The following is a 288,358-nucleotide window of genomic DNA, read 5'->3' on the forward strand; positions in this document are numbered from 1 at the left end:
TGTCTTTTAAATTATAAAGCAGTTTTAAGTCCTATATAAATACTGTGAAAGTATTGAAACGCTCAATCGTCAAAAAGCACAGTTATGAATATTGTATTCCATTTCTGCTAATAGATCCCCCCGAAATGTTACACACTGGCCCTTCAAGTCTTAAGTATAGGTGATTCACCAATACAGCTTGCTCAATGACTGATTGCAAATTACCCGTCACAAAAGTGGTCGAGGTTCAGCTGGAACAACAGAAGAAACAAATCATCGGCACTCACAGATAAAGAGTCTTTTTTAGTTTATTTTGGGCAAACAAACGAACGCGTTTCAGCTACAAGCCGTCATAGGCACGATCACTCAAGATCTGTTAAATATTTCAGGTGAGGCACAGACACCAATCAGGAGATGAATCATCTGTGGATGCACAGCCAGGACACATCCTCCCACAAAAACAGAGGTGTGACAGTCAGAGACAACCAGCAATACAATGAAAGAAATATATATATATATATATATATCTTGAAAGCCCATTTGGCAAAAGCCACTCCTTAAAAATAGAATGGTGACACACACATCAATAGCACATAATTGATATACATTTTCTATAGCCTCTATTGAGGGAAGACATAAATAAATCTATGCTTACAGTACAAATTGTACAATATAACCTCATGAAATATAACCTCAGTGGCTCGTGGCCTGAAAATATACCTAGCACTAACAAAGAGCACAGAAAAATAAAGGGAATCAATTGCATGTAAAGTATAATTTAGAGCTATGACCCCAGTAAGGCAGTAAAAACTTTTTCCAGAGTGTACAGTGAAAATGCCATAGAAAAGAAATAATCATAGAAAAATGTATAAAGATATCATAGGAAATATAGTAGAAACATGTGTTAAGATATCAAGAAAGATAGAAAGATGTAGAAAAATGTATGCTAAAATATCGTAGAAAAATGTCATCACAAATATACCAATATATCATCAGCGAAAAATAGCATCGGAAAATAAGCTGGGACAACGCTTCATTGAGTCCTCTGTAAATAGCCACCGATTTAAAACTTAGGTCAAGGCGAGAAGAATTCATACAGATTGCTGTGCCTTCTAGAATACCTCAACGGTAGGGTTTTAAGATTTTGTCAGTGTATACAATAAAAAATAAAAAATACTTCTATATACAAAATCACTACTCAAGGTCCGCTTACTAGCTTTTTCTGGAGCTTTCAATTGTATCGCATGGCATCAGTAGTCGAAGTTTGCTTTGTTGTTGACTTTTAGGACTCATTCCTGTTATGCAGCAACATTTCTGTCCCCATGAATTACTTCCTCATATTCTCTTTAAAATGAGTCAAATATTTATAACAAATTGCTTCTATTATAGATTAAGGTCTTCTTTACAATATAAACAAAGGATAATGCTCATTAAAAATACTTTTTTTTTTAACTTTACTGAGCATTTTTTTGGTACATGTGCTTGATTTGATCATGTCACCAGTGCAACGTCATCAACTTCTACAAGAACTATAGGCCATAAAATAATTAAAAAAGGGGCAAAATATTCTTTAATTAATGTATAGGCCATGTTAAACTGTCTCTGATTATATATACAGTATAAGTAAGAACTATAGTTATAGTTTCTTGCCCTCCAAAAAAAAGGACAATTACATTGAGACCATTTTCAGGAAGTGACATATTTATTTTTGGAGAGAACTCGAAGGAGTAAAGTAGGCTGAGCATCAACTTTCACTTATGTCTTTTTTTTTCCATGTTTCATGATGTTAATCTGTTTGTCACACTCTTAAAGTTACACCTCGTTCGGCTAAATTATGAAGAAAGTTGTTTAAAACATATTTGATATAAAATAGTTATAAAAACTTCTGTTTATGTGTAGAAGGTTAGCTAGCTAAATCTGGTTCTCTCATAGAGCTATGGCTAACGTAGCTCCAATTGAGTGCCTGAGATTGGCACAATATGTTTTTCATGATTTCACTAGTCTTATATAATGCAAAAAAAAAGATGAAAAATCCATCTTTTTTTTTTTACAAAAAGTCATGAGGCTGAAATGTTGCTACATAACAAGAATGATATGGTCGAAAGCTCCAGAACAAGTGAGTAAGGGGAACTTTTCCATGGTCATATAATGATCTGTCAAGCTAAACTATTGAGCCAACATGATACAAAAATTCCCAAAAGTGACATGAGAACTGAGCAAAATCCATCTGCTGATGAAGACCGTGTGATACGGTTGAAAGCTCCAGCACAAGCCAGTGAGTGGACCTAGAGCAAAGATTGTTTTGTCAACTATTGATTCTGAGGTTTGCTTCCAACAATTGCAGCATTGCTTCCACTTCACATTATGTCCCATGGTCTTTCTTCTTTGCTGGTATAATATTGGACATCCTAAATGGAGTGTTAATGGTGTTTTGCATGCGCTTGACCTTTGACACTGAGACCTGAAGAAACTGAAATGTGAGTTGGCCTGTAACAGATGTAGCCAGCCGTGTCCTTTGAGGTCCAGGGGAAACACAATGCTAAGTCATCCGGGGGCCCCAGCCCTCTGTTACATCATGTGATATGGCCTCTGTCCCAGCCACAGCTGCTGGGGGGCTTCACGGTGACAGGTAGGGGGATTAGCAGATCAGTGGAAATACCTGCTACCCTACTCTGAAACATAAATTGTAGATGTGCTCCTACTAAAAATGACTGCACTATATATTCATCTAGCACCTCATCCAGATGTCTCTTCAGAGCTCCTCGTCGATAGCCATCCGTCTACAATAGACTGACACCGTGACATCTCCTTATAAAAGAGCCAAGGGATATGAATAAAATGAGTAATAATCTCATGAAAAGAATAATCCAGACGTGTATCTAATACTTGTCATTGTTCAACTGAGCATTCATAACCCTGCCACAGATCATCATCCTTCAATGTTCACAGCCGATGTTATTAGTTATGCTGTATAAAAAAAGGGACCTATCATAATAGAATTTCATTTGGAGACTCAATGTCAACGTACATATTGAGTTTGTAATGTGCAGGTCTATTCATATGAAAATCTCCCCTGTGCTCGCTGTCGGTCCTCTCAACACTGATGCAATCTGGAGGACGGCTCCAAGCAAGACTGGTTCAAGAGAGACATCTAGTGGAGAGACGTCGGTGTTGGTCGCCTGTGTGTGTTAGTCAACACATGAAGGGATTCATTAAAGAAATGAGTGCTTTGAATTAAAAAAAAAATTAATTACCTGAAAAAAAATCTTAACTCATCGTACTAGCTTTTTCTGGAGCATTCACCAGCATGTGAAGGTCTTCTTCAGTGGTTGTCCTCACATATACAATAAGACCATCTTTGAACAGAGAAATGGATTTCAATCTCCCTATATGACCGAATTCCATATTTTTGTCACATGATGACAACTGAATTATGTCTGACATAAGATAGCTCTGAAAAAAAAGGCTAGTTAAAGCTGAAGTAGGAGAGATTGGAGCAAATATGATTAAAAAAAGTGTTTTTTTATAAAACGATCGCTATATCGTGACAGTAGTGCATGAGACAGGTAACCTGAAAAAAATAATGTTCCTCTGTGTCCTCCGGTGCTCCTAACAACAGACCTCAGATCAGCAGAGCTGATCTGAGGTCTGCTGTCCAACTGCCGTCTATGAGAGCCGGATGTCAATCACTCGCGAACTCTGACCAAATAATAATAATAATAATAAAAAATTCAACTTATATAGCACTTTTAAAGAACTCAAAGATGCTTTACACTAAACATGGTCAAACTAGGCAGCGCTGATCAAATATTAATCAATATTATGTTAATGTAATGTCTATTTCTCGCCTCAAATGTTAGGGTTAGGATTTTCTAAAGCCTGAAAACAGAGCCATGCGGAGGCGCAGAAGTCTAGTTTTCTCTCAGAACACTTGAATTACAATATGCTGAAAGGTTATTATGGAATTTTTGCCCAATGATGCCAAAAATATACTGACTACTGCCACTTTAATGGGCCTTGGAAATTCCATAAATTCACGAGGTAAATGTAACTGTACATCATATTTTACTATCACACATTGCATTGTACACAGCACAGCACACAGTGAAATTTACTCTCTGCATTTACCAATATTAGGAGCAGTTAGCAGTTATATAGTGCCCTGGGAGCAGTTTGGTGGGGGGGGGTCGGTGCCTTGCTCAAGGGGCACCTTGGCCAAGGAGGCGACCCGGCACCTCTTCAGCTACCAGTGCGGGGACTTGAACCGGCAACCCTCTGGTTCCCAAGCCAAGTCCCCACGGACTTAGCTTGGAATGAGCCCTTCATATCTACATAGGGAGCGGGTCCTCTTCTCAGAGTCCACCATGTTTCTACAGTAGCCCAGTATGGACAAATCAAACACTGGCCAGAGCCTTTCGCGTTTTTACACTGAAGTGGCAGTTTGAATTTGATGAAGGTTGACGTAGGTTCTTCTACAGGCCTACGCTTGGAAACTGAGGGGTGAGGCGGGGGTGGGGTATGGAGTGCTACAGGAATGAGTCCTAAAACCCGGAAATGAGTTGGCATTTTAGCACTCCTGGTTCCCTCGTCTGGATGGTGATGGGTTTTTTGGATGGGTTTTTAGTTAGATATCTGAAGTAAGGTCTGTGATTTACATGAAGAGATTTTAACGTTTTGTTCTACAACATAAAATACATCAATAAATACCTCACTCGTGATTTTTAAAGCCTTTAAAAAAAGGTGGTTGCCAACAAGTGGCTAAATGAAACTAATAAACGTCATCACGCCGACTCCTCCGCCTTTACAGTCTCATTGTGTATACTTGCTCTCATGTGACCGCTGTGTAGTTCCTTTATAGCCTAACGTTAGCTTTCTACTTCTACTGATTGCATTCACGCTTCAAAAATCATATAAGCGATGTTCATTTGTGAAGATTATCTTGCTGAATAAAACGTGTAAGTATCATAAACGTTTGTTTGCCACAGAGCTTATTTTCTGCATTAATCCAGAATCCAATGGAAAAATCCCATTGGCTTTTTTGTCGAGGTAACCAGGGCGATGCTGATTTCCTGGCTGGCCTACAAAAATACGTCATCCCTGGAGCTCTCTATTCAGTTGGTTGCAATCTGCCACCTCACCGCTAGATGCCACTAAATCCTGCTGGTCCTATATGTCATCCACATGGAAATAGAATGAGAGTATAACTGATATTGAATTGTTTGCTGTGGTCATTTGACTAATTCAAAAGAAAATGGCGATTGTTGTTAGTAGTTACAACACACGTAAGTGAGGCTGTAAAGCGTGTACTGGGCTTTCCAATGTAAACCCATCTGCGGCAACAGTAGGGACCTGTAGTGTGGTGACGTAAAGAGCGAAAAAACACACACAGGCCAGGTGGGAGGGGCGGTGGATGGGCCCAATGACACAAGGCTTTCATCCAGGAAGACGCTGTTTGTGTCACGTGCATTACGGTTCATTTTCACGTTACAATCAGGTGTTTGTTCGTGTCGTTCGTACTCACTTTAATTTTCACTATATAAACGTAGCAGTTTTAAGTCCCACCATGTTGTTTTTTTCCTAAACCTAACAGGTGGTTTTGTTGCCTAAACCTAAAGTGATGAGTTAGAATGAGAACGTGTTGCACGCACACACAGCAGACGCCGATGCTGTTGTGTTACATGTGTCACGCCGGCATGAGTGCTGCAAGTCGATTTATACGAAAGTTAGCCTGCTACGTTCTATACAACGGTACATATAAAAATGGCCGCTGCTCTGACCATCCTGCTGTGTTGATTTGAATATGAATGTTCTACTCTAATTCTATGGTCATCCAGTATCAGTCTCTCAGTCAGAAAAGCACGAATGAACCTCCTAAAAAGCTGCAGGCCGAAGTGATGGTTGGTGGTGCTTCTTTGGGACGGAGGTGTAAGCAGATATTTCATGTAACTTTAGACACAAGTGATAAATCGCTCCACACACGTTTGGATACAGGAGAGCAAAAATTATTTTCTCCCCTCTTTAAGTGTGAACCTGGGGCTCCGAGAGCTCATTCGTCTTCATTCATTACATTCAACCTCCTCGCACTTTTCTCTCATAACTCGCTATATAGAACCAGCTGCATTGTTCTGCTCATCCACATCTAAACTCACTTAATCTAGACGGGCACAATAAGGCGAATAAAGATAAATGTCTCAATCTGTAATATTACTGTCACATACTATCTAGCTATGAGCAGGAAGAGGGTGCGCTGCTCTTCTCTATCTGCAGTAGCACATGTGACTGGAAGTCGTGAGACAAATGAAAAAGGAGCCGGTTCTAAAACAACAAAGATAATACATTTAATATTGTTTCTCTTTTTGGGCAATGCGAGATACAATGTAAACATGTACAAGATACAAAAAAAGGGAACAAGACTTGTCAAAATGAAACGGTAGATAAGAAAATGCCCTGTTTTCAAAAGGAATGCACATGTGCAGAATGTCTCCAATCAAATTCATTTGGACATTATTTGCTCTTCATTGTACGTCGTCCTATTCTGTGGCGTACAGTGTGATGATGCTTTGGACAGATGTGCCTTATCATCATGTGACCAGGGTAGATGGCTCCTCATTGGATGATTTTTAGTGGATTAAAGCCTCTTTAGTCTCCTCATGGCATATCTTTTGAAAACAAGAAGCTTGCAAGAGTTAAACACAATTTGCATAACAACAATGGTAATAAAAAAGAAAAGAAAAGATAAAATAAAAGAATAGCACCTCCTTTGGTCCAACTCAAGGCCTGTGGTTGTTATTGTGTTTGTTGGTGTGGTTGACATGCTGGTTGTTTTTGTCAGAATTTCCAGATCAAGAGCGTGATGTCATCGGGCTTCCGAGTGTTTTTTATTTGGCACGCTGCTCTCCACAGCAGGGTGGTGACAAATTATATTCTATAAATGCAACATCCAGGGCTAAAAACAGGCTTCTCATAAATCTACCTCAGCTGTAACTCAGCATCAATCACTTTTGACAGCTCGTCTCCACTGCTAAAATATGGCTGAGCCCACGACCGGCACCGGAGGTTCCCACGCAGAATGGCAGCTGCCGCCGCCGCCGCCGCCGCGGTGTACTTGATTAGGACGCCGTTAGCGCCGGAGTATTGTCTGACTGGCAAAGGTTAATTAAGACACACTGTTGTGCTAATTAGAAACAGGGATTCAAACAGAGACAAAGAAAAAGTGCCACAGAGAGACACAGCTGCACGCCTCATTCCTCGACACAGCCTGTTTTGTGCAGCTCGGAGACAGCTCCCGCTGATGCCCGCTGGCGCGTCAAACAACTGCGACTCTGTGAGGAAGTTTTCAGAATGACATAAATAATCAGCGTTCCCTTATTCACAGGCTTGGGATTTTTTTTTTTTTTTACCCCAAGCCCTGCAGCTTTGCTTACTCTTTCCTTTCTTCTCTCACACTCAAACAAAAACTACATATTAATTAAAAAAACCTACAAAATCATCTCCCTAAATACCTCAAAACCTGCTCCCACGCACTTACTGAAACTTTCATATCAAACCTACCCCTCCTTCTATCAAGCCTTTAGAAACTCAGCAATCACTCCACTCCAGAGCTGGCTGCTGTTGACTTTTGAAGCCCCTATCCATTATGAATTAAAGCTTGCTTCATTAGATGTGAACAAACGCTTCAAATCCTGCGTTACACTTTTACAACATTCAATTATTTTCTCAACAAAAAAACAGAGGAATAAGGCAAAAAAAGAGTCGGGAATCCACCATGTAAAGCCCTTTTTTTTTTTTTGTCTTATTCCAAAAAAAAAAGAAACTTTTTCAACAGCGAGCTCAAACTCTCACACCCTCAGGGCTACATAAGATCTGAAGACGCTGACAGTAAAAAGAAGCTACAATCAGACTTAGGATCCGTTTTTAAAGTTATTCTATGGACGAAGTGAAAGTGAGAGTGAGAGAAGCTTCTGTAGTGTGAACTCATTTGTCTCTCACTGACTTTGCAGTTTCTTGCAAAGCAGCTTGAAAAACATCCAGTGCCGCAATTAAAACATTGTTTTGGGAGTAATGAGATCACAGCTCGGGTTGGGGAGCGGAGAGCTCATTAGGTTTTTGGGGTTTGATGGAGGTGTTGGAAGGAGTTGGAAGGACTTGTAGTTTTTTAGAGTGGAAACAGTGCCCACTAGCCTTTCATCTCCCTCCTATCAAAGCAGAGCTCCTCTCACCTCACTCTCACCTTGTCTCCTAGAATCCACTATCTGATCCATCTCGTGCCTCCCTGCATCCTGCTCTCGCAAATCTCCTCCTTGACCTCCAAATTCTCTTCTCCTGAGTGCACCTGCAAACAATCCATCTCATCATGCAAAAACACACACACATCCCCACCCCCGCCCAAACCCCTCCTACATATCTCAATCATTTCACCGGGAATAGACTGCTCAGCTGTGTCGAGGAAGGAGAGAGAAGAAGGAAAGAGAAGAAAGGAAGTGTAGCCAGGGAGTAATACGCCATGGCAGCAGCAGCAGCTAGTGTTTGGGATTACAGAGCCCAAGGTGCTTCACGCCTGAGAGGTGCCGTCCATTTGTCTAAATAAAAAGAGAGCGAGGGATAAAACAGGGCGCCGGCGTAGCGGAGCTGTCTCACACAAGGCTGGCCTTCGGGTCGAGAAACTCATATTTCCTGTGGCGTGAATGACTCCTCATCATCATCGTCGAGTGTGTGTTGGCATGTGCGCACACAGCGGAATGCAAAAAAAAAATATTACCACCGCCAAATTCCATTTCCATTCTGCCGCGTGGATGCACGCAGGTTTAAGAGCGGTGCGGCTGAAATAGGCTGAGCTGGTATGATTGAAAAAAAGAAGAAGCCTGTAACTTAAAGATACAGTTATAGACATTTTTGGGAAATACACTTATTTAGTTTCTTGCAGAGAGTTAGATGAGAAGATTGATACAGTTAGATATATATATATTACCGCGCTAAACACAAAGCTAAAGCCAGGAGATAGTTAGCTTAGCGTAGCAAAAAGACTGGAAACAGGTAAACTTCTGTCCAAAGAAATCTACCAGCACCTCTAAAGCTCATTACTTATCAGGGTACGTCTCATTTAGTTTGAACCATTCAAAAACTAAAGAGTAAGTGTTTATGGGGGGTAATGTGCTATTTCTTGGCCGGGTGCAGTGACTTCCTGGCATCTTTTCGTCAACCAAGTGTAAAACCACAATGTTGTCGTTTTTAACAAGTGTTAATTAGTAAGAACTGAACTTCTGTTTAATCTTTCCACAGGCTAGATGTCCACCCTACTCACAGGCTGTGGTCCAATAGTCACAAAAAATGACAAATGTCTTTCCTAACCACTTTTGCTTGACCTCGATGGAAAACATCATGAGGTCAAGGCTAAGCTAAGCTAAGCTAAGCTAAGCTAACCGTCTCATGTCTTTAGCTTCATATTTAAAGATTCCCTACAGACATGGTTAAAAACATTCAAAAATACAAATACATAATTTGTCCCTTATGGTTTATCAACAACACTGTTAAATTACCTCGTTAAAAATTTGTACAATTGCATCTACTCTCTCCGCCTCATTTTTTATTTATTTATTTTTTAAGTATTACTTGCGTCAAAAGTTGAACTTCTCAAATTTCTCCTACTTTACTGAATTCTCTGTTCAATGTAGGCTCCAAGTTTGCACATCACACTTGCAAAAGTTGGACCACGATGTTGTGATGTCACAAAATCACGCTGTACGTACACGCCTTAAACTGAAATTTAACGAGAGCTCAGAGAAACTTTTTGTCCCTTCGGCAGATGAATCTAATGAGTCGAACTCTGGACATACATCATTCGGCACAGTGAAGGTCAAACATCCGAGTGAGGTAACAATGAGCAAAGCTTATTTTTGAGTAGAGGGGTTCTTTAAATGACACGTCTTAACATCATGAGAGTGGCATCAATCTTCTCATCTAACTCTCATCAAGAAAGCAAATCAGGGTATTGCTCTCTGTTCTCTTCCATTACTGTACCTTTAAGGTGGAGTTTAACTAAATACTATCTCAACAAAAGGATTTATGGACATAAGCTCCCCTAACAATAGAGGGAACTCTGTGTATTGGCCTGTACACTCAGGAAGTCTTTAGCACGTATTCACCTGTAGCACATGGATAAGGCCTGCCTGGGGCTAAGCAAAGAGAAAAATAAAGGTTTTTCTATTTTTGGCGTACATCCTGGAAGTTGATGGATTGAACTAAAATGGCCTGAAGGGGCGTTCATCTCCCCGCTCTCTTGTTTACTCTCCCGGTTCCAAATGTCACCTTCGCCATGGTGATCGGTGAGGAAAAAGTCTGACTCGGTTTGACGATGATGGGGGTAAATGTCAAGAGAGGCATCGGCGTGGGTACAGAGAGGACACACTCCAGAAAGCAAAACAGCAAAAAGAGAAGAAAACAACAACAACAACAACGCAAAAACAAGAAACTATCAAAATTCCATTCAGGCACGAACGTGACAGCTCAGAGCAGGGCCACTGAGGCCCCTGATGATGGGCCCATGACTCTCCGGATGGCTGTAATGTCAATACAGAATGGGTCAGCGGGTTTCTGCCATGCCATTCAAAAAATCACTGTCCACTGCTGATCCGCGGCAGGAGGAGCAGAGATTCTCATGCTAGTTATTAGAAAAGTCCATCACGTCAGGAGATAATGAGATGTCACATACGACTGCTTTGGTCCAACAAGTTTTTTTCCAACGCGTTTATAAGGGCCGTTCACACCTGCTCTTTAAGATCGACTTAAAATGATACACTTGAAATGATGGTAAAAAGCTCATGACTGGCAGTGTGACCGGGAATATCTACTCCCAACAGATGAAATGGCATTGTTCACAAGACCTGTGATATTTTTCCTCTTGTTGAAGCATAATGTGTTTCTTATCTATTGCACATTTCCTCGTGGGTACATTTCAGAATTTGACAAAAAAAAAAAAAAAAGGTTAAAGCATGAATAAAAATAGATGCTACACAGCTAAATGTAGGCCTCACACAGAACGATTCCCTTGCTATTTCAGCCGAGTCAGCCAATTAGACTGTTGTCAGGCTATTAAATAGGCGTTATCAGTCGCTATAAGCCCCATGGATGTGGATAAATAGGGGACACAAAAAACAGGGTTTTCACGCAGGAGACCGGAGTTTGCATCCCGCGTGAAACCAACAACGTGTAGGTGTCTTTGTGTTCGTAGTTATTTATTGCCTAAACCTAAATAAATTGTAGTTTTTTTTCGCCTAAACCTAAAGAAGTTGTAGTTTTGTTGCTTTAATCTAAAGAAACCTTTTTTTATGTTCAAAACATGAAGTTTAATTCAGTTTTACAACATGTTAGAACGTGTTGCTTTTAAGTTTAACTCTCACTTTTACAACGTAGTAGGCGTTATAGGCCCCCAATGACCCACATCTATGGTGCTTATAGCGACTGTGAAACGCCTATTTAATGGCCTGATAACAGTTGAATCGGGTGGCCAAGTAAATTCAGATCAATCAAAAGAAGCAATATGCAATAATAATAATAATATGTGCTGGAGCGAAATGTACAAAGTGATTTAACACATTTACATAATGCCTTCGTCTGGATGGGAAGGGGCCTTATCTTTGACCCGCAAATATCAACATCTTAATCTCATTATTTATCCTTATATGGTTGGATTTTTAATTTGCATATGCTAAAATGAATGCAAATACCTCACATATTCGCCTTTATGATGATATTTTAGATTTTTGGTTGACCGCTGGGTCGGCATTTTGCATACTAAGGTGCCAATTTGTGAATAATCTGTATAATGTTATACAGTAATATGAGTGGGGGAGTACGGTGATTGTCAAACTGTGATAAGATAATAAAATTATTCATAATAAATACACAAAAATCCGGCATTATGTAAAGCACAATAAAGATGAAGGAAGTGCCCATGATTTGCTAAAGTTGCAGCGCACAGCATAGAGAAAAAAATTATAATTTTGTTTTAAATTTAAAAAAATAAAAATAAATTATTGCCCAATACAAAAACACGTGCTACAAAAATATTTTAGCTGCACTGAGATTTAAAAAAAAAAAAAAGAAAGAAAGAAAACAAAAAAAAATTCTGTACAATTTTTGGTGAGACTCACTGACCAGCAGCGCATTTCTTATTGCACTGAGGTAGGACGGCTGGTAAGCCTTGTAGTTGGGATAAAAATCATGTTGTAGTACCTTTGAGCTCCCACAAGAGGGCTCTGTTTCTCCAATTCTAGTCAAACTTTGGCATGCTCACTGTCATGGAGAGAACTCATTATAGAGTTCCACCTCTCACTTGAGAAATTAAATAATTTCAAAAACATATTCAATAAATAATATGCTGATTATTTACTGCATCTTTACATTAATGCACCGTAAAAAAACTGATTTAAAGTGCACTAATTCACAAAACAGAACCACTTCGTTCCTCATTATTGCCACTGTGTGATCACAGAGTAACAAACAGACAAACAAAAAACAAACATGGTTTTGCTAAAATAGATAACTGCGATCTAGCAGGTACTGTACTTTGTTTAATACTGTCCAGCAGAAACATAATGAAAAGTCAGTGTTGAGTCTCGTACAGAGAGCTCACACCGCTCATTAGAAAATGTATTTCAGCAGTCTTGAACATCAGCCATTTGAATTTCAAAAGTTATATTTTAGCTCAGAACGTCAAATTGTCTTATTTCACTTCTACATTTGGGGATAATTATTTCTAGCTTGATATTTTGAGGTGATGGATGAGTCTTATTTATATGATCATATAATATATGATATGAAACTTAACTATAATTTGGGAGATGTGGAAATGAAACTAAACTTTGCAACAAATGAATACACTATGTTGTCTTCTATTTAATGTCAAAAGCCATACTGCACAGCAATATCTAATATCACAATTGAATGTTTACTTCTAGTTTCTATAAGATCTAGATCTACCTCTCGATCTATAATTTTGAGAAAATATATCAAGTGCTTCCAGGTATTGATTTTTTTTTTTTTTTCAGTTCAGAAAACTCGTTTTAGGCATTGTGTTGAATACACTGTATTACTTGTACCATAAATAAATAGTAAAAATCACACAAAAAATAGCCAATGAAATGACATTTCTCTTTGGTTTGATCACATTTCGGGATGCAATTATGTCCCTGGGATTCAATTATTTCACCACATTTCCAGTACTTATTCAATACATCTCCGCAACAGCTGTATAATTATATGTATACAAAACAAAATATATACAAAATCAAATATTCCTGGGACTAAAAGCACTATGGTAAACCTAAACCATGGTAATTGTTTTCATCTTTTGAGATTATTAGCTACCTAGATATGAGGTGGTTTTGTTCTGGAAATGAAGTTACAAGTTGTTCCTTTGATTTCCATAAAACTAAAACATCTGACTGTTGTTTTCAAGTTTCACAGTTTTTTTTTTTTTTTTAAATACATTTGTTATGCCAGATAGTTACATCTGGGATTAAAAGCATGACTATTAACATATTTTTTCTGGGGCTTGAGGATCAAAGAAAGACAAAATTATGCCAATTTATGAAACCTGAGCACCTCCTGTATATTTTGTGTCAGATGGAACACGACGTGAGGCAGGAGCTTTAACTTTTTCCAATTCTCGGCTGTCGGTGGAAAACAGATGTCACAAGAAAGCAGAAATAATTCTCTAAGGAAGACTTGCATCAGCACAAGACATTATAACATGAACAATGAAACTAAATAAAAAAAATACCGATAACAAGATTAAAATGTTTTTTTAGTTTGCTTGATGACTTAAAACAAATAAGTTCTCTGGTGACGGAGTCACTTAAATCTCTGTTTTTCTTTCTTCCATCTGTGTTGGACCAATTAGAGCACTCTATACCGAAACTTTGCACATTGTTTGCACTCTATAGCGGAGCTCTTAATTGGTTCTGGAATTACTCTCGGTGGTGTTCGTAGGCCTATGGCACTCTTAAAAGATTTGGTTGATTTAATGTTTTGCCATCCACCATTTAGGACCTCCATTCAGGTGATCGAATACAAAAGGCACTTATCGGCCATCAGAGTCAGTGATGGGCAGGAATAAGCATAACCATTACCCTGCTCAACTTCTGTATTACATGATGCCAACCTCTTTAAGAGGTTATCGCTCCCATTCATACCATTTTAGAACTCAAAGACGCCGTCCTCTTTAAATTTCCTCACTCACGGATGACTAGTCCCACATTTCTGTCTCTCATTCCCGGCTAAAATATTTAAAATCTTTACACTCCTCTTCGTATACGTTTTAGTAAACCAGCACTAAAAGTGTCCTTCCTTGTCAGATTAAAACATCTTTCTTTTTTACACGCAACCATAAATGTACATTTTCAAGGACATATTGCTTACGGGAGATTGCGGGTAACATTCTTAAGGAGTGATGCCACCGACGTCCTTGGAGACATCAAAAGGGGGAGGTTGGGGGGAAGGGTTTTTGGGGGAAGGATGTTGTTTTATTTTTTCCGCTCTAGGTAGTTAGAGGGGACCCAGCCCTTGCGGGGAAGCAGGCTGTCCTGCACCTGGCAGTACCACCATCCATTGGGGTTTCTCTCCAACACCTCCAGACAGGTGCCCTCAGTGAAACCCATTGTTTCCTCGTCGCCGCGGTAGTCAGCGATGGACACGTACACATCCCTGCCGAGGTTATTGTGGATCAGTTGGCTCTTCTCTATGGGCTTGGGTCGAACTGTAGACACTGGGATGCCGTTGCGTTGGTTGACTCTGCTCAGGGCGTCCTGGACATTGCTTGTGCTGAATGCGCTCCCCGAGGACCCCAGGCTGGACCGCTCAGAAGGCCTCTGACTTTCGACGACTACATGGGGCCGCACGGTGCTGAAGGAGGCGTTTCGGCGGACACCGAGAGTGGCAGAACCAGAGCCATAGTGATCGCTTCTTCCAAGAGAGTCATTTCGCCTCAGAGACCCCGTCATGTAGTGTCCATCCTTGGATGGCTGTGTTGTGGTCACAAATACAGACTGAGGCCTCACTGCCACCTGGCGTACCCCGTTCCTCATCCGAACACCTCCATTAACCATCCCGGACGGCTTCGAGAAGCCACCGGGAGGCTTAGAAGGAATTGGCGGCGTGTTCCTTCTCAAGCTTTGATGCTGCTGGCCCTGAATGTTGATGTTATTGAGGGCCAAAACGTGCTGCTCGTTTTTCTCCAGGCTGTTGGACTTACTGCCGCCACTCCCATGTCCATCTAGGTCTAACCCAACTGCGTCAACCACATGTCTGACAGGTTCCAGGTAGTACGAGGGAGCCCAGCCCTCCTCAGATCCCCAACGGATGTACCACCAGCCACTCTCCTGTTTCTCCAGAACCTCGACCTCCACCCCAGCTGGAAAGCTGATCTCGGAGTCCTGGACCTTCTTGTAAGCATCCAGGGAGCGGTAGAGATTGGGGCATTCCACGTCCGAGTCACCACGGCTCCCTTTGGAGTAAACAGAAGAGAGATCTGAGGTACTGCGCGAACACATTGAGTCCTCTGATGAGATGACAGAGGCTGTTTCAGAGTCGTCCCCGCGAGTAGGTTTGAGGCTGTGAGGCCGAAACTGACTCGTAGGCCTCAGCTGCCGTCTCAAAGAGCCGATGTCCATCCTCTCAGGACTCTGAGGCTCTGATTTGGTCAAGAGTGGTTTAGGTCTGACAGAAGGCTTGGGCCTGGTGGAGGGGCTCTGACCGATTCTCTGCTCCACATCCCGGCTGAAGGCATGGCCTTTCTTGGGGCCTCTGGTCAATTCATCTGATGAAGAGTGGGGGCTGTTGTCCTGTGACCTGAAGCTGATATCTATGTGTCTGCCCAGGGTCTGGCTTCTCCGGTTCATCTCTGGCGTCATGGTCTTCATGGGTCTACCAGCTAAAGGTGAAGATCCGGATGGTTTGCGCGGGACTGTGGAGGAATGGTAGCTCCTTGGGGAATTCGGCTCGCTGGTACCTTTGACCGAAGTTCTTTGAGCACCACTGCTTTGCCTGAAGCCGTCGTTCTCATAGATACACTCCTCTTTTCCAACCTCCTCTACAGACCTATAAGAAGTTCTTCGATGGCTGAACACGGGGGACGCCTTGCAGACGGGAGGAGACACCTTGCAGACAGGAGGAGAGGCCTTGCAGACGGGAGGAGAGGCCTTGCAGGAAGGAGGAGAGGCCTTGCAGACGGGAGGAGAGGCCTTGCTGGAAGGAGGGGAGCTGCGGTACTTGTCGCCGACCACGCCGCTGATCTTCACATCCAGGGAATCTGTGTCCGACTCACCTTCGCATCCGATTGCAGGAATATCATATTCAGGTTCCTCGTACACAGGCCTGCTTGGCGGCTCTGAGGCTTTGGAGGCAGAGTTAGTAGGAGGGGGAGCCTCCTCAGACTCTTGTTTTTTGACAGGCGGAGCTGGGGGTGGGACTTTAGGCCGGGTCAGGGTGCTGGTCCGACGGCTGAGATTTGGCTTCTTACGCTTGTCAATGTAGGAACAGGGGGCCCAGCCCTCCATCTCTCCAATCTGCACGTACCACCAGCCTCCAGGGTTCTTCTCTATCACCTACACAACAAGACATGGAAGATATTTAAAAAGTAAAAAGTATTTTTCTTTCTTTAGGCAAACTTGCTAAACACTGATGAGGGGTTAGGGGTCAGTAGATCCAAGACATGCTGTTATTACATCTGCTATTATAGTCTTTTTGTTAGGGCTGCATAATTAATCAAATATTAATTGTGATCACGATTTTGACTTCCCACAATTAAATGAACATGACCGACTGTGATATTGACGTTTAAAATGCTCCGCTCATTGAAAACTCTGCTGCATAAATCAAGCGCTTCCTAAACTAACAGCTGCAGAAGAACCGTCAATCAGCAGCCGATCAAAACCGGACAGTTTTCAGCAGTCTCACATATCCAATATTTTGCCGGTCACACACACATGTGCAACACATCGTCGGTGTGAAAGTTCTTCAGTGGGAGTGGGAGCTGAAATTTGTCACAACTTCAAATCCAGAATAAGCCGTGGAGGAACAACCTTAAAACATTTGCAACAACTAACTTAATCAGACTCTTATTATATTGTAATTTATTCCCATGATGCTGCTCAGAGTGATCACATTAACCGGATCGTCTGCCGACAGCACGGAGCTGTTGAGCTCCGTTAACGGAGGTTCCATTGAGTTATTAACATTATAATGCGCTCAAGCTATGTTCAGTAAAAATCAATATTGGGCAAATGTAAATTACAACGCTATCATGATGTGTTCAAATGTAATCTTGTAAAATGTAGCTTTTGGTGAGAAACTTGAATAACTCCAGTTGTTTGAAGGAGATGTTTTCACAGCAATATAAAATAGATAATAGAGAGGGAAATATGACCTGTTTAACTTTCTAACACTAAAGTCAACTATAAGCAGCTTATAATACAAAATTATTACCTCGGCCAAGGCCAAAGACCTTAACCAAAAATGCCGGTTTGTTGGTTTGTTGGTTTGTGTGTTGGTTTGTGTGTTTGTTTGTTTGTCTGTTAGCAGGATTACTCCAACAGTCCGCGATGGATTTGAATGAATTTTGTTGGAGGGGTGGGGTGTAGCACAATGAACAATCCATTCGATCCTTCTGAGAGCAGAGAGATATGTGTGTGGATGTGTGTGCGGGAGCTGCTGGTCGTCCGTGGTGAGAAAGAAAAAAGCGGTAGATGACTGTCATGACTGATGACGGTAGGATGAGAGACAACGTAGTGTAACGTTATACAGACATATCAAGGCTGCTGAACGAGAGAGGCATCCGCCGATACGTTACACGGAAACACACCGCGTTAATAATAAGCCGACCACCTCAAGGTACCGCCAGCTGTGATCTGTTTTTAAAGTCACGCACCTTGGCGGAGGTCTGCGCTCTCCGAGTGCCATTCTAGTTAGAACTATTAATGCCAAGATCTTTTTTTAATCATAGCAAATATTTAAATTAAAACATGATAATGTATTTGCTAATCATTTGAATTGTGTGTGTTTATGCAAATAACCACTATAGATGACAATAACAAAGTAAAAGGATAACATTTAGAATGTAGCACAACACGGAAGTGAAAGCAGCGCTCTGTTTATATAAATGTGAAACTGCAATAAAAATATTTTGTCCTTAATATCTATGAAATAATCGTGATGAATAATCGCGATCTCAATATTGATCAAAATAATTATGATTGTCATTTTAGCCATAATCGTGCAGCCCTACTTCTTGACATTAATGACAAACGTTGACACACTGTCTAGAATTGCCAGCTCAACATAACAAAAAACACCTGGAAGGAATCCTTGTTGTTATTTTCATCTCTCTACCTGAGTCGCCGCGCAGCCAATTCCGTCTACATCATCACGTTGAAACACAAATCTCAAGGTCGCATCTCTATTGCCTCAGCTTTCCCTGTCTGTCTGTGGAGCACTCAGTTGACATACATATTCAATGAGCCCTGACTGTCTAATCTCGGCAACAACAACATAGATCTGGCCTCTTACATCAGCCTTTTGTCCTCCACGGAAACTGATGCCATCAGAGATGGAGGACTGGAAATCTGCTATGGTGTAATACTCTGCTTCCACAGCAGGGGGCTCTGGTGGCTTGGGTAACTGGAATCCCTGTACAGCAAAAGGAGGAGAGAGATGTGAGCAGCTGACATCATATCTAGACATCATTATATTGAGTCTGACTACGTCTTAAGAATGACTAAGACATAATAATTCTATCATTTTGAGATAAAGTTTATGGTTTCATATGATAATAATATACACATATATATATAGTATTTAAAGGTCCCATATTGTAAAAAGTGAGACTTTCATGTCTTTTATATTATAAAGCAGGTTTAAGTGCTTTATAAATACTATTAAACTATCAAAACGCTCAATATATGGAGAAATACACTAGGCCCGTATTCAGAAATTGTGCATTTGAAACAAGCTGCTAGAATTTTTGTCCATTTGTGATGTCACAAATATACAATATTTAGACCATTACACGGTTTTAAACGTAAATATTCTAAATGTGTCCCAGTTTATTTCCTGTTGCAATGTATGTAAATAACATCAGCTGACAGGAAGTAAAACATGGACCCAAGCTGTTGCCTAGCAATGCAATTCCATTGAAATGCACTAAAACGGAGCGTTTCAGACAGAGGGTGAATACAGGTTTATTCAGGCAGACAGTATGAGGATAATAAAAGTTTTTTTTAAACATTACAGCATGTAAACATGTTCTAGACGAAACACAAAATACAACCTGAAAATGAGCATAATATGGGACCTTTAAATGTGTGCAGTGGTAGATTCAGATGATCAAAGACATGCTGGAATTATACTACTGAGCTTTAACGGTTGCTATGCCAACTCTGGCAGTAACCTGGGAGCTAATTAATAAATCTTTCTTTTTATTTCGTTATTCTTATTAACTGTATTTATACTGCTTTGAAATCTTTTTTCAGCAAGAGCCTGTGTTTGTAAATGTGCTAGAACATTCTCTGCTCTGATCAAGGACAGATCTGTGATGCTTTCTGTTGAACATACAGTCATATTAAAGAAAGCTCTCCTGGGTATTGTTAGGAAGCTTTTGAAATTTCTTACCAAGTTGGGTTCTCTTCGCGGGGGAGGTTTTTGTCTCAGATTTGGAGACCCTGATAAACAAAGAAACATCTCATTAAAACGGATTTGCAATGCACTTAAGCTACATCTGACAGTCGGTAACTATGCAGTTATATTTGTGCCTTGTTCCTGTGAGCGCAAAGACAGAAATACTTATACCACTGCACCAGCCCCTTAGTGGCTGACCCTCCGCCTTTTCATAAGACAGACGCAGCGTCATTCACTCCAGCAGCATCAAGATGGGCAGTCTGGTGAGATATCTCATATCTCATGCTACTCAGAAACCTTTCATAGCACTCGTTTTGATGTCTCACTATGGGATACGGAGACTCCCGTATTGCCGGACAAGATTATCTCGATGACAAACCTCCAACCCCGCTCACACAGAAGTATGTGGATGAAGCAGGTCCAGGCGAGGAGCCCACGCTCAGGACAGCGTGAGCGAGGCTTCAGAGGTATGGCTAGTATAGTATTATCGGTGGCTAGTATAGTATTATCGGTAGCTAGTATAGTATTATCGGTGGCTAGTATAGTATTATCGGTAGCTAGTATAGTATTATCGGTGGCTAGTATAGTATTATCGGTAGCTAGTATAGTATTATCGGTGGCTAGTATAGTATTATCGGTAGCTAGTATAGTATTATCGGTGGCTAGTATAGTATTATCGGTAGCTAGTATAGTATTATCGGTAGCTAGTATAGTATTATCGGTGGCTAGTATAGTATTATCGGTAGCTAGTATAGTATTATCGGTAGCTAGTATAGTATTATCGGTAGCTAGTATAGTATTATTGGTGGCTAGTATAGTATTATCGGTAGCTAGTATAGTATTATCGGTAGCTAGTATAGTATTATCGGTTGCTAGGGAAGCACTCAAAGAATGGTAGGCAGCTTCACAGCCCCAGGAAACTCTTTTTATACAACTTAGTGTTGTCACGATACTGGGATTTCTAACTTCTATACAATACCTTGAAAAACAAGACAATATTGAAGGCATCAAATTTGGAGATTTGTATTAAAAAATAAATAATGTGTGTGTCAACTCACTGTCGGAGAGAAGAGAGAGCAGAAAACACAGCTGTGTGTCGAAACTGTGGAAAACTAATATTAAAACCGTTTCAAATTTTCAGTATCGATATGTATCGATACTTCGATATTTTTTACATCACTAATACAACTCTTTTAATACATTCTGGTTGTAAGGTAGTCTGTTCTTTGTAGCTATCTTGGTAGGTTGCTAGGTAACCATATACAGTATGCAGTAGCTAATTAAGCTAGTTGGTTACCTTGATGATGGCCACCTTCACAGACAATCATTAATGTACTGTAGTTCCTTTAAAAATGTAACTTTAAAAGGACTGTATGTAACTTTTTACACATATAAACATGTTTTAATCTTTTTTTTTATTGCCAATTTGTGAACAAGTCAAAAATTAGCCTGACCTAAAAGTTAGACCTTCTGCGATTTTCTGGGTTTCCTCTATCAGCCTGTAGACTGCTTTTAATGTGAAGAACCCCGGCCCGTTTTTCTGGGAAAATGCGCCACGCGTGTTCACGAGTGCCTTTATTTTAAGCTTCAGTGTGCAACCATAGCTATCACCCCCCACCGCAACTCAGACTCCAACACAAACTCCACGGAAGCACAAAAAAAAACCAGGGTTATATCTAGTGAAGCCCGTCTTGCATAACAGGAATGTGACTTGTTTCCTTGCTGCTGAGTGAAGTGTGCAGAGCAACAGGACGCTGACTGTCGTTGACTTAACGGCCACAGGTGTCACTGTTAACTTGCTATTTCTGATTACATTGAGTCAATTTTTTGACTAAATTTTTTAAAACATTTCTTAAGAGCTCTGAGTTGAGTCCAGTATTTAGTGGGTGAAAAAGGTTAACATCGTGCACTTACAGTATGTGGATATTAGCAACCACGCAAAGATGCATGTTTGTCAATGCAATTTTTGTTTGCGGAAATTAATATATTCTTTTTGTGATAATTTCTCTACAAAATATAATTTATGTACTCGCTAAACCCATGCTCAGGAATGAGGCACACATATAATAATGCCATAAGGAACATAAGCAAGTAAACAAAAAATGGCCACACATTCTTAGTTTGTGAGTAAAATGGAAATCCACACACCGACCCCAAAATCCCATGTTAAATAGACGATTAGTGTGACAAAGTATTAGATGACACCACCATCACCATTAGATACACCGCCAGGCGTGTAGCTTACCTATAGCATCAAAGCCTACACAAAAAGAAAAATGACATGTCTTAATGTCTCGTACACACACTACAAATCCTCCTCTCCTCAGTTTCAGTGCATTTACTGCTCAACTGTCTCCACAAATACTCACCGATTTCCACTCTGTGCGGTGCCACTCTCGCAACGGCTGGGGACCCGGGCTCGCCCCTCGCTTTATTTTCATTCAGGGCAGCACTCGCCGCTATTCCCAGACACGGACTGTTGGTGTCACGGCCCGCGCTCAGCCTCCTGCCCGTCTCGGCGTTGATTTCAGAGTTATAGGGCATGGGCAGGCTGATCTCGCTCTTGGAGATGTGACGCTCCGGCGTGGTGCTCCCCTCTCCGTCCGTCTGGATGTCCTTCTCGCTGACCGACTTCTTTTGCAACAGGTTGCTGATCTCCATGATGTTGCCGATGATCTCCACGGGGCCTGTCAGGGTCTTCTTGCGGGGGGAGAAGTCCTCTTTCACCTTTTTCAAGTAGGAGGCAGGGGCCCAGCCCTCTTTCCCTAAGTATCTGTGGGCAGAATGCATAAAGACGGAATGTTTAATAGCGTATCTTGTTGAATTTATACCTGTTTTCTGTCATTTAAAGGTGCTGCACTGATTTTACATATAACGTCACTTCATGGGGGCATGTAGTTTAAAGGGGACATATCGTGCTCATCTTCAGGTTCATACTTGTATTTTGGGTTTCTACTAGAACATGTTTATATGCTTTAATGTTCAAACAACACGTTATTTTTCTCATAATGTCTGTCTGAATATACCTGTAAACACCCTCTATCAGAAATGCTCCGTTTTAGTGCATTTCAACGGAATGGCAACGGAATTGCGTTGCTAGGCAACAGTTTGGGTCCATGTTTACTTCCTGTCAGCTGATGTCATTCACATACACTGCAACAGGAAATAAACTGGGACACATTTAGAATGTTTACATTTAAAACTGTGAAATTGTCTACATATTGTATATTTGTGACATCACAAATGGACAAAAATCCTTACGGCTTGTTTCAAACGTGTGATTTCTGAATACGGGCTGTGCTTATTTCTCCGTATATTGAGCGTTTTGATAGTTATTGTAGTTAAAATAACAGTATTTATAAAGCACTTAAACCTGCTTTATAATATGAAAGACATGCAAATCTCACTTTTTACAATATGAGACCTTTAACGGGTGTGGAAATTTATCAGGCATTATGGGAAATGTAGGATCCCGAGTTTTTGGAGCTTTACCCATACAAGTGTACTGTGAATCCTCCAGTTGGAAGTGCAGTACTAAAAATCACCCGAGTACCCCCTTTATCTCCCTGAGACCTACAGGATCATGGGCGATCCTGACCTTTACTGTCTTTACTGTCTTTTAGAGGCTATAGCAGGTTCAGTTTTAGAGCTAGAGTGAAGGTGCAGATATCTGAAGATAAATATATGAAACTACAAAACCTAAGGAATCAAATCAGTATCAACCATGTAATACTAGCGTGTTGAAAAGACGACTAAATAACACTCCAAAGTTACCCACGAGTCTCCCCTTTACAGACATGCCCACGCTATGATAATCACATGCAGTTATTTGAATGCAGCATAAATGTGTTATTGTCTCCTAGTCTAAAAATGGTGTGTTTGAATATTTCACCACATTACACCACAGAAGTGCTCGCCATCCAATTGCCCAAAAATGCAATTCCTGGAGAAATCTCCAAATGTCAAAAGTTTTTGATCCCAAATCACAGCATGGCTTTTTCTATGGTGTTCCTCAAGGTCTGGGTGTCTTAATGTGGTATTTATGAGGGATTATTGATCATTTTAATCAATTCTCGAGTGGTAAAAAAATTTAGCACCAAATCTGTCGAACAATTGGTATCAACCCAAAAATTGCTGCTACAACTTATGAGACATAATAAAGCATTGGGATGGACATCATGTATTGCTATCCTAATGTTCTAAGCCCTTATACACTTTTACAATTCATTTGAATTAATTCATTAATCAATTAATTCATGTTTATTTCTGATTCATGACCAGAACAACTTGACACACAGTGCTGAGCTGCCATCTCTCCCTAAAGACCCCCTGTATCCCCCTAAAAAAGACAAAAACAGGTCTCTTGTGGGTCTCAGAGGGTTAACTGATATAAGTCGGACCATGAATCATACCTAGAGGGAATAAACAACTACATTTCCACATTGTCTGGCATTTCAGTGTGGAATAAAATACACCAAATAAGATCCTGTGTATATGAAAAACAGACACTGCAATATTTTAATTCTAGTGACGTAGAGGCCGCAAAAGGCAAGTAAACAGACTCAATAATATATGCAAAGAGACAGTGCCCCCCCAACCTCCATATTTCAACATTCATTGTTAAGCTCAATGAGTCATTTTGGAGTGCTTTGTGAAACAATAAATAAGGTTTCCAAATGAGTCATTTGCCTCTAGGTGGGCCATTTTCTGCTCAGAAGAGATGGGATCATTTCTGCTTCCCTGATGCACGGACTCTAACTGCAGCCACAAGGAGTTCCCACAACAGACAAAAAAAGGCCCCATGCTTGGACTTGGAGCATGCTTTGAAAAAAAAATGTCCCACTGGGAGCGGCATGGCTCTGACGTGCATCTGGAGTATATAACTTCCAGTCGTACAACGTGCTCTGAAACGGCTCGTTGTGCGTTGCGATGATGGCCGAGGAGTATCCAGTCAAGTCAGTTATACTTGTGCGTGTTCGTGTGTGTGTATATAAACATGCACACTCTTATGTGTGCGTGTGTATGTCACATGCCACGAGGCAGCATGTGATAGTAATCAGCTGTGCAGTGGAGCTCCGCAAGGAAACAAACAACTGGCAGGAAATACACATTTGCTGAGTAAACAGCACACATACAGTACAGTATGTGCAAACAGACACACACACATACACATTAGAAATCCAATGCAGGACGCCTAATTGACCTGCGGAGAGCGCCATATGTGAATCTCAATATCATTACGCAAATGAGAGCTGCAGGAAATTGCTGCCTCCTCTTGATCACAGCACCAAGCAATGACGACGACCAACGATGTCACTGCAGATTCCATTTCGCTCATCTAGCTGCTATTAGGCTTGTCGCGGTAGTCGGTGTTACCGGTGTTGCACGGTGGTCGGGCACACACCCATTATGTTACCTGCCCACCATCGTTTTGCTTTTTTTTTGCTTTTTTTTTAATTGGAAGAACATTGCAAGGCATATAAATTACAGAGCAAATAAGTAGTCTTCCATTTTTCATCCATTTTTCCCTGCCATCCCTGACAATAAAGGAAATAACCAATATAACACCAATACTTATACGACTTATGGCAGCAATGACACCAAAATTAGAAACACACTAGACACATGAAATAATAAAACACATACAACTTTCACGTATACAAAAAAAACATAAATAAAATTAAATTAAAATAAATAAATAAAGTAGTAAAAAAACAAATAAATAAATAATATTAATTTAAAAAAAAGGAATTATTTTTTTTGTGTTTTTTTTTTACAGAAATATAACCCATTTAGTTCATTTTCGGCATATCAGCGGCATGTTATCAATAGATAGTCGGACGACGGACGCTACAAAGTGAAAGTACAGTGTATGCATCTGATGGTGGAGGATTTGGTGTTGAAGCCAAAAGCAAACGTGCCTATTTAGCAATATTTCAGATTTAAACCCAACATTATAAGGAATCCATAATGTTAATAAGGTAATCGCCGCGAGGAGGAAGACGGAGCGGTCACAGCCGGTGTGCGCGGCACCAGGTAGACCCATTCGGCTTTCCGGCAAAAGCTGGACCGGAGAGGCCAGACACACCGCCACCCGGCGTTAAAGATCGGAGTCAGCGCGCTACACATGCTGACCGTCATCTTTTCTTGTAAAATGTCCGGTGTGATCGGTAACAACGATGTCGTCACAAGTTTATTCACCGGCGCCTCACCGTCACATCCCTACTAGCTTGCTATGTGTCGATTGGCGGAGCACGTATCGGCCTTTACTCACCTGATGTACCACCAGCCCTCCAAGTTCTTCTGGATGACCTCCACGGTGACCCCTTTCTCAAAGCTGACTTCATCCTTCCCTTGACTGGTGTGCGGCTGTATCGTCAAGTATTTCTCCTCTGGAGGTCAAAGAGGGGGTAAAGGACAGAGGAAGAGCAGCAGAGTGAGTGAACTGTTATCATTAAACATTGAGCGGTTAGACCACTGTGTAGTTTACGTCTCTCCAGAGGGCCTCATGAGGGGAAAAAATGGCGAGTGTGACCTACTTAAAATGCTTTGACTATTTCCATACCAACACAAACACAAGCCTCTCCCCCTTGTCCTACACAATAATAACAAGCAGCTCCCTCTACTGGCTGAACCTCTCCCCCCCTTGCAGCTCGTTTTTTTATCCACATGAGGCCTCATTCAAGCTATTTGGACCCTGATCCAGTGTTCATCTCTCTCGAGAGTCAGATTTCTCCTCTAGCAGCAGGCCCTCCCTCGAGGAGATAAGATATTTGGACCAAGTTCTCTCTTCTCAGATCCCTATCTGACCGCCACTCCTCTCTCACGCTCTGCTAGTTCTTCCGAGACCCTGTAGGGAAGGAAATTCTACAATGGGCTTAGTGGGGGAGCAGTAGAAGGTTTTAAATATGGGAGCAGAGGAGCAGACGAAAGATTGGCAGATAGGTCAGACCAAGATTCCCAAGCTGTGGCAGAGATGATCAGTGAGCAGCACAGTAGCTTATTTCAGTGGCTGATGGATCGGTATGGCGTGCAGAGGAAAAAAAAAATCCCCTGCATACACAATTTGATGACTTAAAGGAACAGTGTGTAACATTTCGGGGCGATCTTTTAGCAGAAATGTAATATGATATTCGTAACTATGTTTTCATTAGTGTATAATCACCTTTAACTAAGAATCGTTGTGTTTTCGTTAGCTTAGAATGAGCCCTTCATATCTTGTTGCTCCGCCATGTTTCTTAGCATAGAATGGGGAGATAGGTGTATCGTCCCAGTGCTATCACGATACTTGGGTGCCGATGTGGTATGTATTGCGATTTATTTTTGTTAACTTTTTGAACTAGACCATGGGGAAAAGTTGAATCACACACTTCTAGGGACTTTTACTTTGGAAAATCTCTAAATTAATACAGTAAGAATGTTTGATTTTCAGCATGTATGTAGTCAGAGATGTCCTGAAGTCAAATATATCAGTCATTGTCAGACATTATTTATTACATTTTTTAAAGCAACCCAAAAATCTAAGAATAAAGACATTTCCCTCACAAATTATTTTCTTGTACTGTTTTAAACTCTAGGTTAATATAATCCAATCAATCTTATTTCCATATATGTATTTTTGTATTGACAGTTATGAACGTGTATACTTCCGCTAACTTCGCCAAGTCCATCGCTAGCTCTCCCGTCAGCTCCGTCTTCTTTACCGCGTTACGGTCTCCTGTCCGTGACAGAGTTAGCATGCAGCTTTCGCCGTGATGTCTAGCTCTGCTTTTCCTGTAATGTGTGAAACCCAAAGTGTTTCCATCCTTTACTGGATGTGTAGTGTTTAACACTTTGGATTTAACATGTGAGGGTGCAGGTCGTATCCACGCCGACCCTCCCATTTTCTACTTTCTCGTTTTGGCTCGCTGCGGTTTGTTTTGGTTGACGGATACGGAACGGATATGACGTCATGTTACTCAGACTACAACAACAAAAGTGGCAACTTCCTTCTATCTCGGTATTGACTCAAATGAAGCAATCATATCGATTCTGGCATTAAGGAATCAAAATCGTAAAAAAATAAATAATCGTGACGCATAGGTGAATCAATTTTTTTCCCACCCCTAAAGTTTCTATAGTAGCCCAGAACGGAAAAACTAAACTCTGGCCCTAGAGAGAGCCTTTTGCGTTTTTACGTTGCCACCGTAGTTCTCCGACATGATTGTGAAACCGGGGTAACGTGAGACGCAGAGTGTAAAACCGTGGTACCGCCAGCCGCCGTCTGACTTCCGTTTCTCCTAAAGTAGTGTTATTATGGTAAGGATGACCTCTGAGAGAGGCCAACAACGTTACTGTGGTTTTGCACTTGGCGGCTCACATTACCGCTCTCGTGGAGAGGGAGGAGTGAGCGGAGGGGTACTCAGTTTGCTATCTGCAACCACACCACTAAATGCTGCCAAATCCGATACACTGTCCCTTTAATGCCTGGTTCAGACTACACGATATCAGCTCGATTATAGCCCGACACGGCCGTCGTAGGGGATCGGGAACAATAAATGAGTGTCATGTGCGAAAATCGATCCTCTCATCTCGTGTAGTGTGTCATAGTACACGACAACCGACGCCACGTCTGGGACGCCCCACGACACCCTGAGGAAAAGTCTAGCCTGTCAGGATTTTTTGTCTTGACACTCCTAGTGTGACATCTCCAACGACGTGTTCCTTTGCGTTGACCAATCAGGTGCTCTCTCCAGCGCGCAGTCGCAGTCAGGTCACTTGGTAATAAACAAACATGGAGAAAAGGAGGAGGGATGCCGAGTTTGCTGCTGTCAGGTGGGACAACCAAACTGACAAAAAATTCATTGAGTTGTGGCAACTGAACCCCCCCACTGCCTATTTGACGTTTCGTCGAGGGAGTACCATGACAGAGTCAAAAAGACAAATGTTGGCGAGAAATAGCAGAAGTATGGACAGCCCGTACCGTCCTCTCTGTGCCACTCAGGAGCGCATCCACAACCCTTTTTTCTTTCTTTTCTTTTTCTTTTCGCAACACCAGACCACCGGCATCACACACAACGCTTCTGTCGCCATGATTGACGGTTGCTTCAACCGCCTCCCCGATGACGTCTGAACTCGCGCATGATTGTGGAATACGACGTGCCGTGATTGGTCGTGATCACACGTGTAGTCTTGCCAGTCACCCGACCAAGACACTGCAAGAGTTTATGGTGCTGTGATCAGTACATCTGGCATGGTGAACATCGTCAAAAACAAAAATATCGTATAGTCTGATCCCGGCATTATTGCTGGAAAATATGACAGGATAAAGGGAGGAAGAAATGGCTGTAGGAAGGGATCTCAACATGTACACTGGAGGGAATGTGACCTCAGATGGCTGGAGCTAATAAGATTTGTTCGAGGAAATGTGAGGGGCAGGGATGATATCTCAGAGGTATGTGTGCTTATTCATGTGAATGCGTGCTTTCAGTAGGTGGGGTGGGTCCAGACGGCAGGGATTCAGGTTCCCCTCCTGCCTGTCATCGCAAAGCAGCTGAGGTCAATAATGTGGAGCAGAGTGGAATGTCTGGCCCTGAACCTCAGCTCGCAAACCATGCTGTGTGGAGGTGTGTGTGTGTGTGTGTGTAGGGGTTGGGGCGAGTGCTTACAGATGGACAGGGAATAACAAATGGGATGGCTTACGGAGGAATCTGGAACATCTACCTAAATGTGTGTGTTTGTTGTTATGTGTGTATTCATGTACTACTAACAAACTCTTTGGCACTGTGTGTGTTTATCATGTAGTCGCTTTTTAATTCCCAGAGGACCGGAATCAAACATGAAAGATTCAATGAATCACATCTATTAATCACATCTGTGTGTGTGTATGAGCTATACACGTGCCTCAGTGTCCATTCCTGTGTGTGTGTGTGCGTGTGTGTGTGTGTGTGTGTTGGCTCCAGCGTCACACTGCAGGGACAGAACAGTGAGTTGAGAGGGCGGTCAGTGGGATTCTATAAATCAGATTAAAGGACCTGCTGTAAATGATAGCACTCTGTGAAAGCACAGGCCGCTGCCAGCAGGGCGGAGGGGAGGCAGGCCCGTATCGAACTCTCGGAGCGCGAGACGCCACCCCTACTGCCGAGCACACAATGAGGTCACTTCGCCGTCAGCAGCCAATCAACAACCCCCGAGAGAGGTCAAGACACCCTGCCCTGGCTTTGTGTCAGAGTCAAAAAGAGACGTGCTGTAATTTAATTTGAGTCCAGAATGCGCCCTTTTTTTTACTGTCAAGATCTCGGGATCACGTCCCCCGTCTTCTTTATGAAGCGCAACGTCAAAAGGCAAAGAAGTCTTGTGTCAGCAAATGGAGCGGCGGAGTGTACAACCGCTCTCCTCCATTAGCAAATTACATCCTGCGAGGACATAAATCCTACGTGGTCGCTTTGTTTTTTGTCCTCTGCCAGCGCTACTAAATCAAACTGTATCTCAAAGTGTCTACACTGAGCTGTAAAACCTCACTCACACGTTTCTTATCGCTAGCTCAGCAATGCATTATCAGGCAGGGACAGTAGTGTCTCCATTCACAAAGCAAAAAAAAAGGAGGGGGGGTGATGGGGATGAGAAGAGAGTCGGGAGGAGAAGAATAGAGGAAGGTGGAAAAACTGGAATTTGGCACGGGTCGAATATGACCTGCTAGAACGTTCAGGATAAAATACATGGAATGTTTCTTGTGGTTGTCTGAACTTTCTAATAATAATAATAATAGCTTGGATTTATATAGCGCCTTTCATGAAACCCAAGGACGCTTAACAAAGACATAAATAAACACAATAAATGTAACAGAAGCTAGGGGCCATAGGCCTTGGTGAAGAGGTGGGTTTTGAGGAGTCTTTTGAAGGTGTCCAGAGATGGTGCGTTGCGGAGCTCTATGGGGAGAGAGTTCCAAAGTGTGGGGGCTGTCACACTGAAGGCTCTGTCCCCAAAAGTTCGCATTCTTGTGTGAGGGATGGAGAGCTGACCCGTGCCTGAGGATCTAAGGTTCCGTTGCTGTGTGTAAGGGTGGAGGAGGTTAGATAAATACTGAGGAGCCAGGGCATTGAGGGATTTGTAGGTGAGGAGGAGGATCTTGTAGGTGATGCGGAACTTGACCGGGAGCCAGTGGAGGTGGATGAGGGTGGGGTGATGTGCTGCCAGGGCTTGGTGCAGGTGAGATCCCTGGCAGCCGAGTTTTGCACATACTGGAGCCTGTCCAGGGCTTTGCTGGGAACCCCGGACAGAACTCCATTGCAGTAGTCCAAACGGGAGGTGACGAAAGCGTGGATGAGGGTTTCTGCCACAGAGTCAGAGAGTGATTGCCGGAGACGTGAGATGTTTTTGAGGTGGAAGAAGGCGGATTTGGAGATGAACCTGATATGAGACTGGGTCCAGGATGACACCCAGGTTGCGGACTTCCAAGGATGGGGAGAAGGAACAGCCGTCAACATCCAGGTGGAGATCTCCAACCTTCCGGAGCAGGGCCTTGGGAGCCACAACCATGAGCTCGGTTTTGTTGCTGTTGAGTTTTAGGAAGTTAGATGACATCCAGATTTTTATTGCATGTAGGCAGTTTACAAGTGACTGTGGGGGTAGCTGGGTGGATGGTTTGGTGCTGAGATATACTTGTGTGTCGTCAGCATATGAATGAAAGCTGAGACCGTGGTGGCGGATGATCTGACCAAGGGGGAGCATGTAGATGGTGAAGAGGAGGGGTCCCAGCACAGAGCCTTGAGGTACGCCATGGTTGACTGGGGCCGGGGTGGAACTGGAGTCTCTGATGGTGACAAACTGTTTTCTGTTTGTGAGGTAGGACTGAAACCAGGAGAGAGCTGAACCGGTGAGGCCAAGGTAGTCAGATAGGCGGGTGAGGAGGATGGTGTGGGAGACTGTGTCGAAGGCAGCTGAGAGGTCCAGGAGGATGAGGATGCTGATGTGACCAGAATCTGCAGCGATGAGGAGGTCATTTGTGATTTTGATGAGGGTGGTCTCTGTGCTGTGGTGTGGTCTGAAGCCAGATTGAAATGTTTCGTAGAGCTCATGGTTGGCCATATGTTGATGGAGTTGGGCGGCCACTGCTCTTTCCAGAATTTTGCTCAGGAAAGGAAGGTTGGAGATCGGTCGGTAGTTGTTGCTGTCATCCCGGTCCAGACCTGGCTTTTTGAGGATGGGAGTGACTGATGCCATCTTGAGGCTGTCGGGTACAAGACCAGATGCCAAGGAGGAGTTGATGATGTTCACCGTAATGGGGCACAGGGCAGGTAGGCACGCCTTGACCAAGGCTGTGGGCATGGGGTCCAGAGAACAGGTGGAGGCTTTGGCCTTAGTGACCAACTTTGCGACCTGAGGAGCACATACAGGGGAGAAGAAGGAGAGGGAGCACTGAGGCAGGCGAACATCCAAGGGAGCCACGCCCAGTGGCTGAGGTGTGTGTGGAGGGAGGTGGGCAGGCACCAGGAGCTGCTGATGGATGGACTCGACTTTGTCCTGGAAAAAGTCCAGGAACTTAGTGCAGAGGTCGGGGGCACCTGAGGGGAGGGGGGGGTCGAGGGGGCGAAGGAGCCGGTTGATGGTGGAGAACAGCAGTCTGGGGTGGTTTTGTTGGTTGGTAATGAGGGTGGAGGAGTACTGTGTTTTGGCCTGGGAGAGAGCTACTTTGTAGGCCCTCACATGCTCTTTATAAGCCTCAAGGTGGACAGTGAGGCCAGATCTTTTGTAGCGCCTCTCCAGTTGACGGCCGGTGGACTTCTGGGTGCGGAGTTCAGTGGTGAACCAGGGGGCGGGACGGGTATAGGAGACAGTCCGGGTTTTGAGGGGGGCAAGGGAGTCAAGGCTGCCGGATAAAGTGGCGTTGTAGTGGGCAACCAGCCCATCAGCAGAGCTGTCGTGTGGATCTGAGGCCAGTTGGGTCGCTATCAGGTCGTTCAGAGCTGGTGTACTCACTGTCTTGATGTTCCTGTATTGGATGGTACGTTTTGTGCGCTGCCTGGGCAGGGTGACAGGAACAGTGCAGAGAACAGCGAGATGGTCTGAAACCGCGAGGTCCAGGCACTGCAGATGGGAGGGAATTGTGCCAGTGGAGCACACCAGATCCAGCGTGTGGCCTTTAGTGTGGGTGGGACTTTTAACGTGCTGTGTGAAGTTGAAACATTCCAACAGCGACAGGAATTCAGTGGCAAACGAGCAGCTGGTGGAGTCCACATGAATATTAAAGTCACCAAGCAGGAGTGTAGATGGAGACATGGAGCAGACAGAGGTGAGAAGCTCAGACAGCTCAGACATGAAGGTGGTGGAGGCTTTAGGGGGGCGGTAGATGAGGACAACCTGGAGCTGTGTAGACCCAACCAGGGAGAAAATGACACACTCAAACGAGGTGACATTGAGTACTGGGAGGTCTTTGACCAGGATGTCAGCTCGATGTATAACAGCCAGCCCGCCACCACGACCCATGGAGCGAGGCTTTTGTATGTAGACATATCCAGGGGGAGTGGCTTGATTAAGTGCCATGAAATCCTGCTGATTTTGCCAAGTCTCAGTTAGACAGAGAAAGTCAATTTTCCTGTCAGTGATAATATCATGGATGAGTAGAGCTTTATTGTTGATTGAGCGAGCATTCTGCAGCATAAATGTTGCACTGTTGTTAGTGAATGCTGGGGCAGGCGGTGTGGAGGGAACGACACTGTCAACACAGACCAGGGACCTAAGATTGTTCAGGGTGCACACGTGTGGTTTGTTGTGATGACGTCGTAGCTGCGTGTTGGAGCGCCTGTCAGACAGTACTGAGGGAATATCATGATCAGCGTAAACAAACTTGCACCTGGAGGCTCTATGGACATAACGGGGGCGACGTAGGAGTCCGAGGGATTTAATGTCAGCGATGCAGTTTGGAATGAAGTGACAGAAGAGGTCCAGGAGTTGCGTTGTTGAGTATTTGATGAACACCATGTTTGCAGCAGCGGAGCGCCGGCTAAATCCTGGAGCCGCAATCTGTGGAGGAGGCTCCCAGCCTCGGACCGCAGCAGCAGCAGGGAATGTAGCCAGAACAGCAGCAGCAAACAGTGTAGCCAGAAAACAAGGTGGATAGTCCTGGAGTCGTGGCATGGAGATGTCCAAACGTGAACAGCGGAGTGACGTTGGATAATCCACAGTAAATTGATAGCGCCGCTTGGTCGGCGGAGCTAACAGCTGACCGGCGGCTAACAGCTAACAGCTGATCACTGGAGAAGGCGAGCACACAGAGCCAAATGTGCACAATCCTCTGACAGTTAGCAGCACCAGACAGTGAAGTGTAAATACAACTTATAGTGATAACTTATTCCTACATGCAGTGAATGTAGGCACAGATTTAAACAAAAAGCGAAGTTTTGCTACGGAACTGAGAAGCGGCGACAAACACGCCAGCGTCCTCTCAATCCAAAATCTCTCTCTACTCTCTCTACTCTCTCTCTCTCTCTTGCACTTCTCTGGCACTCATGTTATCCCCGACAGCAAACACCAAGCCAAGCAATTAAACACTAACACTAACCACTACTGTACCTGCACATAGTTAGCGGCATTTGATCTACGGAGCTAACTGAAGCACAGTTGAACCGAGAACAGAGGCAGACAGCGTACAGTAATTGGACGGCATGTCGACAGACGGTGACACAGTCACAACGTCGGAAAGTCTGACACGACTCCGGTTCAGCAGCAGCTGCACTTTTCACGGTGACACTATTTTTTTGACGGTGGAAAAAAGGGCTACTACTGGCCCCGGGAGCTGTTAGCTTGTTTGCGATGTAGCCAGTAACACACAACTCTGTCCTCAGGTTCTCTAAAGTCCTCCGCTTTATCAACAGTAGCAGTATCCCTCGTTCTTTGGTTACTTGATGTCATTTCACTTTTCCCAGATTCATTCATGAATTCTCCTGAGTTGATTGGAGGGTTAATCAGATCACCTGTAGTGCAGAGTGTCGGGACTGACTCTGTATTAAGAATTGAGAGCAGCTTTCCTAAAGAGTGATATTGTGGTTTTAGCTGACATGTGTCGCCTCACTGTTTTGAGTGATGCTCGTTCATGTCTAAGTAGAGCGAGCACAAGCGCGAGCAACAGGACGCTGACTTTCGTTGACTTAACAGTCACAGGTGTCGCTGTTAACAAGACATTTCTGATTCTTGCAAACAGTCCCTTTAAGAGAGTTGGGAAACTGCACACCCAGGCAGTCTGATCCTTCATCGACTTAACTTAGACCTCATTTCAGCAGATATTGTCGGATAGAAACTCTGCTCTTTAGGTCCTTTTGAACTGATAAAAATGTGCGGTTAAATATTTTAATCGATTGACAGCTCTAGTAGTGACACAAAAAATGTGAGCTGAAATAGTAGCTCTACTCTACCAAAGTAAAAAGGTATGGTGTCTTAAAAAAAGTAAGTGCTGGAATTCAAGAACATGGCCCCCCGAAAGTGTTTCATGCCCTCATTCTCTGGTGGCGACAACTAGCCGGGTGACTCATCCACCACTCTCTCTATAGAGGTTGAGGTCTGTGTGATTAAAACCAGCCCACAGATCGGGCTGCTGTCCCACTTTCACACTTTCCAACGGCTCATCGGGGGCCAAGCCTCACTGTTCTGGGAGACGTTTTTCTATAGTTAGGGTAACATTCCTGTAGACCTGGCTAACACTCGGCTCCCTAACCTGCTTTGATTCCAGTCTATGAATGATGATATAGTGTAATCAGTGACCCTTTAGTATTTCCACTTAGACTTTAGACAAAAAAGGTTGCCAGTTTCACTTCCTAAATCAGCTGTGTGAGTAATGTTTCCCTGTCTACTGCTATTCTACCCCACAAAACCAAATGGGATTAACAACATGGGTACGTGGCCATGTGTGTGTGTTACCCTGCATCAACTGCCTGAGGCTGTTGATTCTATATGAATATTTCCTGTATGTCAGTGTGTGTGTGTGTGTGTGTGTGTGTGTGTGTGTGTGTGTGTGTTTTTCAAAGGAGCGAGTTGTTTTTACAACAATGTATTTCTCTCCTGTACAGTAGAAGTTACAACACTTTTTGTCTGTATTCAATCTCCTCTGATTAAAGGTCCCATATCGTGCTAGTTTTCAGGTTCATTCATGTATTTTATGCTTCTACTAGAACATGTTTACATACTTAAATGTTAAAAAAAAACTTTATTTTCCTCATACTGTCTGCCTGAATATACCTGTATTTACCCTCTGTTTGAAAGGCTCCGTTTCAGTACATTTTAACGGAAGTGCAACAGAATTGTGTTGCTAGGCAACAGTTTAGGTCCATGTTTACTTCCTGTTAGCTGATGTCATTCACATACACTCCAACCGGAAATAAACTGGGACACATTTAGAATGTTTACGTTTAAAACTGAGTAATGGTCTAAACATTGTAGATTTGTGACATCACAAATGGACAGAAATCCTAACAGCTTGTTTCAAAGGCACCATTTCTGAATACGGGCTGTGTGTATTTCTCTGTGGATTGAGCATTTTGATACTTCAACAGTATTTATGCAGCACTTGTACAGCAAACCTGCTTTATAATATAAAATACATGAAAATCTCCCTTCTTACAATATGGGATCTTTAATCACTAATGCCCTACTGCCCACTGGTGTGGTGGTGGTGGTGGGGGTGGGGGTCGCTGGTAACACAAGCCAGTCCAGCCAGGCTTTACTATGATAATGAGAAACACAGTGTTTTACAGAGGTTGCACAGGTCCAGCAACAGCTTCCATAAACACATTAGGCATCTGTTTGAAGCCCAGACTAAGCCTGGAACCAGACAGGTGTCTAACTGACAGTCTGAGAAAAGTTTGAATTAGACACACACACACCCAAAGAGACCAGGATTTTTCAGACATGGACTCATGTCTCTCTTTCAGCATTAAAGCAATAATAATGACTGGACAAAACCACAGAAAACTTGCCAAATGCTAAATTTAAAAGCATGCAAGAACATTTTCATGTTTGTCTTCTTTTTTTTTTAAGAATTACAAGCAAAATGTAAAAGTCATTAACAGTGTTTAAAACCTAAGGGAGCTTGCTTTAATTAAGCAGCAACACTGTTATACAATCATTTATGTTCACACGGCTCAGTGGCCGTCAAGGTTGTTGCGTTTGTGCTGCGGGAGCCGAAATAGCCTTAATTATCCAAATCTGTTTAATGCAGTCCAATTATTTTTGCTGCTCCGCGTGAGCTGAAGAGCGTTCCAGTTTTGATGGAGTGTGATTTGAGATTTTACTGTCAAAGAGCTGACTCATGGCCACCCAATACGCTGCTCCCTGTAGATGCTCGAGGCCAGTTGTTGTTGTAGTTGGCTGGCTATAGTGAGGATGTAAATGAGGTTGTTTACCGCGTGGCCGCAAAATATGTGATCGTACAGGGTGGAGTGGGGGCCATGGGAGGGGCTCAGCAGTGGTCTTGTATGTTTGTCTGTGAGGAGATCATGCGTTTGGTCGTGTGTGTATCTATCTGTCTGTCCGTGGCTAATCTCTCATACTGCTGGACCCATTGGCCTAATATTTTCTGTGCACAATTATGACTCTTTTATTGACTATTTTATACCGTCATTGACTGCTGATTCCTCACTCCTCTTAACCATCCGGTAGGGGCCGCAAGTGATCAACAACTGCTTCAGTAGCAAAAGGTGTTTCTGACAATTGGCTAGGCTAAAAACAAGTCCTCCCTATTTTGGCCTTTGTCGTGGCTCAAAAACTGACATCCATAGAAATTAATTCCATACCCGATATGTCATGATCCACTTAAAGTCAGGCAGAATACGAAATGAATAAATCCCTGTTTTTGATTTCTTGGCAGCCATCCTGACTGTAATGCCTAGTTCACACTACACGACTTTAGCCCTGATTTTCTGCTCCCCGACAAAAGCCCCAGATCAGAGGCAAATCGGCATGCTCATCGGCATGTCACAGTTTAGGAGGGTTCCATCAAGATCCATCAGGTATGCCCGTGGTCTTCAACACAGCCTGACGTTACACCTGTTTAGTACTGATGTGAATAGAGAGGGCAAGCGTAGGCTCTTTTGTAGTAATGTTGTCTGGTGTCTGGTGTTGACATGCACAGCGCAGCTCGCTACCGGAGCTGGTTTAATCCAAAAAGGCGCAATGCTTTCTCCAGTTAGGCCGGATCGAGGTCGGATCATGTCCTCACCACAAACGAAGTGTACCGAACCGTACCGCAGTTCGTTTGGAATCAAACTGAGACCACCCCTTCAAGGAGGTCTTGGTTCGCTTGTTTTGGTGCTGCACCCGAGTGCGATTGCTGTGTTCACACCTGCCCAAACGAACCGCACCGAGAGGGTAAACACTCCAGGGTAAACGCTCCAGGGTTCCATTCAACCGAACTAAACAAGGCAGGTGTGAATACGCCCTCAGATTTAGCTAGTAAGTGGACATTGAGTTGAGAGTGATTGTTGCCAAACATAATCTTTCCAAGAATGAACCAACACACTAAATCATGCAAGTGTTTTTTCATCTATGAATGCATCTACCGTATATATGTACACATGCTAACAATTATGCATTTATATGTGTATGTGTCCATATGCATGAGCTGGTTTGCTGTGGAGAGAGATAAATGACTAAGCTTCTGATTCCTTGTGGGTACATTTGTGGGTTTGCATTGATGATGTTGATGTTGTGCAGGCCCATCCAGGGACATGTACTGTATGCATTTGCCTTAACCATGTAATGTGTGAGTGTGAATGTTTGTGCCTGCTGTCTACATGTTCACCTCTGCTCTGCTGGCGGTTGACTATACCCCCGAGGGTCCAGCGGCGGTCCAGCCTCTTCAGATGCGCCTTGCGTCTCTTAGTAACTGATGATGATGAGGAGCAACCAAGAAGGAAAAGAAAACAAACAAATGTGGTGTTAGTGTAAGAAGCATAGATTAGCAACGTGAACAAAGGCAAAAAAAAGAAAAAGAAAAAGCTGTTGTTAGCAGCATCAATAGTTTCCCAGGGACAATAAACACCTGCTGTATGTAAGTATGAAGCCAGTACATCGTCTCTTGCAATGATTAGCTGGGTTTGTACATATTTTAGCAAAGAATATGTTAAATGCAAAGTTAGCTGCTGTTCAATAAAAACAAACCAACCATTTTATTTATTTTTTATTGTTTACATGCAATTTCCACTACAAATACAACATGTGCTCTAAGTCACAACTTTTACTTCCTGAGCCATGGAGGGTATGGGGTCAAAATCCAAATGATATATGTGAGTTCATTTGAGGGCCTAATCTTACTTATGTATTTAGGATGGATAGCTAACTACCACGTGTTATACTGCACCATTATTCATAGGTGGATGTGTAGTGTACTATTCAATACATATTTATCAGGTTGTGTATATCAATTTAACAAGATAAGATGTTTTATTCTATTTTTAGTAGGGCTATCAATCAATTAAAATATTCAATCACAATTAATCACGATAGTCCATATTTAATCACGATTAATCGCACATTAATCTAAATTTTTTTATCTGTTCAAAATGTACCTTTGTCGAGTATTTAATCCTCTTATCAACATGGAAGTGGGCAAATATGCTGCTTTATGCAAATGTATGTATATATTTATTATTGGAAATCAATTAACACCACAAAACAATGACAGATATTGTCCAGAAACCCTCACAGGTACTGCATTTAGCATAAAGAAATATATACTCAAATCATAACATGGCAAACTGCAGACCAACAGGCAACAACAGCTGTCAGTGTGTCAGTGTGCTGACTTGACTATGACTTGCCCCAAACTGCATGTGATTATCATAAAGTGGGCATGTCTGTAAAGGGGAGACTCGTGGGTACCAATAGAACCCATTTACATTCACAGATCTGGAGGTCAGAGGTCAAGGGATCTCTTTTGAAAATTGCCATGCCAGTTTTCTAACTTTGGAGTGTTATTTAACCTCCTTCACGACGAGCTAGTATGACACGGTTGGTACTTTAGGTTATAGAGTTCGATACCAGTATGTTTTCTCCAGCTTTAAAACTGAGCCCACTACAACCTCCGATTGAGTTAAAGAAATTAGTGGCACTAAAACAAATTTTCGTTAACGCGTTGTCGTGTTAACTTCGACAGCCTTAATTTTTAGGGATCTTTTCTTAACATCTGACTGGTACAGCAGACAACATAACGCCATGAAACTTGATCTACTAATATTATAATACTATATTATATTATATATAATATAATAATATTATAATATAATATAATACTAATTCAGGAAGCTTTTTATAGCTTCTGTTTAGTTTTTGTCAGAGGGCTCTTAATGCAAACAACATTCACCTGTATTTACATCCCGCCCACCTCTCCACGAGAGAAGCTCATAAACGTGAAACTAAAACAAAACATCACTGCTGTCTTCAACTTGACACTGTTAGTCAGCAACCATTTTTCTCTCCGCAGTCCGCACACACATCATCAGAGTCAGCAACTGTAGCAGGCCTGTTGGCCCAGTGTTAGGTTTCACACTGACAGGAAGGTGAGCTACAGCAGGACGATCATGAACAAACAGCTTCCTCCTTACAAATCAGACAATTCTCAGTTTCTCGGTTGATCATGTTAAATTTTTTCAACCAGCCACCGCCAGCCCAACAACTGGCGATTGCTGATATATTTGTGCAGGTGTGTGGCCGCCGCACACATGCGCATGGGGCGGGGGGGGGGGGGGGGGAGTCCCGTTGTCATGATGTGAAAATCTAATTAAAACAAAATAAATCACCTTGAGATCTCTGCTAAGCAATGAGCTGTGTAGACAGGCTGAACAGCTGTTAAGTGAAAAATAGTCTGATGATGACTATGCTATAAATGATCAGGGTGCACAACTGCACATACAGTATTTTGGCATAGTTCTCAAATATGATTTATGAATTGACGCTGCTTTTCATCACCAATCAATCGGACAGAAACCACTAAAGACGGCATAGGTGTCCATATATCGCTTTTTCTGCACTTCACCCGTCGTTTAGCGCCTTTCTCAAAAGTTCAAGTTGTAGTTGAAAATCTCTGAACTTCTTGCCAGTTCCTGTTTGCATGTTTTGAATTGAGCTTTACCAGGTTGAATTCTCAAGGAGGCACACCGTTTACATTAGAAAAATAAAATGACAAAAAATCAAGAAGTAGTAGGAAGTTAGACAGCCAATGGACTCAGCCAAACACCCACGGCCAATATATATTTGTTCAGTCGTCCAACCACAGCATATACCAAAACATTTTCACTCCCAACTTGTCAAATAGCAACGCTTGGTCGTGTCACTTTTTCCGCACATCAGCCTGGTAACACAGCGGCAATCCTCTCAAATGAAACCAGCAACATCTGTACAGGCATACAATCTCTTTTCAAAATCATCATCCAACGTAGGTTTACTTAGTTTTTAGATTAACTTACGCAACAAAACTACTTGGTTAGGTTTAGGAAAAGATTGTGGTTTGGGTTAAAATAAGTATGTTTGTTACGTAACTGGCGTTAATTAAAGATAGGGTCGACGATGTTGGAAAGCTAGCATCATTTGAAAGTAGCATCGCCTCAGGAGCTCCGTCTAAACCCACCACCTCCCCTCGGGGCTCCTTCCAAGGCAACACCCCCCCCACACACACACACACACACACACATGCACGAGCACTGCCGCACCGTAAAACCGCAATCTTTTCCTAAAGTTAACGAAGTAGTTTTTTGCCTAAGCCTAACCAAGTCGAAATATTCCTAAACCTAACTAAGTAGTTTATTGCCTAAGCCTTACCAAGTTGAAATATTCCTAAACCTAGCTAAGTAATTTTATTTTGAAAACCCTGGAGCGGAAATTCAATTGAATTCAACTTATTTTTATACTGTGTCAAATCAACAGAATTTATCTTAAGATGCTTTTCATATAGAGCAGACCGTACTCGATACTTAAATTGACACGTGCATCACGTGTTGTTGGACATTCGTAGGAAAAAGCACGAAAAATAAGCTGTTGAAAGGTCGCGTTGAGTGTCACGACAAAAAGGGAAAATCGTCTCTATGTACACGAATCAAATAGATTAATTTACGTGACTACTTCACAAACTGCTGCGAGACTGTGCTGTTATCTCGGTATCAGACGTCGAGGGGCGCTTATCAAGTCTTTTATTTCTATAATTGAGTCAAAAAACCTTCTATCCTTAAAATAATCAACTAGGAAGGAAGACAAAGCAGATCGTATTGATATAAATTAATTAAGTCAGTTTCTAGCTGCTGAACTCTTGACCTCTTCCGCTGCTTATTAGTTCAAAGTCTCAGTCGTCATGTTATTACATTGTCTGAGGCCCCACGAAGAGCAAACACATTAATGAGGGGAAGGGCAGATGGAAACAGCCCTTGTCTTCTACAGTATCTATCTTTCTACTGTGGTAATCTAATTCCTTCCCCCATCTTCTGTCCTCTCTTCACCCTCTCTCTCGACATCTGCTCTCCTTCCCTTTGTGTGCCTCTGCTACTTGTCATTTCCTCTCCCTCTTGATTCCTGTCTGCCTTACCATCCATCCCACTGCTGAGCACCACCCTACTCCTGTTGACCTCCTAATTGAAATATCAGCTAAGAGAAGGCACAAAGGGAAATGTTATTTCGAGGTAATTTCGGCGGGGGCCTGTCGGCCTGTCGGTTCCTCTCCAGCGAGCTGAGCTGTCAGTGGAATTAGGTTACAGACCACGCAGAGATAATGAGATGTAAGGGACGACAGGGAGCGGGAAGGAGGGAGATCAGAAATAAGACGTGACGATGTGTGCAAACACAAAGACACCGGGCCTAATGGGAAAATGGGGGCCACTAACAGGGGGGGGGGTACTTGTGTGTCATTGTGAGCCCAGGCACTTCCCGCATGAATTCACTTGAGTGCATTGGTTAACAGAGAAAGTGAGAAAACCAAATGCAATGAGAGTGTAACATAACTGCCAGATCCAACCCACAGGCTTAAAGGATAATTCTGGTTTATTCTGGTGGCTTTGACCATGCTTTCTATCACTAATTAGTCTGATTATACTCACCAAGTACATTGCTGTGATGCGGTACAGTGCACACACACACAGTGTTCCTGTGCATCGAGGGATTATCATCAACATTTGGAGTTGTGCTTTCTTTCCACCTCCTAAACCAAGTGGTTTAGATAATCTGTTTTAACACTCTGTTGACTGCTGTTCTCAGATCTCAGCAATAAAAAGAGCACTCCACCGATTTAGCAAGTCACCCCGTTGTCAGACTCACAACGGACGGTTAAAAAAAGGATCAAAATCGATGCAGCAGAACCAGAGATATCATCTTTTTTATTTCATATATACTTTACTTTTTAAACCTTGTGCCTGCATTACCCAGAATGCAACTTGACCACTGAGCGTTTGGCCAGAGATTTGTGTGTGTTAGTAGCAGCTCAAGTAGCCTCGAGCAGAGATGAGGAGTGGGCTACAGAGGTCTGGAAAGATCACTTCCTTCTAACTCCACACCTCCAGGTATTTTAATTTCTAAAATGGTAGACTTCAGACGAGGGCTGTCAAAGTTAACGCGAAAATAATGCATTAATAACACGTTAACGCAAATTAGTTTTAACGCCACTAATTTCTTTAACGCATTAATGCAACTTGCGCTTTTTAAGGTTGTAGCGGGCTCAGTTTTAAAGCTGGAGTGAAGATACTACTACTAGCTTGTCGCAAAGGAGGTTAAGTAATGCTTCAAATTCACGCTTGACCTTTGACCACCAAATTGTAATCAGTTCACCCTTGAGGAGTCCTAGTGGACGTTTGTGCCAAATTTAAAGAAATTCCCTCACGGCGTTCACGAGAATGGGATGGACGGACGGACGGACAACGCGAACACAGCCACGGCTGTCACCGGCGTGGAGGCACAAAAACTAAAACAAATGAAAACCCATTGAAACACTAAAAACATCTAGTCCTCAGGCTACAACACCCCCTGTTTTTCACCTCCAGGATACAAGATTGTAAGAAATTCCACTGTTGCAGGCACTGACAACATCTATTAAGTGTGTGTGTGTGTGTGTGTGCGTGTGTGTGTGTCTGTGTATTTGCGTGCGTGTATTTGTGTGCGTGTGTGTGTGTGTGTGTGTGTGAGAATGGAAAAAAATCCAAGAAAGGAATGAGAACAGCAAATAACAGTGACTGTGGCAGCTGTGCAGGAGCTGTCATCATTCTAGCAGAGTGTGTTTTTGTGTGTGTGTCTTGCAGAATTGTGCACAGCTAACTGAAGCACGGAGGCTTGCATGTCTGAACGAGAGGTGAAAATGTATGTTAGATAATCCAGTGGCGCTCTACGGCATCATAAACTATTGCACCGTTCTTATTTCATTACTGCAGATAAACTGCGTGTGTTGCATGTGTTGTCTAAGCATGCATGTGAGCAACACTTGTGTGTTTGCACTTTATTTGTCTCCATTGGATTCTCTTGGGTCTAAAAGCAGAAACGGGGGCTCATGACACAGTGATGAAACGCTCCCTCCCAGCAGTCAGACTAAACATTCGGGAGGAAAAGGGTCACAACAAAAACGAGGCTCCTGCAAAGAGTTGCAGCCTCCCGGGGGAGTTGAAAGGAATTTTCTTGTGGTGCCAAAATATTGCAAACTCCTTTTGGCTGCGGTCTGGTACCATTTCACCACGGAGCTGCGACTGTGGTCTTCAAGGTTCCTAATGTGTGACTGGAAGTGTTTGTGAGTATGTGTACTGTGTGTGTGTGTATTTAGCGTTGACTTCTGTATGCTGCTTTTAGTCTCAGATTGAGCACAGAAAACAAAAACTCCCATCAAAAAACTCATTATGAGAAATCACTGCCTGTTCCATGCAGACGATTCTGGAATAACGAGCCGGTCCAGAATGACGTTTATGTCTTTCTGTGTGTTTTATGAATCTAATAATGTTGTGTGTTTTGTGTGTCTGCGCTGACCTTCTCCAGTCCTGGAAGTGCCCAGATCCAAATCGTCTCTGGTTACATTCTGGGAGTCTAGGTATGTGGCTGGCACCCAGCCCTGCTCCTCTGCTGTGCTGACAAACCACCAACCTAGAAAAGAAAGATAGTGGAAAGAGAGAGAGAGAGATGAACATATTAGTATTGCTGACAATAATCAAGGCCCGAAGGATGGCAGCGAGCGTCATTCCCACGTGGTGGAAATCACAACCACCAAACAATGGAAATCACAAGTCATTGCTGCTCATCTCTCAAATGTAGCACCATGTGCCGTGTCTGTGGATGAGCCAGCATTTCAGCTTCCTGTGTACGACTAATATGTCGGTCTTGTCTGTTTCAGCGGGACAGAGAGAGATCGGAGGCGGACTCAGGATGGCTCACCTACTTGGAAAGCTCTCATCATTACAGAACCAGACACTGAAAGAGAAGACAGATACTGGAGAGAGGAAAGTGTTGGAGCTTGAAGCGGAACGTAGATCAACGCAGGTTTAAAAAACACTTGTTGCATGAAGAAGTTGCTTCACTTTTCACTATTACTCATATGTCATGTTATGTGTTACACTGCTGCTGTTTTGGCCAGACCTCTATAACATCCATGAGCTAAGGGGCTCCAAGTTGAACAAATCGAGGTTATACGGTGTAAAAACTTACAAGTATAAAAGCCTACAGTCACGCTGACAGCACGGTGAGACTGTACTGTACAGTGCTTTGAGTGAAAGGCTGATATCAGCAAGGGGACAGTCTCACAATAATAATGTAGAGTTGCTCCGATATGATATCAGTATCAGAAATGCTTCCGATACAGCCTAAAATGCTGGATCAGGTCTAATACATCGGCACATACGGGGGGAAAGAAACCTGAAGATCTCATAGACTTCAATGCAATTTGACATATGTTTGGATTGTAATTTTGACAAATCCATATGCATTCATCTTGTTATACAAATGTTTGTTTTATACACATGTCTAATAATTATTTTGCGATCTTGAATGAACCTGAGCGTTTGCGATATCCTAATAAATGAAGGTTGATTGCTGCCATGTCCCTTCAGTCTTCCCCCGTCCAACAAAGTGGCCGGATATTGCTGATCCAGACATTTCTACATATCTGATTGAATCCCGTTAGGAGTGTTGTCGGTAAATAACCAACCTGTTAATAGCCAACTGTTTGATCTATAGGCTGAGATTTAGTTGGAGACGTCAGTCTGATGCTGCTTTAACCTTAATGTATGACTGTATTACTGTCACCAGCATCATTTAGCCATTTAGCACACTGACAGTGAATATCAACGTATCGTATGTGCCTCAAATGTCAGTGTGAAAGCCTCGGTTAACCCGCTACACAACAGCTATTTGTCATTTTCTCTCCTGTGACAGCGAGTTTTTATAAAGGGGGACATGAATATGGGTATGTGTAGTGGTTAGCACTGCTGCCTCACAGCTAGAGGGTCGCAGGTTCAAACCCGGCTTGGGGCCCTTCTGTGTGGAGTTTACATGTTCTCCCCGTGTTAGCGTGGGTAATCTCCGGGTTCTCCGGGTTCCTCTCACAGTCCAAAGAAATGCAGGTTAGGTTCATTGTTGACTCTAAATGTCCCGTAGGTGTGAATGTGAGTGTGAATGGTTGTCTGTCTCTATGTGTCAGCCCTGTGATCGTCGGGCGACCTGCCCTATGTCAGTTGGGATCAACCCGCGGAACCGAATGAGATAAGCGGTAACGGATGATGGATGGATGGAACATGAATATCTGCACCGAATTCCGAAATATCACCGAAATCACGTTGTGGAGACATTTAAATCAAAATCAAAAATGTCAACCTCATGGTGGTGGATCAACCAACAGGCCGGCAGACTGACCGATCGGAATTCTTTGCAACACCGTTAATGACACCATTAATGACAAATTCCTGCTTTGTAAAGCAGCTAAAGAACTCTTGTTCTATTGTCTACATTTTCCTACACTATCCCTCATATCCTTCTGACACTAACACGGATGTATAAAGAGAACTGGATACGGCGTGGAGGCGGGGGGGGGGACCCGTTCATTCCTATGGAAGTTTCTCAGACACACATGAAAGAAGATAAAATCACCCGGATCTGCCAGCGATCGTCCACGTCCATGAGGCCCATAGAGAAAGCACACATCTCTTTCCCAATGTAAGTCTATGGGGAAAAGTATTTTTTTGGGCCCAATGGCATCACATGACCAACTACTCTTCTGTCTTAAGTGAATCTCATGTGAAGCTGGAAGGGTTTCCACTCACAAATGAAAAATATCATGGTGTCACATCACACTGTTGCACTTCATTTGAATTACTCACTTCATCCATACCCTGACCACAGTTGTAAAGGAGCGGTCATAGTACAGACTAATGAGACATTTGTGGTCACATGTATTTTATTCTGTGACACTTTTCCAAAAACACTTTTGGGTGGCAACCAAAACTAAAAGAACCAGGAGGCCTGTCATTAACATTTGGGATCATATCAGTGGTGCTGAATAAGTTGAACATGTCACTTGTCTTAAAATGGGGAGATGTGACTATTTTTATTGTAGTCGCTCCGGCTTCTGGCTAGAAACCATTGCATGACATATTCTTCCAGTACAGTACAGTACAAGCTGGCATGACAGCTGACTCTGTCTGAGGCAAGAGTGTATCCCAGCATTTTACTTTTTACCATGGAAAGTTGATAAAAAAAAAAGACACATTTCTATTTCCAACAACTGTGTGGAAGAATATCTTTACGAGTGCACTGCAGCTCCATCACAGTAAGTAGTTCAATGACTTGCTTGTGAGCATTTTTAATAGTAGCTAAAGTATCACAATTTTTTCTTTTCACGATTTTGAAATCAATCTTTCAATGCCAGAATCAATATATTTGCTTCATTTGAGTCTATGTGGAGGTAGAAGGAAGTTGCCGCTTTTATTGTTGTAGTCTGAGTAACGTGACGTCATTTCCGTTCCGTATCCGTCAACCAAAACAAAACGCAGCGAGCTGAAACGACAAAGCAGAAAACGGCGGAGGGTCCGTGTTGATACGACCTGCACTCTCACATGTTAAATCCAGCGTGGTAAACACTACACATCCAGTAAAGGATGGAAACACTTTGGGTTTCACACATTACATGAAAAGCACAGCTAGACATCACGGTTAAAGCTGCATGCTAACTCTGTAACGGATAGGAAACGTTATCGTATCGCGGTAACGTGTGGTCGAGCCGGCCGTCGCTCTCATCTCCGTGGTCAAATGGGCCGCCGCTACAACTGTAGAGCACCCATATACTGACATTCATGTTAAATGCATTCAAACGGCCCCGATGGAGCTGACTATGGATGTATAAAGAGAACAGAGCGGACGGTAGAGCTAGAGACCCTACTTAGCAAAGTTAGCGGAAGTACAGAGCGTAGCGGTTTTCAAAATAAAGTTTACATACAAAAACTGTACATACATAATACATTATATGAAAATAATATTGATTGAATTATATTCACCAGAAGTATAGAACATTACATGTCCCTTATAAATTAAAAAGAAAATACCACTAATTTGTGAGGAAAGTGTCTTTATTCTTTGATTTTTGGGTTGCTGGAAAAAATTGAATAAATAATTCCTGACAATGACTGATATATTTGACTTCAGGACATCTCTGACTACATACATGCTGAAAATCGAACATTTTTACTGGATTAATTTAGATATTTCCAAAGTAAAAGTCTCTAAAAGTGTATGATTCAACTTTTTCTATTAAAAAAGTTAATAAAAAACGCAATACATCGTAATATCAAATCGCAGTATTTGTAGAATCTCAATACATAACAATCGAAATACATATCGAATCGGCACCCAAGTATCGTGATAGTATTGAATTGTGAGATATTGGTATATTGTCCAAGCCCTAATAGCTGTTGTGTATTATATGTCTGCTACACTTGAACTAAATTTCACCTCTAAAGCATTCAGACTGGTCTCAAGTGTCGTCTTGTATGTATGTGTGATTGAGCGTACAAGTGCAGTAGAAGAGACAGAATTAGAGAGACGGGTGGAGAGATAGACAGAAAAGTAGAACGAAAATGGCAACAAACTTTTTTTCCTTTCTACAAATGAGTCCAACAATTAGGTCATCACTGCTCCAATGTATTTACAAGCATATGGCTCACCCTATAATGTGGTTGGAGAAGCCTGAGTGATTCAACCCATCACGCCCTGTTTTATTACCCGGCAAGACACCAATCACATTAACACGTATTATGAATGATGTGGAAAATATGACTGTCAAAGAGCTGTACAATATCAGAGGTAAAGTAACAGTAATGTTAAACAAAGGGGAAGGTGTGTTTCTACTGTATAAAGCAACCACAGTATGAGCGACAATATACAATGGCACCAGGGAAACTCAACTTTGGTGTGCACAGAGAATGATCGTTATTTTCAGATAACTGCATGGCTGTTATCAATGAATACTCATAACTACAAGGGTAATAATTTTAACTGTTGCTAAGTAAATTGCGAAATAATTTCCATTCATGAATAAATAATACCCTAATAATAATTTGCTTGCTGTTAAAGAGGCCAGAGTATTAGCAGTATAATCCAGTTTGAGTAGTGCAGTTATCAGAAAATAATGCAAGAAAATATCGATACACTTGAGTATTGTGATATTATGTTTTGTGATACTGTATCGATTCTCAAAAACACTAGAATTCCAAAATTAATAGTTAACATGCAAAGATTAGTGGCAGACAGTTGCTCAGATTGCACAAAATGTAGTGCTATGATGTGGGATGTTGATACCACTGTTTTGACTGCATACATTTTTTTTACTTTTTATATTACGCTTTTATGCATATGTTGGTTTGTTCTTTATACTATGACAGTTTTTCTAAAATTAGATTAAAAAAAATCAATATATCAACTTGCTTACAGTTTCACAATATATCGCAATATACTGAATCGTATATAACCTCTGTATAGTACCATCATATCGCCAGATTCTTGCCTATACACAGCCCTAGAGAATAATGCACTTTGCTCTACTTCATCTTAAAGTTGTCATTCAATGATAAAAGTGCAGCTTGTTTTGTATCACTACTATTATTTCACACATGTAGAGCTGCTAATAATGATCACTTTGATTATATCCATCATCTATTTGCTTATTATTTTATAATAACTGTCAGAAAATAGCAAAACATTCCACAAGCCAAAGATATTCAATATCAAAGTCAAAGTGATAATAATGTGTTAACGCAAATTCGTTTTAAAAACCACTAATTAACACAACCGATCTTTCGGAGGTTGTAGCATGCTCACTTTTAAAGCTAGCTTGTCGTGAAGGAGGTTAAATAACGCTCCAAACACGCTACATTTTTGGAGAGGAAAAACTGGCATATCCATTTTCAAAGGGGTCCCTTGACCTCTGACCTCCAGATATGTGAACGGAAATGGGTTCTGTGGGTACCCACGAGTCTCCCCTTTACAGACATGCTCATTTTATGATAATCACATGCAGTTTGGGGCAAGTCATAGTCAAGTCAGCACACTGACACACTGACAGCTGTTGTTGCCTGTTGGGCTGCAGTTTGCCATGTTATGATTTGAGCATATTATATATTGTTTTATGCTAAATGCAGTACCTGTGAGGGTTTCTGGACAATATCTGTCATTGTTTTGTGTTGTTAATTGTTTTACCAATAATAAATATATACATACATTTGCATAAAGCAGTATATTTGCCCACTCTCATGTTGATAAGAGTCTCCCTTTAAGGTACATTTTGAACAGATAAAAATGTTCAATTATTTTGCGATTAATCGTGATAAACTATGGACCATCATGTGATTTATCACGATTACATATTTTAATCAATTGACAGCCCTAATTTGAACACATCATGATGTAATGACACCTCCCGTGTTGAAATGGGCAGGACGAGGGCTAGCTAACGTTAGCTGTTAGCAGCCAATGAGCAGCACAATCCTGCATGGAGCTAACAGCTAACGTTAGCTAGCTCTTCTCTAGCTAGCTCTGGCTTGTCTTGCCCCTTTCAACACGGATTTGTTGTTTCTTGACAAACTTCCCTTTACGGTTCATTTTGAACAGATAAAAAAAATGTGTGAATAATTATATTAATAATTTGCGATTAATCAGGATTAACTATTTTAATCGACTGACAGCCTTTATATAAATAGAAAAAAGTAAATCTTTACTTTTCATTTTTTTTTATTTTGTATATTTTGCTTGATAAATTACTTAACAGTACAACAGATCATCAAACTTATTGCTGATCATTTTGAATGTTTATCCACTTACTACCTCTTCCCTGAGCTTTCATCTCTGTTTTTACAGATTTCTACAGTTAGTTTGTAATGTATGTAGTAATGTGAATGCATTTTGGGACATTTAAGAGCTAAAACAGTAGCACTATAGAAAGCTGAATGTTCCTCCTAGAAAGTGCTGCTGCGCTTCGCTTGTGCCAGACTGTAACAACAACAACAACTACACCAACAGGCATTAAAATATTACTGGGTTGACACTTAACAGGCCGCAGTAGAGGAGCCTGGCCAGCCCCCTGCATGTGGCCTCATCTCTCCTTATACCCATATAAGCACAGTGAGGCCTGAGCCACCCTCACTCTGACAGCTTATGTGCAGCATAAAATAAAAACACCTTCTTCCAACACACACACGCACACACACACACACACACACACAATCATACTGAAATACTGTCTCCCCCTGAGCTTCCCCACAGCGGGTTACGTCTCGCAGTCAACACAGGAGTTAATTCAAACCGAGGGCCTGCAGACACATGAAGGTTATGCACAGTAGCTGCAGTGTAGCTCCTCACAGTCACACTAAGCTTTCTGTTGCTCTCTCTGCTGCAGAGACGTTCCAGGAGAGGTCAGCGTGGTTCATTTTGGACCCGTCAGAATCAATTTAGGACCCCGTTTGGCCTTGACTTTTGGAGGCAGCGGTTTCATATGAAATTGCATTTGACAGCACGACAGTTATAATATGCTAATTAAATCTTACACCATAGCTCCTGGTTTAAGAAGCCCAGTGTTATAATGAATAGCGCTTGCCACCGTGTTAGGACTTGTAAACTCAGGAGGGGGCCTGTCAGGACTTTCCTATTGGAGGGAGGGGGTCCTCTGCTGGGTAAAGGTTAGAGAAGTGGGCTGTGACCAGATTATGAATTTATTTTCTGTTGTACGCTGTTCGTGCAGCCTTGGGTGCTTCAGTGGAGAGTTTGTCTTTTGATTGCTGAAGGTTTTAATTTACTCTCTGTTTTGCTGCAGTGTGAAAGGTCTGCCCAGCAGTAAGAATAGCTTTCTCCATGTGAAACGCATTATGGGCTTTCATAGGCTGATTCATTGCAACTACTTAAAAAAGCTAAAGAAGAATTGGAGCCACCTGCGCGGAGGAGAGCGGTAGGTCTGTATAAGTTCTTCCTCTCTTTAGCCCACCTGACACATGGTGGAAAAACCAGCATAGTAAATCTCCTGCGCTGATGGAGGATTGAGGTGACTGCCATCAATGAAGACAATGTATGCATACGCTGACAGGAGTTTTGAGAAGAGTCCTCCAGTGGCGGAAGTTAAAAGGTCTGATCATTTGGAGACGGCATTATCATACTCAAATGCAAAAATCACAAAAACACAAAATCAGGAATGATGTGATTTCATCCGTTCGTGCTGGTTAAAAGTCACAGCTGCAACACAATGAAGACATTGTAGACTTTGACTAATGCCAGAATGATGATGTCCAAATGTGGTAAATAAACTCATAAATGGATTTCTCCAGACCACTAAATAATACAAATTGATTCAGTGTTTAAAGTTTAAAGTTGTAGAGAAGAGTTAGATGAGAATATTAATACCACTCTCATGTATGCAGCTGGAGCCAGCAGCCAAGGAGACAAGCTGGAAACAGCTAGCCTGCCTCTGTCCACACAAAATAAAATCTATCCCGGCACCTCTAAAGCTCACAAATTATTATTATATAATCATATATATGTCATGTTATACTATGTTATGATTAAACAAACAAGATATTAGGTGTTAATTAGTGGTTAAGTGTAATTATCAATCTTCTCATCTACCTTTCAGCAAGAAAGCGATTATCCCAAAACGTCAAACTATTCCCTTAAAGGTCCCATATTATCAAAGTGAGATTTTCAAGTTTTTTATCATAAAGCAGGCTTAAGTCCTATACAAATACTGTGAAAGTATCGAAACGCTCAATCCACTGGGAAATACACATAGCCCGTATTCAGAAACTATGCATTTGAAACAAGCTGTCAGGATTTCTATTCATTTGTGATGTCACAAATATACAATATTTAGACCCTTTACACAGATTTAAACGTAAACATTCTAAATGTGTCCCAGTTTATTCCTGTTTGCAGTGGATGTGAATGTCATCAGCTGACAGGAAGTACACATGGACCCAAGCTGTTGCCTAGCAACGCAATTCTGTTGCAATTGCGTCGCAATTCCGTCAAAATGCGCTAAAACGGAGCGTTTCAGACAGAGGGTAAATACAGGCATATTCAGGCTGACAGTATTAAGGTTTTTTGGAACATGACAGCATGTAAACATGTTCTAGTGGAAACACAAAATACAAGTATGAACCTAAAAATTAGCATGATATGGGACCTTTAAGCCCCCGACACATCAAGCCGACAATCGGCCGTCGGACAGTTTGGGACTGTCTGTGAGCGTCTGTTGGTCTAGTTTTTGCGGTGTGTTCCACACCGTCGGCTCTAATCTGCCAGTGTTGGAAGTTTTCTGGCCGATTCAGCATGTTGAGCCCGTGGGTGAGAATCACTCTGATTGGCTGTTCAGCTTAAATGAATGAGTGCAAGAGAAGTGAAACAGAAGTGAGGAAAACAAGCCAACGAGTAAAGTCAAGAGGAAAAACACAAGGCTCTTCATCTTCATCTCATCTGATCATTTCATCTGATGTTTTCACAGCGACATGAACATCTGGAATGAAGCTAAGTGGGGAGTGAGAGTGGTGTGAAAATGGTCAGCAGACGACACTTTGTTTCATGAACGTATCATAACATCGGCTTGTATATCCTCGGCAGTTCTTTGATATCTGCTTGGTGTGTCTGGACCTTTAAGTCTGCTCTGCTATACAATCACAGGTTTTCAGGGGGAAAATGTGTTGTTCAGAGATCGTATGAGAATTTTTTTTGGTTTTCTGTCTTCTTCACATACGCACACCAAAACAAAACATCCTAAAAGCCAGAAACAGTCGAGCAGCCTCTCTAGCTTACTCACACACACGCAAAGCTTCAGACTCCCATCGTGTGCACACATGGTGGTGCAAGGCAAGGTTTTGACAGGGCCCAGTTCCCCTATAAATCCAGCTCTGGAGAAAGTGGGCACAGTAAAAGCAGATAAATGAGGACCAGAAACAGTGCTGGACCCCCTCCGATATACTCACAGAGGGTAGAACAGACTGGAGACAAAAGGGTAAGAAATGGAGAAGCAGATGTGGGTATAAGACACTGAAAGAGAAAGATAGAAAAGCAGTCACTCTCTCAGTGTAAAAGCTTGTTGGCAGCATGGCAAACCTGGGCCCTGAGAGAAGTGGGCTGACCCACTGATGTGTGGGAAGCCTGTAGTCAGATTACAGTTTTCACAGAAAATCTGTCCCGTAGGAGGAGATCTGGGCCAAAGATTGGCAACCAGATGGAGAAAAATTACTCTGAGTCAATTAAAGCAAAGCATAACTTGGCTCAGCATATCAGTGGAATCATGCATAAACTGACTGGGCGTGGCGGGAGAATTACTGTAAGGGCTGAATATGTTCACTTGCAAAGAGATTGACAATGGACAGTAACCCATTTGTTAGTTTTTGCTTAATGGCTGATTTACACTTCACGATCCAACGAGCTCTTCCTTTGAAGCGTACTGACCCCTTAAGGCAAAGATCAGACTGATAAAAGAGAAAACCCAATGGCCCCATTCATTTCAATAAGACCACTGTATTGAATTGAAGTGCCAGCACAGAGGACTTTGGCAAAAAAACAAAACACAAAACTGGACAACTAAAACGTTGACCCCGGCTCAACTTTTGCTGCAACGCAGTGCAACATCATCCGGCAACCCACAGCACTAGCTACTCAAGTACATGCAAGTGCACATTCCTTGCAGATTACTTTGTAAAATGAATGGGGTCAAACTAGTGGTTTAAGCCTGTCAAATTCTTCCTTATATTATTATTATAAACTGCTGTGCAGTGTTTTGGCACCTGATAACTCTTCAAACTCACGGATGTACTACTCAAATCTGCGTTCCTGGATTTCATCATCTTAATGTTAGAAAAAACAACACGCACAAACCAATGCAACCCTTGGTGGGTTTTTTAACGCAATGCTGTTGCATTCATATGCAGAATCTGTAGGAAATGTAACAAGATTTTGGTATCGGAAGCGTTCTCGTTTCGGTTTGTAGTCTGAGTAGTATTGCCCAACCACGTTTGATTGGAATTTGGTTGTATGCAGGTAAACAGTCCGTGTGGAGGGCAAAAAAGGCAGAAAGCATTGGCCAAAATGCATCTGGGAACCCACCGGCTATCGCCTGAGGATGATTTTGCTTTTTATTGGCTTAAAATTAGCTCGTAAACTGGCTACTTGTGAAACAATCCGGTGGTACATGTCGTCTCTCAACTCCAACTCGAGTCTCAAGTTGCTAATCGGACTGTAAACAATGACCAGCGCACAGGAGAGAAAGTATTGGCCCAGATATCTGCCGGCTGCACTGGAACCACAGAAATATTGGCCGTCGCCGCCAGAGGCTAAATTGTTGTCAGACCGAAGGGTTCCGAGATTGCCCGGAGGATGAATCCTAATGTTTTTGGTGACATTGGGCCTTTTCTTGCAGCACCAAAATAAGGCCAAAATGTCAGCTTGTGACGCGTTCCTTCTTCCCAGAGGATCGACGCTTTCCATTTTGAACCCTCCGTGAGTTTTCCTCAAGCGCCACCCTCAGGAAAAAAAAAGATCAGCACTTTGCCCACAGTTTATTTCTTCATCTTACAGTCACATTGCCCTGAACCTTGCTGAGCACATTCACAATATCCTTAAACACTGCCTTTCAGCCTGAGGACAAACATTTCCATTGTTGATTCCAGTCATTGCTCTAAACACAAGACTCAGTCTAAAAACCGAGCATATGGCTGAACCGTGTACGGTCAGTTGGTGAATTTGCGGCGAAATTGTTGTACAAATAGTCAATGGTCATGTCTATAATTTTAAATCAAGCGGTACATGTTTACCAGATCTGGCGATGACACTAGGGGACGCACTGTTCCACTTAACTGGCCGTTCAAGTGCTGCTATAGCCGATTTTGGAATGCACCTGAGTAGTCCCTGGTTTTCTGCTCGCCGTTTCGAACAGGAAACAACATGGCGGCCTGCTCGTAAACTTTCTGTTATTCTGTCTAAACAATCCACCAAAATCTACTTCTGAAAACATTTTAAGCGAGAAACAGGCCATGCCACTGCTGAATCTCATTTCATTTTTTAACTAGATCACCTAGTTTGACAGCTTCGTCCAAGTTTTGTTAGCTGGACGCGTTATGCTGGACGGATTCATCTGTATAACGGACTGTTCCCCCGCCTTTTCATTTTGAAAGAGTAACAGCCAATGAGGAAACTCCAACACGCGGTCGACAAATCGTGTAACCTTGTCGGTCACTCAGTGACAGACTTTTGCATTTGTGGAGCTGGCCCCTCTGCAATCAAGCCAAAAACAAAGTCTCTAGTATGTTGTTCATTCTGCACACGGTGAAGCTACAGTATGTATATAAGTCTTGGAGATAAAGACATGTTCAAATGTTAACATCCAACATATGGATGAAAAATCTGTATGAAGTATGTTATGATATTCTTGCCTATACTGTGGAGTTCAGTGTGGCTTCAAATGAAGCCCCCTGGAAGGGGTTTAAGTTGTGATCAAAGACCTACTTTAATAGGAAAAAACATATCACTTCTCCTCTGAGACATGACAAATAACCGCTACATGTACATGTTCATGGAAAAACAAGAGTCACGCTGGCTGAAGCCAGTTGGTGGGGTGGGTGGGTTCAGCAGCAGCGGCAGCTGTGAAAATGAAGAACGGGACAAATAAAAGGTGTTCAGGTAATGAAGTGCATACTGTAGAGCCATCTGTACATACAGCAGCACGCAGGGGCGGACTGTTATTCTAACAGGTTGAGAATCATCATTGTTATTGATGGCTGGGTCCACTCTGTGTTTGTGTGAGTCACACCGATGAGCAAAGCAATCCCTATGAGTCCTCTCTCAACTCGAACCTCAGCTATAACGCGTGGTATTCGATAGGATGAGAACACGAGTGCTCATTTCCTGTGAGGTGTCAGGTCTTTTTATCGTCCAGGTGCTCGTTGAAGTGGAACCCGGCCTACTTCTTTACCTAAAGCACGCACTAAAATAGAAACGGATCCAACAACCGTGTTGTGTTGTTTTTTCTAAATTGATTTACATGCTCTCGCTAGTTTGTCTGACACAACAGACCCAACTGTTCTGGAGGATTTATGAGGCGCTCAACAACTAATGACTAATATTCAGAAAGGTTATGCAGCAACACCTGCTGTCTCCCACATGTACACACACATACACACACACACACACACACACACACACACACACACACAGCACAAAACATGAATATGTAAGACAGTAGAGGGGCTGTAATTGGCATTTCTTACAGCGTTGAGCTGTAATTGGAGTTTCTAGCTACACCATGTCTTGGCAGGCAATAATTGGCTGCTTTCTCCCTCGGAGGGAAAGTGGAGGTCACAGCGAATACAGGCGGTAACAGCAACTGAGCAGAGCGAGATTATCATTGACCGTCACAGGCCTGGCCCGGTGGGAGAGGTTTGGAGGAATGAATGGGAGATGCATTAAGTGACGCAGGATCCGAAAATTAAAAGTGAAAAAAAGAACAGAGGTGAGAGAGAGAGAGAGCAAAATAGTGAGGGGGAGACGGAGATTAAAAGAGTGGTACGGGGGAAGAAAGGAGACAAAAGAGGGAGAGCCAACAGATGTTTGGCTGGAGCTTCAAAGCCGTAGTATTCCACACTAATTCCCCGTCCAAAAACAACACAGCACACTTTTTCTTTCGGTTTCTAATCTTAGGGATCGTCAGGAGGGTCATCACATAGCTTTTGACAATGATGTCTGTTAGAAATTTGACATTCGGGAGAGGGGGGAGGGAGCCCACAAGGTCACTGTCATTCTTGTGTCCTCCTCTCAGCTTCTAATTAGGAACAGATCCCCTGGAGAGCAGCAAATGATGGAACGCAGAGCTGCTTTTCACGTATCCAATTGCCGTCTTATCTTTCTGCAGCGTAAGCAGAAGGGGAGATTCAAAGAATACGGCTAAAATAGCAGCACAACAATTGTTGCCTGTCAAAAACCAGCTGTGAAATCAGCCACAGTAATATCTTCAACATGGCCTGCTCCAGCTTCATCAACGGGATGGAACAACGATTTTCTGACTTAGATATACGATAGTGTACTCCCTTTTGTTTTTTCTTCTGTCCTGTGGCTCCTCAGTCTCCGTCTTTCACGGTCTCTACCGTTGTTTCTGTTTAATTCAGCCGAGCCAACCAACCTGGTGACGTTCACTACCCTACGAGAAGTTTGCATTCACTGAAACCTTGTTCTGCTGTGAAATGGTCACCATTGGAATCCACTTTAACATCCCTTCACCATGAATAAGAAAACTACAAACTTCTTTCTTACAACCACCTCTAAAACATGTAGGGGTGTTTCATATTCAAAAGATTGGATTTCTGGGTGGAATATCACTTTTAAGACACTTCAAAGCTTGTCTTAAGTTAAAAATAGGATATACGAGGGGAGCACCCCAACCCCTTGCACGCTGTTTCTTCCTAGAAAGTCAGTGCCGATTTCAAGGTTCTGGTCTTTATTGACACTGTAAGAGCGAGCACTACATCCCAGTCTGAAGCTCATGTTACCTGGTTGAAGTTTTCATAAAACGCGGGGGTCTTGTTACTAAGCCAGACTTGTAACAAGTGAAAGGGGATAGCCGGTGGTGGGGCTTTCAATAACCACTGTTGACTACACATCGTGTTCAGTGGGGTCAAGCTAAACCTCTGCATTCATCCTCCATATGGTACGTATGTGTATGCTAGCATGTGCTACCACCCTCTAGCTAAAATATCCTCTGCTGACAAAACGCACACACCTCTATGTGCCAACACTAGCATCATGCATGCAGCAGCCTGTATCTGTACACATCTCTTTGCTGTGATTATTTAAACATGCTGTTATTATTGGTGGATTCTAGGGATGCACTGATACCGATACCAGTATCGGGTATTGGGTCCGATACTGTGCTCATGTACTCGTACTCGCAAAACAGCACCGATACCAATTTACAGCGGCGCGACGCTAACCTCTCGTCACCATCTTTTGGGTCCTCACGCTCCACCTCCCCAACGGTGCGGGCAAGACGGGCCGTTGGTGCGCCTCCGACTCCGCTGGGCCGGGATCCCACCTCAGCCGGCGCTCGCCGGCCCTCACTTTCATTGCGCCACAGGGTTTTGCTTGCACCCTTTGACTCGCGCGTGCATTAGACTCCTTTATCCGTGTTTCAAGACGGGTCGGGTGGGTTGCCGACAACGCCACGGCCCCTGGCGCCTTTTACGTGGGCCGCGGCACAACGCGGTTGGGGCGCACTGAGAACAGTCCGCCCCGGTTGACAGTCGCACCGGGAGCAGGGAGCCCCGTCACGGTGCGGCAAGGTCCAGGCGGGGAGCGCTGTAAAGCTGCGGCCACGAGCCACCTTCCCCCCGAGCCTTTCCAAGCCAACATAGAGCCGGTCGCGGCGCACCGCCTCGTATGCGGGACTCCCCAGCCTGCCGTGTGTCGCTCACACCCTCCAGCTGGCTGTTAATAAGGGTTAATTGACACAGAGAAGAACTCGTATCGGTACTCTGTATCGGCGAGTACCCAAATGTAAGTACTTGTACTTGTACTTGTACTCGGTCTGAAAAAAAGTGGTATTGGTGCATTCTTAGTGGATTCCTCTGCACTGCCCCAAGTGAGTTCAAGTATCTCTGGGTCTTGTTCACGAATGAGGGTAAAATGGAGTGGAAGATGGACAGACGGTTTCGGTGCGTCGTCAACAATGATGTGGGCGCAGTACCGGACCATTGTGGTGAAGAGGGAGCTGAGCCAGAAGGAAAAGCTTTCGATTTACCGGTCCATCTAGAGTACGTTCCAACCCTCACCTATGGTCATGAGCTTTGAGTAGTGACAGAAAGAATGAGATCGCGGATACAAGCGGCCGAAATGAGCTTCCTCTGGCTGGGCTCAGCTGTAGGGTGGCTGGGCTCAGCCTTAGAGATAGGGTGAGGAGCTCGGGGTAGAGCTGCTGCTCCTTCGCGTCAAAAGGGGCCATCTGAGGTGGTTTGGGCATCTGATCAGGATGCCTCCTGGACGCCTCCCTTTAGAGGTTTTCCGGGATTATATATCTTGTCTGGCCTGGGAACGCCCCGAGGAAGAGCTGGAAGTTTTGCTGGGGAGAGGAACGTCTGGAATACCCTGCTTATCCTGCTGCCCCCACAACCCGGCCCCATATAAACGGAAGAGGATGAGGAGAATGGTTCTAGGCCATCTCTTGACGTACCACCCTGATTGATGCTGGCTGTCTGTTTTACAGCCTGGAGGCAATGCTAACGCTTGTCACCAGTGAACTCAAAAAACAGCCTTCTGCGATCCAGAACCTTCCTTCAAGCTAGCCTTCAGTCCACCTTGATTAAACAAGTAGGCTACATTGCAAGCTAGCTTCTATGTAAAACCTTTTTAAGCTCCCTCCAGAAAAGGCTTTAAAATGGAAATGATGCATTATTTCACATTTCAGCACTTTGATCATTTGTATGGTCTTTGACAGTCCACTTAGAGTGTTTAAGCTTTATTTTACAATGATATATCATTCATATCTTTAGGCAATATTATTGGATGTATTTAATGTAACTGTTGTATTCTCATTAGGGAAATAATAAGATGATGTATAGATTAGTGGTGTCTGTTTTCCATTTTATGTAATAGTAAATTGAAGATGTTGGTTTCTTGTTTCGTTTTTAAGTAATGAGGGGCATTGTTAGTTAATGATCATGTAGAGCCTTAAGGGGCAGGTAGTCCAATATATTGATAATTATAGAAAAACGGAATTCATCGATTTTTAATTCAGAGGAATATCTTGACATTTTCCAACCACTACAAAAGCTGTAATTATTTCATAGCCTTAAGGTAATGCTTACCCTAAGCTAACTGGAGCTTGTAGTGCAAATGATTTAAAGCAATGTGAGGTTCTGATACTAAATTTTATCTCAAGGCTTTCTCCTTATGGAACTGATCCGCGGAGGAACCGGTCTTGTGCCAGACCAAGCAAAGCTTTTGAGGACAAACCGTTGGAAAGGCGTCATGGGTTAGACTGAGGCCTGCCAGCCTCACCAGATCTCCTGGGCACTGAGAAAGGAGTGGTGGGAAAATGTTGCCAAAAACTCCTGGCATTGATTCTCCCTCAAACAGCATCGTACCTGCTGACAAGCAACAACTGAGAGATGTCTTTTATGTTTCCATGTAGACCATAGCTGTTCCTGGACTGAAGTCCACAAAAACATAACTGTTTTGTTTTCCAAAATCAAGGATTAGTATTATCTGGCAACACAACAGGAGGTCATACTCTGTGAGGTGTAGAGTCAAGTCCAGAGAGAGGTAAGCCAATCCGTCTAATCTCTTTAAATCAACTGTGACAAAATGCCCCTAAAACTTGGCGACAAGGAGGGCCAAGATATTTGGGCAAATGGCTTCTCCGGCTGGTGTTGTGGCTTGGGCGGTACGCTAACCCAAAGGATCCTGTTTGCAGTTTAGCGTCAAGGTCCTCCTGGCAGATCCATTAGTCTCGGCTGATGAAACAAGGAAAAAAAAGGCTATTTTTCCCCCACATACATTCCCCCCTCTGTCACTGTGGCCACAGAGTAGGAAGGCTAGTCGCTTACGATTCATTCTCTGAGATGATCAGAAAGTGACGAAGAAATCATCCATTGCTCATGAGGCCCTGTGTTGTACACAACAGCAAGTATTTGTTTGGGCATTCTGTGTCTTTATTGGGTAGTAGAGAATAGAGCTAAAACACAAGAAGGAAGAAAGGGAGAGCAAAGACCCTAAGGCTATCACAACAGCTACAAAGTTGAATGTCCATACATTTGGCACCTAAAAAAAGCAACAAATAAGGTTGTCTATGCACATCCATTAATGTCCGTGCTCACTTTCCTTGCAAGATGAATAAAGCCTGACAGTAGACATCTTGATCCAGAACAAACTTGTGAACAAACCCAAACCCGACGTTCATTTTGATCTCAACTACACACCTGTAAAGTTTCGTGAAGAGCGTCTTGCACGGTTGTGACGCTATAGCGGACACAATATTTGTCCACAGACAGACGGACAGATATATGTGATAGGTCCCACTACAGTAGGTGTCTCCAGGACCACATTTTGCCATGATGACAAACATATAGACTCCTATGGTGAATACAATACCAGCATCGCTGTCGCGGCTGGTAAAAATTCAACATGCCTTTAAACACTTAACTTAATGGGATTTCTTAGGGTTGTAGCAGGCTCAGTTTTAAAGGTAGAATGAAGCCACTGGTATCATCAAACTAGAAAAACCTCAGGAATCCATCGGTACCAACTAAGTCATACTAGCTGGTCGTGAAGGAGGTTAAATAACGCACCAAACTTGCGCTAAATTTTAGCGAGGAAAAAACTGTCATGGCCATTTTCAAAGGGGTCCCCTTGACCTCTGACCTCCAGATATGTGAATGAAAATGGGTTCTATGGGTACCCACGAGTCTCCCCTTTACAGACATGCCCACTTTATGATAATCACATGCAGTTTGGGGCAAGTCATAGTCAAGTCAGCACACTGACACACTGACAGCTGTTGTTGCCTGTTGGGCTGCAGTTTGCCATGTTATGATTTGAGCATATTTTTTTTATGCTAAATGCAGTACCTATGAGGGTTTCTGGATTTGTTATTGTTTTGTGTTATAAATATATACATACATTTGCATAAGGCAGCACATTTGTCCACTCCCATGTTGATAAGAGTATTAAATACTTGACAAATCTCCCTTTAAGGTACATTTTGAACAGATAAAAAATGTGATTCATTTGCAATTAATCGTGATTAACTATGGACAATCAGGCGATTAACCGCAATTAAGTATTTTAATCGATTGACAGCCCTAATCTTAACCTTCCAGTCGTAATTGTAGTAGTAGTAGTAGTAGTAGTAGTGCTCTACGTGCCCCATCTGGTATTCCAAGAGCGATCTCAGAATGAGTCTGACAGAGGTCTGTGGCTTTTTGCCTCTCCTTAGTCCAACACACCATATAATTTAACTAGTCACATATGCAGATTTATTTTCTCCAGCTGGGACATTCCTCTCTCCAGACGCTCTATGGTTCCCATGTCCGAGGAGGAAGAACACCCGGACGAAGCCTCTACTCCTCTCTCAGGGACGAATCTGGCCTGTCCAACCCCCCCAACCCCTTGGTGCTTCATAAATCTCACTTTACTCGATAGCAGTTCCTAAATTGTAAGATACTTGTGCAAGGATACAAATTCACACACACACACACACACACACACACACACACAGGGGCATAACCACCCATGCAAACTCATCCACATACACGCCTCACACACACAGCTCATCATTTAACCATTTTTTCACTCTGACAATGGGTCTTCTTCTTGACACTGACTGTACAGTGAAACAGCTGGGTCTGCACTCCCAAGGTCAATAACTTCTCACAGGGGCAAAACAACAACATCCGACTCTGGAGTTGAACCCGTAATTATACGGGGTCAACCCTGCAGACACTTGGTTTGAAATATTCTGTGTTGGAATGAGGAACAGCACATTAATGCCATCTGTGCTCAATGTGTGGAGGAGGAAAATCTGCATTTGAAGGAAAAAAGCAAGTCAAATATGGATTTCAGCCTCGCTCGGAGGGGACTAAAAGACATCACGGTACCACGTTGACACCTACCGACTAGGATGTTAAGGAAAATGAGCTCTAATTAACAGCCGGACTGTCAGTGTGTCTCTACAGTGAAGAAAAGGAAAAGGGAATAAGCACGCGCAGAACAGGAGGCTGCAGTAAAGCCTTGGAAGCGGGAAGGGGGTTGTGGGATATTATAGGAGCTCTCAGATGTGTTTGTCTTGGCATAGCCTCCGAGTGATGTCATCGTCATCACCATCATCATCATGGCTGTTGCTCCACTTCTTTGGCCCAGTAAATGACGACAGCATGCGGATCAACCTCTTGGGCAAAAAGTTCCTCTGAGTTCAGAAGTTGCTCATATGGCCGTAAGTGCTTCGGTTGACGTCGAATTAAACATTCAAAATGAAGCTTTCAGATGAGGTTGGTCGAGCGGATGCTGTCAGGCTAGATATTCAGAAATGGGATCACGGAAGAAAGGCACAATTCTGAATATTCATTAAACGCGACATTCAATGATGCATGCGCCTCACTCCAAAGAGTTTCTGTTAATCAAAGTTTGCACGAAAGAAATGAATTTCCCCCCCTCAAGTCAAGAGTTAACAGGAACACTTGACATTTCAAAACCTCACAAACAAAGCTGAGAGGGGAGCCGGAAATTAAGACATCCACGTCCTTGAAGTCAATCTTGAGGAGACATCAACTTCCTTGAGTGCGGAGTTTGACCAAAAGCCACATCACAAAGGACATCATTTCCCCATGAGACTTCTTTACTCTGTCAAAACTTAATTAAACAATTATCTCATTTTCTGCTGACAAACTGGAAATGCGCCACGTGAATCATACACGGAGACGGCAAAATGACAAGCTGGTTCGAAAACCGACTAATTAAGGCGCGTAATCACTCAAAGATGTGTGAGCCGAGATATCGCAAAGAAAATGAATTCACGCGTGTAATGAGTTTGTAGATAAGAGCAGGGAGAACGGACGGGGACGCGGTGTGTTCGTGCCAAGCCTTTATGCTGAGCTCTCTTGAGTTGTGCAAGCTGCTGGCTGTCAGTGGCTGGAAAATCAAATCCAGGCTCTGGGATTGCTAAACAGAATTTGCACAGAGGGGGGGGGAGGCAAGGTGAAAAGTGAAGTGCAGCATCTCTTGGTGATGTAAATACTGTCAGTGTTTAGAAGCTGGTCGGCACTGTTCATACCGGGTGTTACTTTATCCACACGAATGTTACATTTACACCTTTGGCTCCCAGTTCAACCAATCAAACGTCTCAACCCCTCACTTTTAGAACGCTGAAAAACGACGGCATTCTTGTTGCGAAAGGCAAGAGACTGGCCTCCAGCCTTAACGCTGGCTGCTGCCAGCCAAACAGCACCTCCAGGTGGTGCCAAGCCCCAGCAAGGAGATCATGAGATTGGGAGAAAAAAGAGGGGAGAGACTGGGGGGAGAGCAGAGGAGCAGGAGAGGAGGCTGGAGAGGGGGACTCTTGCGGACAAAGAGGGATAGAAAAGGAGGGAGTCAAATGAAGAGGAGGGAGAGGGAGAGGTGCTGAGTGAGCATGTGAAGAATATGTTTATGCTACTGATGTGTACAGGAGATACAAACAGGAAGAAACAAACTAAATGTCAGGCAGTTCTTCCACGTTTTCATGTTGCTTTCCACTCAACATGTTAATAATGATAATGTTCTGTTATGGATCTAAGTGTGTTGTCAGTGTTCAAGAGAGACATGCTCGGCACATGAACAAAACAAGAATCCACTCACCGCTTTCGCTCTTCTCAATCACGTCTACCGTCTCGCCGGCCTTGAGGCTGATCTCCGAGTTCTCCTGCCTCTCGTAGTTGGCCACGGCCACGTACTGCTCCAGCACCATGGGCTCCGAGCTGTCAATCCCTGAGGGGAAGAAACAGGCTGTCAGCCACCTGCCCGCTGTGGCACCCCGCAATCGCCCCCTGCAACCGACTACACCGCTGCCGCTGTGCACCCGGTGCGCCGCCATCGGCCAACCCCCGCTCCCCGCCGCCGCCGTTCCTCCCTGACCAATCAGAACGCGAGCTCACGACTTGGCTGCATAGTCCCAAACGTCTAGCCATATAGCTGAGTCGACCCCCGGCCCCAACGGCTGAGGACCGAGGAGCATCGGAAGGTATCAAAACAAAAGGAGGGGACGGGATGAGAGTGTTTGCAGGGGCTGCATCTGGCAGAGCGGAGCCATGACCTGAACCAAACTTTAAGATCCAAAAAGAAGGGGAAGAGTGAGACATAAAAAAAAAAAAAGGAGAATTGGAGGAGCTGCTAATGGTTGGAGGGGAAGACTGGGGAGCGAATGAGTGGAAGAATGGTGAAGTTTCCCTGTGGAAAATCAACAGTGCGGTTGAGAGGAAAGGCCTCCCCTCCGCTGCCTTTGGGAGCCAGCCGTTGGACGGCGAGTCAGGAGGGGGGGTGAGCACACCAATCATGGTAGTCGGCACCGCTGGCCTTAAATAGAAACATATGAGTGGACTAGAGGGAAAGAGAGAGAGAGAGAGAGAGAGAGAGAGAGAGAGAGAGAAACAGGGAAGGAGGCTGGGTCCATGTTTATGTGAAACAAAAGAAGAAAGCGTTTCAGTTGGGGTTAGGCCACTATGTTTTCTCTCTCTCTCTCTCTGATGTTTAACCTTTTCAATGCCAGCAGTGATTTCATTTACTGACTTCACGTGGTGCCGCATATCTGATCTGAACCTCAGTGCCAGACACTCGTTATTGGCTTGTTTTGGCAGAGAGATGAGCCAAACAGATTACGCCTCACATCCTGTTGTGTTTTGTGTTTCAAACATCGAAACATTGATACAATAAGAAACAGAAGAACAAAAAAAAACACAGTCACATCTACGTATTTATATCCGTCCTGCAGTTTGTTAAACGGGTGAATCCAATTCATGATTCCTAACATGAGGTGGTGCAAAACATGTGGACAAATCATCAAATGAATTCAACCTACTCACCGAGCAGAACATTGATTATTTTAATGATTCACTGATGGAGTTCATGAACTCTGAATGACTTTTGTTTTTTAATAGATTATTCTGACAACATTAGTGCATGACAGCTGCAGTATAAGGTATAGGTAATGTATGGTTAATGTTAGGGATAACATTGTCAAAGAGCAACTCCACACCCCCCTTTTAGGTTCAACACGGCCTCTTCACACGAATGCAACATTTTTCCGAAGTTTCAGTGCCTTGTTATAAAATTTTACGTTCACCTAGAATTCATAGAACCGTAGTTACATGTGTAACTCTAGCTTCCACATCTGTACCAGCCGGTAACACTTCACTTTCAGTAGCTCAAAAACTCAAAAAAAATGAATTTTTAAAGGAATAGTTCAACAGATTGGGAAATACACTTATTTGTGTTCTTTTAGCAAATTAAGTGAAGAAGATCAATACAAGGCGATTAGCCTAGCATTAAGACTGGAATCAAAATTTACAAATATGCCTGAAAGCATCTCCAAAGCTCAGTAATTAATAGGGGTGTAAATCACAAGTTTCATCACAATACCGTATTATACTGATTCTTTAGGCATTCTTGTTGACATGACAAAGTCTACCAGGTGGCCATTTCGGTTCGATTCAATTCAGGGGCCTGCGATCAATATGAAACAATATCATATGCCCATTTAACACAATCAGTATTATATTAGGGCTGTCAATCGATTAAAATAGTTAATCACGATTAATCGTAAATTAATCGCACATTTTTTATTTGTTGAAAATGTACCTTAAAGGGAGATTTGTTAAGTATTTAATACTCTCATCAACATGGGAGTGCACAAATATGCTACTATATGCAAATATATGTATATATTTATGATTGGAAATCAATTAACAACAAAAAACATTGACAGATATGCAGCCCAACAGGCAACAACAGCTGTCAGTGTGTCAGTGAGCTGACTTGACTATGACTTGCCCCAAAACTGCATGTGATTATCATAAAGTGGGCACGTCTGTAAAGGGGAGACTCGTGGGTACCCATAGAACCCATTTACATTCATATATCTGGAGGTCAGAGGTCAAGGGACCCCTTTGAAAATGGCCATGCCAGTTTTTCCTCGCCAAAATTTAGTGTAAGTTTAGAGCATTATTTAACCTCCTTCATGACAAGCTAGTATGACATGGTTGGTACCGATGGATTCCTGAGGTTTTCTAGTTTCATATGTTGTCAGTATCTTCACTCTAGCTTTAAAACCGCTACAACCGAAAAACCGCAAGTTCTGTTAACACGTTAAAGGGACTGTTTGTAACTTTTTAAGCGTATAAATGTACCGGGTCGGGACACATGCGCGCTCACATATGCGCTCGCGTGTGGTCGCTGTACTCTGCTCCTCTGCCTGCTTGCCTTCACTCACACAGCACACGCGTTCTCGCTCCACCTCTAGACATGAACACGCGCTCACTCCACACTGCAGAAGAGTTAGTTTAGCTCTGAGAATATCTAGTGAATGTACAGCAGACGTTTGTGCAGAAATAAATGCTGCAGCTCCTCCAGACCAACAGAGGTTTCCCGTGTCTTGTGAATTGACGGGGCTCCGCAGAGAGAAACGTTATCGTCTCCGACCGGGTGCCGGTGTCTCCCCTGCGGGCGCAGTCGGGAGGCGATAATGTTTTTCTTCCTGCTCCAGCCCCGGCACCGACCCGCTTTTGCTAAAGCAGGAAAAGCCAACACTAGGATCAGCAGTGATTCATGGAGAGACCTTCGTCTGGTCAGCTAACATTACTGCCAAGCAGCTGAAATATAGAGTGATATTGTGCTTTTAGCTGACGTGTGTCGCCTCACTGTTTTGAGCGATGCTCGTTCATGTCTATGTAGAGCGAGCAAGCGCGAGCCCGACGCTGACTTTCGTTGACTTAACGGCCACAGGTGTCGCTGTTAACAAGCAATTCTGAAAGTTACAAATAGTCCCTTTAAAGAAATTAGTGGCGTTAAAACGAATTTGCGTTAACATTATTATTACGTTAACTTTGACAGCCCTGATTCATATCAACTCACAAAAGCAACTACGATATGATTTGACAATTTTATTAGTGGAGTCTGTAGTAAGGAGTCCTGCTTCGACGGAAATGGTGACACAGCAGTGAAAAGGGAATTTCAAAATAAAGGCAACTGATATTTTCACTTTGCATTGATGCTATTGGATCGTTGACCATTGAATCGATATATCGATTCGGATGAATGTGTCGTTACACCCTTAGTAATTAACATGTTGAATCTCTTTCGTTTAATCACAAACTGAATGTGCTGTAACTATTTCTTTGCGAACAATGAACAGGCACATTGAGGTTGCCAGGTGTCGTACCATCATGTCTGCACTATAGGTAGTGTGGGTAGACAGATAAACTACTGTTCATTAAGAGACTTTTTTCACTTTGTTGGTGTAGGCATATTTTTTAACCTTTGGATAGACCCAGGCCAGCTGTTGAGCTCAGAAATGGAGGACCGACTTGTTGATTTGCGGCAACAACACAAGTGTTTATTTAACATGTCTCCATGACTTCATCCATCCATCCATCCACCCATCATGAATTCTCAGTACAAAGTAGTGCAGAAACTAACTAATTCTTGCTGCCCGTCGTCCGCCATATTTGTTTACACTAAAGTCACGTTCGATGTCGAGAGATTTTGCGAGATTTCTGTTTTTGTTTTGTTTTGTTTTACTCATGTTGTTCATGAATGGAATCTGTTAGTGTGTGGTGTGCTATTTGGCCAAATCGTTGCTCTCAACACACCATAGGAACAAAACTGTTAAATGTAACAGAACATGTTGTCATGTGTGGGCTCTCACATTTTCAAAACCTGTTAAGATTTGAAAAATATTTTATTGTGGGCCAGCCTTGACTCTCAGAAAGAACGCAAATAACTTTGAACTGCACTAGCACTGATCGTCGGTCTGAGTCCGGATGTGAACCTTGGTTTTAGGTGACAAACAAGAATGCGTTTGCACGCCCATCGACCAACTTTAACTTTGGCTGCATCGACACCAATTGTGAATCCTGCAGTGCAGTTTTTGAATTGAGAAGTTAGTATCATACTTTGTCAGCAAATCTCTCCATCTTTCCACTTACGGCTGCATCTGAGACGGTGAATTCTCTGCCGTCAGCCTCTTTGTCATTCTGTAAATGAGATTGGACCTTGAACATGAGTTGTAGTGTAAAAGTTAAGCGGCGCAAATCCTGCACGTTAGATGCCACTGTCCTTTCAGATCTAAGAGAAGAATTCCCTGTTCACAGGAATGAGTACATCTAAGTACTATATCTTCACAGTGGCCTTGTAACATGTTTATGAGTGCAGTGCAACTCATGTACTGTATTTAAGCAGCCTGGAAGAATAACAAGTGGGCTAAAGCTTTTTGCGCAGTGCTTAAAACACGATTAAGCATCTCAACATGTTGTTACTCAAATAAACAGGCAGGGAACACCAGGGAACGCTCATAACTTTAGTTCCCCCACTGGTTGAGGCTGGGCATTCATCTCTGTCTCTCTTTAGCATTCTCCCAGGAGGCAAAATAAAGAAAAGGAACATATTGCGGAGAACGTAAGCAGACTATGTGGAGGGAGCAATCAAAGTCAGCCTGAGGTAATAAAGCAGCACAGATCCAGCTATTTAAACGCTTTATACTGTTGTAATGACGACCACGCCTTGTTGAGAAGAGCCATGAATCCCAAAGACCTGTTACATTCTGCCTTCAATAGTCCAATGATGTTATTATACATGAGATTTCTTGTTGAAATTAGGGGAGCGGTTTTCTTCAAAGTTCTATACACTCGAAATATGGTCATATTTTGTTGTTGTCCCTAACTCGTACTGACACACTGATAGCTCTACTGGATGGAAGCAACATATCTGTGTCTTTCTCCAACAATGCCTCAATTACAGTTCTCAAAGAACATTGGTTAAATGCTCACCAGATGGATGAATCTGTGACTGTACGTGTCAAAACGTGTGTTTAAATGTGCAGGAGAAAGAATGTCTTGGATGTTTATTTGCAACAGCGACAATTACGATTCTTCTTCTTCTCTCGACTCATCATTCCTATACACCCAAAGTTGAACGAGGTCACGGCGCAGGCAGCGATCTACGGCCGTGTTGCGGACAAATGTATAAAAAAACAGACTTGACACCTCATTTCAGTCCGAGGCGCTTGCTTTGCCACATGCAGACTTAAGGTCCGTGTTCTGGCCCCCCTGGCACTGTGCCCAGCTGTTTGTTGGCCAACCAGGCCTGCAGAGATGGATGGATGGATGGATGGACTGCAGAGAAAGAGAGAGGCTGACTTTGAGCAGACGGGTGGAAGGAGAGTGCTGATGACAGCGCATGCAAAGCAGATGTCGAGAGAAAGCTGAAGTGTGAAAAGAAATTGAAAAAAAAAAAAAAAAAGGCAAAAGAGGATGCAGCTGGCATGTCGCTCTCACAGTAGTGCATGCATATTCAACAATGTTGACATAGACACACAAGGCTACCTGAGGCCTCTTTCCTCGGGCTGTCTGTAAAGCCGTACATCCATACTGCAGACGAAAGAGAAGGAAGGAGAGAAGCAGAGAGAGATTATTCAGTTGGACAGCATGCAGAAGCAACAGTATGGTAAAGCACACCTTTATTACAACACAAAATATGAAGAGGCCGAGATAAATTGGATCCACAGTCTGGGCATCTGGGGGGGTGATGCACAAAGTCGTGGCCTGTGTTTTTAAGCTCAGTGTTTTCCTTCATGCTGAAGAGAGCATCTGAGGACTGGCAAATGTTTTGGTACTGTATATTACAAACACCCTCAACTAAAACCCTCCCTCCTTTGGACTGGCTCGCTCCATTTCTTCCATCCCTCTATCTGGACCTCCTGGAATGCCTGAGGTGGGCGTCAGCCACTTCTAAAGTCATTCCTGACTCCCCAACCTCCCTTCCTCAAAGAAACATCTCAGCCCGCCCCAACCAGGAAATTTAGGCATCAGAGAAGACAGGGACAGAGGAGGTGGTGACCAAAATTTGGGGTGAAAGCTACCCTCATCAAGGAAACCATGATTTTAAAGCTTGATTTGGGACCAAAATGATATTCTAGCGGCTTGTCAATTTGTCCTGGAAGTGAGCCAGCATTAGGGCTGCAGCACTGCAACAGACAGCAAGAAACAGGCCATAATAATATGGAGGAACTGGATCAAGACCTGCCCTGCAAGCTACTGAGAACAAGAAGGAATGTCCTTTACAACACTACAAGAAATGTCCATCACCATTTACTGTCAGGCAGCAACTTCCGGGTCTGAAAAGTGAAGCCAATGCTGAAGAGCCTTAAACCTGCATTCTTTCTAACAGCCAGCAGGGGGCGACTCCTCTGGTTGCTAAAAGAAGTCTGGTTGTATAGAAGTCTATGAGAAAATGAGCCTACTTCTCACTTGATTTATTACCTCAGTAAACATTGTAAAAATTAGTTTATGGTCTCAATCACTAGTTTCAAGTCTTCTTCAATACAGCATGATGTTTATTTAGTAAATTATGGTCCCATTTAGAGTCAAATACACGATAAAGCTAAAGGGGATGCTTTAGGGCGTGGCTACCTTCGGATGGATAGGTCGCTACCACGGCGTTGTCCGGTCTGGGTGTTGTCCATGTTTTTGTCTTACAACTTCACAGTGTGTTTTCAGTTCATGAAAGTTAATTGTAACATTTTTGTCACCTAAAACTGTCGTATTCAGTGTTCGGTTGTACTTAGCGCTACCCTTTTGTGTCACTTCTGTTTGCAAAAAAACCCAAGATGGCGACGGCCAAAATGCCAAAATGGTGACGGATAAAAACAAAAAAAGGCGACGGCAAAAATGCCAAACTAGGGGCTTCAAAACCATAGTCCAAATACCAATGGGTGACGTTACGGTGACTATGTACAGTACGTCCACTTCTCTTATACAGTCTATACCAGTGGTTTCCAACTTATTTTCACTGAAGCCCCCTCTATTTGTATTTAAGAAAAGTTGAGCCCCTCCACCCCACCACCAAAGTGAAAATGTTGTTTTTGAAAGGCTCAACGCCAACAAATATGGATTGGAGCAGAATATTTTGTTTAAAACACGTTGCGAATTTTGTTAATGATTACATCTATCTCTTCAAATAAATGTTGACTTTTGGACCTTACTACGCTCTGGAGTTATTGTAAATGTTTGAATCACACAAGTCTGAAATAATTCTACACAGCCACCTCTGGCATCTAATTCTACAGGTAGTAAAATATTAATACTATTAGTGTAGCCTGATCTTTATCTGACACTCTGCAGAAATACTGGGTTTAAACAGAACGTGGCCTATTAAGAAGCAAAAACACTTTTAAAATTGTTTTACATACAGACTTTTTAAAAAAGAAAAATACCCAGAAAGTGTGTTATTATGATTTTAGTTATACTAATGTTGACAACCTCAGAGCAGATACATTCTGGCACACCCCCTGTGACCTTTGGTGCAACTACTGTAAGGGGAGCCTGGACCCCAGGTTGGGAACCATTGGTCTATATTGTATGCTTGCATTTGGTCTTAAAATCATATTTTGCTTAACTTTTTGCATAAATAAGTAAAATAAGAGAATATTTGCATCAACTCTGTTTTATGTGTGGAAATCAGTGAAAATCTTTCACCCTACAGGCATTTAACAAAAGTGAAATCGGAGCTTAAATGTCTGCAGACGTATATGGACATGGGAGGCTCTCCTTCAACCAAACTTCAAACTGGATGCTCCAAACACACCATAACGAAATCAGTCAATTGTAGACACCTATTAAAGCTGCATTAAACTGAAACTAGTCGAAAAAAGGGTCAAAACAATATTACTCTGCTTCTTCTTTTCTAAGTTGTGCTGCATCACTCACTCCCATCCAGCCAGTCCCACCATTCTTCATCCCATACAACCCGTCACTCACCATCTACCCCAGATATACAGTATGCACATTCACACCCCCCTACCCATTTAGGATTTTTCCAGGAAGAATAAAGTTCCAAACAATAATATTGAAAGTTGGCATTGAAAGCTTGGTCAGATTCTTAGGCTTGTGTATTAGGGCTGTGTATTGGCAAGAATCTGGCAATATGATACGTATCACGATACAGGGGTCACGATTCAATATATTGGGATACTGTAAGTAAGGTGATATATTAAAAAATGTTTAACCTAATTTTAGGAAAACTGTCAAAGTATAAAGAACACCACCATATGCATCAAATTTTAGTTAAATTTTTTTTACAATTTTTCATGCAATCTGAACAGCAGGATCTGCATTTGCCTTCATCACAGTCTCTGTAACATTAAACATCACAGCACTACTTTGAGACGGCGCATATCTTTACAAATGAAATAAAGCATTGACTTAGTCAATCTTTGCATGTAAACTATTATTAATTAAAAATTGATACTGCGTTTTTGAGAATCAATACAGTATCACAAAACATAATATCACGATATTCAATATTTTCGATATTTTCTTACACGCCTACTGTGTGTGTGTGTGTGTGTGTGTGTGTGTGTGTGTGTATTCTTTAATCAAATAGAAATGCAGCCCTCTATGGGTGCAGCAGCTGAGCTATGAATTGCTGGAAAACAATGTGAGACGTGGGCAGTGATTCAGAGGTCTGAACACTTAACCCACTTCAAAACATATCTTCCTATTTCTCTTCAACTCGTTACTTTTGTTCAACTATGACCCATTTCAGTGACATCTTTGCCGAGTCAAACTCAACATTGTCGCTACAACAAATTTTCTATATATGTACTATAAGCTTTATATTAATGCAACCATACAGTATTCATAAAAAAACGTGTTGTGTTTCTGAACAAGACCTTGTAACACCAAGTTTTCAATCAAATTGGAGGTTTATGGCCTTTAATAAGTGAATCTTGTTTTATCACCCTATATTCAAAACCCGTGGAAAATGTTCAAAATGTAACAATCTAAAAAATACGCTGGTTTCCTAAATCATCAACTCATCTTTTTGAAGAGACCAAGTATTTATACTTAACAATCCCCGGTGAGCGCTGCCCCTGTTGTGAAGCTGACGGCTCCTCTCCGTTGACTCACGTGAGATAATAAAAGCCAAATCCCCTCTCGCTATCCACCAGAGCCTCGAGGAGCTTTGCTGGATTGATGTTGGCCCCAGAGGGAGGGGTACGGGCTGGTCCCAGGTCAGGCGGGGTCAAACCCTGCTCACTAACGCCCTACCGTGATTATTACCCACCCGGCTGCTCTCAGTGTAGCGCTCAACATCTGATTGATATTAACTCCACTCCGGGCCCTCCATGCTAACCCACTCCCCCTCCATACAAATACACACACACACACACACACACACACACACACACATACGGATACTTAATTCCTTTCAGGTTTGGGTGATGACGCCACAGACCAGCAGAGCCAGCAGTGTTTTCTCTGTCCCTTTGCTGCTCTGGGTAATTTTCCTAGAATTCTGACCCCAAATGTCTCCATTACTCTGCAATTGAGGGTCTATGGACGGTGATAAATGGCATCTCTGAAATCCTGCTTTCTAGATTTGGTTTGGAGGGCTTATTAGCCATCTATCTTGTTTTTCTGTCGACTTAGTAGATTGTGTGTTTTGAAAGAAAGGTTCCTGTTGCCGACATCACCGTACACCCCCCCCCCCTTCCCCCCTCCCCCCCTTCCCTTCCGACAAACCACAGTCCATCAACAAGCTAGGACCAGTGGCCTGAGGGCTATAAGAAGTGAAGTGTCTGTTGCATAAAAGCTTTGGAGATCACACAAACTAGTTGATGCTGAAACCTTAAAGATACACTCCCTGCTTTTGATATACTGCCCCAAAACTCAAACTCGCTGTTGATGGCTGTGAACTGAGTTGAATCTCTACGTAGCCTGGTTTGTTCCCCTCAAATCAATATTTTAGCCCTAAAACGACTAAATCATACTCTCAGATGACTTCATTTGTCCCCAACCTTCTCTCTTGTGTATGGCAGCTATACGCCTTCACCATGTCTAATCAATTTAAGGGATATCACAAATAACATCACATTGTGTTTAATAGACACATCTTAAAGCAGCAGTGGGTAGAAATGAAGCAAATATGATTAAAAAAAGTAATTTTTATGACAGTAGTGCATGAGACCGGTAATCAGAAAAAAATCATGTTCTTCTGTGTCCTCCGGTGTCCTCGGGTTCTCCTAACGGCATCTGCAAGATTTCACAGACCGGAGGAAAACAACCAATCAGAGCTGATCTGGAGTCTGCCGTCTGTCAATCACTCACGAACTCCGACCAAAAGGTCAAACTAGGCAGCGCTGATCAAATATGAATCAATATTCCGTTACTGTAATGCCTATTTCTCTCCTCAAATGTTTTCAGAATCATCTTGTAGTGCACGGTTTAGCTGTAAAATGAGAACATTTGTGCTCCGGCAGATATCAAGATTGTCTGTTATGTTTTGTTTATCAAATTTTTTAAATGTGACTCATCGGTATTGTCAGTCCGGTGAGTCATGTGAGCTAGTCACCTGAGTCATTTAGTATCATCAGCCATGTGAGTCACGTGAGTCACTAGCCGGTGAAGTTAACGTCAACTACCACTGTCTCCTAATCCTAAGTGGTTGTGTTCATGTGAAAACGGAAGTTTATTTTGAAAGGACACTACGCATGTAAAGAGCGTATATTGACACACCGTCCTTGGTCCGTCCGAAACTAACGCAAGAGGGGTACCCCGTGTGTCGGTCTCTGATGCCCAGGGGCACCGACCAAGTTGCGGTATTCGACGAGTTGGGAGTGGGAATGTGTTGGCTAAAAATGTCCCTCACTGACATTTACTGGACTCCACAACTTTCAAAACATCAGTAACACTGATGCAGTGCCCGTTCACGGCGTGGCCGTTCGGAGAGTGTGCCCGTTCAGAACGGGCCGACAGGGAAGTGAAGAAGAGTTCGGTTGTAGAAGAGTTCAGTTGTAACGTTAGTATATCCAGCATCCAGCAGCAAAAGTGACCTGCAGTCAGTGAGCTGTGGCCTGTAAAGCCCCGCTACAGACAACAAGCTTGACTCGGTCCGCAGAGCCCCGAAGCCCCGCCCCCCGCTGCTGCACAGAGCGCTGTTTGCTTGTTTATTCAAAGTTTATTAATACTGAACATGTCCCATGTCCAAATTTCCCCAACTTTGACACTGCAAGTCCTTGGGTCATTAGCGATACAGCCGCCAGGTGTGAAGTAGATCAAATGAACGTCTCTCTCGAGATATGCGAAGGACACACGTACATGCAGACAGACAGAGACTCCTTGCTTTACAGTTAGAAGAAGGGAGACAGCCTGTGGCTTCGAGGGTGTTATGGGACACTGTAACAACATCAGGGGGTGTGTCTTTAAAGAGTGTGAGAGATACAGAGAATGAAAAGCAAGGCTGAAAGAGTGGGGAGAGGTGAAGATAGAGAAGTAGAGACATCTTTCACTGCACGCTCCAAATTACAATGTTTCATGTGAGTGGAGGACACACATGAGATCAACATTATGTATTCAGTGTCAACCCCTGATCTCTAGAAAAAAAAAAAAAAACAGGGAGAAAGTAGGCTACATTTTGAACCTTATGAACCTTATGAATAGGTAAACAACTTACTTCAGTCCAACGGGGCTTATTGGCTTGGGTAACATACGTTTACATTACGAACTAACTGAGAATTAAAAACATAAATATGGTCCTCTCTCTAAGTTCCATGGTGGAGAGGAGGTTGTGTTGCTCTGGCTCTATCTATCTGGCGTGGAGAAGAGGTCGTGTTGCTTTGGCTCTATCTATTCGGCGTGGAGAGGAGGTTGTGTTGCTCTGGCTCTATCTATCTGGCGTGGAGAGGAGGTCGTGTTGCTCTGGCTCTATCTATTCAGCGTGGAGAGGTGGTCGTGTTGCTCTGGCATGGAGAGATGGTTGTGTTGCTCTGGCTCTATCTACCTGCCCTGGAGAGGAGGTTGTGTTGCTCTGGCTCTATCTATCTGCCGTGGAGAGGAGGTTGTGTTGCTCTGGCTCTATCTACCTGCCCTGGAGAGGAGGTTGTGTTGCTCTGGCTCTATCTATCTGCCGTGGAGAGGAGGTTGTGTTGCTCTGGCTCTATCTATTCAGCGTGGAGAGGTGGTCGTGTTGCTCTGGCTCTATCTATCTGGCGTGGAGAGGAGGTTGTGTTGCTCTGGCTCTACCTATCTGGCGTGGAGAGGAGGTTTTTTTTTTGGTTACGTTTTTCCTTATCCGATAAGAGGGTCGTACTGTAAAGGTCAGAGGGTGTTGTATCCTGTACAGATTGTAAAGCCCCTGGAGGCAAATTTGTGATTTGTGATTTTGGGCTATACAAATAAAATTGACTTGACTTAAACAAATTATGGTAAAACATCCAGACTGAACCTCCAACCTCATGATGGCACTCCCTGCATGTCCTCCACACAGCTAGATGTAGCCGCTGCCACCACACAGTCAGGAGCTTAAATGATAAGCCCCTTGTCACCTGACACCCAAGACAAAGGCGACCAATAACAAATTACAGCTAACCAGTATTGATTCGACACTCCGTAAAAAGCGCAGCGGGGCCGAGAGTGACACCGACGCTAACAATGTCAAACCACAGGCAGAAGCTAACTAGTATCGATACAGTGTTTAGCGAGAGGAGGAGAGAGAACAACAGAGACAAGGCGATTCATCCCTGACTGTGACACAAACATTTGCGGTGACAAATGACATTTGTGTGCAAACAGAGCGGTATGGCGGGAAGAGGGGGGGGGTTGGCGACGGTTGACAGGCCCTTTGCTTTAGCCTTGACACAATGGTGGCAAAATATGGCCGTGAGCAAAGACAAACAGTTCCCCAACCGGTCTGAGAGAGTGACATGGCGTGGGACCGCTGGCTTAAGGGTGAGGTCAAATCACATCACAGGCCACATCTGTTTCACGGTGAGGACTGTCACATCTTGGCCGTCAAAAACGCTCTCTGCTTCCTGCTCTCTCACTTTAAACATCACCCTCCCTCAGATTTAACGGAGACCAGCCACAGAGACACAACACCGTCACTCCCCGGGGGAAGAACTCTAACTGCTCCGTCATGTTGAGATTGCGATGCCTCATACCGCTATAAAGCTGGAAAAGATCATTTTTTTCAGCCTAAATCAATCCTACCTTTACTGTATCTTCAACATTGATCTGATGAGAGTGTGACATTATTATTGCAGCAACTGAGTGCTCAGTGTGATGTTAAATGTGTAAAAGTCAACATAGAGAAGGGTTTTATAAGCCGTGGGCGGTATATTCCAATGAGTTTCCATGTGACATAAGGGGAGCCACATCTGAATGGCTTGTTGAATCACATTTTTTCTGATCTAAGCAGCCCACAACAAACTGACCGGGTCGTCTTATCTCACAGTTTGTGGGTTGGTTGCCGCTCCAGATACCCAAATGTATGTGCACAAGCACTGAGAGAGTGAGTTTTTCATGATATGTCACCCTAATGGGTAATACGCTAACAGCTTTGATTATATGGTAGCAAATGAACAGGAGCAACCTCACTGAGTGGATGCTCTGTTTCCTGTGAATAGTGGATGGTGAAAGGGTTGTAATGGTTACCAAACACTCTCAACGAGAAGCGTTCGAAAAACATCTCAGAAAAGAAAAAGAAAACAGCATAAATACAGCGATGGAACACTATAACCTTCCCTTTATAGGGTGTAATCTACTTTAGTCACCACCTCTGCATATAACAAATACAATATATGTATGAAAAAATACAGACTATTTGGTTTAATGGAAATCTAGATTTGTTTGATAATGTTGATAACACCGTTTTAAGCTCTTTGCAAGAATAAACCACAGGAGAAATGCAACCCTGTCTCCTACAAAATGACATTCCCATACAACTAAACTGCAATTACGTTTTGAGGGAAACATATTTTCGATCTATACGGTCTCAGTTTTAAAACGCAACAAAACTACTTGGTTAGGTTTAGTAAAAACAAAAACATCATGACTACACTTGTTACGTTATTAAGTAACAGATGTAAATTAACCCTCTGAGACCCACAAGAGACCATTTTTTGTTGTTTTTAGGGGGGGTAAAGGGGGTCTTTAGAGTAGATAGCAGGTCAACAGTAGATGTCACATAGAAGTGGTGTACATCATCTGAAAGCTGGGAACCTGAGGATTCATTTGATTAATTTGCTCAGCACTGTGTGTCAAATTGCTCTAGTCATGAATCAGTAATAAACATGAATTAATTAATGATTTATTTAAAATGAATTGTAAAAGTGTATAAAGGTTTAGAACATCATAATGGAAGTATATGATAGTCATTCCCATATTCTTTTATGTCTCATTAGTTGTTGCAGCAATTTTTGGGTTGATACCATTTGTTACACAGAATTGGTGGTAAATATTTAGCAATTTTTTCCATTTGAGAATTGATAAAAATTATCAATAATCCCCCTCAAAATACCACATTAAGACACCCAAAACTGCCTGTGATTATCATAAAGTGGGCATGTCCGTAAAGAGGAGACTCGTGGGTACCCATAGAACCCATTTTCATTCACATATCTGGAGGTCAGAGGTCAAGGGACCCTTCTGAAAATGGCCATGCCAGTTTTTCCTCGCTAAATTGATGTGATGAGAGTATACTATTATTACTGCTGCAATTGAGTGCTGAGTGTGATGTTAAATGTGTAAAAGTTATTCCTATATGCAGGCAGGTAATGGAAGGTGTAAGTGTCATATAAATGTGTCTATTGGAGCTCCTGATGGTACAAGCAAGATCCTAATTAGCACGGACAGTTTAAGAGATTAACACAAACTGTCCCTGTCCACTAAACCTACACATGTAAAAACACACACACACATTAAGACACAGCCCTCCTCCGTGTAAACACGAGTGGCCATTCCGACGTCAGTCTGAAATCTTATCCATTGCGCCACGTAAACAAACAGGCTCCTGTCAGACAGTCTCAACCCCCGTGGCCTCTGCAGCCCAAACAGCACCCCCCTCCGTTCCCTCTAAATCTGGCCCTCACAAGGAGGAGTACGAGCTCCATCTGCACTCTGCAGAGCAAAGGGGGGAGTACAGAGCTGAGACCCCGGAAAAAAACACAATCCACGTCTGACATCTACGTCCCCCCGCTAACTTGAGGTGAGATGAATCAGTGTTTGGTTTCTTTTGGGAGGCACCAAAAAAACAGTCATCTTTTATAGTTCAAATTATTAAATGGAATGACTTGTGTTTTTTTTTTAACTGCACTGTAAAACATGTCATACTGTGTCTTTTATTAGAGGGGATGACATGCAACATGCAACAAAGGTCCTTAAAGGGACTGTTTGTAACTTTTTACCTTATAAATCATTGCGGGTCGGTGTCCCATGCGCACTTGCGTGTGGCTACGCTGTTCAGACTCAGACTCCAACACAAACTACACGGAAGCACCAAAACCGCAAAGTGATATCTAGTGAAGCCCGTCTTGCAAAACAATGTTGGCCGCGGTCGGAGGACGCGGGGGAGACCGTAGCTTTGGTCTCCAAGGCCGGAGTCTCTGCTGTACTCTGCTCCTCTGCCTGCCTGCCTTCCCTCACACACCGTGCTCGTTATCACTCTCTCGCCCCACCTCTCACGTGCATGCACGCACACTACACACTGCAGAAGAGTTAGTTTAGCTCTGAGAATATCTAGAGAATGTACAGTGGACGTTTGTGCAGAAATAACTGCTGCAGCTCCTCCAGACCAACAGAGGTTTCCCGTGTCTTGTGAAGTGACGGGGCTCCGCAGCGAGAAACGTTATCGTCTCCGACCAAAACTCCGGTGTCTCCCCTGTTCCCTCCGGCAGCGGGCGGGAGGCTGAGGCAGGAAAAGCCAACACTAGGATCAGCATTGATTCATGGAGAGACCTTCGTCTGGTCAGCTAACATTACTGCCAAGCAGCTGAAATATAGAGTGATATTGTGGTTTTAGCTGACGTGTGTCGCCTCACTGTTTTGAGCGATGCTCGTTCAAGTCTATGTAGAGCGAGCACAAGCGGGAGCGTAAGCAACAGGATGCTGACTTTCGTTGACTTAACGGCCACAGGTGTCGCTGTTAACAAGCAATTTCTGATTCTTACAAACAGTCCCTTTAAAATGAAAATCCTGTATATGCGATGGCATTAGGCCTTTATTAGAGGGGATGACATGCAACATGCATTAAAGGTCCCTAAATGGACTCAAAGTGGATAATTGCAGTTGCATGGTGTGAATCTCATCCACTAGAGCGACCCAAACGTTTCTTTGGCTGGACCGCAGAGGGCCAGCTCTACAAACGCAAAAGTCTGTCACTAAGTGACTGACTGATGAAGTTACACGATTGGTCGGCCAAGTGTTGGAGTTTCCTCGTTGGCCGTTGCTCTTTCAAAATGAAAAGGCGGGGACAGTCCTTTGTTTACGTTTTCAGGGGGTCAGCAGTTCCACTCACCTGTGCGAGTGACCGCCTCGCTGCAGCATTGGACGCTTGATGGTCGGCCACTAGACACAAGGAACTAGGATTGGACGAACGCTTTCCCTCGTGGCAAAGAGTATCAATATACGTTCTTTGCTCGTGGGCTGCTGCTCCCAGCTTTCAAACCGGAACCAACATGGCGGTTCGTTTGGAAACTGTCTTCTCTTATATCACGAAAACAGTTCATCGAAATGTGTTTCTGAAATCGGCAACGGTTAGTTTAAACGTTTCTAGGGAGTTTCGAGAGGTGGCGAGTGGCGTCGGACGCCCCTGATTTGCATAAAGTAGCCTAGACCTCAACTTCATGAAAATGAGGAGCGGCCAATGTGACACCCCGTCTCTCGAATCGTGCTGCAACGCTACCAGAATGCATTGCATGCTGTTTACATAGACAATGAATGGGAAGTACCATTACTGGATTTAACATTATCGACATGACCACTGACTATTCGTGTAACAATTTAGCCACAAATTCACAGACTGACCATACAAGGTCCAGCCATATCTACTCGGTTCTGACTGAGTCTTGTTCCAATTTGCTGCTCTCATTTACAGACTTATTACACAATATTGAGTCACAAATACCTAGTTCACATGTGTTGTTCAAAACATCCTCAGTTTCTTCCATGAAGTGCTCTGGTGCAGTGGAAGTGATGCATTTATTCTTGCAGCATCGACAACATTAACAGAAGAACAGAAGGCCAGATGTCGAAAGCAGCAATAGTTATCATGGCAGAACAGACCAAATAAAACGCCACTTAGAGAAACAGTTCAACATTCGGGAAGTACACTTAATCGCATTCTTTACTAAAGAAAAGCTCTTTACTAAAGCTCTTTACTTTACTAAACAACTGTCTGTGGTGTTAGGGGGCGTTAGTGTGTCCGTCCATCCAGCACGTCTCTGTAGTGTCTCCGGCTACAATGTGAGTTGCCAGATACAGTCGGTGAACAGGTTTTGGTATGGATTTCTTTACAGGCACGATGGTACCAAACTTGGCAACCTCACAGTGACAACAAGACGAAACTCAAGAGGCACACAGTTCCTGTTCAAAGCTGTTAGTTACCAAGAAATAGTTACGTCACATAACTCCCCCTAAAATCACAAACTGTCATTTCTACACTTCTGTCTATGTACAAATGAAACAAACAAGAAACAATGCGTGAATGTGTGAGCTTTAGAGGTGCTGGTAGACGTTGTTTTTTTTCTTTAAAAAGTGCGATGTTAGCTGCTCTCCACTGGAAATAAGTGAATATGTTTTCTTTAAATTAACATTTTGAAAAAAAGATGTCCCAGCACTGGAGTGGACACACAGTTTGAACAACACTGAACAGTGAAAGGAAAAAGAAGATTTAAAGGGGACATATCATGCTCGTTTACAGGGTCGTAATTGTATTTTGGGGTACTACTAGAACATGTTTACATGGTTTAATGTTCAAAAAACATGTTATTTTTCTCATGCTGTCTGTCTGAATATACCTGTATTTACCTTCTGTCTGAAACGCTCCGTTTTAATGCCCGTCTCTTTAAGACCCCCTCCCGAAAAAAAAAACAGTCTGCTCTGATTGGTGAACATTTGCAAAGGTAGTTCTCCAGCTGTGGGCAATATATTCTAATGAGCCTGTATGTGACATAGGAAGGGGAGCCACATCTGAATGGCTTGTTGAATCACATGTTTTCTGATCTAAGCAGCCCACAACAAACTGACTGGGTCGTCTTATTTCACAGTTTGTGGGTAGGTAGCCGCTCCAGATACCCAAATGTATGTGCACAAGCACTGAGAGAGTGAGTTTTTCATGATATGTCACCCTAATGGGTAATACGCTAACAGCTTTGATTATATGGTAGAAAATGAACAGGAGCAACCTCACTGAGTGGATGCTTTGTTTTCTGTGAATAGTGGATGGTGAAAGGGTTGTAATGGTTACCAAACACTCTCAACGAGAAGCGTTCGAAAACATCTCAGAAAAGAAAAAGAAAAGACCATAAATACAGCAATGGAACACTATAACCTTCCCTTAATAGGGTGTAATCTACTTTATGAAACAGTCACCACCTCTACATATTCATCACATATCACATAAATAAAATAAAATATATGTATGAAAAAACACAGATTATGTTTATGGAAATCTAGATTTGTTTGATAATGTTGATAACACTGTTTTAATCTCTTTGCAAGAATAAAACCACAGGAGAAATGTAACCCTGTCTCCTACAAAGTGACATTCCCATACAACTAAACTGCATTCCCAATTACGTTTTGAGGGAAGCACATTTTCTCCTGAATTACAGTCGTAGTTTTAAACACAACGTGGTTAACGTTGTAAATTTAAACAAAACGGAAAAATGCATCAAAAGTACTTGGTTAGGTCCAGTGAAATAATCATCATGGTTTGGCTTAAAATGACTATTTGCTGTACTTAATTGTTGCGATATTAAAGGTCCCATATCATGCTCATTTTCAGGTTCATACTTGTATTTCGTGTTTCTACTAGAACATGTTTACATGCTGTAATGTTACAAAAAACACATTATTTTTCTCATACTGTCTGCCTGAATATGCCTGTATTTACCTTCTTTCAGAAATGCTCCGTTTTAATGCATTTCAATGGAATTGCAACGGAATTGCGTTGCTAGGCAACAGTTTGGGTCCATGTTTACTTCCTGTCAGCTGATGTTATTTACATACACTGCAACAGGAAATAAACTGGGACACATTTAGAATGTTTACGTCTAAAACCATGTAATGGTCTAAATATTGTATATTTGTGACATCACAAATGGACAGAAATCCTAACGGCTTATTTCAAATGCACAATTTCTGAATACGGGCTGTGTGTATTTCTCCGTATATTGAGCGTTTTGATAGTTTAACAGTATTTATATAGCACTTAAACCTGCTTTATAATATAAAAGACCTGAAAATCTCACTTTTTACAAATATGGGACCTTTTAAAGGGACAGTGTAGGATTTGGCAACATCTAGTGCAGTGGTTGCAGATTACAACCATCAAAGCCGTGGTGACGCCGTTCGCCTCGCTCAGAGGCCGTCCTTACCATAATAACACTACTTTAGGAGCAACGGAAGTCAGACGGTGGCTGGCGGTACCACGGTTTTGCACTCTGCGGCTCACGTTACCGCAGTTTCACAAAAAGAGTTTTGTTTGTCCATTCTGGGCTACTGTAGAAACATGGCAGAGCAACATGGAGGACTCCGTGAAGAGGACCCGCTCCCTATATATATGAAGGGCTCATTCTAAGCTAACGAAAACACAACAATTCTTAGTATCAGGTGATAGTACACTAATGAAAACATAGTTGTGAATATTATATTCCATTTCTGTTTATAGTTCCCCCAAAATGTTACACACTGTTCCTTTAAGCTACGGACGTAAATAAAAATAAGTGAACCTTGACTTTTAGTTTCACTCGGGACACGAACAGCAGCCTCCTGGGTGAAAGTCCTGTGTTTGTTTGACCTACCCATCCACTCACCGCCTCCCTAAGCGGACTTCCACGGACCATAATTACAAACGCGTTTTGTGATACATCAAAAACAAACATAATCCACGAAACGTGACTCACAATGCAGTTTGTTGTATGAGAACGTAGTTTTTAGGATACAGGGCTGGAGAAATGGAGTGCAGAGGGCACCACATTGAGAGAATTGGACATATTTGTGTCCTGGTGTTCATTCAGTTTCCACTCAGAAATATTAAAGATGTTATGTAACCGCCCCAAAGTTTTAAAAATAGATAACCCCTTGCCATGCTGACTGACTTCATGTTACTTCAGGTCATAGTAGAGATCACTGGGTCAGTGGAGTGGCGTCCAACTGGGCAACATCCCAAAGGTTTAGGTTGGCTGACGCAAAGGATATGTAAACCACCTGTTTCAAAGCATAATGCGCTACACGAAGGGGATGTAGGAAAAAAAAAAAAAAAAAACATGAGCTGGCTTATCTGCAGCAACAATCAGCTTCTAACAAATCAAATCACTTTGAGGAATGCGGATGTAATTGAATTGGTAGTGAGCTTCCTTCTGGAGGGTCACACAGCTCCTGTACTTTAAAGTCCAAAAATAAACTCACCATCAATTTCAAGAGTTGTTTACTTGAAGGAAGTTATTCAAAACTAATAGAATATCAAGATATTTCCATTCCCAAACACAACCTATAAGCTACTTAAATATCCAGACAAGGTAGTGTAGTCTGTAGCAAGAGAATCATATTCTCCATCAACCACAAGCTATTTCCTGCATTTTCTCTTCAATAATTCATAAGAGGTATGACTGACATTTCCCCTAAGTTTCCTCTCTCAGTCTACCTAGCCATAAAAACACAGGGTTCCAAGACGCATATATTAGTGACTCACATGTGCCAATGCTTTTGCTAAGCAGCTATACTGACGCTAATACCCTCTAAGAGCCATACATTTGCTAAGATGGCTGATGATTGGATGAATAGTCTTATGTTGGCTTGTTGGCTTGTGCCTCTGAATTCACATGTTGGATACAGTGGAAAGGTTCAGGAACATGATCGTAGTTGTATATTCTACTGAATTACATGTCATCCAATGGAATTAGTGCAGCTATTGTTGACCTCTTACCAGTGTCCGAAATTCACTTTTTGACTCACCGGTCAAGGGGACTGGTAGATGGCAAAAAAAAATCCACCGGCCAAGCATATTTTTTTTACCAGCTAAAATAATAAATTGCATTTTTTGTGTCACATATACATTTGTTTCAGTACATTTCATAATGTTAGTTCTTCATGGTTTTCTCCTGCAACTTGATTGGAAGCTGTTGGATTGGTTCAAACAAAATGGATCTGTGCAATGAAGTGTAAGATAATGAAATGCAAGTCCCAATAACATAAAAAAACAACACTATTTTTCGGTGGTTCAGCAATAAAGATAGACAGAAATTCAGTTTGTCCAGTTCAGTTTTCCCCCCACGAGTAAATCCTCTTCCAAAACAAATCAATAAAGGATCTCTCAAAAAGTAAATAAAGCCAACATCTCCGACGCTGTCGGAGTTAGCCTGGGCCGTTGTTGTCGCTAGCTTCGGGGCTAACCCCCTTCACTTTAATCAGCAGGTAGCAAGACACGGGAACTTGGCTTGGGTCTTGAGGAGTTGTAGCATTTATTCACCGACAAACATCCTAAACTGTACGCACACGACACTGCTACGTTCAAAGCTATAACATCACTGCTAACTTCATTCTCTCTCTCTCTTGACCGCACACTTGCTAACATTAAGCACACGGTGCGTGTGTGTGTGTGTCAAACTCCAACACACAGAGAGCAGAGGACGGAAGCGGTACACCCGTAAATGACACCAAAACATGGCAGAGACTCTCAGTGTAACCGAGCGTGTGACAGTGTGGTGGATAGCCTCCTGAGATTTACTCGCTAAACGGAAAATCTATCTGCAAAGCCCCTTACAAGCACATACCTTCAAAGGTATCCCTGTTAAAATCCATCTTTCTTATTGAATTATTGAGAATACTAAACATGTGTCACACAAAAAGCTTCGCCGAGGACTTCAGCTGAAGACTCAGAGGCAAACAATCTTTCAAACGTCCCAGCTGCCACATCAGAGAACAATGCTTTCTCTTGACAAAACATACGTTAATGACATCGCAAAGAACTATCAGGCGATTGTTAAAGCCCCACCCTGGACTGCGAGGCAAATCTACAGCCAGACGGAGAGGAGGCTTGACAGCTTTTTGAACCCACCCCAAAGCACACAGTCGACAGCAAGTCGGCTTTCTGCAGCGGGACAAGTAAACAAACAGCACACTGACATCACATGGTTAACAGACAAGTCGCAGGGAGAGCTGAAGAGTCGTACGTCATGCGGCATCACTCGGATCTCAAGGAGCAGTTTTATTAAGAGCAACAAGTTGAAAGAGGAAGTTAGCTAGTGAAGGAAAACAGGTGACTTACCCGACTTGCGCTTGGAGCCATAGTCCCTGAGGGAGAAGCAACACAAGAGAGACATGGTTAGTGACAGCAGATGCCGCTCGGGTCAACAACAAAGCATGTGGTCACCGCATGTGGACTGTGACGCTCCTAAACGACTTGACTCACGCAGAAACACATGCATGCAATCGGCTTTAGCACACTACCCAATGCATGTGTTTGAGGGAGAGAGAGAGAGAGGCGGAGAGTGAAGGATGGAGAGAGAGAGAGGGAGGAATGACTTTGGCCAGCTGCCCGTCCTCCCCGCAACAGACACAAATTAGTCATGTGACTCCAAAGCGGCACCACCATCCTCTTCCTATACTCCTTCTCTTCCTCCCCTCCCTCCCCTCTTTCCTCCTGTCAGAGAAGAAGCCTACCTCTCCCCGCATTGGGAAGAATCAGGGGAGGGGGGATCAGTTTAAGATGTCTTAATGGATTCTAATGGGATTACGCCACAAGGCTAAGCTATAGATGTGGGGGGGTGGTGACGCAGAGCTGTGTGTGAGGTTTGCCGTGCTGAGCGCGTCTGCCTCCGCCCTTGTCAATAGGGACTTTCGGACTCTGGCAGCATGACAATTGAGTTAAAAAAGACGAGCGAAGGAGAGATCAGGTGAAGACAGACTGTGCTATTTATAGAAACGCAGACCTGACTATCTGTCCGTCGTCACTGCCCATTCTCCCTCCATTTCCCTCCTCCTGTCCTCTTTCTCTTGTGCTCCTCAGAACCAATGTCCCAATCAAAACCCTCATCTAACCTCAAATGTAGCCCTGTCATCCTGCTGCAGTTCAGTTCAGACACAGGCACAACAATAAAACTAAAGCATGATGCTGTAGTGCTTATTCTTATTACAACACTGTATTAACTGTGTAGTAATTTGTGCAATAATTCAATAATCTGGCATCAATACTGCTTTTATACTGTATATTGAATAGGGCTGTGTATTGGCAAGAATCTGGCGATACGATACGTATCACGATACAGAGGTTACGATTCAATATATTGCAATATATTGCGATACTGTAAGTAAGACAAAATAATGCGATATTTTATCAAATTTTAGGAAAACTGCCATAGTATAAAGATCATACCACCATATGCATAAAATCTTAGTAAAAAATGTTTACTTTTTTTTTATGCAGTCAGGACAGTGGGATCTGCATTTATCACTGTCCTGTAACATCCGACATCACAGCACTACTTTAAGAGGGCAAACACACTGAGAGCACATCTCTTTGCAAATTAAATAAAGTAAGCTAAGCTGTAAACTATAAATTAAAAATTGATACAGTGTTTTTGAGAATCGATACAGTATCACAAAACATAATATCGCGATATTCGATCTTTTCGATATTTTCTTACACCCCTAATACTGAAATATCCTTATTTAATTCTTATTTATACGATTCTTGCATTTATATTTAACACACTTAATATATCCCAACTTCTAAGCATTTATATTTAAAATTAAAAAAACAATTAAAAAATATTTAATCGTGATTAATCGCAAATTAATCCCCCATTTTTTATCTGCTCTAAATGTACCTTAAAGGGAGATTTGTCAAGTATTTAATACTCTTATCAACATAGGAGTGGGCAAATATGCTTCTTTATGCAAATGTATGTATATACTGTATTTATTAATGGCATGTCTGTAAAGGGGAGACTCGTGGGTACCAATAGAACCCATTTACATTCACATATCTGGAGGTCAGAGGTCAAGGGACCCCTTTGAAAATGGCCATGCCAGTTTTATCCTCACCAAAATTTTGCGCAAGTTTGGAGCGTTATCCAACCTCCTTCACAACAAGCTAGTATGACAGGTACCAATGGATTCTTTCGGTTTTCTAGTTTCATATGATACCAGTATCTTCCCTCTAGCTTTAAAACTGAGCCCGATACAACATAAAGATTGCAAGTTGCATTAATGCGTTAAATAAATTAGTGGCGTTAAAACTAATTTGCATTATTATCACATTAACTTTTACAGCCCTACATTTTTTTTTTGGTTCTTAAGTTTTTTTCTTTACTTATTTACACTGTAATTATAGATTGTATGTGTTTGAGGCACATATTTGTACACATTTCTTATTTCTATTATTCATTTATATTACTCTACATATATTGTGTTATATATTGTAGCGTTGTGTAGATAATTTACATTTCATATACTCCTTTATTTCTATTTTTCTGTAACTGTAAAGTCCCAACTTCCCCCCCCTGGGGATCAATAAAGTATGTCTGCTTCTGCAGAGCTAAATCCCACTAGAACCTTTTCTCCTATACCCTCTGTCGTTTAAAAATAACCACCATATAGGCGGTAATATCAGCTCCCAGACAGCGACGAGGGATATAGAAGGTGAAGTGGTTCGTGGATGACTAATAGCAACACGACTCTTGTTTGAAGAGGAGCACCAGATTGCAGCTGATGGCTGTCGGTACATCTCTCAGGATAACAGAGGGATGGATGTGTGTGAGGTAAGTATGTGTATGTGCGCATATACTGGTGTGGATGCTGAGTCAGTGAAAATATGCCCACCACCAGGCGGTGTGTGTTATTGATCGTGCTACGATTCAGTATCAGCTACGCAGCTGTGAGAGCATCGTTGATTGGGACGGTTGACCTCCTGCCCCTTGTGAAACAGCCCGCTTCGTTAATGAGGGAGCTTTTATCTTGTCAGGTACGATGCAGAGCAAATAGGCCCGGAAGATTATACTGCAGTGGCAGGAGAGCGGCCGCTGCCCCGCAGTCAAGGATGTGCCCTCTCACTGCATGAGGTTAATGAAAACCTCCTCTTGGCTCTCACTGCGACCGCATTCAAGCTAATAAAGAGACGCCGACAAGTACTCTTGTCCGTGCACATGAATACGCACAGCGCTCTACAAGAAGACACACAAGACAGCAGCACACACGCATGAGCAAAAGCCATCTCTCATTTCAGATACAGCAGCTCCGGATTCTTGAGTGTCGCTATGCTCGTTCTGGCTCGCTTTTTCCTATTTCTCTCTCTCCCTTCATCCATTCCCCTGTGATCTGATGTGTCTGTCTCTTTGTGACCGGCCAGAGCAGATGAATGAAGCCTTTATACCGACATCTCCGCCACGATCGCTGTGTGCTAGCAACCAGAATATGCTTCATTGTCACCAAAGTGGGACTCAGAGAGAGCGGGACTTGACCCCTCGTCTCATCCCCGTCCATCTCAAGCCACGCTGGACACACGACCTCTCCTAACACATGGGGGGATGGACAGTATTCAAGTCAATGGCCAACGACTTTCAGTGAGTTGTGCTGCGGAGTGTCTTGGATGTGTCTCAGTGGAAAGTATGCTGTGGACAGACCGAGCCTCAGAGTTGGCAGGGTTACTTGCCAGGATGTTTGACCTTTGCGATCTAGGCTTGCCGCAGTGGCATTAAAGATGCTGATATCCTCTGTTTGGGTACAAGGGAATGGGAATGTTAAAGGAACTCAATGTAAGAATCAGAAATTGCTTGTTAACAGCGACACCTGTGGCCTTTAAGTCAACGAAAGTCAGCATCCTGTTGCTCGCGCTTGCGCTCGCTCTACATAGACATGAACGAGCATCGGTCAAAACAGTGAGGCGACACACGTCAGCTAAAACCACAATATCACTCTATATTTCAGCTGCTACTTAAGTAGTTTTGTTGCGTTCTTTGTTAACCACACATTTAAAAGTGCGACGGAATCCGGGAGGAAATACGTTTACATTTGAGAATGCAGTTTAGTTAAATGGGAAGGTCATTTTGTAGGAGACAGGGTTGGGTCAAGAGTAGGTTGACCATATTTTCAAACCCCCAAACCGGGACCCTTGAGTGTGCCACACATACGTGAACGCGCACACCCATGCACGCACGCGTTAATTTGCACACGCTAATATGCATGCACTATAGGCATTTTGATCAAGATGGCTAACTTGGCGTACCTGTGACGCATTTGAGCAAGGAGTGGGATCAGAAGGAAGGCGTTATTATAGGGGAGTGCATTAGAGGCTGTAACAATCATGATTTATCACATTCACTACTTTCACCCCCTTTAATCACAGGACTATCCCCGTCATGACGCACTGACAGTCCGGGAGTCCTGTAGAGAGTTTTTCCTCAGAGGACACTATGTACATTATTTTTCAACTTTAGTTTTGAACCCGAACAATCACATCACGTTGCTCGCCACAGCCTCAGGCTATTATAATGAACATTGTGGAGCTCAGAGGACATTTTGGCCAGGATGGAGACACCGTGAAAGACCGAGAGGAACGGACGGTCCTGAGGGAGTTATAAGCGGAACGAAAAGCCTGTCCCGGAAAAACTGGGACGTCTGGTCACCGTGGTCAAGAGGCCAACAGTAACAGACTTTACAGCACCGAGCAGACTCAGCAGCTAGCACTATTTGCACTAATAAATTAGATGGTGATTGAATAATTTATTCATTTTTCACTCTATTTACTATTGATTTTATTTTTTCAGGGGTGCAGAAATGGTACACATCTGGTGTGAATAAAGCGACAAGCTTTCTCAAAGTATAGCCGACAGTATATACATGACCGGTACAAGCCCAAGTACAAGTGACCCAATGTGTAAAAGGATTGCCCCCTCCTTCAGCCAAAGTGCAGAGGTAGTTTTTATATGCACGCTGGATGCCTGCTGGGTTAATTGAACAAGCTAACGCTAAATGATCCACGCAGAGTGGCGATACAATAGGTGTAAGTGTGGGACCTGGAAATGGCTGGTTGTAACTTATCAAGGAGGTGAGGACAGGGGCCAATGAATGAGTTTTGTTTGGTGGAGAACAGCAGCAGCATGAAAAGTACTTTGCCATAGCAAACTCCCAGGGAGCCTGTTAAGCTATTCACGCTGCGCATGGTGTGAAAGGCAAATACAACCTCGGAGCTCTATAAACAAGTCCCAATCAAGAGAAAGGCAGGCGGCGTGAGCGGTTTCTGGTCCGACTGTAGATGTCTACACAAATCACTCAGTTCAAGTGAAGGCCTAAAACTGAAGTTGGGCTTTATTTGAATCTCTGGTGTTAACTGTTCTTGATAAAAAAGATCAAACGTAGTCAAAGAAGACACAGCTGTTGAAGCCCTTTGTTAATCCTGACACACAGAGACTGACTGCTGATTGGATCAATAAGCGTGGGCGTTTGCTGTTGTTGTAGAACGCAGGTCAAAGTAAAGGTTCGCTTGTTTCACGTGTGGCTGGTTGTTAGCATTAAGCATTCACAAAGGGCTTTAGAACAACATGCCTGCATGACATCCAAGCATTTAGCCCACTGAAACAGCTCAGGAGGAAAACATTAGTCAACACGCAGCCACATTAGCCATGCTAGCAACTAGAGCCGCAGCTAATTAGCACCAAGATTAACCTGATCAAGAAGACACATTAAAGGTCCCATATTGTAAAAAGTGAGATTTTCATGTCTTTTATATTATAAAGCAGGTTTAAGTGCTTTGTAAATACCGTGATAGTATCGAAGCGCTTAATATACAGAGAAATACACACAGCTGGTATTCAGAAATTGTGCTTTTGAAACAAGCCGTTAGGATTTCTGTCCATTTGTGATGTCACAAATATACAATATTTAGACCATTACACGGTTTTAAACGTAAACTTTCTAAATGTGTCACAGTTTATTCCTGGTTGCAGTGTATGTAAATAACATCAGCTGACAGGAAGTAAACATGGACCCAAACTGTTGCCAGGCAACACAATTCTTTTGCAATTCCGTTTGAATGCACTAAAACGGAGCATTTCAGTCAGAGGGTAAATACAGGTATATTCAAGCAGACAGTATGAGAAAAATAAAGGTTTTTTTTTAACATTACAGCATGTAAACATGTTCTAGTAGAAACACAAAATACAAGTATGAACCTGAAAATGAGCACGCTATGGGACCTTTAATTCTATAACAAAGTCAAAAGAAAGAAGTTTAGCTTGTCAGCTAAGTGACTAGCATTTAACGTTACATTAGGACATGCCAGTGGGAGTGAAGCTGGCTATTTTGGGCTTTATTTTTAGAGGTATGGTTTTGGAGGCATCTGCAAAGCATTAGGGCACAAAGGAGGGGCAGGGGAGGGCAAAACGTATAGAGGGTGGGAGGATGAGGAGGGAGTCCAGACTCTATCCAGTGACCCGCATCCCCGAGGCTGAAATCAAACTCTTCCCTCGAGGGCTGAGCAACCGGCTCCGGCTGCCAGCTCTTTCCTACATCTACCTCGAGGTATGGAGAGGAGAGGAAGCGAGGGGTGAAAGGCGACGTGAAGAATACATACTGCAGTGGTGGAGAAAAGGGTGTTTTATGTGGCTAGGTGGAATCTCAAGGCCATCTTTACAGCCAGTAGAAAAGTAGGAGACTTTAAAGATTTTAAGGTATACTTCCAGTATGAAGAACGTAGAGGATTTCACAGGCTTGCTGCTGGTGAAGTGAGAAATGTTCATGCTCACAAATCAATATCTGTTTAACTACTATGAGCCTCAGAATCCGCAGTGATGCGACTAACATTCACACACCTGTTTTCCTGTGTTTCAGAAATTAGGTAAAGGAAAAAGTTAACGCAAATTTGTTTTAACTTGCAACTTGCGATTTTTAGGTTGTAGTGGGCTCAGTTTTACAGCTAGAGTGAAAATGCTGGTATTATACGAAACCAAGAAACATAAGGAATCCATTGGTACCAACCATGTCATACTAGCTTGTTGGGAAATAACGCTCCAAACATTTGGAGCAAAATTTTGGTGAGGAAAAACTGTCATGGCCATTTTCAAAGAGGTCCCTTGACCTCTGACCTCCAGATATGTGAATGGGTTCTATGGGTACCCACAAGTCTCCCCTTTACAGACATGCCCACTTTATGATAATCACATGCAGTTTGGGGCAAGTCATAGTCAAGTCAGCACACTGACACACTGACAGCTGTTGTTGCCTGTTTTTATGCTAAATGCAGTACCTGTGAGGGTTTCTGGACAATATCTGTCATTGTTTTGTGTTGTTAATTGATTTCCAGTAATAAATATATACATACATTTGCATAAAGCAGCATATTTGTCCACCCCATGTTGATAAGAGTATCAAATACTTGACGAATCTCCCTTTAAGGTACATTTTGAACAGATGAAAAATGTGATTGATTTGCAATTAATCACGATTAACTACGGACGATCCTGCGATTAATCGCAATTAAATATTTTAATTGATTGACAGCCCTAAAAAAACGTCTTTGTGGTGGCAGAGTATAACATGCACAGAGGTTGACAATCCACGCACAGACGTGCAATTAAAAACGTCTGTTATTTTGACAGCAGCAGTGTTTTGGTGACACTCGGTCTAAAGTATGCACTAAGTGACTAAATGGCGTCTATGCTAGTGTGTGTGTATAAATGTGTCAGACATAGTAGAGGAAGCTATGTGTATATATCCTGAACAAAAAACATCAACAGATGGGCCCGTTACAAACATTCGAACACACGCTCACGCACATTTCGTCACACTTTTCATCACATACTGACATTTCGTCACAGTGTATTCACCGACTATAGCTCCGTGGAGCGGGAACGCTTTCATGCACATCTTATCAGTTTCAGAGCTTCGAGCTCTCCACATTGATTGTGGAGCCAAAACAGATGTGAGTGAGTATGGTGGGGCCGGCCATGTGGTGTAAGGGTCAGGCAGGTCAGCTCAGTGGTCAGCTGACTGCAGACTTGTTAGTCAAGGGATTTCCAACTGTTTGCTCATGAATGAGCGTGTATACAGCAAACTTAGGAATCTGAGTTTTTCAGGCGGTTCTTCTGCCTTTTGTTTTTCACACTGTGTAACCTCACCTCTTCCTCGACTGTTATCTACAGCACAAAGGGGTGCCTCTGAACTACGATTATGTTGGCTTTTATGGGTGAACGAAATGAGGTTGTTAGCCGTGTCAAGCCTCTTAAAGAAAATCACTAACTGCCATAGTTCAGTTTCTATCCTCAGAGAAATAAGTGCTTGAACATGCCGATTTGTTTTTACACATACTGTACAGGGCCGTACCGAATAGTTCAAAGCTTCGGAGCCTCATTCATAACGTTTCAAATATTTGAATTCTAAATCGACATCCGAATGCTACGCAGCTTTTTTTTTGCATGACTATTCAAACTGGTCATGTTCAAGTTCAGGCTACATTAATATTATTAGTATTATACTATTTGTAGAATTAGATTTAGTGGTTGCTGCATAGGATTGTTTCCATCTTGTGTGATCCAAAAATTTCCAATAACTCCAGAGCGTTGTAAAGTCCAAAAGTCAAAATGTATTGAAAAGAAATAGATGCAATAATTTCCAAAATTCACAACATGTTTTTATCGAATGATAGATTCCGCTTTAATCCATATTTGTTGGCGTTTAGCCTTTCAAAAACAATATTTTCACTGCAGTCAAAAAACTGTTTGCTCTCTGACTTGCCGCACACAAAGGACCTGTATCAACGGGGCGGTCTAACAGCAATCTAACATCATCATAAATAACATTTATATAACTACAATAACACAAAATCTATTTTTTCCTCTTTTTTAAGGTTATGGCATCATAAAATATGACAACAGACATTCAAAGTTTAATTAAAAACCTTAACAGAAGCTTCAAATGTAAAAAAAAGAATAAAAGAAATGACATTGGGTACAGTGGTAATACTGCCTCCATGAGTCTTGCATGCTAAAATTGCTTAAATCTGCTTGGAGAGGTGAAAATAATCCCCTGCTTTATACTTGCAAGTCTAGTAGTATTATTATGATTAGACTTGTTGAAATGACCTGTGATTGGTCAAAGTCTCCCGTCACGGGCTAGATGTTCTAAAGCCTGAAAACAGAGCCATGAGGAGGAGCAGAAGTCTAGTTTTCTCTCAGAACACTTGAATTACAATATGCTGAAAGCTTATTATGGGATGTTTTGACCATTGATGCCAAAAACATTCTGCCTACTGCCACTTTAAAACTGTAAAAGAAGAAGAATTGTAAAACTGGTCCATGAAGGCAATGGATTTCCTCATTAAGCGTATATGAGTGGCTTGGCAGATAAAGGGCTAATTAATGTGTTTACAAGTATTAACATAATGGCTGCAAGTTAATGACTCTCAATGGCCCCCTGCTAGGCTAGCCTGCAAGACCAGTAAATAAACACTTCTCGAGATTATCGCTTTAGCCTCTCTCTCTCTCTCCCTCACTCCCTCGTCCCTGAACTCCACACCCCAGTTCATCCCTCAGCGTCGCCAAATCCGGACCTCAGCCCCAACCCTCCCACCTACTCTAAGCCCCTCAAGAGCCACAAATTACCCTCAGACATCCCCTGCCTTTTAGCCCTCCTGGCCATGACAAGGCTAAAGCTCACTGTGGGCATTAGCATCCCAGATGGGCTTCAAGGAATCAATTAACCGCAACGCTCTCCCGTACACACAGTGCAGACACACTTACTGTACACACACAGACACATACAGGTTGAAAACATACAAAAAAAAAATCGGCAACCGAGGAATTATTAAGCAAATAAATACACACAAGTTACCATGTGAGGAGCGTCAAGGCCCTGATGTACTCCACATGAAAGTGCACAGTGGACAGTTTTATACTACATTGGGTGTCCGCATAGGCAGACCTGTTCACACACGTGCAGTCGCTGCGTACTATTCATGCCTACAGTCGGACATTATGTATCTGCACAGTCCTCCCACAAGACGAAATGTATGTCTCGTGGACCCTTGGGGTGAGGAGGATGCGTTAGTATGTTTCTTGAGGCCGTAGGGTTGTGCAATAGCATCATGGTATTTTTATCTTTATCTCTTATTTATGCTGTTTTATGCAGATCTTGTGCAATATATGCTGTATGTGTTTCTCTGTTTACATGTGGATTGTTATTTGTCTTTAAAATGTATCGTATCGTATCGTATCGTATCGTATCGTATAATGTGAGCTTCACTTACAGCCTGTCCCCTAAAAACTACGTTCCCATTGCTGTCTCATCAACTGTCTCTTTACATGCATAAATGAGGAAAGGGAGGTCATTCAGGTTTATGTCCAAAGCCCTTCTTATTGCTCCAACCGTCACCTTCAATCTCCCAAAAGCACATTAATCACCATTCGGCCTCCACATGTTTAATATGTTCCTACTTTGGCCTCCTGTGAGTAGAACATTTTTCAAATGTAAAGTAGTAATTAGTCTGAGCAGTGCTAACAAAACATTAAAAAAGGCGGTAGTCCGCCATCTTTGTTATTGTTTCTGGTGCACGTCTTGTTTATTGTAATGCTCTTTACGTTGGTGTTAGTCTAGCCTCTTTGTCTCGCCTGCAGCTTGTTCAGAACGCGGCAGCTCGTCTTTTAACCGGTAATCGTAAACGTGATCTCCTCTATTCTGGCTTCTCTCCACTGGCTCCCTGTGCGTTTTAGGATTGATTTCAAGATTTTATTATTAACATATAAATAGTTGAATGGGCAAGCTCCAACGTATCTCTCAGACCTTTTAAAACCACATCTCTTATCAAGGACTCTCAGATCCACTGAGCAGTGGCTTCCGACTGTCCCGAGGCCAACGTTAAAGTTCAGGGGTGACCGAGTCTTTTCAGTTGCAGCTCCAAAGCTCTGGAACGCTCTGGAACGCTCTGCCTCCACATGTTGGGCTGTCCCCCGCACTGCCTGTTTTTGAATCAAACCTCACAACACACTTTTATTCCTTGGCCTCTGCCTCGGCATGAGAGTTGCCTTTTTTAATCCTTTCCTATTGGTGTTAGCGCTTTTATTATTTTAATGTCCTGTTGGTTTCGAGTGTTTTTAATGTTAATAAAACAAATAACAAACAAATCAAGTTGGATTGGATTGGATGCTCATTACACTAAGCAACAAGAGGCATGCACGAAATAAGGAGACTTAGAGAAAAATATCTGTTTAAAAAAATATCTGTATACGTGTAGACAGGGCCTTAAATAAATTAGTACTTTGGCAAGTACTTTTAACTAGTTCCACGGAGCTTACTGTAAGAGGCTGAGGGGCAGGGTAATCGGAAGCATCTACATTCCTGCCAGGTGGCTCCACCCACTCCCATACCACAGTATTGGGAGCAGGTGTGGAAAGCCACACAGCTGGAGCTGATCTCTTCATCAGGGGAAAATAAAGGACTCTTGGAGAGTTCATTTTGCCCCCCCACCTCCCTCCCAGATATCCAGTGTGGAACCTTTGTTGCATTTTGAACCGGTAAGTCGTCAGTGGCTCGGCTAAGGTAGTTTTTGGCTTTCTAGTTATAGCGATAGGGGCTACTAAAGGAGGAGAGTTTTCTGTTTTGTTTGTGAGACTTTGGGTTCGGGTAAATAAAAACCCTTTTGACAGTTAAGCTGACTGTCTTTGATTCATGTACTGCCACTTTCTTCCCCGTCCTCCGCCCATTCCCCAGACGACTGACCTGCTGAATGTAAAGTTGCAAATAAGGTTGTACGTAATTTCTGTTTTCATTGAATTTTCCACTTAAGCCTAAGCAAAATTACATAGTGGCCAAACGGTGGTACTACAACTTCCATCACGTGATGCCATTGGGCCCAAAAATACTTTTCCCCGTAAACTTACATTGGGAAAGAGACGTCCATATATTTTTGAGGTGAATCAACTCCTCAGTATGAACACTCTAATAGCCCTTATTTAAATAATTAGGTCCTAAAAGTTGTAAAACGCACTAATAGCTGAATCCAGAGGTATTTCCCTTCCTTCGTTCATGTGAATGAAACCCAGACCGAGGCTGGAGCGAGGGCTGGGAGGCGCAGTTACTGCACTTGCTCTATGAGCCCAATGGATGTGGAAGATCGCCGAAGATCTGGGTCATTTTATATCCCGGATGTCAAACTTTTTTTGCTTCATGCGTGCGTCACTGAGCAACTCTCATAGAAATGAACAGGACCCCGCCTCCAACACTGTATCCAGTTCTCTTAATACAGCCATGGTCATACCAGAGGCTGTAGCAGCCAAACTCCTGAGCGTATCTAACCGAGCAAGAGTGCAATTAGTGCTTATGAATTCAACCCTTCATTTGTAAGGGAAAAAAAAGTTTATTTCTTCAATCAAAAGAAGTTACATAGCCCTTTTAAATATAAGCTTCCTGTCAACATCAGTGACGGAGCTGGACACACTTACGCCCCATTACTCCACCCTCACTCAGCAACACAAACACATTATCACCCACTTATTCCTAATTAGCCCCAAAAACACCAAATCTGTCTTCACCCCGTCACCAGGGACTACCACGCCGCTTAGGCCCCAAAATCTGACCAATCACACGAGTCCATGACTTATCCCAGTAATAATCTGATAATCTTGCAGCATCTCCCTCCTCGAGCCACAAACCAAGGTCGATCCCTATTGTTATTCACGGGGAGGGTTGCGAGCGGGGGCACGATGAATGATGATAACATCACCCCGTATCTCACACTATACGGTCGCCTATGGGGGGGGGCAGTGGCCAATATTTTCATCATGGCTGAAATGCGGTATGCGCATATTAATAGAGAAATTTGTCACCGTTATGGTCTGCAGAGGACAGATAATGCCATTTAGGCTGATAGTTATATGATTGCTATACCACGGCCCCAGACAGATAAAACAAATCACAGCCCACGTCCCCATGCAATTGACTCGATAAAAATGCAAGATGCTGGGGAAAAAATGCGAAGTAAGGGGGGGGGGGAATCATGTCTCACAAAAAGGAGAAAGGAGAGTCTAGCTTTGGAGAGAAATTCCATCCAGTGGAAATAGATCTCACACAGGAAGAGGAGGGGGCCAAAATGGACTTAAATACAGAAAGAAAGACTTCTCAAAGCTTGAGAAGCTGGTCAGACACTGCATACATTTATAGAGGAAGGGAAGCCCTGGGGAGGTTTGTTAGCGGACAACACATTAGACCAGGAGCTGAACTGGATACAGCAGATGAAGGCGAAGAGAACTGTTCAAACAGCTGTTTGTGAAGCACGCCACCATGTGGAGAGTTACCGGAGAGTAGAATGAGAGATTATGGAGCTTGATGGAAAGCAGTGATTTCTTACTTTTCTGTCATTAGTGAGCAGTGATCCTTTAAAGGGGATATATCATGAAAAACTCACTTTTTCAGTGCTTGTGCACATACATTTGGGTATCCGGAGTACCTCCCAACCAACAAACTGTGAAATGGGCTGCCTAGATCAGAAAACATGTGATTCAACAAGTCATTCAGATTTGGCTCTCCTTCCTATGTCACATGCAAGATCATTAGAATATACCGTCCACGGCTTGAGAACTACCTTTGCAAAGGTGCACCATATTTCCTCGCAAGCCAATCAGAGCAGACTGGGCTTTCTTTGGGAGGGTGTCTTAAAGAGACAGGCACTAAACCGAGGTAAATGTAACGATTAACGGTGATATTGCCCTGCCCTAGACTCTTTAGCGAGCTGTAGTGGTGGGACAGAAATACAAAAAGAGTGATTTCCCCTTGATAGACCATTTTATTTGAATAATTTCAAGAGACATGAAGAGATAAAACTACACAGTATTTCCAAAGAAAGACGAAAAGATTAGAAAAAAAACTCTGGAAAATAAACTGAACATTTTTCTTAAGGCCATGACACACTAAGCCAACGGTCGGCAGTCAGACAGTTTGGGGCCGTCGGTTGGGGGAAAACGACGGCGGAGGGTCTATGTCGATACGACCTGCACCCTCACATGTTAAATCCAGCGTGGTAAACACTACACATCCAGTAAAGTATGGAAACACTTTGGGTTTCACACATTGACAGGAAAAGCAGAGCTAGACATCACAGCTAAAGCTGCATGCTAACTCTGTCACGGACAGGAAACGTTATCGTATTGCAGTAAGGTGCGGTCGAGCCGGCCGTTGCTCTCATCTCCGTGGTCAAATGGGCCGACGCTACAACTGTAGAGCACCCATATACTGACATTTATGTTAAATGCATTCAAACGGCCACGATGGAGCTGACCATAGATGTATAAAGAGAACGGAGCTGACGGGAGAGCTAGAGACCACCTTGGAGAAGTTAGAGGAAGTAGACACCTCTGACTACGTCCGGTTTTCAAAATAAGGTGTTAACAAAGGGAACTGTATATACAAAATACATATATGGAAATAAGATTGATTGGATTATATTCAGCAGAAGTATAAAACATAACATGTCCCTTATAAATTGAAAAGAAAATACCTCTAATTTGTGAGGGAATGTCTTTATTCTTTGATTTTCAGGTTGCTACAAAATATTGAATAAATAATGTCTGACAATGACTCATATATTTGACTTCAGGACATCTCTGACTAAATACATGCTGAAAATCAAACATTTTTACTAGATTAATTTAGAGATTTTCCAACGTAAAAGTCCCTAGTAGTGTAGGATCTAACTTTGTCCCATGGTCTAGTGTTAAAAAGTTAATAAAAATCGCAATAAATTATAGTATCAAATCCCAATACTTAAAAATCACAATACGTGTCGAATCGGCACCCAAGTATCGTGATAGCATCGAATCGGGAGATAGGTGAATCATCCCAGCCCTAACAATTAATAAAGATTGCTCCTGTCTGTATCTTTAGCTCACACACTCACTTGTGTCAGTATTTTCCAATACCTTAGATCAGCAAATGTACCCGATGATAACCTTTAAGTTTCACCTTGATACCAGTATACCGTTACAACGCTAGTCCTTTGACATCAGGCTTTTTTTCCTTCGCGGGAAGGAAAGATCCATATGTTCTTCTGCAGGACATTTCAATTCGTCAAAAAGCAAACAAAGAGACCAGAGATCCAGCTGAAGGTCCATTCAAAATACATTAAACATCAAGGGCGCTCGGCTTCAAACGGGAGCAGCTGATTGCACGAGAGTGACATCAGACTGGAGTCTCACTTCCCACTGAGCTGTAATGCTTTGCTCCGCAGGCAGGGGTCGGTCTCCCTCAAACGCAGGCCAGGCGGAGAGGGGAGAGAGGAAACTGTGGCTGATGGCGGGATGTGCTCACGGTCCGTGTGCTTTTCTGAGCTTTGATTGATGGGATTGATTCCCTGGCTGCACCGCGAGGCACGTGGCTCCTTTTTTCTAATCAGATCATAGTCAGAAAAATTCAATCAGACGTAGTAGGAGTAGGAGAGGGTGGCTGGCTGTCGTCAAAGCACGACTCATTTAATGAGATTTTTATGGAGACGGTATAAGAAATACGACCTCACGGTTTGATCCGGTGGTAAAAACTTTAACCTAAATGTCAACATATTGCATCCGCTGCCTCGTGTGAAATGTCTTCTGCAGCTTATCAGAGACAACGTGGGATACGCTCCCCTGTTTCTGACCTCCTCATCTCCCCAGGGACTCATCCGCTTCATCCCCCTTCCTCCTTTTCCAGGAAGTGATGAAGTGGACATATTTCATCACCCTGGTAGCTACAGCTGTCCTGGCCCCGCTCTATTCATCACACCCATGTACAGTCTGGCCCTCCCAAAGCTATTACTGTAGCAGCCCAACCCCACCTTGACAACACCCTGTGAGTAAGTGTGTGAGGAAGAGAACACAAGTGAGTCAGACAGCGCGTCGGGCCGGCGGGCGGGTGGGTGGATGGGCGGGTGAATGAGTGCATCCCTGTAAGATGATGGTGAGAGCAGAGACTGTGGAACACCGACGGGAGGTGCACTGAAATAACCTGACGACAGCAAAGCCGCCGCATGCAACAAGCGATTTAGTCCTGAATAAATGGCGCTCTCCTGCCGCTGAATCTCTAAAATTTTGAAATATAATTGCATGAGGCGTAAAACTGCTCCGTTTCAGACGGATCGATAAATGCTCACGCACGAGAGCACATACATGCACACACATAACGTCCCACAGGCCACACGCTCGGCTGACCACTCCTCACCACTCTGACACAACTTAAAGTGTTTAACCCCTTCGACACCGGCGCTGCGCGCACTGCTCGCGCCACGCCACGCCGTGCCGCGCGGTCTCCAGTGAGTGCTATTGATCCTAATAGTTAGGGGAATGGAGCAGCTTATCCATTAAGGCTGAGTGAGTCTGTCGCCTGTCTCCACCTCGCAGCAGACAGAGTGGAACGGACAGATGACTGGGAGGAGAGAGAGAGACAGAGGTGGGAAGACTGGGAGGGGGAGGGGAAGAAGGGGAGAGGGAGCGATGCTGGACGGCAGAGAGGACGAGGACGAGGATGAGGACGAGATGGGAAGAGAAGGGAAATAAGTGAGGTAATGAGGAAGGAGAAAAAAGGCGGGAGGAAATGGAGGAGGACAGGAAGTGAGGCAGTGTATTTATATACATGTAGCAGCTTTCAAGTGTAGAACGTCACAAAGTGCTTCACGATAAATAAAAAAAATGTGCATCACCAGGCATCGAGATATCATTTGAGACTCTGAGGAAGCAACCACTTTTTCTAGTTTTCTAGGTTTACACAAGGAAGAATAAAGGTTTCAGGTTTGATAACATATAGGGCTGCCAACTGATTAAAATATTTATTTGCAATTAATCGCATGATTGTCCATAGTTAATCATGATTAATCACAAATTAATTAGAACCTATTTTCATTCACATATCTGGAGGTCAGAGGTCAAGGGACCCCTTTGAAAATGGCCATGACAGTTTTTCCTCACCAAAATTTAGCATAAGTTTGAAGCGTTATTTAACCTCCTTCACATCAAGCTAGTATGACATGGTTGGTACCGATGGATTCTTTAGTTTTTTTTGTTTCATATGATACCAGGATCTTCTCTCTAGCTTTAAACTGAGCCCGCTACAACCTAAAAATCACAAGTAGCATTAATGCATTAAAGGGACTGTTTGTAACTTTTTACACGTATAAATCACCCGGGTCGGTTTCCCATGCGCGCTCGCATATGCGCGCTCTCATGTGGCTGCGCTGTTCAGACTCAGACTCCAACACAAACTACACGGAAGCACCAAAACCGCAAAGTTATATCAAGTGAAGCCCGTCTTGCAAAACAATGTTGGCTGCGGTCACAGGACGCGGGGGAGACCATAGCTTTGGTCTCCAGGGACGGAGTCTCTGCTGTACTCTGCTCCTCTGCCTGCTTGCCTTCACTCAGCTCGCTCCACCTCACATGCATGCGCACACAGTACACACTGCAGAAGACTTCGTAGCTCTGAGAATATCTAGTGAATGTTCAGTGGACGTTTGTGCAGAAATAACTGCTGCAGCTCCTCCAGACCAACAGAGGTTTCCCGTGTCTTGTGAAGTGACGGGACTCCGCAGCGAGAAACGTTATCGTCTCCAACCGGGTACCGGTGTCTTCCCTGTTCCTGGTCGGGCTGACTTTCGTTGACTTAACAGCCACAGGTGTCGCTGTTAACAAGACATTTCTGATTCTTACAAACAGTCCCTTTAAAGAAATTAGTGGCGTTAAAAAAATTTGCGTTAACACGTTATTATCACGTTAACTTTAACAGCTCTAATAAAAGGTCATCCAACCCAAACCCCAATCAGGACTCAGTATTGACATATGATCAATATTAAATAACTCTTGATCAGGACGTTCCTAAAACGCACAAAGCTCTGCAAAAAGTCTAAATGTATATAAAAACACAGAGAGTAAACAGAGGAGATGTATGGTAAGAAGTCAATTCCAGATCATTTGGATCTAACAGATGAGCTGACAGGACACACACTCAAACACACACACACACACACTCAAACACACACACACACACACACACACACACACACAAACCATGATGGATTAATATTACTCTTCAGCATCCTTCCTCCTCAACAGCACTCAGGAGGACACACATGTTTACTTGGACACACACTACCAACACACACCGCTGTAAATCAATGGCCAATCCCATTCCTGAGCACACTCTCCCTCGTGATTCATTTTCATTTAGCAGATGCATTATGGGTAGAGAATGGAAACAACCCATCAGATTTAGCAAGTCAAGTCCTCTGGATCATGACGTCTTACTAACCATTAAGTGAGCAGTCTTTTTCTTTTTCCTTTTTTTAAATGGAGAGCGGGCAGCTCACCCCCCCCCCCACCCACCCACCCTCGAGTATCTCGCTCTTTTAGTGAGACAGAGTGAAGGCCTGCAGGGATACAGAGAGGCCAGCAGAAGGTCCCGGCTTCATTTGATCCGAAGCTGACTGGAGGACAGCACTTCCTCAGGCAGAGGCTACCAGCAGCAACTGAGAAACTCCCACCAGAGAGGTAGAAGCAGAAGCAGAGACACCCACCCACTGCCTCGGCCTGTTGATTAGAATACTAATGGTAAATGGTAAATGGACTTGCATTTATATAGCGCCTTTCTAGTCTTCTGATCACTTAAAGCTCTTTACACTAGATCTCAGCATTCACCCATCCACACACTGATGGCAGAGGCTGCCATGCAAGGTGCCAACCTGCCCATCACGATCTAATCTAAATAATCATTCACACACCGATGGTTCAGCCTTCAGGAACAACTCGGGGTTCAGTATCTTGATCAAGGACACTTCGACGTGTGGACCGGAGGAGCCGGGGATCGAACCACCAACCTTCCGATTGGTGGGCGACCAGCTCTAACCTCTAAGCCACTGTGGTAAATAGTGTCAAAAGATCCAAAGCCAAGTAGGCAGAGTATTCTCCTGCATCAAGATATCATTTGAGACTTTGAGAGGAGCTGTTTGTGTCGAGCACTGAAGCAACCACTTTTTACTTTTTCCAGAGGTTTTTTATATTCCGTTCAAGGAGCAACACAATCAAGTCACCAAAAGTCCGTTCATTTGTCATGGAGTTGAATGAGATGTGGTTTAGGGCTGTCAAAGTTAACGCGATAATAACACATTCACACAAATTTGTTTTAATGCCACTAATTTATTTAACGCATTAACGCTACTTGGGATTTTTAGGTTGTAGCTCAGTTTTAAAGCTAGAGGGAAGATACTGGCATCATATCATCAAACTACAAAAACCTAATGAATCCATCAGTACCAACCATGTCATACTAGCTTGTTGTGAAGGAGGTTAAATAACGCTACAAACTTATGCTAAATTTTGAAGAGGAAAAACTGTCACGGCCATTTTCAAAGGGGTCCCTTGACCTCTGACCTCCAGATATGTGAATATAAATGGGTTCTATGGGTACCCACGAGTCTCCCCTTTACAGACATGCCCACTTTATGATAATCACATGCAGTTTGGGGCAAGTCATAGTCAAGTCAGCACACTGACACACTGACAGCTGTTGTTGTCCTATGGGCTGCAGTTTGCCAGATTTTGTATGCTAAATGCAGTACCTGTGAGGGTTTCTGGACAATATCTGTCATTGTTTTGAGTTGTTAATTGATTTCCAATAATAAATATATACACACATTTGCATAAAGCAGCATATTTGTCCACATAAGAATATTAAATACTTGACAAATCTCCCTTTAAGGTACATTTTGAACAGATAAAAAATGTGCGGTTAATTTGCGATTAATCACGATTAACTATGGACAATCATGTGATTAATTGCGATTAAATATAGTAATCGATTGACAGCTCTAAACTTAAGGTATCAAATACCTGCAGTGGAGTAAAAAGTACATTATCTGCCTCTGAAGTGTAATGTAGTAGAAGTATAAAGTTGTACTTAATTACTTTGCACCACTGGTCACCATCAGTAAAATGAGGTCTCGTCTCACCTTCATTTAAATTCGAGCAGCATATACAACATGAGGACCAGTAATGCTAACGGACTGATAGCATATTTGCTTGAAATGATCAGGTTTCAGTGGATCATCTATGGCGGACTTGTACTCGTCAGAAAGCCCAGATGGTGATAAAAAAAAAATGGTGGCTGCAGTTTACCATGTTATGATTTGAGCATATTTTGTATGCTAAATGCAGTACCTGTGAGGGTTTCTGGACAATATCTGTCATTGTTTTGTGTTGTTAATTGATTTCCGATAATAAATATAAGCAAGAAAGCATAGTCGCCCTCTCCCATGTTGATAAGAGAATTAAATACTGGACAAATAACAGATAAAAAAAACTATGGACAATTAAATCAAGATTCCATATTTGAATCGACTGACAGCCCTAATGAGAATACGTAACCACAGCTGGACTTCTTACACCTATTAGTAGTTTTCCAAAGCTTACAGGATCTGTGGTTCAAAGTGGATGAGAGTTCGATGTCATTCAACCGCTTCCTAATTAGCGCTTACTCGCTAATAATGTCGACTCACCACAATGATGCCCCATTATGCAGGCTAAGAGGGAAAGCAGGAACGGAGATAAATACATACTTTGAGTGTTCAGCGTGTTCAGAGGTTATTAGCACCTTTTGGCAGCGTGTCACACATTAAAAAAGTTAACAAGCGGCTAGAACGTCTGCAGAGTGGAGAGGAGAGCAGAGCATTAAACACTCGGAATGTCTGAAAAGTCAATATGAGTATAATATGTTAAGACATTACTTTACAAAAACAAATACATACATAGCCATAGACATATCTGTCATAGCCATGTCTAGCTTCAGCTTTGGCTCATCTTGTCATGATTTCTTTCCCTCATGATCTTCTATGATATGGAACTCCTGTGTAAACACCTGTTTAATTCCAGAGGATGAAAATGAAATATCTACAGTTTGCCCGTGCACCGCTGTGTGTGTCACAGATGGGGGGCCAACAGACTGTGTGGTGAGGGCAGCATGTACACACGTGTACAGCTTTATCTCCCACAACTCCTGACAACAAGATTAATGCTGTTTCTTTATGCACTAAAATACATACAGGAGAGAGAAACAGAGTGGGAGAAAGACAGGAGAGAATGATGCTCATGGAGAGAAAGAAAAAAAAGGATCGGAAGAGATGGAGGGCATAAGTCAAATGAGAAGGCAGGAGGAGGAGAGACAGAAGAGAGATGAGAACGCAGGCAAGATGGAAAGCTGTACGGACAACGATGACGAAACCAAAGCTGTTGCTCAAAATATTACGCCGCTGGCGTTTGTAACCTTGAGCTGTCGCGTCAATTAAACATACTTGAATATATGTGGCAGGGTTAGATACAAAGAACTAGAGGGAGGAAGGAGGAGGACAGGAAGAGATACCCTTGCTACGCTGTGCTGAAGAACACTGGCAGGCAGAGGTCACTAAATCCTGCCTGCTTCGCTTCTTTCCTCCCGTCCGAGAGAGAAAGGTGAGGACAAAACTCTAAACTACCGATTGACAGCAGAGGAGGAAACACTGAGAAAAGTAATTAAATTACAAAAAAAAAGACATAGCCTGGCTGTAAGAAGAGTACTCGGTTGCAGCGCCTCGGGTGCAGCTGTCTCGGTGCATACAGGAGCACATTACCAATGAATAGTGCGATACTGGCATTTGAGGTTTGGAGAGGAGAGTGTGTTCTCTAATTAAAAACTACCCAAAGGGGCTATCTCCCGCTATGAAACAAGTCATTCTCCTCCTCCCACTCTCACATCCATCAAATCCTCTCCCTCTCTCTCTCTCTCTCTCTCTCTCTCTCTTCTCTCTCTCTCTCTCTCTCTCTCTCTCCTTCCCCCCCCCCCCCTGCCTGGCCTTGTAGGAGGTTTTAACGAACTCAGAGAGAAAGAGCTGATTTGGGAACAGACAGAGGTAATGAGCTTAGCGGCTGTACGATCATGCTGGATTTTGGGGGCGATGTGTGAAACAATGACATGCAAAAGATGCTGAAATTCATAACAGTGCTAATGTAGGTGTATTAGCATCGGAGATATCGTGAGTAACGTTATCACTCGACAGAGTGATTCACCGTTGACATCATGTTTACATGTTTCACCTGTAATTAGTGTGAGCAAGTTTACATACCGTATGCACGCATCCGTGTGTGTGCATTCATATGTGTCTGTATAGACTAAACCAGGTTAGAGGTAAACAAACCATCATTACTGTGGTGGCAGGAAACCTGTGCAATTATTATTAGAGCTGGGACCATACACCTATCTCCAGATTCGATACTGACACCATACTTGGGTGCCGATTCGATACGATTTAAGTATTGTGATTTGATATTGTGATTTTTGTTAACTTTTTTTATCACTAGACCATGGGAAAAAGTTGAATCATACACTTTTTGGGACTTTTACTTTGTCCTGAAGTCAGTTGAAGTCATTGTCAGGCATTATTTATTAGCTTTTTTCCAGCAAACCAAAACTGAAAGAATAAAGACATTTCTATCACATATTAGTGGTATTTTCTTTTTAATTTATAAGGGACATGTAATGTTTTATACTTCTTGTGAATAAAATCAATCTTATTTTCATATATGTATTTTGTATATACAGTTCCCTTTTTTAACACCTTATTAAATATATATATATATTTATATATATATATATATTATCACTATTAATATCTCTCCATGTATAGAGGTGTTTACCTATGGGCAGTGACACTTAAAAACTGAACTGATGATCCATGCATGCCCTGAAAACTCCAATAAACAAAACATAAATAAAGTGAGACTGTGTAACTTTTGTTTAACAGCACCCACGAGTCACAACTACAGGATAGTGGCACATTGATTGATTATCAACACATCCACAGTCAGTGAAACTGCGTTCAGCTGACCGTAGCGCAGCAGCAATGATGGTGTCACTAGAGCGCAGACGGCGGATCATCCATACATGCAGTGTGTGAACATGCGTTTGGCGTTTTATTGTGTATGCACTGTACAGTATGTGACACTCACTCCACTGGGGGGTTGACGTCCTCGGCTTTCGTCTCAAAGAAGCGCAGCACCTCCTCGCTCTGAGAGATCTGAGGGGGGAGTCGCACCAGCGCCTAAAGACAGAGACAACGGAGAGAAGGTAAAGAGACGGCAGCCTACAGTTGATTACTCACATTCTTTACTTATTTCATTTTCAAGAATCTTAAAACTGCTCTAATCTATGTATTTTTTTTTTTTTTTTTAAATGGATCAAAAAGTATATATGTTGTAACCAGGGTCTGAAATTAACTTTTTTCACTTCCTGTCACTGTGGCAGACAAGTATTTTTTTTTTGTCTGCCACTCAGAAATTGTATCTGCCACTTTTGAAATCCATATGCTAAGTGAAGGAATACAATTTTAGATCTGATGTCGTTCAATGTTCAATATATTTTACACAAAAAACATTATAAACATGGTAAATTACAGTGTTTGAATTACACCCTGGAGGGAGGGTAGTGTACACAGTACTGTACTTTGTTATTGTCATCAATAGTGGTTGTTTGCATAAAAACACACAAATGATTATGATTATTTAAATATTTGCTTTGATTAAAAACAATCTTGGAAAGTTATTAGGAAGTTAAACAGGTCAATAATTCTCTCTCTATTATCTATTTTAGAAACATCTCCTTCAAACAACTGGATTTATTCAAGGTTCTCGCCAAAACTTAATTTTATGAGATTACATTTGAACACATCATGATAACGTTGTAATTTACCTTCGCCCAATAGTCCTTTTTCCTGAGCAGACTTTGAACGCCTCATAATAATAACTCAATGGCACATCCGTTAATGTTAGTAGCTCTGCTATTTATCCTATCAGGACTGTGCTGCCCACCGGCTGCTAACAGCTAACGTTACCAACTCTCCTCCATTGATTTCAGCACAGATTTGTTGTTCAATGTCGCATTATCAGAGAAAAATAGGGTGCATCCCCTCAGGTTTAGTAGCGCTACGCTGTTGAGCGCTGCTTCACCATTGTGTTACCTCCTTCAGCAATAGATAGTGACTTAACAGGCATTTATTTAAATGAAAATCTTCGAGAATATGGAGGAATCATATTACAATGCGTGTATGACACGCCTCAATATAATGAGGGTGAATCACACAGGCTTTTATGGAAAATAACTGTGTCTCGGTGTGCAGGAGCACTTGGTTATATGTCCACCAAAAGGTAATCAACCATCCTTCCTTCCTCCACTGTATGTTCATTGACAAAGCCACACGGCAGTCAAAGAGAGGATCATGTGTCTGACTAACCATCTATATTTAATGATCAGGCTCCAGCTCCAACCAAGGGAACAGCTCACGTACAGTACCGGGGTGCTGGACCGTGAAGATGCGCGACGACATATGTACAACATAGGCTTTTCATTGAAATCGGCACAGACTGAGCTTCCCTCATATATATATATATATATATATATATATATTTTGAAAGAGCCTTGTGGTTGTGATTGAAGAGGCTGTATCTCACTGAGCACCCACAGCTGGCTGGTCTCAGCACCCTGCAATCTCCAGAGAGCAGATCCTTTGAGAACACCGGGTAATTACTCTTCCTCTCCGTTGTTTGCCTCATAAACAGGATGCAGGAAGTAAACAGAGCAGCACACTCCGGCACCGGGCGAAAAGAACAGGCTCGCTATAGCATCTGTAAACATTAGAGCGCTTCAGGTTATTTGGGTAATGAGGAAGCCTTTTGCCTGGTGCTGGGTTATGGATCAGGTTCATTTCAGATGTGTGTAATTGCTTTTGGGTTTTTACATTTCTTTTGGTCCCAATTACTGAGCGGATGGCTGTGGCTAACCCTTCCTAATGCAGGCCAACGATACTGCTCCCTAATTGTGTGTATAGAGACAATCACAAATTTGACTTTCTGCACCCTCTCCCTACTGCTAGTGTGGCTTTGTGCCAAGGGGAAGGAAGGAAGGAAGTAGGGGAGGGGACGACGGAGGAAAGGATCTAAAATCCAGCATAAATTTTAAAAAACAAAATAGGAGAGAGAACAGGAAGTGATAAGGCGAGTCTCCCTCAAAACTGGAGAGGCCGTCGCTTTCAAGGTTTCCTTTTCCTTTGGGAAGGGGACGTTAATTTGGAAGAGAACTTTCTTTCCTGAGTGTATCAAATGAGGGGATGAGGTCGTTAGCGAGTGTGACTTTGAAATAATGGAAGAGCTCAAAGTCTGTCTCATGTGGCGCAGTGACTGAGAGAAGTTTGACGCACAACTAGGTCGCCCCGGCTTCTCTGAGTGTGGCACACATGGAAATAAACAAACCCCTTCAACAGTAGTAGGAGAAGATCACAACATTTCCCCTCCAAGCTGAGGCCTCCATATAGCCTCAGAAGACTCGCGTGTCGGGGCACATTACGCAGACTCTTCAGATTCTCAGGATAGCTCAGCTCTTCACTGCGAGGAAACTTTTCCATGTCCACAATTTGTGTCTAATGTCACATGCGTGCCATGTTTAAAGGAAAAGGACCTTTGACCCCTCACAGGGTCAGCTGGGGAACCGAAGGATGTTTACAGTAAGGCCTCTTTACCCTGCAGTAGTCGTCGATGAAACGCAGCCGCTTCATGGCCACGTCTCGCACATGACTCCTCCGGAACAGGATTTTGCCTGGGAGGGGGAGAAAAAGAAGAAAGAAAGAAATCAAAATCAAAATGCGAGAAGAGGTGAAGGAGAACACGTGAAAATGTGTGATGATGGATGGAAGGGAAGAAAGAGGAGATAGTCCTCCCAGTTGTAGGGTGATTTACAGTGCTTCGTGTAATACCCTGGCCGAGCAGGAGATGTCAGTAATGTACGCTAGTGATCCTTCACGGCCTAAGCAATCTCAGTCCCACACTCAGGGCCCCAGCTGTCCCCCCTATGGATCCCATGACCTCCGCCTGTGACACGGCTTTCAAAATAACAAATAGGATTTATACACACATGGGTCATGCATGTTAGGCCCTCCTCTCATCCCACTCAGGGGGGGACATTAAAGTCACACCACCAAGGACCCCCAACCCCCCCTACAATCAAAATGTTTGCACTGCATTCTGTTTCAGAAGTGTAAACTGATGACTGACTCATTTAGATGCACAGTTTAAGGAGCTGTACGTATGCAATATGATCAATATTATTTATTTTTTTTACCACCATCTGGGCTTTCAGACGAGTACAAGTCCACCATAAATGATCCACTGAAACCTGATCATTTCAAGCAAATAAGCCCGTTGGCATTACTGGTCCTCACATTGTATATGCTGCTCGAATTGAAACGAAGGTGAGACGAGACCTCATTTTACTGATGTTGACCAGCGGTGGAAAGTAATTAAGTACAACTTTATACTTCCACTACATTACACTTCAGAGGCAGATACTGTATTTTTTACTCCACTGCATGTATTTGATACCTTATGTTTAGAGCTGTCAATCAATAACTATATATTTAATCGCAATTAATCACATGATTGTCCATAGTTAATCGTGATTAATCGCAAATTAACCGCACATTTTTTTATCTGTTCAAAATGTACTTTAAAGGGAGATTTGTCAAGTATTTAATCCTCTTATCAACATGGGAGTGGACAAATATGCTGATTTATGCAAATGTATGTATATATTTATTATTTCAAATCAATTAACAACACAAAACAATGACAGATATTGATCCAGAAACCCTCACAGGTACTGCATTTAGCATAAAACAATATGCTCAAATCATAACATGGCAAACTGCAGCCCAACAGGCAACAACAGCTGCCAGTGTGTCAGTGTGCTGACTTGACTATGTCTTGCCCCCAAACTGCATGTGATTATCATAAAGTGGGCATGTCTGTAAAGGGGAGACTCGTGGGTACCCATAGAACCCATTTACATTCACATATCTGGAGGTCAGAGGTCAAGGGACCCCTTTGAAAATGGCCATGCCAGTTTTTCCTTGACAAAATTGAACGTAAGCGTAAGTAGCTAACCTGCAACCTAAAAGTCACAAATTGCATTATAAAAATAAGTGGCGTTAAAATGAATTTGTGTTAATGCGTTATTATCATGTTAACTTTGACAGCCCTATTTTTTTTTTTACTTTGCAGATTCATTATACTAAATATAATCAACTAATACATTATTGTTGTACTTTAAGTGTTTTTTCATTCAATCTTTTTGTTTAAAAATATGTTTATTTGATTAACAATGTTGCTGATTATCGATTTTCTGTCTTATTATTTCAGCTCTAATTAAAATTATTCATTGCTTGAATTTTATTGGTACCTGAGTTTTGTTACAGATACCAAAATAATACTTTTTTAACACCTTGATACCTTAATACCTTGCTTTAACGTTACATTTTTTTTCTTTAGAACACCCTTTTTTTCATTAAACAAAGGATGCCAAACTTCTTAGATGACAAATGTGTAAAAACAAGAAGCCGTACAAAAGTTTTTACTGGATAAAATATCTAAATAAATAAAAACAAATTCATTTAAATCAGGAACCATCTGATCAAAAAATAAGTGTACAAGGACAGGTATTCCATCCTTTGGTACTTGATAGCTTTCAACACTGTGGTGGTGCTGTGGACACATTTTGGTCCGTACCAAAGCAAGTACTGAGGTTCAATACCCAGCCCTTGTTTGGTGATTTGTAATGTGTGTACAGCAACATTTTCAGACCACCTTTAATCTGAAATATTGCCCTGCAGTTTATTGAATTCCACAGGGGTCATACAGCCGGGGCAGAGGAGTTTATCCTCAACCAAACGCAGACAGTCAGTAATGTTTGCATCTGGCGCCACTGGCTTCATAGACAAGAGGTAGCTGGATGACTGGATGGTTCCCAAATTGGTTTGTGAGTGTGTGCGTGTGTGTGTGTGAGTGTGAGTGTGAGTGTGTGTGTGTGTGTGTGTGTGTGTGTGTGTGTGTGTGTGTGTGTGTGTGTGTGTGTGTGTGTGTGTGTGCGTGCGTGTGCGTGCGTGTGTGTGTGTGTGTGTGTGTCAGCAAGAGAAAGATTCAGAAGAGGAGGAGGCGGAGGGCTTGAGGGGGAGATGGAGAGCATTTCCAGTAGATGCTGGGACCATATGTTGGCCGCAGAGCGTTTACTAAAATAAACTACACTAGACAGACAGGAGCATGTTCCTCCCAGATTAACCTACAGAACTCTGCATGACAAACATACAGGTGTACACAGACACAGACACAGACACAGACACAGACACACACTCACACACACACACACACACACACACACACACACACACACAAGAGTGTGATTAGCAGAATCACTGTCAGCCCTTCTGCCACGGACACTGAACCGCCACAAACACCATCATCGATCACTGCCACACTGCAGGTCGCCATGAGCCTGAATGTCAGCCGACGACTTACAGCAGGAGAGACAAGCATGTGTGGCATGACTCAAATCAATACTAGGACACGCACACACATACAGTATATCCAGTCAATTAGAAATTATGTGTCAATTAGAAACACACAAAATTCAAATTCATCCAACAATGTCCTAAAAAAAAAAAGAATTCACACGGACACGCCAGTATGCAAACACGGCTGAGATCCGGAAGTTACAGAGAGTGCCTCATCAGCAGTAACACGCATACATACACATATACTGTACAGGCACACACATGCAGCACAGCAGGCATCAGTAACCAGCTCATATTGACGCCCCACTAGTGCCAGCCATACATTATTAATATGGGAGCCTGTTCGGATAACTGGAGCTCTGGAGCAGGCTATTACCTGGGAGAAATGGGATGATCCTCTTCTTTGGGTCTTTCTGCCCTCCCTCAATTGGGAACTTGTCAAGTATCTGCATCTACGGAAACAAGACGAGAGAGAAAACAATTTTAATCATATGGCTTCGACATTTCGGTAAATGTGCTTTTTTTTCTTGAGAGTGAGATAATAAGATCGATATCAATCTCATGTCTCATGTATTAAGTAGCTGGAGCCAGCAGGCAATTAGCTCACACAGCTAGCCTGGCTCTTTCCAAAGTTCAAAAGTATGCCTACCAGCACTTAATATGCTATTTCATTTGTTTAAAGGTCCCATATCATGCTCATTTTCAGGTTCATACTTTATTTTGTGTTTCTACTAGAACATGTTTACATGCTGTAATGTTAAAAAAACAACTTTATTTCCCTAATATTGTCTGTCTGAATACACCTGTATTTACCCTCTGTCTGAAACGCTCCGTTTTAGCGCATTTCAACGGAATGGCAACGGAATTACAACAAAATTACGTTGCCTGGCAACAGTTTGGGTCCATGTTTACTTCCTGTCAGCTGATGTCATTAACATACACTGCAACCAGGACTAAACTGGGACACATTTAGAATGTTTACGTTTAAAACTGTGTAATGGTCTAAATATTGTATATTTTTGACATCACAAATGGACAGAAATCCTAACTGCTTGTTTCAAACGCACAGTTTCTGAATACGGGCTGTGCATATTTGTCCGTATATTGATCGCTTTGATATTTCACAGTATTTATAAAGCACTTAAACCTGCTTTATAATATAAAAGACATGAAAATCTCACTTTTTACAATATGGGACCTTTAAACATCAAATTAAAGGAATACTTAGGATATTGTTTTTTTCTGAGGGTAAAAAAGGAAGCTGTATGTCACTTTCATGTCTGTGCAGGTATATTCAAGCAGACAGTATGAGGAAAATATATATTTTTTTAACATTACAGCATGTAAACGTGTTCTAGTAGAAACACAAAATACAAGTATGAACCTGAAAATGAGCATGATATGGGACCTTTAACATATTTCAGGTGGTTTATTATCATAATGGCACGAAAGACTCCAATGGACAAATAAGACATGCTTTACTCTACTTTTTTTACTAGTAAACATCAAGTGACACTATTTTGGAGGTGGCACCCTTCATATGCACTTAACCCCCACATGAGCGTATCACACATGTTCTAAAAATCAAAGCCTGTCAAGGCGTCTTTGGTCACAAGGGGCGCGGAGCAGTGGTGGCCCGGTGAGCTGTGGGGGGGGCTCACGGGAGTCAAACGAGCTCTGATTTATTCATAAAGCACAGCGACACGAACACGGTGTGAGGAGAAGTGCTGACACTGGAGCTGGAGGTGTGGGGCAGAAATAAAAGAGAACGAGGGAGGATGGAGAGAGAAAGAGAGAAACGGAGAGAAGGTGGAGACAAAGCAGGGAAAACAGAGAGGCAGAGAGAGAAAGAGAGATGCAGCGGAGGTCAGGGGGTGTAGAGGAGTGTGTCAGCCCTATTGTGTTTACCCAGTTTCACCCTTCAAATAAATCATTCAAGAGAGGGATTAGAGGGAAAGTAAAAGCAAAGCAGAGGAGAGATGCAGAGGGCTAGCAGACGTACTGTACAGCAATGCAGCAAACTGTTTGCTACAGTAATGCGTAGGGGGGGTGGAAGTCCAGAAAGGATTATTATAATTAAAGGAAATAGTAGAGAAGAAAGGAGACATCATTGGGTCTGTATCTGATTACGGAGGGCTGTAAAAGACCCTGGAACTAAGGGAGCAAACAGCCTTGTGGGTCTTCAAGACATCTAGTATGGAGACATCTAGACACAGATCATTCAAATCCCCCAATGCCGCCTTCTGACACATCTGTCCCAAGATCCAGTTCCTTCTGTCCATCTGTCAATCCGAATGCACAATTCTATTGACATCCTGTCTTCTGTTTTACCCGGTTCCACTTGGCTGAAGGGTAAGAGGACATCAGGAGCGAGAGAGAGTCAATGCTACATAGATCATGATCCCGATTCATGGTCTGCCCCCCCCTACTCCTATAGGAAGACTATTCTTGAGCTGCCAGGTTCCTGCAGTATCGGGTATCGGGTCCGATACTGTGTTCATGTACTCATACTCACAAAGCGGCTTCGATACAACGGTACCAATACCACTTTACGGCGGCGCGACGTTAACCTCTCGTCACCATCTTTCGGGTCCTCACGCTCCACCTCCCCGACGGTGCGTGCGAGACTGGTCGGTGGTGCGCCCGACCCCACTGGGCCAGGATCCCACCTCAGCCGGGGCACGCCGGCCCTTACTTTTATGGCACCACGGGGTTTTGCTTGACTCGCGCGTGCATTAGACTGCGTTGGTCTGTGTTTCAAGACAGGAACCCTAGCGCTTTTTACGTGGGCCGAGCCACACCCTGGGGCGCACTGAGGACAGTCCGCCCCGGTCGACAGTCGCACCGGAAGCAGGGGGGAGAGAGCGCGCAGCGAGCTTTGTCCACGGTACGGCGAGGTCCGGGCAGGGAGCGCTGTAAAGCTGCGGCCGCGAGCTACCTTCGCCCTGAGCCTTTCCAAGCCGACCTAGAGCCGGTCGCGGCGCACCGCCTCGTATGCGGGACTCCGCAGCCTGCCGTGTGTCGCTTACACCCTCCAGCTGGCTGTCAACGAGGGTCTTTTGGCACAGAGAAGTACTCGTATCGGTAATCGGTATCGGCGAATACCCAAATGTAAGTAGTTGTACTCGGTCTGAAAAAAAGTGGTATCGGTGCATCCCTAATCCATACCATAACTTCTACCGCTGCGACAGCACAAAACTTGCAGCAGACCCAGCTGTTTGGACCCCCCCCAACCCCGTCCAATTGCTGCCTGGAACAAAAAAAAAATCCTGCTGAATTTACAAAAGACACAGAGGGACAGATGGATGATGGACAGCAACCAAACATTTAGCAGAGAAGCAGGTGCTGAATTTGCAGCACAGATTTAAAACGTGACGGCACCCTTTTTTTCTGCTATCTTAACAAAAGTGAATGATGAGGTGGAATGTTAGGTGGGGGGGGAGTCGAAGCCAAAGACTGTGAGGTTGTGAAAGTATATATACAGTATGTGTGTGTGTGTGTGTGTGTGTTCATGTGTGTAGTTCAAGTAAAGGAAAGGACAGAAACACCTCTAAGGTTTGACATGTCATCTGTCGGCCCATGTCATCTTCAATCAGCTGACTCTTTCATCAACGCTCTTTTCCAGAGTTGAACATGCTAAGCGAGTCGTCCCCCCCCCTCTCATATTCCTTCTTAGACTACTTCTTCTTCTTCTTCTTCTTCTTCTTCTTCTTCTTCTTCTTCTTCTTCAAACCATTTGGATCAAGGTCAGCTCATTATTCAAAACCGTCTTCAGTTGGTTCAAGCTCGCCCTAAAATTCACGCTTTCCTGACGCCGCTGACAGATTCCTGGCAAGAGAGAGAAGCGTGCTCCCATCCAGCCAGGAATTGTGGGACCACAGAGAGAGAAAAATGGTGAGAACAGGTGGGACGGTGGGAGTCAGGTGACGGAGCCGACGGCACGATTCTGCTCTTTTACATGCATGTATATACATTCTGCAGACTGTACAGGAAACACTCATGTCTTGCTTCCTTAACCTTGTAACATGACAAACACACAATCATTAGTTCAGGTAGTAATATTCCATCCCCAGGATGTGGAAAGAAAAGAAATAAAAGAAATAAATAAATGTTCAAAACACTGATGCCAAACCATTGCTCCACTTCCCAGACTTCACTTCACTGTCTCCTTGGTAACCAGCACAGAGAGAGTGTGAAGAAGAGTTGTGAAGGGACGTGATTGGATGATGCGGCGCAGCTCTGGACCACTGGTGTAAATGTTGGGAGTCAGGTAACAAAAAAAAAAAGAGGTTCTTTTATCTCTTGTCAGAGTGAATACAGATTACTATGACGTAATGTTTACTCTACTGTCCAATTCATACTTTATCTGTTACATGTCACACCTCAGGGAGATCAGGATTGTGTTGTTGTTTTTGCTTTTAATTCATTTAAATGCTGGACTACATTGCTCTGCATGAGAGCAATACAGCAATTGCAATACTGTAAGGGTTTAACAGTAGTTAGTTAATAATAAAAAGAAGACAAATCACTCGTTTTGTGTGTAGAACTGATACCAAAACAGATCTCATCACTGGTCACACTCGATGTTTGGGGTCTTTACAGATTCAGAAATGTTGGACCTGATCAGAAACAGGCTCATGAAAAACCTACCCAAACTCTACATGCATGAATTCATCTTTTTAAAGAAGAGAGTCGGTTCAAAAGGGACCTGAGGAGAGTCAGGTAGTCAGGGTTGACAGTGAGGCCTCTAATGCCTCATTTCCACTGCATGGTTTGGTTCGACTCGATTCGACTCACTTTTGGTGCCAGGTCCTTTTCTCTATTTCGTTTTCCACTGCGCAGTGCCCCCCCCCTCAATGTGGGCAGGATCATCGGCTGATCACGCATGAAACTGCCGTGACGTCATTTTCAACGTGGCACTCACTGAAACCAAAGAGAGGAACGTATATACCTCGTCTATACATCAGACCGGCAATACGTCATCCAGAGTAGGCTCTCATGACCACGCCCCCTTTTGGGGGGGGAACAATCCTGTGTCCCTCATAGACGGTAACAGAGTAAACAGAAGAAGTTGAAACATGTCTCCAAACTTTTACTTTAAACAATCCGGTAATAGTAATAACGCTACGCCGAAGAGTTGCTGTGTAGGTGGTTGCACCAACAATAAATCCAAAAACGCTGATCTCCGATCTGTTCCCCTGCCGTGTGCTAAAAAAGATATAATAGAGGAGCTTTATGGCTCCAAGCTATAGACCAGACCAGCATGGCGTCATCGCCGAAGCTGCATCGCCAAAAGAACGTCACTGTCACAGGAGAGAAAATGGAAAATGACCAAAAGCTGTTGTGTAGCGGGTTAACCAAGGCTTTCAAACTGAGATTTGAGGCTCATACGATACGTTGATATTCACTGTCAGTGGGCTAAATGGCTAAATGAGGTGGCAGTGACTAGCATAGCTAGCTAACGTTAGCTTGAGTGGGAGGCTGCTGCAGTAATACAGTCATACATTAAGGTTATAGCAGCATCAGACTGTCGTCTCCAACTAAATCTCAGCCTATAGATCAAACAGTTGGCTATTAACACGTTGGTTATTTACAGACAACACTCAGCCTAACGGGATTCTATCAGATATGTAGAGATTAGGGATGCAACGAAACCGATACTAGTATCGGGTCCGATACTGTGCTCATGTACTCGTACTCGCAAAACAGATCCGATACAACGGTACTGATACCACTTTATTGTGGTGCGCCCGATCCGCTGGGCCGGGATCCCACCTCAGCCGGCGCACACCGGCCCTCACTTTCATTGCACCACGGGGTTCTGCTTGCACCCTCTGACTCACACATGCGTTAGACTCCATGCTTGTACTTGTACTCGGTCTGAAAAAGGGGTATTGGTGCATCCCTAGTAAAGATGTCTGGATAAGCAATATCCGGCCACAATATCCGGTATCGTGAACGCTCATGTTCAGGCAAGATTGCAAAATAATTACTAGACGTGTATAAAACAAACGTTTGTATAACAAGAGATGAATGCATACGAACTTAAAATCCAAACACACGTCAAATTGCATTGAAGTCTATGAGATCTTTTGTCTTTTTGCAAAGTACTCGTATGTGCCGGTCTGATGTATTGTACGGCGTAGTGTACGCTATAGCTTTGCGGGCTGCAATTTTTAAAAATGTGGGGCGAGTGAATAAAAAAAATTGTCGGCGCTATTGACGGTAGCTTGGCTATTTAAAAATGGCGAGGTTGTGCAGGATGTCCCGTGTCACGCTAGTGACAGTTCTCTCTGACCGATCAGTGTCTGCAGTGTTTTAACTACACCTTCTAGTATCAGTCAAGGTGGTACCAAAACAAGTACCAGGTACCATCCACAACTTTTGTTAATGGCAAACCAAAAGAGAGCGAGTCAAGTAGAGCCCATGCAGTGGAAATGTAATGGAAGGTAATGATCATATTGACAAAAACCTAAGACAGAGAAATAGCTTTCTTGTCCAACCAACAGTCCAAAATCCAAATGTATTCAATTTATATTAATATAAGACACAAAGTAGTAGTACATTGTGAAGTACATTTTCAGCGCAAACTGACTTAAAAAACCCAACTGATTAAACACCAAACCATGGCTGTCAAAGTTAACATGATAATAACGCATTCACGCAGATTTGTTTTAATGCCACTAATTTCTTTAATGGATTATCGCCTTAAGGCAACGCGCGGTTTTTAGGTTGCAGTGGGCTCAGATTTAGAGTGAAGATACTGGTATCATATGAAAATAGGAAACCTAATGAATCCGTCGGTACCAACCATGTCATACTAGCTTGTTGTGAAGGAGGCTAAATAACGCTCCAAACTTGCGCTAAATTTATGCAAGGAAAAACTGGCATGGCCATTTTCAAAGGGGTCCCTTGACCTCTGACCTCCAGATATGTGATCGAAAATGGGTTCTATGGGTACCCACGAGTCTCCCCTTTACAGACATGCCCACTTTATGATAATCACATGCATGATTTGAGCATATTTTTTTATGCTAAATGCAGTACCTGTCAGGGTTTCTGGAGAATATTTGCCATTGTTTTGTGTTGTTAATTGATTTTCAGTAATAAATATATACATACATTTGCATAAATCAGCATATTTGTCCACTCCCATGTTGATAAGAGTATTAAATACTTGACAAATCTCCCTTGAAGGTACATTTTGAACAGATAAAAAATGTGTGATTAATTTTGGGATTAATTGAGATTAAATATTTCACTGGATTGACAGCCCTACACCCAACCTTTCAGCACTCGTTTCGGGTCAATTTGAACTATTTCCTAACAGACCAAACCACCAAGACAGTTTGAAAATCCTACATTTAGTACAAGAGCTTCTCAACTAGCCTAATTAACATGACATCCACTTCCAGAGCAATACTCCCTTCAAACTGCAATACACAGTATCATCCATTAGAGACCTTTTTTTTCTTAGTTCCAGTTCCAGAAACTTGAAACCCGGAGAGCCAGAGGAACAACTGACAACAGGGCCAGGCTTGGACTGTGCTCAGAACGGGAACCAACAGCAGCTCCTTCTTCATATCATGCACATGTGCTAAGAATAGAGCGTCCATATAAGGATCTGCAATAGTCAGTTGGCATAAACTTGGGGGGATGCCACGCTGTTATTGTGCGGTGGATTGATGCCTCACTTCCTGTTGGCGGCCATGTGACTGTGAGGGTTTACCCTGGGCTTTGCAGTAGTGGAACAGAATGGAATGGAAATAAACACACACGCATTTAACCTCTGGAACAACTCATGACCGGCACAACGGGGGCAGCCATGTGATCTTCGCGCCATTTCCATGGCAACGTGGTGATAGCCAAGGCCAAAGACCCAGCATGCTTGTTGTCACCGGTTTCAGGGCATGACAATGATAAGGTCATTGCAACTCGCTGCTCAACACTGTGTGGAAGCAAACATACAGTTAATGATAAAGCCAACACATATCCTGTCTCCAGGACATAAACGTGTTTCCTCTAACTTTTACTTTCCTCCTTGTCTCTGACCCCCTTTTTCATCTTGAGGAACACAAGCTCATGAAAGGAAAATTTGGCACAAATCTCTGACACGTGAGGAGTGCATCTATAGAGCAACGTTTACTTTCTTTATCTTTCTTAGTACGGCTCACATCCTAAGGACAGCGGGATAGAAACTAATGGAGCACATGAATCAAGTCTCAACATGCATTAGCGCCCAGCAGTATTCAGTTTCAGAGAGACAGATGCCTGAGATGGGCTTCGAGGGGGGGGGCGGGCGTTCCGTTCCAGCCACAATCACTCGCAGTTGTGCGTCTAAATATAAAGTGGCACCTTGGCACCAGATCTGGACAAATCACTGTCCACGGTTGGCACATTATATTTGGATGGAACACGATATCCTGCATGTTTCTATGCAGTGAATGCATGTGTGGGAGTGGCGTGGGGGGGGCTGGATTTGTCTAAATATTTGAACTCAGTTCCTGGACATGTCAACAGTGCGGGGTGTTGTGCCCCATGAGGCAATTCCGGCTCCCCTCAGTTTCAATGAGACAACAGGTGCAGGGATGTGGTAACGTTTGTCTGTCCACAGTCGCTCATTCGTCATCTCAGGCGGCAGAGCCTGCCGTGGCCTTTGGAACAAGGCTCCAGGGATGGGCTGTGGCTGGGATACACCCTTAATGGAATGGGATCCCATTTTCTCCTGGGGCTGAACCCGAATCCCAGCTTATCTTAAAACGTTGTGACATTTATATGAGTGACATAACCTCTAGAGTTGGGTCCATTTCCTGTTTTGCCAGTCCGGTCCGCTCTGGTGTACCAGCTTAAACCAGTTTGATTTTATGCAAACGTTATGGCATATAAAAGGTAGCCTACATAAGCAACCTGTGCCGACCATGGATGTACAAAGAGAACTAGATACAGCTCCCGTTCATTCCTATGAGAGTTGCTCAGTGGCGCAGGAAGCAAAAAAAAGAGACCGGGGGAGACCATAGCTTTGGTCTCCAGGGCCGGAGTCTCTGCTGTACTCTGCTCCTCTGCCTGCTTGCCTTCACTCACACACCGCACTCGCTCTCGCTCTTTTGCTCCACTCTCACGTGCATGCGCGCACAGTACACACTGCAGAAGAGTTAGTTTAGCTCTGAGAATATCTAGTGAATGTACAGTGGACATTTGTGCAGATATACAGACGTAGGCAAAATTGTTGGTACCCTTCCGTTAAAGAAAGAAAAACCAACAATGGTCACTGAAATAACTTGAAACTGACAAAAGTAATAATAAATAAAAATTTACTGAAAATTAACTAATGAAAATCAGACATTGTTTTTGAATTATGGTTCAGCAGAATCATTTAAAAAAACAAACTAATGAAACTGGCCTAGACAAAAATGATGGTACCCTTAACTTAATATTTTGTTGCACAACCTTTTGAGGCAATCACTGCAATCAAGTGATTTCTGTAACTCTCAATGAGACTTCTGCACCTGTCGACAGGTATGTTGGCCCACTCCTCGTGAGCAAACTGCTCTAGCTGTCTCAGGTTTGAAGGGTGCCTTCTCCAGACTGCATGTTTCAGCTCCTTCCACAGATGTTCAATAGGATTTAGATCAGGGCTCATAGAAGGCCACTTCAGAATAGTCCAATGTTTTGTTCTTAGCCATTCTTGGGTGTTTTTAGCTGTGTTTTGGGTCATTATCCTGTTTGAGGACCCAAACCTGCAACTGAGACCAAGCTTTCTGACACTGGGCAGCACATTTCGCTCCAGAATGCCTTGATAGTCTTGAGATTTCATTGCACCCTGCACAGATTCAAGACACCCTGTGCCAGATGCAACAAAGCAGCCCCATAACATAACCGAGCCTCCTCCATGTTTCACATTAGGTACAGTGTTCTTTTCTTTGGATGCTTCATTTTTGCGTCTGTGAACATAGAGCTGATGTGACTTGCCAAAAAGCTCCAGTTTTGTCTCATCTGTCCAAAGGACATTCTCCCAGAAGCTTTGTGGCTTGTCAATATGCATTTTGGAAAATTCCAGTCTCGCTTTTTTATGATTTGGTGTCCTCCTCGGTTGTCTTCCATTAAGTCCACTTTGGCTCAAACAGTGACGGATGGTGCGATCTGACACTGATGTACCTTGACCTTGGAGTTCACCTCTAATCTCTTTGGAAGTATGTATTCTGGGCTCTTTGGTTACCATTCGTATTATCCGTCTCTTCAATATGTCATCAATTTTCCTCTTGCGGCCATGTCCAGGGAGGTTGGCTACAGTCCCATGGACCTTAAACTTCTGAATAATATGTGCAGCTGTAGTCACAGGAACATCAAGCTGCTTGGAGATGGTCTTATAGCCTTTACCTTTAACATGAAGGTCTATAATGTTCTTTCTGATCTCCTGAGACAACTCTCTCCTTAGCTTTCTGTGGTCCATATTCAGTGTGGTATACACCATGATACCAAACAGCACAGTGACTACTTTTCACCCTTTAAATAGGCAGACTGACTGATTACAAGTTTGAAGATACCTGTGATGCTATTTACAGGACACACCTTAGTTTAATATGTCCCTATGGTCAAACTACTTTACATCTTTTCTAGGGATACCATCATTTTTGTCCAGGCCAGTTTCATTAGTTTGTTTTTTAAAATGATTCTGTTGAACCACAATTCAAAAACAATAGCTGATTTTCATTAGTTAATTTTCAGTAAATTTTTATTTATTATTACTTTTGTCAGTTTCAAGTTATTTCAGTGACTATTGTGGGTTTTTCTTTCTTTAACGGAAGGGTACCAACAATTTTGCCTACGTCTGTAAATGCTGCAGCTCCTCCAGACCAACAGAGGTTTCCCGTGTCTTCTGAAGTGACGGGTCTCCGCAGCGGGAAACGTTATCGTCTCCGACCAAAACTCCGGTGTCTCCCCTGTTCCCTCCGGCCGCGGTCGGGAGGCTGAGGCCGAGATATTGTGGCTTTAGCTGACGTGTGTCGCCTCACTGTTTTGAACGATGTCTTGTTCATGTCTATGTAGAGCGAGCACAAGCGCGAGCAACAGGACGCTGACTTTCGTTGACTAAACGGCCACAGGTGTCGCTGTTAACAAGCAATTTCTGATTCTTACATAGAGTCCCTTTAATTGACTTATTGTTTAGTATATAAATTGTCAGAAAATACTGACAATGCCTATCCACAAAGCTCAAAAGAAAGAAGTAATGTCTTTAAATTGCTTGTTTTGTCAAAGCCATCGCTGTTCAATTTGCAATGAAATGAATCGGAGAAACACAGTTGAGAAGTAGAAACCAACGAATACTTAAAACACTTTTGCTTGATAAATGACTATAATGCAATAATTCAAAATTGTGGTCAATTTATTTTCTGTTGACAGACTAATTGATCAATGAAATAATCCTTTCCACACTATCGGTAATCACCAATTTTGTATTCTACTTCCAACTTTAGGTTAAGGATAAAAAAAAAAAAAAAATTATGAATGATTTCAGTTGAACTGCATAATTTAAATTAAATCCATGCGCTCACCCTGAAACAAATGAAAGGCTCGTGAGCCAGTTTACTAATGGTGTCAGTCGTGTTAACGCTACGCCTGCTGGAGGAGAACTTCGCAGGGAAATGCAGAGTTTTCAAACCACTGGCACAATCCATACGTCTCTCTCTCATCTCCCGAGTTCAGCAGAGGCGGCGGTGTTGAAGTTCAGACAACTGGATGCTTCACTCACACACACACACACACAGTCATTAAAAATACATTAATCAAAGAGATAAAACAGCATAAGCTGTGAGAAAAAACCTTGAAGACAGAATCGGTCCAGTGGGCAAACATGGGTTGAAGAGAATGAAAAACAAGCATTGCTTTTTGCCTCATATACTGTAATTTACAGGCATTAGGACACAGATGACTATTTATATTTAGCTCATAATAAATTACGGTTTTGAAGGGATGAGAAACAGGAACCACGATTCAATTTAAACAAAGAAGAACCAATCATTTCATCCTATTCATTCGTTTTTAATCTCTCTTCATATTTATTGGAAGCACTGGCTAAATGTTCCAGTGGCATTTTCAGGCTGTTTACTACCCCGTCTGCTCGGCTGAGTTCCGCCGAACCAAACGACAGCTTCCAGAGCAACCGCAACCTCAATCTGAGGAGTAGAGTATAGCGTCGGCTTACACACGGACCGCTTCACTTTGGGTTAAGTTAAGTAGGCCAGCCAACTTCCAGTTCAGTACAGGCGAAGTCAGAGAGGAAGGGCTCTCACCTGTGCCAGGGTTCAGCGCTAGCAGACTAGCATATCGACTAATTTAGCCATGCTGACGGTCTCAAGAGTTTCCACGCTGACAGCCAGGACAAACCCTGGGCAGTGTGGCCAAACCACAGTCTCTCCCAGAAGGGGGTGAATCGGATGGCAGTGCTGTACTGTAGGGAGGCTACAGTATGTGTGCGTCTGAGTTAGGAGCTCAGTGCACTCCACGGCCCACACTTCTAAGGGCGTGGAAGGGAAGAGAGAAGTGAGGTTTGGAATATAACCACGAGTGGGCTAAGGGAAATAAAGAAAGCATGAAAGAGAAAGACACAAAACACTGGGAACGAAACAGGAGAAACCACAAAGAAGAAACATGAGAACTTAGCTGAAGATATTAAATGACAAGGAGATTATAGGAGGGGGCAAGTTGAAAGGGTGTTTTATTGATTCCAAAAAACACCACAGTCTGCTATCGTTAGCCCTGTTTCCATTCAAATGTCAAGCGGATTTTAAGTGAACTTTTGAAATGCGAATTAGGCGCGTTTCCGTCAACGGGTTTGGAGCGAATAAACTCAGTTTAAGCGTGGTTTGGTCAGAAGTTGGCGCAATAGGCTACACGTGGCTGTAATCCACCAGTAAACAGAGTAGAAGAAGAAGCAGAGGTAGCGAACCGGAAACAAAACAATCACCATCTATGAGAGAAAAATGAAGGGGAGATCTTCAGGAGTTTGTTTCAACTGGGCAGGTTTGAATTGTTCTTTCATGTCAGCTATGGCCATGTTTCATGCTGTCCGGAGATAAAGACAAGCCTTTGTACGTTATGGGAAATTCGCCAACAGCGGAAACAGACGATCAGTCATGCGAGTTAAATGTTCGCTACCTCGGAATTTATTCGCCAAAGGCGTTTCGATATCCTATTTAGTGCATCAACTCTTTTGTGATAAAGGCAAAAACGACTTCAAGCGAGTGTAAAAACTTTTTTTTCCACAATCAAAGTTTTATTGAATTTTGACCAAGTCTGTCAAAGTTAACGCGTTAACGCAAATTAGTTTTATCTACGCTAATTTCTTTAAAACAGTGACCTCTGACCTCCAGATGTGTGAATGTAAATGGGTTCTATGGGTACCCACGAGTCTCCCCTTTACAGACATGCCCACTTTATGATAATCACATGCAGTTTGGGGCAAGTCATAGTCAAGTCAGCACACTGACACACTGACAGCTGTTGTTGTCTGTTGGGCTGCAGTTTGCCATGTTATGATTTGAGCATATTGTTTTATGCTAAATGCAGTACCTGTCAGGGTTTCTGGACAATATCTGTCATTGATTTGTGTTGTTAATTGATTTCCAATAATAAATATATACATACATTTGTATAAAGCAGCATATTTACCCACTCCCATATTGATAAGAGTATTAAATACTTGACAAATCTCCCTTTAAGGTACATTTTGAACAGATCAAAAAATGTGTGATTAATCGCAATTAAATATTTTAATATAGAAAATGTGAATGGAAACACGGCGAGTGACTGTTAGCTAATAGCTAAGTTTTGCAGTTTGGGACTACCGTCCCCACTAAATTGGTTATTTTTGAGCAACACTGTCCTGCTAAAACAGTGACTGTTGTTGACAGTGATTTCGATGCATAATTCTTTGCATTTCACATTTTAGCTCTTTGTCATATTTTGCAGTGATAATTTGCTGTTGCTGTTATTGTTGTTGTAAGTTTTATGGCGTTTCTTTATTTGGACAAAATTAATTCCACAGGGGTCACCCTGTATAGAGGCTAACTCTCCAACTGTGGATGGTGCTGTGGTCTATTGAAGGGTTTTAATTTGGAGGTCTTTTATATTTCCTTTAAAGCTCCTTCTGTGACTGTAGTATATAATGTAATCCGACTGAGATGGAGAGGCCGCGGTGGAGGGAAATTGGATCATCACGTAATAGAGAGAGACTGCCTGGGTAATCAGGAGAAACACCAGTAATGCATTACACATACTGTACACCCACGCACACACACACAAACATGTGCACACACTAAGAAATAAAACGCATGCATGCAAAACAGCCTAACATGGAAAACAGAAACTGTAGTAAGCTGATGCACTTGACCCGAGGAACGTGCAGGTCATGGCGGATTAGCTGAGGGAAAACTCACTCAGAAGAGACCGCAGGGGGATGGGGGGTGGAGAGGGGGTGAGGAGGGTGGGAGACAGGGAAGGGTTTCTGAGGAGAGACAGAGACAGATGGAGGAGAGGAGAGAGATATGTGAGCAGCAGGGGGAGAGAGAGGGGGTGAGAAAAATTGTAGGAATGAGATACGAATGTTGGTGGGGAAGACGTGACGGGTCGGGTGTGAGAGGAGGGAGGCTGATGGGGAAACCAAAGATAGACACCTGGGTTTCACTTTAAATTCTAGTGAGAACTCTCACCTCTTATCTCCGCGTGTCTCTATCTCGGTTTCGTCTCTCTTTTTCACCCTGACTAGTTGGCATTGAAAGCAAAGCGTCCTGCGTGTTCCGTCCTGCCTGCTGTTTACCCAATCGCTGTTCATTAACCTGCAGACAGAGGGGCGAGGTAGGGGAATTGGCTGGACTGGGACCGGCCGTTGCTACCGATACTGTAGATAAGCAGAGGCAGTCTGTGGATTCTGCACTAACAGCAATAAACCTTGTTTTTACATGTTTGGAACGCTAGATGGGTGCGCTTTCAGGAGGACACAGGTCGGTTAATAAACACAAGGAAGTAAGATTGATTAACTTTCAGATACATGGGTTTTGCCTGGTATTGCTTTTTGGATTTTTATTAAGTGACAACCACCACATTGTAGCACTCAAGTGGTCAGAAAAAGGGCGTAAAAGCCGCCCTCAGACAATCATTTTCTTTCCGTTTAAGAAACGTTTTCTGTAGCCTTCAAAAAAAGCATGCATTTCTAATAGGGCTGTCGAGGTTAACACGTTAACTGGACTCATGGGTACCCATAGAACCCATTTTCATTCACATATCTTGAGGTCAGAGGTCAAGGAGCCCCTTTGAAAATGGCCAAGAATTTAGCAAAAGTTTGGAGCGTTATTTAGCCTCCCTTGACAACGAGCTAGTATGACATGGTTGGTACCAATGGATTCTTTAGGTTTTCTATGATATTAGTATCTTCACTCTAGCTTTAAATCTGAGCCCCCTACAACCTAAAAACCGCAAGTTGCGTTAATGCGTTAAAAAAACTTTGCGTTAACATGTTATTATCACATTAACTTAGACAGTCTTCATTATTATACAAGTAATATTCATGCTGGTTTAAATTAACAATTTGATAGTATTTCCCATCTTTGCTGAGCAAGAATTTTGTGCAAAAGGAATTTATAGGCCTGTACCATAGAGAAGCCTGTTCCACATATATGCCGGTTGAGTTCAGTGTTTGAAGCAAATAAATCCCTGGGCTATTAATTGCAGTTTTTACGGTATGCGCAGGCGTCTCGATACACATTCCTGCCAGTTTCACGCTACTCTGCTCATCAAAAGTTGGTGGTAACCCACCAAGAAACATAGCAATGCCCCAACAAAGGCAGTAAAGAAGCAGACTACAAGCCTACAAACATGCTGCCTCTGCAAATGTTTTCTGGGAAAGGAAGTACACTCAACACAGTCCTTGAGGACACTGCATTTTGGTGAAGTTTTGTTTGTTTCCAAGAAAACTCCACCTTTAAGGTCCCAATATGGTTCAAACAAAGCACTTGTTGGTTTTCCGTGTCTAGAAGGGAGCCCGCAAACTGTGAAACCTGATCTGAGATCTTCAAAAACCTGCAAAAACTCTCGCGAGGCTCGCTGCCTGTTGACCTATATCCTAACCTTAACTATTCAAGGTCAATGCCTAACCTTAACCATCCGAGATCAGTGCCTAACCTTAACAATCTCCCGAGAGTTTTCCCAGTTTGCTGGCTCCCTTCTAGCCACTACCCTGTTGGTTTAACAGCATCTTTTCAGATGACTGAATATTTTTGATACTACCACCAGTGGATGCCAAAAGAATATTTTCATTTTGCTTTAAAAAGTGAAGGACATGTTGATGTTTGAATGCATGTGAGAGCGATGACTGACATGTGAGCATGTTATTATTGATTTAGTTATTTAGAGTAATTGATTTTGTCTGCAGGTCTTAATATCAAATTTTTGTATTCACTAGGTTCTACTCTATAAGAGAGGGAAAAAGCAGCCCTCCTTTTTTTCCCTTGGCTTGCTCCTACACTTCTGAGGTTAAAAAATAACCGTCTGAATTAATTTCATGCAGTTGCGTATTCCTTTTTATCACATGTCCCTGATAACATGTCCTTCAGCTATTCAACAGTGCGAGCTGCTCTGCGCTCAATATCCAGACACAGAAAACACACAACCTTTGCCCTCTCTGAACAAGATGCACAGTAGGAGTATAGAATGAGTGTGATTTATCAAATGGTGAACAGAGGCAGCGGAAGGCTTAGCTTGAAATGTAATGAAAAAGAAAAAAACCTTGAGCAGCCTCTCTGTTCAAGGCTCAGCGTGAGGCAGAGCTGCCAGAGATCCAGGAGCACAAGGGCTCAAAAGTTTTCAGCGACTCTCCTCCTCCTCCTCCCCATCCGACTCAGGCGGAGGAGACCTTGAGCTAAACAGAAACATGAGGTCTGACCAGTCGAGCAGAGAGAGGAGAGAGGAGAGAGGGAAAGAAAACAAGACGGAGACGGATAGAGAGCAACAGTGGAAGTCTGTCAGCTGCCTGCCACATATCATCTCCAGATAACAGGCAGCAGTGTAAACACAGGAAGCAAACAGGGAACATATTTCATCTGTTCAATCTACTGTATGGAATCAAATATGGTGATCACCACTGGCAGAAGTCACCAGAGGAGGAGATGGATGTAAGAGAGGAAGGATATTGATGTATAGACATACAACACTACAGCAAAAAAATAGATGCCAAAAAAAGATCGAACCGACAGACTAGTTATTCTTCATGAACTCCCAGCGCGTCTTCCTCTGCCTTCATGCTCCTACATGCAGAGGCTGCCAGCCACTGGGAGGGCCTCTCCACCTCGACACAAACAACACAAGCACTTCCCCCTCTTCTCCACGCAATCCCTAGAAATATATGATATATGGGATCGATGTAGCAAAGGGCTGAGCTTCTAACGTAAGAGTGATCACTGTATCGATCTACTACTGTTGACTGCTTGTTATGTTGGTGATCTAAGTCGGCTTCTTCCAAATAGGAGGCTTTCTGTTTGAGATTGGCTGTGTGTCAATACAACAGACCAATCAGTATTGATATACGCAGTAGGGCTGGGACGATACATCTATCTCCCGATCCGATACTACCACGATACTTGGGTGCCGATTTGATGTGTATTGCGATTTTTAAGTATTGCGATTCGATATTAGGATTTATTGAGACTTTTATTGCAAATTTTTTTAACACTAGACCATGGGAAAAAGTTGAATCATACGCTTTGGGATTTTACTTTGGGAAATATCTAAATTAATACAGAAAAAATGTTTGATATTCAGCATGTATGTAGTCAGAGATGTCCTGAAGTCAAATATATCAGGATCATTGTCAGACGTTATTTATTACATTTTTCCAGCAACCCAAAAATCAAAGAATAAAGACATTTCCCTCACAAATTAGTGGTATTTTCTTTTTAATTTATGAGGGACATGTAATGTTTTATTCTTCTGGTGAATATAATCCAACCAATCTTATTTCCATATATGTATTTTGTATATACAGCTCGCTTTGTTAGCACCTTATTTTGAAAACCAGACGAATTCAGACGTGTATACTTCCTCTAACTTCTCCAAGGTGGTCTCTAGCTCTCCCGTCAGCTCTGTTCTCTTTATCCATCCATAGTCAGCTCCATCGGGGCCGTTTGAATGTATTTAACATAAATGTCAGTATATAGGTGCTCTACAGTTGTAGCATCGGCCCATTTGACCACGGCGATGAGAGTGACTATAATGTATTAATTTAGATATTTTCTAAATTAAAATTCCCTAGAAGTGTATGATTCAACATTTTCCCCATGGTCTAGTGTTAAAAAAGTTAATAAAAATGGCAATAAATCGTAATATCGAATCGCAATATTTGAAGAATCGCAATATTAAAAATTGCAATACATATCGAATCGGCAGCCAAGTATCGTGACAGTATCGAATCGGGAGATGGGTGTATCGTCTCAGCCCTACTAACATTGAATCGTGACACCCCTACCAAGAAGTGCTGCTTGCAGTGTTGTCGAGAACCGCTCGTCGCTCATTGACTCCAAAGTAGTGAAGAAGAGTTCAGTTGTAACGTTAGTATACCCAGCAGCAAAAGTGAACTGTGAGCGCTGTTTGTGTGTTTATTCAAAGTTTATTCATATTAAACATGTAGCATGCCCAACTTTTTATCAAACCATATCTCCTTTTCTGCCTACGGCCTACTATCTTGCATTAAACCTCAAGTTTCCTCTGTCAACTCTCGTTCTTCTCTATCCTGCTGCCTGCTGTCTCTTTGATTCCCTGAATGTGTCCCAGTCACCTCACAGTCACACTGATACGTTTTTTGGAGGCGTGGAAATGCCCCACAAACGGCTGAACTGTGCTCATTCATTCTAAATTTAGCCCACTCTCCTGATCCCTTCACCACGGCTGTGGGAAACACTGCATACTTTCCCCACCTCTGCTTCCAATCCATGCAGTAAGGACCCGGCCTGGGCCGTCCTGTCAAAGTGCCCGATTGTGAGTCAAAAGAACAGCTCCTGTGTTTGGCCTGTAGGTGTCCTTCCTCTGCCTCCCAGATGGGGCTAAAGAGTTTCCCACTATTCTCTCTCTCTCTCGCTCACATAAATAAAATAAAACAGTCCTTTATCCTCGATCTGAAACAATGGGCTCCCTCATTGAGTTACAGTATGTCCACAGAACACCTCAAGGACAAAGACTAGTGGCCTGGATATTCAGAAATTTATACTCGAGGATGGCATACCGATAATGCCTTGTGGTCTAGACATATGTTTCCATCAAACGGCCCACTTAGAGGTTAGAGATTCCCAATTCAGTGACCTTGCCTTTAAGCGCTTGGACCACAGCTACTGTATAATTTTCTGCGCCGAATATAAGATGCTGTGTGCCGAAAGCCTGCCTCTAGCATCGATAAAGCTATTTCCAAAATTACTGATTATCGACCTTGAGACTGAGTAAACAGACTAATATTGTGATGTTGGTTCTTCAAAGGTGCACTAAAACACTGAAAAAGGGATGTTGGGAGAGATGTAACATCAGAATCTCTAAATATTCAGTTGCTGTGGGGAGGCTCATACGAGGGCAGACTTGGAAGAAGAAAAGAGAGGTTTTGTGTGCGCGCGTGCGGACAGAATACAAACCAAAGGCCCTCATAAAAAGCTCGAGTCAGAGCATGTCCTTCTTTCAGATGGTGAGCCATGCAGCGGCTTTAAATATACCAACTTCGCTCGGGGCCCAAGGACACCCAGGGCACATCACCCACTCCTCAGAGGCTCCTGAAACAGGCTCATGAAGGCTTCTTTTAATAAGTGACCCTGAAGAAAGCCCGCAATATCTTTTAATTTCTTCCACCTGCATCATCAGTGTCGTCAGCGGCATCAACAGCCTCGATCTTAGTCATCAGCGCCACTAGTGTTGCTGTCATTCTCATTACCATCATCGCTTTCATATCTTTCATCACTGTCCTCCTCTGCCTCATTATCACCACCACAATCATCATCATCCCACTCTAACTCCTCACTGCTCCTTTCCTCCCTCCGGCCGACCCGTTCCTCTCCCCCCGCCCCGGTTTCCTCCCATTTGACGAGGAACTTGGAGCGGCCTACTTCTGCCAGAAGGATACACTGTTTGACTCACTAGTCAGGTCTGGCTGAGACAAAACCACATCATTGCACAGCAGGGCAGCCAGGAAGACAGTCACATCCTGACGAGGAAGATGAGCTGTGCTTTAGTGGACAAAGAAATTAATACGTAAGGGTGTGGGTAGAGATAATAGAGAAGGCATGCAGTGTTCTTGTTTTGTCTTCCTTGTTCCCTGCCTGCAATCGAGGTGCGCCGATTGTTCGATTGACAAAGGGTAAAAAAATCAAACCGGTGTACAGGGCAGCTTTAGTCCCCCCAAACCACCATCAAATAAAGAACTAATAGAAAGACGATGGCAAAGGACAGCAGAGAGAGAGAGGTGCTACTTTCTCTTAACGGAACCGACAAAATGGCTCCCCACAGGGCAATTCTGGCTACATTCTGCATTAATGTAATCATTCGATTAGCCGTAAATGACTTCTTTTTCACAGAAGGACACTAAATAGCACTAATATGGCTCCTATTATTTTTACCTTAACACATTCTCTGCATCACTGGCTTTACACAGGCAGGAGCACGTTGGAATGTGGCTGGATCCATTCATTGTTTTCCAGGAGGTGTTGGCAGAAGGCCAAGTGGTATTATGGCACGGTCATACATGCACGAAATTAACATTGGCGTCCCGTTCGCTTCCATTCCGTGTGAGCAAAGGGGGTGAAAAATCATTTGCTTGCAGACAAATTTGCATCTTCGGATTCGCGTGGAATTCGATTTTTGGTGAAGTTTCAAGCAAATATCGACTTGGCAAGCTATGGTCACTCGCCTGCATTCACGAATGCGTGACCGTGTCTTTATTGTTGGCGCCGCTGTCACAAAGACAACCAGATCAGATGTAAAAGAATATAGTAAGTTTCACCACTGCTCATTTTAAAAAAGGCCACTGCAATAAAATGTGTTCTTTGTTTGGAATATCAAATGGACAATGGATCATAGATGTTCGTCTTCTGGTTGCTAATGTTAGCTTTAGTATTAGAAAACATTAGAAGCCAGCTGGCTTCCTTGTAGCTCCTGGTTCGTCTTCTGGCTGCTACCGTTAACTAGCTAGCCAGCCGTTATGTAGCGGTAGCATTAGCAACATGGCTACCGCTAGCAGCCTGGCTACTGTTCAAAGCAAGAAACAACCTTAATAATCCCGTTGTGAACTAGAAACCCTGAACTCAGCGCTATGATAAAGGGAGAGTAAAACACCCCCAGCGTTTCCGTTATATACATTTTGCAGTGGCGGCCATCGAGCCTTGTTTTTCCCGGGAGCTCGCAACTCGGTGGCAGGGAACCAATCTACACGCTATACATTGTGCAATCAACATCAATATTATGTTTTCAGAAACATCTTGTAGTGTACTGTTTAGCTGTAAAATGAGAAAGTTTGTGCCTGGGCAGCCATGTTGAGATCTGTCGAGGAAATACCAAGCACTGCCGGAGCACAGCCAATAGGAACGCTCTCTCTCTCTCTGAAATGACCTGTGATTGGCCAAAGTCTCCCATCATGGGCTAGATTTTCTAAAGCCTGAAAACAGAGCCATGATGAGGTGCAGAAGTCTAGTTTTCTCTCAGAACACTTGAACTACAATAAGCTGAAAGGTTATTATGGATTTTTTGCCCAATGATGCCAAAAACATTCTGCCTACTGCAGCATTAAACAGAGTCAATCAAAGCGACATCTGTGGCCCGTCTCATTCTTGACGCCAGCCCAGAACCAGGGCCAGTGTGTTTCCAGGAACACAGCCTGTTCTGGTTATTACTAGGAAACGGTCTAGAAAACCCCAGCGATCTTTGCCAAAGCTTCGGTTTAAAGCGCTCTCCAACAGTTTCAGAGCAGCCATCCGTGTTTCTCTCCCCTAGGGTTAGCAGGGCTGCTGAGAGCAGCACGGTCTTAACTGTTTGGACAGGAGAGGCTCCAGGTTGCTCTGAAAACAATGGGATCAAACAGGACCATCAAAGGCATCTGGCGAGTTCAAAGGCTGACAGAGAGGACTTTACTTTCGGCCCATATACCGGCAGAGACAGAGGATTACTGAGCATTAGAAAGCTGGTCTGTCAGTGTTGCCAGTGGTAGTTTCATCCGTGTGTCGAGTGTCACAGTCTAAATGGAAACATCAAGGAACCAAGGCAAAGTAAGATGTGAGTGGTGAAGTGCTGGTGGTGATATATTGCAGTATGCTTTAAAAGGGTAAATCCCATCAATGTGTAGCAGGGGATTTTCACAATAAAACCAAACTCTGCCAAACTCTGGCCATGTGAGAGACGCTTTCTTTGACAACTCAATAAAGTGCCAGACCAAGTTGGGTGACCTTTGTCCTGCACCATTTGACAAAACTAACAAAATCAATCTTGCTGCCGCTGACTGGGACTGATTTTGTGCCAAGCCATCTATGAACCATTAAGGTTCATTTGTTTCCTCACAGGCAATTTGATGGGCTGAATATCAGGAGGAAGACACACGTTCACCCCGCTCATATATATCTTTTCCAGAACGGACGAACATTCATACTTTGCTTGCTTCTACGTGTTTATTATTCTACCTTTGTCTTTTATTCCACATTGGGAGTAATCAGTTGCAGGGGGGAGTCTGTTTTCCACCTCACACTGCCCCACTGCTTATCAATGGGACCTTTCAGAAAGGACCTTTCCTCCACTGATTGAAACATCATTTCCTGCTGGACTTACACACTGGGGCTATTGAGATGTGCCCCCTGTAACTCTCTCACTACGGCCCTTTCATATTTACTAGTAACCCGAAGACCTCTGGTCCAATATACATATGGTATCAGCTTGCAGTGGGTCGAGGGTGCGAGGGGCAGAAATGCACACAAACATTCTCTCAGAATGGAATAGTCAATCGGAGAGACACAAGGCAGGGTTTTCACCTGCAACTCCTGCACCGTTCCAAAATAAATAAGAGTCCCAAAAAGAGAACTCGACACTTTAAACATGAGAGTAAAGCATCCGAGCCAAGTCAAGAAAACAGAAAAAGACCTCCTCCGTACAAGACTATATTTAAAGAACCCACCAATCAGAGCAGCCTTGCACTAGAGAATCTAACGGAGACCTACTATAAAGCATGGTACATTAAATTGACTTCAATGTGGATTTCTTGCTTGTACTATAAGAAAAAAAGGCCCGTCAGCACCCTGACGTTTTGAGGGTAAGGCAGAGATTAGATGAGAGAGAGGAAGAAGTGGGGCGAAAGAAGGAGGGGTGGAGATACAGAGAGAGCCGAGAGAGAGATCTGCGGTGCATTGCTGCATCTCTACGAGGCGAAGGGATACAAACCATGTCTCCCCTGCTCCCCGACCAATTACTAACACACACATTGATTCACTGAGGCGACGAGGTGTGGAGAACACGGGCATAGACACGGCGGCAGTGAACAGTCGTGAAGCTTACACATTAATCTATACAAAACAATGCTGTAAGATCACAGGGTTGACGTGTTCAAAATACATCAGCGTCAATGGAATTAGGGATTTCTGTACAAACAGGCCCCGCACGGAGCATGCAGAGGAGTACATGAGTGATGGAAGATTACCTGTAGGTCAAAGAATTTGCTGTATCTTCTGTAGATGATGTGGGAGGTGTTGTCAGAGTAGGTGACATTGATGAGATATACCTGCCAAGAGAAGAAAGGCAGAAGAAAGTTAAAACTTGGGCCACAACTTTTCTTTTTCATTTTTAACTGGCTTGGTGCAGCCAACAGTGCAAAAACCAAAGATATTTAACTTCGATGATACAAAGCAACAAAGGTAGCCTACTTACATTTGAGAACCTGCAACTAGCAAATGTTTGACAGTTTTTCTTGATAAATGACAAACAATTAATAGATTAGCCCCTTTTAGTGCCGACGTCATGATTAGGTCATGATGGTAGCCGGAGGCAAACAAAGGAAAGACTGGAGGCAAACACGAACCATGTCAGAGTAGTAGGCTAAACTCACACATCGCAAATCATCTTGCTGCCAGAATCGATATTGCATACATCTGAGATGACAAACTGTGATTCGAGGCTCTCGAAAGCTAGAAAATGTTGCTAAAAGTTTAGCTTAGCCTTCTGCCAACCGTTATTAGCCGTCACAGGTGTTGCACTGCAGCAATGAGCTCACACAGAAGGCTAAACTATTACAGAGATGGAGAGAAAATGTTGCTAATAGGCTAAACTATTAGAGAGATGAGAACAAATGTTGCTAATAGTCTCAAACTATTAGAAAGATGGAGAGAAAATATTTCCTAACAGGCTAAACTATCAGAGAGATGGAGAGAAAATGTTGCTAATAGGCATAAAATATAATTGAGAGATGTAGAAAAATGATGCTAACAGGCTAAACTATTAGAGATGTAGAGAAAATGTTGCTAATAGTTTAATATTCCGCTAACTGTAGCCGCAGAAGCTAAACTATTAGCGACATTCTCTCCACCATGCTTTGCCAATATTGCAAGACTCTCTTTTTGATAAGTCTGTCTTAACACTGACAATCGCGGCCCCTCAGACTGCACATAGCTATTTTCTTCATCCATTGTTAAAAAAAAAAAGCCAACAAAACTTGCTAGCCAGTGTTAGCTAACGCGTTCAAAGAATTATTCTGCCTCCACCTACGCTCCACCCACAGAAATACGTCATCATGTTTCCTAGCAGAAAAGGAGTCTATTGGCAATTCCTTTGTGTCAATCGACTATCAGTTACTCAATCTTTCCAGTACTCATTGAAACAATAGATGACAATTAATGGAGTGTAATGGCATAGCTACACATGTGATTGTAGCACACAACAAACTCAAAAGCGACACGCTCACACAGCCCAAGACCAATTCCCCCGACATGAACGTTCAATGACACACACTCATAAATCTGTCAGGGGTTGACACTTTGGGGATGGATGGTGACATCATCCCTCCTTTGTCAGCACTCTGACCTGTTGGCCTTTACCCTTGGCTGCAGCAATGCCGCAGCCCTGAGAGGCCTGATAAGATTGAGACAGAGTCCATTTATCCGTCAAGAGGAGGTAAGTGATGCCGCCATCATTCCTAATCTAATGAAACTTAGATAACCAAGGTAACAGATCAAGAGGCCAGGAATTTTTCATCAGTGACGTTAAGAGAAGATGGGTTCTCTCATCTGCTGATATACGGTCGTTCAGAAAAGGGCTCTGGATGTCAAATTTCTCAAGTGGATAAGTTGTTACATCATTAGGCTACAAGCTTTTGAAGGGGGACATTGCACTGAGTTACCAGTTTATTGGGTACACCTCCAGAATCTAATCTAAAGCTTACATTGTTCGAATACTACTACGTCCCCCTCATGGATGTAAATGGAGGGGGACAGAATATTAGACAACCTTCTCAATATAATCTGTATCTCGACATCATTGCAAATGATGGATATTTTGAGGTCTTAAATAAAGGTTTGAATGAATGAAGTACAACATCAATCAAACTACATTGAGTCCTTGATGTCAAAATAGGTCCATGCCTCGCCCGCTGCCTTCCAAAACAACCCACGTGAGCGTTTGCCATGTGAGCGCCTCTGCAAGACGAAATAGTCAGTGACAATGACATACAATGCATGACTACAAGAGGCCGCTTTGTAATACTCAAATATTCAAGCATTCAAGCTGTTGTCTTTCTGGTGAGGACAGACTCAAATTACCATAGAGGTGGATGGACATGAGCTTCACAGAATAAATAATTGCATTATTCTACAGGTGTACTAAATACCTGGTAACACGGTGTATATTGGAAATTTTATTCTGGACTGGTGTTCCCGCTTTCATCATTACGAAATCATGACTTTTATTTAGAATACAGAGGCAAAGCCATCAATACTGACATAGATTTGCCTTTATTCCCATTGTTGTCACAACAGCCTACACATAAAGCATTCATGTTTTTTCCGTATATTTTGTACCCACTGAGCACTTCAAAGCTGTACTCAACATACAGCTAAAATAGCCATTATGAAGTGATTTGCAATAAAACAAGATGTTGTCACCCAGCCAAAGCATTCCAGCTAAGTGGCCCAGACACAGCGCAAATAGAAATCCACTTAGTATCAAGGCGGCGTGAACACAGAAACGATTGACTTTGCCTCTTGTATAGCATTCAGATTAAATAAAGGCAACGTGTTTCCCCGGTGAGGCATTCCTGCTCCTTATTCCGGCAGGCTCCATCTTTCTGACTGATCTCACACTGTCACTCCAACCCTCTGTACCTGCCAAGAGCCTCCAGAGCAGAGCCGAGATGAATGAGGTCGAGTGAAAGACCCTGACTTTGACGTACAAAGGGCAGCAGCTTGAGAAAAAAAAGAGGTTCCACAACAAAGCCGAGGGTTAAAAGGCCTTGTTGCTGCTTGGAAGGGGCTCAGCTGCTGCTGGCATGGAGCCACCCCAGTATGTTCACTCCCATGCAAACACAGCTACTGGCATCCAGAAGCTGTGACTGTCACACTACACTGACAAACTTGTTCTTAGCACGGTAGGGTGTCACCACAGCGATTATCGTTGGCATTTATTGCTATGAAAATGTGCTCCCCGGGGTACTTCCAAGTTACAAAAAATCACAAAAGCAAAAAAAAAAAAACTGGCTTACTGCCACAGTCAGCAATGTTTCCAAGTGACTTTTGTAGTAGAACAAGGACTCGTAAGTATAGCAAAGAGCTCTTTTTGGTTCTCATTAACAAAGAAATGAGAGTACATTTCAGAAAACTGAAAAGACACACATGGAAAAAGTGAGTTAACTGGTGGCTGAGGCTGATTCTAGCTTTTAAAGCGTTATGTAAAGGCCAGACTTGACTTCAGTGGCACAAATACCCAAAATATCTTTATGCTGTTAGTGCATACCTGTCAACACTGATAGGGACTTATCCAAATGACTCAGAGAGATATGCCTCAGAGGGAATGGAGGGGCTGCCCCGGCACTTGTCGGAGCCTGTTTGTGTGTGTGGTAGTAATGTGTATGCAGCACTGAGTGTGTATTATGGGCCCACCGATACCAGATACCCAAATTTTATATTTGAGAGCTTAAAAAAATCCAAAAATGATATTTATGGAATGGGAATTACAGAGAATCCTGGGGCAAGCCACCATTTTTGGAGGGTAGCGTCGGCGTTAGGGACGGGCCATGGGGGTCGAGGCCCATCCAAAAAGGTCACTGTGCCCCCTCAGCTGAATTCTCTCCTGACAAAAAACTAAACTGAAATAACAGCTAGGCTATAAGTAAAATGAAGTCATTCAGTTTGGTAATGGAAGGACTTAACACTGCAATGCAAAATAAAGCACAAAACAGTGATAGTTTTGCATTTAGGAAACAACTAGGACATGTACTTGGGCTTGATTACATTGTTTTCTATTGGAGGGTCCTAACTGGCTGCGAGCAACACGGTGCTGCACAGCCCGGCGTGGCGTTTTGTCTGAACTTCTATAGGATACATTGTTCCTATTTTCTTCCTGTCACTCATATTGAGAGGAACGGCTGATTAGTTTAGATAAAATGAGCCGAGAAAACCGGGTCAGTTGTGAAAATGAAAATATTAACTTGATTACTGACACTTTCAGCACAGGCATTGACGCTCGCAGTTATATGTAATAAAGTTCACTAGTGAAACTTTATTACGAGCTACCTGTCAAAAAATATAACAGCCACCTCACTAATGGTCACGAACACACAGCGCAAAGATACAACTATGGAAACTCTGGGACATATGAGCCGTCGCTACAATATTTCAGTAAGAAGCCTCGTTTTGATCCGCTCCGTTTGCATGTTTGTTTTTTTGGTTGTTTTTTTTAATCTAGCTCAATAGAAAAAAATGAGAGAAAGTAGACCTACAAACCTGGTGCATTAAAGCACAATTAGGACCAAGAGAGTAAAAAGCATCCTGTGCTCCTCTCACATCTTACTTTTTCTACCTATTTGGATTATTCTGTTCAGTATTGTGGAATAAAACAATGGACTAATGTTACACTACAGCAGGCTGAGCAGGGACAACAACTGGTGAGTGAAACATCCACATTTAGTCTTTATTAACTTAAATTATAGTAATGAAGAAATCAGTCAGACTGTCAGATTAATGTGTTGTTTAACTCCCTGTTTACTTTATCTCGGCACCCGTGTGTGTGCACATTTTGACCCTGGCACTAGCAAGACGCAGGGCGTGCCTGAGGAGTTATCTGTAGCCTCCAGTACCTCCTCATTTCAAAACAGAAACCATAATAAGGTGACAGCTGGCTGGAGAAGATCACTAGATTACAACCTACTTGCTCTTGGCTATATCGTATGTTATTTCCAGTAAATATCACAAATAAAACGTGTGTTTTCTGATAATAAAAAAAAAGTACGAACATACTACTAACCCATCTTTGAGGTGGTTACGTCTTCAGCTCCAGTCTGATCTGGAGCTCACAGCTGATATGTTCCTGGTTTGTTTACATGATGTTACAGAAGTGAAGATTTAACGTATTCAGTGGACAGAGAGCGTCAGAAGCGCGATGCAGCGCGATAGTCGGACGCTCGCATCCAGTTAGGACACGGTGTTAGTTTATAACCTGTTTTTGTGGACATAACAGCATGTGTATGCGTGCGTGCGCGCCTGTGCGCATAAGTGGCAGTATGTACGGCTCTCTGTCAGTTTATTTCTTTCATGAAACATGATAATGGTAAAGATACACTTAATAAAGGCTATATGAGGTGAAAAAAATGCCCCCCCTGTCAAAGCAGATTGCCCGTCCCCCCCTAACACTCTGGCGCCGACCCTGGGTAGCGCACGGAGCCACGGTAGACTATGTCACCGGTCCATTCGTCTGTCGACTGTCAATCGTTCATCATCAGAAATGTATAAAGTACGTGCGAAAGACAAATACCCATAAAAAGAGAAGCTGACAGAGGCAAAGGGGTGATGCATTACAAAATCGATCCTTATGACTTAGGAGGACCTTGACAGCTTGCCACCAATTACGGTCACTGATGTGTTTTGGCGTTGTCAGCAGGTCAAAATATGTAAATCTTTGGAGGCCGATGTCCGATTTACAAACGGGTAGGTATACTAAGATCTACAAGCCAAATGCCAACAACACTATCATCCACACAAAGATAAGCTAGCTAAGTTATGCTAACTGAATACTAACAAAATGTCCGTTAATACGGCATATTTAATCTACAGGTGTCTTGCACCCATAACGTTAGCCTACCTTTTGTCGGACTGTATTTGCTATATATACTACAATTTACCTTTTGACTCTTATTCCTCAAAAAATGGTCGATTTGCTGTCGGTGACATCACATTCCCATTCTCTGTTGGTTAATATTCCGTTTTTATCAACACTAGTGGTGTGGCTCTATGGACGGCAATGTCGGTCAGTCGGTCAGGATATTCAGCGCACACATTTATGGTCCCCAGAGGATGAATCCTAATGACTTTGGTGATACCCCGACTTTTCCTGTAGCGCCACCATGAGGTTGACATTTCCGTTTTTTTGGTCAAGTGTCTCGCCAACTATTGGATGGATTATGACATTTGGTACAGATATCCATGTGCCCAGAGGATGAACCCTACTGACTGTGGTGATCTCCTGAGTTATCATCTAGCACCATCAGCTGGTCTAAGTTATTACTTATTCAGCGAAATATCTCTACATCAACAAGACATAAAATAGGAATAAGATCTTGTACAGACATTGATGGTTCCGAGATGATGTATCCTAATGACTTTGGTAATCCCCTGACTTTTTCTCTAGCGCCACGATAAGGTTGACATTTGTGGACTGAAATGCCTGGACAGCAACATGGTAAACATTATACTTGCTAAACATCTGCATGATAGTATAATCATGTGAGCATGTTAGCATGCTGACATTAGCACTGTGTTGAAGTATACTCTCACAGAGCCACTAGCATGGTCTAGTTCGAATTAGGGCTGTCAATCAATTAAAATATAAAATCACGATTAATTGCATGATTGTCCATAGTTAATCGCGATTAATCACAAATGATTCACACTTTTTTTCTGTTCAAAATGTACCTTAAAGGGAGATTTAACAAGTATTTAATACATTTATCAACATGGGAGTGGACACATATGCTGCTTTATGCAAATGTGTCTATATTTTTACTATTGGAAATCAATTAACAACACAAAACAATGACAAATATTGTCCAGAAACCCTCACAGGTACTGCAGTTAGCATAAACTGTGTGACTTGATGATTTGCCCAAAACTGCATGGATTATCTTAAAGTGGGCATGTCTGTAAAGGGGAGACTCGTGGGTACCCATAGAAACCATTTTCATTCACACATCTTGAGATCTGAGGTCAAGGGATCCCTTTAAAAATAGCCATGAGAGATTTTGTCCGTCAAAATTTGTTTTGAGCGTTATTCAACCTCCTTCGCTACAAGCTAGTAAGACATGGTTGGTACCAATGGATTCCTTAAGTTCCGTAGTTTCATCCTGATAGCAGTATCTTTACTCTAGCTTTAAAACTGAACCCACTACAACCTCCAAAAGATCGATTGCGTTAATGCCTTAGTGGCATTAAAACAAATTTGCGTAAACACGTTGTTATCACATTCATTTTGACAGCCCTAGTTTGACTATATCTTTGGAATTTCTGTACTGCAATTGCCTGTCACTTACTCCAATTCTACAGTACTATGTGACTATGTTTGTGTGCTCTACAAACTCCTTCCATCATGCCTATGGGCCACTTTATTCAACTCAGAGGCAAATCCGTGCTGAGCTGAGGTCTAAGATAGGAGCCAGGCTGGAAGATGTGGACTCCAAACCCCAGAAGCAGATGGGTATGTGATGGCAACCGCAGTGGAAAACACAACCAACAACCATCCATGGTCTGCCCGAGCCCAAAATATCAAGCTTGAACCTAATGCCCCCCCACCCCCCCAATCCCCAAAATAGACTCTATTCACTCAACACTCCCAGTAAATTACAACAGTCTGGGCTGATGCCTCTCCTCATAAATGAAGAGACATCTAGCAGTAAACATCTTCCAATTTTCCCGTAATGAAATCTCATTCATTTTTTCATTCTGCATATTACATGGTAGCTGCTTTTTCTTCACCTTTTCATGAAGAACGGGACACGCTCATGCAAGCCGACATGCTGACTCAGAGCTCAAGCACAGTCAGTCATGAGCGCCAAAATGCCCTCGATCAAGTATTTGCTGAACAAAAAGGTAACACTTTGCCCCAATTTATCATTTATTAGCACTATATAAACATTTAATAAACACTAAAATGTAGTTCACGTGTAGTACACAGCTACAAGCTAGTGTTTATTAATAAATCATATTTGTCAAAAAATTCTAACTCTTCTTATGAAGACACATTTTATATCATTACAACTGTCTTTCACTACATTGTCATTCATTATCTGTTTAAACACCAGAATCCACTTATGGCTGCCCACATGAAGAGTTATAGTCGTTGACAAATACATTAATAAACGCTTATATCTGCATTATAGCATGTTATAAACTAAAGTTGTTCCAATACCGATACCAGTATTGGAAATGCATCCGATATTGCCCAAAATTCGGGATTGGGTATTTGTGAGTGCGCCAGTCTATGCACCGATCCGATACCGTCATTTATTATCAACTTGTTTAACCGGAAATCAATTATTCTTCGCCACTCCCAAACAGTAGCCTTCACTGTGCTGTCGTCGGTAGTATATTTTTATGGATCGGTACTCGGTATCGGCTGATACCACAAGTTCATGTATCGGAATCGGTATCGGGAAGAAAAAACGGTATCGGAACATCTCTATTATAAACCGTGTATTAATTATCTATATACTACTTATATGCTAAGTACAGGTTACGTGTTACCAAAAAAAAAAATGTCAAACATCTACTGACAGTCTGTCAATATGATAAAATGAAATGGAAGATGAGCCATCTTCACAGCAACCACGGAGACAAATTCAGATCTTTGCAAGCATGAAAACAACACTAACAACAGGTCTCTCTCTCTAATTTATCTTCCGTGTTCTTGTGGGGATATTAAATCAAGATAAAACCGTCCAGTAGTATCTTGTGATCGCCGCAAGACATTCTTGCACAGCAGCAGGCAGGTCTGGACCAATAACGCATTGCTGCAATTCCAACATGAAGGCGGAAATTTTGGGCGTGGAGAAGCATGAACCTCATGATCTCTTGATTTCTAACACTCGGCTCTTAATAACCAACCACCTCTGTTTGGAAACAGGAAGGTGTTTGAATCTAAAATGGGTTAGGAGGGATTAGGAAACAATGAGGAGGCTGAACCATAACTCACTGAACGGTCTAACATGAGTAAGTCTGACCAGATGTACCACTACTACTACTACTACTCACTCAAGACACATTTAATAATTTGTCTTTTCTTGATCACACAGATTAGTCAAGTTTTTCTTTAGATTCCACAGCACAGTCACGTGTCAATATTCCATTTTTCTATTTTCTGACACGTCAACTTTCTTTTCAAAGGAGTCTAAAACTTGATTCATAAACAGGGAAAAACACAAAGGAGGCAGGAAAAAAAACTAAACAGCTCAAAGAAGGCTTTGGGGGCTTCAATGTCCCAGATAGCAAGAAAAAGACCTTGTACGTCTGTTGTTCCCACGGAGGAAGCGGGACTTGAAAACAAAAGTTGTATTCATGCTCAGAAGCAAAGCGAGAAACATGAATTCTTACGACAGAACAAATTGGACCTCTGATTATTTCATCATGTTCTTCTGAAATGGCTCTGAATATTCATGTTGAGTTTTACAGCTTACTTTTTTTCCCCTCTGACTGAAGAATATTTTTTCTAATAGCATGACCATTCATTCAGTGACCATAAGAGATATAGTGTATAGTATAGAGAACAGAGAATAGAGAAAATAACTTACAGTTTCGGAGGAAAAGCCAGGACCCAGTCCCACCGTTTTCAAGTGAAGAAGGCAAAAGAGCGGAGTGCTTGGTGGGGCAGAGAATGTGGGCCTAGCCACTAAATGCAGTGAACCCCGCCTAAACTACTATATTTAAAGTTAACTATAAAACAGACACACATCATACTCTCAGACCATGAAAGTGCAAATGTTCTTCTGACTACAAAAAAGTCAGGTTGGAAAAAATTCTCTTATAGCATTGGAGTGAAGTCTTTCCACATGGAACCACAACCTAAATATACTCACTCGTCTAATACAGTCAGTTATTCTTTCCAGAGAGGTTAACAAATGACAATAAAGCCTGACAAATGCTTCTAAGCTGTTTCTCAGCAAAGCCAACAAAAATGTCACAAGAGTGAAATAAACTGTAGGACAATTCCATTCACAGTCTCTGGCAGGGGGGTCTCTGGAAACTCCCTAAAGACAGGCTTTTTGTATCTGCTGCCAAAACAGTGCCCTTTATTAACCACACACCAGGCCGACGCCTCGCCTTTCCTTACTGTGGTCACTTCCACTTTGAAATGGACCGATCAAGCGTTCTGTGCCTTTGTGGTAGGCGCAGGAAGTGCCGGTCAGGGGGTGCTGAAGAAAAAGTCTCTATTCAGCAACCATATCCTGTGCACCTTTGATGGTGTCTTGATAGCCATTCAACTTGTTCACAAAAGACCAATCCTATAATGAGATTTTGTATCAGATCCCAACAAAGTTAAAGACGGACAAGGTCACGTACTCATGTAGACAACAGTTACAATTACAAACACTGCTTCAAAGGTAGGCCTTCATAGGATGAATCCACTTAACTGCATTTTGCAAGTGTAAGCTGGTCTATAAGCACTTTGATAAGTGACTTCCAAAGCAACATGAGACAACTAACAGACTTCCAAAGAGGCCCAAACTGTGCCCAAATAACATAACATGATAACCTGTTGCCACATAAAGATAAACTGCAACAGCAGAGGAACTGTGGTAACAGTTGAAACTAAATAATTGGGATATTACAGGCATATTGCATAGTATACATAAATCAGAGCTGTCCAAGTTAGGGATGTTAATAATTAACCGTTTATCCGTAAACCAACATTAAGCATTTTAACCAATTAACGCTATCAATTAAAACGGTTTCACCGCCTTCACCCAATGTCAGCTGGGAACGGCTCCAGCCCACTCCCCCAGGACCCTGAATAGGATAAGCTGTTACGGATAATGAATGAATGAATGTTTATAGAGATTAATAAAAAGCTAAATCGTCACCAAACGATAGCCGATAGGTTCTGAGATTGCATTTCGGCCAATGCATCCGCCTCTTTTGGTCATCATCACACAGACTGTTTACCTGAATGCAACCAAAGCCTGCTCAAACGTGATTGGTCAATACTACTCGCACTACAAATGGAAACCAGAAAGCTTCTGATATCCAAATCTTGTCCCATTGTCTACAGATTCTGCACTCAGATGCAGATATCTGTTCATAGAGATTAAGTTTCAAGTAATTTGAGACAAGTGAAATTCAAGTGTCAAGTCTGTCGATGGAAGTCTAAGGTCACGTCTCAAGTCATTGCGGCAAGTTTAAGTCATGAGTCTTCATAAACAAACTGCAAGTCTTTCATGTCTGAATGGATATTAAAATGAGACGGCATGTGAACATTTTCTTTTCGAAGCTTTTATAAAGTTATTTCAATGTGCAGGCCTCATAATTAAATACATTATGTAAGATGTGTGGCCGTGCAATGCCTGCACATCTCTGTCTTACTGTTTATTCAAATTTGACTCTGTCAAAATTGAGACGATTGTTTTTGCATGCTTATGTGTCTCAAGTCAAATTAAGTCTTCAGGAAGTTAAATCCTCATTTTTGTGGCTTAAACCTGCATTCATTGATTTTTTTTTGGCCACTTGAAAGCAGTGGAACACATTGGTGACACCATATCACCATGTCAAGTTGATATGGGAGAAGTGTTGAATTATGGGAATTGTAGGATCCGGTGATTTTGGAGCTTGACCTAAACTGGGCAGTAAAAGTCGGGATATCTCAGCTTCCGTTGCACAAACTTTGACCATTCTTTTTTCAATGTGTCTCTAGTGAGCCCCCCGACTTCATGTAGGGACAATACTAAATCACTGGAGCGACCCTTTAAGTTGAAGTATTTATGTAAATATTTGACTATGAACTATTGCTGCACTTGCTGGTGGATATATTAAACCGGATGATATATTTCTAATAAATCATCCTTGGGTGCTTTAGCATGACAAGATATTCTTTCTCTACCAATCAGGCCAGACTGATTCTAATAACTTTTTAGCCAATTTCCCTGACTATCTTGTAATCTCGAGCTGCGAGCAAGACAACTCCCCTCTTTTTTCTTCCCATTTTTCTCCTCTTCCTCCTCTGTCTCTCGGTCTTGTCACACATAAACACACATCAGACCACACTAAAAATGGCACGACATCCCATCCAGCTAAGAAGAGCAGCTCAGGTCATTTTCCCATGAAAAACAAAAAACCTCTCTCAACAGAGCATCGCCATTTCTGGGTGACGTAATCATAAGTCAAGCTGCTGAGACGAACGCCAAGGGAGCCGGAGGCCATGTTCAAGCACCACACCATGTGCTTTTACCCTGCACAAACAGAAGCCTGTTGGAGAGATGTCTTGCTCTTGCAATAGAGCTGCTGTCATGCTTTGAGACTTCTGCAGGAGACAAATAAAACGTTCCACAATCACAAACAACATCTGGTGTTGGAACACATGAAAACAACCCCCGGCATGTGTGTGAGTGTGAGGTCCCGGTAATAGTGCGTGAACCTCCGCCTCTTTTGTCAACCGCTCCGTGTCGGTGCGTAACACAGATACACACTCTCGTCAGAATCAGTGTCAGAGTTAGGACTCTGCAAACTGAGCATACAGACGACGTCAGCAAAGCCCCTGACTCACCCGCTTCTCTTTCTCTTTCTCACACTCACTCATAGCACTTCCAGCTAGTTGTCAAACTCTCCCACAAACAATGGCCAATCCCAAAAACAAAAAAGCTGGCCTCATAAACCTCTCCAACACACCAGCCTCCCAGATAGGGGTGAGCATCTGAAAACAGGGACCCTTTCCATCGAGATATCACTCCGTGTTTGATAGGCCAATAAATATTTGAGTGGGGAACAGCTCTCCGAAGAGATGTTTTACTGTGCCAAATAACAACATCGTCTTCCAGTCTGGGCCTTTGCGCGGCGCAGGAGTCTCTAGAAAATGAAATGTTATGGGACTGGGACTTGTAGGGAAACAGAAGCTTAAAAAGTAAACATGGCTGTGCCCAACCTCGCTCTCTCTTTGGAGAGAATGCGTGGCGTCTGTGATGCGTGTTTGCCACTCGGCGGTCCAGCTTTCCCTACGGTCCGACGAGCACTTCCCTTTGACAAAGCCCCGAGTCTCATCCCCCCCCCCCACTCCCCCCCCTCCTCTCCTCTCCCAAGATAAGCATTTCCAGCTGGTTTCACAAACATTACAAATGAGATTCAATGGGTGCCACAGATTGTGTCTTTCTCTCGTTTTCTCTCTCTCCCCCCCTCTCCCTCTTTCCCTCTTTTTGCTTCTCACAGTGACTAGCCTTGTCTCCTGAGACAGGGTAGCTAGGGAAACTAGGCCACAGACTGGCCCGCTGAGACAGAAGAGCCCAGTACAGCTCAGCTCAGCTCAGCTCAGCTCTGAGAAGCTCCTGTTACACTTTAACTGGACTCACAGTAGCCTGGATACGACTCAACAGGACTATCTATACAGTTGGACTGATTTGGGAAGCTCATGTTACACTACTAAACTACTCTGTGGAACCAATAGCTGTGCATTAAAGCAGCAGTGGGTGGAAACGGAGCAAATACGATTTTAAAAAAAAAAGTTTTTTTCTTCCGTCTATGAGAGCCGGCTGTCAATCCCTCGCAAACGCCGATCAAACGGTCAAACTAGGCATCACATATAAATCAATATTCTGTTACTGTAATGCCTATTTCTCTCTTCAAATGTTTTCAGAATAATCTTGTAGTGTACTATTTAGCTATAAAATGAGAACGTTTGTGACCCGGCAGCCATGTTGAGATCAGTTGAGGAAATACTAAGCACCGCCCACCAGCCGGAGCACAGCCAATAGGAACGCTCTCTCTCTCTGTGAAATGACCTGTGATTGGCCAAAGTCTCCCGTCACTGGCTAGATTTTCTAAAGCCTGAAAACAGAGCCATGAGGAGGTGCAGAAGTCTAGTTATCTCTCAGAACACTTGAATCACAATATGCTGAAAGGCTATTATGGAATTTTTGCCCAATGATGCCAAAATTATACTGCCTACTGAAGCTTTAAGAGTCTAAGTTGTATTAAAAACATATTCCTGTATGTATCATCAACAGCGGCCCATTAATTCATGTCTCTAAGCACTAGATAATTCTGCCTGTGAGTGTATTTTGTCACATTATCCTGCCAAGCACACATTTGTTTTCAACGTGTGTGTTTTTAAGGAATAGTTTGACATCTTGCCCAGAGTGACATGAGAAGATTGATACCCTTCTTGAGGCTCTAGCTAGCTACAATATTGGCGAAACTTTTCAGAGATGGAGAGTAAATGTTGCTAATATTTAGCCTGCTGCTAACCACAGCCAATGGCTCACGGCTGCGGTTAGCAGAAGGCTAAACTATTAGCAGCCCTTTCTCTCAATCTCTGAAACGCTTCGCCGATATTGTTCGACTCTTTTTGACCGACTTTACAGAAGGATAGTTAACTATAGGCATCCAAAGATTTATATGTCCTCAATTTATCTTTAGAGCGCTGCCGGTGGCCACTAGCCCGCTGGTCGGACGGCTGGCTACTTTAGCTAGCTTAGCTTGCTAATTCCGCCATGCTGTCATGAAAATGAGCCGAACAAAGTTGTCACCCATTGAGCGGTAGCACTGGGCTTTCCTAAAATGAGAAAGTTTGTGACCTGGCAGCCATGTTGAGATCAGTTGAGGAAATATCAAGCACCACCCACCAGCCAGAGCACTCCTTCTCATTTTACAGCTAAACAGTACACTACAAGATATTTCTGAAAACATTTGAGGAGAGAAATAGGCATTACAGTAACAGAATATTAATTCATATTTGATCAGCGCTGCCTAGTTTGACCGTTTGATCAGAGTTTGCGAGTGATTGACAGCTGCCTCCGTTGAATAAACAACAAATAGGAACGCTCTCTCTCTCTGAAATGACCTGTGATTGGTCAAAGTCTCCCATCACGGGCTAGATTTTCTAAAGCCTGAAAACAGAGCCATGAGGAGGAGCAGGAGTCTAGTTTTCTCTCAGAACACTTGAATTAAAATATGCTGAAAGGTTATTATGGAATTTTTGCCCAATAATGCCAAAAACATTCTGCCTAGTGCAGCTTTATGCTAGGTCATCTACAAGGTGGAATCACTGACCAGGCCAAGAGGGCATATTCCACAAGGCCAAAGCCAATCAGGGGATCTCATAATCAATGTTGTCATTTTAATAGCCTACACAGATTTGTTTGGGAATATGCACCACTAACTCACATTATGAACTGAAGTGCCTTGAGGCACGTATTGCATCACTACCTAATCTTGAAGCCATGTCAACACCTATAGTTTTAACACCATTGTTGTTTCAGTCGATATCGTTCTTACATGGGGCGTGGATACGTTTGTGTTTAATCAAATAAACACAAACTAATTGGCACACAGTAAACCTGGGGGTCAGGTTGTACTCCAGTATGGGAGTACTGGTGGGTTTCAACAGCTCCAGGCAAACTATAATTAAGCTGCCATGTGGAGTCTGCTGCGTTCACTGTACTTGATGGGTACTTGAAGGCGACAGAGCACATACACAATACCCAGTGAATGGGAGGAGGGGGGGGGTTGGGGTTGTCAATCGGGGCCCACGGCTCAGTTTTGCCCCGGGGCCCTGTACAGTGATGCTTTAATAGCGTCATGTATCAGTTTCACTGGGGCCACCCCCCATGTTAAATATACACTCATAGTCCTGTACAGTATTTTTAGGGTGCTGTTATCTACTAAGTCAAGTTCACAGATGTTGTATATAATTTGTCCATGTCTTGTAAAAGCAGGTACGGTGCAGTATGTCTGATAAAGGGGCACATATGGCGAGAGCCCTGTGAATTCCTCCTTTCAAAAGGAGAATAAGTGTGCTAATTGTGTCCACATATCGTTAGGCCCAAGGGTCTGCAGGACTGTAATTGCATATGAGCAAGTCATTTATTATGACTTGTTTATGAGCTCAAAATAGGATCTGAGCCGGGGCCATGAAGTGCAGAGCCCCAACACAGACTCTCACTTAGAACAAGTGTGGTATTGATGAAGAAGGCCACAGGAGGGAAGGATCAGGGAGGTAATAATAATCACTGAAGCCTGTCGGAAACATGGAGAATAAAGTGACCTATATTCTTAAAAAGTGATTGATGACACAAACTTATAATTAAAAAGGTACATTTGATAGGTTATCAGATAGAGTTTGACACCTGTCAAAGCTCCAGAACAGCTGCTAAATAGACGTTGCAGTGAGATTATGTTGTCAACTGCTGTTCCCGAGGTCAAGAATGAACTTTCAATATCCTTTTTTAAGCCAACACGGACAAGGAGCCCTTCAAGTGCAAACAAAAACAAAAAATGAAATTTGAACATCTACAATTCCATGGCAACCAAGCAAACTCCATCGGCTGACAAAGATCATGTGATATTTCAAAATTCTAAAATTCCAGAACAGCAACTAAATGGACCTTGTGGTGATATTATTTTGTCACTAGATAATTTAGTTTTTTGTGACAAAATCATTTCAGGATCTGGTCATTTCACATGCTCATCTTGATTTTAGACATGACATTTACGCATTTATGGAAATATAAATAGTATACATTTTTGGAAACTAACCATGTTTTGAAGCGTGGGAAAGTAAACACTGAGAAGGACAAATGATCAGTGATTGTGATCAGTGAGGGTTGTTATTTGAGTCTGTGAAATTTTAGAATATACTCTAATTTTAATTCTTATTAAAGGAAATGTACTACTATAAAGTAGGGATGCACCAATACCGATACCGGATCGGATATCGGGCCGATACTGACTCAAATAGCTGCATCGGATATTGGTGACAATGGTGCCGATCTATTCAATTTTATATTTATACAATTAAATAAATGCATATCTATGTATTTATCGGTCACATTTTGTTTAACAAAGTTAGGAAAGCAACGTTCAAGTCAAGCCTTACACATAACAGAATGATCCCAGTCATTTCCACACAGTGAGGCATACACAGTTTATTAATCGAAGTCTGGTTTCAGTTCGGTACTCCGTATCCCAAAAGCAATACCCAAAGCCCGGGTATCAGTATCTGGGACTGAAAAAGTCAGATCGGTGCATCCCTACTATAAAGAAACACTGTGAGGCTGAAACTTAGTGTCCTTCTGGCTGTGGAAGTTTTGCTTCAACCTTACAGCTCAATGAAAAATGCAGCTAATCTGGCATTGCATTCATTTAATCACTTGATGAGATTAATTAAATTCCTCAAGTATTTCACCGCTCTACCCTAAACACAACTGCATGTGAACTATAGCCACGGATTGTGTGTGTACCAAAGTTTTGACTCCAAGCGTCACTGATTTATCTGAAGAACCAACAGTATGTTAGAAAGTCATGCTATTGATATATTGAGTATAGGGCTGTGTACTGACAAGTATCTGTCGATACGATACATATCACGATACAGGTGTTAGTATTCAATATATTGCGATACTGTAAGTAAGGCGATATATTGCGATTTTTTTAATCAAATTTTAGGAAAACTTCCATAATATGAAGAACACACCCCCATAAACATCAAATCTGAGTAAAAAAAAACTTCTGCAATCAGAACAGTGGGAACATTCACAGTGGGCATTTATCCCAGTCCCTATAACATCCAACATCATAGCACTACACTGAGAGGGTTCATAATGTATCTTTGCAAATGAAATAAAGTATTGGCTGAGTTCATCTTTGCATGTAAACTATTAATTACAAATCGATAGTGTTTTTGAGAATCGATACAGGATTTGATTTTCTAACATTGAGGATAATAACCATAATAACCTGCATTATTAGCAGGTTCCATTGCTGATGCTGCTCAGGCTGCTTGACAGTACACAGTTATGACAGCCACTTGTGATGATGGACTATATGTCTGGCTGATACTGTGTGGGGGGGTTGTTAGTAATGGTTTGCTTTATTATTGATAACCAGGTGTTCTTGCTGAACAAGAGTCTAGCAGTGAGCTTATAGCTTAGCTGTGCTCCTCACACACACACACATAGCAGGCTAGGCTACATTTAGTGGACTAAATGCAGCAGTTTGGGGTGTCATGCTGAGAGACTGGGAGCAGGCCAGAGACACATACACCAAACACACACCGCTGCTGACACATCTGGACGGGACAAGGTGGGAAGAATAAAGGTGACTGACATGGATGAAGATGAGGGGGGGGGGGGGGAGGCCGGCACCAGGCAGGTTAACTCACGTAGTGTTTGGACGGATTGCGCCTCTTCTCCACGTCCACGACTTTGACGTCCAGCACAGTCCGGAACTGCATCTTGACCCTGCAGAGGCTCTGCATGAAGAGACAGACAGACAGACAGACAGGCAGCTGCTGCGGCTCCAGATCAGATCAGATCAGATCAGATCAGGCTGTCTCTAGTAGCACGGGAGACGGAGCACAACGCTCATCGCTGTGTCATGTTAACAATCCAGCGGTCCATTAGGAGATCGGCTCGGCTTCAGACTTCCTCCGCTGACGCAACGACCATCAGACCATCGATCGATCTGATCAGGAACTTATCGATGGCGCGTTAGAGCATGCACTGATCCCCTCTGGGTGAGACAGACACAGACCAATATATCCGAGCAGAGAGCGGTGTTCACGCTGCCTTCAGCCGCACACACACACAGGCTGGACGGGACGGCGCGGCACGGCACGGCACGGCGCGCTGTTGAAGGCGGTCACCTTAAAATAGAAGGAAAAAAGTGCAGCTTGTTCCTTTGTGTCTGATGCCAGCTAGAGGAGAACTACAGGAGCATGAGCACACCTGGAGGTTACCGGTGCTGGCTGAGCTGAGCTGAGCGCGAGGAGCCGGTAGAAACCCCCCCCCCCAGCGCCAAACGCCTCCTGCGTTACAGCACGCGCACTGAATTTAGGGAACGGAGTGGGATGGGCTTCACGCGCACGTCCTCGAGGCTACTTGGAATAAAGCTAGTGGAGAAATATGTTTGTCTGTGACTTCCTGCACGAGGAACGTGCTGTTGGTGTGACATCATTAATGAAGCAACGGTTGTTAACCAGCCGGGTTTATAGTCTTCTTCACTCTGTTCACTCATGTCATATTGTCTCTCCGCCTCCTCTTCCTCCTCCTCTCCTCCTCCTCTCCTCCGGGCTCCACAACTTCTCCTCCCCGCTTATATGACAATATGAATCATTTATTTTTAGGTCTGAATTATGTGCATTGTTACTTTAAATGTTCTTAATCCCGCTCTGTCTGCACAACAAGAGGTACAGCGAGATATAACGGGATCTCCGATCAGTTTATTCTCACTCCAGTCTCTTTCCAGGCTCTCTTCAGTCTCTGTCTCTCTCCAGTCTCTCTCCAGTGTCTGTCTCTCTCCAGTGTCTCCAGTCTCTCTCCAGTCTTTCTCTAGTCTCTCTCCAGTCTTTCTCTAGTCTCTCTCCAGTCTTTCTCCAGGCTCTCTCCAGTTCTCTCTCCAGTTCTCTCTCCAGTTCTCTCTCCAGGCTCTCTCCAGTTCTCTCTCCAGGCTCTCTCCAGGCTCTGAGTCATGAGCAGCTTTCTGGCCGGAGACACGGGCTCAGCAGCTGGAGATATGGATACAGATGTTCCACCGGGCGACCAATCAGCAGCAGTCTGCTCTACATGAAGGAGCCAATTAACGACCAAACACTGCCCCCCTGTGCACGCAGCAGCAACACAAGCACGGTGGCAAAAGAAGCCCATTTAGAGAGGGGACTTTTGTCCTTTTTATTTAGTTCAGCAAGATGTGGTTTTAATGGGCTGTGTAGATATATCTTTCAGATGTTAATCATGTCTCAAATGGCTCTTTCTGGTGTTAATTATTTGTTTATTTGTTATGCACTTTGAATGTAATGTCTATATTGTTGGTTGTCTGTATGAGTTGATGAGGTGGCAAATGAGTTTTCCCATTGGGGATTAATAAAGTTTTGTAATCTAATTTGATCTAATCTAAAATGCATTAAAGCTTCAAAATTCCATAATAACCTTTCAGCATGTTGTAATCCAAGTGTTCTGAGAGAAAACTAGACTTCTGCTCCTCCTCATGGCTCTGTTTTCAGGCTTTAGAACATCTAGCTCGTGATGGGAGACTTTGACCAATCACAGGTCATTTCAGAGAGAGAGCGTTCCTATTGGCTGTGCTCCGGCTGGTGGGCAGTGCTTGGTATTTCCTCAACTGATCTCAACATAGCTGCTGGGTCACAAACTTTCTAATTTTACAGCTAAACAGTACACTACAAGATGTTTCTGAAAACATCTGAGGAGAAAAATAGGCATTACAGTAACAGAATATTGATTCATATTTGATCAGCGCTGCCTAGTTTGACCGTTTGGTCGGAGTTCGCGAGTGATTGACAGCTGCTCAGAGACGGCAGGCTCTAGCTCGGCTCTAATTGGTTGTTTTCCTCTGGTCTGTGAAATACTGCAGATGCCATTAGGAGCACCGGTGGACACAGGAACATGATTTTTTTCAGATTACTTGTCTCATGCACATTACTGTATATGTCAGTATATAATGACCGTTTTATAAAAATAACTTTTTTTAATCATATTTGCCTCCATTTCTACCCACTGCAGTGTTAAGTCCCTTAACACAGGGGTTCTCAAACTGTTTGGGGCCAGAGACCCCTTACAGGGGAGAACATTTTCCAAGGACCCCATCATAGTCATAACACCAATGAAGCATAATGCTTACTACAATTTGTACTCTCATTGGAAATATTTGTATTCACAAACTTTTCAACCTTAATACGTCAGACCTGTTTATTCTTGACAAACAAGAACACATTTCAATTTGAATCATGGAGACACGTGACGCATTTTGGTCTCCCGTCCCTGTTCTCAATAAAACCAAACTCGATATGACTGTTGTCATATTTCCTCAATAGAGTGCTCCAGTGATGACGTATTTCTGTAAGCCAACCAGGAAGTCAGCATCGCCCTGGGTTACCTCGACAAAAAGCCAATGGGATTTTTGGATTGGGTTTTGGATTATTGCAGAGAATAAGCTCCGCGGCAAACACACTTTTATGATACTTAGACATTTTGTTCAGGATAATCTCCATAAATGAACACCACTTTTATGAGTTTTGAAGAATAAATGTAATCACCACAAGTAAAAAGCTAACATTAGGCTATAAACAAACTACACCACGGTCGCATGAGCGCAAGTATACACCACGAGGCTGTAAAGGAGGACGAGTCAGCGGGATGACGTTTAGTCATCTCATTTAGCCGCTTGTAAGCAACCTCTTTTAAGACACATAAAGGCTTCAAAATTCACGAGTGGGGTGTTTATTGATGTATTTTATGTCGTAGAACAAAACGTTAAAATCTCTTCAGCTTGTGTTATCCACAGACCTTATTTCAGATATCCAACTAAAAACCCATTCAAAGAAAACATTGATCGGAAGTACTAAAATGCAAACTCATTTCAAGGTTTTAGGACTCATTCCTGTAGCACTCTATTTAGCTAGTTTGTGCTTAGTATCACTTGACAATGTGGACTGACTCAAATAGTGTGTTCCAATCTGCATACTTCTGTACTTACACTTACTATTTTGAGTGCATAAGTGCGTTCACACTGGGAAATACAGCAAAATGCAGTGCACTCAAAGTACCCGGATGTTGTACTCAAAACGGTCAAATCGTTGAGTGTGGAACGCTGGACACTTTCCACACTCAATAGTCGCCATTTTGGCTACGCAGCGGAAGGGGCGGGACCACGACCACTATTCAAACATACGTAGACATATGTAGACACATCGTAGGCGTAGGCGACGACGTTGGAAACGTAATTTCCACTCTGCTTTCATTTTTTTCAGAAGATATTTTGGCGGGTAGCGGGTAGCGAGCCGCGGTGAAATGTTGCAATCGTCATTTCCTGTCAGTGCGCCACAGAGTATTCGATTTGAGACGACCCTACACCGTTGAAATTTACGCACTACTCAAGTGAGTACAGAGTGCACAAGGTGCACTACACTGAAGTGTACTTCTGGAAGTACGTGGATTGGAACACACTCAAATATTTCTCCATGCTCGCTAGCTAGCTAGCTGGCTAATAAGCTAAGCTAAGCTAAGCTAAGCAGCAGGAACGGTTTGTTGCACCCTGAGTGAAGTGACTGATTCATGACAGACTGACTTGATGCGTCACAATCATATCAGAGTTTCTATTGGCCCCAAGCTAATGTGGGTGGACGTAATGGACACAATAGGCTTACCCCCCCTGGGGGTCCCTGGACCCCACTTTGAGAATCAATGCCTTAACAGAGCATTACTAAGTCCAGATCAGTATCTTTAAAGTCACTTGTGAACTATTTATATTTTAATGACTTCACTGTAACCATGAGCCCAAGGCTGGAATTCCAACAGAGCAACGGCCCCAGGGGCCCAGGACTCCAGGGGCCTTGAAAGCTCCTGCCTACTGTGTGTCCACTGCTTTGTTGTAATGTAATTGAATATACATATGGGAATATGCAAGGCAGATCCTCAGCGGGCTCAAAGACCCAGAGTTCATAGTGAAGCAATTTATCTATAGCTATATATTCAATTAATTAATACAACATATAATGGAAAGGGTTTTCAGACAAATCATACATTTGTAATTAAAGGGGCACTCCACCAACAAGTTCAGTTGAGTTGTCATGATGAGTGCTACTCAGCATGTATGAACAACTGTATTTTTTCTGTAGCTCTGCAGGGAGCTTTCTGAAGTCTGAGAAAACAATCCTGATTCTCAAATTGGGCTTGGAGACTACAAGTTTTTAAAGGAGCAGTGTGTAGCATTTAGGGGGATCTATTGGCAAAAATGTAATATAATATAAATAAGTATGTTTTCTTTTGTGGATAATAACCTGAAAATAAGAATCGTTGTGTTTATATTACCTTTCAAGGAGCCGTTTATATCTACATATGGAGCGGGTCCTTTTTCTATGATTCCAGCCCAGAACAGACAGACCTAACTCTGGCTCTAGATAGGGCCATTCACATTAACATGTTTTCTAGGGCTGTCAAAGTTAACGCGATAATAACACGTTAATGCATATTTGTTTTAACGCCACTAATTTGGTTTTCGCATTAAAGCAATAGATCTTTCGGAGGATGTAGTGGGCTCAGATTTAAAGCTAGAATGACGATATCATACGAAACTATAAAAACCTAATGAATCCATCAGTACTGACCATGTCATGCTAGCTTGTCGTGAAGGAGGTTAAATAACGCACCAAACTTGTGCTAAATTTTGGTGATGGTGTTTGTCATGGCCATTTTCAAAGGGGTCCCTTGACCTCTGACCTCAAGATATGTGAATGTTAATGGGTTCTATGTGTACCCACGAGTCTCCCCTTTACAGATATGCCCACTTTATGATAATCACATGCAGTTTGGGGCAAGTCATAGTCAAGTCAGCACACTGACACACTGACAGCTGTTGTTGTTGGCTTATACGGAACCTGCCAAAATCAAAAACAAATTAGTAAATAAATAAATGACTCGATAAATAAATAAATGTCATTAAATGTAGCAAAAATATTAAAAATAAATGTCAAATTGTTTAAAAATGTGACAAATTGATATTTTCTTTAATTTGCTACTTTATTTTTTTTTTTAATTCCCTTATTTATTTAGTCTGTTTAATTTTCCCTTGTATTTATTTACTTTTTATTATTTTTTAACTTCATTTATTTATTTTTGCACTATTGTTTTATCTTTTCCTTTATTTTTGTAATTATTCTTAATTTATTTATTTTTGCAATTATGTCTTATTTATTTTATATCTATTTTTAAATGTATGTATTTATGCATGTATTTATTTATGCACAATTTTCCCTTTGCATTTCACCCCTTACTTATTTTCCCAAACCTATTTATTAGTGTATTCTTTTCTTTATACATTTCTTTATGCATTTCTGCCTTGTTTAACAAATGAGGGGGCTGTTATTTATTTATTCTTTTATTATTATTATTATTATTATTATTATTATTATTATTACCATATGCAAATTGGTGACCCAGGAGCCAATTATGTACCCCAGGACCCCCTAGAGGGTTAATCCAGCCATGCATGAGCCTTGTGTTTGTTGCCTGGTCTGATATTTATACATATCATACATATTTACAACAGTGGAATGCAAAGTGTTCCTGAACGCTTCCCTGATGTCCATTTCCTTAGGCATGGCTTAATTTTATAAGGCAAACATTTATATAAAACGTAATATTTAACCATAGCACACTAACACGCAGTAGTAATTCAAAATACAAATATAAGAAATAAACTCTCGGCAACTGCCACACTTTGACAACAGTCATGATGAATAAAAGAATACAGATGGCATGATTTACATAAACGTATTGGACGCTCACATTTTGGAGCAATAAGCTATACTACACATAGTATATCCAGTAATGCTGGGCTTCCGACCCCACCGTGCTGGAGTTAAAACGCAGTGTAATGGCTGTCGCTGGTGCTGACGATGTCACTGTTGCACTCCAGTGATTTGAGGACCAGCTCCAGTGCCGCCTTGCTCACGTTGAGGCTGTAGCGCTGCCTGACTGCAGACAGGATGTGCAGGATGTGGCAACCCTTCTCTGCATCTACAGGCACAGACAGGAGGAAGCTTCTGTCAGCAAACAGGTATGTATGTGGTCATGAGAGCCAAGGTTATATAGAGACTTGAAGTGAACACTTGAAATGAGGGATTTATGGAGTTTAGTTTTTCCAATATTTCCAGAAGATATTTAGCATTCTTATTGGATTTATTTTTTCACAAAGATCTCACAGACTGACGAGAAATCTATTTCATGAGCAGCATCACACAAAGACATCTGCTCTATGGTGAAAATGAAGCCCCTGATTGAAGAAGTGATTGGCAAGTGACATACAGGTGTGGTTGTTGTGCTAATTTGATATTTGACAAGCACATAAAAAAGCTTTAATTCTTGATTTCTTCAACTGAATGATAATTACTGCAACACACTGCCACGAAGGAGATTGTGACAATGAAACTAAAACTGCAGTAGGTCAACATTAAAAGGCATAGTTGGGATTTTTTTAAGCAGGGGTTGTATGAGGTTCTTATCCATCGTCGGTGTATTACCTACAGTAGATGGCGGTCAGCACGCCCCCAGTTTGGAGAAACAGACAGAAGTACCAGCACGGGAGCAAAATATTGTACTGCTGTGGCCGGGGTGGACGTTATATTGTGAGAATTTTCACAGCTTTTCTTGCCGTCAGACAGCCCTTTCCGATGGATGGGGAACTGAAACCCTTATCGATGCTCTCTTCGAAAGTCACCAGACTCCATTGACAAAAACAACAATTTTACCTCGCAGAACGCAGAGTTGCTGGTCTGCTGCCTCCATCGGTTAGTTTGTTTGCGTTATTGCGTGACTTTGGTGAATCCAAACTAACCCTTTAAAACACCAAAGTCACACAATAGGCAGCGGTAGACCCAATGGGCTACCCCCCGGGTCAGGAAAGTGAAGCCAAAGCGGAAGTGCCTTAATCCTGCATTCTTTCTAATAGCCAGCAGGGGGCGACTCTCCTCTGGTTGCAAAAAGAAGTCTGATTGTATAGAAGTCTATGAGAAAACTTCTCACTTCATTTATTACCTCAGTAAACATTGTAAACATGAGTTTATGGTCTCAATCGCTAGTTTCAAGCAGCATGATGTTCATATAGTAAATTATGGTCCCATTTAGAGTCAAATAGACCATAAAGCAGGGGATGCTTTAGGGCGTAGCTACCTTGCGATTGACAGGTCACTACCACGGTGTTGTCCGGTCTGACTTTGAAGAGAGAATAGATAGCGGCTTCAGCTCCCCATCAGAAATGGCTGTCTGATGGCAAGGTAAAGCTGTGGAAATATTCTACATATAGAGTACACTTAAACTAATATTGATATTTTTAGGTGTCTAAAATACATTTTGCTACTGTCCCCGTCCACAGCAGTACATTGCTTTGCTCCCGTGCTGATACTCCTGTCTGTTGCTCCAAACTGGAGGCGTGCCGACCATCATCTACTGTAGGTAATACACTGAGCTATGGATAAGTACCTCATACAACACCACTTAAAAAAAAATCTAAGCCATCCCTTTAATCAAAAGCTTGATACTTAAAGAGCAAAAACAGGAAGTGTACTTACACTTCTCTCTCTTTGAGTCCTCTCTGATAATGTCTTTGACAGCTATGAGTAGATCTTTGTCATGTGCGGTCACCTGGTGAGGAACAACAGCATGAATCCTCTCTTTGAGAACCTACTGAATTGGGGAGAATCTATCGAAGATTTCTCTGCTAATTCTCACATGATAGACTTCATCCTGGGATTTGACTTTGCGGTATACGATACCCTCGTCCTGTAAAATTTGCAGGGCCTCCTTCAGAAGCTGGCGTAGTTGCTGGCATCCAGATGGACCCGCCACAGGCTCCTTTACAGCAACAGACAAGCATGATAATTAGGGCTGTCAAAGTTAACGCAATTATAAGACATTAAAGTAAATTCGTTTTAACGCCGCTAATTTCTTTAACGCAATATGCTATTTTTAGGTTGTAGTGGGCTCAGTTTTAAAGGTAGGGTGAAGATACTGGTAAAACTACTTCGCCAAGGCCGAAGGCCTAGGAAGGGGGTTATGTTTTCACTGGCGTTGGTTTGTTTGTCTGTTAGCAGGATTACTCCAAAAGTCCGCAATGGATTTCAATGACATTTTTTGGAGGAGTCGGGTGTGGCACAATGAACAATCCATTAGATTTTGGTGGCGATCCGGATCATGATTTAGGAATTTTTTTTAAGGATTCCGATCAGCCAGAACATTAAGACCTCTGGGTATAACACATGCGCAGTGTAACTGATGACACGTTGATCATGCATAACCCCGCCTCTTTCTCTCTTCAGAGAGAGAGCCGGGGGGGGATGATCCAAATACACGTGGAGGATGGCGCAAGCTGAACGGAGAGGGGGGGGACAATCGTACTCGGGCACCTTGGCAGAGGTCTGCGTTCTCCGAGTGCCATTCTAGTTTGAGCATATTGTTTTATGCTAAATGCAGTATCTGTGAGGGTTTCTGGACAATATCTGTCATTGTTTTGTGTTGTTAATTGATTTCCAATAATAAATATATACACACATTTGCATAAAGCCGCATATTTGCCCACTCCCATGTTGAGTATTAAATGCTTGACAAATCTCCCTTTAAGGTACATTTGAACAGATAAAAAAATGTCTGACTAATTTGCGATTAATCACGATTACATAATTTATTCGACTGACAGCCCTAATGATAATACATCAAAGCTGAATTTAAGTTGTATTTGAAATGGCACAAGCATTAACAATGTTTTTTTCAAAACACCTTACCGTCATTAAGCGTGTGAAGATTGGATAAAGCATTAAGCAGACACTGTGCAGCATCTATTACTGTTTTTCTTGCCTTTTGTTCCTAGATTTAGATCTCCAAATAATGTTCTGCTATCAAATTGCACTGCTATGTGGAAACACCTTAGTGTGATGACATCTTGTTGAGTTTTGTGGGGAAGAAGGAAAAACCAAAATGTAGAATGAAATGTCAAATCAAAGAATACAAATTAGCTTCTATGCTACAAATCCAATCCTGGCTGTTTTTCTTTACTCCGTTCGTCATTCTCACCTAAGAAGGACACTTCAAATACAGTCTGACGTTTGATTTTCGTTTCATCCCACCACCACCACCAACACAAACTTCAAAATGAAATGGTTCCAGTGGTATTATTCAGGCGTACCTGGTCTGCTGATGCTGTTTGAGGCTGGCTGGAGATCAGAGGCTGCAGGAGATCCTGAACATCATAGGTTCTGAACCGGGTCACCGACTTCTGCTTAAAGAAGTCCTTGATGGTGTTTGTCGCCTTGCTGAGGGAACTGATGGCTGAGTCTCTGAACAACAGACAAAGAACCGGACCTTAATACAATTTATACTAATGCTTAAATATATGTTCCACGTAAAGATAAAAATTGTTGATATTTAATGCTTTTTAATGGCTACTACCTGCTACGCCTGTTTCACTACATCTTGTAGTAACAGTGAAAGTTTAAAGGGCGACTGCTGTTTTATATGTAAGTCCACAAAAACTCTCAGCGTCTTGACGCTCTTCGGTGCTAGCTCAATCTTGGAACCCATCGGCTATTGGGCTGATGACGATTTAGCCTCTGGGGACAACGGCTAATATTTCGGGGGTTCCAGTGTAGTATCAAGTGAGTAACAGTGGATTCTGGCGGATCTTACCACGGCAACATGGCGAACGCGACAAATAGCAGTCCATGTGGGTGTGTTCGCGTTGAAAGTGACCAATCATAAGAGGGGCAGTAACTCCCTTGGTTTCCGCCCCCCAATCTGTCAAAAGTCAGCTTGGTTCACGCCAGCAGGATTCCACTTGGAAAGCAGAGTCACACATGAGAGCGTGTACACTCTCCAGCGCTCGCAAAGCAGACGGTCTCTCTCGTGTGGTGGCACCTCTGTGCGCTAGTTCTATACACTTGCAGGTGCCATTCTTTGCCTCTCCCTATGTTGCTTCTCGCGCGCAGCTGCCTGTACACGAGCCCCCGGGAAGAGCGGCAGGGTTTGAAGCAAATTTTTGTAGTGGCCAAACAGTGGAGTTACAACTTCCGTGTCTGTCACGTGATGCCATTGGGCACAAAGACTTTTTCCCCATAGACTTACATTGGGAAGCGACATCTGTAACTCAGCAGATAATTTTTTTGAGGTAAATCAACTTCCCAGTATGAACACTTGAATAATCCTTATTTAAATCATTAGGTCTTAAAAGTCGTAAAATGCAGTAATAGCTGAATCCAGAGTTATTTTCCTTCCTCCATTCATGTGAATAAGACGGGAGGCGGAGTTAAAGGAAACACTACTGCGCCTGCTCTATGGGCCCAATGGATGAGGAAGATCTGGGTACTTTATCACTCGGCAGTCGAGCCATTTTGGCCTCATGCGCCACTGAGCAACTCTCATAGGAATGAACGGGAGCCCGCCTCCAACGCTGTATCCAGTTCTCTTAATACATCCATGCCTGTACAACTCTTGATTGTAAAATTGGTGCACTGGACTTATATTGTTTATATCCGTGCATATTTTATCGCGCTCGTGACATGACATAAATCTGATGCCATAGTTTTGCACCGTTTGAACTCTTTTTTTAAGTCGTTGCACCCCCTTCTTCTGCAATGATTTCATGGCACCCGACTGGAGTATTGCTGCCACTAACTGTTTATCTTGTTGAACCAATTACTAATATTCATTGGTGGGTGGAAAATAACCAATTTCCTGGAAATTCGGTTAAAATTTACAATAATTTGGATGGAAACCTGACTTCAGTGTTGTAATCTACTGTAATGGTACGTTAAAGGAGGGATGTTTATACCCCGTTGCATTAGGTTGCAGCTGGAATGGTTTGTCATAGCACTGCCTGTAGAGCTGAGGAACCTCCATCATCCACGCTATCTGGATTGCCATCACTGGGTCATTGACTTTATCTGGGAACACACACAGACACGGATACACACATGATGAATGGGCAGAGGATATAGATGCCGTGTACTCTCAAATAAAGAATGTGCTGTGTGTGCGATTGTGTGTGTGTGTGTGTGTGTGTGTGTGAGAGAGAGAGAGACACGTTTTGCCATCATAACACGAGACTGCAGTGCTAGGATAAAGGATGTCCTTGCTAGGCACTTGCAGAGTGTGTGTGTAGGGGACTGTGTGAGCAGATGCATGTTCTTGTTTGAGCATTTGTAGTTTCTAATGAACCAGTGGTTAAATGTTTATATTCTTGGATATTGACGATCTTATTCTAATGTAGCTGGTAGTGGATGGTGAATTGCGATATCAAACTGCCAGTGTGGCCTGAAGAGGACAGTCCTCTGCACTCACAGTAGGTGGAGGCCATGATTTCTCTCTGCTGCCTCGACGTCTTCACCGGTCCTCTGACTCGGAGCAGCTCTCCGATCTCCAGACGGCAGCGGCTCTGCTGGGCCTGTCTCAGCTTCTCCACTTCAGCGACTAGGTTGAAGCCTCCCTGAGCCCCATCACTGGTTTTACCCCCTGCTGGAAATGACAAATGAATATAGGATATTACACAACAGTCCTAAATAAATTTATAAAAATTAATTTGTGAAGCGCCTTTGAAAATAGTTTAAATAATTTATAGGGCTGTCGAAGTTAACACGATAATAACGCGTAAACGCAAATTCGTTTGATCGCCACTAATTTCTTTAACGCAATCAATCTTTCAAAGGTTGTAGTGGGCTCAGTTGTAAAGCTAGAGTGAAGATACTGGTATCATATGAAACTAGAAAACTTGAGGCAGGGTTGACGATGTTATCCAGTAGGCTATACACTATTTGTTCTATTGGTTGAAATGGTCTTTACACCCCGACCGCGATCCATTACTGATGAGCTCTGAAAAAGGAGCAGAAAAGAGCCGTCATCTGTAGCTGCTGTAATCCTGTAAAAACGTCTACCGATCACTGCCTTGCGTTACACTTGGAAAGAACCAATCAGATGCCTCCCTGCTCGTACTCTACCCTTGGCGTGCACCAGCCTGAACTCAAAGCGCGTCGCCGCCGCACGTTTCCTGGAGAATGGAAGAGAAAAGTCAGCCCTGCAGTAGCACTGCCGTGGTTACTTGTCATGAGGTAGCGTTGTTGAGTTGAGGTCCTCTCTCCGCTCTGTGTCTGTGAAGTAGTTGCGATGGAGCTCCTGGGGCGATAATACTTTCAAATTATGCTAGCTTTCCAACATCGTCGACCCTACATTTAAAAATCCTTTGTACCAACCACGTCATACAAGTTTGTCGTGAAGGAGGTTAAATTTCGCTGCAAAATAAAAAAAACTGTCATGGCCATTTTCAAAGGGGTCCCTTGACCTCTGACCTCAAGATATGTGAATGAAAATGGGTTCTATGGGTACCCACGATTCTCCCCTTGTCGTCTGTTGGGCTTGAGTTTGCCATGTTATGATTTGAGCAGATTTCTTTATGCTAAATGCAGTAACTCTGAGTGTTTCTGGACAATATTTGTCATTGTTTTGTGTTGTTAATACATTTGCATAAAGCAAGCATATTTGCCCACTTCCATGTAGATAAGAATATGAAATACTTGACAAATCTCCCTTTAAGGTCCATTTTGAACAGATAAAAAAAACGTGTGATTAATTTGCAATTAATCAAGGACAATCATGATTAATCGCGATTAAATAATTTAATCGATCGACAGCCTTAATATATATATATTCAAACTGAATGTTAACATAACTGTGCTTGTTTAAAAGAAAACTCTAAAGGGTACCTTTGAGACAACACCTATATAATGATAAAATTACATTTGGTGATACTGACAATATACTTGTCTGTTATTTACTTGACAAATTAACTAAGGAGGATGCTACGAGGTTCATACAAGCTATTTCAGATGTAATAATATGGCTGAAGAGCATCTGCTACATAGTGCAAAATGCACTTCTGCTTCTTCTGGTGACTAATACAGAGCATAACTTGCAACCATGCCAACACTGAGATTAATAAAAATAAAAAAAACTTACATTTAGTAGGATCCTGCTCTTCTTTAAACAAGTCATTTTTCCAGCACAGGCAGTTTATTACGCCAGTACCATCATCCACTGTGAACAGAAGGAAACGAAATCTGTTTTGTTTGTGAGGAGATTGGGAAATCAGTTATTATTATCATTATAAGTTATTTTGGGACTGTATACAACAGCAGAGCGTGTGTGTGTGTGTGTGTGTCAGTTTGTGAAATGTAAACAAGAACTGGGTCATTGTCAAACAGGAGACTTTCTCAATGCATTATCCAGAACATGCAACAATGTCACTCTCTGCAAACACTGCCACAGTGGGTCCCACGATGACTCCCAAAGACAGCATTCACGGTAAGAGTTCTGCAATGTTCTTGTTCCATACTGGGACACATACCTCCATAACAGAAGAAGTCTTCTCTTTCTCTCTTGTAAACCACCGTCCCAAGCACATCAACTTTATAGATCGGATGTAAGTTGTAGAAGTAAATACCTGTGAGACATGGATGGATACAGAACAAAAACTATAAGCTCAAAGCATCAATTATTATCATTGTCAACATCAGATATACTAAAAACGTCTGATAAAGTTGGCTAGGAACTAACAAAGTGGTTAGTTAGCTAGCTAGTTAATGTTAGCTAACTTGCTAACATCACATTTCCAGTAACAGATGTTAGTTTGTAAATTGGTTAGTTTAGTCATATTATTGTTTTTTATCTTCGGTTAGCTGTTGGCAACAAATATTCAGACATGTTATGTTACTTATGAAGGTTCAAATGCAAAGACAATGATACAGTCAGTGAATGAAACAACCTGTGTGTGTAGGTGTTGTTACCCTGGATGTATGGTTGATACCTGATACTTGTGTGGACTCTGTCATCTGCAGGATGTCTCTGACATACAGCCTGGTGAAGGCAGAAAACATCGGGTCCAGACCCCACAACATCGATGGGGGCTCTTCCGCTGGATCCATCCCAGCTGCCTGCATCTCATCGTGGAAACAAAAGCAGATTATACCTCTTTATTTTGAAGCGGCGAAGAAAGCTAGCTAGCTACCGTTAGCTAACAGTGGAGTGTCTTGAGAGGAACCAAAACATTGGTCACGTGACGTGTTGTTAACGCACGTTAAATACGTTTTTATTATAGTGGCTCGATAATATTATGCACGTTAACACATGTTAGAAAAGTTCCAGCTACGATAGTATTAAAATAGTTGTAGGTTTAAAAGCGTGTATATCATTTCACTGTCTGACCGGCGTGTTCGTGTGTCGCAATGGTCTCTGGGACATGTAGTTTCAGAGACACAAAGACTAGTGTTTAATGAGGCGATGCTGGCAGATCGATGCAGTACAACTACAACGAACAAGTAATACTCAGCAGACTGATTATTTTTCTTGACGAAAACATATGCTCCAGTATCGTCGTGAGTGGTTTAAACATCAGTAGTTTGGTCTCCCTCACAGAGGAGGGCAGCAGAAGCCTGATGTGACCGTTAACCCGCCAACTGTCACAGACACGAGGAGCAAGAAGAGAAAGAGCCGCGGCCGCGCGCACTCGGGAGCGCGCACCGACACTAAATCCGCTAGATTACTAAACACCGTCTAAACACCAGGAGGAACGGAAACATGACTGCTTTTAACCGGTTTAAAGAATGTTAATGTCGGAACCAGCTGTGACATTGTTGAGCCTGAAGGAAACTAATGAATAATTCTGTGGAATATAACTATTTTGGAGGACGTCTTACTCATCTTTGTTGTCTTCTGGTGGATAAAGAGAAAGAGCCGCTCCGGGCTGTCGGGCCAGCGGGTCGTCTGGAACTGGAACAACGACGAGCTTCCTTTACTACTTTACACTAAAACAAAGTCTTGTTTTGGTGGATATCACACGCCAGGACACGTCTACTTAAACCGTTAGCTATTCATTGAGGGGTTAACAATGACCCTGAGAGAAAGAGCTGACGTTATTCTCTGGACCGGCCAGAACCGTGTCACAGGCTCGGAGAGGTTCTGATCCTAACGCCACTCCTCTGAGCGGATATTAATAACTAACGGGACACATATCAGTCTACAGACTTAAGCTGAAGGAAACCGACACTACTTTGGCGTTTTAAAGTTGAATTCCTTTGTCAACTTTGGATTTGAATGACTTCAGGGTTCACTATGTCATTCTTTAATTTCCGTAAAATCTTTAAACTGGGATCTGAGAAGAAGAAGAAACAGTATGAACACGTGCGCAGAGATGAGAATCCAGAGGAAGTCTGGGACATCATCGGTGAACTGGGAGATGGAGCCTTTGGAAAAGTGTTCAAGGTAATTCAAGGAAATGTCTCCTTCAGAGCTGCTCTATGTAGAGAGTGGCCTTTCCTCTATTTATCTGTACCCATCAATCCTCTGTTTGAAGCCTGATGAGATAAGGTACCAGCAGTGTCACCTCAGCTTGTATTGCTTTTGACCCACCCACCATCTTCTAACCTGTACACCAGCAGCACTATGGCAGAGCTGGGGTCAAATATGACTGCTGAGGTCCCTCTCTCTCCAACATACTTGTCTTAACCCCCCCTCTGTGAGGTTTGTTTACATGTGACAGACCATCCAAATGTCATCAAATCCATTGATTGTTGGAAACAGACTAAGCGGTCTCAATGGCAAGTAAAGCTGAGAAAATGCCAAAGTCAACATTATCTTTGTCATATACATCCAGATATGGCCAGTCAGAAATGTGACATTTCCCAAGCAGTATCATGCTGGTGGATTATATCTTAGAAGCTCCAACAAGCCAGACAAATAATTCCCCCTTTTGCATTTTCAGAAAGCTGACCCGATGTCAAAGCAACCCCCTTGTCATCACTTTAATAGTGCCATTGTTTGGGTTGACCCCAATACAGCCAGAAGCTTCATTTGCATGAGTGACAGTAAATTGTATCACACAGGAGGGCTCTACCAAGTCTAATACCAGGAAGTCTGTGGCTAATGACACCGTTTACATGCTCTGTTTTGTTCTTTGTTGCCAAATGCTATTTTTGGGACACTTTGAAATAGTTGAACTCACCCAAGATTTCAAGCCGGTCCTACTTTGTGTCATACTTATATTAAGCCTAATCTTATTGCACAACAATTCAGTCACAGGTTGCCAATTTCCCAGCATTCCAACAGTAGGTCTCACGTGAATAAGACCTACTGTTAAAGGTCCCATATTGTAAAAAGTGACAATTTATGGCTTATATATTATAAAGCAGGTATAAGTCCTATATAAATACTGTGAAAGTATCGAAACGCTAAATCCACAGAGAAATACACAAAGCCTGTATTCAGAAACTGAGCTTTTGAAACAAGCCGTTAGGATTTCTGTCCATTTGTGATGTCACAAATCTACAATATTTAGACAATTTCACAGTTTTAAACGTAAACATTCTAAATGAGTCCCAGTTTATTTCCTGTTGCAGTGTATTTGAATGACTGAATGAATCAGCTGACAGGAAGTAAACATGGACCAAAGCAGGCTTAGCAAAGCAATTCTGTTGCAATTCCATTGAAATGCACTAAAACGAAGCGTTTCAGACAGAGGGTAAATACAGGTATATTCAAGCAGACAGTATGAGGAAAATAAAGTTTTTTTTAAACATTAAAGCATGTAAACATGTTGTAGTAGAAACCCAAAATAAATAGCGCTTTACACTACAGGGATACTGCTGGGGATTGAACCGCTGACCTTCTGATTGATGGACAACCCGCTCTACCCCTGAGCCACAGTAAAAAGTATCAAAACAGATCTTTTATCATTGTGATTCCATGGAATCAGTTCATGTTTGTCCCACTGACGGTGGCATTCCAGAGTTAAGCTGAAGGAGATCTACAAATAGTAAATTGCAGTGTTATGTGTATATGTCTGGGCTTTGGGCCATTGAGGCCAGTTGTAATGCCCCACTGCACTGATGCATCACTGGGATAGTCCACATCACTCTATTGATTCATAGTGAAATACAAGCTGTCTGCTTCAGTACTGATGAGTAGATTATGGGGGGGGGGTTATATTATTTTAAATGGCCTGCATGTCTGAATGCGGAACACAGGCAGGTCATCAGGAAGTGGCTGCATCCCATATCGCAGCGGCGACTTCATTGAGCACATCCTGCCTGCAGAGGTGCCAAAACAAACAGGAGAAATTTCCACTTTAACATGTTCTGCTAACTTACTCAGACCCACAGCAAAGCAGACAGTGTTTATTTGTTGTTTTTCGATCTGGTTGTGTGAGGTGTTTGTTGCAGGTCTGAGGTCGAGACAACTTTAAAGTCCAACATAAACCAAGTTTGACCTTTTCAGTCTAGCCTTTAAGATTACGGTTGTTCATCCGGAGCAGTAAAATGAGAAGAAACACACATTTTCTGAACTAGATCAGAGTACAAGATGACCAAGATTTAAGACTGTGACCCGAATAACTGCACCTTGACGATACAACAGTCTAATAACATTCTCATCCTACAGGCTCAAAACAAACAGACGAGAATTCTAGCTGCAGCCAAAGTTATTGACACAAAGACCGAGGAGGAGTTGGAGGACTACATGGTGGAGATTGACATCCTGGCCTCCTGCGACCATGAAAACATTGTCAAACTGCTCGACGCTTTCTATTATGAGGGCAAACTCTGGGTGAGTAGAAGGAAGAGCTCTCTGGAGAGACAATGTCATCGGTGTTTCCTCTGTATTACCACCCAAGCAGGGGACCATACGGACCTAAATACAGCAGTTTGATTTAACAAAGCTTCCGATCTTGGTGTGATGATGGATTATACAATCAATGGTGTTAGCGGTGCAGAATGTGCTTCAAAAACCTGGACCAAAAACAGAGAGCGAATATTGTAGTAGTAGCCCACCCACAGTAAATCTGCTCTCTAATATCACAGAAGAAATACTGTTTCATTGAGTCCTTTTTGCAAGCTCTGTATTCCAGTTGACATACATCAGACTGGCACATAAGGGTACTATGCAAAAATTCAGGGCCCGGCCCCTTTTGGGGGAGAGAAAAGATCCCATAGATGTCAATGCTATTTGATGTATGTTTGGATTGTAATTTTGACAAATCCATATGCATTCATCTCTTGTTATACAAACTTATGTTTTATACACATGTCTAATAATTATTTTGCGATCTTGCCTGAATCTGAGCGTTCGTACGTTAATAAATGAAGGTTGATCGCCGTCATGTCCCTTCAGTCTTCCCCCGTCCAACACAGTGGACTGATATTGTTTATCCAGACATCTCTACATATCTGATAGAATCCCGTTAGGCTGAGTGTTGTCTGTAAATAACCAACGTGTTAATAGCCAACTGTTTGATCTATAGGCTGAGATTTAGTTGGAGACGATAGTCTGATGCTGCTTTAACGTTAATGTATGACTGTATTACTGCAGCAGCCTCCCACTCAAGCTAACGTTAGCTAGCCATGCTAGTCACCGTCACCAGCATCATTTAGCCATTTAGCACACTGACAGTGAATATCAACGTATCGTATGTGCCTCAAATCTCAGTGTGAAAGCCTCGGTTAACCAGCTACACAACAGCTATTTGTCATTTTCCATTTTCTCTCCTGTGACGGCGAGTTTCTTTCCCCCAAAAGGGAGCGTTGCCTCGGCGATGACGCCATGCTGGTCTGGTCTATAGCTTGGAGCCATAAAGCTCCACTAATATATCTTTTTTAGCACACGGCAGGGGAACAGATCGGAGATCAGCGTTTCTGGATTTATTGTTGGTGCCACCACCTACACAGCAACTCTTCGGCGTAGCGTTATTACTATTACCGGATTGTTTAAAGTAGAAGTTTGACATAGTAGACATGTTTCAACTTCTTCTGTTTACTCTGTTTCCGTCTATGAGGGACACAGGGTGAGAGCCTACTCTGGATGACGTATTGCCGGTCTGATGTATGGTAATAGAAACATGGGCTTAGCGTGGACCCTCAAAACTATGTCTTTAACCTGCATCACTGTACTATTATTGCAAGGCTTTATGCAACTTCCTTGACTACTGTAGTATTGTTATCAAAATTTGAGGTCAAAGTTCACCTGAGCAGCAGATACAAGCAGCTTTTAGAGCTGTTAATCATCATACCAGTTTATAATCCATCCGCTTGTGATATGAGCCTGGATTTAAATGCCTTTTTTTCTTCACTGAAGCCCTTTTTTCAAACAGAAACATGTATATTTGGTCATCTGTTAATCTACCACAAGTTTGTCTATTCCTTGCAACACAGTCTGAATTTTAGGTGTCACACCATTGGAGCATCAGTGTTGGGTGGGCTCCAGTGAGTAATGACTAGTTGTGTAGATATACTTCTTTTGCCTTGGCCCTGGAGCAAACCTGTGTCCGTATACACATGATACCCAGGGCCTAAACGTTAGGGAAGTGTTCATGAATAGATGAACAGTGTGTGTGAGGAACTCAGTGCCTGAGATAGATTACAGGTTGGTCCGACCCAGTAATTCAAGGCTTTCTCTTTCCTATCTCATTCTCCCTGTAGAATATCTACCCATGCTACGCCAATAACACAATCACCATGGTAAAGACTCATGTGAGTCAATACACAAGCATCTAAAAAGACAGTCAGGTCGTCATAAACTCCCGTGATTACCTGAGTATTTCATTTCAGTGCACGGCCCTTTTCCTCCCTATTGTCCTCTGAACAATGGCCACAGCCTGATGGAGGCTGTCTGTTGATTTTTATCTCGGCCTGTGCGGCACCTGTTCGTGCAAAGAGGAGAGAGTTGTCTGTCCAGGACATTTCCTCCTGGAGGTGAAAGGCTTTATTCCACATAATCCCACAAGGTTTGGGAGGTGACTTACTTTATAACTGCATTCTAAATTGCATCACCTGTTGATCTTTGTTTTCTCTTTTGCTGTTTGCGCTACAGTTTCAGCTGCACAGCAACGGTTTCTAGGTTCTGGATCAGTTAACTGATCCGTCAACTGGTCACATGTCAACTGGTGGCTCGTACGTTGTGCAAAACAAGTTGAGTTGCGCCTATATTAATAAGGATTATAAAAAAACAACACGGAGGCTCCGTAATCCAAACCAAGATGGTAAATTGTATTACTCCTTTCAACTTTGACAAAGACAGCGCAGACCAGATTCACTCCTTCCCTTCTTACCTTTCACAATAAAAGCCCTAGACATGTAATATTCGAAGGGGACTATTTCGCATTTTCGTGTCATTTATTCAGCACGTATCAATGCTCTCTTCAAAGCCACCAGACTCCTTTTGAAAATAACTAATTTTACCTCGTAGAACATGGGAGTTGCTGGTCTACCGCTGCCTCGATCGGTTCGTTTGTTTGTGTAATTGTGTCACATTAGTGTTTTAAAAGGTTAGTTTTGATTCACCAGAGTCACACAATAACACAAACAAACTAACTGATCAAGGTTGTGGTATACCAGCAACTCCCCTGTTCTACAAGGTAAAATTACAGTTATTTTCAAAGGAGTCTGGTGTCTTTGAAGAGAGCATAGATGGATACAGCTGTTCATAATTCGAACCAAGATGGGCAAATTGTATCACTCCCTTTAACTTTGACAAAGGCAGCACAGACCAGATCCACTCCTTCCGTTCTTACCTTTCCCAATAAAAGCCCTAGACATATAATATTCGCAGGGGAGTATTTAGCATTTTCGTGTCCTTTAATGCGTCACGCCCCCCAGTGTGTAAAGGCTTTTAGTGAGTAGCCTACTCAACCCGATGCAGGAATCAGGTTAGGTGAAGCTGAAATGAATGCCCGTCTTTAATAAATGGAATGCGAGTTGTGGCATATCTTCATGTAAGAATGGGGACAAAGTCATAGCTCTTATTTATCATTTCATTTTATTTTTTTCCCCATGCACAATAACAATGACTCATAATAACAAAACTTGTCAAGAAAAGGAAGAAAATTGGTTTAATTCAGATCGCCTAAAAAGTGAAAATATTAAACAACTAGAATGGCACTCGGAGAGCGCAGACATCAGACAAGGTGCCTGACTTTAAAAACAGATCACAGATCACAGCTCACAGCTGGCAGTACGGTGAGGTGTTCGGCTTATTATTAACACGGTGTGTTTCCGTGTAACGTATCGGTGGATGCCTCTCTCATTCAGCAGCCTTGTTATGTCTGAATAACATTACACTACGTTGTCTCTCATCCCATCATCTACCGCTTTTTTCTATCTCACCGCGGACGGCATGCAGCTACCGCACCTCGATCTCTTGCCACACATCCACACACGTATCTCTCTGCTCGAAGAAGGAAGGAGGCGGGGTCACGAGTCATCAGTTACACTGCGCATGTGTTATACCCTGTGGTGTTAATGCTCGGGCTGATCGGAATCCTTAGAAAAAAATTCCTGAATCTGGATCATGATACGGCTTGCCACCAAAATGTAATGGATTGTTCATTGTGCCACACCCCACCCCTCCAAAAAATGTCATTGAAATCCATCAATAACTTTTGGAGTAATCCTGCTAACAGACAGACAGACAGACAGACAGACAGACCAACGCCGGTGAAAACATTACCTCAGGCCTTGGCGGAGGTAATGATGGGCTAATTAGGCCTAAATAAATTACATTTTTTTATTTGAAAGTCCGTTCCCAACAGTGTCTGCTCAGACACAAAAATCCGGGCCCTTGAAAAAAATGTAGATGATGACCCCCGGGCTGCAGTGTTATCATTATTTTCCATCCCTTTACGCCTTAAACATGTAGGTGAGATCACATACAGTCTCACAACCTCCCTCTATGTGCCACATGAATGGATTAGAAGATATGTGGGCGCACACTTCTCCATGCATTTGTGTGTGTGTCAAATAAACAAGTGGGAGAGAGGAAGCCACGGCCCTGGCCTCTGGTTCCTCTCTGCCTGTTGCCACTCTGAAAAAACCACTGTGGGGGCCATTGTACGACAGCAGAGCCATTAAAACAACAGCTCGCCTACAGAGAAACACTAGAATGGTGTGTGTTGAATAGCCAAGACTGTTCTGAGACTTCAGGCATTGTATGTCTTGTAAGGGCTTTGTTGTTGTAAGTAGAACAGTCTTGAAAAGCTCAACTGAATAATGGAATGCCATTGAACCTTGGTGAAAAGTTACTTAGTCTTTTTTTAGGAAATAGGCTCTTTGAAGATTTTGTCACTTGTTATTTTAAATGCAGGCTGACCCTGTCACGTAGGGCCTTAACCAACGTATCAACCACAATTAGTTTCTCAATGGTTACAAAATTGCACAATTGCGGCTTCACTTCCTCTTCTTTAATGTGTGACATTTGGCCAAACGTTCTCCAAAATCTCAGAGTCGACATAATGCTATAAGGCTAGCCTTCTGTTTAAGCTTAATAAAGACACTCCAGATGCTTTACCTTAACCCCTGCCATAATCATACTCACCCTGCCTGAAGTGCTGTGTCCATAGAAACTTTAATCCTATTTACAGAATCAGGCTGCGGTCTGACAATATAGCTAGTTAGCAGCTGTGTGAAACCCTTTCCACAATGTGGCCCCAACTGGGCCAATCCTCTTACGTCAACAGCCATACTGAAAGCTCCTGAAAGCCTTTAAGGGCTCAGCGTTTCATTCACGCGGGCTGGTTGGAGGTTCATTCTCAAATTGCCTTCATCAAGTTAGTAGTTAGGGTACGTGATGATGAGTCCCTTTGAGTAGTGTTTGTATACAGCGCATATTCCAGCAGACTAAATGGCGAACATTTCTCTCTGAATTTGAGAACCTTCCAGACCCTCACTATAGATTTGACAGGTCACTGTGTTCCACCAGAGCACTACTGCCTCATGAATGGCCTGCGTGCACTCACCTCTGTTTGACATTTTTGTTGCATAGGTCATTGCTAATCTCTAAATAATGAACACTTAAAGCAGCAGTAGGCAAGTTGGAGCAAATGTGATTTAAAAAAAATATATTTTTATAAAACGATCACTATAACCTGACAGTAGTGCATGTGACGGGTTATCTGAAAAAAAATCATGTTCCTCTGTGTCCTCCGGCGCTCCTAATGGCATCTGCAAGACTTCACAGACCGGAGGAAAACAACCAATCAGAGCCGAGCTGGAGCCTTGTCGTCTCTGAGCAGCTGTCAATCACTCGCAAACTCTGATCGAACGGTCAAACTAGGCAGCGCTGATCAAATATGAATCAATATTCTATTACTGTAATGCCTATTTCTCGCGTAAAATGTTTTCAGAGACATCTTGTAGTGTACTGTTTAGCTGTAAAATGAGAAAGATTGTGACCCGGCAACCATGTTGAGATCAGCTTGAGGAAATACCAAGCACCGCCCACCAGCCAGAGCACACTTTCTGGTTTTGAGGAGAGAAATAGGCATTACAGTAACAGAATATTGATTCATATTTGATCAGCGCTGCCTAGTTTGACCGTTTGATCGGAGTTCCCAAGTGATTGACAGCTGCCTCCGTTGAACAGCCAATGAACAGCCAATAGGAACGCTCTCTCTCTGAAATGACTGTCACAGGCTAGATTTTCTAAAGCCTGAAAACAGAGCCATGAGGAGGTGCAGAAGTCTAGTTATCTCTCAGAACACTTGAATTACAATATGCCGAAACGTTATTATGTTATTTTTTGCCCAATGATGCCAAAAATATTGTGGCTACTGCTTCTTTAATAAAGACTATTTGATGCACGCTGTTTTACAGAAACAAGTGTGTTGCAAGTGTTAAAAAAAAATTGACTCTGTTCCTTTTTCCCCTTGTCGGCAGATCCTCATTGAGTTCTGTGCAGGAGGGGCTGTGGATGCAGTCATGCTAGGTGAGTCAGCATTTCCACTTTGCATACAGGTTGTAAAGTCAAAAAGGAAACCGTTCACAAAGCAGCCACTAAACAGCAAAGTGAAAAAAGGCCAATATCAGACATCTAAAGACCTCTGTAGACCACCTAGACATTAACATTCTTCAATCATCAATACAATGAATGTAACTTAACCCACTTATCCACAGTCAGGCATTCTAAGCATGTGTTTGCGTGATCCCCTGTAGAACTGGAGAGAGCCCTGACAGAGCCCCAGATCCGGGTGGTGTGTAAGCAGACTTTGCAGGCCCTCGTCTACCTCCACGACAACAAAATCATCCACAGAGACCTGAAGGCCGGCAACATCCTCCTCACGCTGGACGGTGACGTCAAGCTGGGTAAGGGCACAGTTAAATCCAGCTGTTAAAGCGGTAGTTGGGATTTTTTTTTAAATGGGGTTGTATGCGGTGCTTATCCACAGTCAGTGTATTACCTACAGTAAACGGTGGTCGGCACGCCCACAGTTCAGAGAAGCTGACAGGTGCACCAGCATGGGAGCAAAGCAATGTACCGCTGTGAACGGGGCCAGCAGCAAAACGCCTTTTAATCACCTAAAAAAAATCGATATCAGTTTAAGAGTACACTATATTTAGAATATTTTCACAGTTTTACCTTAACGTCAGACAGCCCTTTCCGATGGGGAACTGAAGCTGTTATCTATGCTCTCCTCAAAGCCACCAGACTCCTTTGAAAATAACTGTAATTTGACCTCACAGAACATGGGAGTTGCTGGTCTACCGCTGCCTCGATCGGTTAGTTTGTTTGTGTTATTGCGTGACTTTGGTGTTTTAAAGGGTTAGTTCGGATCCAGCAAAGTAACACTGGTGGGCAAGGGCAGCGCTCTAAAGAAAAATTGAGGGCATATAAATCTTTGGATGCCTATAGTTAACTATCCTTCTGTAAAGTCAGTCAAAAAGAGAGTCGAACAATATCGGCGAAGCGTTTGAGAGATGGAGAGAAATGGCTGCTAATAGTTTAGCCTGCTGCTAACCGTAGCAGCAGGCTAAATATTAGCAACATTTACTCCCCATCTCTGAAATATTTTGCCAATATTGTAGCTCGCTAGAGCCTCGAATCACAGTTTGTCATCTCAAATGTATGCGATATACTCAATTCTGTCACCCAACAACACAGCAAGATGACATTTTATATGTCCAACTTTAGCCCACTGCTAGTGTTAGCCTCCGGTCTTTTCTTCGTTGTGCCTCCAGCTTACACTGTGATGTAATCATGACATCGACACAATAAGGGTCTATACATATACAGGATATAGTAGAATGTTAAGATCTAAGGTGAATTGTCTTGCAAGTACATTTTCCTGGTTAAGTTATGCATTTTTTTTTTCTTTTACTTTTCTAGGGGAAAAACTAAAAATGAGTTCACAGTCTAGCAATGTAGGCTCTGTGCCTTACGCCATAGTCTTCATGTATTTATCTTGTGTTTTCTCATGATTTAACTGCTGGAAATGGCACAGGAATGTGCTGTACAGCTAGTGATACCGTCCATTTATAGCCGCTTTCATACATGCAGGCCAAATACACGGTTAGGTTCAGTTACCTAAGTTGGGTGTTGGTTTTCATCATTTACACACAGGTCTCTCTACCAGAAACACGGTGTAGAGTCGAGGTATCATGCGGTATCGTATGGATCAGAAAAACAACTTTGGCATTTGCCACACTCTCTGTTAAATGCAAGAAGCTTACAAGTTCACATGATCCTTCTCATGACATTACACTCCATGAATGTGAAACAGTTGTAAGAACAAATGTGGTGACTTTTTTCGCTCTAAGATTTCCAGAATGACGCCCAAGTTGTAGTAAACTGAAAATGTCAAGTAAATATGGCAGCTTTCATGTCAAATTTCTGTTTTGTTTGTATAGTTCTTCCCACCAGTAATAATACATGATAGAATATTAAGTAGAAATGTCATTTTAAAACCAGACATCAGTATCGAAACAGCAGAGCCTGAGATACTGTATCCTGACTTCTTGTCTCAAGCACAGGTCTATACCTTACCACTGGATCCCTTATTTCCCATAATGTAATAGCATCTTTCATTAGACCAGGGGCAGGGTTCGACATTAATGTTTTTGACCAGACAAGTGGGTCAGAAATCTACTTGCCCAAAGTACATTTTTACTTGGCCCTATACTAATTGTTTCATTAATTAGTGGTTATCAAATAACAACAAAGACCAAAGTTAATTTTCATGTTTAATCTTTAATTAAGTAAATTAATCTGGAGTTTCGCCTACATCCTCTTACACCACCCAACTAAACTCCAGTTTCCAGGATAATTGAAATGCTCACTTGCGCTTCAGCCCCTAAACATTGTCTTTACCCGCCGACATTTTCTCGTGAGCGCCCGATCGGTATTGCACGTGCATCTCTCAACAGAGATGCCTTCTGGAAGTGAGATAGCTTAGTCCTTAACAACTTCCCTATGGAAATGGAACCTGCCAAAATAAAATAAATAAATCAATAAGTAAATAAATGACTCGGTAAATAAATAAATGTCATTAAATGTAGCAAAAATTAATATAAAAAATAAATGTAGCCATTAATTAATTGATAAAACTTAACATAAATTTATATTTATGTTTTAATTTGCTTCTTTATTAATTTATCTTTGTATTAATTTCCTTATTTATTTACTCTTGTGTTTAGTTTTCCCTTTTATTTATTTATGTATTTATTTTTATTCATTTTTAAATGTATTTATTTATTTTTGCATTTATTTTATATTTATTTTCCCTTTGCATTTCACCCCTTATTTATTTCCCAAAACTTTTGGGAAATAAATAAATACATACATACATACAACAGAAGAGTAAATAAATAAGGGTATAAATACAAAGATGCATAAATAAAGAAGCAATTAAGACAGAAATATAAATTTATGTCTCATTTTATCAATTAATTAATGGCTATCTTTAATGATTTATTTATTTATCGAGTCATTTATTGATTTATTGATTTATTTTTGATTTTGGCAGGTTCCGTCCTCCATAACTTCCATCATCAGCTCCGGAAAAAAACAATGTGTTTTATTATTTTTTCCTACTTGCCTGATTGGGCAATTGAGTTGCTAGATTTACTAGCCTGACTTGGCATTTAACTTGCCTCGGGCAAGCACGCAATCCTTACTGTTGAGCCCTGAGGTGTTAAACGGATTTTTCATTTTTTGTCTATATTTCCCCTGGTTTTTTAACAAAGGACACATGTCTGTATTTGAATGGATAGAAGAAAGTGTCAGTCTTTCTTGAATTTAAGAACCCCGTTGGACATTCTGAGCCTTTGTACTGTCAAAAGGAACATAATATAAGACATTGTACAACTGTTCTCCCAGGCTGTATAGATTCAGTATACTGAACTTGATGTGTGAAATCAGAGGAATGCGCCTGTAAAAGAAATTCACTGTGACTTATACTGTACAGTCTTACTGTTGCGTGGCCATCGCAGACATCATATGAATCAGTGACCGTTATGCACAATAGCAATAGTTTGGACCTACCACTCAGTGTGTAAACAAACATGTATCCAAAGCAGATGCAGTTACGTAGCTTAATCAGTGAGTTGTGAGTCACTGCTGGTGGATAAAACAAGCTCAGTGAAAGAACACACAACAAGCATTTTGTCCAGTGATGTAACACACACAGAGGTGCCTGTGCCTGCTGAGCCGTTACTCACACGCCACACAGACGAGGCAGGATGCCGTCATGCAAATTTATATATTCAATGTTATAACATATGTTATGCACCGATACCACTTCTTTTCAGATCAAGTACAAGTACAAGTACTTACATTTGGGTACTCGCCGATACCGAGTACCGATACGAGTACTTCTCTGTGCCAAAAGACCCTCGATAACAGCTAGCTGGAGGGTGTGAGCGACACACGGTTGGCTGGGGAATCCCACACACGAGGCGGTGCGCCACGACAGGCTTTAGGTCGACTTTGAAAGGCTCTGGGCGAAGGTTGCTCGCTGCCACAGCTTTACAGCACTCCCCGCCCGGACCTCGCCGCAACGTGGACAAAGGGCTCGTTGTGCCCTCTCTCCCCGCCGGGGACAGACCCTTGCCCCTGGTCGAATGTCGACCGGGGCGGACTGTCCTCAGTGCGCCCCCAACCGCGTCGTGCCGCCAGATCGGGGCTCGGCCCACGTAAAAGGCACCAGGGGTCTGCGGCGATGTCGGATACCCACCCGACCCGTCTTCAAACACGGACCAAGGAGTCTAATGCACGCGCGAGTCAGAGGGTGCAAGCAAAACCCTGTGGCGAACTGAGGTGGGATCCCGGCCCAGCGAGGTCGGGCGCACCACCGTAAAGTTGTGTCGGTGCCGTTGTATCGGAGCCGTTTTGCGAGTACGAGTACGATTACATGAGCACAGTATTGGACCCGATACTGGTATCGGTATCGGTGCATTCCTAGTTATAGCACCTTATGGATTGGCTATAGGGTAGCTCGGGAATTTTCGCGGTGGACCGGTCTTTATTTTTTTTTGTAAATAAAGATCTTTATTGAGTTTTAACAAGTTTAAATGTACATTCCCGGCATGGCCCAGTCCGGCTCTCGCAGCCGCAGACAGCGCAGAGCGGAGCGCTTCCTGTCAGACTGGGCCAATCTAATACTTTCAATATTGAGGGATATGAGTGGCCCCTCCCAGTTTGTACTGTTCCTCGTTTTTGTTGAAATCTGACACACACAATCAAACCACTTAGTATTACTAAACAAACAACCCACAACTATCCATCTGCAGCTGTTCTGTATTTCTACTAATGGAAGTTGGCAACTCTACACGCACATTTAGCAGGAAAAAGGTCATCAACAGTCGTTTGCCTCTTTTGGTCTCAGCCACACAGAAAGCTGTGGGGGGGCAGGTAGAAAACGGAGCGGCAGCTGCATTCACTTGCACTCAGACATCGGAGTTTCGTTTCTTAATTTGTTTATTGGTAGAGTGCTCCAGGGATGACGTATTTTTGTAGGCCAACCAGGAAGTTAGCATCGCCATGGTTCCCTCGACAAAAAGCAAATGAACACCACTTTTATGATTTTTGAAGTGTGAATGCAATCGCCAGAAGTAAAAAGCTAACGTTAGGCTATAAACAAGCTACACCACGGTCGCATCAGCGCGAGTATACACAACGAGGCTGTAAAGGCGGACGAGTCGGCGTGATGACGTTTAATAGTCTCATTTAGCCACTTGTTAGCAACCGCCTTTTTTAAGACACGTTAAAGCTTCAAAATTCACGAGTGGGGTATTTATGGATGTATTTTATGTCATCAAACAAAACGTTAAAATCTCTTAAGGTTATGTTAATTACAGACCTTATTTCAGGCATCTAACTAAAACCTCATTGAAAAATCCCATTGACTTCCAGACGAGGGAACCGGAAGTGCTAAAATGCTAACTCATTTCCAGGTTTTAGGACTCCGTCCTGTAGCACTCTATACTTACTTTATACTTTATTGTCAGACAGGTCTGAAATTTGTTTTGCATAACAGCAGCTCCGTTTGCAACATCACAGAAAGGACAAAGACAATAAACAAGGATACAAACATTTAAACATTACAATCACAGAAGACAATATTCAGGGCCCTTTAACGCACATTTGATCTGGGATTAGGCTCCATATTAAGTTTAAGGATTGACTGATGCAAAAAAGAGTGCTTCAGTCTAACCTTATTAAATCGTGGAACCCTGTATCTCCGATTCGATGGTAACAGTTGATATTCACTGTTCAAAACATGATTGGGGTTAGAGACGATGTTGTTAGCTAGCCTTAAGATGTTATTATGATAGGCTGATTCATAGAGTTTCTCAAGGGGTTGACCAACAATCTATGAGATTGTCAAAAACAGGGGTGGCAGCTGGGGTGAAAACTGCCAAAAAACGTTCCACTTTCCTCCATCTCAAAGTCCCAGGCTGAGTTTCAGTCCCAGTCTACCGCTGATATGGTTTCTTGGGCTGGCTGTGTTATTTTGTGTTAATCTCATGCATTGAAGAGATTAGCGATTGTGCTGCTCAAGCGCACAGTTTTTCATTTTTGTACTTGGTATGTGTGGCTACATTTGGAAAATAAATGATGACAGTGGTGTTCCTCCGGCAAATGTTTTTTGTTTGTCACATGTCTTCCAGCTGACTTTGGTGTGTCTGCCAAAAACACCAAAACCCTGCAGAGGAGAGACTCTTTCATTGGAACACCTTACTGGTGAGTGCAATGTAAAATGAAACATGTTTTTCATAGTCAGTAAAAACTCTTTTTGCCATTCTTGATGAAAGAAATCAAACTAGTTCAGTTTTGCCTTTCTTGCACAACACAGAATAAACATCCAGGAACTCCATATCTCCTATCAATGTCTTTCCTTCCAGGATGGCTCCAGAGGTGGTGATGTGCGAGACGTCCAAGGACCGTCCATACGACTACAAGGCTGATATCTGGTCCCTCGGGGTCACCTTGATAGAGCTGGCACAGATTGAGCCGCCCAATCACGAGATGAACCCAATGAGAGTCCTGCTGAAAATAGCCAAGGCGGATCCTCCGACCCTGATGCAGCCGTCACGCTGGTGAGTCACAGCGTGGAGCTCTTATGATCCTGTCAGGAACAATGGCGATGATCACCGGTTTGAATGGCCGGTGTATCGAGTTTTGCATAACTCCACTGATGTTTGTCTTTATGTCAGTCAGTTTCCATGACTCTTTGGAATCCTAGATCCTTGACCTAGAAGAGCAATACGCTTTTTAATTGTACAAGACTATATTCAAGTCTATTTTTTTCACCACTTCCACCCTTTAGGTCCCCAGAATTCAGTGATTTCTTAAAGCGGTGTCTGGACAAGCACGTGGACAACAGATGGACTCCGACGCAACTGCTACAGGTACCTTTCTCACCACTCTCAACATTCACGCAAATGTTTTCACTCAGGTCAGGGATAGACGCTAATATTTTTATGCACTGGCCCCACGGGCTACCAAGCCCCTGAACGTGGTGGCCAGAATACATTTTTGGTGGCCCAAACGTAAACTTCAACAAGGCACTTCAATAAATGAAATGAGATTAACTGAATGAAAATATATAATTATTAGAGCTCACAATCGATTTAAATATTTAAACACGATTGATCAGAAATTAATCCCACATTTTTTATCTGTTCAAAATGTACCTTAAAGGGAGATTTGTGAAGTATTAAATACTCTTATCAACATGGGAGTGGACAAATATGCTGCTTTATGTAAATATATATACATGGCGAACTGCAGCCCAACAGGCAACAACAGCTGTCAGTGTGCTGACTTAATAATAATAATAATAAATTCAACTTATATAGCGCTTTTCAAGGACTCAAAGACGCTTTACACTATGGGGGGAAACGGTGTAAGACGAACAGCAGACAAACGACACACACAGGCGCACTCTCATACATACACACAGACAAATGGGTAAGGGGGGGGGGGGGGGGCTATGAGTAGGCAGAGGAGAAAAGATGGGTCTTGAGGCGGGACTGGAAAAGGGTGAGGGAGTCAGACTGTCTAATGAGTTTTGGGAGGGAGTTCCAAAGCTTGGGAGCTGCCCTGGAGAATGATCTGTCCCCAAAGCTGCGGAGGTTGGACTTGGGGGTGGAAAGTAGACCAGCTGAGGTGGATCTGAGGGACCGTTGGGGTTGGTAGGGGGAGAGGAGGTCAGAGAGGTAGGGGGGAGCAAGTTGGCGGAGGGCTTTGTAGGTGAGGGTCAGGATTTTGAAGGTGATCCGGTGGGAGACAGGGAGCCAGTGGAGGTCTTTGAGGACTGGGGTGATGTGATGCCAGGATTTGGTGTGAGTGAGGAGTCGGGCAGCTGCGTTCTGGACCAGTTGGAGTTTGTTGATGGAGGTGGTGCTGATGCCGTAGAGGAGAGAGTTGCAGTAGTAAAGGCGGGCGGAGATGAAGGCATGGATGAGTTTCTCGGCAGCAGGGGGTGTGAGGGAGGGTCGGATCTTTGCGACTTGACTATGACTCGCCCCAAACTGCATGTGATTATCATAAAGCGGGCATGTCTGTAAAGGGCAGACTCGTGGGTACCCATAGAACCCATTTACATTCACATATCTGGAGGTCAGAGATCAAAAAGTGCAGCCATACCTGAGATTTGTCTCCAGTATCAGATGCAGCTCCTTCCTTTTAAAATCGTTCTATGTAGCTAAAAGAGAATTAACGTTTCGCTACCAGCATCATAACATTAATAGCATCGATGGAGGTTGAATTGCTTTCTATAGTAAGCTAGCTTTGTTAAGCTAACAAGCTAGCTAGCTTTGTTAAGATCAAATTGGTTCAAAGTACCTATATTAATGTAACACTTAGCAATTAGTTAGCTATAGTTTGCCCCGCTTGTTTCATCAAAGTCACATATAATGGTAAAATGATTTAAGAATTGGACAGAAAGTGAGTTAAATCGTACTTAGAAACAAATGCATAGCCACTGATTTGACACGAACGGAACAATAAAGTTACCGGGCAAAAAAAAGTCATCAACGACTGGGCGTTCCTGTTCTACGTAAACCAATGATCTATGTGGGCGTTCCTGTCAAGCTCTACAGGAACGTCCACTCCCCGCGGCTGCAATCAGACTCTACAGCTTAGGTCTGTTAGCAGCCGTTCTCCTGCTGTTCTTGCAACAAACTTTGAATTAGTAATCACCAGACATTCAGTAGGTGGAGATCTCCAGTTGTCTGGTATCGCGAGACTAGGAGGCACGTTAGCAGTCTGAGTAGGCATAGTAAACCCATACTTCAGTAGCTCTGACATATCGGTAGCTACCCAGCGACATAATCCTCATTCCCCATCCCACACCCATGTACCAGCTGCCATTCAGAGCATAAGCAGCAGATTCTTAAATGACATCTGTTTACCTGCTCGGTCTCACGTCTGTCAGGTACTTGACCGCATGTCCTGGCACTCATCCCCTTTGTACCTACGCTGACGTCAGCATCGCAGGCTTTTCTTTTTAAGGGTTTAAGGTGCTCACCAAGGCAGAGCCACTTAGTTACAGAGAAGCAGTAAGGACACATTCATAAACACACACCGAGGAAATAGCAAGGGATTGTTCTGCACGGAGGAAGACTCGATGGGCGTGAAAATACAAAACAGCGGCCTGCCACCGATGAAGGTTTTGATATCAAAGAAGCTGCATATTCTCAGGCCAGCGATAGAATATGTGCAGCAGATTTCTAAGCCGAAGAAGGTGAGGTTGTCAAGAGATGTGGATGCAGTGTGTGTGTAGTCTTATCTTTGTTTGCATTAAAGAAGTTAGATTGATATATGTGTTTATTGTGAGGAAAGTTGGTTGTTGTGTCTTATATAGCCTAAATAGAACTGCCTGTTCTACTGTGAGCAATTTATATCTCAAAATCTATGGGATTAGTTCTCTGTGGGGTGTCCAGTCTTTGCTGCCAACTATGTGGAAGTGCTTTTATTGCGGCAGGTGACATATTGAGTTTACCAACATATGCTATGTACTGGGTGTTAACATATATAAAAGAAATTCAGATTTCTAATTGTGTTCCTTTAATTTGTCTTTTGCACAGCATTCGTTTGTGTCCGGTGTGACCAACAGCAGGCCCGTGAGGGAGCTCATAGCTGAGGCCAAGGCTGAGGTTTGGGAGGAGATCGAAGACCACAAAGAGGAGGAAGAGGAGGAAGACACAGAAGTTCACCTGGTGGGTAAACATTTACAGACACCGGTGTGCAAAATGAATTTGCATTGTTGAGGGAAAAGTGCTAGCAGTTTGGTATTTTCATTTTTATAGTTTTCATTGAGCGGGGCATCCCATGATTGTCTATAGTTAATTGTGATTAATCGCAAATTAATTTCTCAAGTATTTAATACTCTTATTAACATGGGAGTGGGCAAATATGCTGCTTTATGCAAATGTATGTATATATGTATTATTGGAAATCAATTAACAACACAAAACAATGACAGATATTGTCCAGAAACCTTCACAGGTACTGCATTTAGCATAAAACAATATGCTGAAATCATAACATGGCAAACTGCAGCCCAACAGACAACAACAGCTGTCAGTGTGTCAGTGTGCTGACTTGACTATGACTTGCCCCAAACTGCATGTGATTATCATAAAGTGGGCATGTCTGTAAAGGGGAGACTCGTGGGTACCCATAGAACCCATTTGCATTCACTGATCTGGAGGTCAGAGGTCAAGGGACCCCTTTGAAAATGGCCATGTCAGTTTTTCATTGCCCCAAATGTAGCGTCAGTTTGGAGCTTTAGTTAACCTCCTTCACGACAAGCTAGTATGACATGGTTGCTTTAGCTTATAAACTGAGCCCGAGGCAACCAAAAAATTGCAAGTTGCTTTAATCTGTTAAAGAAATTAGTGGCCTTAAAATTAATTTGCGTTAAAGCTGAAGTAGGCAAGATTGGAGCAAATATGATTTAAAAAAAGTTATTTTTATAAAACGGTCGCTATATCCTGACAGTAGTACATGAAACAGGTAATCTGAACCTCTGTGTCCTCCGGTGCTCCTAACGGCATCTGCAAGATTTCACAGACCGGAGGAAAACAACCAGTCAGAGCTGATCTGAGGTCTTCTGTCTATGAGAGCCGGCAGTCAATCAATCGCGAACTCCGACCAAACGGTCAAACTACGCAGCGCTGATCAAATATGAATCAATATTCTGTTACTGTAATGCCTATTTCGCTCCTCAAATGTTTTCAGAATCATCTTGTAGTGCACGGTTTAGCTGTAAAATGAGAAAGTTTGTGACACGGCAGCCATTGTGAAATCTCTGGGAAATCTCTTGAAGGAACGCCAAGTTCCAGTCACATGACCGGAGCACAGCCAATAGGAACGCTCTCTCTCTGAAATGACCTGCGATTGGTCAAAGTCTTCCAGCTAGATTTTCTAAAGTCTGAAAACAGAGCCATGAGGAGGTGCAGAAGTCTAGTTTTCTCTCAGAACACTTGAATTGCAATATGCTGAAAGGTTATTATGGAATTTTTGCCCAATGATGCCAAAAACATTCTGCCTACTGCCACTTTAACGTGTTATTATCGTGTTAACTTTGACCGCCCTATAAATAATACAAAATAATGAATACAATCATTTTAGTTATTTCCCACTTCTTAAGTGGGCTGTTCATTCTCAATTCATTTCAGTTTTAGTTTTTTAGCTCTACTCTATCGCCACCGAAAAAAGGAGACAGCACGAGTTTCCGTCAACTCTTGTGACACTGAACCACAGAAACCGAACAGACTTTCCAGGAGATGGCGCTATGCCGCAATTGTTTCACAATGAATCCCTTTTGTTTTTCACATGCAGGTCTAGTCTTGTAGAATTAAATAATAGGAACATAATTTAAATATTGTAGCAGATCAGATGCCATTTATCCACCAAGCTATTCAGCTCATTCCATCAGTGCACCCTCAGACGATTGTGCTCTAGCTTTAGGCGAAACCAACATTCCTAACTTCTCTACCTGTCACTTCTTCAGGGCCACAAACGCGCCCGCTCAGATGTCAGCGTCGCCAGCTCAGAGGATGAGAAGATTCCCCTCTCTCCCTCCATCTTGGAATCAGTCCCTGAGAAGGCTGAGCCAATTGTGTCTGTGCCCGTACCCGCTGAGCTCCCTGTGGCCAACCACGTGGTGGACACTAGTTTAGTTGAGGAGCCCGCTGCCCCTGCAGCTGGGGAGCATACGGAGGAGACTTCAGATGCTCCGGTTGAGGATAGAGAGATAGAACAGAAACCGGTGGAGGAAAAGCCTCCAGAAGCAGGAGAAGATGTCGCCTCCCCTGAACCGGAGACTGAACCAGAGGCACCTGCTAAGGAAACGCAGCAGTTGGAGACCGCAGTCCAGGATGAAAAGGAAGTGGACACAGCCGAGGTTCCAGTCAATCCACAGGCCAGCACAGAGACTTCGGAGGTCATCGAGGTTCCTCGGGAGGAAAAGACGGCTGCTGTTGTGGAGGAATCAAACGCACCAGCAGAGGAGGAGGAGGACCGGTACAAAAATCTCAAGGTGACACTGACGCTACCAGAGCAAGATAAAGTTGTCCCAAAAGAGGAGAATGGAGAAAAACCCACGGAAAAGGAGAAGACAAATGCAGAAGATGAGAAGACGGTTCCAGACAAAGCTAAGGATGACAAAGAGAGAGATTCAGACTCGGGGAGCGGCTCAGCCGCAGATAACAGCAGTGTAGACCTCAATCTGTCTATCTCAAGCTTTCTCTCCAAAACAAAAGAGCCTGGATCTGTTTCCATACAGGTAAGGCCACACACTGAAATATCAGAAACTGTGTTACAGGCTTGCATAGCTACAGATACATCTATAAACTCTCTCTTTCTTGTTTTCCCAGGACAACAAGCGTCAGAAGAAGACGTTGAAAAAGACTCGCAAATTCATGGTGGATGGAGTGGAAGTTAGCGTGACTACATCAAAGATCATCACTGACAATGATACCAAGAACGAGGAGATGAGATTCCTGAGGTATTCACCTGCCTTCATTTGCATTACACACCGGGCATCAATTTTATGCAAATGTCATATAAATACGTTTCCCAGGAACCTGAGTGTACAACCTGACTGCCTGTGTGGAGTTAATCCCTCTAAATGCTGAATATTTTTGACTTCATTTTCTCAGTGCTTTACGTCGCAGTTTCAGAACTCAATTAGAGGTCATACGTGTTCACCACTGTGACCTGCTTAATGCTAAAAAAGAAACCGAGTTAACATCTTTTATCTCTGCCACCACCTTCCTGTCTCTCTCTCCTCTCCTCCTCTTCCTCTTCCTCCTCTCCAGGCGCCAGGAGCTGAGGGAGCTGCGTCTCCTGCAGAAGGAGGAGCAGAGGGCCCAGCAGCAGCTCAGCAACAAGCTGCAGCAGCAAAAAGAACAGATCTACCGGCGCTTTGAACAGGAGACCACGGTGAGTCACTCAACTCGGAAATATTGAGGCCGAGACCGCCGTCTTTGTTTTAAAAGTCTGTGGTTTATGGGCTCAAATGCATCCAACCGGACGGCCTTGCGAGCCCAGTCTGCCGCAGCGACACTTTGGTTGAAACAACCGATTCATATTCACTGTAGTCTTTTGTAAATTGTGCCCATGTTTTTCTTTCTTTGCCTTGTTGGTGTTCGTCTCAGTTTTTTCTTCAGCCCTGTCACAGCCATGCTTTACATCGTTTTCTACTCATGACTCATGATTTCTGGTCATGGCAGGAAAATGTGGCTCAGTCAGAAAGTCAGCTGTTACAATGGCTTCTGAAAATATTTCAAGTTAAAAGGGACCTACCATGCTTTTGTGCTTTTTCCCCTTTCCTTCAGAGTGTTATACAGTTTTTTGTGCATGTAAAAGGTCTGCATAGTTACAAAGCCCAAAGTCCACGCCAAAGGGAGATACTCTCCCCCACAGAAACACTGCCTGCCTGAAACGGAGCTCAAACAGAGCGTTTCAGACCAAAGGTGAAAAGAGGTGCTGCAGCACAGCCGGTATGAGAAAAGTAAAGCGTTTTTTGAACATTAAAGCATGTAAACATGTTCACGGGGCGGCTGTGGCTCAGTAGGTAGAGCAGGTCGTCCAACAATTAACTATATGTTTTAACCGGATGAAAGATTTTATCAGAGAAACAAGCTGAGCAACCACTAGTGGCAGCTTGGCTCGGAGCCCCTCCGGGAAGTCCTGTGTCAGCAGAAACAGCATCCGAGAAATACTGATTTTTAACCTGAAACTGCTTCATTCAGTGTTTTTGCCGGTTTTAATCATCGGGTCTGTTGTTTTTTGGAGAGGACGAGACCTCTTATCTGCAGATAATTTGTCTCCCTGAATGATGAACACTGAACTGGGAGAAGCTGACTTCAATGACAGCAATGGTGTTGAAGACAACAACTCAATTCAATTCAATTCAATACTTTTTATTGCCATGTCAACCCACAGTTGATTGGAATTTGTTTCGGTGCAGTGCTCATTAAAAACAGACAAAAGCACACACATATAAAAAAACATAGTGTACATAGGAGACAACCACATACATTTATACAATCATTCAAACCAATAAAATCCTAAAATGCTAAAATACTGTGAAGAGCCTTGTGCGATTGCAACTTCCCCTAAAGTGTCTAGAGCAAAGCACGTGCGTGTTGGCTGGAGCTTAATTTCCCCCTGCAAAGAGCCTATGCATTAGAGTTTAGGTGCCTAATAGCATCAGGGTACGTGCTGTTCCTGAGGCGGGATGTCCTACATCTCAGACTCTGAAATCTCCTTCCAGAAGGAAGGAGATGGAAAAGAGAACTAGCAGGGTGGGAGGGGTCAGCAATCACCATCTGCGCCCTGTGGCTGATCCGTTTGGCATAGATGGAGGCCACAGATGGGATGTCACATCCTATGATTTTAGAGGCAGTTCAACTCCCAAGTTCCCAAGCTACTTCACAACATCACCAAACTCCATCTTTTGTTATTGTCTTGTTTGAGAGACCCCTAGTGACAGAAAATGACATGTTGTGGGTTTAAACTGTTGCACACCTGCTTAAATGTTGTCAGGACCCACCCAGGGATGATGTATTTTAGTAGGCCAACCCGGAAGTTAGCATCGCATTGGTTCCTTCGACAGAAAGCCAATGGGATTTTTTCACTGGGTTTTTGGAATATTGCAGGAAATCAGCTCTGTGGTAAACACACGTTTATGTTACTTACACGTTTTGTTCAGCAAATAATCTCCACAAATGAACACCACTTTATGATTTTTGAAGCGTGAACGCAATCGCCAGAAGTAAAAAGCTAACGTTAGGCTATAAACAAACTACACCATGGTCAGATGACTTCTCGTTACCACCACTGAGCAGCCTCCTTTTTTTTAAAGGAACCGTGTATAACATTTCGGGGAATCTATTAGAAGAAATGGAATATAATATTCAGAACTATGTTTTCATTAGTGTATAATCACCTGAAACTAAGAATCGTTAGAATGAGTCCTTCATATCTACATAGGGAGCGGGTCCTCTTCACGGAGTCCGCCATGTTGCACCGCCATGTTGCTCTGCCATGTTTCTACAGTAGCCCAGAACAAACAAACCAAACTCTGGCTCTAGAGAAGAGAGCCTTTTGCGTTTTTACGTTACCTGAAGGCCACCGTAGTTCTCCGACACGCTTGTGAAACTGCGGTAACGTGAGCCGCAGAGTGCAAAACCGTGGTACCGCCAGCCGGCGTCTGACTTCCGTTGCTCCTAAAGTAGTGTAATTATGGTATGGATGTCCTCTGAGCGAGGCGAACGGCATCACCACGGTTTTGTACTCAGCGGCTCACGTTACCTCCGTCTTGGAAAGGGAGGAGTGAGCGGAGGGGTACTCAGTTGGTTGAAATCTGCAACCACACCACTAGATGCCGCCAAATCCTACACACTGCACCTTTAAGACAAAAAAAAAAAAAATTAAAAAATAAAACCTTCAAAATTCACGAGTGGGATATTTACTGACGCAGTTTATGTTGTAGAACAAAACGTTAAAATCTCTTAAGCTTGTGTTAACCCATAGGCAGTATGTAAGAAGTGGACGTAGTCACTGTGACATCACACATTGGTTTGTGGACTGCCGTTTTTAAGTCTTGAGTTTGGCATTTTGGCCGTCGCCATATTGTTTTTTTGCAACCAGAAGTGACACGAGAGGCTGGAGCTAAGTACAACGGAACGCTGAAAAATACATTTTTAGGCGATCATAAAGGTTAGAATTAATTTTTATGAAGTGTAAACACACTGTGAAAATTTTAAGACGAAAACCCAGACAACACCCAGACCCGACAACGTCGTGGTAGTGACCTGTCAATCACAAGGTAGCCCTGCCCCTAGAAAAACGATTCATTCTTTGACGTTGTTTATTTTAGCATCTACCGACCGTCTTTCACATCGACGGTTTCTTCAAAGCGAAGATTTTACACGCTGAAGAACAGAATTTGCTTCTTCTTTCACACCAATTCATTTCACTAATACGACGTGACCCTATTTGTGTCCCACAGAGTAAGAAGCGTCAGTACGACCAGGAGGTGGAGAACCTGGAGCGGCAGCAGAAGCAGACCATCGAGAGGCTGGAGCAGGAGCACACCAACCGGCTCAGGGACGAGGCCAAACGAATCAAAGCCGAGCAGGACAAAGAACTCTCCAAGTACCAGAACATGCTGAAAAACCGCAAGAAAGAGGTTAGCTTGTGGACCACAAATGTCCTTTCACTTCTCGTTGCCAACATGTAGTCCCTTAGGCGGGTGGGATAGCTTGTACAGTTTCTATTTATAGTAAGCTGTTTTGATACTTCCACACACACACAAGCCTCTCTGATCTATCTTATAAGTGCAGAACCACGTTTAGCTGCACGGGGGCTAAATCAGTCTGTGCTGCCACTTCTCATTTACTTTGTCACGTAGTGCTAATCCATCCACAACTTTTCTCATTTTATTTCCATCTATTGCTCATGGCTGCCCCGACAGGGCAAACAGGAAGTGGGACTTTCTCCAAAGCACGTGACAAACGCTATCATGAAACGTATTAAAGAGGATATTATCCAAGCCCCGCCCGAGGAGGTAATAATGAGGGCTCGAAGTCGCTTTGCTGTGACTGTTGAAGTTTGACACGCACCATCTGTTCCTCTCAGCTCTTTCTTTCTGTCTTCTGTCGGAACAGACTTCAAACTGTGTGACGGATAGCATGCACAGAGTTATTTATTGTGCTGTTTGATGCAGTTTTCATGACTTTTCTTCGCTTTTTCCAAACCTTCCACTTACCTGAGTGTGCCGTGCCCGCCCACAGGTTCAGAGCGTTTGTGTGTGTGTGCAGTGTTTAGTGCAATGTCTAGGAGCGTAATGTACTGTGATCCACAGGGAGTGGCCCGTGTTATGATTCAGTCCTTTCAGTTGTCCTCGTGCACCTTGTGCTGCGCTCCCATACAGGATGTAAGTGAAACCTTCGCGTGTGTTTTGATGCCTCCTCAGATTTGGAATCTGGCCTCTTTCTTGTGTCTCCCAAAGCATGACTCATTACTCTTGAGACTACTACTACTTTTTCTATACATCAGTCAGTAAATGCCAAAACCAAGCCTAAAGTGGTGCTATGCTATCAACAAATTTGGTCACACAAAGATTTACTGCTGAAAATAAAAAGCTGTAAATTGTAGCTGTTTTTGTAGACAAGTATTGTTCTGTAATGCAGTGATTCTCAAAGTGGGGTCCGGGGACCCCCAGGGGTCCGTGGCACACTGTCAGGGGGTCAGCGAAATAATAAGCTATAAATTATAAAATTGCGCTGTATCGTTAAAAAGTGCATATCTACAGATGGGGACCATTTTCAGTCAGACCTACGTTGACCAGACGTCCCGGTTTCAAGCTGACATGTCCCGAGTCCTGACAAATATCTGTAAAACACTCAAATGTCCCGGTTTTCAACAGTCACTAACAAATTGTTCCGGTTTTCACCACAATTAAAATAATAATATCATACTTACATAGATGTTTATCATGTTCCACTCATTAACTAATTTGTGCGCATGAGATAAGAGAGCCAGCACAGCACACCACTGCAGTCTCTATAGAGAGTGATGTTGCGCGCGGTCAAACCAACATTACGCACAGACGCAACAGATATCCACTGGTTACATTTAGTGTAGTTTTGATCCACAGAACCCTACGTGCTTATGTGTACATGAAATGTGTCGTTTTGATAAATTATTCTACACAGTTCCTTCTGCGCATCAACAGGCATTTCGCTCCGCTTATAACTCCCTCACGACCGGCCGTTCCGTCTTTCACCCGGTGTCTCCATCCTTTCAAACTCTCTACAGGACTCCCAAACTGTCAGTGCGTCATGAGGTGGATAGCCATGTGATTAAAGGGGGAGAAAGTAGTGAATGTGATGAGTCATGATTGTCACTCATAGCCTCTAATGCACCCCATAATGCCTTCTTTCTGATCCCACTCCGTGCTCAAATGCACCACAGGTGCGCCATGTTAGCCATCCTGATGAAAACGACTATGGTGCATGCATATTAGCGCATGCCTGTGCGCGCGTGCATCAACGTGCGGTACACCCAAGTGTCCCGGTTTATTATGGTCACCCTAGTCAGTCCACATCGGCAAGTGATGCTAAGACCAAACTAGCCAAATTGAGAAAATATGATGACAGTTATATCGAGCGACAGCGACGGGAGACCAAAATGTGTCTTCAGGTGCAAACGAAGCCATGAAGCCGGCCAAGCTAAAGCGACATCTGATTACAAAGCATCCAGAATATCAGGGCAAAACAAAGTGGTGTTAACATGATTCAGATTGAAATGTGTTTCTGTTTATCACTACCAAACAGGTCTGAAGTATTTAGGTTGAAACGTTTTAGAATACAAATAGTTCCAACGGCATCTAAGGGTACAAATGGTAGAAAGCATAATGATTAATCAGTGTTTCAGTTATGAGGGGGTCCTTGGATAATGTTCTCCCCTTTAAGGAGTCCCTGGCCCCAAAAAGTTTGAGAACCCCTGCTGTAATGGATCAGAACTGTACTAGGATGTGGCTAAAGTTGTATAGGTTGTTCCTTTTGTTTTACCTTTTCCATGTGAACATGCCAAGTTTAGAACCTGACGGGTTAATTGTAGACTGTGTTAATAGAAACCTTGAAAGTGCTCTCTGTATTATCACTGAGTACTATATTAGCGTGTAAAATGTCAGGTAATTCCTCTGTGTTAGGTGAGCCAAGTAGGCCGGATTAATGTGACAAGCAGGTGAAACGGTCTTTATTGCCTGTTGTAACCGTCTGGTTCATCAGCTCAAGCTGGGCTTAGCCTGAGGTGAACTTGGCAGAAAGCTCGTAGGCCAGCAAACACTCCCACACACTCAGCTGGCCTCAGAAAAAAAACATCTGGCCTCATGTATTGATGATAAAGCATTTTGTTTCTGTCTGTCAGAGGTTTGTGTGTAGAAGTGCCTAACTAATTAGGCCTACAGGAACCTGTAGGATTTATCATTGATTATTGTGGATGGAGGTTTTTTCTCAGATAACTTTGTGTATCGTAGATCCGGGAGCCTGGACCTGTTTTCCTCATGTCATTTGTACTCTTGTCATCCTTCATCCAGGAACAGGAGTTTCTTCAGAAGCAGCAGCAGGATCTGGACAGCGATCTGAAGAAGATAATCCAGCAACACAAACACGAGCTCGCCACCATCGAGAGAGACTGCCTCAACCACAAGCAGCAGCTTCTCCGAGGTAAAAATAACCGGCCAGATTTACCGTCAGTCAGTCAGTCAGTCAGTCAGTCAGTCAGGTGATGCTGTGTTCACGCCACGTGAGATGAAAGGTCGGGGACGGGAAATATTCCCATGGTTACAACTTGCGAGCGTCCGCACCATCTGATAACTCAAGACACTCATCTGATGGACTGCTGTGAGACGCTGTATGATTTAGTTTACATTTTTTAAACTGGTAAAACAGTAACGTTCATATGACACGCATGCGCCATAAACCATGAAGGCTCGATAAATGACGGTCATTTATTGCCTGCTCCCACCGTCCGTGTTGGAAAGGCTTAGCCTCAGAGAAGTGTTCCTTTGAGTGGATAGTTAACCCATGTCTTATTCAAAGACACTTACAGCCATGCTAATCAATATTTGTATACCTTTCTCTTTTTTATTGGTGCAAAAGGACATTACATAAACACCGACAGAGGTAGAGACATAGACAGAAGAAAAGGTTTACAAGCAACATATACCATGATGTGTGCATTCGATCAAAGGAAAAAATAGACATAACAATAATAATAATATGCAAGCCAGTTGTTGTTGCTAAAAGTAGTTGGCGTGTGTGTATTCATAACTGAGGAAGGGAAGTACAGACAGAAGAGAGAAGGAAAGGGGGGGGGGGACGCCAAATAAGGGTTCTAACTACGGCTGTCAAAGTGAACGCGTTAACCCAGATTCTTTTTAACGGCACTAATTTCTTTAACGCATTAACGCAACTTGCGCTTTTTAGGTTGTAGTGGGCTCTAGCACTTTTGAAGTTAGAATGTAGATACTCACATCATGTGAAACTAAAAAAACCTAATGAATCCATCGGTGTCCTCCATGTCACACTAGCTTGTCGTGATGGAGGTTAAATAACGCTCCAAACCTGCCATTTTCAAAGGGGTCCCTTGACCTCTGACCTCCAGATATGTGAATGTAAATGGGTTCTATGGGTACCCACGAGTCTCCCCTTTACAGACATGCCCACTTTATGATAATCACATGCAGTTTGGGGCAAGTTATAGTAAAGTCAGCACACTGACACACTGACAGCTGTTGTTGCCTGTTGGGCTGCAGTTTGCCATGTTATGATTTGAGCATATATTTTATGTTAAATGCAGTACCTGTGAGGGTTTCTGGACAATATCTGTCATTGTTTTGTGTTGTTGATTGATTTCCAATAATAAATATATACATACATTTGCATAAGGCAAACATATTTGCCCACTTCCATGTTGATAAGAGGATTAAATACTTGACAAATCTCCCTTTTAAGGTACATTTTGAACCGATAAAAAATGTGCAATTAATCGTGATTAACTATTTTAGTAACTCCTCCAAGTCCGTCTCTAGCTCTCCCGTCAGCTCCGTTCTCTTTATACATCCATGGTCAGCTCCATCGGGGCCGTTTGAATGCATTTCACATAGATGTCAGTATATGGGTGCTCTACAGTTGTAGCGTCGGCTGATTTGACCTCGGAGATGAGAGTGACGGCCGACTCGACCGCACGTTAACGCGATACGATAACGTTTCCTGTCTATGACAGAGAGATTTTAAAATTGCAATAAAAAAAATCATGATCCATCAGTGAATCAGTGAGTATTTTTAAAGCACAAATGTCAAACATTCCCTTTTATGTGAGTTTCAGGCTGTTCGTTGGACAAAACAAGCATCATTAAGAATTATATGAAAAAAATAAGATGAATCGATGATGAAAATGCAGCCCTACAAACATCTCACCACTTCCTGCCACCGTGCTGTAAACCCCACTCATTTCTTACTCCAGGCGGGTTAACACTATCCTCTTTGAGTGGTAGCAGAAGGAAGGGTTCATTTTCGTAGTCTCGTTCAGCATCGAACATTAACGATCTAATTACAGTGAGTCAGATTAGCCCGAAATACAATCCGCACCAACCAACACCGTGAACAGCAGCCTGTTAGCAGTTAGCACTGCCTGGGACTTAATCCCATGCTTAATATGCCGGGAGCTGCACAAACAACACTTCTCAGAAATGCTCACTGAACCGAGTCACGGGAGGGTGTTGCTGTCCTTTAGGGGCTTGTAAAAGGGCTTTCACTGGGAACAGAGATCGTGAGATAGTTCAAAGATTAAAAGCTGAAACCTCATTAGTTGAGTTGATGTTGAGTTGCCTCGAGCATTCATGCGCTTGCGGTAACTTCAGCCCGCAGCTGTTGTTGCATGTCTTCTGCTCCGATGACTACAGACCATCTAGTAATAGAGAATGGTCTTAAAATGAGGCCCACTGCTGAGGAGATATTGCCCTCCAATAAGCCTGTGAATGGTCCTTCTGTGCAATGATTTTTGCTTTGTCTTTTGTTCACTTGTGTGTCCGCGAGCAGCTCGGGAGGCTGCCATGTGGGAGCTGGAAGAACGCCATCTGCAGGAGAAACACCAGCTGTTCAAACAGCAGCTCAAAGATCAGTACTTCATGCAGAGACATCAGCTGCTGAAGAGACACGAGAAGGTACAGGCCGGGTTAAGGACGTAACCTTATATCATAACTCTTTTATATGGTCTGATCTTCTTTAGTCTTTATTCCTCCAACTCTTTAGTCTTTATTCCTCCAACCTCAGAATTACTGTTTTGTTTCTGTCAAAATGTCATCAGTAAAAAGTAAAAGGTTTGAAAAATGTTTCTCTGGAAGCTCGCTCCACGTTGTGTGTGTGTGCCGTGTGCCCTGTACAGGAGATGGAGCAGATGCAGCGCTACAACCAGCGTCTGATCGAGGAGATGAAGAACAAGCAGACCCAAGAGAAGGCCAGGCTGCCGAAGATTCAGCGCAGCGAGGCTAAGACCCGCATGGCCATGTTCAAGAAGAGCCTTCGTATCACTGGAGCTGCCATTACCCCCGAGCAGGAGAGGGAAAAGGTCAAACAGGTGAAGAGCGATTACGGAATGTAACATGCTAGATAATGAAATGAAATGAACCCTTTAAAAAAAAAAAGAAAACACGGTGAGCCCGGATTCCTTAACAGAATACCAACCTGTAAAGAAGCTAATCGTGTCTCTCTCTCGTCCAGTTTTCAGCCCAGGAAGAGAAGAGACAAAAGAACGAGAGGCTCCATCAGCTTCAGAAACACGAAAACCAGATGAGAGACCTGCAGTTGCAGTGTGACGCCAACATCCGAGAGCTCCAGCAGTTGCAGGTAGAGATTTACATTATTTTTACTTTACTTTAATTCAAATTTCATACATTTAAAGGGACTCTGTAAGAATCAGAAATAGCTTGTTAACAGTGACACCTGTGGCTGTTAAGTCAACAACAGTCGGCGTCCTGATGCTCGCACTACCAACATACACAACACTGAACGTGATTATCAGACATCATGTTGATTAACGTTAGCAACATTAGCAGCTAAAAGCACAATATCACTCTATATATCAGCTGCTTGGCAGTAATGTTAGCTGACCAGACGAAGGTCTCTCCATGAATCGAAGGCCCGGCCGATGTTCATCCTAGTGTTAACTTTTCCTGCTTCAGCCTCCCGACCGTGGTCAGAAGGAACAGGGGAGACACCGTAGTTTTGGTCTCCTGGACCGGAGTCGCCAACGTTACTCGCTCCAGAGTTTAATCCCCGTCACTCCACTCAGCAGCAGGAAACAAGACACATTTCTGCACAAACTGCAACTTCCACTGAACATTCCCTAGATATTCTCAGAGCTAAACTAACTCTCTCCCGCTCCGCTGCTCGCTCGTTATCTCACACACTCGCCGCCGCGCTCTCTCTTTTGCTTCACCACTCACTTCCAACGTGCACACGCACTCCCACAACACTAGTTTTCCTCCGACGTCGGTCACATTCCTGTCAAGCAAGATGGGCTTCACTAGATATAACTCTGTTCTTTTTGTGCTTCCGTTGAGTTTGTGTCGGAGTCTGAGTTGTGGTGGGGGGGTGGTCGTTTGTTTGCGTTAGGGGACTCCATTTCTAACCGAACGCTAGCTATGATTGCACCGTTAGCCTTGTAGCATAGCTGAAAATAAAGGCACTCTCGAGCGCGCACGACGTCACATCCGTTGGATTCTTCCGACAAAAACAGGCCGCATTCTTCACATCAAAAGCGGTCTACAGGCTGATAGAGGAAACCCAGAAAGTCGCGGAATGTCTCGTTTTAAGGTTAGGTTACAACCTGTTCACACATTCCCAATAAAAAAATGGTTTATGGTTTATATGTAAAAGGTTACATACAGTCCCTTTAAATGTTATTTATTATTCACTATTTACATCCAGTCTTCTTTTACTTCAGCATCCCAGCAAAAAAAGACAGCCTTAGACAGAGTAACAGAGTTTTTTTACACTACCTCCCTGTGCGTGTTTCAGAACGAGAAGTGCCACCTGCTCATCGAACACGAGACCCAGAAGCTGAAGGAACTGGACGAGGAGCACAGCCTGGAGCTGAAGGAGTGGAGGGAGAAACTACGACCCAGGAAGAAGGTAGAGTACCTGTCACACCTGGATGATAACGTCAGCCTGCAGTGTGCTCGTACAAAACACTATTCATCCACTTTTCAAGTGTCCCCGTTAGGGTTAGAAAAGTAAGGGTGGGCGGTATACCGGTGTCACGTTCGGCCACGACATGGATTTTGCAATATCGTCATTACTGTGATAAGCGTTGGTTTAGCACACACACGAGGGGGAAACAACACCCGATAAACTACGCCACACCCACACAGGTTGTCTATAGTTCCGTACAGGCTACCGCCGTTCCGTTTCGTCACGGAACCTTTTGCTTTTCATGTCGGCGTCTATCTTAACAGGTCAGAGCAGCCACACAGCTGGGTGAGCAGCGCGGACGCAGCCAACTGCTGCGGCACGAACGTGTGTGGTCAGGCGACACACAGCGAATCTCTAAATGAATAAATGAATGAATCTCTAAATAATAAACACCGTCTAAATTCCATTCAAAAAGGTTTTGCTAAATGATCATATGAAAGCAACATGTCTGCATGTGCGTCCTGCAGGCCCTGGAGGAGGAGTTTGCCAGGAAGCTGCAGGAACAGGAAGTGTTCTTCAGGATGAGCGGGGAGTCGGAGTGCCTTAACCCCTCCTCACAGAGCCGCATCTCCAAGTTCTACCCGATCCCCAGCGTCCACTCCACTGGTTTCTAGTTGAAAACATACAACATACATATGCACAAACATCCACACAGTCTACATGCACACAGTGCCCATGGACACGATGAGCACACACACACCCACACCGACAGTAAAGACCGAGCCTGTGCTGCCTTGCCCTCATCCTCTGAAAAGGGTGAAAGAAGCATTTCTGTTTCTGGACTTTTGTTCTCAGTCTGCTGCTCTGCTCTGCTCTGCTCTGCTCTGCAGCACCTTGTATTTTGCTCATTTTGTCATATTTTCACACTATTACAGTCATTTCGAAAGGAGAATTAAGAAGGACAATTTCCGATTCAGTGTTTCGGTCCTCACCTCAAAACCACTAAAGAGACGTAGCTCTCTGCCCAACCTTCTTTTTGTGATTGAATTGTTTTTATAAAGAATCCAGTGCCTGTAGAATTTCAACTGTTTGGCTTTTAAATCCAAGCAATTTATGATCATTATTTTCTGCTCCATTTAAATCTCATTTAGACATTTGTACGGAAGTCCAGAGAGGCAAAAGTTAGGTGATCTAGCGCGTGACAGGAGACTTTGGCCAATCACAGGTCCTTTCAGAGAGAGGGAGAGCATTCCTATTGGCTGTGCTCTGACTGGTGGGCGGTGCTTGGTATTTCCTCAACTGATCTCAACATGGCAGCCGGGTCACAAACTTCCTAATTTTACAGTTAAACCGTGCACTACAAGATAATTCTGAAAACATTTGAGGAGAGAAATAGGCGTTACAGTAACAGAATATTGATTCATATTTGATCAGCGCTGCCTAGTTTGACCAGAGTTCACGAGTGATTGACAGCTGGCTCTCATAGACGGCAGTTGGACAGCAGACATCAGATCAGCTCTTACTGCTTGTTTTCCTCCGGTCTGTGAAATCTTGCAGATGTCATTAGGAGCACCAGAGGACACAGAGGAACATGATTGTGTTCAGATTACGTGTCTCATGCACTACTGTCAGGAGTATAGTGACCGTTTATAAAAATAACTTTATTTTAAATCATATTTTGCTCCGTTTCTACCCGCTGCAGCTTTAATTGTTTTCTTTCCTGTGTTTATGACTTAAGAAAAAAAAAAAAAGGTTTTACCAGGAAAATCTTTCTCCATAAGTTCCATAAACATTTTTTATTCATCTGTGAAACCGGTCGGGGGGGAAAGTTTTGCCTGGATCATTTTCAAGTTTTCACCTGCCAAAATAAACCTGGCGAAACTTTTTTTTCCACCTGTTTCACAGCACAGATGGGAAAAAAGTGAACTGAAGAAAACCACTTTTCACCTGTTCTACAGTCATAAACACAGTAGAGACAACTATTTAGATCAGACTTAGAAAAATAGATCACTAGAATTTTTTTGTTCTCACTTGCCTCTCAGGGCTTCCGTACATTTGCGCTAAAATAAAGATAGAATTTTTTATACCACTTAAACATACTGTCTATGATTTCATTTGGTTAAATATTAAATAGCAACATATCATTTATAGTTAATCATGAAATCGAATGTATTTCTGCTGAAGGAGACGGAGCACATTTTTAATATCACTCCGGTTGAAGGAATGCTGATACAGTATATTTTTATTAAATCACATCTCTGTGTTAGAACTTTATAATAATGTCTGATTTCAAAGCAGCTTTAGGAACTTTATCCAGCAGAAATGATTCATTCTTTCAGGGTGTTTCTTCAGAATGCCTTCCTGTCTCGAGCACAAGACTTGAGTTGAGTTGCACACGGTAGAGATGGTGTTTACATACAGAGACAGAGGATCGCTGTTAACCGGACACTAAGGAAGTCACTAAAACTGTCCAACAAGCATTTATGTACCTGTTTGCTGGTCTGGTTTTTATTTTTTAGGTAACACCACTTTATCATTGTCAAGCAAAAAATGATGTATCTATAGGAGCAGTATTCAGAGATGAATAAAGATGTTTCATTGATGTCGATTCTGGAACAATTGTAAGAGTGTCGTGAAACTCACAAAGCAAATTCAACCTACAAACAGTTTTCAGTTCAGCTAAACAAAAATCACCTGATCTGCAGTTACAGGTGAGGACGTGTCCTTTTGTATTCGCTTTGGTTTTCTTCATATGCCTCCTCAGAAGGTATTAGAAGGTATTTTGCTACCAGGTGTATCATGGAGAGGCCTGCATGGCTTTTCTTTCTTCTTTTTATATAGAAAAACTGTTTTCATTGTTGTGCTAGCTAATAGCCTTAAAGTGGCAGTCCTTAAGATTTCAGTCCTGGTTGATTTAGAATTTCTATTTGAATGAAAACGATGGAATTGTGCTCAGAGTTTAGCAAATTGACAGATGAGCTTAGAAATAGAACAGAAAAATTATATTTCTAAATACCTGAGATTCAAGTTGCTTTCATCAGTGGGCCATAGGCTCGATCACCATTATGTTAGCTCATTTGGCGATAGATAGTGAATTAACAAGCGTTTATTTAAATGAAAATCTTAGAGATTGCCACTTTAAAGGACCAATATGTGATATATTTACTGTAATAAATCATAAAATGACCATGATATGTCATCAGAGATTAAGGAAACATGCTAAATTGAAATTCTGGCTTCTCCGACAACAATGCTACAGGCAGTGTGTTCTCCCACATATGAAACAAATTGGGACTCAAACACAGCCTTCTGCAGCTGTGGAAGCAAGCTAACGGACTGGATCAACAGAGATAACGTTAACGTTAGATTCTAGCCTCGTCACGTCTCTCTGTGGTCCTCGTGCAGCTGGTTTTTCAAGGCAGCAAGTATTTGAGACACACAGCCGGTGAAGTGATTCTGACTACTGCTGTTGGCCAGATGCTAACGCAGTCGTGTCTTGAAGGTATCCCTCAAATTGGGAAAATTTGCGCTGACTGCTATCAGTCAGCTGTCAGTGCTACATATTGCTCCTTTAAAACTTCCAAACAGCTGTATGGATATACTGTCTACCTAATATGACCGCCTTTAAAGGTTTTGGTCAGACTCTAGGTTTGATGCCAGCTCATCAACTTAATGTTCTATAACTGTATGAATCAAATTAACAATTTCAGAATGATTGCATCTGTATTGAAGGAAACAAACAGAACATTTTTTTATTCAGGCTTATGTATTATGAATATCTAATATTTGATGCAGTTGTAAAAACAAAACAAAAAAAATGGACCTGACTGGTTTAGGCCATCTCGACGTTCATTTGATCATCTCATTTTCTTTAAGATTGGTTATTGAGAGTTATAGTTAGTCAAAGGTATCTAATAACTCAACTGTTATGTCCAAAAATGAAATTCAATGTTGTGCTGTGCACCTTTTTACAAAAATTCTCAGTAGCTATTTCTATGAAAATGTAGCAGCCACACTGCAGCATCCGTACTGTAGTTTATTCACTCATTGGAGGTTTGCAGACACAAAAATATAATTACAAAAGCAATCAGTCAGTTCTTGTTCGGTTGGTCGGTTAGATTCTACAAAAAGAGTAAATTTATGAAATTCTCAATGTTGACTGAAAACAATATCAAAATCATTATGCATTTTTTTTTAAATAAATGTATAGTTTTTAGAATACCTGTGTAATGTAGATTTTCATTTTGCTGTAAATAAACATTTTCCTCTGTACTACAGTTGTGTTTCGTCTTTCCATCTAGTAATACACTTGTAATTATCTGACAGTGATGAAAAGCTAAAAGCTTCTATAAGACAATTGAATATATAAAAAAAGAATCTGAGTTACAAAACATGATCTAATGAGAAAATACCAACGAATATGAAAAAGAAAGAGAAACAACTCTTTGTTTAGTCCCACAGAATAAAAGATATCAAACGAGCGGATTCAGCTATACAGGAACCCAGATTTCACAAAGACGACTCAGCACAGTAGATATTCAGGAATATAAAAATACAATCACTAATCTTTTATAAAAACAGATACACACCACACAAACTCTACGTAAAACACTTAAAGTTCCATATAAGTATGTAAGTTGACTCTTAAACACCGACGTCCCTCCTCCTTCTTTTAGCCATCAGAGTGAATTCTCCTGAAAAACAACACAACGCATTAAAGTGTTAATTATTGTAACCTGCTGTGATCGCTGGCTTCCTGCTTCACTGTTAGCTTTGCTGCTAGCTTTGTTCTTCAAACACAGTTGATTTATTCAAGTTTATTCATCTTGAATAGAGTCATCTTGAGTAACAGTAGGCCGTTATTTTGAAACAAGCTGTCAGGATTTTTGTCCATTTGTGATGTCGCAAATATACAATATTTAGACCATCACAGAGTTTTAAATGTAAACATTCTAAATGTGTCCCAGTTTATTCCTGGTGGCATATAAATGGACCCAAGCTGTTGCCTAGCAACGCAATTCTGTTGCAATTCCGTCGAAATGTGCTAAAATGGAGCGTTTCAGACAGTATGAGGAAAATAAAGGGATTTTTGAACATCACAGCATGTTAACATGTTCTAGTTGAAACACAAAATACAAGTATGAACCTAAAAATGAGCACAATATTGGACCTTTAACCTTTCGTAACCATGGTTTCGTATCTTTCGGAAGCGGCGATCTAAGCCTATGGAGATAAATAAAACGGTCTGAAAAATGAACCATTTTCTAGACTAGACAAGTGTATATTTGGTCCTAAATGTCCAATACAATGTATTTGCTTGTTGGCAACTGTATGACAATATTAAAGGGACTGTTTGTAACTTTTTAAGCGTATAAATGTAGCGGGTCGCCACACATCGCATATGCGCGTTCGCGTGTGGCCGCTGCCTCTCCTCCTCTGCCTGCCTGCCTTCACTCAGAGAGCGCGCGCGTTCTCAGCTCGCTCCACCTCTAGACGTGAACGCGCGCTCACTCCTCACTGCAGAAGAGTTAGTTTAGCTCTGAGAATATCTAGTGAATGTACAGTGGACGTTTGTGCAGAAATAACTGCTGCAGCTCCGCCAGACCAACAGAGGTTTCCCGTGTCTTGTGAAGTGACGGAGCTCCTCAGTTAGTAACGTTACCGTCTCGTTACCGACCGGGTGCCGGTGTCTCCCTGCTCTCTCCAGCTGCGGGCGGAGAGAGCAGGGAGACTCGCTGCAGAGCCCCACTGCATCAGCCTGCGCTGAGGCAGTAAAAGCCAACACTAAGATCAGATCTAAATCATGTTCATGGAGAGACCTTCGTCTGGTCAGCTAACATTACTGCCAAGCAGCTGAAATATAGAGTGATATTGTGGATTTAGCTGACGTGTGTCGCCTCACTGTGTTGAGCGATGCTTGTTCAGGTATATTTAGAGCGAGCAAGCACGAGCCCGACGCTGACTTTCGTTGATTTCACGGCCACAGGTGTCGCTGTTAAGAAGCATTTCTGAAAGTTACAAATAGTCCCTTTAAATGTTTATCTTAGTTTGAGCAGTTTATGAATACATCTTTGTACCAGTAGTCGCACGGAACTACCTTTATACGGCGCGTCTTCCATGACGAACACGAGTCAGTAAGGGCAGCTGGTTAAGTCAGGTTTATTAGCCACTTCTACTCCCCGCAAATTGGTTTGGGATAGCACTTAATATGTTGGACCCTCCGTGTGAATGCAAACGGAGTAGAAGTGGGTAAGGAAAAGGATAGGGCCTGGATCGAAACTGGTACCAAAAAAAAGTACCATGTCACGATTAAATCTGAAGCATTGTAACCACTATTAAAACAACTATTAAAGGTACAATCCACTAGATTTCTCATTTCAAACTCCAACAGGATTTTTTAGATCTACCTCTCTCTCCTTTTGGCACCGGGAATCCCATGTCCCCTTTCTGTCCTGGTCTCCCAGGCGGTCCTACAATGGCTCCATGTGCTGTGGAGGACGAATTCAGTTGTTATCAGAAATTCTCACATCTTTTAGCTATTTCATCCGTCTTCTTTTTAATAGTAACAATTTGTCAGCAAATCCTTCTTTACTTTTGATATATTCCACTAAATCGGTGACATTTGCGTGGGAACCAAACAATTGGCTGTTTCCAGGGGGACCTGCGGGGCCGGGCGGTCCTGGAGGTCCTTGGAAGACACGACTGTTGTATTCCCTCACGATGTCGTGCAGCACGCCGCGGGCTGCAAATGACAGAAAGCTCGGTGATGCGAGGAAAAGCTTTTGTGCCTCTGGTTTCATTCAACCCCAAGACAATCATTTAAAGGAGACATGTCATACTCAATTCCAGGTCCATTCCTGTAGGTAGCCACTCCAGATAACCAGATGCACGTGCACAAGCACTGAAAAACTGATTTTTTTTATGATATGTCCCCTTTAAATTGTCCGACTGTAAGAAAGTTATTCTGTATCATAAGCAAAGCCCTTTGCTGTTAGGCATTAGAGAGATGTTTTGAGTGTAAAGAGGCAAAGACTTTGAAGACAACCGGCGGAGGACAACATAAAGATTTTGCCCTTCTTAATGGTTGCACATGTTTTTAGTCATGTCCTGTAGGCTACAGTTTACTCCAAACAATATCAGCAAGGGTTTATAATTAAACTCCAGTGACTGTGATTCTTCTTTGGGATGAATTTTAATTTCTTACATCTGATGTATCATGAGGCTCTTCAACTTAATGGCAGCCCCTTCAATTATAAAAAGCACATAAAGCTCATATCGACTTACATTTGATGTATTCCACCACATCCCTGGCATTTTCACGGGAACTAACCCACTGGCTGTGTCCAGGCATTCCTGGAAGTCCAGGAGCTCCAGGAGGTCCTTGAACAAGACGTTCAGAGTCTCTCACAACGTCACGGAGCAGACCGCGGGCTGCATGTGGGGGACACCAAAGTTCAGTGGAGTGCAGACAGGTCAATAGTAATGTAATATAATAATCATAGCAGGGTTCAGAGAGTCAGCTGTGATGAGGTTTTATAAAAAAAAACTTCCTCTAGATCACCTACATTTGATGTAATCAGTTACTTTAACAGCCATACTGGCGTAGTCTCCAGTATCCAGGTTCAAGTCTCTGGCGTCGGGTACACCTGGCTCTCCTGTGTGACCTGGGGGTCCAGGAGGGCCTGGTGCACCAGGAAGTCCGAACATAGCTCCGCTCACAGCGTCACCTGGAGACAATACAGCATAACATGAATGCAGAAGGAACAATGACTTAGTTATACTTGTAGGCAAGTTAGTATGACATGGTTAGTACCAATGGATTCCTTAAGTTTTCAAGTTTCATTTGATACCAGTATCTTCACTCTAGCTTTAAAACTAAGCCGCTACAACCTAGAAATCGCAAGTTGCATTAAAACAAATTTGCGTTAAAGCCCTAAAAACTATTCCTACTCTTATAAATCGTTGCTGACTTTATGCAAAAAAAATATGATATTATATTATGGTTAGTATCATCTTTTAGATGATGTGTTATTACAGAAAGTATATAAAACCCATGACCAAAATAGTCATACATTCTGTCATTGTGTTACTTATGGATGGAATTATAGTGAAAATAAATGATTCCTTTTTTTGCTGGGGACCCCCTAGAACTCCCTCAAAGACCCCTCGGGGTCCCCGGACCCCACTTTAAGAACCACTACTCTGGGGTATTTGAGTTATTTCAATATATCCATAAATATCCAGACATTTGTCTTCAAATAATCAATACCTAAATTATTAAAAATTTAAATTATTCACTGATTAAGACGTCTCTTTCCCAATGTAAGTCTATAGGAAAAAGTATTTTTGGGCCCAATGGCGTCACGTGACGGACACGGAAGTTGCCGTACCGCCGTTTGGCCACTACGAAAGTTGGGGTCGATGACCGGCGCTCTTCCTGGAGGCTTGGGTTTCACAAGCGTGTCGGAGAACTACGGTGGCCTTCAGAGCACGTAAGAACGTGAAAGTCTCTCTCTAGGGCCAGAGTTTGGTTTGTCCGTTCTGGGCTACTGTAGAAACATGGCGGAGCAACATGGAGGACTCCGTGAAGAGGACCTGCTCCAAGGGCTCATTCTAAGCTAACGAAAACACAACAATTCTTAGTTTCAGGTGTTTATACACTAATGACAACATAGTTATGAATATTATATTCCATTTCTGCTGATAGATCCCCTGAAATGTTACAACCTGTTCCTTCTACTCATGAACTTGACCATGTCTAGGACTTGGAATTAGCTCAAGCTCAGTCACAAGTCATTCACTTCAGCTTTAAAGCTACATTGTAACTTTCTACCATTTTAAACAGGTGAAGTCTTTTTGTAAACTCACTCTTGATGTATTCTTGTTGTTCTGCTTTGAGCGCCTCTCTGCGGGATCGATCCGCATAGAAAACCGGTCCGTGGATTTGAGCCGGGGGGCCCTCGGGTCCAGGGGGACCAGGGGGGCCTGGTGGGCCTCTGAAGGCAACACCTTTGGTACAATGGAACAGATGTGGAGACAGACTAAATGTATTTGATGTAAAAGTAAGTATATAAAATGATATTTTCTCAGATGAATGCTTCATGAACTGATGAAGCTAACGTTTTCAGTCGGACTCACTTTGCAGGTAGTCACGAATGTCTGAACTGATGTAGTTCCCAGATCCGGGTGGGCTAGGTGGACCTGCTGGTCCAGGTGGACCTGCTAGCCCAGGCGGACCTTGTCGACCAGGGATACCCAGGGGACTAGGTGGACCTGCTGGTCCAGGTGGACCTACTAGCCCAGACGGACCTTGTGGACCAGGGATACCCGGGGGACCAGGAGGCCCCTGAAGACCCGCTTCATACCTAGCTAGTTGGACAATGAAAATGAACAGCTGTTAGCTTAAGAATGCTGCTGGACCTGATCACTTAGACACGTGAACATAAACACAATGAGCTCAAAAACCTGATTATACCGTCTGTGTTCTTATTGTGTTTCTTACTTGATAACAAGTTTCCAGGAGGTCCAGGGGGTCCATGGGGTCCAGGGGGTCCAGGGACACCGACCACCCCCCTCTCTGGTGACAGACACGACCCCCAGTCAATCACAGACATGTTCTCTCAACAGATCACCTTTTAAATGTATAACCTGTAGGTCCATCTGTAACACTCACCATTCATGAGGGTGAGGACACGTTCAGCCACCTCCCGGGGGTCCAATCTGTAGCTGCCGGGGCCTGGAGCTCCTGGAGATCCCGGTGGACCGGGAATACCAGCAACGTATCTCCTCACGTCCTCTCCTGGACACAAACAAAGAGCTGGGTGTCAAACCAACGAACCTCATGGGTGCCATTCAAATATTGAGTTTCTGCCGTCTGTAAGAAATTTGGGGATTTTAACCACCCTCAAATGAGACTTACGTTGTAATAGGTTGATGACGTCATTGACAGAGATGGAGCCAGGTGGACCAGGAGGACCAGGAGGGCCAGGAGTCCCGTCATATGGTCTTCTACCTGGACCCGAATACGTAAAAGTTATGAAGGGGTTTTCACTACTGCTACAAAAACTGTAGGTTTCCACAAACAGACATCCTGTGTAATGATACACGCAACATTATTATGTTGTTGGTCATACTCTGGATGTAGGCGATAACTCGGTGGGCCACATCATCCACCAGCCCGTCTCCTGTGGGCCCCGGGGCCCCTGGAGGGCCAGGAGGTCCAGGAGGTCCAGGCAGGGACTGCCTGATGCCAGCACCTACGTGTTAACACAATGTGGTCTCATACAGATAACGTGACTCAGCTCTTTGCTTTGTTTGATAGTAGTGTTACTGTACATAAATCACAGTAAATAAATACACAGCTTACTCTGAAGGTACTCCGCAATGTACTGGCCCACATCAGTTGAACCAGATCCAATTCCATCTCTTCCAGGTGCACCAGGTGGTCCAGATGGGCCTGGGGGGCCAGGACTGAATGAGCCACCTGGTACGACAACACAAATTCTCAAATAAAATGTCATTTGGAAGACAAGCAATTAATAGAAATAACTACATTATTAATATTGCTAATTTATTAGCATTGCCATTTGACCAAGTAGCAACAACCTTGGCTGAGTGGTGAAGCCAATGCAGAAGTACTTTAACCTGCACTTCCTCCAGGAAAACTTGGTAAAAAAAAGAAAAGTCCACCATCCCTTTTTTTAAATGTAAACTTAATGCAATTCTTCTGACAGAAGACATTTTTTTACTGCAGTAGAATCAGAGATATCCTATTTTAATTCCAGGCATTCCTCTCCCTTGTCAAAACCTGCCGCCTGCAGTGTGTTATGCTAGCAGCGACTAATGTACTAATGCATATCATGCAAATTTTCAGGTTTATACTTGTATTTGGGGTTTCTGCTAGAACATGTTTACATGCTTTAATGTTCAAAAAACACATTATATTTCTCCTACTGTCTGTCTGAATATACCTGTATTCACCCTCTGTCTGAAGCTCTCCGTTTTAGCACCTGTCACCTCCCAAAAAAAACCAGTCTGCTCTGATTGGCTTGTGAAAAAATATGGCACACCTTTGCAAAGGTAGTTCTCCAGCTGTGGGCGGTATATTGTAATGAGTTTGCTTGTGACATAGGAAGGGGAGCCAATCTGAATGGCTTGTTGAATCACATGTTTTCTGTTCTAAGCAGCCCACAACAAACTGACCGGGTCGTCTTATTTCACAGTTTGTGGTTTGGTAGCCGCTCCAGATACCCAAATGTATGTACACAAGCAATGAAAACATGAGTTTTTCATGATATGTCCCCTTTAAAACAGAGACGAGGAGCAGGCCACAGAGGTTGTGGTCTTCATCACCAAGACCTAAAAGTTGACGTTGATGCGTAAAATTGGTTCCCCTTCAAGATTTAATCTCCATCAGGAAATGTTTGTATATATTAACCCCTTGGTCAAATGACTTCCTGAAATGTGAAAGGGTGTAGGTAATAGCATAGGTTAATATTGTTGAGTGTCTCCAGCTGTCACTGTTTCTATTTCTTGTTTTATGAAAACTCTATGCCATATTATAGGAGCGTATGCTCTTAGTTTCTTAAGTTGTGAATTATGAATGAGTCTTCTTGATATTTGCATAACTGATGGGTGTTTATGGGATGCATTGTGGTCAAGTACTTTGCTAAACTATGTCTCTGTTTTTTATAATGTTTTACTATGTCTGAAATTATTGATAGATAAATACAAATTGTGTATTTCTATATTACTGTAATTATTAACCCTGGAGGGTTTTAGTCAATTCTCCTTCACATCCCCTTGTAAATTATATACTGTATCTTTTTTTTTTTTTTTTAATTGTGTGTAAACAAACAAAACAAACAAACACTGTGAGCTACCCCTAGTGGTCAAAATTTTCTTGGAGCATGTTTGCATAATTGTGTCTTATTTGTCACCATAGATGCTGCTGATTGCTTGCAACCAGTGGGCAACCTCCGGGTCTGAAAAGTAAAGCCGATGCGGTTAGTGCCCTTAAACCTGCATTCTTTCTAATAGCCAGCAGGGGCGACTCCTCTGGTTGCAAAAAGAAGTCTGATTGTATAGAAGTCTATGAGAAAATGAGCCTACTTTATTTATTACCTCAGTAAACATTGTAAACAAGAGTTTATGGTCTTAATCGCTAGTTTGAAGTGAAGTAAATGATGGTCCCATTTAGAGTCAGGATAGGTAGCCCATAAAGTCAGGGGATGCTTTAGGGCGGGGCTACCTTGTGATTGACGGGTCGCTACCGCGGCATTGTCTGGTCTGGGAGTTGTCCGTGTTTTCGGTCCTTACAACTTTAACCCTTTCACAGTGTGTTTTCAGTTCATCAAAGTTAATTATAACCTTTTGGTCACCTAAAAATATTTTGTTCAGTTGTACTTAGCTCCAACCTCTCGTGTCACTTCTGGTTACAAAAAAAACAAGATAGCGACGGCCAACCAAAAAACAGAATGGCAACGGCCCAAACTCAAGGCTTCAAAACGGCAGTCCACAAACCAACAGGTGACATCACGGTGACTACATCCACTTCTTAGATATGGCCTATGCTTGCAACCCTGCAGACCTTCTAAAAGCATGGCATTGGTGAAGATTATTAGCAATACATGATTTGATATGATATTTAGGATGGTTCTTACCATTGGAGGGCCCAGGGATTCCTGGGGCACCAGGGACTCCTGCATCGCCTGCAAGGAAACACGTAAACAGTATGAGAGACTAACTCCAGTGTTTGCTGACTTCTTGATAAAGTAAGAAACGGGGAAAGACAGAACAGACAGAAAGCATTCACTATGGTGCAGTCCTGTATAAGAACACAAATAAAGAGTTTACCTTTAGGTCCTCGTGGCCCATCTTGCCCCTCAAGCCCCTCTTGGCCTGGTGGACCCTGAGGCCCCCTAGGTCCAGGCTGACCAGGGAAACCTGACATGAAAACCAAAACACTGATTTAGCAAAGAGTTTGGGAGGTTCATTATTGACTGATTGAAATACCTCCACAACTCTAATCTCGGAACCCACCAGCTATCGGTCTGACGACGATTTAGCCTCTGGGTGAAACGGACAATTTTTCTGGGGTTCTGGTATAGCCCAGCGGATCCTCTTCTGTACACCAGTTATTGTTTACAGACCGACTTGAGACGCAGGTATGGAGTTAGAGTTGAGAGACGATGTCTACGACAGGATTGTTTCACAGGTAGCCACTTTACAAGCTTTTAAGCTAATAAAAAGCTAAATCATTTTCAGACAATAGCCTACAATCCGAGATTGTATTTTCGGCCAATGCGTTCTGCCTCTTTTGCTCTCCACACGGACTGTCTATCTGCATTCAACCAAGGCCCGCTCATACGTGACTGGTCAATATTACTCGTAATACAAACCGAAACCAGAACGATACCAAAATCTTGTCCAGTTGCCTACAAATTCTACATTCATATGCCAAATCTGTGGGATTATCTCCATAACAACTAAACAAGATGTGGCTGAAAGCTCTGGAAAATGTCCAGTAAGTGAACCTTGTGTTACGAATTTTCAACTACTTAGCAAACTGTTACTTTGGTCTTGTTTTGTTTTTTTCAACAAGCCTATGACAGTAAATCAAGAAACGTTTCGAAGCTTGGTTAAGTAACAATGTCCCCCAAGGTTATGGAGTATCACCTGCAGTGTATTTCCCCTAAAATTTAAACTCATTTTCTACATGCCAGTGCCCACAAATAGTGATTCTTACATGAAACAAGACCCCCATAGCATCCATCAAAAATCCATCTTATCTAAAAGTTATTCACATACCAAGAACTGGTTCCCCTGGACTCCCCTGGAAGACCTGTTTTGACCTGGTTCACCTGAGACAATCATCATTACATTAAGATATGTTTGTAAGTCTGTAGTTTCTAAACACTATGATGTATGCAAGGGTTTTTCAGTTTTCTCACCTTGGTACCCCTGTGGTCCTTGGTCACCTAAGGATAATGAACAATAAGATGAAAGAACATTTCTATGAACCAGAAGTTCTAAACGATTTTAAAGAAGTATCCTAATTCTTATCTTAACTTGAGGCCCTGCTACATTCACTAATTAGTTTTGTACATTTTTGTATGCATGAATCCATTATACATACAGTTCTAATGAACTATTTTGCAGGAGACCTCTGTTTTCAGAAGCATCTGATTTGTCAAACCAACTGTTGAACCCTGCAGGCCTGGGGGTCCTGGTTTGTCCTGGTGGTCCAGCGAAAAAGGTTTCTAAGACAAACCAGGGAAGAACACATCAAACGTGTCAAGCAAAAGACAGTAGAGGCTGAATATGACACGTGTCCAGTTGTCTCAAGACCTACAATACATCTAAAATGATATTTCTTTCACCAACCTGAGGTAGGCACAAAGCTGCCAGGTTCTCCTCTCTCTCCTCGAGGTCCAGGTAAACCCACTCCTGTGAGGACAGCAGAAACAAATCTAACTTTTTATTCTGACACTGCTTAAATCATCCTGCATGCTGATGATCTACGCGTCTATTTGTTTGTCTGTGCAATGCAAGATACTTTACCTGGCTCTCCTGCAGGACCTCTGCGTCCTGGAGGACCCTGTGTAGTCTCACCTAAACAAGAGTTACAGCCAGCATTTGAATAATCATTAGTTTGATCTAAGCACCTACTGGAATTGTTTGAAATGTTCTTAATGTCTTACAAATAGTTATACACATACCAGGAGGACCTTGATGACCAGGTGCTCCAGGGGCCCCTGGAGGTCCTGGTGGGCCAGGCAAGCTAGCATTGAGGAAAGTCCTGTTAGAAATAAAAACATAGAGGGTGTAAGTGTGTGTATTATTGTCCATCCCACTGTTATGCTTGATACTACTACCAAATGATGCCAAAGTAAGGACGTAAAGAAATAGAGAGGTACTCCACTATCGGTTTGTGTAGCACTGACAGTTTCTGAACTCGTGACACTACCAGGCTCGCCAGGTTTTCCTTGCTCTCCCTTTTCGCCTTTCTCTCCTTTTTCTCCCTTAGGTCCTAAATGATGATATCAATGTACCATCACAGAAAAAATATCTGTTCAATATGGATCAACAATCATCACATCCATCTGTCAGTTTTTAACCCATCTCAGATGCTTAACATGGGTCAAGAATTTGGATTTACCAGGTTGTCCCGGAATACCAGCGGGGCCAACGGGACCAGACAGACCATGGATTCAGCAGGACCTGGAGGCCAGCAGGCCCCGGTAGTCCGGGGATGGCCACAGTATTGGAGCCAACTAGAAACAAAATGCGAGAGACAATCACCAGTTACATTTTACTTTGTGTTTTCCTAAGGTTTAAATGTCTAGTTAGTACAAGTATTGCTTTGTTGCTGTTCTTACTTGGAGCGATGATTTTACCAGGTGATCCTGGTTCACCTTGAAAGGCATTTTACATTTGATTACATGATGAAACTTTCCATTATAGACATATGCGTTGTTAAGAGAGAGAGAGAGAGAGAGAGAGAGAGAGAGAGAGAGTAAACGGTTGACGAGAATCTTTGCCTGGTTGTGATTATTTCACTGAACAAAACATAACATGGTGTCAGAAGAGGATTACTGTGTGATGAGTCTGATGGAAAGAAGAAGAGTAGTGTTGAGTGCCAAAAAAAAGGCAGCAATCGCACAAGTTGTAGGACAGAGACCGTGGAACAGTTTGCCGGTAGCTTACGGCTAACTTCAGGCAAGACGCCCCTCCACCCCTCCAACCCCTCCAACCCCTCCATCATCGATGCAGTTTGATGGCAATCTCGCTGAAAATTTGAAACGTTTCAAGCAGAGATTCAACATACACCTTAACAACGGCTTACAATTAGACAAGGACGAGTTGACACTGAATTTCCCGACGGAGAAGTTTGAGGAGTACTTTGTACCAAGCACAGATGTCACATATGAGAGATACAAGTTCTTTATATGTGATCAGAAACAAGAGATTAGTTTTAATAAATATTCACATTGGACAAGTCCTGTGTTTTCAGAGAATTGAAAGACAAGCTCATATAAAGACAAAATAGTCGCGGAATTCCAGATAATGGACTCAGAGAACGGTTACTGCGCCAGAAAGACCTAACCTTGGAAAGGCTGTGCACATGTGTAGGGCAGAAGAGACCACGCGGGCACAAGCTAAGAAGCACACATTGTTGTGTACAGGGAGACTCTATTGAGAAAGCTGAGTACGTAGTACCAGTGACGGTGAATGACACAATTGTACCATTCAAGCGTGATACTGGAGCCCAGGTAAACCTGATGTCTGTAGCTGATTACGAAGCACTCACAAGGAAAAAGGAAAAATCAAAGTGACTGCCTACACTGAATGTTCCAGTTAAAGGGCGCTGTGTGGTGACGTTCAGATAAAGCGGCCGGTGCCTGAAATCTCAGCTACTTATTGTGGATCAGGATGTACAACCCATACTGTCTCATTGCATGTGTAAAGCTCAACTTGATTAAGTCTATGTGGTGAAATCACAGCCCCAGAATGATCAAAACTCATTCTTGGAGGAGCATGAGGATGTTTTCGAGGATGTTTTTGGGGGCTTGCCAGGCGTGCACACAATCCATCCATCCTTCCATCCATCCATCCATCCATCCATCCATTATCTGTAACCGCTATTCAGGATCGCCCAGCTGGCATTGGGCGAAGGCGGGGTACACCGTGGACAAGTCGCCAGACTATCACGGGGCTGACACATAGAGACAGACAACCATTCACGCTCATGCACACAATTCATGTGGATGAAAATGTGACTCCTGTTGTTCGTGCGTGTAAGACGCCATTTGCACTGAGAGAAAAGCTGCAGCAGCAACTTGTGCACATGGAGAAGCTAAATGTCGTACAAAAAGTTGAAGAACTTTGAAGAACTGGGTAAGCTCTCTGTTGACTTTGATAGGAGAATGGATTATTGAGAGTATGCTTGAACCCAAGAAACTTGAATAAGGCGATTAAAAGTGAGCATTTCAAGTTGCCCACCAGAGACGAGATCATGTCACAGTTTGCAGGCGCCAAGTGGTTCAGCAAGCTCGATGCCTCAACTGGGTTTTGGCAAATGACTCAAGACTCAAGACTGTGCACTTTTAATACTCAAGAGGGGGGTGTGTGCACTGGAGGTCTACCATAAAACAATCCACATCATCTATGAGCACATACCAGGAGTTTAAAACCATGATGGAAACACAAATGATTCCATCGTAACTGTGCATGCTGCCACATCTATGACAGTGTGGTGGTACCTGGGGGACCAACATCTCCAGGAAGTCCAGGTGGTCCTCTCACACCAGGAAGTCCATTCGAACCTGTGTCACCTGCATACAGGGAGACTCTAGATTACAATCTTTACCTCAACGACAACCCTTAATAATCTGGGATTGTTCTCTGGCAGCTGTGACAGAATGGTGTAATGGTTGGTACCTACAGAATAAACTCCTCTGATGAGGTTTAGTGCAGTTCTCATTATATCCCTCTCTAATCTTGACATGATATTAATGTATTTCAACACTATTGTGAAGCTCCTCTCCTTACCTGCAATTCCTTTAGATCCCCTTGGTCCAGCAGGTCCTGGTTCACCTTTAACCATGAGAACACCATAAAAAGCCTTAACAACACCTTTGAGGATTTGTAACTTTCATTTGTCAGACTGTTTAAATGAACATTTGCAGAATCATATATTATATTATATAATATCTAGCTAAAGTTGGCTAAGATTTGGCCACATTAGCCAAAAGCCACTGGTCATACCAGACCAAGTAACATTGCAACCATCCGGTGGCGCCATTGTAGAAGCGTAGCGGGTTCTGTGTCATTTAAATAGACCATTCATCTTTGACACTTTTTAATTGAATAGCTGCTGTAATGGCAACTTGTTATTCATGTTGTTTGTGATATGTGAGTTATTCTGAAACATACCTGCTGATCCCCTTTCTCCTTCTTTTCCTTTGGTTCCTGACAGCCCTGGTGTTCCTCGATCACCTGCATTGATAACAACAGAAAGTGTCAATGGCGCTCTTAGAAAGTTGGTCTCAACTGAAAATATTGATTTCTTCAGTAAGTAATCGTGTAATAAGCGGGATAATGTACAGCTAGCGGATCATTGTTGTGAAAGAATCCCCTTCAGGGCGATGAGAGACGATGAACCCTACAAGGTACCTTTTGCTCCTGGTACTCCTGCTTCACCCAGGAAACCCTTTGGACCTGGAGCACCTGCACACAAATGATTACAGATTTAACATGTCTGCCGATCAATAGGACATAACCGACATAATCAGAAATTCATGTGGAACTGAGTCTTTACCGGGGCTTCCTGAGGTACCCTGCTCTCCCATGGCACCTAAAACAAACAAGCAATGTAAGGTGGTCGCAAGAGCACATCCAAAACTGTAGTAGGCCGGTGCTGGACCAGTAGAAGACAGCAACGAAAACCGTAGAAGAAGGTCCCGCAAATTATTTTTATGATTTGTGCAAAAATGCCTATAGGTCCTGGATCTCCTCTCTCCCCTTTTAGAGAGTAGTAATCTGAAGAGAGCTTGTGCTCGAAATGCCACTTACTGGAACAATAAATTGCACTTAAAGGAGCTACAATGTGCTGAGCTTCTTCTACGTTCTACCTAAAACAAACAAGGAAATCATGGTGGCCACTGATTTTGGCATCTATTCCAGTGAGTCAGTTTACCATGTCGGTTGTATTAGTGATTTAGAGTTAAAGTGATTTGTATATGGCCTAAAATATGCAAAAATATTGGTGTGGTCCTTGACCTTACCTTTCGGCCCCACAGGTCCAGCAGCACCATCAGGACCAGGACGTCCTGCCTCGCCTTGAGATCCTGTCCCAACCAGGTTTCATTATCAATGAATAACTTTCCATGATTCAACATGGGTGACATAAACATGTTCTACCTCTGTCTCCTTTCTCTCCAAAACCTGGAGGTCCAGCCTCTCCGCGGGGGCCTATCAGTCCATCCCGGCCCCTCTGGCCCGGTGATCCCTCGGAACCTGGGTCACATGATCACAAAGGAGGAGAGAATCAGACCATGATTTTTTCTTTCTCCTGCTGTCTGCTCATCCTCAAAGAACAAAGACAATGTTCTAAACTTAACACTACCTGCACTTCCCTTTGGTCCCCTTGGTCCTTCCAATCCTGGGTGACCCATCTGCCCAGGAGGGCCTAAAGAAATAAGATATATGAGTGGAGAAGGAACCGGCAGAGTTTGTCACCTCTGTGGAAAGGAAAAAGCTAGAAACACATTTGTTTGTCAGTCTCACCTGGCAGGCCAGGAAAGCTGCTGTCACCTGCAAAAGACCAATTTCTAGCCGTTATACAGCTTAGTGTATATAACACACTGCCGAGGTTTGGTATTAATACATATGCAGGACACTTTCTCACCTTTTGTCCGAGCAAGCCTGGATCACCTGTAAAGAAACAGCCAGCCTTATGATGGATTTCAACAAAATATCAATCTCCAAATTTTTCTTATGATTTGTGCAAACATGCCTTTAGGTCCTGGATCTCCTCTCTCCCCTTTTTAGTGAGTATGCAAGTGTATCTAAAAGTAGAAACGAGTTAGGATCAATCAAATTTGAATGTCCAAAAGTTGTTCCACTGACGAATGGGTTTGATTTATGAGCTTATGTGAAGATAACTGATCAGAGTGTTATATTTCTGTACCTCTTACAGCATCCGAGCGGAGTTCAGCCCTGACCAGCTGCTGAACGGCTCTCTGCAGAGCGGCGCTGCCCTGTCCTGGTCCACTCCCTGCGCCTCCCCCAGGCCCAGCAGCCCCCAGGTTGATCCCATTGTCGGAGCGGGTCAGGGTGGACCCAGAAGAACTCCTGCCGATGTATGACGAGTCCAGAGGGTCGATGATTGTTGATAGCCAGAGGAGGCTGACAAGCGGCTGGACGTGGCTGACGCAGTGCCAGTGATGGCTTCGAGGGCATCAACGCGACTCTTGAGGCGTTTCATTTCTTCACCTGTGAGGCCAGAGAGGAGATGATGGCCATGTGCAGAGATGACCTTCAATGACCCCTTATGATGGTAAATAACATGCTGCAAGAGAATGCACGTCTTACCCAAAGCGATGAGTCCAAAGAGGAGGCCGAGGAGGAGGAGGAGGCTGAGCAGGAGGGCCGAGCAGCCACTTCCACCAGCTGCAGCAGGAGCAGAAGCGGAAGCCTGAGTCATCTTTTCGGATCTCTGAGAAACAAAAAGGTTCAAAGACATGTTTGTATCGTTTCTCCAAGAAGGTAAGAAAACTGAACTGGATTCATTACAGGAGCCTCCAGTGAAAATGTACAATTTACTGTAGTGTTGAGAATACATTAGAAGAAGTTTATATCATCAATATATTGCTGAGCTAAGTCTCTTCTCATAGAGTGCTCCAGAGATGACGTATTTTTGTAGGCCAACCAGGAAGTCAGCATCACCGTGGTTCCCTCTACAAAAAGCCAATGGGATTTTTCCATTGGGTTTTGGATTGTTGCAGAAAATAAGCTCCGTGGCAAACAAAGGTTTATGATACTTACACGTTTCGCTCAGCAAGATAATCTCCACAAATGAACACAACTTCTATGATTTTACGAAAAATACGTTGAAAGTCATGCTGAAAAAAAGGGAAATTCGTGTCTATGTACATAAATTCAAATTGATCAAATTTTGTGACTATTTCACAAAACTGTCGTGAGACTGTGTTGGAACAGATTATACAACAGATTATAGTAAAGGGAGGAAAGTAGAAATGGGACTATATACAGTACCTGCATAGGTGGCTTTGTCTTTTGTGGCAACTTTTAGGGTTGGAGCTTTAAAAAAAAAAATATGAAGAAAGAAAGAAAACATAAAAATGACATGCCAAACAAGAAATATAATGTATGTGAGGATTCTAAAAGCCAATAAGATTGGTTGTTTATCAGTTTACATTTATCATCTGTTCCTCCCTCCATTGTGCTGGATGATAGCCTCTGTTTCTCTCTCTTTAGGGAGTCCCTAGAGTAGTAGGTAGCTGCAAGACAACAGTTACAACACTGAACAGACATAGAAAAAATGCTTAACAACAATATACATCTTTGGTGATTTTAAAATGGCAAAAGTAGTCGAAGGCAGTGGGGAAGTATATATGTACATAAGTGGTACTTTGTAGTATTTAGTATTACCAGAAGCACCAGCAGGCGGAGCAAACATGAACTGCTTCCCCGTGTCTTTGGTTATGACCAGCCGCTCGGTCTCCTTCTTGACAGGACCAATCTCCTTCTCTATCAGCACAAACTTAAAGTCTGTGCCTGAGGCCTCGTCATTAATGGGACTGCTGGGTCTCACTGTGAGAAACACACAACACCAATAAAAACTCAAATCTAATGAAGACCTACTGAGAGCACTGTAAATAGTTAGCATACAGTGGTATCGTAAAGGTGAATAAGACATTTTACAAGAGCAAATAAACTTCATCACAGTCACTGAGATATGCCTCGACACATTTTATCACCTCCGCCAAGGCCGAAAGCCTAGGAAGGAGGTTGTGTTTTCACCGGCGTTGGTTTTGTCGGTTTGTTGGTTTGTCTGTTAGCAGGATAACTCAAAAGTCAGAGTTGGATTTGAGCACATCTCAGCACAAGCTGAACAGAGAGGGGGGAGGGAGGTCTGCGCTCTCCGAGTGCCATTCTAGTTTACTATACTATTTTAAGGGCTTGTATTGTCCAACAAAACATATATTAGGGCTGTCAATCAATTAAAATCGCATGATTGTCCATAGTTTTTAATCGCAAATTAATCACACATTTTTTATCTGTTCAAAATGTACCTTAAAGGGAGATTTGTCAAGTATTTAATATTCTCATCAACATGGGAGTGGGCAAATATGCTGCTTTATGCAAATGTATGTAGATATTCATTATTGGAAATCAATTAACAACACAAAACGATGACAAATATTGTCCAGAAACCCTCACAGGTACTACATTTAGCATAAAACAATATGCTCCAATGATAACATGGCAAACTGCAGCCCAACAGGCAACATCAGCTGTCAGTGTGTCAGTGTGCTGACTTGACTATGACTTGCCACCAAACTGCATGTGATTATCATAAAGTGGGCATGTCTGTAAAGGGGAGACTCGTGGGTACCCATAGAACACATTTACGTTCACATATCTGGAGGTCAGAGGTCAAGGGACCCTTTTGAAAATGGCCATTACAGTTTTTTCCTCGCCAAGATTTAGCGTAAGTTTGGAGCGTTATTTAACCTCCTTCCCGACAAGCTAGTATGACATGGTCACAAGTGACACAGATATTTTTAAACACAAATATCTAACACCTCACCTGTGGTTGTGCTGATTCCAGTGCCAGACATATTTTTCTGCACACCATAAACTGTGAGGAGACATTAAGACAATAATTTGTGATTCCTAAAAAAAATAATACCATAGAAAGGATTTTTTTATTACAGTTTTTACATTAACTGTAATGTTTCCTTATCACATCCTGACTACCATGGCATCTCTGAAATCTGTTTGGTTGCTTAGTGAAACTGACATGATATTTTAACTGTCAAAAAGTAATTTGAGCATAATACCTAAAACCTTTTTCCCTTTTCCCATTTGTGTTGTTGTAGAAAGTTATTTTCCGGTTTAGAAAAGATTAAAAAATCCATGAATATTTTTCATTTGCTGTACATCACTGCTTTACCTATTGGTGTGTTGGTTCCAGTGGGAGAGAGGAGCGTAGGGCTGGTACCAGCCAGGTTATTCTGAACACCATACACGGGAACTGAGAAAGAGAGAAAAACAACATAGTTATCTGCTGTCAGTGTCAAGCTGAGGATGTGAAATCCCAGTGGGCTGTGATATGGCGGGAAGAGAATCACCAGTGCTGCCAGCAGATAGTCCACTGCTCATGGAGGGAGAGCTGAGTGTCAGGTTGTTCTGAACTCCTGCACATGACAGAACAGAGCAGAGCAGAGCAGAGCAGATTCGTATTTGTCTATCTATCACAGCTGGCAAAGAAAATGAAAACTTAAAGGTGTGCTACGCAGGAATTTTCGAAGCAATGTTTAGATTCATACACAATAATCCCTCTCAACCCTCACTTATGTCCCACTAGAAGTGTGTGGCGGTGTCTGTGAAGCCCAGTCGCACAGCAGTTTGTGAAATAGTCACGAAATTTGATGTATTGATTCTGTACATGGACACAAATTTCTCATGTTTTTCGTGATGGACAGCACAAAATCAATTCATATGTAGTCCACATAATTGTGAACCGTGTAATATAGAGAGCGGCGAACGCCCCGTAGGGAGGAGGTCGGATTGGATGAGTGGGTCAAAAAACACAGCACTTTCACCCAGGAGACCGGTGTTCGTGTCCCGTGTGAAACCACAAGTTGAAGCTGATTTATTTGTCACATTACTTCATACTTAAGTTACAGCATTTCCGTAGTTATTTTTACCCAAACCGCAATCATTTCCTAAAGCTAACTAAGTAGTTTTGTTGCCTAAACTTAACCATGTCAGTCTTTTTCTAAACTTAACTAAATAGTTTTATTTTGGAAAGAATGAAGTGGAAATTGACACGTGCGTCACGTGTTGCTGTTGGTGCATTTGTAGGAAAGTGCACAAAAAAATATATTGTTGAAAGTCGTGCTGAGCGTCACGAAAAAAATGGAAATTTGTGTCTATGTACACAAATAAAATATATACAATTTTGTGACTATTTCACAAACTGCCATGAGACTGTGTTGGTCTGTAGCTACAGAAACTCTGCAGCCCGCTGCCTGTATTTTATCTTTAATCACTAACAAATACTTAATATGGTATATAATTAGTTATTAATAGTTTACTAATATAATCAAAATGTAGTTGTTATCATCTCTTATCAGCTATGATACAATACTTAATTTATAAACTAAGAATTTCATATTCTGCAAACTAATGATAAAATAAAATTATAGCATTACTAATAATTAGTAAACATTATTAATTATCATTTCATTGTTTGTTAACAGTAAAATAACTATTAAACAAGTTGAATTAACTATCAATGTAGCATTTATAAATGGTGGTTATTAAGAAGTGTTGCCAAACTTTCTACGGTAGAAGTAGACCCTATATGGAAACTACACAAGCTAAATTCAATTTACAGAGTTTTTTTGTGAAAGACCACACAGCCCCTCTGCGATGGTATGACCATGCAACAGCTAACTGAGAATGGTTGCATACAATAGTTCCTCTAGCAACAGCTTGCTTATGTTATTGGTTGTCATATATGACTGACCTGTGGGGTAAAGGCTGGAGGTAGCTGACAGGTTGTTGGGGTTGGTATTGTAACTGTAGCTACTGCTCACACCTCCGGGCCAAACGCTGCCATAGTGGTCTAGTAGGGAAGACAGAAAAATGGTAGACAGACAAATTAAAAACTGAGGGGCATGTGGACGCAGAAAATGCAAATCCCCACTTTGAAAATCACTGCTGTAAACAATCATACTCCATATTCTGGTAGCCTATGTAAAGGAAGCAACATGTATAAATGATAACAGATATGACAGCTGATTAGTTGGACCTGTGCTGGAGCTCTTTGTCCAAGTTTCCACGCTGGCCTTCCTGGGGATGGGCAGCGTGTTGTCAGGGGGCTGAGTGGGGCTGGGGCTGGTGGAGCCGTTTCCTCTCAGCAGACGCTTCACGTCATCCAGCTCCGTCCCTGCACAGCAGAGCTAACGTCAAACGGAGGACCACGATGTCTCTAGTTACCATTTACTTCTAATTCAAACTGACTGTATTTCATTATTTCATTGCTGCATCATACATTCGTTCTTTAGGATCATATGTGGATATGCATTGGCCATGAAGAGTCCTACTCACAACTCGCTGGATGGGAAGCACTCTGAAGCCTGGCTCTGATCTCACTCTCTAAACAATGGACAAAATGGTTCATTGAATATCCTTATTGCTTTAACGTACGGTGACAGTCTGCAGAGTAAAGGTAAAAATTGTATTGATATGCATTGTTTATGTAATATCTATTTAAAGTGGCAGTAGACAGTTTATTTTTGGCATCATTGGGCAAGAGAGTAAACTGAGTGTAAACTAGACTTCTGCTCCTCCTCATGGCTCTGTTTTCAAGCTTTACAAAATCTAGCCCGTGATGGGAGACTTTGGCCAATCACAGGTCTTTCAGAGAGAGAGAGAGCGTTCCTATTGGCTGTTAATTCAACGGAGGCAGCTGTCAATCACTCGCAAACTCCAATTAAACGGTCATACTAGGCAGCTGATCAAATATATTTTGTTACTGTAATGCCAATTTCTCTCCTCAAATGTTTTCAGAATCATCTTGTAGTGTACTGTTTAGCTGTAAAATTAGAAAATGTGCTCCGGCTGGTGGGTGGTGCTTAGTATTTCCTCAACAGATCTCAACATGGCTGCCGGGTCACAAACTTTCTCATTTTATAGCTAAACAGTACACTACAAGATGTTTCTGAAAACATTTGAGGAGAGAAAAAGGCATTACAGTAACAGAATATTGATTCATATTTGATCAGTTTGACCGTTTGATCAGAGTTTGCGAGTGATTGACAGCTGCTCAGAGATGGCAGACTCCAGATCGGCTCTGATTGGTTGTTTTCCTCCGTTCTGTGAAATCTTGCAGATGCCATTACGAGTACCGGAGGACACAGAGGAACAAGATTTTTTTCAGATTACCTGTCTCATGGACTACTGTCAGGATAAAGTGACCGTTTTATAAAAGTAACTTTTTTGCCATCATATTGGCTCCAACCTGCCTACTGCTGCTTTAAGTGCATTGTGTCAGAGCAGCCAGTGTACCTCTGCTCTGAGTTCTCCCTCTGGTGGCAGAACTTGAAGATGCGCTTGAAGTGCCTAAAAAAGAGAAATAAATTCATTGACAGGTTGAATACATGTGCACATTCCAGAGTATAACCTGAGGTTCAAGTAAACCTTACCGTACTCCTTCCTGTTGTACTCTGGAGAGGAGTTTGTGCTTGAACTTTCTGAAACATGATGACAAAATAAAGATTATATTAGTCTTTAGTTTATTTTCTCCTCTTCAAAAAATGCTGTAAAGTAATGCTGCTGGCCCCTCATTCAAACCATAAACAGTGTGACCTTTGACCTTTCACTAACCGTAAAAGACATCTGAGAGAGCTGCTGCCATGGACATGGTCACGCTCTTCTGCTCTTTTGGAACAGGTGAAGAAGTGACTGCTGAGGACGATTCTCTCTTTGCTTCCCCAGTTCCTCCTGAACTGTAGCGAGTCTTCTTCACGGTCGATACTGTCACAGAACCTAGACCCCCTTCCTTTCTTCCCACTCTACCACCACTCGCAAAACCAGAGGACCCCCCTCCTGCACCCGAGGCCCCCGAACCCTCCGATCCCCCCGAAGCTGCTGAACTCCCTCCACCTGAGGATACGGCAGAGGAAGCTCCCAGGGTAGTGATGCTGATGCCTCCAGTGCCCTTGCCGGCTCCGGATCCACCGGAGCGAACGGCGTGGGAGCTGCTGGATGTGATCAGAACTGAGCTGCTTGTGCCGCCAGAGCCTCCTGATGCAGCTCTCTCACCTGGCCCTCCTGCGCTCAGCAAAAGATCACCTAGAGTGAAAGACAGGAATTAAAAGAGAGGAGGAGAGGATTTACCACCTCATTATGATTAATGTTCATTGTTAGTATATCATCCTTGTGTTTTTCATCTCATCTCTAAAAGGCAGGCTCATCAATTACTCAGATGACGTCCTCTGGGGGCTGAGTATGGATAATATATAATCTAATGACCCAGTTGCAGGATTGCACTTGCAAATTTCACATTTGACCTATGACATGAATACCTATTCAACTACCTATCAACTTTGTTTTTGTCATAAAATAACATTCTCAAGGTAAGCCTCTGCTTGTCTGGTATAGTGTGCCTGAACATGCCTCATTCCTCTATACCATGAAATTCTTACATTTATATGAGATGGATTTATGACACGCACATAGAACATAGTTGCTGCCGGTGTTGCTGCCCAGGGGAATGATCTTGTCTAATTAAAATGATAAGCTCTCACCTGGAAGCTTGACAGGCCTCTAACTCCTTCTAGTGGCAAAATATGACAATAATTCTTTGCCTACCCCAACATACTTTAAAGCTGCATTTATTTATTTTTTGGTCCCCTGGGGGCAGCAAAACAAGATGTAAACATAACCCAGATATACAGTATAAACAACGTATAAAGTTGATTTGACGAAATTACTTATTTAGACATCCCACAGACACAGAGCAATATTAGCCTTCATTTGTATTTTGGCTACCTAATAAATGCCCTATTAGCTCTGTTTTAGTCTCCATTTAGCCTCCTTAAAAGAAAAGTATCAGGCGTTTTAGCTGCTAAATATTCTACTATGTTCACAAGCTAGCTGCTAACTTTGCCTATCCTCTGTTTGGTGCTGGGACAGTAGCATGCAGTTAGTTTATCAAAGCTTCCGTTGAATATACACAGCTGCCTGCTGCAACTAGAAACCAGGCTGATGAAACCAGGGGGACTGAAACAAAACCGGAATAGCCGGATAAACCAAAAAAATGAGCAAAGACATTAAAAGAGCTGAGATCAGTGCAGCTTTAACTTCACAATCTACCATTCAATATACTAGTGCGGTGCCCGTTCAAAGCATGCCTGTTAGGAACACGGCTCCTATTCCTACACATGCATACATACATACATACGCACGTACATACATACATACATACATACATACATACATTCATACGTACGTACGTACATACATACAAACATACATACATACATACAAACATACATACATACACACATACATACAGATATACAGTACATACATACATACATACATACATACATACATACAGTACATACATACATACAGATATACAGTACATACATACATACATACATACAGTACATACATACATACAGATATACAGTACATACATACATACATACATACAGTACATACATACATACAGTACATACATACATACATACATACATTACATACATACATACATACATACATACATACAGTACATACATACATACATACAGTACATACATACATACATACAGTACATACATACATACAGATATACAGTACATACATACATACATACATACATACATACATACATACAGTACATACATACATACATACATACATACATACATACATACATACATACAGTACATACATACATACATACATTACATACATGCATACATACATACATACATTACATACATACATACATACAGTACATACATACATTACATACATACATACATACATACATTACATACATACATACATACATACATACATACATACATACATACATTACATACATACATACATACATACATACATACATACAGTACATACATACATACATACAGTACATACATACATACATTCAGTACATACATACATACATACATACAATACATACATACATACATACAAACATACGTACAGACAACAGACAGACAGACAGACAGAGAGACAGACAGACAGACAGACATACAGTACATGCATTCAGACAGACAGACAGACAGACAGATGCACCTCAACTATATTGAGGTGGAAGCAGAAATCTCAGACAGAAACCTCCAATCAAGAGCCATTCTTTTTTTCTTTTTCCTCTATTTGTAATTTGGATGAGCCAATCCTTAAAATGCTGTCATCAATTATGCATTGGTTGAAAAAACAACATAAAAAGTATATGTAGCATTTTCGCAGCCAGAGTTCTAGGCTAACACCTAAGAGATCTTACCTCTGCTACTTCCTCCAACACCTCCCCCAGAGCTGACAGTCGTGGTTGTAATTAGATTGTCCATCCAAGGCTAGCTGTTACAGAAAAACAGATCATACACTGTTGTTTTCTGTCCCAAAGGATTCCTGGGGAAAATATGGTTATGCTGTGTGGAATATTAAAGACTAAAACTCGTAGTAGATTTTCATTACATTGAGCTGTAAAGTTACTATACCCTAAGGCAGTATTTGCACACACAGTCCTTTCCTAAGTCATATCGTTTCATTTTGTGTGGTCATATTTCTTTTTCCTTTGTAACCATGTTTCCTGTGGAAAGGCTCTTTAGAATCCAACATGCCATTGATTAAAAAGGTTCACCTGAAGCTGTATAGAAAGGGCGTAGCTCTAAGCTCACTTGATGAATGTGACTTTCTTTTTGACTGAAGGACCTAAAGTATAAAGGCAGACACAGAACGTCAGCTGAAACAGGTATGAGGTTTCAGTCATAGCTGGAGGACATGGCATAATGTCTTTGGACTGAAACTAGAACTGATTACTGTCAGAGCAGAGGCAGACACTGACATGGGCAATTTGTTTGATAAGGAAATTAAATGTATGTATTGTGTAGTATATATAAGTGGCAGTAGGCAGTATATTTTCGGCATCATTGGGCAAAAATCCCTAAACAACCTTTCAGCATATTGTAATTCAAGTGTTCTACTAGACTTCTGCTCCTCATGGCTCTGTTTTCAGGCTTTAAAACATCTAGCCCGTGACGGGAGACTTTGACCAATCACAGGTCATTTTAGAGAGAGAGAGCGTTCCTATTGGCTGTGCTCCGGTCATGTTACCGGTAGTTTGGCATTCCTTCAAGAAAATTCACAACAGCTACCACGACACAAACTTTCTCATTTTACAGCTAAACAGTACACTACAAGATGATTCTGAACACATCTGAGGAGAGAAATAGACATTAATGTAACAGAATATTGATTCATATTTGATCAGCCCTGCCTAGTTTGACCGTTTGTTCGGAGTTTGTGAGTGATTGACAGCCGGCTCTCATAGACAGCAGATGGGCAGCAGACCTCAGATCAGCTCTTACTGCTTATTTTGAAATATTGCAGATGCCGTTAGGAGCACCGGAAGACACAGAATTACATGATTTTTTTCAGGTTACCTGTTTCATGCACTTTCATAAACTTTTTTTTAATCATATTTGCTCCAATCTCGCCTACTTCAGCTTTAATGTTAGCCCATCAGACTTTCTCTGTCTCGATAGGTTTTTGTTGTGTGCAGTGGACACAGCAGGCTTGAAGTAGCTCAGTCTGTAGGGACTTGGCTCAGGATGTCCCCGCATGGACCAAGTACTGAGTGTGAACTTGTAACTGGAGAGGTGCCAGTTTGACTCTCGGATACTGCCGAGGTGCCCTTGAGCAAGATACTGTTGGTTCGGGCCTGTGTGTAAAAAATAATAACAGAATGAAAACATTTAATTTCCCCTCAGGGGATCAATAAAATGCTTTCTTCGTCTGGACACTGTACTATTTAGGAGGAAACTCACTGGGCCTCATTGACAAAAATGGAACACGGCAACGCGGATAGCTCACACCGGACCTGGAGTGTATGGTTGTCAATTGGCATTCTCGCACTGCATTTTTGCATCGTTCTAGTAGAAACCCCAAATAGTATAAGAATAAAAATGAAAAAAAAAAATGAAAATGAGCATATGTCCCCTTTAAAGCAAAACTGAACATATAGACATCGTCTTTTGTAAGCTAATCAATTGTTTGCAAAGTATGTTGCCATTGAAATGCAAAGCTATAACTTCTTGTTATTTGAGTTACTGCTGTTGATATATATCATCTAATTATCTGCAGTTTATGGATTTAGATATATTGCATGACCCAGGCACTCAGAAATGTCATAAAGCTAAAATACAGGCTTGCTGTTATGGAACGTTGACTTGTTAGAGCTAGCTTTTCCATTGAGAGCAATAATTAGCCTGAGGTAACTGGTCTTAAATATTAGGTTGATCTGACAGGGGAGTCTGGGTATTTAGCTCTAACAGGGCAGGCTGATGCTCCCAGCGATGTCACTCACTCCCCCATATACTGTGGATTACCACCCACACAACCAGCACCCACATTAAGGTATACTGGAGGCGTAAAACAAGGAAAAAATAAAAATAGCTGGTAGATGAATAGAATAACATGTAAAGCCCACATTTTTCCATTTATAATGTATGTCACAGTAAACATTCACACTGCACTCTTACCTGCACAATTTACACATGTGTCTCAACTAGGCTAAACAGGCAACGAGGTGGAATGCTCATACTGCCCCATTATTTCAAACTCTGAAGTCTGTTTGTAAATTGTAATACAGGTGTCTTTAATTTCAACATTAGGTCGGTTCCTTTTACAAGCCCTCAGGGTTTTTTTTCACCCACCTGTGCATCTATTTATGTTATTGTATATCTCTTCTCTTTTGTTTATTATATGCATAAATAAAGAAGACCTGAACTGAACTATATAGAAGAAACATCAAATCTGGACTAAGCACATGTGAGCTATATGTCTATTGGGTTGTACATTATTATTTTTTAAATGTTCTACCTTCACACACTTTGTATTTGTACCTCCTTATGATATGTCTTAGGTTCCTTAGATGGGTCAATAAAGTTGTTATTATCTTATCTAATCTTTCATTAGTCATTTTTAGGGCTGTCAAAGTTAACGCAATAACAACGCGTTAACGCAAATTCGTTTTAACACCGATAATTTCTTTAACGCGTTAACGCAACTTGCGATTTTTAGGTTGTAGCGGCTCAGTTTTAAAGCTAGAGTGAAGATACTGGCATCGTATAAAACAAGAAAAACCTAAAGAGTCCATCGATACCAACCATGTCATATTAGCTTAAAGGAGGCTAAATAACGCTCCAAACTTACACTAAATTTTGGCGAGGAAAAACTGGCATGGCCATTTTCAAAGGGGTCCCTTGACCTCTGACCTCCAGATCTGTGAATGAAAATGGGTTCTTTGGGTATCCACGAGTCTCCCCTTTACATCACATGTAGGCTTAAATTTGCCATGTTATGCATACTTTTTATGCTAAATGCAGTACCTGTGAGGGTTTCTGGACAATATCTGTCATTGTTTTGTGTTGTTAATTGATTTCCAGTAATAAATATATACATACATTTGCATAAAGCAGCATATTTGTCCACTGCAACCTGAAACCATACAACTATAGTTCAATCTGAACACATGCATAACAGCTATTACATTATTATTGATTTTATAAAACATTTCCATCCTTGATAAAGAACCGTTGGGAGTTTTGCTTACCTTTTAGATCATTTGTTCAGAAATAATCCCTCCCCCCCTTTAATGAGTCTGTCCTGTTCACCACATTGCAATGTATCAAGTCCAGGTGCTGAAGGAATACGCTGTGCAGTGCCAGCGACTGGCATGTGTCTGAAGAGTTGATGTTTTAGCTTTGTCTGACTCATAGCTTCAGTCGACAAGTTCCAACAAAGTGGAAGGGGCCGTTACTTCAGCCAGTGACAGGCACACTGTAAAGAAAGTACAGGGAACATAGCCCTGGGCTGTTTGAATGAGTAAAACACTGCTTTGAGGGTAGTAAAAGTGATTGAACAATGTGTTGCGTTACTCTATTATCCTATTATCACTTTTGTTTGTTTCTATAATTACATGCTTGTGTGAAAGTATACAAGTAAGCCTCTCAAAGGCCTGAAAAAGACTGAATATCACCGGAAAGGAAAAGTGAAAACATTTCCTTTGAATCATGGATAAAACAACAGCTCATTTTATTCTACCTGTTTTTTTTAGAAAATGTGCTGTCAACTGTGAGGATCTTGATTCAGAAGCATATTCCTCACTGTGTCTCTAATTATCATGAGCAAACTACGTGCCAGGACAAATTGATAGTCAGATTTACAAATCCATGTCTTAAAAAAGGGTGGATTGTGTTGTTATGTTGGTAATGTGATGACTTTGTTTACATGCTTTGAGCTTTACAGTGGCAGTGAGGCCTGACTCGCACACTGAGCCTGGCAAAAAACACTCCCACCAGAACCATGAATGCACTCTGTCAGATTTATGTTCATTCTCACTGGAGCTGAAGCACACAACTTCAAGTGCCTGAAAAAAACCCTCTCATATTATAATATTTTTGCATATAAATTAGGGCTGTCAAAGTCCACGTGATAATAACGCATTAAAGCTGAAGTCGGCGAGACTGGAGCAAAAATGATTAAAAAAAGTTATTTTTTAAAACGGTCGCTATATCCTGACAGTAGTGCATGAGACAGGTAATCTAAAGAAAATCATGTCCCTCTGTGTCCTTCGGTGTCCTCCGGTGCTCCTAACGGCATCTGCAAGATTTCACAGACCGGAGGAAAACAAGACTGCTGGAGTCTGCCGTCCAGCTGCCGTCTGTGAGAGCTGGCTGTCAATCACTCGTGAACTCCGATCAAACGGTCAAACTAGGCAGCTCTGATCAAATATGAATCATTATTCTGTTACTGTAATGCCTATTTCTCTCCTCAAATGGTGTCAGAATCATCTTGTAGTGTACTGTTTAACTGTAAAATTATAAAGTCTGTGACGCCGGCAGCCATGTTGAGATCTGTCGAGGAAATACCAAGCACCGCCCACCACCAGCCAGAGCACAGCCAATGGGAACGCTCTCTCTGAAATGACCTGTGATTGGTCAAAGTCTCCCGTCACGGGCTAGATTTTCTAAAGCCTGAAAACAGAGCCATGAGGAGGTGTAGAAGTCTAGTTTTCTCTCACAACACTTGAATTACAATATGCTGAAAGGTTATTTTTGAATTTTTGCCCAATGATACCAAAGAATGATTGCCTACTGAAGCTTTAATACCAATTAATTTTAACGCCACTAATTTCTACAACGCATGTATGCAATTTGTGATTTTTAGGTTGTAGCGGCTCAGTTTTAAAGCTAGAGTGAAGATCCTGGTATTATAAACTTAAAGGTAGGGTCGACGATTTTGTAAAGCTAGCATAATTTCAAAGTAGCATCGCATCAGGAGCTCCGTCTAAACCCCCCCCCCTCCCCTCTGGGCTCCTTCCAAGGCAACGCCCCCCCACACACACACACACGCACACATGCACGAGCACCGCCGTATCGTAACTACTTCACAGACACAGAGCGGAGAGAGGACCTCAACTCAACAACGCTACTTCATGACAACTGACCGCGGCAGTGCTACTGCAGGGCTGACTTTTCTCTTTCATTCTCCAGTAATCTTGCGGCGGCGACGCGCTTTGAGTTCAGGCTGGTGCACGCCAAGGGTAGAGTACGAGCAGGGAGGCAGGGAGGCATCTGATTGGTTCTTTCCAAGCGGACCGCAAGGCAGTGATTGGTAGACGTTTTTACAGGATTACAGCAGCTACAGATGACGGCTCTTTTACGGTCTTTTTTCAGAGCTCATCAGTAATGGATCGCTGTCGGGGGGTAAAGACCATTTCAACCAATAAACAAATAGTGAATACTGGAGAACATCGTCAACCCTGCCTTTAGGCTAAACTTTGGCAAGGAAAGGAGGAGGATTGGCATGTCCATTTTCAAAAGGGTCCCTTGACCTCTGACCTCCAGGTATGTGAATGTAAATGGGTTCTATGGGTACCCACGAGTCTCCCCTTTACAGACATGCCCACTTTATGATAATCACATGCAGTTTGGGGCAAGTCATAGTCAAGTCAGCACACTGACACACCATGTTATGCTTTGAGCATATTTTTTTATGCTAAATGCAGTACCTGTGATGGGGTCGCCTCACTGTTTCGACCGATGCAATATCTGATTCTTACAGATAGTCCCATTAAAGGACCAGAGTGTAGGATTTAGTGGCATCCAACCAGTGAGGTTGGAGATTGCAAACAACTGAATAGCCTTCCACTCACCCCTGCCTTTCAAAAGGTGTCGGAGAACTACGGTGGCCTTCAGGTAACGTAAAAACGTGAAAGCCTCTCTCTAGAGCCAGAGTTTAGTTTGTCCTTTCTGGGCTACTGTAGAAACATGGCGGAGCAACATGGCAGACTCCGTGAAGAGGACCCACTCCCTATATACATATGAAAGACTCATTCTAAGCTAACGAAAACACAACACTTCTTAGTATCAGGTGATTATACACTAATGAAAATATAGTTATGAATATTCCAATAGATCCCCCAAAATCCTACACACTGGACCTTTAAACAACATCAAACTAAATCTAGAACTACTGACAGAAACACTTTTCTGATCCTATGATGGAAATGTGCTATTGGGTGTTGCTTGAACAAGTCTGAAACCATGTTGAATGAAACTTATGCAGAATGAATTCTTTAGTGACATGGATGCTTTTAATATGACATGTTTGAAATGTCTGTTGAAATAACGGAGATCAAATAACAACACAGCCCGATATGTGTTTCCTTCTCTCTCTTACATGTGTGTCATCTTTCCTGTGTTGTTCTCTGATTCAAACATACTGGCTTTGTTTGGATTTCGGCCAAAAACAGTTCAGATGTCAAAATAATTTAGAGTCCACCATGCTTTCCACCCTCAGACTGCTTTATAAGAGCATTGTTCAGGGAGAAATAAATTAGTGACATTTAGAACACCTAGCGGCTTAATGGTCTTAGTCAGGTATGTGTTGGTGCAGGCAAGAGTGGATCTCAACCTACATGCTTTAGGGCCTCCAGGAGTTGGAGCTTCAAGTTCCAAATAAAACCAAAGATGTATGAATACATCTGTGAAATATTGTGGACATCTGATGTGCCATCTGCAATTAATAGCATCATTCAAGATCACGCATATTCAGAACAAAAGGATACAAATGTTGCTTCAGGTTTTTGTGCCACTACAAACACTTATAATAAGAATTTAATAACAATTCTAACCCAATTTAAAGGGCCAGTGTGTAACATTTCAGGGGGATCTATTAGCAAAAATGGAATATAATATTCATAACTATGTTTTCATTAGTGTATAATCACCTGAAACTAAGAATTGTTGTGCTTTCGTTAGCTTAGAATGAGCCCTTCATATCTACATAGGGAGCGGGTCCTCTTCACGGAGTCCTCCATGTTGCTCCGTCATGTTTCTACAGTAGCCCAGAATGGACAAACCAAACACTGGCTCTAGAGAGAGGCTTTCGCGTTTTTACTTTACCTGAAGGCCACCGTAGTTCTCTGACACGCCAGTGAAACCGCGGTAACGTGAGCCACAGAGTGCAAAACCGTGATACCGCCAGCAGCCGTCTGACTTCCGTTGCTCCTAAAGTAGTGTTATTATGGTAAGGATGGGCTCTGAGTGAGGCCAACGGCGTTACCACGGTTTTGCACTTAGTGCTCCGTTACCACAGTCTAAGAAAGGGAGGAGTGAGCGGAGGGGTACTCAGTTGGTTGCAATCTGCAACCGCACCACTAGATGCCACCAAATCCTACACACTGCACCTTTAATAATGTCAATATTCTAAACATAGGCTGGTTTAATAACTACTACTGTACATCATGGTCATACTGTAAGTGTCAACAGTATCTGAGTGAAAGTCACACATCATTTTTAGAATGAATTATATCTTCACCTTCTTATACAGGCATCCAGCCAACCAGAGGTGTGCAATGGCAGCTGTGCAACTGAAACATTTTGCATGAAACATTTGTAGAGAAGGTTGTATGTGACTCACCGTTAGCAGCGCTATAAATCCTCCCACACAAGTTACAGCGGTTTGTCAGAGTCCCCGGGTCACACAGATGTCTCAAAAATGACCTTCTCAAAAACAGTTTTCAAGGATAAGTCTGGTACAGTAATATTCTATATTTTGAAAAGACCAAACAGTGAGTGAACCTGCTAACAGGCATTATGCATGTATGCCAAAGCCTGATAAATATCACTCCTCTGTGCCATAAAGCTCCATTGTTGTCCAAAAACTATTAAAACACATCAGTGAGCCACACTGTTGCACTGGGTGTCATGTTCCTTCCTTACCATTAACACACACTGTAGTTTATTTTGAGTCAGTCCCATATACACCGTCCTGCTGATGTAAATTCTCAATATAGCACCAAATGTTTTTCAAATTAAATATATTCTCAACAAAAATATACACTTAAAGTGGAAGAGAATCAGTCACCCAAGTTCGTTTACTAAATGGATTTCCACTCTAATGAACATCTCCTCCATCACCATCTGGTTCGCCGCTGCCACCGCCAGGGACAAGGCTAGGCTGCAGCGGGTCATCCGTGCTGCAGAGAAGGCCATCGGCTGCAACCTTCCCTCCCTCCAGGGGCTGTACACCTCCAGGACCTTGAGGAGGGCAGGAAAGATTGTGGCCGACCCCTCCCATCCCAGACACCATCTCTTCCAGACTCTGCCATCTGGCAGGAGGTTAAGGTAATAAAAAAACAGTTTTTTCCCCATGGCAGTGGGGCTCTCGAACAGCCCCTCTGCCCCCCTGTGACTGTCTCTCCCTCATACACACACACACACACACACACACACACAACTGCACCCCCCCTCCCCCCTCCCCTCCCCTCCACACACACACTATCTCTCTCTCTCTCTCTCTCTCTCTCTCTCTCTCTCTCTCTCCCTCACACACACACACACACACAAACACACACACACACACACTACTCATTCACATGTTGGCGTGTGTGTTGGCTGGTACATAGCCTCTTATTCACGTGTTGGCGTGTGTTGGCTGGTACACAGCCTCTTATTCATGTGTTGGCATCTGTTGGCTGGTACACACGCCAACATATGAATAAAAGAGTACTGGCACTTCATTTTTTCCACTTTAAGCACTGTGTGCAGTATTTCAGAGTAGCCACAAGGCATGTCAGGTGACAGCTTTACCTTTATCCCTTTTATATTGAGCAGTAGGCTAATAAATCAGAGTGAAGCATTGATGGGCAGGTGCTCCAGCAAGGTTAAGAACATTTCTTCATCTCCTTTTCCCCTCACACATATCTTTATGTATTAAATTAATATGTATATGTTTTGACTAGTCAAAATGACGTTGTAGATATCTCAAACTGGAGTTACGGATAGTCAAAATGTAATTATGGATATTTTGAATCAAAGTTTTGACTATAGGCGAAAGCATTAAAAAATTGTATTATACTACTAAACAAATGTATAAAAAAGGTTGAAACCGCCCATGCCAAGAAACTCTGTACACCTTTTATTTAATTTACTTACCTGGTTTGTCCTTTTTGTTTGTTCATTGTTTGTTTATTTGCTTTAGTTTTATTCCGTTTTTTTTATTTATTTATTTATTTCCTTCCATAATGGATGCCAGCTCCTCACATCTTTTGACCCACCAGAGGGCTTTGACCTTGGTGTCTTTTCAGTGAGTGGATCTGTCTTTGTGCGTTGGACGGTTGTTTCAAGTTTTTCTTTACGGGAGATGTGATTTTTGTTATTTGTCATGTGTTCCATGTATATTTGAGTTTTGATTGTTGTATTGTAAAAAGTAAGATTTTCATGTCTTTTTTATTATAAAGCAGGTTTAAGTGCTTTATAAATACTGTGAAAGTATCAATATACAGAGAAATACACACAGCCTATATTCAGAAATTGTGCATTTGAAACAAGCCATTAGGATTTCTGTCCATTTGTGATGTCACAAATATACAATATTTAGACCATTACATGGTTTTAAATGTAAACATTCTAAATGTGTCCCAATTTATTTCCTGTTGCAGTGTATGTAAATAACATCAGCTGACAGGAAGTAAACATGGACCCAAACTGTTGCCTAGCAACGCAATTCCATTGCAATTCTGGTGAAATGCACTAAAACGGAGCATTTCAGACAGAGGGTAAATACAGGTATATTCAAGCAGACAGTATGAGGGAAATAAAGTTTTTTTTAACATTACAGCATGTAAACATGTTCTAGTAGAAACACAAAATACAAGTATGAATCTGAAAATGAGCATGATATGGGACCTTTAAAAAAAAAAAAAAAATCTTCCCCGGAAGTTGTTTTTTTAGTTATCGCATCAGTTCTACTTCCGGGTTGACTGTCATGGCGGCGCCCTGAAGCCTCAATGCCACCAGCAGAAGACCCCCGCAGTCCTCTGCAGTAACAGACAGTCCTCTGCAGTAACAGACAGTCCTCTGCAGTAACAGACAGTCCTCTGCAGTAACAGACAGCCCTCTGCATTCAGAGACAGCTGCTCCGTGTAGCGGAGCAGATTGCATCATGAACTACAAAGATCTGGCTAAGTGGAACGTGAGAGTGGCTGCAGTCTACGCGGTCGGTATCTGGACGATGATCGGCTCCTACACTCTGTTCAGATACACAGGTCGATACGAGGACCCGCCAGGTGAGAGACACCTGGGACTAACGGGAACACACACTGCGGGTTATTCAGCTGCTTATAGGAGTCTACATAGTTCTTTCACTAGATGGTATCAAACAAACCGTACCGTGTGTATGACGTCAGCCTGCTTGTCTCAGTGTCCCAGTACACCTGGAAACAGACCTCTGGGCTTCATTATCTCTCAGCAGTCACAGTGCTGTCTACTATAAATATCATTATTCAAGTAGCCTAATGCACTTAAGTAAATGTTAATGTACTTTAAGGAAGATCTTAAGGTAGGCACCATTGTATGCTGCTTTATACTGCTTCTCCACCACATCTCAGAGGGAAATATTGTACTTTTTACTGCACTACATTTATCTGACAGCTATAGTCACTTTGCAGATTAAGAATTTAAAGGTCCCATATTGTGCTCATTTTCAGGTTCATACTTGTATTTTGTGTTTCTACTAGAACATGTTTACATGCTGTAATGTTCAAAAAAACTTTATTTATTTTCCTCCTACTGTCTGACTGAATATACCTGTCTTTACCCTCTGTCTGAAACACTCCGTTTTAGTGCATTTCAACGGAATTGCAATGGAATTGCAACAGAATTGTGTTGCTAGGCAACCACGGTCCATGTTTACTTCATGTCAGCTGATGTTATTTACATACACTGCAACAGGAAATAAAGTGGGACACATTAAGAATGTTTATGTTTAAAACCGTGTAATGGTCTAAATATTGTATATTTGTGACATCACAAATGGACAGAATTCCTAACGGCTTGTTTCAAAGATACAATTTCTGAATACCTGCTGTGTGTATTTCTCTGTATATTGAGCGTTTTGATAGTTTAACAGTATTTATACAGCACTTAAACCTGCTTTATAATGTAAAAGACCTGAAAATCTCACTTCTTACAATATGGGACCTTTAAGCACTTCTTATTTTATTTATTTTTTGTTTTTTATTTTAATTTATGGTTAGTCAAGCTGAGAATGTTTTATTGCAATAGATCAATAAAAAAATTAAGTAATAAAAAAACTAGGGATGCACCTATACTGATACTGGATCAGATATCGGGCCGATACTGACTCAAATAGCTGGATCGGATGTCGGTGCCAATTGGTCGATCTATTAAATAAAATTTTATGTTTGTATACTATATACATTATATACTGTAATTATAATTATTGTTTACATTTTGACTAATTTGTTGCTGCATTAAAAAGGTTTTACACCTGAATTGTAATTCCTGTTAATTTTGAAGATTTTTCACCAAGTTTCGGGAGCACGATTTATTTTTTTTATAATAAAAAACAATTCAATAGAGTTATATCTATGCATTTATTTGTTGTTTTACAAAGTTAGGAAAGCGATTTTTAAGTCCAGCCTGATGTTGCCTTACATCTAACAGAATGATCCCAGTCACTTCCACACAGTGAGGCATACAACTTACTAATTAAACACTGGTATCAGATCAGTACTCGGTGTATCGGCCGATACCCAAAGCCCAGGTATCGCTATCGGTATCAGGACTGAAAAAGTCAGATCGGTGCATCACTATGAATAAAAAACGAATTCCTTTTCAATAGCAATTACTCACATTAATTTAAACGTGGCTAACTTTCACAGTTGTTACGCTGTATACTCCCTCAACCCAGTTTACATCGATATGATATCAGTTCTAACTGCTAAATCCCTCTTTCCCTTCCCCCTTTGAACTAAGTGAAAAAAGAAGAAAAGGTGGAAGAGCCGGAAGATCCAAATAAGGTCGTCTACGAGACTCTTCACTCCAAAACCACCATCCAATACAAGAAAGACTTTGTCCCGTACAGCACAAGGGTCTACAATTTCATCAAATCCTTCAGCGGTGAACCTGGGAGAGGAGACAGTGACAAATAACTGCATCAGTGCAAAGGATGATGGACACTGAATTTGTCAAGAACAAGTTTTTTGAATGCACTATGATGAATTAATACTTTTGTGTGAGGAGGACGTTATCTTTATTTGTAAAAGAAATTCCAGCGTGCTGTCCAGGTCTAGGGGAGCTGCCTTTGTGTTTGGATGCTAATGGTCTGTCCCCAGATATATTTATATTCTATTATCAATCTGTCAACAATATTCAGTAATATTACTGTAAGTTTCATCTACGGCATTGTACACAATACAAAGTTCCCACAACCACTAATGATGTATAAATAAACTGAATCTCTTCATTATGTAAGAGGCACTTATACAAAAGTGTGTGAATTTATTTTTATAGATCTTGTCATTATCCTGAGTGAAGACTTACATAACAGTCTCACTACCTTTATGAATTTTAAACTGTTGACATGCATCAGCGAGGTTTCTCAATTCTATGGACATGTTGGATGCTGCGGTGTTGGATCAGAATACATTATAGGGTGTTTCTAGTCTTTTTTTCTAGAAAAGCACAGTATTACTAATAATATTAGTAAATGTTTCACTCTGTTCAAGTGCCCCAGTAAGCCATGACCGAGGCAGCTAAGTGGGATTCATCCATCTTTAATTTTATTATTTACATCTGTGCTTTTCCTATCGTGACATGTCAAAATGTCTTCCATAAAATAAAATATATGAGGTGGGAAATATGTTAGAAGCACCTTTCAATATAATGCCGTCCAACACCACCACAAAGTGCAACTACAAAATCTCAACAAAACTTAACACTTTAAGTAAGATGGTATTTATTACATGGCTATTGTACTACATTTTCTTTCTGATCACCCAATATCCATTCATGCAATACCTGATGCATCAACTTTTTGCAATATATTGTAATATTGTTGGTGTTCATATTACAAATTTGAATTGTTACAGCATTATTGCAGGGATAAAGGGTAAATGGACTTGCATTTATATAGCTCCTTTCTAGTCTTCTGACCACTCAAAGCGCTTTACACTACATGTCAGTATTCACCCATTCACACACACATTCATACACTGATGGCAGAGGCTGCTAAGGTGCCAATTTTGCCCATCAGGATCTAATCTAAATATGTACAGGTTCGGGAGTAATTTGGGGTTAAGTGTCTTGCTAAAGGACACATTGACATGTGACCCTGAGCAGCCAGGGATCGAACATCCGACCTCGTAAACTTATGACTTTATTCTCATAATATTGCGACTTTTTTCTCGTAATATTGCGACTTTTTTCTCGTAATATTGCGACTTTTTTCTCGTAATATTGCGACTTTTTTCTCGTAATATTGCGACTTTTTTCTCGTAAACCTATGACTTTATTCTCATAAAAGTATGACTTTATTCTCAACAAATTACGACTTTTTTTCTGGTAAACCTAGGACTTTATTTTCATTAAATTCCGACTTTTTTTTCATAATATTATGACTTTATTTACGAAAGCTCCGATTTTTTTCCTCAATGTGGCCCTAATACTCCGTTGTAATTGTCTACCCTCTTTTATATTTGTTATATTTTTTATAATTGAAGTTATCTTTCCTATCCAATTGTGCCTTGTATATTAAGAAGTGTAATTCCAGACCCTTAACGTTTGTAAATGAAATATCTTCAATAAAAAAAAAAATAAGTCACATGGGTCTGAGAGTATTTTTGGTTCAGCAAACCTCCGGAAGAAGGAGAGGATGTGTGTTCCGTGTTCCGTGTTCCGGCCTCTTCTCTGAACACATCCCTGGTTCCGGTTCCGGCCGCTAGAGGGCGACAGCGTCCCGCCCTCCTCTCTTCACTCCGCGGGTCTGTGTGTCTGAGGAAGTTGAGAGAGCGTGCGCCCAACACAACCACAACAATGAAAGCTATCATTCAGAGGGTCACCAAGGCGACCGTGACAGGTAAGCGGTGGTTTGAACTGAGGGCAGGGGGTATGATGCGGTGAATAACGCCTTCAATAATGTCACTAAACAGGCTAATAGCTGCTATTGATTACCGTCAATGTTAGCTAACCTAGCTAGGTTAGCATTAGCACTCAGTGAAGGCGTGTCTGTGTCTCTGAGTACAGACAGCTGGCTGCTGGCTGCTGTTCAAGCTCGGAGGAAACCAGTAAAGGTTATTTCAGAATGATGAACGTGTCCTCTGGATGTCGGTGGCGCTGACAGCTGAATGACAGCCACACACACACACATACACACACACATACACACACACACACACTGATGTCATTCAGTCTGTCAGCTGTCAGTCTGGGCTGCTCGTCACTGAATGACCACAGCTCACTCATCAACCTTTTCCTGTTTTCCTACAGTGGGAGAAGAAGAGATCAGCTCAATAGGACGGGGACTGTGTATCCTGCTGGGTATATCAGTGGAGGACACCCAGAAGGATGCTGACTACTTGTGAGTGGATGTGGGTGGGACCAGAAACACCAGGAACACAACCCTGACTGCCTTTGAAATCACTGTTTGAACATTTGTGCCACAAAAACCTAGTTTGTGTTATGTGCCGTACACCACACTGATGGATTTGGAATTATTAACTTATATATGGTATATCAACAATAACAAAACTGTACTATGTGTTTCTGCTAGAGCTCATGACAAGACATGTCAGTACAGAAATGCTCAAGATATGTGGGAGGTGACTTGTAAATAGCGTCTCCATTCCAGTTTGTTCAACAGAGAGCACTGACAAGTTTAAAATGTCCCATTAGACCTGCAGTAGGCAGAATGTTTTTGGCATCATCGGGCAAAAATCCCATATTAACCTTTCAGCATATTGTAATTCAATTGTTCTGAGAGAAAACTAGACTTCTGCTCCTCCTCATGGCTCTGTTTTCAGGCTTTAGAAAATCGAGCAAAATATGGGAGACTTTGGCCAATCACAGGTCATTTCAGAGAGAGAGAGCGTTCCTATTGGCTGTTCATTCAACGGAGGCAGCTGTCAACACTCATAAACTCCGATCGAACGGTCAAACTAGGCAGCGCTGATCAAATATTTATTAATATTCTGTCACTGTAATGTCTATTTCTTGCGTGAAATGTTTTCAGAAACATCTTGTAGTGTACTGTTTAGCTGTAAAATGAGAAAGTTTGCTCCATCTGGTGGGCGGTACTTGGTATTTCCTCAACTGATCTCAACATGGCGGCCGGTTCACAAACTGTCTAATTTTACAGCTAAGAACCAAGTCCCCAGGAAGAGCGCCGGTCGTTGATGCCAGTTTTCATAGTGGCCAAACGGTGGTATTACAACTTCCGTGTCCATCACGTGATGCCATTAGGGCCCAAAAAGACTTTTTCCCATAGACTTACATTGGGAAAGAGACGTCTGTAACTCAGCGGATCATTTTCTTTTTAGGTGAATCAACTTACCAGTATGAACACTCTAATAGCCCTTATTTAAATCATTAGGTCCTAAAAGTTGTAAAATGCACTACTAGCTGAATCCAGAGGTATTTCCCTTCCTCCGTTCATGTGAATGAGACCCAGACTGAGGCTGGAGCGAGGGCTGGGAGGTGGAGTTAAAGGAAACGCTACTGCGCCTGCTCTATGGGCACAATGGATGCGGAAGATCGCCGGATGATCTGGGTACTTTATCTCTCGGAAGTCGAGCCATTTTGGCCTCGTGCGCCACTGAGCAACTCTCACAGGAATGAACGGGAGCCCGCCTCAAACGCTGTATCTAGTTCTCTTAATACATCCATGCTAAGAACGAGGAAAACGAGGGTGCTGTAATTTATTTATTTCACGTCCTTTTTGTAAAATAATTTACTTTTTTTATTTTTTATTTGTGAACAAATATAATTAATAAAACATTACTTAAAAGTTTTCTGAATCTGCTCTTTTAGAGCAAAATTTCCAGAAGCACGAAATGTTCAGACGAAGTAAATAATAAAATAATCATTTAACTAGTAATAATAAGGGTCATAGTTTTAAGTCACAAATTTTCTTGGGGGAGGACCCCCACACTCAATATCTCCTAGAATCTATTATTCACTGTAGAAATTCAGAATGTGTCTCTGTATAATATATGTAGGAGCATCCTGACTGGGACACTGCTCCTAAAACCTGAATGATACCCTACTATACTGTAGGCTACAGATAACACAGGAAAGCACTATTAACACTAAACACACCACCTTAACCCTATAATGTTCCAGTAGGAATATAATTGGAGTATTATAGACCTACTATAGAAGATGCATAGCCCAAGTATAATAATATAGCAATACAACCACAGCTGATTATGACTGACACAGTAAAACATGCTTGAAGAAATAATCAATAAATAGGAATAAGTCACAAGAGATAGCTGATAGCGGCCGATACACAAGGCAACGTGGGAATAACAGAGTACTGGCACTTATTTTTTTCCACTTTAAGCATTGCATACCACCATATACGGTAAGGGCTTTATTCATCTGTGAGCCTAGTTACATATGTTTTACATCCAGGGGGCACCGCAACACATTCTCATCCCAACTCGTAATATACTGACGCTTGTGAGACCCCTCAGCGTCACTTTTTCGGTCTTTTTTTTTGAAAATTCAACCTCTTATCCGTGGTCGGGTCGCGGGAGCAACTGCTCCAGCAGGGGACCCCAAACTTCCCTTTCCCGGGCCACATGAACCAGCTCTGACTGGGGGATCCCGAGGCATTCCCAGGCCAGTGTGGAGATATAATCTCTCCACCTAGTCCTGGTTCTTCCCCGTGGCCTCCTCCCAGCTGGTCGTGTCCATCCTTACTAGATGCCCTAACCACCTCAGCTGGCTCCTTTCAACACAAAGGAGTAGCGGCTCTACTCCGAGTCCCTCACGGATGACTGAGCTTCTCACCCTGTCTCTAAGGGAGACGCCAGCCACCCTCCTGAGAAAACCCGTTTCGGCCGCTTGTACCCGCGATCTATTTCTTTGGGTCATGACCCAACCCTCATGACCATAGGTGAGAGTAGGAACGAAGATTGACGGGTAGATCGAGAGCTTTGCCTTCCGGCTCAGCTCTCTTTTCGTCCAGAATAACACCGGTGTCATAATACAAAAAATTACATTTTACATTTAACATTTAATATGTACATACATATACATTATACACACATACACATCGCTTCTCACTCCCACAAAGAAACAGGTCCAGCCTTCCTCCCATCCCGAGAGTAAGAGTTACAGAAAAAGTTAAGTTAAAGGAAAAAAAATAAATAATAATAATTTAATTAATTAGTTAAAATTGAAGGTAATAAGTACTATAATAATATAATTCATGGTAGTAAGATAGAAACAACCTTTTTTTTTAATATATAAATAAATAATGAATTATTTATATCCTAAACCATATCCTATAGAAAAACTGTGGGCTACCTCTTAGCCTAGCATAGGTTATTTTTTCCAAGGGAGTAAACAGTAAACACATGCTTAATGTTGTGAATTAATCTAGGCAATAAAACCATTATAGTTAGGTTTAGGAAAAAAAACACCATGGTTGGGCTTAAAACTACTACATTTGTAAGGTGAAAATGACACTGAATGTTGTGAACATGGGACATAAACGAACAGCTGATTGTAACGTGAAAGTGAAGCTTAATGCGCAGGACACTAACGGCGGTCTCCTGGATGAAAGCCTTGTGTTTGTTGGGCCCATCCACCTCCCCTCCCGCTGCACGGTGTCTCTCTTTTGCTCTTTAAACTACGTCACCACAGCACTCTCCCTGAGCCTTTACTGTTGCTGCGGATGGGTTTACATTATAGTTAATGGAAAGCCCGGTGCGTCTCATACCGGAACTAAAGAGTGCCTTATGGGACCGTCACATAGCGTCGTTATTTGACGCCCTGGGAATGAGAACGGGCTGGGCACCACCAAGGGCACTAAGGTCTTGTCCTCAGTATTTTTTATTTCATTTTAGTTTTCAACTGATTTTTCTTTTGTTGTTTTTTGGGAGTTTGGTTTTTTGACCTCTGGTGAGTTTTACAATTAAAACTTAAACATGCTGGGTAAATTTGAATGCTGGTTCCAGTATTTTTAGACTTGAGTATGTTTTGAATTGAAGACTTTCATGCTATGTTTTTTTTTTTTTTAGTTTACAGAAAGATTGATTAGAGTGATTGTGCTTTTCCTCGTGTGTTTTCAGAGTACGCAAGATCCTGAACATGCGGCTGTTTGAAGACGAGAACGGCAGAGCGTGGACCAAAAGTGTCATGGACAAGGACTTTGAGGTGCTGTGTGTGAGCCAGTTCACACTGCAGTGTATACTGAAAGGCAACAAGCCCGACTTTCACTCAGCCATGCCCACAGAGTTGTCCCAGCCCTTCTACAATAGCATCCTGGAGAACATGAGGAGTACTTACAAGCCGGAGCTCATTAAAGGTGGGTGAACCAATGACGTAGCCATCTTTACTGATTCCCTTTATAGTCCTACAGTGGTGTCACCTGCTGCTCTTCGGCCTTAGAGGGGAGCTGATAAAACACTTAAACCTGCAGTAGGCAGAATGTTTTTGGCATCATTGGGCAAAAATTCCATAATAACCTTTCAGCATATTGTAATTCAAGTGTTCTGAGAGAAAACTAGATTTCTGCACCTCCTCATGGCTCTGTTTTCAGGCTTTAGAAAATCTAGCCCGTGACTAGAGACTTTGACCAATGACAGGTCATTTCAGAGAGAGAGCGTTCCTATTGGCTGTGCTCCGGTCATGTGACCGGAACTTGGCGTTCCTTTAAGAGATTTCCTGGAGATTTCACAATGGCTGCCGGGTCACAAACCTCCTCATTTTACAGCTAAACCGTGCACTACAAGATGATTCTGAAAACATGTGAGGAGAGAAATAGACATTACAGTAACAGAATATTGATTCATATTTGATCAGTGCTGCCTAGTTTGACCGTTTGGTCGGAGTTTGTGAGTGATTGACGGCCGACTCTCATACAGATGGACAGCAGACCTCAGATCAGCTCTGATTGCTTGTTTTCCTCTGGTCTGGGAAATCTTGCAGATGTCATTAGGAGCACCGGAGGACACAGCCAATAGGAATGCTCTCTCTCTCTGAAATGGCCTGTGATTGGTCAAAGTCTCCAATCACGGGCTAGATTTTTATAAAAGCATCTTCAGGCTGATAGAAGAAATCCAGACAGTCGTCTCATTTTTTAGGTTAGGTTACAACCTGTTCACACATTGGCAATAAAAAACAATTAACACTCGTTTATACGTGCAAAAAGTTACATGCAGTCCCTTTTAATTCATTAATTTTTCAGATTTTTTGAGAATAATTTCCATGATATAATGGATTTTGTGAAATCAAAGTCGAAAAATAATAAGAATTTAAAGTGTTATTGTGAAAAGTGTGGAGGTCAGAACAAGAGGCCAGTTTCAGTAGAGTCTCAGGAGGTTGGAGGACAGCACGGCTAAAAAAGCCCGGGTTGTTTACAGTTTCCGAGCTTATTAAAAACCAAAGTGTTGAGGGTCACCATTATCGCCCCTCACTTATAAGTGTGGACCGGTGCCCTGTCCCCCCTGCTATTTAATTGCCTGTATTCCCATCTCGCTGTAAGGTTATAGAGCTGTTTCGGGGGGGTGGGAGGTGTGGATTATCGGTGCTGTGACGCCGCGGCGGTGACGGTGGCAGTGAATTGGGTCAGCCCACCGGGGAGCAGATGCGGAGAACACCTTGTCCCAGCAAGGGAGGCATAAGGCTTCCTAATTAGTCCCCCCCTCCAGAGAGGAAATATGATGATGCAGCGCTTCTTCACCGCGGCCCACAGTTTTCTTTGTGCAGATGGTGTCATTAATCTCACGGAGCCAGTGGAAGAAAGGAGAACATTTAAGCTGAAACTTCTTGTCCTCCTACAGCCCCTTCGTCTTTTGTCCCCAATGTCTCAAGGGTCCACGTTATCCTACATCCTTACGAAACATCGCCTGCCGATGCCAAACAAATTGCGTTTGCTGCCTATTAATATTAGGATGTGATGTCATTTGGGATGCACTGGGCTACTAAACTGTAGGCTAACTGTGGCAGTGATGCTAATAGATGAAACTTATCTTTGATTTTTGACTTCCGGTCTCATTCTTTACGGCTCGTAATATGTCTGTCTGTTTCGTCTTGTGTTTCTAGACGGGAAGTTCGGGGCCCGCATGCAGGTCCACATTCAAAACGATGGACCTGTTACCGTTGAACTGATGTCACCTACTGGCCCTACAGACCCCAAACAGGTACGTTATTGAGCATGAAGTAGTTTGACAAAAAACATCTTAACTCAAGGTGCCCTCATTAACCCCCTCACTTCAACTGTATTCTGTCTGACATTAGTGGATAGCGTTTTCTCAGTTATCATGGAGATGGCTCAGTTACCAGATACAATTTCAATCCCAGAAAAAAGCCAGTAACATGACCTAGAATTGAGATTGTTTTGTCTAAGGTACGTTTTTACTGAGAGTAACAAGTTAAACATACATATTCAAAGTGAATATGTAAAATAACCTTTGGTTGTTCTTAAAGCCCCTGGAGACAAATCTGTGATTTGTTAAATCAAATTGACTTGGCTTCTCATTTATTCTTCCATTGTAAAGGAAACAGAATTAGCTGCAGCTCTCAACTTGAATTCATGCGTACTGTACAGTGTCATTCCACTTTTCAGTGACTCATTGTATTTGTCATTTTGAACCACTAGGTGGTGATATTTACTCTCCTGCTGTGTGCAGAGGCTCTTGCTTCTACATGTAGAGCAGTTTTTTTAATGATATAAGTAAGAAACATGGATTGTGCAAAGACAAAATTGAGGAAATTCTGGTTTATTTTTCACTAACACTGACTTTATCTGTTTAATTGTTATGTAAGGTTTTAGGTCAATATTTATATTGCTAATTTATAGTTTATATGAAAAAAAAAATCTTACATACACGTAGCTCGTAGAAATATTTAATATTTAATTCCTTAAATTTGGTCATTAACACAGGACATTTTACAGTTATAACCCCTATATATAAATTGTAGGGCTGTTAATCGATTCAAATATTTAATCGTGATTAATCACACATTTTTATCTGTTATCAGTACCAAAACCTAGGTATCATATTTGAAATGATATCACTGCACCTAGTCCTAGTATGGGTATTTTTATCTATTTTTATGATCTATTATTTAACTTATTTTGGGCTGTTGTTAACGCGATAAAAACGCGCTACTGCAAATTCATTTTAACGCCACTAATTTCTTTAATACATTAATGCAACTTGCGATTTTTAGGTTGTAGTGAGCTTAGTTTTAAAGCTAAAGTGAAGATACTGGTATCACATGAAACTAATACTAGCTCGTTGAAAAGGAGGTTAAATAATGCTCCAAACTTACGCTAAATTTTGGCGAGGAAAAACTGGCATGGTGATTTTCAAAGTGGTCACTTGACCTCTGACCTCCAGATATGTGAATGTAAATGGGTTCTATGGATACCCACGAGACAGCTGTTGTTGCCTGTTGGGCTGCAGTTTGCCACGTTATGATTTGAGCATTTTTTTGTATGCTAAATGCATAACGTAAAAAATTATAAAAAGATAAAAAATGTGCGATTCATTTGCGATTAATCGTGATTACATATTTTAATCGACTGATAATTTTATTATTATTTCAATTAATAAAAAAGATTGATAGTTTTATTCAGTGGTTCCCAAGCATTTAGTGCCATGCCTTCCTTTGGAAGCCAAAACAACGTGTTTTCATCAACTGGTAACAATATTAGCTTAATTGGTTTCTGTTGGCCCAAAACAATAATGCAAGTACAATTTTTATCCAAACTGACAGAGTTTTTAGACCCAACAGACACGAGGCTCTACTGCCACACTGACGGTGAACTCCGGGGCCAGATTAGTTTCTTCATATTCTCCATTTCCTTCCCTGTCAAACTCGACATGTTGTTTCACTCTCTGAATAAATGACACTAAGCTGAATCTTGATAGCTGTCTTAGCATCAGAGCACTCATTATCATTCCAAAGAATAATAGATGTTTTTCACAGCAGACATTTTGAGTAGCATCAGGAGGAATTAATAACTTGTGTTCCATTAATTAATGTAATACAAAGTAGGAATTCATAATGTGTTTAGTTTCACAAGTCAAACTATCTGTTGTGAATCAATTCAACTTCAGATTCACTCCAAGTTAAGGAACCTCTGGATTAATAAATAATGAAAAAATGTGTTTTTTGCAGATCCCTCTTTTATTTCTTTTGGTAAATTGAGCATAGTTTAATGTATATTGTTTTAAAAATAAAACTACAATAATGGTTAACTTCACCTCTCGATATCACCATACACCTCCCTCAGCCTCTTATTCCAGAAGGAGTTCATATATCCGTCCTCCGGAATCGATTCTGGTCACTTCCGTAGAACCCGGCCAGCGTCCTTATGCTTTGGCTACAAGCCGGCTTTGGCTGCTCTCCCCTTGGTGGGCTTGGCTCGCTAGCCCAAAGGGAGGGATATTAAGCAGTCCTCAGAATTTTAATCTTGTCTGTTTTGGGATGTTTTGCTGTGGGGGCCGAGGAGCCAAAGCCAAGGCTGAACATGAGGGATAAAAGGCCAGCCAATAGGCTACGCTTGGCATGGGGGGGAATGAAGCAATGGCCAACAGACACTGTTCCTTTCTTTCCATGAATCAGGGATTTAGTCCTCTGCAGGGTCAAGCGGCCAGCAAACAATGGTGTTATCCAGAGCAATGAAAATCATACTGTTTGGATGTTCTCTTTGGGGACGCTGAGCGACCGGGGGTCCAGAGCAGAGTGGTTCCTTTTCTGGAGTTCGGTCACCTGACTGTTTGTGCATTTTGTTATTTTGGGCTCTGGGCTGAAACCAAGTGTTTGATCTTTGATGAAGAATCAGAAATTGCTTGCTAACAGCGACACCTGTGGCCGTTAAGTCGACGAAAGTCCTGTTGCTCGCGCTCGCTCTACATAGACATGAACAAGCATCGCTCAAAACAGTGAGGTGACACACGTCAGCTAAAACCACAATATCACTTTATATTTCACCTGCTTGGCAGTAATGTTAGCTGTCCTAGTACTTTTCCTGCCTCAGCCTCCCGACCGTGGCCGGAGGGAACAGGAGAGACACCGGAGTCAGAGACGATAACGTTTCTCTGTGCAGAGCCCCGTCACTTCACAAGACATGGAAAACCTCTGTTGGTCTGGAGGAGCTGCAGCAGTTATTTCTGCACAAACGTCCACTGTACATTCACTAGATATTCTCAGAGCTAAACTAACTCTTCTGCAGTGTGTAGTGTGCGCGAATGCATGTGAGAGTGGAGCGAAAGAGCAAGAACGAACGTGGTGTGTGAGTGAGTGAAGGCAGGCAGAGGAGCAGAGTACAGCAGAGACTCCGGCCCTGGAGACCAAAGCTACGGTCTCCCCCGCGTCCTCCGACCGCGGCCAACACTGTCTAACAGACGGGCTTCACTAGATATCACTTTGTGGTTTTGGTGCTTCCGTGTAGTTTGTGTTGGAGTCTGAGTCTGAACAGCGTAGCCACACGCGAACGCACATGGTACACCGACCCGCAATGATTCATACGTGTAAGAAGTTACAAACAGTCCCTTTAAATCAGGTTTTTATTGTGTTGGGAATCAGAGTTTGAGGTTTGAATGTAGCTTTTAACATTGAAATGTTGATCGCTATATGGCAAGAAGAGGTTTGTTCACGGCGTTATATTGTCAACAAAGTCAGTAGGCCTGGTTTGACACTACAGCATGTTAATGGGTTCAAATGGGAATTACACTGATTTTTTTTTTGTCCTCTTTGAATAATGTAATGTCTTATGCAATGCTTTGGATTTTTTAAGATGACATTTAGTTCATAAATATTTCCCCGGCAGCCATTAAAGTTTTAGCATCTGTGTTTACAGGCCCTTTTTCAGATGGCGGGTAGCAGACCGACTTCACCATTACTGTTGTGGTGTTACACAGACCGTGAAGAATACAATGAGAAAAGAAGGGAGGAGTGATTTGATTGGAGTAGTGTCTACTGACTGAGTGGCACTGGGAAGGGTTGTTTTAGAGTGTGTGAGAGGCAGTGCACGCAGACACAACAATAGACTCATTGAAGTGATCATATGACAAACCCAGAATAGCTCCGAATGAGGAGAGAATCAAAGTGGCTGTGCATTCACAAAGACAAGTCAGATGCGGAGTGTTGGTCTGTGGCGCTGACGTGTTCTTCCTCCTCCTTTGTTTAATTCATTTAAACTAATTCTCATGCATGTTGGCACCTTTGGGTGAATACTGAACATGCCGCAAAGGTCATGATGCAGCACGGTTCATGGTGTGTGCGCCTCAGTCCAGTGAGCCACCAGAAGACCCCAGACTGATAAGGTTTCAGTTCCAGCTCAGCCAAAGGGGGATGTGTTTCTAATATCACAAGTTTACTTGTCTTCTCTGATGTTCTATAGAGGACAAAAATGTCTGCATCCACAAACTGACATAAAATGATACATTAATATTATTTTACACTTTCACTGAGTTAAATTTTTTTAACCAACTTCAGACCTGATCATAACTACCAGATATTAATTTCTCATAATTGTAACCCTTTAAATGGGGAAAAGCAAAAAAAAAATATTATTTTCTGTATACTAAATACTTGGGGGATATTTTTTCACAGTTTGGGATATGTCAATGATTAGCAACAAAATTATTTTTTGTGCAGCGTCAGATTTAAAAAAAAAAAAAATGTTATCTGTTCTAAATGAACCTTAAAGGGAGACTTGTCAAGTATTTAATGCTCTTATCAACATCGGAGTGGACAAATATGCTTTCTTTATGCAAATGTATGTATATATTTATAATTGTAAATCAATTAACAACACAAAACAATGACAGATATTGTCCAGAAACCCTCACAGGTACTGCATTTAGCATAAAACAATATGCTCAAATCATAACATGGCAAACTGCAGCCCAACAGGCAACAACAGCTGTCAGTGTGTCAGTGTGCTGACTTGACTATGAATTGCCCCCAAACTGCATGTGATTATCATAAAGTGGACATGTCTGTAAAGGGGAGACTCGTGGGTACCCATAGAACCCATTTACATTCACTGATCTGGAGGTCAGAGGTCAAGGGACCCCTTTGAAAATGGTCATACCAGTTTTTCTTTACCAAAATTGAGTGTAAGTTTGGAGCGTTATTTAGCCTCCTTCATGCCAAGCTAACATGACATGGTTGGTACGATGGATCTAGCTTTAAAACTGAGCCCTCTACAATCTAAACATTTTAAGTAGCGTTAATGCATTAAAGAAATTTGTGGCGTCAAAACAAATTTGCGTTAACGCGTTATTATCACGTTAATTTTGACGGCCCTACAATCAACACATAAAACTTCAAAGTTCAATCATTTTCTCTGGGGGAAAAATAGACCTACTGAAAAATAATGATATGATGCAGGTTGAATGTAAACTGGAGCAAACACATGTATGGATTACCTTGGATACCTAAATGTCCCGTTGGGGCAAATTTGAAGGCAGAATCCAATCTTTTCCATTTATTATTCATGGCATGTGTCCTACAGAAAACCATTTTTGTCATCTCCTTTGACATGGTTGTACACGTTGAGGCCACATGAATTGAAATGTAAAAAATGTTTTTATGAACCAAGCTTTTCCTGTTTCTTGTGTTTCCTCAGCTGTCCAAGCAGGAGAAGCAGCAGCAGAGGAAAGAGAAGACGCGCTCCAAGGGCCCCTCAGAGTCGAGCAGGGAGAAAGGCGCCGTACGTTCCCGACAGGACCCCAACGCCAGCAGCGGGGCCGATGGTGATGTGTCATCAGAGAGGGAGACCTAGGTCAACAGGGTGAGAGAGCCGAGGAAACGTACATACAAATTCACACAAGTGTATGCACATGTCACATATAGTCTATGCTCATTCACACACACACACACCGGGTGTCTGCAGGTCCTTAAAACATCAAGTATTTAGTTTATATCTTGTGTTTCAGAGTGTAATTTGAGGTCTTTAATCATTCACCATGTTATAAAGGCTAATCGTCTCTTAAAATACATTTTGTATAAGGGTAAAAAACATTATGATAGAAGTATATGATAGTCAGTCCCATGCTCTATTATGTCGTAGTTGTTGCAGCAATTTTTGGGTTGACACAATTTCCACCATCAACTTCTGAGAAAAATATCTGTCTCTCTAGCTGCTAAATGCTCCACTACGTTCACCAGCTAGTTGCTAACTCTGTCTCTCTGCTGTTTGGTGCTGAGCAGGTGCTTGGATTATCAGAGCTTATATATCAGAGCTGCCTGCTGTAGCTGGATAAAGGTTGATGAGAGCAGTGAGACTGAACCAAAACAGTAAAGATGTGGGCCATAAAACCAAAACATTGATTTAAAAGATGCTATAAAGCTCCGCAGAGCTGAGGGGAAATGCAGAGTTGGGTGCTAATTCTCCTTTTACATTACACATAGCACCTTTTTCCATTATTAATATCACAATATTGATCCACCACATTAGTTATTAATTACCAGTTTGTTTGTGTTATTGTGTGACTTTGGTGAATCCAAACTAACCTTTTAAAACACACCAGTAACACAACATCTACCTTAATACAGCCAGAGCATATAAAGCAGCGAGCAGAAACAAGAAAGTAGAAAATGTCGGAGGGTCAGCGTGGATATGACCTGCACCCTCACATGTTGAATCTAGCGTGGTAAACACTACACATCCAGTAAAGTATGGAAACACTTTGGGTTTCACACATTGACAGGAAAAGCAGAGTTAGACATCACGGCTAAAGCTGCATGCTAACTCTGTCACGGACAGGAAACGTTATCGTATCGCGGTAACGTGCGTTCGAGCCGGCAGTCACTCTTATCTCCGTGGTCAAATCAGCCGACGCTACAACTGTAGAGCACCCATATACTGACATTTATGTTAAATACATTCAAACGGCCCCGATGGAGCTGACCATGGATGGATAAAGAGAACGGAGCTGACGGCAGAGCTAGAGACAGACTTGGAGAAGTTAGAGGAAGTAGACACGTGTGACTACGTCCGGTTTTCAAAATAAGGTGTTAACAAAGAGAACTGTATATACAAAATACATCTATGGAAATCAGATTGATTGGATTATATTCACCAGAAGTATAAAACATTTCATGTCCCTTATAAATTAAAAAGAAAATACCACTAATTTATTGAGGGAAATGTCTTCATTCTCAGATCTTTCGGTTGCTGGAAAAAAAGTTAATAAATAATGTCTGACAATAACTGATATATTTGATTTCAGGACATCTCTGACTACATACATGCTGAAAATAAAACATTTTTTAGTGTATTAATTTAGATAATTTCTAAAGTAAAGTCCAAGTGTATAATTCAACTCGCAATAAATTGTAATATCAAATCGCAATACTTTGTGATAGTATCGAATCGGGAGATAGGTGTATTGTCCCAGCCCTTATATATAAATATATATATATATATAAATATATATATATATATATATATATATATATATATATATATATACATATACATACAGTATACAGAACATACTTGTATTGTGTCAAGTACAATATGGCAGCTTTAAATGTGCAGTGAGAGGAGAAAAGGACTTCATTCTCATTCTGTCCTCCACCTCTCCTCTTCCTCTTCCTGTCTCTGCCGGCTCTCTTTGATATTGTTGACATTGCAGTGAAACTGAGCAACGCTCATGAGAGACAGACCTGTTTGTTTCTCATTCTGTGGCTCATATTGTGGGGATGAGGAGGGGTTGGGGTTGCTCATATTTGCCTTCAGTAATTGTTTACTAGTGCAAAAACAGAGGAGTTGTGTGAGAATAGAGATGGTGGAGGCATTGAGTCAGCTCCCTCCGAGTCCGTTCTGCTGTCCCTGCTGAGGCTGCTGCTGCCGCCTCTCTTGGAGGCACACTCATTAACGGATACACCGCCAAACTAGCACTGCAACCGCACTCTAACAGCGACCATACTTCCTGTTCCTCTGTCCACACGCGCTGACATTACACTTTTGTCTGTTCTATAACGCCTCCATAAACACACACACGCCCTGTTCCATGTGGCACCTTGTAAGACTGTAGTCCCATCTCAGACTCTTCTACTACATGGGGGCCCATGCACTGTAATCCTCAAGTGCATGTTGGGTAAGACATGGAGGCTTCAGCATCTCGTTACATAAGGCCTTTTTTGTCTGAGAGAGAGAGCCAGAGCGAGGGAGATGGAAGAAAGAGGGGAAATGAGAAAGCTGCAAAAAAAAGAATAAAGTCCGAGAAGTCGAGAGAGTTATTTGGTTTTTCATCTCGGACGAGGACGAGCACGAGCACGCGCAGCACTTGTGTGAAATGTGTGGAAGGAGAGGTGGGAGAGGGACATTTGGATGTAAGAGAGAGATGTCAGACAAGAGGACTTGCTTGCTTGGCTCTGTCGCTGCATACTTTAAAGAGAGAGTTGGTGTTCCCGAGGTTTGCTTTGCATGACTTATACATGAGCCGTATGCGCTTTCCTCCGAATGAGTAATATGTGATAGTCCTCCGTTATCTCCTCTGGTCTTCCTTTCCCGGCTGCGATGTTCTGATGTTGATATGAACAGCTTACATGACGGTTTCTGCTGCTCGCCAAGCGGGTTCTAGGGCTACCCACGAGTCTCCCCTTTACAGACGTGCCCACTTTATGATAATCACATGCAGTTTGGGGGCAAGTCATAGTCAAGTCAGCACACTGACACACTGACAGCTGTTGTTGTCTGTTGGGCTGCAGTTTGCCATGTTACGATTTGAGCATATTGTTTTATGCTAAATGCAGTATCTGTGAGGGTTTCTGGACAATATATGTCATTGTTTTGTGTTGTTAATTGATTTCTAAAAATAAATATATACATACATTTGCATAAAGCAGCATATTTGCCCACTCCCATGTTGATAAGAGGATTAAATACTTGACAAATGATGACAAAAATGTGTGAATAATTTGCGATTAATCACTGTTTTAAATCGATTGACTGTCTAATGATGGTACAAATGAGAAGAGCCCTGACCCCAAAATGATTCTGTTCTGTTTTCTCTCATGCAGATGTCAAAGCGGGGACATAACAGCGAGCCCAGTTTCCTCAGGAAGGCCTTAATCCTCAGTGACTCTTACATCTGATCGGGGGACTGTCCTCCTTCCTTTGGAAATCAGCAGGATTCTCTCAGCCTGTCGCAGAGCATCGCCCCCCTCGCTGGTGTCCTTGGCTTCTCTCCTCCGCAATCAGATAGAACTGGCTAGGTGTAACGTAAAGAAGTCTAACCTCAAGACAGCCCCCCACTTCTCTTAGATTGATGAAGGGAGATTAAACAAGGACGCACAGGAAGGGAACAGACATAAGCAGCACTATGCTGTGTGGAGCAGTAGTTACTCTTTTTCTTAAGTCTATTTCCTACTGCCCATCATTCCTTGTTCCTATAACTCCATCTGGCTCTGTCTCAGTGTGTCTTTCTCTTTCAGATTCTCCCTGCCTGTCTGTCTCACTCTCAGCCCGCTTTTCCCCACTTAATCTGTGTTTAGAGTCATGGCACTGACCCCGAAGCATAAACTCAGCTCCAAGCCCTTGGCTTATAGTACCGGCACGAGAACATCAGGACAGCTATGTCCGTAACAGCCTTGCTATACTGATTGCACCAGTGACACCTCGTGATTGGTGTATAAATACACCAATCACGAGGTGTACATATACATACGACATGTAATATACATGTTTATTACACGGCCGTGTTGAATATTTGATACTTCTGATTGGTCAATCATGGCGTTCTGCGGTCTGTTATTTCTCTATAACAGACTGTTGCTATGTACAACAGACCGTTGCTATTGGCGCAGCTCTGATGTCGGACTCTGGCGGACCATTTTTGTGTCAAAATATTGATTTCTTCAGTAAGTAGCCGTGTAATAAGCGGGATAATGTACAGCTAGCGGTTCAGGGCGATGAGAGACGCCTCCGCTTCGCGTCGGGGTGCGGCATCGCCCCGTTGGGGATTCTTTCACAACAATGACCGGGTCGCTGTACATTATCCCTTACATAAAAGTCTATCTTGAAAAGGTTGTTGTACCTGTATGAATAGACTGTAAGTTTTAAGGTCCAGCTGAAATTGCTACAGCACATGACATGAGCTGTGCTCTCTTTTGAGAAAAAATAAATCCGAAATTTATATTTTATAGCTAGACAGCAACCGCAACGAAACACACAAAAAAAGCTTCTCGACTTTGAACAACAACTGGCATTTTCTAGCTAATGTCTCCTTTTCTTCCTACAAACATGGACACAGTATACATACACACATATACAGTAGCTTGCTTAAATTAGCTAACAAACAAACAAACGGACGCTCACACCTACGGAGTCTTCACAGTCCTTGGATTGTAGGAAGAAGCCGGAGAAAAACCCCACGCTAACACGGGGAGAAACATGCAAACTCCACACAGAAGAGCCCACCGTACCGCCCCCCTGTCCTTAGCTAGTAAACTATAAGTACTGACGCAAGTTTGTTTCCATTGTCTGTCTGTGGTGGCTGGTCTGCCTGCTCTGTTGTCAATCAATCACCTCCACTGGCTTAAGGAGCATTTCTGATGCATCTCTTCTTCCTTTCAATGGGGAAAAAAAGAATATTGGCAATGCATTTAAAATAACTTTCACATGATCTTTAACTGTAACAACTATTTGTGATTTCAGTCGGACCTTAAAATAAAAGATTTGATCTGATGTCTCGTAGACTGTTCCTGGTTTTGTTGCCCCACCACACCCACACAGAGGAAGTGATCGCTATGACTACAGAGAGGGATAGCGCCGTACCGCTCGCTTCAGCTGTAGTCGATTTAGGATCGAGTAGCTTCGGCTTAGTGACCAAGAGTCACTTTGTCTCTGTTACATGTAACTTCGCTTCTATGGAGAAGGGCCAGCCGTGCTCCACCATCAGTGAACACCGGCACCAGTGTGGTCGGGCAGAAAATACATCTACTATTTATTCATGTTTTTGATTGTTACGCTGTCCTGCTGTCGCTTGACGGATCTGAATGTACATTTTGTTTCCATTTTATAAAGATGTCAATAAAAAAAAGTGGCCCGTGCTGTGTTTTGTGCGTCTGCTTTCTTGCGTCTGCTCGGTTTGTGTGATGCAAAAGCAGGAACGCTTGTCCTTATTTCTCCTTTCAGCATCACCACCTGGCCCATCTATACTGGCCCAACTTTAGCTCTTTAGCTTTTGTTTTTAGTTCAGAAAAGCTATTCCTGGCCAACCATACCATATCCCCCCACCCCCTTTCTCTCTCCCTTCCGTTGGTGCTGAGCTGAAGTTTCTCCATGTCGTGGTGGAGAGGGAGAGGAGCTGCTGGAGCACGGACTTGGGAGCTCTCAGAGAGGGAAGACATGACCCAAATATGTCTGCTAGCTAGCTACCTAGCCTATAAGTACTGCTTGAAATTGGGCTAGAACTGCAGCTCTCCTCTGCAGTGACTGCATTGTGATCCCGATGCCAGACAGGCTTTACAGTAATAGAGGAGGAAGTAGACTGTGGGGGCCTTGGATTATTGATGTACTGTACCAAACATCTGAGAGGGCTGCAGTTGATTACAGCTGTAACGGGGTGGGAACAGGGAGTGTTGAGTAAAGGGCAGATGTTCACAGTTTGTCTATATGTATGGAATCACCTGTGTTTGTGTGAGTGTGTGGACGCCCCTGAGCGGCGGGGCAGGGCGGTGGGCGCGGTGTCAGTCAGACATGGGAAAGTGGGTTAAATTCCAGGCATTCTCCATTCTCCTACATGTGAAGCCACACTGTTTCTGGTTTGTCTTCTCTACAACTTATCTTACATCTTGTGCGTGTGTGAGAGTCCTTTGCCAAGCCCACTGGCTATGGAAAAACAATTTAACTGGATTTAATTTGTTGCCCCCCTACCCCCCTCCTCCTTCCTCTTCCCTCCTTCCCGTTGAGTTTTTTTTTCTTCTTCTTCTTTTGTGTGCCTCTGAGAGGTTGGGAATTCATCTTGTTCGGTAACTCCATGCCCAGTCCGAGCTCGCTTTGCAAATTAGACAGGCCGGGTTTCACGGCAGCTTTAAGATCTCCAGTCATGAGTGGATTGTCACTAGAGTTTGCTTTAAGTGATGCTAATATCTTATTTGGAAAAAAAAATGGACACACAAACGTGGGTTATTTGTCTCCAAAAAAATGTGTTGCAACTCTGTCACATCTCTTGCTTTCCCTGCCTCTTTCTTGTCTTGTATTTTATCAGTCTAAGCTCCATACTCCTAAGGGTTAAAAACACACACAATGAAACCAGTTGCCTAGAGCCCTGACCACTTTTTCCATTCTTGCTGGAAAGTTTCCAGTGCTATTTATATGAAACCTCAGACCCGACAATCAAGAATCCCCATTTGGCCAGGGTAAAGTATTATCCGTTATCCTAAAGTTGTGTCTCACATGGTTAGAAACATGAGAAATGGCAGGCACACTGTGATACCTATGGTGTATCTCTGCGTTGTAGACACCGATATGCAGTGACAATGATGTACAAGCAGGCACGAGTGAAATCAATCCCTATGACCTAACTACTATTCTGTAGCCAAAGAAAATACTCCACCTAATCTGTACTGGGCTTGATGAATGACTTGCTGCAGTGAGAGTTCCAACTCTTATTTTAGACCAAATGTCTGAAGAGAAACTTGTTTATTCATGTTGACGTTTGGCTGAGATATTGACATATTTCAGAATTATTATTGCTATCATTTGTAGAAGATTTTAGTTGGCCTGGATGGCATCACTGCAGTGTTTGGCTGGCTGGTATTAGTCCAAAACCACTGCTGCACTGTATATCAATAGAAGACATTCCCAGAAGAGGGCAGTGAAAGGCACGCATCTTTTACACCTTAACAACGAACACTTTCCAGTTTTGAGCTCCCCCTTACTTTCATTTCATTTCACACTTTTATTTTGTGGAGTGTTTATGTCAAATATGTGACAGCATCGACAGGTCAACCCTCTGGAAATGAATGGCACATTATGGAATTCCCCTACAAAATCATCTCCTTAGTGAAGAACACCTACGAAGGAATGAACCGCCAAGTCCTACATGATGGCGCAACTTCCAGAGAAGTTCCAAGTCAACACCGGAGTGCGGCATCTCTATCTCCATTCCTGTTCCTGCTATCCATCGACTCGATCATGAGGCAAACGACTGAAGGCAAACAGACAGTGGACCTTCACAGAACATCTCAAGGACCTGGATTTTGCAGACGACCTCGCAACCCTTTCTCACACGCAAGAAGCAAATGCAAGAGAAAACTACCGATCTTGCCACAACATCGGAAAAGTTAGGACTAAACATCGACCTAACCAAGACAAAGATCATGAGAATCAACAACAAGAACAATTCCCCCTAATACCATCAACACAGCTCTTGAGGACGTTTCATCATTCACCTACTTGGGAAGTATCGTTAACACCACGGGAGGCTCAGATGAAGACGCCAGAACAAGGATAGGGAAGGCTAGAACTGCTCGCTAAGAAAGATCTGGAGCTCAAGAGAAATGAAATCGGTGCATCTCTCAAAAAACATCCAGTCCTTTATCAACAGATGCCTAAGACATATCCTATATGCATATTCTGACCAAACACCATCAGCAACATCAGACTGTGGGAAGTAACAAGACAGGAACCCATCGATACCCAGATCAGGCGGAGGAAATGGACTCCTAACCTCATCCCCAGCCTCCCAACAGCATCACCAGGCAAGCTCTTACCTGGAACCCCCCAAGGGAAAAGAAAAAGAGGGCGACCGCGTAACAGCTGGCGTAGGGACGTTGAAGCTGAAACGAAACAGAGCGGACACACCTGGCAAGAGCAGCACAAGACAGGGGAAAGTGGCGAGGGGTTGTCGGTGGCCTATATTCCGCAGGGAATAAAGAGGCTTCAGTCAAAATCAAAACGAACCTTATGCATCAATGTCTCAAAATATTGATATACTGTACATAGTGACGTATCATTTTTCTGCTCAAGACATGCTTTTATCTATTGGAATTATTTTTCATATATTCTTGGGTACTTTTCACGATCAAAATATCACACTATATTGTAAATATAGCCTACTTAATAAGTGCGGTTTTGTACCTGAACTTTACATTATTTGACTAGTTGTGAATTCAAAATGCAATGCATATGATAAATTGCCCGATGTATATCAGTAAATAAACATATACAGTAAATAATTGTACCTGCACCTACAATACACTTCACACATTTGTTCATGGAAGCTTTACTTTGGAAGACAAAGTTTTTCTGCCTTCTGTAGCAGACCCGAGCAATCTATGTTTCCCATTCATCATCTATCATAACTGGGGCTGTCAATCGATTCAAATAGTTGTAATAATGTGCCATAAAGGGAGATTTGTCAAGTATTTAATACTCTTATCAACATAGGAGTGGGCAAATATGTTGCTTTATGCAAATGTATATATATATTTATTAATTGGAAATCAATTAACAACACAAAACAATGACAGATATTGTCCAGAAACCTTCACAGGTACTGCATTTAGCATAAAACAATATGCTCAACATAACATGGCAAACTGCAGCCCAACAGGCAACAACAGCTGTCAGTGTGTCAGTGTGCTGACTTGACTATGACTTGCCCCAAACTGCATGTGGTTATCATAAAGTGGGCATGTCTGTAAAGGGGAGACTCGTGGGTACCCATAGAACCCATTTACATTCACATATCTGGAGGTCAGAGGTCAAGGGACCCTTTGAAAATGGACGTGCCAGTTTTTCCCTCGTCAAAATTTAGCGTAAATTCAGAGTGTTTTTTAGCCTCCTTCACAACAAGTTAGTGTGACATGGTTGGTAACGATGGATTCATCAGGTTTTTCTAGTTTCATATGATATCAGTATCTTCACTCTAGCTTTAAAAAGTGAATACGTTAATATGTTAATACATCCACCACGGTACAGGCTTACAGCATACAGCCCATGGGTGTATTAGAAGATAATAAAAGATTAGATTAGATTTTTTTAAAGCCTGAAAACAGAGCCATGGGGAGTTTTCTCTGAGAACACTTGAATTACAATATGCTGAAAGGTTATTATGGAATTTTTGCCCAATGATGCCAAAAATATTCTGCCTACTGAAGCTTTAATTGAGGGTCATTTAAGTGAAGCTGATTTACCCCCCCCTCCCCCAAAAAAAATGATCCTCTGACTTACAGACATGTCCTCATACATCCATGGTCACAGATTCATTGGCATTTACAGTCCAAAATGGCCATCTATTGTCAAAAAAGCCTCAGTTTCGCCTCTTTGCTGCCACGCTTTGTATTTACAGCTCGTTGCAGACAGTGCCCCCTAGTGGCCAGACATCTAGTGATGCATCTTTAATGAAGGTCCACCTGAACTCTGACTGTACATTGAATAAAACAGAAATGACAAAATGTAGATAACAAGAATTGCATCAAATGGGTAGACATGACTCAAACACACATAGGGCCTATGCCAATTTTAATTTTAATTTTATTTTTTACAGTAAATCAAATTTCACTTTAGTCAATGTGTGTGCGTACATGCCCACGCGCACCGTGTCTCGCGCTCCCTCTCTCTCTCCGTCAACACGGAGCACGCGGACGTCTCCGCTGAGGGCTCGTGCAGCGGTCCTCTACTTCCACACACACGAAGCGGCTCCTCCAGCCTCGCGCGCACAGCCTCGCAGCATCCTGATACAACTTTACCCCCCCTCACCCTCCCCGGTCCTCTGAGAGCCCTCCCTCTCCTCTCTCTCACCCCAGCCCGGACCAGGAGTCTCTTCTCTGGAGTTACAGCAGGTCTGCTCGTCTCGTCTTGTTGTTGTGTACTTCGTGGCTCCGCATGGAGGTGGAGGAGTCAGCGGTAGTAGGAAGGGGGATGAGGTCTCTGCCGGGGATCCGGGTCCGGGACCCACCGACTCCAGTGATGCCGAACCACAACCAGAGGAAGGTCAAAGCGAGGCGGAAAAGACGGAAGGAGTTGGTTCTGATCCAGATCTGCTTGTTCGGAGGCTTGCTGCTGCTCGTGAAGGGTTTCTCCTACTTAACGGGACATTCAGGTGAGACTTTATTCAGCCGGTTGTTCACCTCCTGTACGGAGGAGCACCGGGACGAAGACCAGCCCGGTTCTCCCCCGGTATATATTGTTCCGGTGCTGTAGCTAGAGCTTACATGTTGGGCTCTGTAACATTCACCCAGGCTTTATTTAGTCACACCCGCCGTGTGAAGCAGCTTCCTGTTCTCACTAAAGCTAAACGTTGGCTAGTGAGGCTCATTTAAGTTATTAGTCTAAAATGAACTTGTGTGGTAAATGGACTTGCATTTATATAGCACTTTTCTAGTCCTCCGACCACTCAAAGCTCTTTACACTACATTTCAGCATTCACCCATTCACACACTTAATTTAAGGTTAAGTGTCTTGCTCAAAGACACATCGACATGTGACCCGGAGCAGCCGGGGATCGAACCACCGACCTTCCGATCGGCGGACGACCTGCTCTACCCTTACCTTTAACCTCCCAGCTTAAATGTGTCATTGTAAAGTGTAGCATGGTGTCTTTGTATCAGCCTGCTCCTGTGGGGACTGAAAGAAAGTCATATTCCTTTTAGTTATGTTCCCAAGTATTAGCATAACATACAAAAGTGTGTCCTATATCATTTTAGGGGATATTACAGACTTTATCAAATATTCTGCCCAGTTTGACCTCAGAGCATCAAGGTGTCTGTGTTGCCATGCAGCTACACAGGAGGCTGTCAGTGAAGTTCATCTGAGCTTGAGGAAGCTGTTGTGGGCTGACTGAGAGATGTTGAGGGGTGCAGAGGTATGCTGAGGTATGCTGAGGGATGCTGAGGGATGCAGAGGGACGTTGAGGGATGCGGAGGGATGCTGAGGGATGTGGAGGGATGCAGAGGGATGCAGAGGGATGCTGAGGGATGCTGAGGGATGTGGAGGGATGCAGGGGGATGCAGAGGGATGCTGAGGGATGCGGAGGGATGCAGAGGGATGCTGAGGGATGCAGAGGGATGCTGAGGCTCCTGTATGATCAGGTGTTTCAGCTGCAGAGCGGTGGAATCAGGGCAGTGAGCCCCAGGGTATAAAGGCCTACACCTCTCCAGGTTACTGTCTCTCTCCAACTTTATTTCAATGCTGTTCTCACTTGATTAATGTTGCCAAATGCAGTCAGATGAAACCCTGATCATGAACAACTGCAGTACTCCCTAACAGCAAACATCTGTACCACTTGATCTGCATGCTCCTCTCTCCCTCTCTTTTGTTTTATTTGTCTTTGACTGTGCACCCCCCCAACACTCCACTTGATTACTGAGTCAGCGTCAGCTAAAGTGAGATGTATTTATCACTTTCTATGGACAGAAGGCCTTCATGAATATTCATACACTCATGATTTGTGCATCATCAGTGGGACTCATTCTTCTTTTTTTTCTATTTCTTTCCTCCCCACTGCGTATCCTGGGTACATGGAAATGTAACAGCGCTGCTCTCTGCATGTGCTTCAAATTAGAGTTGAACAAGGGGACGACAATGGGGCGTTTAATGCATTTCCCTTGTCCCCATTGTGTTCTTGTTAACTCTCAATCAGCTTGCTGGAATATCAATTAAGGTTGATTATTTATGATGCGCTTAATGAAGTTCTGCTAAATTGAGCTTGATGTTGTTGGAGCTGGAAGCGGAGCACTCAACGCCTCCTCACAGTGGTGCATTAATCATTCCCACACTCCTCCTCTCCTCCTCCTCTTCTTCTTCTTTTCGCTGTGTGCAAGATAGCGAAAGATAGGAGGGAGGGAGGTAACAGTAGAGCTCAGGCACGCAAACCTCACTACTGCTGCTGCTGCTGTAGCTGCTGCTGCTGCTGTGTGGTGTAGTGAAGGTGAGGCCAGGTGAGAAGTTCAGCCATGCCCTGAGGACTATTGAATAACTGGGCTTTTTAATTCTACTTGAATCCCTCTCTTAGGCCAGACTTGTGGTTGGCAGGGTGGAAAGGGCAGAGTGCTCCTGCTGGGCTCGCTGAAGTATGAAATTAATTCATTGGTGTTGCTGCTTTCTAGAAGAATGTGCAGATGTAGCCACAGTGGGAGCCCCACTTTGTGCGCTGCACTGTTGCTCCGCCCCCCCCCAAGAGGATTTTGTTTTGGAAAATTATGAAATTCCCCTTCAATGTATGAATTTGGGGGAGGGGGAGGGGGAGGTGGGGGGGGGGGGGGGGGGGGGGGGGGGGGGGATTCCACACTGATACATCTGTGGTGCACTCCTCCAGCTGTTCACTACCATTACATAAAGAATCAAACTTTAATGTGACAGGGAACACAACCCTGCACATTAATAAATAAAACAAATTGCTTAACATGCACTTTTACCTGCAACATCCCAGCAACACTAACTACATGTAACTGACACACAGAAAAAAGGCCCAGTTCATGACAGTAAATGTAACTTTGGCAAAATGGTAAATACACTAAATACGCTAAAACAATCATTGACAGAAAATAAATTTGACATGCGATTTATTTTTTGCAAAAATGGCAAACCTTCTCTGGTGTCATTCTGTCCAACGTGAGGATTCTTATCATCATAAACTGAATATATTTGGGTTTTGAACATGTGACATTTTAAGACGTCACGTTGGGGTCTGAGGTTTTGATGGGCATGTTTTCTAGAGTTGTTCCGATACCGATACCAGTATTGGAAATGCATCCGATACAGCCCAAAATTCGGTATTGGGTATTGTCAAGTACGACAGTTTATGCACCGATACCATAATTTATTAACCCAATCAATCAATCAATCAATCAATCAATCAATCAATCTAACTTTATTTATATAGCACCTTTCAAACAAGTCAAATGCAATTCAAAGTGCTGGACAGACGATTGACAAAAATATAGAGTGTTAAAATTGGATTTAGAGACTAACGCACATCAAAAACAACCATTATAAAAGTTCATTAAATAAGAAAGCAATAAAATATGGGTATTAAAGATAATAAAAGATAAATAATATACAAGGAAATAAAAATAACAAAAAAATAAATAAATAAAAATGATGAAACTTTTAATAAAATAAAATAGAATAAAAGAGATAATAATGATCAGGACTAGAATGTTGATTAAATAAAATAAAGTAAAATAAACACTGTACCCAGAAAAGAATCAACTTGTTTAACCAGAAATCAATTCTTCTTCGCCATTCCAAAACAGTAGCCTTCACTGTGCTCAAAGAGAAAAGAAGCAACGAGACGAAACTCTGGTGTTTTTTTGACAACAGCCACTGTTGCCATTGTGGACTGAATAGGCGTATTATATTCATAATATGTTATAGTTCAACACAGGCCATTTCGGTAGAATATGACAATAGAATGGAAATAATTTAGATTTACTTTTGTTCAGCTCTTTTTAAAGCGGACGTTTTCCTGGCGTCTGGTAGTCGCTTTCAGTCCAAAATGGCGGAGGCGCAGCTCTGCTGCTGGGCGCTGACATTGCAATGGAACGAACAATTGACTTTCGCTTCTTGGCGATATACTGTACGTTCTTCACTGTGCTGTCGCCCTGGAGGTATCATGGCTGCAACTACTGTTTTAGAGCAGCGAAGAAGAACTGATTGCATCTAGTTTGTCAGGTAACGACAGCAAACAACAGCAGAGCGGTGCTAGTGGAGAGTGTAACGGTGGTCAGAGCGAGGAAAATGTCAGCCATGTGGCAATATTCTTTATTATAAGTAATACGGTGATATGTCCAGTATGTAAGGCTTCTGTTTGGAGGGGTGGCAGCACCCTAGTAGGGGGGGGGTGTGAATGTTGCACCCTGCAGGACAAATTAGCACTCAGGATGTCCACTGAGGAGACAGCTAAGATAATACGGAATTGTTATTTATTCCTAGCTTCATTTATTTATGTTCTTTGTAACTGACAAACTGAATAACAAAAGAAAGTTCTATTACATTCATTCTCTGTATTTGTTCATGTTTTATAGAGGGTTTAACCTGAGACAGGCCATACAACAGAGATAGTGATCATATCACATCCATACATGGTCAGTAGTAGGTCAACAGCTGTTAAATAATAATACAAATAATAAATATATATTTTTTTATATCACGCTGGTATCGCAAGTTCAGATATCGGAATCCGTATCGGGAAGGAAAAAATTGTATCGGAACATCTCTTAGTTTTTTTTTACAATGTTTTGACATTTTGTCAACTAAACCATTTCTCAAGTAATTGAGAAAACAGTCAGCTGATTCATTGATAATGAAAATAATCATTAGTTGCAGCCCCAAAATACTGTATACTATATACTAATCTGCGTCTCTCCTTGAGAAGTTTGTGTGTCCTCATTCACTGAAAGTTGACACTGAATGCTTGCTCAGATTCAGCTCTTCTTTCAGGCCCCTGTACGCTGTGTGGGGCTGCCACATGTGTAACATTTGTAGTGATGCAATGATTAATTGATTAATTAATTAGTCAATCAACAGAAAATTAATTTGCAACTATTTTGAAGAGCGATGTATCATTAGGTCGTTTTTCAACCAAAAATGGCAAACATTCCTCCTCTCAAATCTACTGGCTTTCTATGATAGTAAACCCAATATCTCTGGGTCGTGGACGACAACACGAGACATTTGAAGACATCTCCCTTCACTCTGAAACATTTTATAGACAAACAATTAATCAAAAAACTAATCTGGAGATTAATTGATAAAGTGATTGATAATAAATATGGTTGTCAAAGTTAACGCGATAATAACACGTCAACCCTAATTGCTCATTTTTTTAACACATTAACACATCTTGTGATTCTTAGGTTGTAGAGGGCTCAATTTTAAAGCTAGAGTGAAGGAAACCTAATGAATCCATCGGTACCAATCATGTCATACTAACTTGTCACGAAGGACATTAAATAACGCTCCAAACTTATACTAAAATTTGGAAAAACTGGCATGGCCCTTTTCAAAGGGGTCCCTTGACCTCTGACCTCAAGATATGTGAATGTAAATGGGTTCTATGGGTACCCACGAGTCTCCCCTTTACTGACATGCCCACTTTATGATAATCACATGCAGTTTGGGGCAAGTCATAGTCAAGTCAGAACACTGACACACTGACAGCTGTTGTTGCCTGTTGGGCTGCAGTTTGCCATGTTATGATTTGAGCATATTGTTTTATGCTAAATGCACCAATGTACCTGTGAGGGTTTATGGACAATATCTGTCATTGTTTTGTGTTGTTAATTGATTTACAATAATAAATATATACATACATTTGCATAAAGCAGCATATTTTCCCACTCCCATGTGGATGAGAGTATTAAATACTTGACAAATCTCCCTTTAAGGTACATTTTAAACAGATAAAAAAAATGTGCCATTAATCGCGATTAACCATGGACAATCATGCGATTAATCATGATTAAATATTTTAATCGATTGACAGCCCTAATAATAAAACGAGACCATGTGACTGCTGCTATGACCCTGCTTTACAAACCAAACCAATCAGAATAAGTCATGAAATGACTCAGGAGTGGCAAGCTAGTGTAATGCTTCTAAAAACACATTTACCTCAAACTCCATTTGCAAAATCAGCATTTCATGTTCAGACCATGACTGGTTTTACAATCTGCTTCTCCTCTGTTTCAATGCATAGAAGCACCACCAGCACATGTTCTAACCTGGTTTATTGTTTAGTATTCTCAAAACACGAGAAATCAAATTCATCACAGTTTCAATCACAGTTTCAGATAGGGGGTGTAAGAAAATATTTAATATGTGATATTGTGTTGTGTGATAATGTATTGATTCTCAAAAACACTGTATTGATTTTTTAATTATTGGCTTACATTTAAAGATTAACTCAGTCAATACTTTATTTAATTTGCAAAGATACTCTCAAAGTAGTGCTATGATGTTAATGTTACAGGGACTGTGATTCATGCAAATGCAGATCCCCCTGTTCTGATTACATAAAAAAGTCAGTTTTTTACTCAGATTTTATGAATATGGTGATGTGTTCTTTATGCAAGGACAGTTTTCCAAAATTAGATTATTTTTAAAAATCGCAATATATCGCCATGCTTATGCCGGGATCAGACTACACGATATTTTTGTCTTTGACGATGGTGTTTGGGGGGGGGGTACAGTTGCCACAACTCAATGAATTTATTCGTCAGTTTGGTTGTCCCACCTGACAGCAGCAAACTCGGCATCCCTCCTCCTTTTCTCCATGTTTGTTTATTACCAAGTGACCTGACTGCGACTGCGCGCTGGAGAGAGCACCTGATTGGTCAACACAAAGGAACACGTCGTTGGAGATGTCACACTAGGCGTGTCAAGCCGAAAAATCCGGACAGGCTAGACTTTTCCTCGGGGTGTCGTGGGGCGTCCCAGACGTGGCGTCGGTTGTCGTGTACTATGACACACTACACGAGATAAGAGGATCGATTTTCGCACACGACACTCATTTATCGGTCCCGATCCCCTACGACAGCCGTGTCCGGCTTTAATCGGGCTGATATCGTGTAGTCTGAACCGGGCATAACAGTATCATAATATATTGAAATGCAACCCCTGCATCGTGATACGTATCATATCGCCAGATTTTTTCGAATACACAGCCCTAGTTTCAGACTCCAGTTTTTGTGTATGAAAACGTCCATCTAGATGTTATAGCTGCACTGAAACGTCCTTGAATCTATTTTGAAACTTTTCTCTGTGACAAACATCCCCAGGTCTCCATGTCTCCAGCCACAGCAGCGACGACCAGGAGAGATGGGGAGGGAGGAGGCTACTGCAGGAGACGGACAACAGCAGCCTGGAGGAAATGGAGGAGAGAGAAGGATCTAAGAACTGCACTGCTCCAGGTAAGACAGAGACAGGTTGAAAGAAAGAGGACACCCAAGTGTTCTCCCCCTTCCACCCCCCCTCCCTCCTCCTCTCCCTCCTTGCCCTCCTTCAGAGGGAGATGGGGAAAAAAGGAGCGAAAGTGGGAAACAAATGATCACCCCACATGTTCTGTCTTTCTACCCTTTGTGGTCCCCCTCTTTTCTCTCCCTGATGTGGGGGTAACCCAGATTGTGAGGTCAGATGATTTCCCATGAGCACAGTCGGTGTCATTCCGGCTGCCTAAGCGGTTTTCACACTCGGTCTCCATCACATTTCTTTTAGGATCCCGCAGATTTCATTCTCACTTCCTCCACCTAGCTTTCCCTCTTTGTCTCACACCAGCTCCGTTTCCATATCTCTCATATCCCTTCCTCTGTGTTTCCCTCACGTTTTTCCCTGTGGTGGCCGCATATCAGAAAAAAAATCCCTGTTTCCATGACGACCTTTTTATCTTATCATCAACCGGCGACTTCTGTTTGAGGCACTCAAGGATGGCATGTGAGGATGCTGAAGGCATCTTCTTGTTTGTAAAGTTGAAAATCACTCAGTCTAGTTAGAAGGATTGAAACAGGCCATATGTAATAGGGCTGCACGATTATGGCCAAAATGGTAATCACGACTATTTTGATCAATATTGATATCAAGATTATTTATCACAATTATTTTTTGATTTTAACGACAATATATTTTATTGCACTCACATTAAAATAAAAGGACTCACTCAGCTCACGATACGATATGATACATGATATTGGGTTCATGATCTCGATACGATACAATATTATGACAATTTTAACAAAACTTGAATGATGAAAATATATGACTGAAAAAATTGCCTTTTATTCAAAAGACCTAAAATGCAAAACAATGCTGTTGTTTGCCTTATAGTTCAATTTGTACTATATCAGTCCTTCCTCCTGTCCTCTGTCCTCCATCAGTCAGTATCAGTCCTTCCTCCTGTCCTCTGTCCTCCATCAGTCAGTAACAGTCCTTCCCCCTGTCCTCTGTCCTCCATCAGTCAGTATCAGTCCTTCCTCCTGTCCTCTGTCCTCCATCAGTCAGTATCAGTCCTTCCCCCTGTCCTCTGTCCTCCATCAGTCAGTATCAGTCCTTCCTCCTGTCCTCTGTCCTCCATCAGTCAGTATCAGTCCTTCCTGCTGTCCTCTGTCCTCCATCAGTCAGTATCAGTCCTTCCTGCTGTCCTCTGCTGATGTCACTCACTGCTGCAGGTAACGTTAGGGCTGGTAGGGGGTGTGCTTTGTCTCAGCCAGCTGATCAGTTTACCAGTAAGATACATGACAAACTAACCTAAACAGTTGGACTACACAGCCTACTGCCAGCTTTAGTTTCAGTCACAACTCAACTAAATAACTAACACGTGTTGACAGTTAGCTGTTAGCCAGTAAACAGCGGCGGAGGATGAGAGACTGCAGACAGAGCAGATTGAAGCGTTGCCTTCCTTCATGTTTAACCGTTTCATCGTGTTTATGCTTGTTGAACAGGTGTAATAACGTATCTTGGCTTTACACTTGCAAAGTTTTATTGCACTTACTAACAGCAACGGGCATTGGGTGTGTGGGCCGATGAAAGGAGGCTGGGACACGGGCGGACATGGCTCTGGGGGTATGATGACACATGCGCAGTGTAACTGAAGCTGCGGCCGTGCGTTGTGATTGGTTCAATTTCAGCGAGGGCAGACCAGATTTTACTGCGCATGTGTTGTACTCTAAAGATATGACGCGTACTCAGCCTCCTTCTATAGGCCTTGAACAGCAGCAGGAAGAGGCTGCAGCTTTGCTTTAGCCCCGGAGCCCGTATGTACGTAGTACCTATTATGCCCTGATATCGCGATTCTGTTTTGTCACAACGATGCATATCGTCACGTTTTTATATCGCGATTTTTCGTGGCACAATATTTCGTCACACCCCTAAAAAAATAGCAGTTTCAGTGACTACATCCATGTACATCATCGGTCTCCAACCTTTTTCCCTCTGAGAGCTTCTTTGACAAAATGTAAGTGGCCGAGAGCTACTCATCTTTTATATTATTAGTGACATTTATTCACATCGCTCAGCTCCACCCAAACCAACTGAATAAGTTTCTTTTGTGTGAACATTTAGAATATAATGATATCCAACACTCACATTGTGACATCATCAACATCTTAAATTCACCAGCATGTGCATGTTTTTTTTTTCTGTATGCATTTATTTACATTTTCAATGTGTCAAGCTCACACTATTAAATTCACATCAGATTAATGTCATAGAAATCAAAACAATGTTGTTACTAGGGATGCAACCAACCGTTTTAACCGATAGTGTTAGTCGGTTAAAATGCTTAATGTCGGTTAACGGTTAAACGGTTCATTATGGACATCCCTAGTTGTTACTTATTTTACTTGTCCTTATTTTCTGTCTGTCCACATTTCACTGTATCACATCACTTCCCTTCACATTCCCTTCATCGTCTGTAGTTCACATGCATGTATTACATGCATTCAGTCTTTGTAACAGTTAGTGAGATGACTGGCACTGGATGGAGTCAACAAGAGAGGTGTATGCTGGAGTGGATCCACTTAGATTCACTCTTATGGAGTCATTTGAATGTTCATCTGTCAGTCTTGTTCTGAACTTACATGTCATGATATTCGCTCATATCGCTGGATTCGAGTGGAGGAGGGTTTAACCATGCTGTGTACCACTCTGTCTCTAATGGTACAGGACCTTTTAAAAGGGATTCAAAGTGGGCTTGCAACAGATATTTTTCATGGCAGGGTCTGCTTGTAAAATATGCTGCGTTTTTTGATCTCACCTGCCTGAGGAGAACATTTTGTAAAAAAACAAAGTCGCGAGGGGGCTCACGTGTTTTTTTTTAACCAATAAGTGAGCTCTATTTGTATGTGCCGCATTGTGATAGGCTGACTTGATGTCTGAGTCAGACCTACTATTCCTTGTGAGACGGCTGAAGCGCGTTTAACCTCCCTTCTTCACTGAATGTAGGTGGTTTTATTCAATTAAATCAGTTCAAATAAATGCTTTTATGTAATCTAAAAGCATGTCTTGACATGTAGTCTGTTTCTCATTGGGTTAGTCCTTATACATGCATGGACTATTTTTAGATGGAAAGAAATTTGATGTTCACTCCTGTTATAATGAATGTGTACAAGGTAGAAGGATGGAGAGAGGTGGCTTCACTGCAGTTACTTTGAAGCGGGAGACGATTGGCCTCCCTTCACAGAAGGGGCCGGTTCTCTCGTGAGCTCATTAAGCAAAATGGCCGTCATCAATCTCCTTTCTCACCCTCCCAAGGTCGCCGCTGTCATCTATAAAGGGAGCCGTGGTCAAAGTTCAACTTATTCTCTTACCCTGCTTATTATACAGTAGCTGCCCCTTCCTGCTCTCAGGCTAAATTTACCGCACATACCCTGGTGGCTTCAGCCCCTGCCACTCCTCCGGAGGACTTTTTTTGCTTAAAAAAACTGTATTTTCTGGAAGTCTTGCCCACTCTGGTGATTTCTGCTCCTGTCCCCGGTATGAGACACATACAATGTACCCTTGTGGGGAGTTAGTGAGTCATTCTTCATTCCACCGTTGAGAGGGAAGAAACTGCGTCTTTTAAATAGGTGGTGGATGTGTGAAGGGAAAGATGTCGAAGCTGTACACACGGGCTGTAAAGCGAGAACAGGTGCATTTTATAGGTTATGTTGCAGCTAACCTTTTTTTTCAATATCAAAAATAGGGATGGGTATCTTTAGGATTTTTGATACTACTACTCTTTTCGATACTAAAGCAGCATATTTGCCCACTCCCATGTTGATAAGAGTATTAAATACTTGACAAATTTCCCTTAAAGGTACATTTTGAACAGATAAAATAATGTGTAATTAATTTGCGATTAATCGCAATTAACTATTTTAAACTATTGACAGTCCTAGGTGTAACGTATCAGACATTCATGCAGGAGACCGCAGTTTGCGTCCCGTCACAGAACTGCTATTGATGTTTTTTTTCAACCTTAACCATGATGTTATCTTAACCTTAAAGAGAAACTGTTTTCACACATCAGAGTCTGTTGACAGGTGTTGGTGTTGGGAGTAGTACTACTGCATACTATGCACAGCTCCAGAGGGAGCTGTGTGAAGTCTGATAAATTTCTTCATGTGATGTCACTTGAGTCAGCGTCAGTTGGGCCTGAAGACAAGTTTGAAAATGAAAGAAATCTGGAGGTGTGGAGTTGGAAAGAAGTGAGGTTACCAGACTTCAGTAGCCTGCTCCTCATCTCTGCTTGAGGCCAGAGGCTTGAGTTCTTCTTTTTAGCAATGTTGCCAAATTCCAATTTCTTTGCAGTTACCATTGCAAGCACAATAATTTAATTACCTCCACCAAGGCCAAAGGCTTAGGAAGGAGGTTATGTTTTCACATTGTTGGTTTGTTGGTTTGTTGGTTTGTTGGTTGGTTTGTTGGTTGGTTTGTTGGTTTGTTGGTTTGTTGGATTGTTGATTGGTTTGTTGGTTTGTTGGTTGGTTTGTCCGTTTGGAGGATTACTCCAAAAGTCCGTCATGGATTTGAATGAAATAAAATGGATGGGTGGGGTGTGGCACAATGAACAATACTTTAGATTTTGGTGGCGATCCGGATCATGATCCGGCTTTGGGAATTTAAAAAAAAAACTCCGCTCAGCCTGTGCATTAACACCACAGACTTTAAGACATGCGCAGTGTAACTGATGACGCGTTCATGAAACCTGCTTTGGCGGAGGTCTGCGCTCTCCGAGTGCACTTCTAGTTACCGATGGGAATGACGGAATGATTAAGGTACAACAAGACTAATGGTACGTGTCTACCGGGACGTTTTTTTATCACGAGGAGACGCACTGCTTCACAGCATTCAACGCTTTGTGGGCTGCCACTAGACACCTCACACTCGGCACCTGATTGGACGAACAATTTCCCTCCGTGGGCTGCCGCTCCTGGCTTTCAAACCGGAAACAGTACGAAGGCTTGTTTGGAAACTTTCTTCTCTTATTTCACGAAAATAGTTCACCAAGATGTGTTTCTGAAAACATTTAAGGCGAGAAATAATCCATGCAGTTGCTGAATCTGTCTTTATCTTGGATCGACAACGTTTAATTGAAAAGATTCTCGGGAGTTTCGAGAGGCGGCGAGACGCCCGTGATTTGCATAAAGTAGAGTAGCCCTCAACCTTATGCAAATGAGGAACGGCCGTCGTGACGCTCCGTCTCTCGAATTGCGCCGCCACGCTACCAGAATGCATTGCACGGCTGTTTACATAGACAATGAATAGAAAGCGTAGAAAGGATGGATCCTGTGGACATGTACCATAAGAGTCTACAGCAATGCTAGCGGCTCTGTGAGGCCGTACAGGCACAGCAGTGCTTTGAGCTATATGCTAACATCAGCATGCCACGGTCTGACAGTGACATGCTAATTTGCTAATGTTTCACTCAATCATTCATCTTCAACCGCTTATTCGGGGTCGGGTCGAGGGAGCAACAGCTCCAGCAGGGGACCCCAAACTTCTCCTTTCCCGGGCCACATTAACCAGCTCTGACTGGGGGATCCCGAGGCGTTCCCAGGCCAGTGTGGAGATATAATCTCTCCACCTAGTCCTGGCTCTTTCCCGTGGTCTCTTCCCAGCTGGTCGTGCCTGGAACACCTCCCTAGAGAGGCGTCCAGGGGGCATCCTTACTAGATGCCTGAACCACCTCAGCTGGCTCCTTTCAACGCAAAGGAGCAGCGGCTCTACTCCGAGTCCCTCACTGATGACTGAGCTTCTTACCCTATCTCTAAGGGAGACGCCAGCCACCCTCCTGAGGAAACCCATTTTGGCCGCTTGTACCCACGATCTAGTTCTTTGGGTCATGACCCAGCCCTCATGACCATAGGTGAGAGTAGGAACGAAGATTGACCAGTAGATCGAGAGCTTTGCCTTCCGGCTCAGCTCTCTTTTCGTCACGACAGTGCGGGAAAGCGAATGCAATACCGCCCCCCCACTGCTCCGATTCTCCGGCCAGTCTCACGTTCCATAGTTCCCTCACTCGCCAACAAGACCCCGAGGTACTTGAACTCCTTCACTTGGGGTAAGGAATCATTCCCTACCTGGAGTAGGCAATCCATCGGTTTCCTGCTGAGAACCATGGCCTCATATTTTGAGGTGCTGATCCTCATCCCGGCCGCTACACACTCGGCTGCGAACCGATCCAGTGAGTGCTGGAGGTCGCAGACCGATGATGCCAACAGGACCACATCATCTTTGTTTGCTATTGTTTTTCTCATTGTTAAATACTTTAATCGGTTGACCGTTTAAACACAATGAGTAGACCTGCAAAAAAAAATAAAGGCTGCGCAGCATTCAAATGTTGAATGAAGCTTCCAACTATTGGGTACAGCCCTCGATCTAGTTGTGTGTGAGATCATGTAGAAGCTTGTGCAAGTATTTGTGCACGACCAGATTGTGTGTGTGTGAGTGTGTGTGTGTGTGTGTATTTTCACTGCTCGCCAGCCACAGAGTCGAGCACAAGCCCGGCTGATGAGGAAGCATCCCAACGTGAGCTCTGTGTTCTGGGAGGATGCAGCACGGCGGAGGCACTCACTGATTGTTGCCTGAAATTAGAGGCCTGCTGATCAAGTGCATGAAAGATGAGGGCGAGAGAGACAGCCAGAAAGCAGAGAGGGAGAGAGAAAGGCCCTCATTAGCTAATTTTCCCCTCCCAGCCACACATGAAACAAGCCATCATACCCGTCATTACGCCTCCCTCCCTGATTTTAATTGTGAGAGCCCCGCCGCTTCTCTAGATGTCAGACTTTTTGTTTAATCCCCCCACCATCTCTCTATCACTCTATCATTTCTCAGTCAAGGTGGAAAAAGAGGGGGAAGCACAGGCAGCAGCTGGTAGTAATGGTTGCATCTTGGTAACTTTCTTGGCCCTCTTGAGGTTCACAACTTGCTGAAAATGTCAAAGAGAGTTTCCTGGCTAGAAAAGGGGGTGGAGAGTTCACATAGTGTATGTGTGTCTGTGTGACCTTGTAGTTGGGGAGGTGAATACATGCAATCTTTATGTTGCAACCTAGAAATATTTTATAATTTACATTTTATTGACCTAGAATAGATTTAAGTTATCTAAGAAGAAATATACACTACACTACACTATTATCTGATTTATGTTATTATCACGAGGTCAAAGTTCAGAGTGATGTGATGTCATCAGTCAGCGCAATGTTATTATTGAAAAGGTCAAAGTTCAGGCTGTGATGAGGTCATCAGTCAGCGCAGTTGCGATTAGAAAACGTGCTTGATGTTTTACATATGTGTGCGAGCGGTTCTGATTGCTTCGTGTAAAAGATAACTTCAACAGAACTGGGAAGAATAAAAGTTGCCAAAAGGAAGACGGAGTCATGTGTCTTTAAGGGTGCAACATTTACACAAAAAGAGCCCTCTCTGTCTTGCTCATGACTTTCCTTTTATCATGGAAAACAGGAGTTATTCATTTCGATGACTTTGCCTCCCAAATGTAGTGTTCAAGGCCTCGTTGTGCTTTGATGTCCCACATTTATGGTGGGAAATAAGAAAAATCCATTACTTTTGAAGATGTCTGAGCAATGGGGGAGATTAGTCATACTGTAGTTTTCATCTGCAGTAAAGCTGACGAAATGCTCTTGTTAACGCATGGCCGTGCACGTACGCATACACCCAATGCACTCTTTTGTTCCTCTTCCATCAAATACACCACAGTCCCGATGCATTTCAGTCCTTCTCTCGAACACATTTACAAACACAGGTGGTGGATGTAACCCCCCTGAGCAGCTCTGTGTACAGTGGCACCGGCTGTGTGATTAGACAGATAGCATCGTGGGTACCCCCGTACATGTGACTGCTCTCTCCGGGGGTCTTTCCCCAGAGGCTGTCCTCCTCTGTTATGAAAGATCCTCTCCTCTCGTCTCCGCTCAGCTCCGACGCAACGCTCCATTTTAGGAAAGGAGGCTGCTATGACTTAATCAGGGCTTCCCTGTGAGCAATGTGTTGTGTGTGTACGCATGCGTGTGGCTGCTAGCTGAACCGTTAAGGAGGGGAGCCTCGTTAAGAATAGTATTGATTAATGCGAGGGCGCTGGCCCTGGTTTCTGCTGCGAGTAGGAGTAGTGTGCGACCTGTGTGAGTACCTGTGTGCAGTGCTTGAAGAGGAAAATATAAGCACCGGTACTCCTCTTATTCACATGTTGCCGTGTGTATCGGCCGGTATCAACCATCTCTCGACATATTCCTAGATATTCATTATTTCTTTAATCATATTATACTGTAGTAAGCCTATAATACTCATAATAATAATATTCCAACTGAAACATTATAGGGTTATTATTTTTGAATGCGAGAATCGATATATTTGCTTAATTTGAGTCTATGTGGAGGTAGAAGGAAGTTGCCGCTTTTATTGTTGTAGTCTGAGTAATGTGACGTCATATCCGTTCGGTATCCGTCAACCAAAACAAACAGCAAGCAGCCACCGCGGGCCGCAACGAAATAGTAGAAAACAGCGGAGGGTCGCCGTGGATACGACCTGCACCCTCCCATGTTAAGTCCAGCGTGGTAAACACTACACATCCAGTAAAGGATGGAAACACTTTTGGTTTCACACATTGACAGGAAAAGCAGAGCTAGACATCACGGCTAAAGCTGCATACTAACTCTGTCACGGACAGGAAACGTTATCGTATCGGGTAACGTGCGGTCGAGCCGGCCATCACTCTCATCTCCATGGTCAAATGGGCCGACGCTACAACTGTAGAGCACCCATATACTGACATTTATGTTAAATGCATTCAAACGGCCCCGATGGAGCTGACCATGGATGGATAAAGAGAACGGAGCTGACGGGAGAGCTAGAGACGGACTTGGAGAAGTTAGAGGAAGTAAACACGTGTGACTACGTCCGGTTTTCAAAATAAGGTGTTAACAAAGGGAACTGTATATACAAAATACATATATGGAAATAAGATTGATTGGATTTTATTCACCAGAAGTATAAATCATTCATTCATTCATAATTTTGGACCATTATTATTACTAGTTAAATGATTATGTTATTATTTACACACATCACAGCCTTCGTCGGAACATTTAATTCTTCTGGAGATATTAATGTTTCATTATTTATATTTGTTCACAAATAAAAAAAAGATATGACGAACAGTTCACTAATTCTATTACAAAAAGACGTGTACATTGTATTGATAAATTACAGCACCCTCGTTCTCACCTCCCCTCACCCTGGTGCCGTGCCTCGGCTCATCCAGGTGCTCCCCACATAGTTTTTATGTTCATACGACTTATGAGGCGCGGTGCAAATACACTCGATATGAATCGCCGTTATGAATCTCCCAGAGAACCTGATATGGAGTAGGGCAGAGGAGCGTACCGGCAGCCTGTGAGAAGTGCCGGTGCGCAAGAAAAAGTCATGGTAAAATGAATAAGTGCGTACCAGTGAGTACCGTCCCACGCTGCTTGTTTGCGTTTGTTTGTTCAGAGGCTCGCCTCACCTCCCGTGGGCAGCCTCCTGGCTCCTCCCCATGTGCCATAATACAGCGGAGCAATTAATCAAATCAGAAAAAAATGATCACTCCCTAATACCTCGACAAGAGACCTCCACTAATCAAATGCAAAATTGACCCAGGGAGCTCCCGGAATGATTTCCTCAGAGAAATCAATCCTGCCGTATTACAATATGAGCTCTGAGTGGGCCGTTGCTATACCTTCCCAACACAATGACAACAACTGTATTAACAGTTGCAGATGGTGGCAAAGTTCTTTCATAACTGCCTAACGTGCAGATTGGCAAAGTCATCTTGTTGTGTTATTGCAGGAGCTCGGTGCTCAGGGGAATAAGACCAATCCATCACAGCAATTAGCTCAGCGAGTGTTAGAGTCCTCTCTTACACACCAGCTCCCGCTGATCCTCTGCCTGTTTCTCCCTCGCTCTCTCTCTCATGCTTCTCTACCACCGACATTTATCCGACATGATTCTTTGTTTGTCTCTTGCTGCTGTTTTCCTTTATTCCCTTGCTCATTTACTGTCACGTTTCTCCTCCGTCTCTCTCCTATGTCTTCCCCCATGAGAAATGCTTCCTAGTTCCCCCTGCTGAATAATAGAGGCCAGGTTGTTTTGCCAGCAGCAGAAGTGGCCCGACACACCTTTTAAAGATTCATCCTGCTGGTGTGACTTTGAGCAATGTTGAGGCTGTTTCCTGAGTGCCACAATCCTCCTCCTTTACTGCCGCTTTCCAGAGAGTTTGGGAGGACATAAAGGCTCCCGCATAAAGTATTGTTCTGAACAGCATGCTGAGTGTACAGTTAAACTGGGTTGCAGGCATTTTTGGCATTTTATACTTAGGATGCACCGATACTGATACCGGATTGGATATCGGGCCGATACTGACTCAAATAGCTGGATTGGATATCGGTGACAATGGGGCCGATCCATTATATTCAGTTCTATGTTTATATACTACACATTATATACTGGAATTTCAATTCCTGTTTGAGTTTTGACCAATTTATTGCTGCATTTAAAAAAATGCTTACACCTCAAGTGCAATTCCATTTTAAAGATTTTTTTACCAAGTTGCTGGTGTACGATATATTATTTT

The 288,358-nt window shown here is 42.6% G+C and overlaps 7 protein-coding genes and 1 long non-coding RNA gene across 18 annotated transcripts in view; 4 read left to right on the forward strand and 4 right to left on the reverse strand.

Annotated features, from left to right (window-relative positions):
* Positions 1 to 6,292: 6,292 nt before the first annotated feature.
* LOC119484946 lies at positions 6,293 to 11,246 on the reverse strand. Its single transcript, XR_005206142.1, has 2 exons — positions 6,735 to 11,246; positions 6,293 to 6,638 (listed from the first exon to the last, which is right to left on the reverse strand). It is a non-coding gene; the product is annotated as an uncharacterized LOC119484946 (long non-coding RNA).
* A 1,761-nt stretch (positions 11,247 to 13,007) lies between these two features.
* On the reverse strand, positions 13,008 to 159,002 carry sh3pxd2aa (SH3 and PX domains 2Aa). Of its 7 annotated transcripts, XM_037764125.1 has the most exons (16): positions 157,846 to 159,000; positions 139,937 to 140,017; positions 116,618 to 116,693; positions 113,419 to 113,495; positions 110,858 to 110,949; positions 88,147 to 88,172; positions 71,205 to 71,249; positions 65,470 to 65,598; positions 44,599 to 44,712; positions 38,417 to 38,500; positions 25,922 to 26,039; positions 22,017 to 22,420; positions 21,893 to 21,907; positions 19,642 to 19,691; positions 18,541 to 18,660; positions 13,008 to 16,580 (listed from the first exon to the last, which is right to left on the reverse strand). In XM_037764125.1, the coding sequence occupies exons 1-16, from the start codon at positions 157,939 to 157,941 to the stop codon at positions 14,502 to 14,504; spliced, it is 3,606 nt and encodes a 1,201-aa protein (XP_037620053.1). In that variant the 5' UTR covers positions 157,942 to 159,000; the 3' UTR covers positions 13,008 to 14,501. The 7 variants fall into 7 exon arrangements, with proteins under 7 accessions (XP_037620053.1, XP_037620058.1, XP_037620054.1 ...); XM_037764130.1 differs by lacking the exon at positions 38,417 to 38,500 and having other exon boundaries at positions 157,846 to 159,002; XM_037764126.1 differs by lacking the exon at positions 21,893 to 21,907.
* A 4,559-nt stretch (positions 159,003 to 163,561) lies between these two features.
* Positions 163,562 to 173,065, reverse strand: stn1 (STN1 subunit of CST complex). Of its 3 annotated transcripts, none has more exons than XM_037763946.1 (10): positions 172,930 to 173,065; positions 172,041 to 172,173; positions 171,582 to 171,677; positions 171,194 to 171,271; positions 169,526 to 169,699; positions 169,017 to 169,128; positions 167,376 to 167,526; positions 165,926 to 166,048; positions 165,766 to 165,838; positions 163,562 to 164,215 (listed from the first exon to the last, which is right to left on the reverse strand). In XM_037763946.1, exons 2-10 carry the CDS (start codon positions 172,171 to 172,173, stop codon positions 164,058 to 164,060), a joined length of 1,098 nt encoding a protein of 365 aa, XP_037619874.1. In that variant the 5' UTR covers positions 172,930 to 173,065; the 3' UTR covers positions 163,562 to 164,057. The 3 variants fall into 3 exon arrangements, with proteins under 3 accessions (XP_037619874.1, XP_037619875.1, XP_037619873.1); XM_037763947.1 differs by having other exon boundaries at positions 172,041 to 172,167; positions 172,930 to 173,059; XM_037763945.1 differs by lacking the exon at positions 172,930 to 173,065 and adding an exon at positions 172,439 to 172,572 and having other exon boundaries at positions 172,041 to 172,167.
* A 116-nt stretch (positions 173,066 to 173,181) lies between these two features.
* slkb (STE20-like kinase b) lies at positions 173,182 to 206,702 on the forward strand. The gene is made up of 18 exons (XM_037763944.1): positions 173,182 to 173,494; positions 175,667 to 175,831; positions 181,930 to 181,978; positions 182,206 to 182,355; positions 188,158 to 188,230; positions 188,392 to 188,586; positions 188,817 to 188,898; positions 191,581 to 191,712; positions 193,512 to 194,285; positions 194,377 to 194,507; positions 194,821 to 194,944; positions 198,021 to 198,200; positions 201,114 to 201,243; positions 203,620 to 203,744; positions 203,966 to 204,157; positions 204,301 to 204,426; positions 205,600 to 205,713; positions 206,241 to 206,702. Exons 1-18 carry the CDS (start codon positions 173,327 to 173,329, stop codon positions 206,385 to 206,387), a joined length of 3,057 nt encoding a protein of 1,018 aa, XP_037619872.1. The 5' UTR covers positions 173,182 to 173,326; the 3' UTR covers positions 206,388 to 206,702.
* Positions 206,703 to 209,439: 2,737 nt separating this feature from the next.
* On the reverse strand, positions 209,440 to 237,985 carry LOC119484960 (collagen alpha-1(XVII) chain-like). Its single transcript, XM_037764153.1, is given in 55 exon segments — positions 209,440 to 210,407; positions 212,121 to 212,201; positions 212,306 to 212,455; positions 212,998 to 213,144; positions 213,279 to 213,440; positions 214,582 to 214,722; positions 214,852 to 215,082; positions 215,216 to 215,290; positions 215,387 to 215,512; positions 215,633 to 215,725; positions 215,847 to 215,969; positions 216,080 to 216,196; positions 218,376 to 218,423; positions 218,569 to 218,658; positions 219,523 to 219,573; positions 219,666 to 219,692; positions 219,915 to 219,974; positions 220,099 to 220,161; positions 220,276 to 220,326; positions 220,434 to 220,492; positions 220,639 to 220,744; positions 220,874 to 220,921; positions 220,924 to 220,944; positions 220,947 to 220,988; positions 221,094 to 221,129; positions 222,978 to 223,049; positions 223,267 to 223,311; positions 223,651 to 223,713; positions 223,891 to 223,944; positions 224,036 to 224,071; positions 224,502 to 224,564; positions 224,638 to 224,733; positions 224,843 to 224,905; positions 225,004 to 225,032; positions 225,126 to 225,150; positions 225,233 to 225,263; positions 225,265 to 225,284; positions 225,407 to 225,608; positions 225,611 to 225,711; positions 225,811 to 225,865; positions 225,867 to 225,934; positions 226,495 to 226,539; positions 226,656 to 226,739; positions 226,891 to 227,052; positions 228,053 to 228,103; positions 228,419 to 228,499; positions 228,597 to 228,662; positions 230,000 to 230,098; positions 230,285 to 230,422; positions 230,584 to 230,631; positions 231,544 to 231,597; positions 231,681 to 231,728; positions 231,862 to 232,329; positions 234,521 to 234,594; positions 237,851 to 237,985. Coding segments are annotated over 54 exon segments (4,629 nt in total). The 5' UTR covers positions 234,585 to 234,594; positions 237,851 to 237,985; the 3' UTR covers positions 209,440 to 210,357.
* A 6,542-nt stretch (positions 237,986 to 244,527) lies between these two features.
* Positions 244,528 to 247,100, forward strand: LOC119485892 (small integral membrane protein 26-like). Of its 2 annotated transcripts, none has more exons than XM_037765717.1 (3): positions 244,528 to 244,662; positions 244,703 to 244,873; positions 246,585 to 247,100. In XM_037765717.1, the coding sequence occupies exons 2-3, from the start codon at positions 244,750 to 244,752 to the stop codon at positions 246,758 to 246,760; spliced, it is 300 nt and encodes a 99-aa protein (XP_037621645.1). In that variant the 5' UTR covers positions 244,528 to 244,662; positions 244,703 to 244,749; the 3' UTR covers positions 246,761 to 247,100. The 2 variants fall into 2 exon arrangements, with proteins under 2 accessions (XP_037621645.1, XP_037621646.1); XM_037765718.1 differs by having other exon boundaries at positions 244,547 to 244,634; positions 244,715 to 244,873.
* Positions 247,101 to 248,503: 1,403 nt separating this feature from the next.
* Positions 248,504 to 265,852, forward strand: dtd1 (D-aminoacyl-tRNA deacylase 1). Of its 2 annotated transcripts, none has more exons than XM_037765115.1 (6): positions 248,504 to 248,685; positions 249,096 to 249,186; positions 252,908 to 253,143; positions 254,883 to 254,980; positions 260,428 to 260,583; positions 263,832 to 265,852. In XM_037765115.1, the coding sequence occupies exons 1-5, from the start codon at positions 248,643 to 248,645 to the stop codon at positions 260,581 to 260,583; spliced, it is 624 nt and encodes a 207-aa protein (XP_037621043.1). In that variant the 5' UTR covers positions 248,504 to 248,642; the 3' UTR covers positions 263,832 to 265,852. The 2 variants fall into 2 exon arrangements, with proteins under 2 accessions (XP_037621043.1, XP_037621042.1); XM_037765114.1 differs by having other exon boundaries at positions 248,508 to 248,685; positions 260,428 to 260,592.
* Positions 265,853 to 270,345: 4,493 nt separating this feature from the next.
* LOC119485537 (sodium/potassium/calcium exchanger 3-like) overlaps positions 270,346 to 288,358 on the forward strand; it is a 72,257-nt gene continuing 54,244 nt past the window's right edge. Inside the window, exons 1-2 of the mRNA XM_037765180.1 lie at positions 270,346 to 270,862; positions 277,542 to 277,673. Of these exons, the coding sequence (XP_037621108.1) occupies positions 270,646 to 270,862; positions 277,542 to 277,673 (349 nt within the window). The 5' untranslated portion in view covers positions 270,346 to 270,645. The remainder of the gene's footprint in view (positions 270,863 to 277,541; positions 277,674 to 288,358) is intronic.

The sequence above is a fragment of the Sebastes umbrosus genome, chromosome 3 (genome assembly GCF_015220745.1).
Source record: "Sebastes umbrosus isolate fSebUmb1 chromosome 3, fSebUmb1.pri, whole genome shotgun sequence".
NCBI lineage: Eukaryota > Metazoa > Chordata > Actinopteri > Perciformes > Sebastidae > Sebastes > Sebastes umbrosus.

Coding starts and splice junctions, on each gene's coding strand:
- sh3pxd2aa (XM_037764125.1), bottom strand. CDS start 157,941: ATGCAGAGCCTCTGCAGGGTCAAGATGCAGTTCCGGACTGTGCTGGAC. Junction 65,599..71,204: donor CCCGAGGAAAGAGGCCTCAG/GTAGCCTTGTGT, acceptor TCTTCCCCTCAG/GGATTGACAGCTCGGAGCCC. Junction 26,040..38,416: donor CAACCGCCAGCAGAGCAGAG/GTGAACATGTAG, acceptor TTTGACCTCCAG/AGGAGAAATACTTGACGATA.
- stn1 (XM_037763945.1), bottom strand. CDS start 172,474: ATGTCCCAGAGACCATTGCGACACACGAACACGCCG. Junction 169,700..171,193: donor AGAGCAGGATCCTACTAAAT/GTAAGTTTTTTT, acceptor TGTCATTTCCAG/CAGGGGGTAAAACCAGTGAT. Junction 166,049..167,375: donor AAACAGCATCAGCAGACCAG/GTACGCCTGAAT, acceptor GTTGCTGTAAAG/GAGCCTGTGGCGGGTCCATC.
- slkb (XM_037763944.1), top strand. CDS start 173,327: ATGACTTCAGGGTTCACTATGTCATTCTTTAATTTCCGTAAAATCTTT. Junction 188,587..188,816: donor CTGATGCAGCCGTCACGCTG/GTGAGTCACAGC, acceptor TCCACCCTTTAG/GTCCCCAGAATTCAGTGATT. Junction 191,713..193,511: donor AAGACACAGAAGTTCACCTG/GTGGGTAAACAT, acceptor TCACTTCTTCAG/GGCCACAAACGCGCCCGCTC.
- LOC119485892 (XM_037765717.1), top strand. CDS start 244,750: ATGAACTACAAAGATCTGGCTAAGTGGAACGTGAGAGTGGCTGCAGTC. Junction 244,874..246,584: donor TCGATACGAGGACCCGCCAG/GTGAGAGACACC, acceptor CTTTGAACTAAG/TGAAAAAAGAAGAAAAGGTG.
- dtd1 (XM_037765115.1), top strand. CDS start 248,643: ATGAAAGCTATCATTCAGAGGGTCACCAAGGCGACCGTGACAG. Junction 248,686..249,095: donor CACCAAGGCGACCGTGACAG/GTAAGCGGTGGT, acceptor GTTTTCCTACAG/TGGGAGAAGAAGAGATCAGC. Junction 249,187..252,907: donor CAGAAGGATGCTGACTACTT/GTGAGTGGATGT, acceptor GTGTGTTTTCAG/AGTACGCAAGATCCTGAACA.